Raw genomic sequence first — 223782 nt, forward strand, 5'->3', positions numbered from 1 at the left:
GATGAAGTATAATTTTGCCACTTAAGTAAAAGTATCACATGAGAAAATCTACTTAAGTAAATGTATTAAAGTACCTGTTTAAAAATGTACTTTGAGAGTAAAAAGTAAAGTATTTTGCAGAGCATTGTAGAAGAATTTAAGGATGAAATGTAGTGATTTTGATAATGAGTGTATCAGATTAAGTGATTCAGTTGATTTCATAATTTCTCTGTCTGTTTTGTGTTTTTGTGTATTTGGTTTGCTCAAAGTCGGAACATAAACTCAAATTAAATGTGTTAAAAATAAGTTTCATCATTTTCAGCAGGCCTCAAACCATAAAGAGTCAGTCCAGATCTAAATTATTTGTAATGAAGTACAGATATTTGCTCTCAAATGTAGTCAAGTAAAAGTAAAAAGTATCCACCGTAAATTGTACTTAAGTAACGTACAGATGGGTCCGGTGAAGCGGTAATGGAGGGAAACAGAGGCAGATTTTTTACATTCAAATAGCTCTTATTCAGAAACTAGAGGGACTATTGAAAGAAGTAAGATATCAGAATGTAGGAAAGAGTTAACACTCCAACAGGGTAAAGTTAAACCTGTGATATTCTTTCAAGTTGTTGACAAAAAAATTTTAAAAACTCATGTCGGTAACGGAGGGAATGAAATATGCAGCACTTTTTGGGCAATAAATGCAAACAGTCATAACTACCAGTTCTCACTTACATATCCTTAACAAACTGGTTTGAATATTTGCTTCATATAGTTTTCTACCATATGGTACAAGATTAGGTTGAAAAACCTCTTACTTTTTGAGTAATGACATTTTTAATAAAGAAAGGTCATGGTAACGGAGGGAAAAGTAACGGAGGGAAAAAAGTAGAAGGTGCATGATTTTGCAAAATTTGTCAACTTTTTTCTTCCGAATACTTTAACATTATTTCACAATGAAAGGAAACTATTTCTATAAAATATGTCAGCCCTTCCAAGCTAATTTTTATCATTTTAAATAACACAAGATATGATGAAATACATCCATTTATTTACATGATTTGCAGGTCTTTGAAATTTGGGAAATAATTTTTGTTCCATGTTGCATACATGATCTGTTTAAAAAGAACCAAAAATGGTACAGAAAAAAAGGTAAACAGTTTCATAAACTAAAGTACATATGTATCTGTTGAATACATTTTATATCAGATGCATTAACTTGAATTTTTGGCCTTGCTGTTTACTTCTGCTTGACCGGGCCCAGATACCAAAAAATTTTACTTTTGCTTCTGTACTTCATTATCTTCCACCACTGGCTTAAAAATGTTTTTTAAAAAAAAAAAAAGTCTTGGTTTGTTTGTAAGAGTACTAAATTTTCCCAAAAAGATTACAAAATCAATTTCTGTGAAAATTAAAGCTGTATTATGTAACTTTTTTCGTGAATGCCCCCCGCCTAACTCCAGATTGATATGTTTAGCGCTCTGAACCGGGCTCTACACATCAATCTGGGATGGCTCTCACTGAAAATGGTGGGAACATTCAAACAAATACAAAAGACAAATACAGATTGGTTCGAAGTGTCACAACAGCGGCGCGAGCTGAGAAATCAAACTTTAATTACAACCATTTGACAGAAAAACTATCTTCCATGTCCACAAATGCTCAGAGCGGTTCCCTCTGCACTTTTTCCAAAAACAAAATGTCTGTCTTTGTACTAAAATGTGTTTCTGACAATAATTCATCGTGATTCATGTTACACCATCTGCTCTGTGGAGATTGCACCGCTTTCTTCCACCGCAAGGCATTTAACTTATCTGTCTCTATTATAGCTGTGCAAAAATACTGAAATATCGATATATCGTATTATTTAATTTGATACAGTATCAATATCATGGGCTGCTGTATCGATATATAACCAAGAGTATCTTTTTGGTATATTTTACTACATTATTTTGTGAAAGACCTACAGTTGTGTTGCTTGTTTGGAGAAAGAAAACTTGTTTATGCAATATATCTTCACTGACCGCGTCTCATTTCTCTTTCCTCACTTCCTTCTCCTTGATTCCTCTCCTCGATTCTCCATTTTTCAGCTGTCAATCAAATGTGTCGTATTAAGTGGTGTCCCAAAGAAAACCGCAGAATGAAGGAGTAAACACAAGGGAGGCTTCAGGAGGCAGACATCAGATAAAAGAATCAAATTTTATTGGTTTCAGTGAGGAGTTTATATCCTCTCACCTCATTTTGTCTCCTCTGTGGACGGGACTTCCTCACCCATTTCCTGAGGAATCGAGGAGAAGGAAGCGAGGAAAGAGAAATGATCCACAGTTGGAGTTTTGATGAGTAAAATAGGTGATTTTCATATTTGTGCAAACTTAGTGGTTTAATGAAGACTTTTAGTATCACAGCCACGATTTAGCTTTTACTTTTTACTGAACAGTATCGAATCAGTTTGAAATATATCGTATCAAATCGTATTGAATGAAAAGTGCACTGTATCGAAAAAAATATCGTTTAGTTGCCCATGTATCAAGGTATACAACTTTTTAATGATACCCAGCTCTAGTCTCTCTAGTTTGTGTATTTTTAGGTTATTTTTGACCAATAAACCTGTATTTAGATAAATTTAATGCCTTACTGTGGAACATTCCAGGCCATACAATAAAGTAAATAAATTAATAAAGTAATCTCCATACTTGCGGACGCCATCATGTTACAATTCAGTGCACCTTTAGGTTTCTAAGCAAGGTGCAAATCAAACTCTTATGCTGCCATAGTTTCCTTTTTCTTTCTTTTTTTTTAGAAGGTAAGAGTGAAGAATGACAAAACTCTGAATTTTATTTTAAAGCTGCATTGTGAAACTTTTCCGGTGAAGGGTCCATGAAATATTTTCTCAATGGAGATGTTATTGCTTGCCTGAAATGTTTCACAGTATGGCATTGAACCTTTCTATCATCATGGAAACTAAAACAGGCTAAGTTACTGGTCAGATCTGTGGAAAGGCAACCCCAAATCCCTCTTTTGTAGGTATTTTTGAGCAATAAAACCACCTGTGATTGAATAAATGTAAAGTAGAGCTGTTTATTGTCATACTGCGGAACATTCGAAGCAGAGCAATGACATTATCCATAGAAACAAGAAGATTCATGCAAAAAGTTACATAGTACTCCTTTAACTAAGTGTTTCATTTTGTGGAAATCTCTATGAACTTTCACTACTAACTTGAGTTCTTACCGCTGCCCGTTGTGTTCCTTTTAAGCCCTGCGTTTGACAAGTGGTGGTCTGAATATTAACTCGAACCCATGACTTTAGTGGCTGTAGTTAGTCACTTTGTAGACTAAACAGGCTCTTTCCCACTGGTTTAAGTTTCCATGTTTGGATTTAGTGACATTGGCCGAGATTACCCCCTGCACGGTCTAACCCACATCTGCCACTTCACATCACAGTATTTACTTGTGACCAATTAGAGCTGCTATACATCAATGACCTACATTGTGTGACCTACACACCTGTAAAGAGCTTAAATACCCCCCAAAACACTGTTCAACCCCAGTCAGTTTATTGTCAGAATATGTAGCGTTGATTTGGTGTAGAATTCCCGTTTAACATTCATACCTTGAAGCAGACGTCGCTAAAAACGTAATCACACCAAAGAGCCGTGAAGTTGTCAGCTCCTCCTTATGGATAGCTGCAGATCACACTGACCAGGAGCAGTTTTTTTTCATTTATACCAAAATGGCTACATGACGCTGCCAAATCCTAACCAGGCTGGCGCCACCTAGTGCATCCGCTCAATTTAATTTCTCTCCAGTGACTAGGTCAGGAATCGGAATACACTACACAATTTATAAGAACCCCGGAAGTGCGAGTTCAGGCACCAGCCAATCAACGAAGACCCATATATTCTGTGTTGGCAACAATTCCCGAGATCAAGGATTTAAAGCCGGAACAAAGAGAATGTTTGGTGAATTTTATGAAGGAGAAAGACGTTATTGTCCTTCTTCCTACGGGATTTGGGAAAAGCTTAATATTCCAGTCAGCCCCGTTAGTGGCACATTACCTACGTCACGACCAAATAGCAGCGAAAAAAAGTACCCGCCCACTGTCGAGCAAACGAATCCTAATGCTGCGAGGTCAGACAGTTTCCACGAAGTGAAACCAGCTCATGAATCTAACCAAATCCTACACACATTAAGAAAATATAATTACAGAATGAAGTCAGTACAGAGCAGTGGGCGTGTACAGATGCCACTGATTTATTTGAGCCTGGCAGCTATTGTTTTTTTTGCATTTTTTCACTGTGCTGACACTGTGATCACTTGTTACCGTGCTGAATAGAAAGCACAAGTCTAAATTACTGGTGTAAGTAGAAAGTGAAATGTTGCACTTTCAATAATGGTGAGGAATCCTAGACTACTGATTTAAAGTGATTTTTTTAAATGTATTACAAGCACACAGGACAGTAGGCCAATAGTGTATTTATTTTAACTGCTAAAACAATAACCAAGCAAATATCTGTTTTCAATGTCATGGCTCATGTCATTTCCAATGTATTAATACTAATTAAATATGCTGTATTTTACTTTAAGTGTTTTCCCCCTTTATTTTGTGTTTATTTAGATGCAGATTCTTCAGATAAAGGAATTAATTAAAACTGCAGACAGGGAAAGAGAAAGATGGCATTCAAAATATATGCACGTGTTTATTATAGCCCATTGGATTTGCATAAAAAAGGTAAATGGACTTCTGAGCTAAGAAATTTGTGCCCCATTACCAAATATTCAAGATTTGCAGATCATCTCCAGTGACGTCCCACAGGTCTACGGGGGTCTAGGGTTACCCCCACCCATGGCTCTAACATTGAACAGTCTGACAGCGAACATGAAACACACGCAAAGAGAAGGCTTCATTTAAAAGTATTCCATATGTGTACAGAAGATTACATCTCTTTCCCACAGTCGGTGCACGGCTGATCTGATGGAGCCACAAACCCTTTCACACATCAGCGCTGTTATCAGACTTTACTACAGACTGTACGTATATGAAAGACATGCCTGGCTTTTAACGGCATGCATGCTTCTGCTCAAGATATATATATTTTTTTTATCTCGTAAGGAAATTAGTTTTAACATAAGCACTAAAAAGAAATGACAGGTCAGTGTAAGTTCTGCTGCTCACATATTCAACAGCCCCATCTGGTGGACAGTGACTTGTTAATCCACCATCTGCTATAAGATCACGTGAGGGTCATAAGTAAAATCTCGTGTACGATGCGTCTAGGGCATTCCCAAAGTCTGCTGTCCCACGGCCCCTCTAACATTTTACACTACATGTAAAAAATATGTTGTATTTCCTCCTGAAACGCATGTATACATGACAACACACCCCAAAAGTAATCCGATGAACGCAAATATCTTCTGGCAATTTAAAACCATTTTCCTTCTCACTCATTTTGTGTACAACCTTTCAGAAGCCCCCCTTCAAAGTTTTTGAGGCCCCCCAGGTTCCCTTGACACCTTCATGTTTATAAGTATTCATTTTAATGTAAAAAAGACAAGTCCAAAAATACGCGTTGCTCAATGACAGAACTCATTTATTACTCAATAAAAATGCGACACGTACACATGCAGACTAAAACCAGTGTTACAAACTGACATCTGCTCTAAAATATTTTAGTCCGCTTCCCCCTCTGTAAAAAAATGGACCAGTTTGCCTTTGAAAACTGCTGTACAGACAGTGTCCTAACACAAATATGATTACCACCCTCTGCAGCCTCCTCCATGTGCAAACAGTGATCATTCCTGAAAGACAATCTTTATTTTACATTTTTAATTTAACTTGACACAAGACAATTTGCTTTTAAAAATTAAAGCATTCACATTGTGCCAGTAGCCATCACCTCTTACATCTTTACACTGTAAATAAGTTTCTATAGCCCCTCAGAATCTGTAAACTTACATGTTAAACCAGAAATACAAGGGTGAGAAATCAGATGAGAAAATGTAGGAAAAAAGTTCGTCTCTCTCTGGGACTGATGTGACGTCTGATTGTTCCTGCCATAACTTCAATACTCACCATGAAGTCCTTACAGGTCCTATTTTCAGTTCTTTGCAAAACTAAAGATGAACTCTGATTGCAATATTTGGTTTTAATTGTGCATGCACCAATCAACTTAATTTCAATCCATTTAAATTTACTTAAAATTCACAAATGTAAAATGACTTTACTTTGTCCTCATACATTTGTTCTGTAGGTTGGAGAGTTCAGAGACACCACAGCAGCCCCAGAGCTCGTGTATGCGCGTGTTGTACGTGTGTGAATATGTGTGTATGCATGTGAATATATGTGTATGCGCGTCAGCGGCGGTGGCGGCCATGTCCTGAGTGGCTGCTGCTGCTGCTGCTGTGGTGTTTGCTCTTATGGCTCCGGTCTCGCTCTCTGTCATAGGAGCGAGACCTCTCCCTCTCTCTGCGCTCTCTGTGGCTGCCGCTTCGCTCGTGCTTGTGTTTCTTGGAAAGGTCAAAGCGCTCTCGGTCTCTGTCCCTGTCTCGCTCTCTCTCCCGCTCTCTGTCCATTTTGATGGGAGTGCGCGAGCGCGAACGCTTCCTCTTGTGACCGGAGCCACTGTTGCTGTGTCTCCCGCTGCTCTTAGAGTCACTGTTGTGGTGAGTGGACTTGGACTTGAGGTGGGGCAGTAGAGGGGAAGGGGGGTGTCGTCGTGGTGATGGACTTCGGCTGTGAGAACGGGAGCGAGACCGTGAGCTGTAGGTCCCCGAGCGGCTGCGTCTGTAACTGAACAAGAAAGAAACCGGTCACTGTCATTGTGGGCAAGAAATCAATTGTTTAAGAACTGAAAACAAGATTCTTAGGATTTTGCTCAACAACCTATTCAACATGATCGACTTACTGTCGCCGTGGAGACCGGGATCTTGACCTGGATCGTGTTCTTGATCGGGATCTGCTTCCACTCCTACTGTTCCTTCCAATCTTTGCTTCTCTTCTCAGCCTGAAGATATGAAATATAAACATTCAAACACCTGCTTGAAATGACCGTAGTTGTCAAACATGATGTGCTTACCCATTATGTGGACTCTTGGAGACCTGGTTCCGAGTGTCTGGCTCCTTCTTGACAGTTTTGAGGTTCTGTGAGTTGGGGGACTTGTCGTCCACTTTGACAGTGACATTAGGAGACGAGGGCTTGGAGGCCGGCGAGAATCCTCCGGCTGATGTCAGTGCAGGGGTCCCATCAGGGTTCAGGCCTTTGGCCTTGAGCTTGGCCTCGGCTAAGAACACCTTTCTCTTCTCCACCTCCTTCTCCAGCTGCTCCAGATTGGGCTGAATAGAAATGAGAGTTTAGTACAGTGATACAGTTTTAGGGGAAGGGAGTGTCTGAACATCTCTGATGTGGTATTACCTTTTTCCTGGTGTACAGTTTTAACGTAGTGATACAGATCTCTTTGATTTCCTCTTCAGTGGCTCCAAACAGCAGGTACCAATGAGGTCTGGAGGGCAGTGGGATCTGCAGCCATTACACAGCGGTTTAGTGTCAAAGTAAATAGAGTAAAAAGAGCAGTGAGTTTAGAGCTTCTGTTGACGTACCTGCAGAGCGCGGGCCGCGAGGAAGATACAGGCACAGGCAATGGTCTCAGCTTGGAACCGCACAAACACATTGGTCCTCAGGCTGTCATTCATGTAGTTCCTGGAATAACAAAAGCACATAGAAAAAAACATAGCATCTTCTCAAAGATGACAGAAGACTGTGGTTCTTGTCTGCAGTTAGAGGAAGTTGTCATAAGATTTAAACTAGATTAAAAATACTGTATTTCTGATACTCAAGTATCAACTGATGAAACACCCAAGTATGTTCCTCTTAATTTTGAACTAACCTCTAACAGCAGCCCTTCTTTCATAATTAAACATGTTAAATGTTTAATTCATTTTCAAATTAAACAGACAGCTTTATAAATGGGAAACAAGGATTTAGGATTAACTTTGTCCATTTCTCCCTGAGGTTTCCATGGCTGGTCACATAAAGGCACGAGGACAGACGGTGCCAACAGCGGAGAAGAGAAAGACCATCTTGGTTCATGCATTAGAGTTGGAGCATGCATCCACATGGACAACACTGAACTAAAACAGCCTTCTTGGCACTGGAGGGACAACTTGTGTGGTGACATGCAAAATGGAGAATCTCCTGTACAGATGCTATTTACTGTTTTCAATTGAACTAAATTATTTATTCCGGTGTCATTCTCAGTGTAATCTATAAATAAAAAGTAACTGAATAAAGCCAAACTAATCACTTTATAAAAAGGGCCTTGAATCTATTTACAATTCAAATGGCTCACATCTCATCAAAAAGTTGCAGTGTCAACCATTTTTGTCACAAAATGAAAGAAAAAAAGATGGAATAGATGGTAGATAATCATACAAGATTCAATGTATGGAAAAATGTGGAAATAAAAATGAGTGTACAAATGTAAACTTGTCACACAGAAGGGAGAAAGCATTTCTTCATGCTATGCTGTTCAGTTCAGCTACTTTACCCTCCTGCTTTATGACATGTGATCAATGGGCCAGGGAATCATCTAACTGCCCTCTGGGTGGGTACATGCACGGGGCACTAAGTGTTGGAGCTAAGCTCGCTCTAGAATAAACACGCCCGGTGAATTCTGACTGCTGTGAGTCACGGCTCCTTCGAGGCAAAATGTGAACTGGATCAGCCTGCAAAACAGACATGTCTGGAGACCACGTCAGAGGGGCACAACACAGTATGCCAATGGTAAAGATGCTTCAATGTGCTCTACTCTCACTAGGGACTAATCTTACCTGCACACATTATAGTCTAGCTGTGGCTAACAACTCATTCAAATATTTAGTAGCAAGACCAAAATACAAATCCTTTCAAGACACCCATAAGAAAACAAGATGACGCTGGCAGTTGGGAAAGGCCCGCCCCCTTCAGAGAATCTCAGCATTGGGATTGGCTGTCAGCAGAGCCAGCCAATGGGGGGAGCTTCTGAGGTCATGTGGTTGGAGGAGGCAGAGTTCAGAGGTTCTTTATGTGACTTACCAGCATGGACTACCCTTTAATCAAAGAGTAGAGAAAAAGGACAAAGTTAAACCAAGTTCTACTAATACTGGACACATCACAAGACTCAAGTTAAGCCATGTAAAGGCAGACAGAGCTGAGACTCATTTGTCCATGAGAAGAGAGGAGTGCCAGACTTGGGCCAAAAATGGTTCAGCTGCAGATGTGTGACTGTGCGCTCAAAGCTACACAAACTCGAGTGTTATCTGGCAGGCGCAGTTTTATCACTGACCCTGGCAGAACATCCAAGTGCCCACCAGACACACATCTGAACCTGTCCAAGTCCATCTTTAGCCCAGGTCTTCATGGCTTATTTGCACACGTGACGGGCTGTTGCTGTGAGAATGAGCAAAAGGGTAGAAAGAGACACCTACCAGGCGGTCTGCACCAGCGTTTGGTTCTTTTCACATTCCAGAACTTGAATGTACATGACGATAATCTGACAAAAAAAAAAAAGACATGGAACACATCGTTGTGAACGTGCATGCATTCCATTTAACAAACAGCTTGTAAATGAAGTAGAGACTTACCTTGTGCGGGTGCTTAACGTGTACACAGAATCCCAGCTCCTTCAGGACACGTCTTTCTGCTTTGATCACTAGGTTTTTGGTATTTATGTAGTTCTGATCAAGTATCAGTGGTGTGGGAGTCCTGGTTTGTGGAGGAACCAAAATAAATATTGTTTCCCTCTTTCACATAAATGAAATAAAAGGCAGAAAAAGAAAGTGCTCTTTTGTAAGTATGCACTCCTTTTTCCTTTTCAACCAACTCAAGGAAATATGCTAGCAAGTCTGACAGTGGGGTTGTGGACTCCTGTGGTTCAGAAAGCAATGTGTAGAAATGAACAGCCTCAGTGCTCCATCACCATGTGCCACAGCTTTAACAGAAATGGCCTTGAACACTCTCCATCCCACAACGAGGTCAACCCTGTTCTGATCCAGCTAAGTGGATACGCAAACTGGTCAAAGTTTCTATTCTTATCTAAAGTGAATCTTGTTTGTGCAACAAACGTGTCACTTGATGGTTCACATAGACATACAAAACTTAACCTCCTCAAATCAGGTGCTCTGAGACACTTAGACAAACTTTATTGATCCACAAGGGAAATTATATGGATAAGGGAAACTATATGACCCTTGGCCCCAAAACACAGAAGACATCATGATGCTATTAACTAAAGTGAAATCCTGTCCTCGATTTGATCTCCTCTCCTACAGACTAGACATTAGCACATGCATAAAACATTATGTAAATAAACTATTTTAGACAAGCTCTTATTCTAAACTTTCAATAATAGAAACTGCAGCATGCAGGATCAAAAACTAGTCCAACACTAGGTTTCTATTAAACATTTCTGTAAAAGCCATGGACGACAGTTTGTGAATTGGACTTGGTTTCAAATGCAAAGACAAACTGCATGGTGAGGGGCAGCCAGAGGAAGGAAAATACTACTTTACCCAAAGGTCTGTGGGTGGTCGGACAGAAACACCAAGCTTTAGAACGAACCACAGGAGTCCTCAAAGCTCCCCGGGGACCGAGACCTTCGGCCAACCTGTCATCCCCGATCCCAGGAGCCCGCGGTGCCTCGGACCACGGGCGTCTCCCACAGGAGAGGGGTGGGCCGGGCCTGGGGGAGGAGACAGCCTTGCCTCATGGTTGTCATGCCGACTGCTTCAGCTTACGTACCATTCCACATCACCCAGGCTTTGGTAAATGTAGCTGGTCGCTGTTAGTTGGTTGCAAAGGAAAAAAGAATCCAAGTTAATGCCAGGGTCTGGATAGGACACGAACATTTTAAATCAAGACAGAGGCACAAACAGCTGCTGAACTTGTGCCCGTCTTGTAATGTTACAGGTATTCAAGTTTTTGAACAAGATGTGTTAAACACCACATCGGTTGACAACCAATAGTCAAAAATACACACTTCAGAGACTATCATGTGGAAACTGAAAAGTGTTAAAGAGTACATGGATCAACAGAAGAGCACTTTCACATTCAAAAAACAATGCAAATTCAGACTGCATAAACAAAATACAACTGCCATAGTGATAAATGCATCAAACAGGGTTTACATGTACTTACTTTTTGGCTCTTATCTGTCTCAAATGATGAAACACATTAATGACATCTCGTATTCGTCGGGGAGCTTCTTCAATCTTGGACGCCAGGTTTACACACGCCATTGCCACAATCTGTAGAGCAAAGTTACAGGGAATAGTTACACTGAGAGAAGGCAGGCGACGGCTGTGCGTTTTATACATTCACATGTCTGGCTTCATCTATTAAGTTGGTGATTTACATAGATATCAATGAGGAAACTAGCCCTGAATGTATTAGAATGTTCAAAGTGTGTTGGTCCCTGTGCGTCACAGGAGCAAAACACCCGCACCTTTGCGTGAGAACAACATGGCTTCCGCTCGAACGAAACCACGACGTTCGGCTAAAGCTAAGCTAACATCCACGATGCTAACAATGAGTCTGGGCAGCAGAAAAACTCACCTCGAAACTGTGTTTCACGAACGATTTGGAGTAGAAGAACCGGTGGAAGAGTACTTGGCCAGTTGCCATGGCGACCTATAAAACAAAATGAACAAACCGCGTTAAACTTTGGTCTTTAAAGTGAAAACGGGAACCGTGTACAATGAATCCGCCATTTTCTTTACCACGCCAACATCTAAAGCTAACAGGCTAATGCTAACACAGGCCTCATCAGGTGAAGGATTAAACACAGGGCGCTGGCGTTACGTTTGCTTTTCACTGAAGATATTAGATGAATGTGAATAAAGTTAAATGGTATTTACCTGCGGTAGCCTGAGCAGAATCCCCGCGGACTGGATGAGCTCGCATCCCAGTATCCGAAGGTCGGTCTCCGTGCTCAGGTCGAGGCCATCGAGCATAGACGGCGTCGGGGAGAGCCTTTCCTCGGGGATGAGAGAGTTGTCAATCGTGAGGTACACCTCCGAGTACACTTTGTCCCCGATGAGAATCCCATCATTATTTGTTGACGCGTTGGAGGATACAGAGAGGGGACCTGCGGCCATCTTCACCCGGACACAGCGGATTCAGCGGAGTCCTGAGCTCTGCGCTTCAGGAGGAGGACGCTCATGACGTGCTGACGTCATCATACACTCACGACCCCTGTACCTCCGCGCGAGCATATAGTCCTTACATTTCAAGAGAAATTTAAACTTTATCCTCACAGGACAGAAACAGAGCTCACCAAACAAATGGGTCAGGTCGGTTTTAGACGGGATTAATACTAGTTGAGTCACCACCTGCATTTTAACAGATTCAAAACGCCAGAAAAAAATATGCAAAACCTACGAATATAATATCAGTGGGAAATGGGAAGAGTGTATAAACGGGGAAGTGGGACAACACTCCCAGAGTCACCATCCTCTCGTTGACCTGTAGACACTGAGCGCACCGTCTGTGTCCCAACGGGGAAAGAAGCGCCGGGAACAGCGGTGACGTCTTTTACGGGAAATCCCAGACTGATCACGACTGTTCCGTGGGAGCATATTCATACGCCAATTTAAACACGAGAGCACGAGGCGCATCAGTGAAGCACAGAACGAGGCCCCGCACAGTCTATGGGTGCCGCACAGGGCCAAGTACAAGCACAACCTGTGTGCTGTGATTATGTAAACGAGGGCGGCGTGCATTTAATAGAGTTTATCTAACAGTCTAACTGTGGCGAAAAAGATGATTAACCCGAAAACAAAATGTCAAATGACAGTTCGTGGGTTCAGCTTCATGTTTATGGGCGACATTTTGGACTTTTCACCATTCAAAAGATGTACGGGTTTGTTTCACAGTTTAATTGCTGTGGCAACAGTTAAGATTTTCATCATTTTGAAATCTATAGACAGACCTGTGTCTCACCGGAGTAGGTCAACTGAGCATAAAATACTTAAGACAAACAACAAGGTAGCAAACATTGCGTAACACCTCAAAATTATTTCAACTTCAGGCAGTTACTACAAAGAGACAGAAGATGTCACTCAAGCTCTACATTCTGATAGGCCCAGGCTTAGCCTTAGCCTACAGGCTACAGTTCATGATTGCAGAACTTGCCATTGCCACTTGGAGACAGTAGAAGCAGTAAAAAAATACTAGGCTCCCATTAAATGAATAATCAATCTCAAGAGTTTGTGTTATTTTCAGAGCCCCACTGCCTGACCTCTGAAGGAGCAACACGACAGGCTATCTGCAGTCCACTACTGTGGGTTATACCACAGGTTACACTGTGCAACAAGACAACACAAAGCAACAAGATGGAGACAAGCAGGTGACATCTGCCCTTTTTGCAGCCAGTGATGAGTCACATCTGTGAAAAGGCAAGCACAGGCTTGGGATCACAGTGTTTCTTGAGGTAGCCTATTGTAGTGCAATAAAAACACCCATAATGAAACCAGTGCTTTTATTTTAGTTTTTAAATGTTACATGATGGTCCTTTAAATAGCTCAATAACCCCATATGTTTGATTTAAAGAGAGAGCTTTTTTTGTTTGTGTTTTCTGCAGTGTGTTTTTGTCAGTTAACCAAATGTCACAAATATGTCACATAGTGTACTTTTATCACTTTAGTGAGCTGATTACATCAAGAAACAAAAGACTGGCATTGATCTATAAAAATGCACAATGGTGTCGCCATGGCAGCTGCTGTGGGCCACACACATTTAACATTTCTGCCATTTGCTTTAAGCAGGAGCCACATTAAATATCACTGACTAACATGTGGTCAAACAGGCCAGGATGTGGCCCAGGCAGTGGTTGGAGTTCAAGTTAAAGGCACAATTGATCAGGAGAAACACAGTTAGCACGACGGCACATACTGAGCATTCCTTCTCCTGTTGCCGGGGCGACTCTAATTATGGGGTGTGGGAGGGCTCGTGGGACAGCGGAATTCCGGAACGACCATAAACCACGGAGAGGAGCGGCGTACCGGGGGATTAGTCCTACACACACACCACTCCCAGAGACAAGTGTGTTTACGAGCAACGCACTGCCATTCCGCCATGACACGTGTGCATGCCGTCCTGCTCCGAGCATCACTATGTCAAAGGCTTCAGTGTACACATCAGCTTTTATTAAGGGCGGCTAAAACAGAGCTATCAAAAGTAGATTTTTATGACACACAGAGTAAACTAAGAGGATGTGCATTGATTTGGCAAGTTGTTATGTGAGATGTTCTTCATTTCAGCTAACCATCCCTTATGCGCTGTGACTGGAGGAGTGGGCAACACAGGTTAGGTGTCCAGCCCAATGACACAACATGCGTTTGGGCTATATTTGAAGTTGTTGCTAGGTGAACCCTCATCTTCATATGTTACTGTCACCCAACGACTTGCTACAAATTGCATCTAAAAAATTTTATGCAGCAATAAATGTAATTGCAGGAAATTATGTGGGACAAAAAGTATAGTATATATATATATATATATATATATATATATATATATATATATATATATATGTGTGTGTGTGTGTGTGTATATGGATTTGTATTGAAGACAGCTCATGGCACAGACAACCTGCCTAAAACAAGAGAAGATCTTTGATGGAAAAACAATATAATTTCTCTTGTCTTTATTTATTTCGCTCTAAGATTTGAAGAAAACAATGCCAGCTACACAAGGCACGAACACCTAGTGAAATACAAAGGAAAAGAATCTAAAATAAACTAAATTAGACAACCCAGCATTAGGTCACAATTTAGTGCTTTTTGATGTGGGAAGATATGTTCAGTAGTGGGACTTCCATTGTGTCCAGTGTCCAATGTGTTCAGAAAGTTGTGAAGTGCTTACCGTATTTTTTGGACAAAAGTCACACTTTTTTCATGGGTTGGGTGTTTCCTGCAACTTATACTCCGGTGCAACTTATATATTAAAATTTTCACACCGACAGTTGTGAGAGGCTTTAGGCTTGTGTGCCAGTATATGCTACTCCTTTTACTCCTGTACCACTGTCACTTGGTGCTTTACTGCACATGTCTTCTGCAGAAATAGCTGCTGTCCTTTTGCAAGTAATGAAATATGCAGCTGAAAATGGTAATCGATCAGCAGAAAGAAAGTTTGGAGTGAGCCAGAAACTTGTGACACCGGCAAGGTGCACCATGCAACTTTCCTGGAAGTCACTGGATGGATCGACAAAGCCTGGATTTCAGGGACAACTGAAACCATCCTGTCGGGATTCAGAAAGGACGGAATAATTCTAACTGGGACTGATGTTGAGTCTGACGACAGCTACAGAGAAGAGGAAGCGGTGCTCTGTTTTCCTTCGGAGGTCGCGGAGTTGCTCAGACGTGACACTGAGGATGAAGCATTCAATGGATTTAGTGATTTGGAGTGAGATGGAGAGTTAAAGAGCGGTAAACTTGTTCTGTTCTGTTGTTCATGCTATAATTATCTGAATGACTGTTACATTAACAGCCTGTTGTTCTCTGTTCTATTGTTATCACTATAACTTGCCTTTCCAGATGAAATATTGGTTCCTGGTCTCTGATTTTAACAAATAAATTTCCCCCAAAAAGTGCAGCTTACAGTCCGGTGCGACTTACATTCTGTTTTTTCTTCTTCATTATGTGTTTTTTGCCTGGTGCGACATATACTCCAGAGCGACTTATAGTCCGAAAAATACGGTATAAACTCATTGTAGTGAATAATCAGAATGCTCGAAATGCACAAGGTATAATAACTTTGGACCACTGCAAACTATTTAAAATAAACTAGACAATAACAATCAGGTACAGAGCCTTTAACTTGATTATTAATTTCATAAGTCGGCAAGAACTGAATATATTCATACTCATACCCTTTATTGGTTTGGGAAAAAGAGGATCAATACTATTACTCAAAAAGGATTAGACAAAAACGTAAGTGATGGAAAAAGAGAATGGGCCAGGGTCATATACAGGTCGCCTGTCGCAGTGATGTAAAGACACTTGACAAACTCATAGTGCCATTTTTAGAATCAAAGTCCACAGACCTGGTCCAGAGACGAGGCTTTTTCCATGACTGTGTTCACACTGCTCTGTTACTCGGTCACAGGGTAGTGAGAGGAGGTCTTACTCACCAACTGTTACATGGGCATGACCAGTGAGTCAAACACCAGAGCACTCCGAAATACTCGCTGTCATCTAAGGTTACGTAATACATGGTTCAGAAATATAGTCTGTTTGTAATTGTAGAATGGGAACTTTCATAATAGGAAAATTTCAACACAAGGTAGGCCCAGAATAAACTGAACTGAAAATATCTGCACTGAGTAATTGCACTGGACTTCTTCCTGTCCAATTATTTGCTGAATCAGGTAGATGTTTGTATCTTAACACTAATGCTAATTTTAAAGGACAAAAATATTAAAATAACACCAAAAACTTATGTCGTCTAACTATAAGTAACTGTACAACAACAACAACAAAAACTCATCCTTATGTAACAGATAACCCTACGTCCTGTCAATCATCTTATTATTTTTGCACTGTTTTCCTTACGACCTCTTAAATATAGCTGAGATTTTTTACTACTTTGCTTCTTATTTAGAATTTATTATTACCATTTATATTTTTGACTCTTTGTTATTGTATTATAATGTGATGTGTGAGCTGCAAATAAAGTTTGTTTAAAGTCTAAATTTACTTTGCAAAAGAGAAAATCAATTCTGTCATAAAGTTGTGTCCTGTTGACAGAATTGAATTTCAGCTTTGCTACCTGGCTGACTGAGGGATTACACAGGTATAAAAATGATTGTGTTAACTTTGAGACACAGTGAGCACAGAGCAAAACATAGTCAACACTTACAGAAATTGCTTTAAGATTTAAATCTTATTTGCATTTGTCTATACTGTTTCATTCAATTATATCTTAAATATCTTATTACATTATCAGACCAGTGGTTCACCAACTTTTCTCATCAACTACCATTAAAGAAAATATTTGGCACCAGATCTAAACCAGGACTAGCTCGATTCATCAGACGGTTTCTACGAAGTGAACCAATTAAAGGAATGTAGTGATTTTGAAAAAGAATTTAGTCTTAATTTTTCTAACAGTTTTTGTGTATTTGGTTTGCTCAAAGTTGGGATGTTAACTCAGATTTAATGTGCTTGTCTCCGCCATTTCAGCAGGTCTCAAACCATAAAGAAAAGTACTTTTTACATTTCAGTCCAGATCTAAAATGTAGTGAAGTAGAAAGTACAGATACTTGCCCTCAAATGTAGAGAAGTAAAAGTAAACTGTAAACTATACTTAAATAAATTGCACATACCTAAAATGTGTACATAAGTGTTGTACTTTTACTTTTGTACTTCATTATCTTCCACACTGATGAGAAGTCTGTAAGTGTTCAAAAGTGTGACATTGTGTTGTGCAGCTCGGAGCCCGTCCTTCAGTGGCCTGATGTGATTACACTGGGGCGGGGGGTGTGGAGGGGGGCACATGGAAAAGCATCACTCATCGCTGACACGCACACGCAAAGCCTCACAATGGTCACACGGTGGACACAAGGTCAGCTCTCAAACACAGGAAGGCCCCAGCTCACAGTCGGACACTTCTGAGACTGAAGGGAGATAGATGGAGGAGCAGTGGGCGCTTCTGGTGTTAGTAAAGAGACGGACTCCAGCGCAGTTTTAATGAGTTAGAGATCGCCACAAAACACAACGCAAAAAACCCAGGGCCATTTTTCAACTTATACTGATATTATTGCCAACAATTTAACGTACGCAATGTCTGAGCAGTAGGGTTGGGTATCACTAAGAAGTTTTCGATAAAATGCATATGCCATGATACGATAGGCTTTTCGATACAGTGCACTTTTGATTCAATACGATTTAATATGATGTACAGTATTATGATTTGATACAGTTCAGTGAAAAACAAAGACTAAATCCAACAAAGTCCACCAAATCTGTTCAAAGTTATGATGAAAAACACCCATTTTACTCAAAACTGTGAAAATGTCAACACAATTGTCGCTCTTATACCAAATAATTCAGTAAAATATACTTAAAATCGTAACTGTATCATCAAATCAAATGACACGATATACTGATATTTCAATATTTTTGCACAACCCCACTGAGCAGGTGTGAAGGTACTGCCTGAGATCTGATTGGTTGAGTCGGAAAGGTAGCAGGCTGTGACTGGCTGACGGTGACAGGTAACGTGAACAAACATGTGGGAAAAAATAAATAAAAATTACACTTTATTTTAGGATTTCATTTGACATTTGACACTGTTTGGGTGTAAGGTAAAAGAGGAAAGATCTCAGCGTTTGTCCTCAATTATGGCTGTTATTAGATTGAAAATTATATCATATCCCGTATATTTCTACATGTATCTTTAGTCGTAAAAAAATATGGTGTAGGTAATTGCTATGAGTGTAAGAAAAAATTGATTCAGTGATATATTGTGGGTCCATGTATCATTCATTTTTTGAATTTCAATCAAGAATAAAAAACAATAAAATGGGGAAACAGTTTGTTATTCCATTATTCCATTTTGTGTCAAACAAAAGAACAGATTTCAACCTCTATTTTCAATATTTAATTTCAAGTTTATTTTGTCATCGAGCCTATTTCAATTTTGCTATTTTGATATTTTATTGTCTTCTAGCAGCAGAACGTCCAGGACAAACAAACCAGAGAGAATAAAAGTATCAAAATTGCAAAAGTGAAACAGACTCCAAGACTGTTTTTTGATTGGTGTTATTTGAAATAAACTTTTCATTAAATATTGTAAATAGAGATCAAAATCAATTTATTTATTTTTTAGTTTGACACTAAAACGGAATAATGAAAACGAAATCTGTTTTTTTTTTTTACACTAATGCGGATTAATGAACAAACTGTTTTCCCATTTTATTAATTGAAATTCAAAAGAACAAATGGTACATGGACCATCATAATACTTTTGCGCGATTTTTAAACTTTTTTTTTAAGGTCAAGTTTTTCATGAAAAATCATTACGTTCCATTTACTGTTCTTGTGATTTAAATATCAAATAAGCTGCATTTTATTATTTTTTTCCTCATTAAGGTGTACTTGACCATAATATTACACATAATTACTGATAAATCAAAAGATTTTTTCCTTTGTTTTTTACAGGATGTATCGTGACATATTTGTGACATATTGACTATTTTATTTGATTACATTTTTACTTGTACATGTACATTTATTTAATTATGCCTTATTTGACACCAGTCTATTTTTGTTACTTATTTAGAATTTATTATTACCATTTATGCATTTTTTCTCATTGTTATTATCATATATTGTGATGTTTGAGCTTCTGTGTCCAAGTCATTTCCTTTGTGAATCAATAAAGTTTGTCTAAGTCTAAGTCCTGTCGCCAAAACGCTTCCGCAGACACTTCAGCGAGCACTGCCACATGTTAAAAGAATCAGACTCACAACATGGATGATTCAGTGCAGCTAAAGCATCGTCTGAAAAGGATGAACTTTTACTGACACTGCATTGCGTGTCATTCAAAACGCGTCGCTGTGACATCCTCTCTCCCAGAGACAGACTGTTGTGGCAAACAGAGGAAGCGTTGGCAGGACACGGACGCTATCACGCTGAATTTCTGAACTGAAGGACTTACACAGGCATTGTCCGACTGGGAAAAATGGGGAAGTCGGAGTGAAAATCTTTCCGTGTGTGCCAGGGAAATACACTGTTCTCCCATCACGGCACTCCATCCCAAAGACAGAGCATGCACGGAGCCACGAGGTCAATAACACACAGTCAACTACATTTACTGTAACTTCATTCTATTTTCGGACAGCGGTAGAGTCGGCTCAGGGGTGTGTGCAGTTACAAGTACGGATGTAACAATACACAAAACTCTCAATACGATAAGAGGCTGTAAGGAGGAACTGTGAATATGCATTTAAGATTAAAAGTTTTTAGCTATATTGCTGCACTATAACTATTCATTTAATCGGAGAGACTTCTAATTCGGTAATGAGCACGGATACAAGCGGCTGAAATGACTTTCCTCCGCAGGGTGGCTGGGCGCTCCCTCCCTTAGAGATAGAGTGAGGAGCTCGGAGTAGAGCCGCTGCTCCATGACGTCGAGAGGAGCAGTTGAGGTGGCTCGGGCATCTGCTTCGGATGTTTGTAGGGCGTCTCTCGTGGGAGGTGTTCCGGGCATGTCCAGTTGGAAGGAGGCCCCGGGGAAGACCCAGGACACGCTGGATGGAGGGACTATGTCTCTCGACTGGCCTGGGAACGTCTTGGGGTCCTCCCGGAGGAGCTGAATGACGTGTCCGGGGTGAAGGAAGTCTGGGAGTCCGTGCTTAGACTGCTGCCCCCGCGACCCGGCCCCGGATAAACAGAAGAAAATGGATGGATGGATGGACTTGTGATTCGATACTATGATGGCTCATGATATTATTGTGAGACTTTAAACGATATAATATTATTGTTACATCCGTTACAACCAATAACATCTGATCGCGATTCAGTCACCTTTAATTGCCATTTGTCATTTGTGCCGGCCTTTTTTAACATAGAAGTAGTAAAAGCATATGGTTTGGGGCTGAGTTCATATTCTGGAAGTCTTTTAGTCAACTTCAAATGAAAATAACAACAATTTCAAATTAAAAACATGATTTAACAAATGTGAATGTGGTGTGGTAAAGAGGGAGAATAGAGAATGAAACAGAAGTAGAAATGAAAATGCTAGCAGTTCTTGTATTCTTAGTATTTTCCAACATCATTTACAGTTTTGGCAGTAAAACACTAAAGACAAAGTGTCCAAAAGCCTGACATGTGAGTACTGAATAATGCAGTAGAGTCATTTGTCCACTAGGGTAACGCAAAGGGCCTGGGGGGGGGGGGTTGTATTGTTGCCGTGGTTCAGTGGCAGGGGACGGGAGACAGGGGAGAGGGGACGGGACAGAGGCGACAGGAGACAGTGGACGCTCTGTTGTAGGCGACAGTGACAGGTCGCCCGGGTGTTTGCCTGTACAAGTCTGTGTGAGCTACTGAGACTGACGGAGAGAGGGATGAGGGGGAGAAGGAGAGAGAGGGAAGAAGAGAGAGAGAGAGAGGGGGAGGGAGGGAGAGAAAGAGTGGGAGGGAGGAATGGAGGAACAGAGGAAGGAAGCGAGAGAAAAAGAGGTAGGGCGTGAGGAAGAGAGAGATAGAAGGGAGGGAGAAGGAGGGAGAGGAGAGGGAGGAGGGAGGGGAGGAAAAGAGGTGGAGGGGAGAGAGAGAGAGGGAGGGAGGGAGAGAGAAAGAACAGATGGAGGAAAAGAGAGAGAGGGACAGAGAGAAGGGATGGAGGAAGAAAAAGAGGGAGGGAGGGATGGAGAGGAAGGAAGCGAGCAAGGGAGAAAGAGGTAGGGCGGGAGGAAGAGAGAGAGAGAGAAAGATGTAGGGAGGGAGGAAGAGAAAGAGGGAGGGAGAGAGGGAGGGAGGGAGGGAGGGACAGAGAGAAAAAGGATGGAAGAAGAGAGAGAGGGAGGAAGGGAAAGAGAGGTAGAGAGAGAAGGGATGGAGAAGAAAAAGAGGGAGGGAGAGAGAGAGAGGGAGAGGAAGGAAGGAAGAGAGCGAGGGAGAAAGAGGTAGGGAGGGAGAGGAAGAGAGTAAGGAAGGGAGAGAGAGAGAGAGGGAGGGAGAGGAGAGGGAGAGAGAAGAGAGAAAGAGGTAGGCAAGGAGGAAGAGAGGCAGATGGAAGGAGAGAGGAGAGAGGGAGGGATGAAGGAAGGAAGGGAGAGAAGAGAAAGAGGTAGGGAGGGAGGAAGAGAGAAAGGGAGAGAGAAGGAGGGAGGGAGATAGTGAGAAAACAAGAGCATGTTTGTCACAGAGTGTTCGGGGAGTCGCTCTAACTCCCAACAGCTGACTACACGACCGCGCTCATGTTTATTTTATCTTTTAATTTGGGACGAGTTTTGCAGAAGGAAACTCGGTGGAACGCACACATGACCACAATTACAGAAAACTGACAGACAGATTGGAAAACCTTAAAGTGCGTTTGACAGGTTACACTAACTATTCATGTACTGAAATCACACACGTTCTTGCCAAAGTGTTACTTGTTTCCCCAGTTTGACAATGAAGCTGAACTGTGAACGCCCAATCCTCCTTTCAAGAACTAAACTTACAATTCACTTTTTTCATGGACTCTCAGAAAAAACAAATAAAAGATCAAAAACTTGCTTGTTTGATAATCAGCTACGTGTTAACAAATGACCATGAGGCCTGTTTCTGAAACTTTATAAACTAGTGACCAGATTTTAAAAAAAAAAAAAAAAACTTGGACATCGCTGGTTTGTGGTGGTTGGTAATAATAAAATTGTGATATGAGTGCATAATTAAGGAAAATGTATATGCACTCGGCACTAATGTGAGTCAGTATAGTCACATTTTACTTGTGTTTTGGTCATTTTTAAGCAAATTTCTGTATTTTACCAAAACAAATGACTGTTGGCAGTGATAAAATTGGTCAAAAATAGCGACACGTGAGACATTTTTTGTATAAAACTGGGACAAATCACTGGTTTTGGATAAATCTGCTGGGACAGGGGACACAGGGCTCAAAACTGGGATTGTCCCGGGTAAATAAAGATGTCTGGTCACCCTATTATAAACCACAAAGTTATTAAAACATTTAGAAGAATCTTATATTTCAACGTCCCTTTTGCACTTAAAACAACAGCGTTATAAATATTAGTTGGCTGCATGTCGCTGTTTAGCCTCTGCGATGTCTTTGAGATCTTAATATTAGAATTTTTGAGAAGTCTATGGGAAAAATTTATAGAAAATTTACTTTGGGAAGCAGAGTGTGCGGTTTCTGTTGAGCTGTATAGGCTCCATGCACAGTTCACCGTGTCTCAAAGCTAATGCGAACTTAGCTTTGTTTTATATGTAGATATAAAACCCCCCATGAAACCAACTGATAGTTTACTTGATTAACAGATTAATTATATAATACTGTTAACTTTTCATATGATGCACACTGCGAAAACCAAACAGCACATCTTCATAAGAAAGGGTAAAATGGGATAAGAAGTTGTGTATGTGTTTTATGAATTCTTTCCAAAAACACACAGAGTCTGGGCAGGTCCAAAATAAGTGAGAGGTGGTTTCATTTTTCAGTTTGCAAAATGTACAGTTTGTGTCCGTTGCCCTTCTAAGATGATTCTTTACCGGATAACAGTGATGTAGAAGTTTGTAGCAGATTTCCCTTTGCTTGTTGGTGATGAGATATTTGTAAGTCCGGCTGCTCACAGTGCACGAGTAGGGCTCTGTTTGGGAGGTGCACTTGTGGTGTCATTATAAGACAAGTTTAATTGAAGATGAAGCCAAGTAAGTTCCTTTTGAAAAGTTTTTCAAAGTTTGGTGTGCAGCGTCTTCACTCACGCTGCTCAAGCCGCCGTCTTCAGGTGCTGCACTGTCCTGCCGCTCCCCCAGTTTATATCACTGAATACATCTCAGAACATCTAATAAACAAAATGTGAACTAAAACGTGTTAAATTAATACTAGTGAGTTTGGAAAAATATCAGAATAAATTGTATATTTTTGTTTATTATGATAAAATGACAAATATTCGTAGGGACTATTTTGTCTTCCCCAGATATTGGTTGTGACACGTCCCCACCGTCCCTACGCAAACCTACACCCTTGCCTTAAATTAGCACTAAGAAATTCTCCTTTCAGGTTGGACATGGGCAGCAGTGACATACAGTTTTAAAACACTAATTATTATTTAAAAAGTTGAGAATTCACTTTTTGTTTTCATTCTTTTTTATTCATCTCATTTAGCCTCATCACTAAACCAATCTTACGTGTCACTCCATCTATTCCTCCCTCTGTGATCCTCGGCAGACTCCCCTTCCTGCCCCTCCCCTCACCTCTGTCCACCCCTGGACCCCTGCGCTGCCCCCTGCCTGTGTGTGGGGAGTAGCGCAGGCTGTTGGGGGGAGTGGAGGAGCGGCTGAGGGGTGCTCTGGTCAGGCTCTCGGGGGGTCCTGGGGTGGTCTTTGAGGTCTGATGGGGTGAAGGGGAGTGGAGGGTCAGAAGCTGCTCCTGAGCTTCGGGACAAAGCTGCGGTCAGCTGCTCTCTCTCCTCACACTCTCTCTGCACCGTCTCCTCCAGGAACGCCACCTACAGGTGAAGAAGAAGAATGCAGGCTATAAGCTGTGAAGGTAAAACTGAACAAAAAATATTTCAGACTTTTCTGGTGTCTTGTCTCACTTGCATTACCTACAATTATTAAATAGGTTTAATTGCTGGAAAATGTTGATAAACATTCCTTTCCACAGATCTGACCTGTAACGTGAAAGGTGATAGATACTCCACTAGAAAAGTCACATCATGCAGAAAGAAATGGTTTTATCTATTTATTTTTTTGATTAAATTGTTGGGGGCATAAGTTCATGTTTAGTCCATGATCTTGGCGACAACTGGAGAACCTCTAGTGCAGACATGTCAAACTCAGGCCTCAGGGCCAAATTTGGACTGTAATATAATTATATCTGGCCCACAAGATCATGTCAATATGTACTAAAGCCCACTTGCTACAGCTAAAATTTTGTTATTATTTTAGATTTTGCTTGTTCTAGATTCAGTGTTTTCGCAAAACTATTATTAAACATTTATTTTAATAAGAAATGTTTAACATTACATATCTGGGAAGGAGAGAAAACATGCAGACGTTGCTGAAATTTTTCAATAAATATGTATTTTTGCCCAAGACTTAGTCCCAGTTTTGAATTTTGTCCTTCTGTGAATTTGAGTGTGACACCCCTGATCTAGTGCTACTGGGTAATATACTTTTTTATGTACTTGTAATATACTTTTCTACCAATTTTAGATTGCCTAGACAACAAATAAATCAATTTTGTATTTAATTTGATAGCCAATAATATTATCTGTTATTGTATTTCTTATGCAAGAAAATATCTCACTTTAGTTTTTTAATAGTGAAATAGTGAAAAGGCAGAAGTCAAAGGCCAAACGAGGCAGTTACAGAATACTGAAGTGAGCAAATCTGAATCCAGGATCAATATCAATTCTGATTTAAAAACAGTGTTGTGTAGAAGGAGCTTTTTGTTTTCGTTATACTTTATGTGTTAGTATATTTAAAATGTTCATGTCTGATCTATGTCATTGGTTCTGCTCATATCGAACACAGTCAATAAGATATTTTAACGAGTGGCCATATTACAAACTGAGAGGAGCACGAGCAGTTCCATCTCCAGAGGTTTTTAGTGTTATTAGTGTGGGTTTGTTTGGTGGAGGGAGAACAGCAGGTCAGTGACACACACACTGACACACACACTGACACACACACTGACACACACAGGCGCAGTCAGACGGGCTCCGGTCAGCGAGACCCCAACACAGTCAGGCTGATCCAGGAGCCCACAGTACACTATACACACACAGTACACGATATACACACAGTACACACAAAGTATACAACACACACCGCACAATATACACAAAGTACACAGAACACAGAACACACACAGCACAGAGCTTTCACTTACTGGATGTTTTGGAGATGTTGAATTTGCTGAATATTAAAAGCAGAGGATGCAAAATGGAAAGATTTTAATCCAAGTAGCTTCTCGATGGAAGGTCAGGCTGCCGTGAGGTCGGCGTGACATTTACTGCATTTGGAATGTAACAAATATTATTCATTTTTATAAACACAGATGAATGATGTTTTGTTGATATAAGAATTGCGAGCGAGGTCTGATTTAAGCTATCCAGTGTTTGGGAAAAGATGTACGAGATATCATGCGTTTTCTATTAGGCGCGGACAAAAAATGAGTGAGTATCTCAATAACAATGTTCAGTGTGAGTCCAACAGTGATGTGTTTAAATCTTTTCATGTATACATTTAGTATCAGACAGATATGACATGATTATAAAATTACTCACACAAGTGCAGACATTTTATAGAAGTTTACAGCGAAGTCTTTCTCCATTATCAGCTCTTTCTGCAGTTTTATTTAAATTAGAAATAATCATAATCTGCTGGTAGTTTTCATATTCTATAATGTGATCTTGTAATATTCTCAGATGAGGGCAAGAGACAGTTTTTCCCTTTTAATAACATCATAATTTGTCATGAAATATCCAAAAAGTTTATTCACAAATGTTTAATGTAATCTTTTCTATCGGTGACTAAACCCATTAACTTGCTTTATTACAACAAAAACCTACATTTTAACTGTATTTATTTTAGCTGTGTAAAATATTTTTGGTTTATAGAATCTTGATGTCATCTGAAACGCAGCAATTGATCATGTTGTTCTTTGTCATGAAATATCCAAAATCTAAATTCACAAATGTTGAACCTGATCCTTTATTTTAGTGAGTAGACCCCAGAACTTGTTAGCCTGATTCATCAGACGGTTTCACTTCGTTGAATCCGTCTGACCTCGCAGCATTAGGATTCGTTCGCTCGACGGTAGGCGGGTACTTTTTTTTATTTAACCAATTGCTTCTATTTGGTCATCACATATGTAATGCACCAAATCCTGTAGGAAGAAGGACAATAATGTCTTTCCCCTTGATAAAATTCACCAAACATTTTCTTTGTTCCAGCTTTAAATCCTTGATCTCGGGAATAGTTGCCAACACAGAATGTACGTCTTCGTCTACATCCATCTCGACCACTTTGTTTACTATTGTGCTTTACCACAAAAGGGACCCAGACAGGCACTTGAGTTTAACGTCATGGCTTCACAGCTCTTCGCTGATTGGTCAGTCTACAACTTCCGGGGTTCTTTCAAACCATCTAGTCTAGTGTATTCCGATTCCTGACCTAGTCGCTGGAGAAAAATGAAATTGAGCGGAGGCACTAGGTGGAGAACTCGCTGCATTACAACAAAATAATGAATTTTAACAATACACATTTTAGCTGCTCCCATCTAAATGAAATATGATTGGCCAATAAACTGTTGTGATTCCATCTGAAACCCAGCAGTTTTTCAGTAATCTGCCCACCTCTAGTTATGTATACTACTTAATAATTACATAACAAAACCCAGTCAAATATACATTAAAACTAAGTACCAACCTGATCTAAGAATCAAACTCAAGACCTTCTTGCTGTGAGTCTACAGCCTTAACCACTGTGTTGCCCAGATAAAACCGAAAAACTGTTCTAAATATTACAAAGGGTGTTTTTTGTTGATGTTTTTTTTTAATCTCTCAGCAGTTTGTTTAAGCATTAATTCTTCTTTTGAATCAGGCAATTGCTTATTTTAGTTAAAAATTCATGTAGTATGTATTTAATTCTGTATTAGTATTCCATTATTTGTTTATTATTTGTTGTTTACGTGTATTTTCAAGTGAACATGACAGTTTCAGATCTAGCCCAGACTAAATCCATCCCTTGAGTGAGTCTGCCTTTAGTGTAACATGATCCTGTGACAGCAGACGTCTGGCGGTGGATCCGAGGTGAGCTAGACGTGCCCTGTCCTCACAGCAGGAGGAGACGCTCTGACCTTTCACCTCTCGTGGCACAGGGAGGCCATTACTTTTCCTGACATTTCACTGGTGTGGATGTGTACCAGCTCGGAAATGAATCGTGTGTCTCCTTGAGTTACAGTTACAACTCCATGTCATGCGCTACTGAAAATACAACACGCAAGATCAAGTTTGTTGGTGCTATTTTATAATAACTACACTTTAATTAACCATAAAATGTTAACAGATGATTAATTCATAAGTGACAAACTGTTAATTAAAGTTCCTATATTACACAACATAGATTCTCATGAGCTTTAAGTCATGTTCTAGTGTTGTTACGTCTTCAAAAACAAACCTGGAGTTGTGTTTTGTTTCATTCACACTTTTGAGTAACATTTATTATTAGTCTGTCTACATCTTCAAAGATCAAAATGCTCTGTTCCACCTTGTGACGTCATTTAGTAGTAGTAGTAGTAGTAGTAGTAGTAGTAGTAGTAGTAGTAGTAGTAGTAGCAGTAGTAGTAGTAGTAGTAGTAGCAGTAGTAAACAGCTACCTTTTACTTTTACAAATGATTCTAAGGTACTTCCTTGACAAAAGATGGAAAGAGTTTCTGTTTGAGAGAAGAACTCAGCCTAAATATGCAGGGTTTGTGTGTAAAACATGTGAATGAAACAAAACAAAACTTCAGGTTTGTTTTTGATGAGGAATCATTTTCAAAAAATAATACAGGCTTTAAAGTTGTACTGTGTAGCTTTTCTGGTTGGGGGTCCTGAAGCGTTATTGCCTTGGCTGGAATATTCCACAATAGGGGTGTGCAAAAATATCAAAATATCAATATATATTGTATCCTGTAATGTGATGATACAGTATCAATATTGGGGACTGCTGTATTGATATATCGAGTGTTTTTTGGTGTATTTTACTAAATTATTTTGTTACAGTGCTACAATTTTGTTGTTTGTTTAGAGGAAGGAAACTCATTTAAGTGACACATTTGACATTTTCACTGTTTTGATGATTAAAATGGGTGTGTTTCTTATGAACTTTCACAAGAAGTGGTTTAACAAAGACTTTTAGTATCACAGCCATCATTTAGCCATTATTTTTCATTAAACCATAATAAATCGAATTGAAATATATCACATTGAACCGAAAGTGCACTGTATCGAGATATGTATCGTATCGTGGCCTTTGTTTCAAGGTATGTATCGTATCAGCAACTTCTTGATGATATCCAGCCCTACTCCACAATATGGTATTTTGCTTATTCCTACTGAATGCCTATTGTACGCTCAAGTACAGATCTTTTTAATGTTCAAAAATTAAATAAATAAATAAGAATAGCATTCTTCACTGTGAGCGGGGGAGCCTCTCCACAAATCTGACCTGTCACTTATTTAGCCTGGTGTCACTTTTGCTTGTCTCCATGGAGATAACTAAGTTTAATGTCATATTGTGGAACATTCTAGGCAAAGTAATAACGTCTCGATGGAAACAAGCATGTGCACCTTTAAGAATAATTCAGGTTTAGAGCTTAATTAAAGTGTTAGGGTATTAATTATGTAGTTATTAGGCCTGAATCATTTTTAATAAACTATTTGCAGAGTCTTTGTTTCTGCTTTATTAAGACCAGTTAAAATCATTATAATGTTTTTTTTTTCATCATAATTGGCATAATGTTTTGTTTTATTTATGAAATTTGCACATGGTCACATTTTTTATGCAGCGCTTTTCCACCTTCAAGGCACAGCAAGCACACAATTTTCTTCATTATTTGTCTCCAAAACCAAAATGAAAAAACAGGTAATGACTCAAATTCGTTTTTTTAATTTTTTGACTGCAATGCGGGACTTTTGCTCCGCATATGGACTGAACCAGAACTGAACCGAGACTGAACCAGGACTAAAACCGGACTAAACAGAACTAAACCGTTTTCAGTCCCGGTCTCAGTCCTGGTCTCAGTCCCGGTCTCAGTCCCGGTCTCAGTCCCGGTCTCAGTCCCAGTCTGATCCATGTTTCAGTCCCAGTCTGGTCCCGGTTTCAGTCCCGATCTCAATTACGGTCTGGTCCTGGTCTGGTCCTGCCCTCAGTCCCGGTCTCAGTCCAGGTCCTGTTCCCGGTCTCAGTCCTGGTCTCAGTCCCGGTCTCAGTCCCGGTCTCAGTCCCGGGTCTCAGTCCTGGTCTGAGTCCCAGTCTGATCCATGTTTCAGTTCCAGTCTGGTCCCGGTCTCAGTCCCGGTCTCAATCATGGTCTGGTCCTGGCCTCAGTCCCGGTCTCAGTCCCGGTCTCAGTCCCGATCCTGTGGTCCTGTTCCCGGTCTGAGTCCTAGTCCTATTCCCGGTCTCAGTTCAGGTCTCAGTCCTGGTCCTGTTCCCGGGCTCAGTCCTGGTCTGGTCCTAGTCTATGTCCTGATCTCAGTCCTGGTCCGGCTCTGGTCTGGTCCCGGTCCGGGAAACGTAAATGGGAAACGGTTGTTATCCGTTTTTTCCATTATTCATTTAAACACAAAATCAAAAACTGAAAAAAATACATCGTTATCTGTTTTTTCATTTTGGTTTTGGAGACAAATAATGAAGAAAATTGTTGTTTTTTCATTTTCTTATTTTTGGTTTTATATTGGAAAAGAATGAACGAATGATACACGGACAAACACTCTACCAACTGAATGTGAGAGTCTGAAATTTCAACTTGAAAGCCATAGAAACCAGGATGTCTTTTGTGTTTTTGAAGCCCATAAATTTTCATCATAGTAGAAATATTTAGAAGCAGTGGTGTTGGTGGAACTTCTCTGAAACGTGCACTATACATTAAATTTTTTTCTCTGTGCCTGTATGAATGAATATAACTTGTACTTAGTCGCTTAGAGCTGCAAAACATAACAAAACCCAGACTGACCTTATAATCAGAGCAGAAATAATGATGTCACGGGCCTCTGTATTGAAATGTAATGGGCACTGGCGCAGCACACGCACAGTTTTGGACTATTATAGACCACAAAACTGCCAATTAACTCAATTTGCACTGAATTCCCAAATTGATTAGGAACAGTAGACGGTGTTAGTAAAAGGCCATGTGCACAGTTTATAGAAAAAAAAAAAAAAAACTAAAGAAACCAGCCACCTGCTTGACTCCAGATATTATTGCTTTGCCTTTAATTTCGTCTTCCATAGAAACAAGCAGGTGACGTTACAGTCTGTGGAAACTGTAGAAGTGACCCTGACCAGAGTAAGAAGACATTTTTAGGGTATTTTTTTAAAATCTATATATACATTTTTTTTCAATTTAATGTAATAGTGTGGAACATTTGTTTATCTCCATAGGGCCAAGGGTCAAGCAGAAGTATACAGCAAGGCCAAAAATTCAAGTTAATGCATCTGATATAAAAATGTATTCAACAGATATGTACTCTAGTTTATGAAACTGTTCACCTTTTTTCTGTACCATTTTTGGTTCTAAAGTTACATATGTTTTAAACAGACCATGTATGAAACATGGAACAAAAATTATTTCCCAAATTTCAAAGACCTGCAAATCATGTAAATAAATTGATGTATTTCATCATATCTTGTGTTATTCGATCTTTGAACTGTTGATGAAGGTACATGATTTTAAAAAAAGTATTTAAAATGATAAAAATTAGCTTGGAAGGACTGACATATTTTATAGAAATAGTTACCTTTCATTTTGAAGTAATATTAAAGTATTCGGAAGAAAAAAGCTGACAAATTATGCAAAATCATGCACCTTCTACTTGCTTGCACAATTTTCCCTCCGTTACCATGACCTTTCTTAATAAAAAAATCTCATTACTCAAAAAGTAAGAGGTTTTTCAACCTAATCTTGTACCATATGGTAGAAAACTATATTAAGCAAATATTCAAACCAGTTTGTTAAGGATATGTAAGTGAGAACCACTAGTTATCGCTGTTCGTATTTATTGCCCAAAAAGTGCTGCATATTTCATTCCGCTTGACCAGACCCCATAGTTATTCCAAGCTTCACCGCAATGAGTTTATAAGAGTTTATAAGCACTTTTCTTAACTTTCAGAGACCAGAGTGGAGTTTTCCCACGATGGTAAAGCCAACAACAACTAGCATGCACATTTTCTGACAATACAATATATCTGTACCGAGGCAAGACAAATTTTGTTCAAACATGTGGAAAAATCAGAGGCTTTTAGTCCCAAAATCTAGAAGTAATTGTTTTAAAAGGAGCTTCATTCCAGCTGCTATCAGACTTATGAATAAATTGTAATCTATTTATCGATCCATTTTAGTACGTTGTCTTGGAAAAATCGTGTGTTTTTTATGTATTTAATATTTATTGTGGTTTTAACCAAGCGTGATGGATGAATTTAACTAATTGTTTATGGAACAAACCATTCTGCACTGGAACACTTTATTTTGTAATTGTGTTTTTTATGTGTTTATTGTACATAATGTGGATGAATGAAATGTGAAATGTGGGACCTGCCTCTCAAATCTGCGAAGCAAATTTACCTAAGAGTACAAATAAAGCATCCTAACCTAACCTAAAATATCAGATACAGGGTTTTTAATCAAGTCAAAATAAGAAAAAATAAATAAATTCAAGTGTGCAAAAAATATCAAAATATTGATATATCTTATTGTTCAATGTGATGATACAGTATCGATATCGTGGGCTGCTGTATCGATATATTGCCAAGAGTATTTTTTGATATATTTTACTAAATTATTTTGTTACAGCTATAGTTTTGTTGTTTGTTTAGAGGAAGGAAACTCATTTATGCAACATATTTGACATATTAGACTTAGATTTAGACAAATTTTGTTGATCCACAAGGGAAATTATTTGGACACAGCAGCTCAGACATCAAAATATGATATAATAACAAAGAGCGAAAATATAAATGGTAAAAGAAATTCTAAATAAGTAGAGACTGGTGTCAAATAAGAGGTAATTATATACATTTAAATGTTCAAGTCAAAATAAAATAGAAAGAGAAGTAACAAAATATAAATACAAGAGGTTATAGGAAGTTATAGGAAGGAATGTTCACTGTTTTGATGATTAAAATGGGTGTGTTTCATATGAAGTTTGCACAAGAAGTGGTTTGACAAAGACTTTTCGAATCAATTTTAAATATATCGCATCAAATTGTACTAAATCGAAAGCTCACTGTATGGAGACATGTATCGTAGACCATGTATCAAGGTATGTATCGTATCGGCAGCTTCCTAACCTACATACGATGTAATTTGATACCTGATTTTATTTGACGTTTGCACATGAGCTGCGTAAGTGCCATATTGCCCATTAAGAGGCCGTGACACCTTGCGCCCTGTGTGCCTTCATTGTCCGTGCGGGTGTGACTCCCATTTCCTCGTCCTCTGTATGAGAGTGAGAGGGAGGTGTGCTTCCTGTGTGTTTGTACAGGCATGCGTCAGCCCCTATGGTCGCATGTGTTTTATATGTTGTGTGTATATGTGTGTGTGCGTGTGTAGAGGGGGGAAGCCATCATTAGGGGCCCCGCCAGCAGGATTATAGGGCTATTAGGTGGAAGTCACACGCACACTGGAACTTGTGTAACCTACGGTATAATACAGTAACAGTAACAGACAAGTGAGAGAGCAGATTGTATTTGGAGTTTGACTGGGGGTATTTACGGAAGCCGAGAGGGGTCACAACAAACGCAAACGCCGCAACAAATACAAATGCGACAACACAACAAAAAGCCACAACACACCAAAAAAAGTCACAACGGAAATGACCGCGGGACTCTATTTTAATGCAAACGCCGCAACAAATACAAACGCCGCAACACATTAAAAAGCCAGAACGGAAGTGACCGCGGGACGATCAAGCGGCAAGTGAAGAAGAAGAACTACAACGTGAAAAGTAAAGGAACGGAGAAGTTGGAAACGTAAGTAAAAGTAATTTATTGTTTTATCATTATTCGTTTCACGTTGTGTCGCTTGATCGGTCCGTCGGAAAATAGAGTCCCGCGGTCATTTCCGTTATAGCTTTTTAATGTGTTGTGGCTTTTTATTGTGTTACGGCATTTGTATTTGTGTTGTGGCGTTTGTATTTGTTGCGGCGTTTGCATTAAAATAGAGTCCCGCGGTCATTTCCGTTGTGGCTTTTTTGGTTTGTTGTGTTGTCGCATTTGTATTTATTGCGTTTGTTGTGACCCCTCTCGGCTTCCGTAGGTATTTATTCTTAGCCAGACAAAATTGTATCTTAATCTGAGGAGCTGAATGAAATAAATAAAAAAAAAAATGTGTAAATTTTCTGGAAGAGGATCCGTCAAGTGCTTTTCCTCATGGAGATGTTAATGCTTTGTCTGAAATGTTTCACAGCATGATATTAAATCTTCCTATTTTCATGGAGACCAAACCAGACCAAGTTACAGGTCAGATCTGTGGAGAGGCAACCTCACTCACAGTCAGAATTTTGACAATAAAGCACCTCTAATTGCACAGGGAAATGACGTATCCATAGAAACAAGAAGGCGATGGACCCCCAAACAAAAAGTTACATAGAAGAAACCAAATCTGTTTCTATGGGGTCTTATCATGTAAAAAATGTGCATACCCTATAGTTTCCCTAACAGGTTCTTAAATAGGATGAGGGAGAGAAAAGGGAGAGTCTTAAAGCGCTTTGTGTTGCATTTTAGCATGAAAAGCGCTCCATAAATAAAGTTTGATTGATTGATTGTGATTCTTATGTAGGTCTAACACCCAACTTTTGATTAAACTTCAATGTTAGATAGTTCAAACTGATGATGATGAAGATTAAGAAGTCATTTTTTTATTTATTTACTTTATTTATTTACTTACTAAATATACAGTCAAATATTAAAACGCCTATTTAGGTTAGGAAACTGGCTATGGTAAGTGTAAAGAAAATATACTATGTTACTACATGTTAGCAATACTTAATGTCACCATAAAGTAAAAGTAAAACAGCCAAAAATGTATACATAAATAAGTTATTTATCTTTTTTGATTGCAGTTTCACATTCTCTTGCTCTTCAACTGTGCATTTGTGAATAGTGCGGATGATGTGCCTGGCCCTGGTCCAGCTGCAGACTAAAGATGGAAATTAGCTTTGGCTACAATCCTGCATATTTGCAAGTACATGTTTGTCTCTTAGGCTGAGTTCAGACTGCATCCTGAAGTGACCCAAATCCAACTTTTTTGGCCGCTATGTGACCTGTATCTGATCTTTTAATGACAGTCTGAACGACACAGATCCGATTTTTTCAAATGCCACCCAGGCCACTTAGAGATGTGCTCCTAAAACCGATACATATCCGATCTTTTGACATGTGACTTCAGTCTGAACGGCCAAAGCGCATTCATCTGACCTACATGTTATCAACAAGCCACAAATGTACACAAACGTTCTTCTCGTCACACGAAAATTGTTAATGAACTCCGTGTCACTGAAGCGAAGCACATCACCACTCTTGGCTACATCTCTGCATCCACACGTTCCTTTCAACTGACTGCCCCACAAAACACCACGAACGCCAAAAACCTCGTCCTTCTCCTTCTCAATCTCCTCCTTACAATAAGTAAGTTGTACATGTTCTGGCTCCGGTACGAGAGGAACTTTAAAATCTCCAGGTGCTCAATGCTCGCGTCCATGTTTGGACCACTTCTGTAAACACAGAGCACGCTCGCTGCGGTTGACGTCGTCGTGTCCTCCAGTGCACATGCGGAACACTTTCGAGCTGTTTACCGTTCACACTGGAGTCACATACAAGTCGCATTTAATTGGAAATGTGAACGACCATCGGATTTCACAAAAAAATCCGAATTGAGCATTAAACCCTGCAGTCTGAACGTAGCCATACATTATCTTGTCTTTTAATATGCAGTCCCTTTCATAAATAAATACAAATACAATGGAATTTCCCCATTGTGAGAAAAATAGTTTATGTTATTTTATGTTCATGCAGCAGAAGTTTACCTATTACCGTCGTAACAAAAGCTATAAGCCACATCAGCACTTCAGTCCCTCTAGAAATCACTAAGAAACACTAACCAAATATGATTTTAAAAGCAAATGTCGTGCACCTAAAGCTCTATTAAATCATAAAAAATATCTGCTTTGGATTATACTCAGAAAATGATGAACTAAAGCGTGCTAAAACAGTAATATTCTCTTTGTCGTGCGGAGGTGCAGATTGCTTTGAAGCTTTGATCAGAGGGATGTTATTCATATCCAGACAGTCTGACCTTGTGCGTTGTGGAGCACCATGTTATTAGCCAAAGGTCAAAGGTCTTAGATCTTTCCTCTCAGACAGAATGACCTTCTACCTCCTGTCTGCTCGGAGCCATCTGCAGGCGAGGCGGAGGCAGAGGAGGGGGGAGGAGAGACAGATTCCAGTGGGTTTGGAATACTGTGGCCGTCTCTGTCTGATAATGAACCATTAGCATGCCGTAAGTAGAAAAAGTTCAAATATAGAGGAAAACAGACAAATTATAGAGAAGCTGAAAGGGAATGAACTATGAACTGAAAAAATATGAAAAAACACACTGGGGATATAACAGTTAACACTTTGTAATAATCAGGGCTGTAACAATGAAATGAAATATCGTGATATCATATCGTCAAAGGTCGCACAATAATACACAGAATGGTTTTTATGGTGCTGCAATAGTTAAAAAACAGAGGGAACCGCATTGACCATGATCCTTTTCTCAATTTTTAGTGCAGACTACATGAAGAAATAACAGTTCTAAGCACTTTCTAATCTTAGTTCTTTGGATTAAGTCTTGTCAAGGCATTTTAAGTGGAAAAAGTTTTGTAATAATGATAATAATGGTACATGAAGTCTACAAGATTGTGTATAAATTACCGAAATATATTTATGCATAATAATGTAAAGCTAAATGTAAGGTATTAGCAGCTTTAAAACAATATAAGGTGTATTTATGGATAACGTGTACCCTGTTTTGAAGTTTCAAGTTAAAAATCTGGATCAGAAAGGAGACTGAAATCAGAAAGCGGGACACGGACAGCAACAAACGGGATGACGGAGCTTTTCTCCTTTCACACACCTGGGACACAGGAGGCGTGGCCAGTCTGAGCCAACCACACTTACAGGAAGTAACAAGAACGGTGACAGTTCTGAAGATGGCTTCGCAGCTTGCAGCCGAAACATGTCAACAAGGTAAATACATCTCCCTCTGTATTGGCTTTAAAGGTCCTATATTACACAAAAATGAGTATTGTGAGCTTTAAGACGTGTTATAATGCTTTTATCTCCTCAAAAACATATGTGGAGTTGTGGTTTGTTCCTTTCATATGTTTAGGATCCTTTTATTATTTGTCCGTCTACCTTGTGATGTTGTGGTGGATACCTCTACCACCACCACTCCATAGTGTCAGTATTATTTCATTCCATTTCATTACATTAAGTTAATTACATTACACATACTTTAATTGCTTTATTTAGACTTATATTCTAATTTACGTGCCACATTTTAGTTAATATAAGTCTGAATTATTCACTTACACTTGTTCTTTTTGTTTCTTTTTGAGTGCTGAATGAAGAACTCTCGGGAGAGACCATCAAGGACTCGACAAAGGGGGGGAGCACTATTAAGTTTGTTTTACTAAGTTTATTTAGTTTGTGTTAAGGTCACTTTATTATCACTTATTATTTTCTGTATTATAATTATTTGCCTTTTTGTTACTTTGATGAAGTTAGTAGATTAGTTAACTATTTAGTGTAATTCCTCTTTCTTGTGTTCAGTTTTAATTGGTCCTCAAGTATTTAAACACCTCTGTTCCTTTGTTTGGTTGGGTTAGTTTTGTTCTGTTGCCATATTTGAGCCTTTGTTAAATTATCTTCTTTTTTGACTTTATTAAATCTAAACTTATTTTTATACCTTATCTTTGTCTGTTTGGTCCATTACAGATGTCATGAAGTGGTAGTTTCCAAGTTAGCAGCCACCTTTTACCTTTAGTTCAGTAGAGATTGGCAATTTCAAGGCTGAAATCATCCAAATGATTCAAGTTAAGTTGTGAAGAGATTAAAAACACAGCGAAGCACTTAAAAAACAAGTTGGAACAAAGTGTTTTCAGTTTGAGAGAAGAACTCAGCCTAAATATGCAGGATTTGTGTGTGAAACATGTGCGAATGAAAAAATAAACACAACTCTAGGTATGTTTGTGATGAGAAAACAACATTATAATGAGAAAACAACATTATAACATCAGAAAACAAAAAACAATGTAATCTTGAAGTTGCTCATGAATAAAAGGAGACAAAATTAACGCTTTTGGACTAAATGTAAGATGTTTTTATCTGGCTGTTTGTGTCACATTCACTTTACTTTATCATTCAGAAAGTTTGGTTGCATAAAGCTGGTCATGTACTTGTGGGAAGAATAGAAAATTAAGGATTTCACTGCTGTTTGGTCATTCATAATCACAAATAACTGAAAATTGTGATGTTTTTCTCAATAACTGCAACACAAACTTTCCATATTCTGACATATATATAGGGGTTAACATCATCCACAAAAGGGAGAGACTAAAAGGCACTGTATTCATTTTTAAACTAATGCTTTTCTGCGTAACCTTGTGAGCATCTGTGAGAATAATAAAGAGCGCTACCTTTGAGTTTTTTCTCCTTTAGTGAAAAGGGGTCACTCTTTCAATCTAACATCCAATGATCAAATCCTCACCATCGAAAAACTAGGAAGACATCACAAGGTCAAGATCAAAAAACTCATTATCTGGCACCCGCACACATTCGCACCCACAGATCAATACGCCGCTTTATAAAGGAACCAGTTATAGACTCAGGAGCAGATAAGAAAGATGGAGCAGAGTCTACAAAGATATTTCAAAATACAGCTAAGAGTCGGTTGAAGGGAGAAAACTGTTTGACCAATGACATATAAGAGGTTGTTTGTTATGGGAGAGGCAGCAGGGCACCTTGAACTGACGAGAGGAGCCATCTTGTCAGGCTACAAGACAGGAGGTACCGGATAAGTGGCCTTGTCCAATTTAAAGGTGCACTGTGTAACTTTTCTGGTCAGCCATATGTTTGTTGCCATGGAGATGTTCAACAGTATGGCACAAACATATCAAGCAAGCATTTAGTTAAAGGTTGTATAGAGGATTTTTTAAGGAAAGACAAATACAGCGACAGTCCTTTTTCAAATGTGCATGCGTGACACAGCCTTCCTCCTCCCTCAGTAGAAACATGTCCTCCCGCCTCTTTACTCTAAAAATCACGCTTGTTTACAGCCAGTGCGCGTTCAGAATTACTGTTGAAGTGACCTGCCTAGAAATAATTTAGCAACCGACGTGTCAGTTTTTAGACCCTTCGTCGCGCCGCCGCTGGAAGGAATCTCCAAGAATCACCTCAGTTTGGCTTCGCTCCTTTTCCCCTTCTCTTCTTCTTTCAGCGACCTCATAAACGGACTTTCTTTTGCGGCGAACTGGTCGTGGATTCTCGTCCGCCATCGCAACAAACTTTGTGCGAATTGCGAGGAAGCTACAGTTTGAAAAAGCCTCTGAGAACCGCTTCATAAACCACGTAATCCCCGCGCGCCGGTGAGTCAGTTACACTAGAAACATAGGGAGTTTGATTGACAACCTAACAGCCAATAGAAAATGAGGGAGCCTCGTTATCTATTGGTTGATGTTTATCTGGCCTCACTATGTCCACAGTTGAAAGATTTTCATTCTTTTTTTTTTTTTGGTCATCATAATTACAAGGCTGCTGCTTCTCTGTAATGGTATTTTAAACTTTCATTGACAATTTGAAACTAAAAAAAAAAAATCCTCCATACAACCTTGAAATTACCCTTACTTGGCATGGTGGTCTGGGGTGAAGGAAGTGTGGGAGTCCCTGCTTAGACTGCTGCCCCAGCGACCCGGCCCCGGATAAGCGGAAGAACATGAATGGATGGACGATTGTGTAAATGTGTTAATGTTGCGGTTCACATTTCAAGGAACCCATTAACAAATCCGGAAAAGCCATTAAGTAACTAGGAGATGCATTCAACTGCAGGGGGTAAGAAACAGCCAAGAGAATATTAGACTTGTTTTTGGACGAGTACTCACCAGGCTTGTGGAGATAACACATTGTAAGTTTGATATATTGCTGAAGTAAATATAGATGATAAATGATAATACTGAAACCAAAACAACTATTCTAAATGTACAACACTGTTAAAAAATATGAACTGCAATAAATAAATGACAGAATGTAAGGCTTATAGCTAATTTGTATATAGAAGTTTAAAATTCAACCTTCTGCAGCTCAAATCTCATCGTAGAACAGAAAAATAACCAAAAATGATTGTTCATCTATCACGTATTGAATGATAAATCAATATAATAATTATGGTGACAGGCCTAGTACTCATGTTTTAGATAAAAAGGTATGTTAAAGGTGCACTATGTAACTTTTCGGCGGAGGGTCCATCACCTTCTTGTTTCTATGGATATGTCATTGCTCTGCTTGGAATGTTTCACACTATGACATTAAACACATCTACCTTACATTTATTTAATTAAAGGTGGTTTAATTGCTCAAAAATACCTTCAAAAACAGGCATTTTGACTGTGAGCAGGGTTGCCAGTCCACGGATCGAACCAGTAACTTAGCCTGTTTTGGTTCCAGGATGATAGAAAGGTTTAATGCCATAGTGTGAAATATTTCAGACACAGCAATAACATCTCCATGGAGGAAAACATATGACGGATGCACCTTTAAAGTGAAAGTAAAAACTACCAGAGCTTAGATGTGTTTATTAGTGAAACGGAGAGAAAATAACTTGTGAGTAACACTGCTCCTACATGACTGAAAATCAAATGCTCAACGCTAATGAGACGCTGCTTATCTATGCCTGTTTGTGTGATTATATCATATATTTTTTATTCTTATAGTTTTTACCTTTTTATTATTTATTGGTATTTTTGCTCTTATTTGATTTTACTCATTTTATTGTCTTAACAAGGCCTGGTGGAGTTAAATAGAGCTTTATTTTATATTTCCACTGTGTATTGTGCAGCACTTTGGAAACTATTTTGTTTATGAAATGTGCTATATAAATAAAGTGGATTGGATATGTATGATGGCCATTTTCATTAGCAATTATATCAAAATTACTCTGTGTTAGCTCCTCGTTCTCACCAATTTGTTTCTTTGATCTGCTTGTAGACTGGGACAACAGTGGTCTGACAGGTTTTGGGGCAGAGACGATTTGAATCTGGTTCTTTAGTGCACTGGGAGTTCTCTGTGTGTGTAAACGTAGTGAGTGTGTGGTCCTCGGTGAAGGAGGAGGAGAGAGATGTGATCCCAGTGACAGAAGGTTAGCACAAGACACACAAGAAGAGGGCAGAGACTTTGACTTATTTCTTGTATTAAATTACATAAGAGTAAACTCTGGATTGACAAGAGAGAGGAACTAAAAGGGTTAGGGTTTCTTTCAGTTGTTTTGGGGATATGACATCCGTCTGTAATTTTGATGATTTCATGTAATTCACCATGCAAAATTGTATTTGTTTCGTTCATCAAAAAAAAGTTTGATAAAATTTAAAAAAATGTTATATTAATGGCCCTGTACCTGATTTTTACCATCTTAAAAATGTGAAAAACAGAACTAGTTTATTTTAAACAGTTTGTAGTGGTCCAAAAGTAATTCCTTACTTTTCTAATGCTTTCATAATGTAATCCATAGCTTCCAAACTATTCAAGTATACATGTTCTTCCTCAACTGTAAGAGGCCAGAGTGGAGTTTTGTTGTGCCAATAATGCTAAAAACAACAAGCCAAGCCCGGGGATCTCAAAATGGCCGTCCATTCAAGTCAATGGGCTGAGCTCAATGGCTCATGTCTCCAGATTCGCCTTAGGCCTGGCGAGGTACTTCCGATGGCTCCGGGCCGATTGAACTTGTGCAGTAGTGTTCTTTTCTACCGCAGGCACACGAGAATTCATATGAATGTACGTGAGCGCACGCACGGAGCGCGGTCTTGTGTATCACCTGATCGCTTTGACCAATCAGAGCGAGAGGAGCTAAAGTGTTGCAGAGTGGAGCCAGAGCTAACAATCAAAAAGTGTTTTTGAGACAACTGAAGGATTTTGAGCTGAGAAAAACAAGCAGTTTGTGATTACATTGCGCTCTATGAGAAAAACCCTCTCGGCCGGAAGGATTTTTTCTCTGAAGTACCAGTGAGTGGCCACTACGCCAACTGGAGGCAGCAACACGCTAGCAAACAACTCAGTTCCTAGTTTGCGGAGGATACCAACAGGTTTAGATGCTGACAGCACACAGCACTCTCATTTTGACCCAAATACAGTAGCTGCTTTTACAATATATCTGCACTGGCCCGGAGCCAGACAAATTCAGCTTTCTTACATGAAAAAAAATCCCTTTAATACCAATCACAAAATACTACAGTAAACAATCATTGACTCACTGTACTCATTGGTGGTGAGTTACTACTATTACAGCTGCCCTAGGGCTGGTTAACTGACCTTAGTTCCTTTTAAACAGGCACTTTTGGTCACCTTGGGATTTTCTAACTTCAAATAATATCTACACTTAGAGAAACACACTCTATAAACTACACCTCAAATCACTGCTTGGGTTAAAAGGACATTTTCCTGATGTAGGAAAAGGGTTCACCAGTAGCAGAAAACTGACACTGAACGTCCTAGTAATCATATCATTTGTCTAGTGAGAAAAAAAATTCCTGGAATGTGTCTTATCTGCTGCTTAAGCTAAATTGATCTCCTCATTTTAAACCAGTTAGTCACCCACCCACTTCTCCTTGGTAACACATCCATAACAAGGCTCTCAATATGCCCACTGTGCTTCCTGTGTCGGTTTCGAAATGACTTTAGCTCAGTCAGTGTTCCGTTCCCAGTTGACAGCACGCACACACTTCCTCCTCACTCCTTATAAGAGCATCGCAGCGCACGCGTCTCCTGTCTCCTCTCTCTTTTATCTGCCCAGGTCCCTTTTAGTCCAATCTGGCACAGGAATCAATCACGGCACACTCGGCTGCCAAAGCAAATAAGAGCTGTCCGTCTTTTCCAGTCACTTCCTACCACATTGTACGTCCGACTAAATTTAATCCACTTTTGTTTGGATAGCATTGACATACCAGTGGAATATAGAGAGCAAAAATGAGGGAGGAAAATCGTTTTGGAGAACTGGATTGTTTTAACTGCGAGGCAATTCTTCAGATGTTTTTTTTATTCTTAGGGTCTTTCAAGGAAACTGCAGTTTTGAAACGGGGACAGCCAAAAACAAATAAATGATTGACAATGGGGAGAATTACTGCCTGATAGTGAATGATCAGAATAATATTGTTGTAATTTTTGTGCAATTGTGTGACTGTTTTGAGGATTTTTTCTTTTGTTTTGTTTTCTTTCTTCTTTTCTTTCTTTCTTTTTTTTTTTTTGGAGGAATCACAGACCACTGCAGAGATAGGCAATGCACCAAGTCACGAAGGCTTGGCTGCCAAAAACGAAATATTTCAATAAATAAACAGTAAACACATTAGTTGAAATACAGTATATGAAAATAGCTGATTTCCAAAACATTTAACAACTTCTCCATCTGCTTGGTTTGCCAGGAATGCTCCACAGTTAGGCATTAAAGGTCCTATATTACACAAAATTGATCCTTGTGAGCTTTAAGCAATGTTATAATCTTGTTACCTCCTTAAAACGTATGTGGAGTTGTGTTTTGTTTCATTTAGTCTGTCTATCTCCAAAGCTCTAAATGCTCTGTTCCACCTTGTGATGTCATATCAGCAGCTCCTTTTACCTTTTATTTAGTAGAGATTGGCAATTTTAACAATTTACCTATTTGTTGTCTTCGTTTTATGATCTCTGTGCAGCACTTTGGAAACTGCTTTGCTTGTAAAATGTGCTATATAAATAAAGTGGATTTGGATTTTGGAGTTGAATTCCAGGGGTGAAATCATTCGATGAGTCTAGTGAAGGTGTATGGAGTTTATAAACACAGTGGAGCACTTCCTGTATTACCACATGACATCATACAGTAAAAGAGAACTCAGCCTAAATCAGCAGGGTTTGTGTGTTAAACATGTCTAAATGAAACAAAACACAACTCAAGGTATGTTTTTGATGAGGAAACAACATAGATCAGAAAATAGTGTAATATTGGCCCTTTAAACTGATCTTTTTAAATTTTTTATCATTTACAGGTGTTTTTGTTTTAATATAACCCTTGAAAAACATTAATTTTCACTGTAAAATGGGTCACCTCTCAATGGATTTGTCCTGTAACTTGGTCTAACTGTGTTACCTACCTGATACATTTAATGCCATACTGTGGAACATTCTAGGGACAGTAATATAATCTCCATGGAGACACTGTTGAGCCGTAGTACTAACTCGTTCTGCTTCCTATTCTTGTGTTAGTGTAGTATTTTGAGCCCACCTCTTGTTGCAGGAGTCTGTTGCTCTCGGTCATGGTTTGCAGTTCGGTCTGAGCCTCGTGCAGCTGCTGTCTCCACGAATCCCTCTCCTCCTGGACCTCCTCCTCTCGTCTCCTGCTCTGCTGCTCCTCAGACCTCCTCTGCTCCTCTGCGCTCCTCCTCTCCTCCTCTAGCTCCGCCTGAAGCCTTTCCACCTGTTGGTCCCGCTCAGTCAACTGTAACCAACAAGAACAAAATTATGATGTAGTAATGTCACTGTGGTAATGAAAGAACAAGGTGTAGTTAATGTATAATGAACTGAAATGTAATGTGATGAAAACAAGTAATTCTGCCAGAGTAGTGATGTGGACGATGGTTAAATTAGGCTGTAAACAATGGCTGCTAGTTTCTGGTCTGCCATAGTGAAAAGTGTGTAAAATTTAAATGAGTGTTGGAACATAAAGGAGATGTATTATGCAAAATCAACTTTTAACCATATTCTAATAGTTTCCCTTCTAATCTGCCCACTCAAAGTTGTATTTAGACTGATTCAACCATGTTTCAGTAATATTTATTCTCCTGTAGTCAAGATGCAACTGCTCCAAAAATTAAGTTTTTCCTCTACACTGCTCTGTGCCATGTACTGCTTCATGGTTATATGGTCAGAATGTCAGCTTAGCATAATATTTGACCTTTAAAGAACAAATATTATGTATTATGCATTAACTGTACTGTTATTGACCTTTAAACATAGTCTTGAGTACCTTTGCTTTGGAATGTCATTCAGAACTTGAAATAATGGCAAAAAAATAAAGAAAAACATAATTTTGCAGCTCTGATCTGGTGCAGATTGCCATCTACTGGCAGCAGAGGGAATTACCACAGTGAAAACAATTAAATTAGGTAATGAGGAACATGTCAGGAAACGTTAGTGTAATTGCAAATGCTTAGAAAAAGTCTGCCAATGAATTATAGACTTCATGGACAGGCTCTCTCTTCTGTGACGTCACATTTCTGGGAATCTCAAACAGTGTTTAGTGAGGCTCAGAGGCAAAAGACTTCAGAGCAATACTGAAAATAGAGTAAATGAAGTGAAATACAGCTCCAGGTATGTTTTTAATAAGAGAACAATATTCTAACATGGTTAAATGCTCAAAAAGTTAATTTTGCACAATATGTGTTAAAAAAGTTCTGTTAAAATTTTTTAAAGAAATAGTTCTAGCCAAAAAACAGACTGGGGAATGTAAACTGATTAAAAGACAAATTTCATTAACTCTTCACGCAGCTGTTTAGTAAGCACGGGTATCATTGTATTAGTACCAAATGTAATCTGGAAGTCATTCTTTGTTTTCTCTGATCTCATCCTCACTGTCCTCCATCCCCACCACAGAATGTATGTTTGTGTCTCACTGGGTCACCATGAGGCTGTTTACACTGGAGCTGCCGGAGCTGAGGTCAAAGCATAGAGATACTTACTGCGTTTGTAAACCCAACACGGACAAAAATATACAGCAAGTGCATTCTCTGGGAACACTGCTCAAAGAATGGTTGCTGCAGAAAACCATTACTTCAAAGCGCATGGCTGAGCATCAAACTATACTGTCTCAAATGGCACACATAAGAGGTCAGAATGGGAAAGCACTCTTCAAATGAAAATCGATGGACTGACCTTCTGTTGTAGCCGGGCTGAGTCGCGCTGATACTGCAAAAGTAGTGTGCGGTTCTTCTCTGAGTGGATGCTCAGCTCCAGACTGGACTCCCGGCGGACCTCAGACATCTGCTGCTGGAGCTGGGTCTCATGCTCCAACTGCTGCTTCTCCAGAGCTTCCCTCAGCTACAGTAAAAGTATACGGAAAAATTTACACATTAAAACTGTGCAAATTTATTATTGTAAATGATTTGATTTAGGTTTTTTTTTCTTTATAGACAATATTGGGCCCCAGGGTTTTCAGGGGCCCAGAATTTGACCCTCTTCTTATTAATTTATATTAGAGGTTGGCCACACGTAAGGCTTTTTGTCCCAAGCCCCCAAATTTCTGTCAATGAGCCTGGTAAGCAGTAGCCAGGTTGGTGCCACCTAGTGCCTCCGCTCTATTTCATTTCTCTCCAGCGACTAGGTCAGGAATCGGAATACACTAGACGGTTCACAAAAACCCTGAAGGTGCGGTCTGGGCACCAGCCAATCAGCGAAGAGCCACACATTCTGTGTTGGCAACGATTTCCAAGATTGAGGATTTAAAGCTGGAACAAAGAGATTGGTTTGGTGAATTTGATCAAAGACGTTATTGTCCTTCTTCCTATGGGATTTGGGAAAAGCTTATTATAGCATTTAGCCCCGTTAGTGGTGCATTACATACGTCATGACCAAATAGCAGCGATACGGCCTACCGTCAAGCGAACAAATTCTAACGCTGTGAGGTCAGGCGGTTTCTACAAAGTGAAACTGGCTAATGAATCAGACTAGGTAAGCAGTACTTAGTGACAAAATCTGATGGCTCTACTGCACCATCTACTCATAAGTTTTGATACTTTTCTGTGACATATCTTCATTTTTAAATGGTCTGAAAACTCCGAAAAATACAAAATGGATTTAAACAACACATTTTCAGGAGCCTGTGATGAATACTGTTATTTTTATTTCTGTTTGGGTGTTTGATTTTCACTAAAAAAGGGGAGTGTGACTGTGACTTTTGTGGTATCAACTGTAAAAGATATTTTCAATTGCAGACCTGGAAGAGCCTTCACTATAGTTTTGAGATGAAAAAGTTGTTCTCAAGTTATGCATGCTGCCTAAAACGAATCTGTGTGAAAACTATAGATGCGCCAAAGGGCTTCTGAAAGGTAAGAACAAGTTAGATAAATTTTAATACCTACTGCCTCTTATCACATTTGAAAATCAAGCCTTAAAGAACACATATTATGCATTCTTCTGTCTTTAACTCCCTTTTAAACACACTTTTGGTCACTTTAAGATAAGCAGTGCACATTTTGTAACTTAAAGTAAAGCCTGCTTTTGGAAAATGTACTTTCTAAACTTCACCTCCATTTCTAATGAGGCATGTAGGCCCTGGAGCTCCCTCTGCTGTCAACACGAGTGAGCAATCAGAGAGTAAACAAACACTACACTAATAGAACCATGCATTCTTTGTGAACACAATTTGACCATGAAATCAACCCGCTGATGGTTTATGGACAAATGAGTCTGGAGTTTTATTTAGGACAAAACTAAATTACCAAAATTCTAGAGCATGTCTATAATAAAGTACTAATGAATATAACAGTTAAAAGGTCAAAAAGTCAGATTTGCATAATACATGTTCTTTAACTTCTTCAAAACATACCAGTAGTTATCCTTGACTGGAATGTGAATGTAATAAGATTCACATGGGAAGAGCTTTTAACTTCTCACTTGAAAGTTGCCCATAGCTAAAATATATCTGTATCAGCACATGTCTTTGAGGTTTTAGAAAAATATATGCTAATAGTCCACTGTGCTTTACGAATAACATTTAAGTACACTTATTTATTCATGTTCCCCATATTTTTAAGAACAAGACGCACTTGAATTTTACTTTCAGTTCAGTCAGCTCACCATCTGAAAGTGGCCTGTAGTGGTGAGATACGTTTAGGGACCTAAGCGGTTTGTTTTATGTTGAATTTTATGTCTGGTAAAAATAAAATAAGAAATTATGCAGCCCTGACTACAATAAAAGCGTTTTCAATGTATTTGATGTAAACAGGAAAGATTAAAAACACATAACCAAAACATGGAATCCAGTCTTTAGCTCTGTAATCAACAGAATAGTTTCACTGACACTGAAGTATTTGCAGACAGTAAAACATTCACAATCTTAACCTCAAAAACATGAAATAGCATTATGTAGAGTAGATGAAAACTAAATTAGAGTTCAGATCTGTGACAGTTTTGTTTTAAAGGCTGTGAAGGGGAAAGTGTAACCTTGGTTTTGTGGCTGTACATTCTGCACTGCATTGCACTTTTACTTCCAAAAATGCACTGAAGGTCACGCAACTTGTGCTCACTGTGTGTTGTGCAAAGAGCCATTTTTGTCATGGGCCGTAGCCATGACAGCAGAGTTAATGGTTTGCATGTCACATCCTTCCACTGTAAAAGAAAATATGTGTAACTGTAAAACTGTCATTAGGGGTCACAGCAGGGACGTGTCTTGGAAGTGGGTTGGCCTGTGTCGAGAACTACTATATCAACTATTATATTGATCAATAAACGGTAGAAGGAAGAACAAAAAAACATAATTATATATTAAAAAGTTATTTATCTGTACTACATAAGATTTGAGGTCAAAGGGGTTGAATACAGAACGTGTATGACTCATTAGATCGTGTTTTATTCTGCTGTTCATTTATTGCAGTTCATGTCTATTTTACATTACACTGAAAATACTTTTTAGGGGGATAACAATTCATTAGGGTTATATTCTGTCAGTTTGTCTATGTTTTCTTCAGCAATACAGCAGTGTGGACACATTTTTTCATGCCATGTTATTTCTTTCTTTCTTTGTTTTCATTAATATTTACATGGTAGACTCATCACAACTATGAATTAGGGCTGCTCGATCATAGAAAAAAATCATTATCATGATTATTTTGGTCAATATTATTATTTTGGTCAATATCACGGTTATTCAAACGATATTTTTTTTGTTACACAATGCATTTATTCAGCAATTCTCTCTTCAGCAATTCTCTCTCAAAAACCCACTTTGTTCTTGATAATTTACACAAAACTTCCAAATTGAAAGTAAATATAGGCTACAGTTATGTAAATTAGAACAGTTGTGCAATGCATAAAACATAAAATGAATAGAATGTACTTTGAACATGAAATAATTCATAGAGAAACATAAATGTATCCAAAATAAACTATATACCCAGCTGTTCTACAATCTCTATATTAAAAATAAATTAAATATAGTCATTTATATTAAAAATATCCCAAAATAAGCTTTGTTAAACTTCATTTCAACTTGATTATGTGAGTTTGGAGTTCGTTTAACATACAAAATTGATATTGTGATCAAAATTCGATTCATTGCACAGTCTTAGTATGAATTAATGAACACATAAGGCACGTGCTAAACAACAACAACAACAAAAAAACATCTGAAATAACTCAAAACATGTTTCATAATTTAGATTCAAAACAGCCACCCTTTGGTTTAATCAATAATATGCATACTATTGTCATTCCACTAATGAATCCAGACAAGTTTCCCCTGTGAAAAGTGAAAACCATTTCAGGAGACTTCATCATGAAACTCACTGAGAAAAGGCCAAGGGTTTGCAGCACTATCAGCAAAGCAAAGGGTGGCCATTGTGAGGCATCTAAAATATAAAACATGTTTAGAGTTTCCTCCATAACTCCATACATCTGCACGCTGCATATATTCAAAGTCTTCAGTATATATCTACAGTGTATAAAGCTAAAGAAAACATTGAATGAGAAGGTGTTTTCAAACTTATGGTAGTGTATATCCCCCTTAAACACATGCTTTCGTGAGAGACCGAGCTGGGGACACCTTGTTTGCTTTTGGCCTGCAGCTGGAGACTAACTGATGGTGTGCACCCATTGTTTCTGAGCGCGCGTGTGGATGTGTGCGTGCCAGAGAGCCCCAGACGAGCAGCGGTGGTTGTGAGTGTGAGAGTAGCGTGTGAATGAAGCAGGGCGCGGGGGAAGGGAGGGGGCTGGGGTTTGGGGGTGAGAGGGAGGTTGCGTGTGTGCAAAACAGGAGAAGAAGACACCACTTCCTCTGTGCAAATGTGTACGTGTGAGGAGCGTGGAGGATTCGAAGGGTGACGATCCTTTAGCTCGCTGTACACAGCTGCCATTTGTGTTGCATGTCAATGACCACTTCCTTTGCGCGGTGATGGGGTAATGTGTGGCCGGGGAAGCCCATAATGGAAACATAGCAGTTAAAAGACATGAGTGGGAGCTTTAAGTTTATATACAGTACATCATTACAAGACAAGCCTGCATTAGTTAGTCTAGAGGGAAAAATAAGTTACTTAAAAAGACAGTATTTATTCTATAAGATTAATTGAAGGAACATGGCCATTACTAAAGTACACTTTGCATTTCTGTATCCTTGCTTGCACTTAGTTCAGTGGCCAGAGTTAAGTTTTTTGCAAATTCCTGTGCTGAATAATGTTACGATACAAAAACTTCACTAAATTTTGATACTAAGGAATAGACTTGATATTAAATACAGTTTCGATCCCATAAAGACAATTTAAAAACAGGCCATAGAGTTTTCTTTCGATACAAAATAATAGTACTTTCTTTATTTTTTTACTATGTGGTCTTACACTCGCTTTACTCAATTTGTATCTGATTTTCAATACCTTTAGCAACCCTGATTTAAATAATTAATGAAATAGCAAAATAAAGCTTACTGCAGTGTTTCCAGACTTGAGCACTTACTCTACATACTGTTATTGATCTCCTATTAAAGACAGGAAGGGCATCAGGTGTAAAATCACTGCCAAATCATTTCTGACCAAATAACAAAAGGAAAACTATGGGATAAACCATGTATTTAGAAAAAGGGAAACAAATCATAGTCACAAGTAAATTAAATGAAGATTATATGAAGCAATGTTTATGTTGTCAAAGGTTATCAAATAGAATATAGATCATTGATTAGTAAAGATTGTACTGTAGATTAGACAAGTACCCATGTTCAAGAGAGCAAATTACTTTCTTTTCCTGTGCCTTTTTTGTAATTTATTGGCGCAATAACTGTAATCTTGATTGAAATTCAATTAATTGCAGAGTCCTATTTCACAAAGTCTCTTCTATTATTCCCTATAATAATGTGACCGGAGCCAATTCCAGAAATGATAGCTTTAGGCCGGTACACCCTGAACATACATAAGTACCATTCAGTCTCGCATTTATTCACTAAGAGCAATTAAAGTCATCAATTTCTCTACACATGCAAGTCTCTGGGAATGGGAGGCAGTTGGAGTACCCAGAAAGCAGCCAGAAACTAAGCTAAGCTAATTTGAGAAATGACATTTGGTTGGCCCGGGGACCCTCCACTGTATCTCCCATTTCAAATTACATTTATCTATGAAACTAATGTCATCAAGTGTATATAATAAACTCCATCCATTCATCCATTTTCTTCCGCTTTATCCGGGGCCGGGTCACGAGGGCAGCAGTCTAAGTAGGGACTCTGAGACTTCCTTCATCCCGGACACTTCCTCCAGCTCCTCCGGGGGGCCCCCACGGCATTCCCCAGGTCAACCAAGAGACCAGACCAAGAGACCCTCCAGCGTGTCCTGGGTCTTCCTTGGGGCCTCCTCCCAGTGGGACATGCCTGGAACAACTCCCAAGGAAGGCGCACAGGAGGCATCCGGAACAGATGCCCAAGCCCACTCAGCTGGCACCTCTCGACGTGGAGGAGCAGCAGCTCTACTCCGAGCTCCTCCCGTGTGACTGAGCTCCTCACCCTAAATCTAATGGAATGCCCAGCCACCCTGCAGAGGAAACTCATTTCGACCACTTGTATCCACAATCTCGTCCTTTCGGTCATTACCCAAAGCATAGGTGAGGGGAGGAATGAAGACTGACCAATAAGTCGAGAGCTACATCTTTCGGCTCAGCTCCCTCTTCACCACCCGATACAGCGACCACATTACTGCCGACACTGCACCGATTCACCTGTCAATCTCATGCTCCATCCTCCCCTCATTCATGAACAAGATTCCGAGATACTTGAACTCCTCCACTTGAGGCAGGGACTCCCCACCTATATAATGAAGTTAATACTTTATATAATTAAGTATTTACTGTTATTTGATTAAAGGTCCCATTTTTTGCCATGCATTTGAGCAACATTTATCTTGCCCCAGTACAGATATTTTGTATAAGAAGCTCTTAAAGTTAAAATATGTCCACTGCATACGGTCTACATTTAATCATACAGCGTTTTATTGTCCAATAATCACGAAGTACGTGTTAGCGTGCTAATTGGTGTTGGCTTTACAGTCACGGCAAACTTCACACTGATCTCTGGGAGTTGTGAGAAGTGCTTATAATCTCATTGCTGTGAATAATTAGGATGCTTGGAATGCATAAGGCAAGTGAGAAATAACCTTGGATGACTGCAGACTGTTTAGAATAATCTGGTTCTCTTTTTCAAGTTTTTAAGACAATAAAAAGTCCATACAGCAACTTTAAATACTAACTACAGTTCAAACTATAAGATGATTTATTACCAGTGTATTGCTCAATGTTTTAAAGTCAGTTTTTGGGCTTTCTATTAGCTCTAGCAGGTTATAATGTTGGTCGTTCATCAAATACAGCAATCTCTCTGGGCCCTATCCAGACCCTCCTTACAGTTAGTTCTGTCCAATGCCCACAAGCCTACGTCAGCCATGCTCCCACACGACAATCCTCCAAAAATATACAAAAACAAGATACAAAACTGTGTACCACAACCTGACAAACCTGATGCACCCTGATTGTGTTGTGCTAGTTCTCTAAGGAGGAGTGACTTCGCTTGGGGAGCAAAGAGAGGGGGGACTCGTCCAAAACAAAAGTGAAACTTATAAAACATGTTAATACGTTGTTTTTGGCAAATATAGCATTTTCAAAACAATAAAATGTAACATGGTGATTTAAATATGTTATGTGTTAGCAACTAATACTCCAAAAAAGTAAAATACCCTTTCTTTAGGTACAGACGAACTGAAGAAATCCGACACTGTGTTTTCATCCGCACATATGGCCCTTTATAATCTTTAACTGGCAGCTGGTTCAACTCATTGGTATCACACACAAAGTCCAATTATATTTAGACACTAATTTATACTGTTTTTGCATGTTTGTCTCCCAATTTGAACTGTAAACAGCATGCAAAACAACGGGAAGCAAGCAGAAAATTTATGAACATTTGCAACAAGGAACTGATTTATTAATTTCCATGTTATTTGTGTCTATAACCGAACCTCCGGAGCTCTTTGTGCCAGCTCCGAGCCGAGACACTGCTCCACTGTTGGGCTAATAGGAGACAGATTGCTTTGCTCTGAATGCGATACGGAGAGGAGAGTTAGTTTATCTTGTTCAGACTGCTGGTCCCGAAGCCTGCTAATCTTATCCATACTACTATAATATGTCCAAGCTTCTTCTGTGATCTCATGGTCTGGAAGATTTCTGTTGGTTAGAGATGCCAAGACAATTACAGAACTTTTTTTTTTTGTTTGTTTTTTCCGAATAATCTGTACAATAAAGTATTTGTATGTGAATAATTACTCAGAACTAGTGATATAATTCTGGCTGCCTCATCATTGTTAAAGGGATAGTTCGGAATTTTGGACATTGGGCCTAATTTCCTAGTGAGCCAGAGTGTTGGAGACGTGTGGAGACACTTTTTAAAATATTCCATCCAGTCCTCGTATTTGCAGGTCGCTGGTGCTAGGCTAGTGCATGTCAATGGCCATAGTTATCCTGCCACTAAAAACAGTCTTACCCACTCCACAAAACACAGAAATTATTGATAGAATAATTTTAGAAGTAAACCCAACCTTGCATTTGAAGGATTTATGCCTGAGCAGCAGCAGCGAGTTGTACTTCCTGATAAAAAGCTTGGCAGCGGCGGACTGATATATGAGAAAATAGTCCCTCAACATGCGGCAATTCATGCGATGCAAGGTTAGTTTTATTTCAAACATTATTCTATCAACACAGACATTTACATCGACAGTCTGGTGTAATAATCGATTTGCTTTGGGTGTTTTGTGGAGTGGATAAGACTGTTTTTAGTGGCAGAGTAACTATGGCCATTGACATGCACTAGCCTAACACCAGCGACCTCTGCAAATACAAGGACTGGATGGAATATTTTACAAAAGCGTCTCTACACGCCTCCAACACTCTGGCTCACTAGGAAATGAGGTCCTTATGTCCAAAATTCTGAACTGTCCCTTTAATGATTAGGTAGCCAGAATTATATAATTAGTTCTAAATAATAATTCACATACAATTACTTTATAGTACAGATTATTAGGGGGGAAAAAAAAAAACGTTATGTAATTGTCTTGACGTCTCTAACCAACATTCACATTGACAGTCTGGTGTAATAATAGATTTGCTGCGGGTGCTTTTGCAGAGTGGGTAAGAGTGGGTTTTTAACTATTGACACTCATTGACATGCACTAGTCTAGCACCAGCGACCTCTGCAAATACAAGGACCGGATGGACTATTTTAAAAAGTGTCTCCACACATCTCCAACACTCTGGCTCACTAGAAAATGAGGTCCTATTTTCAAAATTCCTGACTGTCCCTTTAATATGCTACTTACGCATTGTTTTTTGAGTTGATAAAAAGTGAGAAGATTTGGTTTATCTTGGTTTTATTTCATTAATATACGGTACACAAAGTAACTTTTCTGGTGGAGGGTCTGCTGCTTGCTTGTCTCCATGGAAATCTAATTGCTTTGCCTGAAAATGTTCCACAGTAAGGCATTAAACCTACCTATCTTACAATTACAGGTGTGTTTTTTATTGCTAGAGATATCTTGAAAAACATACATTCATTTAAAACATACATTCATTTAGTGAGCAGGTTTGCCTCTACACAGATCTGGCTGGCTGGACTTGTCACTATGGAGAATAGGTTTAATGCCGTACTGTGGAACATTTCAGGCAACGCAATAACATCTAAGAAGTAGTTGCTGGACCCTCTACAAAAAGGTACATAGTGCATTTTTTTAACACGCTTTACAGGGAACACATGGGAATTGGGAATCTAACCCCAAACCTCTCTTCTCTGAGTACTACCACTTAACCATTGCCCCGCCTGCATTTTATTGTTTATCATTTGGAAACACCAGAAAATGCTGTTTATAGATAATTATTTTGATGCAACACCCTGACTTGAGTGCAATTTTGGCAGGACTACCCGCCCCTCCTTGAAAATCTACGGGGTGTGACAATGACTTGGAACCAGTCCCTCCCGTCTGCTCCCTCCAAGATCCAAACACGGGCCCAAACCCCACACACTGGCACGCTGCGCTATGGGAGATTTACTTCAGCTAATTACACATAATGATAACAGTGAATGATGCAGCATATTGATCCGGTTACAGCAGCTAATTTCAAGGCACATCCTCGGGGCATAGCAAAACACATGAGGTCATATGTGAACACTATTGCATTGTTGCTATAGCATAATGCAATACGGGAAAACCGGATTATATGGTCTTCTTGTGTATTGGGCGGATCATATGAAAGTGACGGCTGGTTTGGTTTCAGGGCCCACATGACATTTTTACAACATAAACCTCATTAGCGTGTTACATTTTCAGTGACACTTCAAATCCCTAAGCCAGTGTTTAAATACGGAAATTGGTTTGAAGATCACGTCAAGGCAACATGGATGCAATATTTACTTTATATGTATTTATATGAAGGCTTTGTATGTGTTTGTACAGTAATAGTTGACGGAGAGGATCTGAAGTTTAAAGTTCAAAATTGACTCTTGTGAGCGTTTAGTCATGTTAGAAAGTTTAGTCATGTTGCTGCCTCATCAGAAACATACGCAGAGTTTGTTTTATTTCATTCACACGTGATTGAGTAATCCTCTATTATTAGTCTGTCTACATCTACAAAGCTCAAAATACTCAGTTCCATCTTGAAACGCTATGGAGTGTTAGTTTTTAAGTTAACAGCTACCTTTTACCTTCAGTTCAGTAGAGATCGGCACTTCCAAATGAAATTGTATGGAGTTTAAAAACACAAACACAGTGGAGCACTTCCTGTATTGCCACATGACATCACAAGGTGGTAAAGTTGTAAGCATTTTAGAAACAAACTAAGTTAAATTCAATGTAAAGATAATAAATAAAACTGATGGCCGTCTCCCCTCCCACGCGACCCACCGGCATGCTATTGTCTCTTCCTGACAGCTGCCCACGCCCACAGATCCTCCACCAGAGAAATTATATAGTGCACCTTTATTTTATTTTTATTTTGGAAGTTTTGCACTCCTGCTGATCAACCTTGAAAAATGCCCCATGTCCGTAATACATTTTTTTGCTTGCAGTCATGCTTTTTGCTCATAGTCATGCATAAAATTGAATTGCCAAATTTGGTTGTGAGCTCATTTAGACCAAAAATCAGGGAATAGTGGCATTTTACAAACATACAGTCAAAGCAGTGGCAAATTTTTTATCCAATATGGCTGACTGTCTGTTCATCATACTTCTAGGCCAGGGGTGTCAAACTCATTTTGGTCCGGGGGCCGTCTCCAACCAACTTTGATCCCAAAGGGGCCGGATCAGACATTCATGTCATATAAACCCCAAAATAACAATAAGTTCAAATATTTGTGCAGAGAAACACAAATCTATTACAGAAATATTTTTTAATTGATGAACTCTTTCTTTTACAAAATATTATAATATTATTAACAACCTGAAACTTGAAACCTGAAAAATGTAATTTCAACACAATGTTTTAACATGAACTTGTATGTAAATAGGAATAAGTCAATTTTTCTTGTAAAATCCTGCACTCGGCTCCACTTTTCTCATGTTGGACATTTTGCTGATGAGGGTGTCACGGTCAACAGTCAAAACGATCGTCCTTTAAGAGCGTTTGGAAAGAGACAAGTCTTCATTTGTGCTGCTCTGGTGGGAGGGGCCACGTACAGAGACGCTGGAGACGCTGCTGTGATAAACACCGCAGAAAATTAACAAGATTTTAATAGAAAATATAATTAAAATATTTTAGTAGAAAATCAGTCGAGGGCCAGATTAAAGGTCTTGGAGGGCCGGATCTGGCCCCCGGGCCTTATGTTTGACACCTGTGTTCTAGGCAGTGCTGTGGAGTCGGGTCATTTTGGGCATTGTCACGATGTCTGTTTTATAAAATGTTTCACCAGACCTGTCAATCCCATACCCAGTTTTGGGGACTTTTCGTCGACGTTTAGCCCTCAAAATCTCTATCGTTTGAAAGGAAAAACAATAATGGAGAAGAAGAGACGGGCAAAAAAAACCCCAAACATATAGTGTGTTTTTACCTGATTGTGCACATCACATTAACCATTCAGAAAGTTTGTCTTCATAAAGATGGTCACGTGCTAAAGGTAATATGTGTGAAAGTGAAGACTGTTGCCTAATCCGTACTAACTAAAATCAACTAAAAGCTTGTTCACAAACTGCTCTGTTCAAGGTAATGTGTTTGCTTAAATGCTGAATCATTGTGTTCTAGTCCAAGTTAGAGTCTGTTTTCCTTTAGAAATCAATCAACACTAAAATAAACCTGTTAGCGGAGTTGCTAGATGCTACAAACATTTCAAAGTGCTTGCAAACAATGGCACCTCATTATCAGATTCCCCAAATTCTGTCTGAGAGAGTACCAAGATTTTTGAGGACCCTTGAGACAAAACACAGCATTCTCGTGGAGAGCGATTCTGAATTTTTACTTCAGCTAGACATAAAAATATTTGGGAAAAATAATTGCATGAAAATATTTTGAGATGCTACCATTCGAGGCTAATAAACATGAAACTCTTGTCTTTCTATTATATTTTTTCATATTTTTTGAATCTTACGAACTATAGTATATAAATAAAAATTGTCTGCAGTATTTTAATGTGAGTAAAGTTAAATATATATTATTTTTTTTTTTGTTGGCCGTGATATTTACCTTTAAGGCTAGTTTATTTTGGAAGTCGTCCTTCAGCTTGTCCAAGGCTCTCTGGTGTGATTCTGTCAACATGTCCCTGTGAAAACATTGAGAAAAACATGAATACTGTGCGCTGACAAATATCTGGTCATGTTTTGTGCTGATAAAAATAAAAGAATGTCAGACACGCATCGCGAAAATGTGGTCAGGTCAACGGCAACCTCTGAAACTAAACAGGAAATCTGAGTGTCAAAGTCTTACGTGACATGTTTCATTATGACAGGAATGAATAGAAGAGACTTCAGTTTCTGACTGAATGTCACCCAACCTCTTAACATGAAAACGAAGATAAATAATCCGATACAATAATAAAAGTTTACATTTGACTGTGTGTAAAACCTGTACCATGATACTGAAAATGGAGTCTGCATGGGAGTTGTAGTGTCATAGTACTTGAGTCTCGAGACCAGTCTTGGTCTCACGGCCTTAAGACCTTTTTTGGGGGTCTTGGTCTCGCCTCGGACTCAACTGTGTTTAGACTCGGTCTTGTTTCGGTCTTGAAGGCGCTTGGACTCGGTCTTGTTTCGGTCTTAAAGGCGTTTGGACTCGGTCTTGTTTCGGTCTTGAAGGAGCTTGGACTCGGTCTTGTGTCAGTCTTGAAGGCGCTGGGACTCGGTCTTGTTTCGGTCTTGAAGGCACTAGGACTCGGCCTTGTCTCGGTCTCGAGGTCTGACACTTGACGAGTGATAAAATGGAGATAGATTTATGAAAACTCTGATATATATGTGCCAAAATAACTGTCAAATGCAAATAAATGTCAAAAATTACAAAGATGGTCTTGAATTGGTCTTGATGGGCCCTGGCCTCGGCCTTGTCGTGACCTTTAAAAGTCTTGGTCTTGGTCTCGATTAGCGTGGTCTTGACTACAACAACAGGGAGTAGAAATGTCTTGAAAACAGTGTACAGATGACTACCTCTGAAACCTTCTCTACATTACAATCATGGACTGTATAAAGAAGTGAACTCTAGTCAAATGAAGTTTGTGATTCTCGTGGTTACAGGGGTGAATTTGGGGCCAGGCTCTATATTTAGGACTTTAACGGACAAAATAATGAAATAAAAACATCACACTCATGTAGAGCGAACATTTTAAGACCAAAATGATTGGGGATTCTCAAGGTGGCATAGTCTCACGCATCAAGCCTAACTAAATGAATGAATACAGTAGCAGAGCGAGTGACACAAATCTCCAAAGAGATTTCCTCAGAAGCTCTTCACACCTGAACATCCGGACGAGCATGCCAACCCTTCATCCATCAGTCACGATGCAGAACGCTCTCACAATATTTACACATGCCACTCTTGTAATGACCCTTTCAGCAAGTCAGGCAGCATAAAGCATATTTAACACACGCACTCCCACAGTCTCAGGGGTGAGGGCTGCAAAGAAGTGTCTGAAAAGTGCAGATAAAAAGCCCGGCGCTGCTGCTGAGAGGAGATGGAGCGCGGATAAGCACCAAGGCTACACTGAGCATTGATTTGTTGATGTTGGGGCCAAAAGTAATGTGTCATTTCAGCAGCTGCTTTGGACGATAAGACGGGAAGCAAAAATATTAGGGATGTGTTGAGGAATGGATGACAGTGTTTGGGATGAATAGGATTAACACTTGTTCTAGTGAGACCTCAAAGAAGCTGAGAGGGGAGCGGATTCTATTAGGCTCCAATGGAGAGGATAATCAACGTGGGTTTGAGCACTTTACAAGACAATTTGGTGTGTAATCTGTTTTCATTTGTGATGGAAACAAGGGCCCTGTTCTGTGAATTCATTTATGTTCTTGCTTATTGTCACCTCCCACACCACATCTCCACCTCTTCATCACCTCCAGTGTACAAACCTCAGAGACAGAACTGATTCATTGCACCACACTCAGATTACATCAGTTTCTATTTTACATTAGTTTCTATATAACACGCAAGTCCAGGTTTGTTGTTCCAGAAAACATCATAACAACCCACTAAATGTAAAAGGCACATATATCTTGTATTGTTGTTGACCTTTAAATACGCTCTTGAGAACCTTTGCTTTGGCAGAACTTAATGCATATGGTTAAAAATGCAGAATATTTTTTTCCTTTGCCTGGATCATCAGTGAGAATTAAATGATAAATGGTCTCATTTTTATGTAGCTCTTTTCCACTTTCAAAGCACTCACCCATTCACACATACATTCATACACCAGTGTACACAGACACTGGGAACGAGGGGGTTTAAGTGTCTTGCATAACAACACAACAACACAAGGACACAACAACAGCATTCATCTGTGGGCACCGGAATCACACTGCCAAACTGTGGGCCAGTATATGTAGAGAGCCGGGATCTGAACCGCCAACCTTCGGATCAGTGGACAAACACTCGCCCAACCATGAAAATTAACCAAATTAACCATGAAAACCCCCAAAGCTATTTATTTAAGTACAGCGACTGACATGCAAATATTAGCATAATGGAGCACTTTAATGACAAAACAAGTCTGGCGATGATTTATGCATCTACAAACAGCACCCCAGACCACCATATTTCTACCTATGACGTCACAATCCATGGAAAATTTAAACAATGTGATTTCTGACGCTCGGAGCAAGACGACCTGGTAAAAAACAGTATTAATGAAACTAAACACAATGTCAGGTATGCTTTTGATGAGGGAATATTACAACATGATTAAAAGTCCAAAAAAGTGTATTTGGTATGATATGTGTCTTTTAAATACGCCTTGAAATTTGTGTTAGCATCAGTTTGTCATCGTCTATTTGACATAACTTTTCCTCCACCAATTTGAACTGGAAAATTAATTACTTAAACTCTTTTATCTTCATTTCAGTATTAGGTATGGTAAGGAAAGTGATCACATTACATAATTTAGGGTTAGTGTTTAAGCTGCAGATACAATTTTATAATTTTTAAGAAACTGATTTTGATTTCAGTAAAACTCGCAATGATTGACACAACAGCCTGTCAATCTGCTCTTACTACATCTTCATTACAAAACAACATCCAGAAGTTTACAAGGGAAGAACTCATTTTCATCCACGTCCTTGCAGTGTATTCCAAAAACAGGCTAATGAGCGGAGAAATATTGCATGCGAGTTGAAAGGCCTTTAGTGGCGTGCCGACAGTGAATGTGATAAAGTATTAGATGTTCTAGAATGTAATAAAGAGCAGCAGTAGACTTGAGAGCCAGGGCAGACACAATATTATCCACTCCACTGGCTCTGGCTAATCACATCAGCCCACTCACTCCCATACGCCGAGCAGACAGACACGCACGCATGAATGAACCCTGAAGAGAGCCTGTTTGAAGCCAACATCTGACTCGGAAACTCATTTGAATGCATTTTGGGATGGAGAATTGAAAGAATAGGAAGGATTACGTTACATGTGATGCCATAGCGAAACCGTAACTTTATAATGTTGTTTGAGCCAAGTGGGGCAAAAATACTACACTCAATTTCTCTTGCCAAAAGGCGCATGGTTGATTAATGTGTAGTCTACATTGTGGGTGTATGTGAGAGTTTTATAGCTCTTTATCTGCTTTGTAAGCAGCTGGCCACTGTCCAAGGTGTATTAGGACCATTAAGAAGATACGCTTCCATTACCTGAGAACATTAATATTAAAGGGACAGTCCAAAAATTTGGACATAGGGCCTCATTTCCTAGTTAGTGTTGGAGATGTGTGGAGACAGTTTTTAAATATTCCAGTCCTTGTATTTGCAGAGTTCGCTGGTGCTAGGCTAGTGCATGTCAATGGCCATAGTTATCCTGCCACTAAAAACCGTCTTACCCACTCCACAAAACACCCAAAGCAAATCTATTATTACACCAGACTGTCAATGTAAATGTCTGTGTTGATAGAATAATTTGAGAAGTAAAATCAGGCTTGCATTTGAAGGATTTATGTTTGCAGCAGCAAGTTGTACCTCCTTATAGAAAGCTTGGCAGTGGCGGACTGATATATGAGAAAATAGTCCCTCAGCATGCAGTGATTCATGCGATGCAAGGTTAGTTTTATTTCAAACCTTATTCTATCAACACAGACTTTATAAGGAGCACTTAAAATCCTTTAATTTTCTCAAAAATCGACAGTGCTCCTTATAATCCGTTACACCTTATGTGTTAATTCTGTTTGTGCTTACTGACCTCGAACCGATTTTATGTGGTACACGGCGCTCAAAAATCTGTCAAAATGTTTTAGTACGACTTTAGTAAGATACAAAGCCGCACCGCTTGATGGACTGTCAGAGCATTAAGTCTACCGTAGTCAGGAGCCTTGAGAAGTAAAGGGCGAAGTATAGTTCTGCATTGGCATTTATGACATCAATGAAATGCTACAAAGAATATATGTCCATTCATATTTACAGTCTATGTGTATGACCTGCAGACTTATAATCTCAGAAAAGTTTCACATGAACCATCTCCAATGCGACAGAAGCACAGAACAGACTCACCAACCGCAACACATCTTCTGTTACAGAGAGAACGCACATATTCCATTGAGTTGTGTCCTTTAGCCTGACAGAAGTTCACCACATCAGCGCACAAGGAGCGAGCTGTTTTTTTCAGCGATTATAGTTTATGCAAATTAGCCATATGGTTTTAAGTTTAGTTTCTGTAAAATGTAAACAAATGTGTGCAAAGCTGCATTAAATACATTATTACTCAATGTATATTTGAGTCCTCCTCGTATGAAATAAAAATCCAAAGTTAATTCATCCACCCACATTCACATTCTTAATACACATTCACCAAGACAGAGAGGCAACGCTGGGCGAATTATGCCACGATCTGCCAATGGATCATGGATGCCTGGGCTAAGAGATCAGTCTCAAGTGTCGTCCGTTTGTTTTGCATAATGTGTCTTATAATCCGGTGCGCCTTATGTATGAAAATAGACAAGAGAATTCAACATTATTGATATTGGTCTTATAATCCGGTGCACTTTATAGTCAGAAAAATACAGTACTTCTTATGTTTTATATTATTTTCAATGCAGTTTCATAATTATCATGTATAATAATATGCTTACATTTTAATTTATTCTATTAAGCACCATGTCTGTCTGTGTTTTTTATCCCTCTTTGACAAATGGCACCGCTGTAGTCTCTCCAAATCCACTGCACTGTCCGCTGATGCATAAACTATGAGTGTATCCGAGCTGGTCTGGATCCTCGCGTGCCTCTGCGTCAGGTATCTTCCACTCACTATCACCTAAAAACTAGCCTCCATGAGAAAGGTAAGCGGATGAATGAATTGGGATGTTTTTTGCGTGTGTCTCTGTGCGTGTGGACTACCCCCTGGGGAGAGGGAGCGTGCAAACCCAGCTCCTGAGCCAGGTCTGGGGGGATTACAGGCAGCCAGGATGGGGAAATGTGGGAGCACTCTGGTTCACTCGCACGCCATGCTGCTTTTAAGGACAGACAGGAGTGTGCGTAATCTGAGTATGCGTGTGTGTGTGTGTGTGTGGTGCTGCCTCATCAAAAAGCAATAGTCCCCTCCTCTGTTTTATGCTGATACGATCTCGAGTCAAGGCAGGTCACAGCAGTTGAAATAATGTCACAGTTTTATTGCATATGAATAAGCTGTCAGAGTCAGAGTTTATTAGTCACAGCGCTGTCACAGAGCCAAGTCACATGGTATCCAAAAAATTCATCTTTTCTGCTTATGTTTTTCATTTGCCTAATCCATTCAAGAACTTTATTGGATGATATAAAGTTAATATTGAAGAAACAAAAAAACTTGTTTCAAGATTCAAGATTTTATCATCATCGTCATAGAAAAACAATTACATTTAGAGCCTCAAACACTGCAGAGATTTAATGTAATGCAATACCCCATAAATACCCCCATAAGTGCAGAAACTACAGCAGTTGTAAGAGCTTTGAGCTGCTGCATCTGTGCGTGCCGCCATCTTGTCAACATTTACCACCTGGCATCTTTTGTTGGATTTTAGACACATCTATAGGCCAATAAATGATAAATAATATATACAGATGGAGGGGTGGGGGTATTGAATAATGAACAGAAATGATCAGTGTTCAGTATTTGTGAATTTCAGTTTTAAACATTTCTTAAGAGAATACCAACTAATCAACAGGGAAAACTGGTCTGCTGGGAGTATGACTTCATCACATCCTGGGACTTGTGGGTGGAGCGGTTAAGCATATGCCCACTAACCAATGAGTTATCAGCCTGAAGATTGCTAAAAAAACAAACACACACACAGAGAGAGACACAGACATCTGTCTTTTAGGCAATATACTGTAATCCACCCACATTGAATCATTTTAAGCAATACATTGCTCATGAAGGCAAAAATCACCATGCAACAAGTTTGCTGTGGCAACCGTGAGTAAACGACCAAACAAACTAACCTTGCCTCTGTTCTGAACTCTGAAACATGATAGTGGTGCACCAGTATCCAGCTTATATGCACTACCTCATACTAGCTTTTTAAATTTGATTCAATTATAGTTGACTGCCTGTAACACATTCAAACTAAACCCAAAAAACACTTGCTAGTATTTACATTAACAAAAATTTGATATCTTCTATAGGCAAGGCAAGTATATATAGTATGTATGTATAAGTTTGTATAGCACAATTCATACACAAAGTAATTCAAAGTGCTTTACAGAATAAGAAATACATTAAAATCATAATAAAAACAAATCAAAACATAAATAATCATCATAAAATTAAAAAGAGAGAGAGAGATATTAAATTAAAGAGAAGAGTTTGGAATGAAAAAATGAAAACCTTTCAGTCGTCCTTCAATTTCTATCTCTTGGCTTCAAATGTCTAAGCTAATGAAGTTGCTTGCGCTAAAGAAGGAAACCGTATTGAGCATATAAACACATTAAAGGCTTAACGCAAAGACAATATGGTGCTGAGACAGAGATTTATCCCCGGGAGTAATGAAAAGAGCACAACATATTCCCCAGATGCTGCATTGTTTTAACTCGGACTCAAACAGATGACGAGCAGAGCTTGTTTGAAACTCTATGAACCATGTGACCACAAGCCAATGAGAATAAATGGCTCTTTCTGATCTCTCTCTCTGTCCCTACAACAATGACATCATGGTAGTCACCTGGGAAAATGATTCACATCTTCAAAGCCTCTGTCCTCTCACACTCACTCGTCCGCACAAAGCAGCAATGAGACGCCTTGTAAAAAATTGGACATATGAATTTACAGCTATGGCTATTTATGACGAGTGAATAAAAAGAACAATAAAAGTGCAGCAGACCCAGACGTGGATGATATAATACGTTCCACTCTGGAGGACAGCAGAGGAAAATAGAAACAAAAGTCATATTCCAGTACAAATGAGTGAGAATATTTGTATGCGTAAGTGATGGTGATGTGCTAGTAATGAAAATAACAAAAGTCTAAATACACAAGCTGGATTTGTCAGTGGAATATAATATAATAATAGGACTTATTGGCAAATGCAAATGCTATTGTTCAACAGTGTAATAAAATGTGACTTTTGATATGGTGACTGCTTTCTAATAAATAATTCTCATATTATATACCGATTAAAAGGGCCCTTTTAACGCCATTCTCTGATTTATGTTATAATATTGTTTCCTTATCAGAAACATACCTGGAGTTTTGTTTTGTTTCATTCACACATGTTTGACACACAAACAATGCATATTCAGGCTGTGCTCTTCTCTCAGACAGAAAACACCTTGCACCTTGGGAGGTCATTTGATGTCAGGAAGTCCACTGTGTTTTTAAACTCCATATACCTTCACAAGAATAATTTGAATATGAAATGGCCCATCTACTGAACTAAATGTAAAATGTAGCTGGTAACATGAAAACTACTGCTTCTTGACAACATTTTGAGCTTTGGAAATGTAGTCAGTAGGGATGGGCATGATTATTCGACTAATTGAGAACTGATCATTTAGAATTTCAATGGAAAACTGAATGTAGGATGCTGTGCATAGTGTATAGTATCAGGAGATGAGGCTGCGTCTGACAGCACAAACACTGGAGTTGTAGCCTCACAGTCCCATGTTTGGGCTCTGGCACATCTCCTTGGAGATCACTGTACCACTCAGTGAGTATGTTTACATGCACTTCAGTATCCCAGGTATGATTGGGTTTTTTGAGTATCCTGGTTTCGTCATGGTGCATGTACACACAGTATCCTGGTTATTGCAACATAAGGTTGAGTGCTCATGCGTCCAAAAGACAAACACTTTTCAGTCTTTTCATCACAACAGTAGCCAAAATAAATAAAGTGACCAACATAAATAAAGTGAGTCAAATCATGTGAGAACACTCACCTTTTGCAGACATACCTCTGACACAGAAAGAACACTCACATTCCACTGAGTCATGTCCTGTAGTCCGAGAGAAGCCGAACCGCATCAGCACACAAGAAAAGAGCTGTTTTTATTAGCGCTTATAGTTGATGCAAATGAGCCAGGCAGTTTTATTTCAAGTTTCATTTCTGTAAAACTTAAACAAATGTGCGCAAAGCTGCATTAAACGCATTATAATCTCAAATGGACTGATGTATCTCTATAGTGGTTATGGTTTAAAGTTGAGTTTATTTATTCAGATTAGTAATAATTCATAGTAATAATAATGATGATAATTTAAAAATAAAACCATTAATGATTAATCGAAAATCAATCGTTAATTCTCCCAACAATCGATTAAGAAAATGTAATCAAATGGCCAACTGTAGTAGACTGATAATAAAGGATTACTCAAACACGTGTGAATAAAACAAAGCACAACTCCAGGCCTGTTGTAGTGAATGAAGTAACAACATTATAAAATAGCTAAAAGTTCACAGGAGTTAATTTTGCATAATATAGGACCTTTAAGTTTTGATCTATTGACACTGGAAAAAATTGTGATCTAAAATATATAAAAATTGCGTGACTTGAAAACATTTGGATTTGATTTTGCAGCAACTAACAAAGAAAAACATTAAACAAGTGAGTTTAAATAAGAGAAACTGCCTTTTAAATTCAGTTAAAAAAAATATGTTGGGGAGTGATTATAAACAAAAAACAAAACAAGACATTTTTCTATATTTAAGATCATTGCCACTAAATAAAACATAATTTGGTACTTCTTTGAAACCCTTATCCCGTTTATTTTGCGTGTTATGAATGGGACTTGCTGCGGTTGTCCTTTCGTGACTTGAATAGGCAATTTGGGACAAAGTGTCTTGCCCAGGAACACATCACCAGTAAGCTCTCGGGTCATTTTTCTTTTTTTTTGCTACTATGTTGGTGACAGATTTGTGCTGTAGTGTGCAGCCTTGATATTGGGATCATAATTTCTGTCACGAACCCATTCCCCCGATACTTAAACGCACTTGAAGCCAGTCCTCTCACATTTAGCAGATGGATGAGGAACGGCGCACACTCTCTGACCTCTCCTGACTTCTAAATCCACTTTGCACCACTTTCACTCGTCTCTCCTCTTCTCCTTGCCTCTGTTTTGAACTTTGTGTCAGTCGTATAGAATATTGTATGACCCGGGCAGAGGCAGCAGATCTCTCCCTCTCCTCCGCCCTTCCACTCCTCCGTCAGCGGCTAATCTCCTCCCGAAGACTCCCTCGTTCTTTCGTCTGTCACCGCTCGTGTTTATCTTCTAACCACCAGCCTTTAATTGCAGCAGCGTTGAAGGAGGCTTTTGCACGTTGGATGCTACAGCGGTTTTCTCAAGTGTCACTTCAGAAACAGACTAAGACTACTTTGGCTGTTCAACTCCCGAAACTGCTGACTGAACTTTATGATGAACTTGAAAGGAACTGAGAAATTTGTAGTTCTGAGAATTTCTGACAACAAGGACATCTGACCAAAACTATCATTGTCTCTGGTTTTGGCATGTTCTGCATTTGAAGTTGAGGGTTAACTTTACTGTCTTCTTAGAAAATCCAGATCTTAAGCAAGAATCTTGATCAAGAGTAACTACTTGGAGGATGGAACACTATTGTTTTAAATGAATGAAAGATCAGGAGGAAAGCCAACCAAACAAGTCCACATAGAAAGGTTTTGCAGTGGGGCCTTTTATAGCAAAGAGGCTAACTGTCCCATCTCTGTCAATGTAAAATTGATAAGATAACTCAAAGTGCATCTGAGGTTTTATCAATATTACTTATTACTAGGGGTGTAACGATATTGGCGATATCATGATATCGTCATAGTAACATTGCCACGATATTGTCGTCTCATCACGGTATTAAACTGTGTGTCTTTAGGCAAAAATAAGAATTTTCAGTCTGCTCCTGTGGCACATAGCACAGTAAACTACATGGTCCACAATCCTTTGTGGCCGCACCAATGGCCTGTGCGCCCGTACCAGCAACTTTTCAGTCTGATTTTGGGTTTGTTGTGACACGAAGCAAGAAACGAGAAAAGGTGACGGACAAACAGTGTGCAAACACTGCCAATACACTGTGCGGTTCACCTCAAGAAATACTAGCAACATGAGAAAGCACTTGATAAGCCGACACACCGAACAATTTTAAAGAATGTGTTCAGAAAATCAAGTCAGGACAAGAAACTATACGTGAAGCATTTACAACAGCGCTGCCTCACAACAGCTCAAGAAATAACAAAATACATTGGAGAATATATAACGAGTGATTTGCATTCATTTTCCACGGTGGACGGCCTTGGTTTTAATGGCTAAACTGGAGCCAAAATATAAAATGCCATCACATTTAAGTTTGTTTTTTACATTTTCTACAAGGAGGACTCAAATAGACATTGAGTAATAATGTGTTTCATGTAGCTTTGCGCAGCTTTGTTTACGTTTTACAGAAACAAAACTTAAAGCCACATGGCTAATTTGCATAAGCACTGAAAAAAAACAGCATGCTCCTAGTGCGCTGATGCGGTCAATGTCTAAAACTACAGTTTTATTACAATTGTTTACAATTTGTTACTTGAATATTGCACTTCAACTTCAAAGGCTTTTCAGGCTGTTCAAAATATTATTGATATGAATATGACAATAAATGTTGTACCAAATGATGGTCAAAGCATTTTATAATGTCAGTCTTGTTATTATGTATAATATCGTAATATTGTGAGCCTTCCCACGATATTACAATAAATATTGTACGGTGAGGTTCATAACATGACGATATCGTATTGTGAGACTTGGATATCGTCACAAACCTACTTATTACTTTGGTGGGATAGTACCTGTAGCGCAAGCATAGCCCGAAACTTGCCTCCTTTTAGACAAATCCTGTAGTTATGATTGGCAAACTTGAGCAAAAGACAGTGCGTTCTCACAATGGCAATGGACACATATCTCTCCAAGCAGGTACACTTTGTTTCTCCTAAAAGGTGAGTTTTTCCTGATAACATTTTATTGATTTCGAGCACTATATTTTGAGCTGAGAAGTCACACTGTGTTCTTTTAAAAAATCCACCCTCAAAAACATATTTGGAAGAAAACTCCGTAAAAGACAGGATTAGTCACAACTGCTCCTTCATGATGGATTCAAAAGGAGAAATATCTAGGAAGGTAAGGGGCTCCAGTCCATGCAAAACAGAGAGAAAATAAAGTGTTTTGAAGGCCCAGGGAGGTGGAACATTGTTAAACAAATTGAGATCATTTACCACTATGTTTGCACAGTGGTAGCAAAAGTACTGGCACCCTCACCTCGCATTAAGAAGGTTTCGAGTTCATTTCCAAGATTGTGTTACCCTGGCTGGCCAAGACTCTTTTGCTACTCTATCATATAAGTCTGGATTTGCCTCTGAAGTTCCAATAGGAGAATTAACCAGTCAAATACAAAATTGGCATCTGCTAAAGCTTTCAAAAGTGTAAATCAGTAATGAGAGATGCTGCAGAAGTGTCATTTGAATTGCAAGGATTCTTCCACTCTCAATTAACAGATAATACTCCCTACAACTGTACAACAACTCGCCCGTATGTAACAGATAACCGTATGTTCTGTCAATCATCATATCATGGTTGCACTGTTTATATTTTATTACTTATCTTTCAAGTTTATTTTGACTTATACATTTACATTTATATAATTATGCCTTATTTGACACCTGTCCCTTGCTCTTTTTTGCTATTTATTATTACCATTTATATTTTCGCTCTTTGTTATTATGATATATTGTAATGTGTGAGCTATTGTGTCCAAATAATTTCTCTTGTGGATCAATAAAGTTTGTTTAAGTCTAAGGGCCAATCCCATTTCTAATTTCTACCCCTATCCCTTGAAACTGAGCAGCAAAGGGGTAGGGGCTGAAAATAAACCCCTACGAACTGGGACACCCCTTCAACAATCACATTCGTCATCAATAGTCTCCGCCAGCTTTTAGGTAACCAGACTCGACGAGCTTTTGCCAGAAATCCAACATGCCGTCTACAGTTTGTGAACTTCTTTGGTCTCTGTGGTTGTGGTAGCAGCAATCTTGCCGGTGATTCGTAAGGCTTTCTGGGATATTGCTCATACCCCTCCGTTTGGAGTGTGCCTCTGAAAAATGTTCGTTTGGAGGGGTATACGGTAACTGGGACACTCCTACCCCTACACGTGAACGAGCAAAACGAAAGGGTAAGGGAAAGTGATATGGCCAAGGGGTGTAAAGGGATTCAGCCTAAGTTTAAGTCAATAATGTTGTCACGATACTAAACTTTCAAACTTGATTTTGATACGAAGGAACAGACTTGATATTCAATAACAATTCCAATACCATGATGTCTTTCAAATGCCATTTTCAATATTAAATCATTGTACTTTCTGTTATATTACCACGTGGCCTTATATCTGTATAATCTTACAGTCATCTACTTAGTTTGCAGTGGTCCATATTAGTCTGTGTGGTCCGACACTTGACACTAAATCTGTTCAGGAAAGGTTTCATTTCTGTGTGGTTATTGTGACTTCTTTAAAATCAGTACTTCTACTTTCAATACTGGGTATAGTGTCTGATTTTCTACACTGTTGACACAGAAGTAACACAGTAGAAATTGAACCTGCACAAACTTGAGAACCAATCTGTTTACCTGCCTAGAACATAAACAAAAGACCTTCAGTTAGGTTTCTCCTGATCAAGTTCAAGATCTGGAGGAGACCGATGAGTCAAATGCATAACACAAACATTCAATAATAAGCCATTTAATTAAAACGTGCTATTAAAGTCAACCGTGTCAAAAAAAAAAAAAAAAAAAAAATGCTCTTGGCTACTTCTTTGTTGTTAACACCGCCTGACTGCTTCGGTTTGAAAAGGCCGATGTTTTGCGACGTGCGTGAAGAGTAATGGGGTTAGGTGAGGTCAGGCAAAGATTAAATGAGGAAGCTGAGGCCATGCCAGACTGGCTAACAACAGTACGTGCAGCACCGTCCATCCTTTCATGGGCCACTGGGGGTCAGACAGTGGAAGTGGTTAAGTCGACTTTTTTGCCAGCTAGATACATAGAAGTCCAGTACATTGCAAAAATAACCACGGAAAATGACTTGAATTGAGCCTAATTATTATCATATATTACGCAAACTTGACTTTTGTGATCTTTAAGACAGGTTATGTACTTGATACTTACACTGTTTTCCTATGACCTCTTGTATAAAGCTGTTGTTTTATATTTTATGACTTATCTTTCTATTTTGTTGTGTTTTGCTATTTTTTTTTGCTACTTATTTAGAATTTATCATTTTCATTTATTAGGGGTGTAACGATATCCAAATCTCACGATAAGATATCATCACGGTATGAACTTCACGGTCCGATATTTATTGCGATATCGTGGGAAAGCTCACGATATGGTGGGGAGGCTCATGATTAGGGATGTAACAATATCAAAATCTCTTGGTACAATATTTATTGCAATATTTTGTGGAGGTGAACAAAACTGTTAATATGCTACTTTTTCCTCTTACAATGGCTTGACAAGACTTAATCCAAAGAAATAAGACTTAAAAGTGCTTAGAAATGTTATTTCTTCTTGTAGTCTACACTGAAATGGAGCAAAGGATCATGGTCTATGTAGTTCCCTCTGTCTTTTTTTGCTGCACCATAACTATTAATTTAAGCAAAGAGACTTGTAATTCGATATATTGTAATGGTCCACGATGTTATTGTGAGAACTTCGACAATGCGATATTATGATATTTTGGTTATTGTTACATATCTACCATTTATATTTTTGCTCTTTGTTATTGTACTATATTGTGATTTGTGAGCTACTCTGTCAAAATAATTTCCCTTGTGGACCAATAAAGTTTGTCTAAGTCTAAGTCTAAATTATAATGATGTTACTTCATCAAACACATGTTGGGTAATTCTTTATTATTAGTCTGTCAGCATCAACAAAGCTTAAAATGTTCCACCTCCAAGCGATAGTTTTCAAGGGAACAGCTACCTTTTACCTTTTGTTCAGTAGAGTTTGGAAATTCCAGGGCTGTAGTTATCCAAATGATACTAGTGAAGGTGTATGGGGTTTAAAAATACAGTGGAGCACTTCCTGTATAATTACATGACATCACAAGGTGGAACATAGCTCTTCTCTCAGATAAAACACTAAAATATGCAGGGTTTGCGTGTTAAACATGTGTGAATAAAACAAAACACAACTCTAGCCATGTTTTTGATGAGGAAACAATATTATAACATCCAAAATCGATATCCAAAAATGAGTTTTCCATTACTGGTATTTGGCTTTAAAATCAATTGAACCATGCCCCATAATTTTTTTTAACTGCTATGAACAGAATATTTGCTTGAAAATGGTAGAGTCATTAATTTTGTTGGAATAATTTACTATTTTAGCTTGGAGAATGGGAGACTTACCTTGGCCTTTTAAATACTTAACTTAAAAACAGTCATATAAAGTGCATTGACAAAGCCGCAAATGTACTCGCCAAATATACTCCATTCAACACAATAATTCGTAATCCGAGTCATTTAAACTATCTTCCTTTTATGCAGTGCAGTCTCTTTTATTTGATGTGGGGAACGTTTTGGTCTCATCCACTGCACGCTAAGCCGCTAGCGAGTCAGCGCAGTTCAGCAGAGGTCACCAGCAGAGTCGCGTGTGGTCTCTGTTTTATTCAGAGCTCCAAAGAGACGTTATTGTAGGACGCATGCACAAAAACTCAGCGCCATCACCCCTCTTTTATCTGCATTCTCATCTGAGTCCCACTGTTCTGTGACTTTTACTCAATCTCCAACGGAAATTGTAACATCTCGTCCAAATATCAAGATAGAGTCCTACAATATTGAATAAAAAGGCTGAACAAATATAGAAGAAAATGCGTTGTGAATTGCAATACACGCATCCCGAATTTCAGACTTCCGGTCATCGCGCAATGCATACTGGGAAGGGTCCTCTGAAAAAGTGAGCATCAAACTGCCATGTTTGATTTCCCAGCGGGATGCGTCTATTGTCAAAGCCGATCGTTTCAAGTCTTTTGAACCATATCGCTTTTGTTTCTGGTTCTGATATTGTCATATTTTAGTTATGACATTCAGACATCGTAATTGTGCGGTTGTTGGATGTCCTAACAGCGGAAAACGGCTTGAGAAATGGGCTTCGGAAGTTTGCAAACTCCATAAATGCAAAAGGGAATCAGATGTGTGTGACTGCAAACCTCCATTCAAACTGTTTCCCTTCCCAACGTTATTGAAAAATAGTGAAAGGCGAAGGCGATGGGCAGTATTGATAGACAGGAAGGACGAAAAAGGTGACCTTTGGCTGTCCTGAGTTTGCAGTGAACATTTTGTATGTGGAGCGCCATCAAAGCAAATCCCGATCCCTCGCTCAACCTTGGTTACGAATTTAAAAAGTCAACGCCAAAGCGAAAGGCGCCAGCTGTTTGCCAAGAAACACCTTCCACTACATAGCGACCAGGACGTGATGTTGCTGTAAAGTCAGTCCAACAAGAAAGTGCGAACTCAGCCTGTTTGTCTTCTGTACCTTTTGCTTAACAAACGGGATTTTGCTTTGATGGCGCTCCACATACAAAATGTTCACTGCAAACTCAGGATGACTCAGGATGATGAATAGGTTTTCTTTTTTCGTCCTTCTTGTGTATCAATACTGCCCATCATCTTCGCCTTTCACTATTTTTCAATTCCGTTGGGAAGGGAAACAGTTTGAATGGAGGCTTGCAGTCACACAGATCTGATTCCCTTTTGCCTTTATGAAGTTCGCAAACTTCCGAAGCACGTTTTCTGCTGTTTGGACATCCAAAAACCACACAGTTACGATGTCCGAATCCCATAACTGAAATATGACAATATCAGAAGCAGAAACAAAAGCGATATGGTTCAAAAGACTTGAAAAGATCGGCTTTGACAATAGACGCACCCCACTAGGAAATCAAACATGGCGGTTTGATGCTCACTATTTTGGAGGATCCTTCCCAGTATGTATTGTGCGATGACCGGAAGTCCAAAATTCGGGACACATCATGCGAAATTGACTCTTTTGAGCTTTTAAACACGATATAACATTGATCTCTTATATAAAACGTACTTGGAGTTTGCTTTCCACTTGTTTCCTTAATCCTGTTTATGAGGTGCTTAAACTCTGAGCCTCATAATCACTCTGTTTCAATTTTCCCCGGATTGTTATGTCAAAGGTAGAACTCCTGGGCTGTTTGTAGGTCCATGAGTATTCCTGGCACCAAATTGCGATCATTACAATGGCATGCTTATATCAGCATGCCGTCCAGGTTACTTAAGTAGCTGGCTATTGTTATTTTCAAGGTTAATTACCACTGCTGCCAGTAAATAGAATGCTAATACCAAATCCAGATGAGGGAGAGCAGACTCTTTTCAGCCAAAAAGTCTGCTACAACTCAAAGGTCGAAAAACACAGCTGTATAGGCAGCTTTAATAATTTGCAGTTTTATTTTTTTTCAGACGTCTCCATAGTATTATCTAAATAATGGAAGCCTTTGTGATTTGCTAATTGCATCCATTGAAATTACACTCACGATTTGTTTTTGTGGTTAATTTTGCCCTTTTGAATAATGATATGCTGAGCTGTATGGCCTTTTGCATAGGACAAAAGCTGCACTCGGAGTACCAAAGTGTTATAAAGAGCTATGTTAGAGCATTCAGAGCTACTCGTGCTTGCCAGAATGTACCGGTCACATAGAAAAAAAGGTAACAGCTTACGTAAGATTCTGGGCAGCAGTCCAACCTCCCAAAAAGAGATCAACTCAGCCAGTGCAGAGAGGCAGTAGAGAAGGCTCTGAATAGACTCATAATGCTGGCCATGAATTGTTGACTGTACTCACCTCGCGTCCTCTTTGACACAAAGGCGCTGTAAATATTTAGTGTCAGAACAAAACAATCTATTACAGCAGCCGGGACAGAACAGCCCATGGCGGATTGTAATTCTGTGAGGAAAGCACGAGTGGCACAACGCTTGGCATTTAGCAAGTGTCATTTGATCATCACTAATAAGTGGCATAAAAGTAGAGGACTTTCTGTTTTGAATCGCCTCAAAGACATTTTTATACTTCTCTAAAAGGGGATGTAATTTGGTTAATTTGGGTTTCTTAAAAAGGTGTTCACCTATGGAAGATTTACTTTTTTGTGCTGTACAAATTCAAATAATGTGGAAATAAATCTAAATTAGCACAATGAAAATGCAAGAATTAGGTGTCAGATGCTCTCTGCAAAAAAGAGAACATAAGCATTTTCAAAAGGTCTAATGCACCATGGATTTTATTAATCCACACACTTTTTAGTTTACTTTAGATTCAACATGCACTTTTCTGTAAGTAACACTGAGGGACTTTCCATATTAGTTCACAGTAACCTACTTAAATTTATTTTGATGGTTCAGTCACACTGTGGTTTTTGTTACCAAAATACAAAAATGCTTGGTGCAAAAGTCCCATTCAAAGTTCAAATTCAAAGTAGTTTTTTTCCTTAATATATACTTACTACTTTCTACATTTAAATACATACAGAAGACATCAAATATTTGAAGTAAGATATAATTAACTAATTAACTAAAAGCAGGTAAATAAGTATTATTTTTTTTATACAAATCTTCAAAGTAACCACTCTTTGCTTTGTGGAAAATATTAATATAAATTTAGTAGAGTTATTTAAATTTTTTAATTAGATAATACCACATGTCTTGCTATGTTTGTTTGATGACTTCTGTATGCATATAAAATGTAAGAAGTAGTAAACAAAAAGGAAATAAATAAATAAACACTGAATGAAACAGTGTCCAAACTTTTGATTGGTGCTCTTTAAGCATACACAATCAGTCAAATAGATAATAATAACATCATTAATTATATATAGATTTATAATGTAGAAAATAAATGTTTGGACACTCTATTCCATTTAATGTTTTTATTTTTTATTTTTACTACTTTCTACATACGGAAGAATATATGAAGCAATATATATATAGAATTATGAAGTAACTTTCCTACAAAATTCCATATATCTATGCAGAAGGTAATAAACCTAGAAATATAAAAAAAAACTGACTGAGAGAGTGTGTCCAAACTTTTGACTGGAAGTGTACACGCATACATTTATCTGCTAATATTATTGGTTCAGTGATCAGTCGCATTCTTGTCAGCAAAAGCTACGTGAGTGATAATAAACTTTAACAGACCAGATTTAGTTTCAAAAGCCTGATTTAAATAAAGTCAAAACAGGAGATGACTTGTAGATTTGCTTACACTGTGTTACTAGAAGAATCTCAAATCTCTCAGTACTTCCTATTGTGTATATTTTAAGCAGGGCCCATGACAAGCAAACCCCTTTCTGCTAACAATCACACAGATGTCAGAATTTGACTTGAATGATTCTTGGACTGCCAGTTGTTCAGTCCTGATGTAATGTTTATCCCTGACTAATGAGTGATCTATGAGCTGTTTACTGCATGGGGAGTGGAGTTGGACGGCCTCATAGCAGAACAGCGTGGACTGATCAGACATGGAAGACATAAATCATGACCTGTCTCGGCGTGCATCCCTGGCATCCAGCTCGGCCCTCTCCAAAGCCGCCCTCAGTCCAGTCATTTCCTCCTCAGCTGCGTGGTACTTCCCACTCATTTGTTCTAGTCTCTGTTGCCATGTGGATAGCTGCTCCTGTAATGTGTCACATCTCTGTTGGCTTGACAACCACTCCTCACGCGTCCTCTCCAATTCACTTTTCACCCTGTCGGCAATAAACAGAAGGAAACAAATGTGTGCTTGAGTCCAGATGATGCAAATTATAAAAGCACATGAAAATATATAGACCCTTCCACGAGGGACATGTTTGAATAGTTGCGCACAGAGCCTTGTACTCATATTAACATTCCATCCCGTTCATTTTAATAGGACTGCAAAATAAAGACATTCATTCTGACATCTGTAGGTAGTGCAGACAAATGGCTTTGTGTGAATGTTTGTTACTTGCCCACAGGTAATAAAGAGTCAATACTCCCAGCTCCGTTTTCTAAAGTTCACAAATATATGTAAGATTTGTGCTGCTTGAAGAAATAAAAGTAGCATGTATACAAATTTCGGCACTAACCACTAACATTAACAATCAATAACGACGCTTTGGTGTTACTTATATGTGATCAAGTGGGTGTCAGACAGCCCTTGTTTTTCATAGTTGTGTTGTTTTTTTGTGTGTATTTTCAAGTCCCACATTGAAAACACACAGGAGCTAATGAATGTAATGGTATCAGCCTTAAGACTGCAGGTGTTATGTTTACTAACACTGGAAGGGTCTATTAGATCTATGACAGTAAAAGAAGAGACACACAGCTTCCTCTCCACAGAGCCGTCCTTTTAGCTTGGACTGTCCTGTAGCGTTGAAATTGAACAGCAGGCCACGTCCAATTAGTCCTGGGCTGACCCTAAGGCCTTCTACCAGAGAAACAAGCCCAGAACAGCTTCCCAGAGGGAGGAATCCAGAGCACATCCAAAACATATTCTGGGCAGGTCAGGAACTCCTTTGCACTCAGCAAAGAACATGATGGTTGTAATTTCATGAGGCCATCAAGGCTACATAAAAACTGGATGTTGGGTCAACAAACCAAACTGCCCCGGCCCCTGTGCGCACTAGAAATTCTGCCTCATGCACTCTGTGTTTACACAGTTAGACCTCATGTTTCTGCCTTGTTTTTAATGTGTTGTGGCTTTATCTTTTCAAAGAATGTTAAAGAGAGTTCACGTCTTTATGAATGTTACAAATATTTCTTTAGGAATATTAGAGCAGCAAGTATCAGGCGAGGATTCCTTGAGCATATTCTATAGTCTTATCCATCCTGTACAATGGAGCGTTCAAGACAGCGCTTAAAAACAGTTGATTCATATAAAACACTTTGCACAAAATCTGCCTAATGACCTGTGCATAATGGTGTCCAGTCTCGGACAATTTACCCAATAGTTGTGTCCCATTACAGTTGTGTGAGCGATGAGGTGCTTCCCCCCTACCTCTTACGTCTTCTGAAATAGCTGGACCCCCCCGGCCCGAGTGCTATCATATGTTGAGCTGCGGATGAGCCAGAGGGTGAGATCAGAGACCGCTGTGTGGGAGGGGAGAGAAATTGCCGGCGTAATTGAACACACCAGGGCAGCCACTGGCTTGGCAAAAGAATAGCATCAGATAGTATGTGAAATACACACGCCCAACGCTTCAGTGGAAAGATGATAGGACCAGGGTGGCGATAGCTGTCTGTGGGATGGGCGTGAGCGCACATGTGTCTGTGTTCATATCATGGTTGTATACTGCACGCTGCGAGAGTGTGTGTGAGAAACATTAGCCTGCGCCAAGCTAAGAAGTGCTTCCATCTGCTGCCCCAGCCTCACACGAGACTCTCCACTGTGTCACTGGCACTTTCTGGAGCCTAAGATCTTCTCAAGTGATTCAAGGGCAGACCGGGCCTGACACTAATATCCCCACCTCCATAAGAGCGCTGATGGACCGGAGGTAGGAAGGGGGAGGGGGGGCTGTAGCTGCAGGCATTGTGGCCAGGCTGGACAAGAAGATGAATGGGGCGTGTTACAGGAATTAGAAGACCATACCTTAAAAGTGTGGCTTTGTAGTCCATCTCTGAGTTCTTGTGCAATGCCAACTGCTCCTCGCTTTGTTTCATCTGCTCCCTGAAGACAAAAATATAGGAATACCATTTTATAAACAGTTGATTTCAATTGTCCATCACATTTTGTTTTGTAATTTCATACCCGAAGAAAATAGCAACATAAAAACACCCGGATCATGTAGAGCAGGTTAATACAAACATTTTAAGACCAAAATGACAAGCCTGACAGCAGCAGTTACAGAGAGAGGGGTGGCGGTCTCTCAATACTAAGAATTTAATACTAAGCAAAGATTATGTTTATATGATGATGGTCTGAACAGAAGATGCAAAAGTGGCATCACGTCTTCAGTTTTTATTCCGCGTTTAGACAAGCATTTTTGCAAATCTGTGTGCATACAGTGATGCAAAAGTGTGTGGAATTCGATTGGGTATGCATGACAGGCGGCTCGGTGGTGACGCAAGTAGGTGATGTGTGTGACGTAAACGCGTACGTGACGTGAGCAGATCTGACCAGAGTTTTGTGTCTTGGGCAGTGTAGACAGAAACACTATGGCGTATTCAACTTTTCTACTCTGGAGGTTGGTTTGACATTTTTGTGTTTATACCGTCCAAAACGCCGTCACCATCGTCACCATCTAAACAAAAGGCACGTCCGATAAAATATTTTGTCGTTTTACCCACCTTGTGTAAACAGGCCCTAAGTCATAACATAAACTCTTACCAGTCTTACCAGCTTGTCAAAACAATGACATTTACTGCTTTTTAAAAAGTGGAAAACTGTGTGGAATTCGATTGGGTATGCATGCCATCTGACATGTTTATTTCTGTGTACTGTAAGTATGTGACGTAAACGCATATGCAACGTGAGCAGATCTGACCAGAGTTTTGCATCTTAGGCAGTGTAGACGGAAGCGTTACGACTTTCTTCTCTGAAGGGTGGTTTCAGATATTTGCATTTTTAAGCCCCATAACGCGGTCAACGTCCAAACAAAAGGCACTTCCGATAAAATAATTTGTCGTTTTTACCCGCAAGCATTCTCGTGTAAACAGGCCCAAAGACTTCAAAAAGTTTAGTGCTCAGTTAAGAACATATCTTTTAACAATGCACAAGTACCAACTAATGTAGGAAAAAACAGCTTATAACTATTAACACAATCATATCTGTTTAAAGGCACAGATGAAGCAGGGTGGGAATGGTATAGAAATATTTAATGTCATTATACATTTTATAACTGTTTGTATATAGACTGCATTGTTTCATTCTATTTGTGTATCCTATGTTTTGTATGTTTCAGGGACTGCAGATGGAAATTAACTCAGAGAGAGAGGGAGTTTCTTTGTGCCTCCGATCAATTTCATTTCTTTCTAGCGACTAGGTCAGAAATCGGAACACAGTAGACGGTTCGTAAAAACCCCGGAAGTGCGAGTTCGGGCAACAGCCAATCATCGAAGAGCCATACATTCTTTGTGTGCAACGATTCCCGAGATCGAGCATTTAAAGCCGGAACAAAGAGGATGTTCATTGAATTTTATCGAGGGGAAAGACGTTATTGCCCTTCTTCCTACAGGATTTGGGAAAAGCTTAATATACCAGTTAGGCTCATTAGCGGTGCATTACATACGTCACGATCAAATAGCAGCGATTGGCTAAATGAAAAAAAGTACCCGCCTACTGTCGCTTGAACAAACTCTAACGTTGCCCAGTTTCACTTTGTTGAAACCAGCTGATGAATCAGGCTACATATATATGGTCCCCGTAAAATAAATTAAATAAACTAAATACTAAATTAATTGTAGCCAGAGTTGATGGAGCCAGAAGCGCACCCATGCTTGTTTCCTATTTGGAACGGGGCAGCTACCGGGTTATCAAAGTCCATTTATATAAACAGTCTATGGGCATGAACAACAAGTACATTGGTGATTTAAAAACATCGACAAGCCCTTGAAACATTGCCTTTATCTTGAAATGTTTTCAGCCAACACTATGACGCTAATGCACTGTGTCATTAGTACTTTCATAATTCTTTCTTATCTTTTTATAGCTTCCACCGTACACAAGACTACAGAGGATTCACTGTCTTATCCCCCCATGTTCCCACCACTTACCCGGCAGTCTGTATCTCTGATTGTTCGAACCTATTCTTAAAGCACATTTCAGAAGCATTAGCCCTCTGACAGTGGTGACCATGGGGGGATATTTTACAATTACAAGCTCTGGAGCCGCATACCAAAGGCCCCAGCTGCTTTTGTGTGTCCTCCTACGCTCTGACATTACTGTGGAAGAAGCCACTAGCAGAATCTTCCTGTGGGATCATCAAAAGTTCAGCATTGTTTCCTGGATATTATGACTCTTGGCTTGCAGAATTTGGCGTACCATTTTTACAACTCATTTGGATGATGCATTATCCAGAGCCACGTACGTGTACTCAGGGGACATATGTTATCATGTGTTGTTATTTTTGTACTGGAATTTGCACATTTTATTGCTTAAAATACTGCCCCTCCCTTTGAGAACAGAAGATGTTTCACCCTCCCACATACAACTGTAGTACGGAGTTTCTAACATGAGTGGCACTTTCTGTTCATCTCAATCCCATTCATTTCAATGGGGAATTTGAGAAGTAGCAGAAGTAGTACAAGAAATAGTATAGAAAGTAGTTTGATTTGTATAAAATGTCCAGTGTTCATGTGCACCAAAATGTAAAAAAAATACTCTAAAAATACCATATTTTTAGGACTATAAGGCGCTCTTAAAATCCTAAAATTTTCTCAAAAATCGACACTTGGCCATATAATCCTGTGCACCTTATGTATTTATTCTGGTTGTGCTTACTGACCTCGAACTGATTTTATGTGGTACATGGTGCTCAAAAATCTGTCAAAATGTTTTAGTATGACTTTGGTAAGCAACGAAGATGCACCGCTTGATGGATTGCCGGAGCATTATGGCAAGGAGCGAGCTGTTTTTTAATCACTTATAGTTTATTCAAATGAGCCATGCGGTTTTAAGTTTAGTTTCTGTAAAATGTAAACAAATGTGTGCAAAGCTGCATTAAAAACATTATTACTCAGTGTATGTTTGAGCCCTCCTTGTAGGAAAAAAACAACAACAAAAAACTTAAATTATCCACTCAGATTCACATTCATAATACACATTCACCAAGACAGGGAGGTAATGCCGGGCAAATTACACCACGATCTGCCAATGGATCATGGATGCCTGGGCTAAGGGATCAGTCTCAAGTGTCGTCCGTTTGTTTTGCTTAATGTGATTTGTAATCCGGTGCACCTTATGTATGAAAATAGACAAGAGAATTCAACATTATTGACATTTCGCTTTATAGTCTGAAAAATATGATACTTTGTGTGGCTTGAAAACAGACTAACTTATTTGCTGTCAGCCTAGAGCAAAAACCATACAACTGGAATGATAATGTCAATGTTTGTGGCAACTTCCAGAATAAAATCAATACATCTTAAAATAATGTATGCGGAATGAGGTGGCAATTTGTTTTTGAAATGAAAAATAGCCCCACGGCTAATGCCAGCAAGACAGGTAGATGATTTGCAGTGAAGGCAACATTCAGAAGATGAATTGAACAGCTTACGGAGAGATTTGTGAAAATGCATTAACAGCTGAAGACAACAAGCTCACCTCAACCCCACAACAGGATTAGAGAACATGCATGAATGAAAAACTACACTACGCACTACTTGAACTATGTTGATTTACCATCATACTATGCCCCATAATTCTCCAGTCTATACATGCGCTTGTGTGTGACTGTGTTTTTGACCTCTTGCTCTCTGCCACAGCTGCTGCCCCGCTCTTGAGAAAGTAATTTTGGAAATCACTTATAATTCGTATTCTGCGTGCCATGGCGGTCCTTTGTGCGCACACATCCTCTGGCACAGCAGACTCTGGGCTAATTCTCCTAACCCTTTCGGCTTCTCCGCTAATCCCCCTGTGGCGGCATGATCAGTTAATGTGTTTGTGAGTGTGTGAGACTCTGGCTGCCTGTCTAGCCCTGTGACCTTGCCCCCACACGCAACTGGTACACACAGCGAGGGCGGCTAGCATGAGATCTATAACAGATTTTTATGACAACTGTGGCCGGTTATTGGTTTGTCAACGCGGCAGTTGTTAGAGCAATTTATTATTTCTGATCTGATAACTGAAGATGTGTTTGGGTGTGTGTAAAATGATCCATCTATTTTTATCTAATGCTACAGGACTTAGGTGCATAATACAGTGAGCTAATCTATGGTGTTATGAGGCTGTGCTTCCATTTTTCCCATACAGTTCAATAAGGCTTTAGTTCTTTGATCCTTTAGTCAGCCAGGGTTCCCACTCTTTTTCACTGACAAAGTTTCAAAACTTTTCCATGACTTTTTCATGACTTAAAGTGAATTTTCCATGACTTTACAGCACCCTACATGTGTAGAATTGAGCATACTTTTAGGGCTAAATATGAAATGTTAACCCTTTCCGCTCACTCTATGGTTTGGTATTATAGTTTTTAACATTCATTTATTGTTGTCACATACATTCGGAAATAATCATAAGAGCCAAATGAAAACTTAACAGAACGCTGTAGTTGCTTGAAAGAGATACTAAAATTCCATGACTTTTCCAAAACTTTCATTGAATTTACAAAATTCCATGACTTGACAATGACATTTTCAATTTCCATGACTTTTCTAGGATTTTCATGACCATGGGACCCCTGTCAATTGATTGGCCAGTATTATCTATTTTTTTAAATGATCATTTATATGCACAACAGCACAATATAGAATGCCTGGAGGGAGTTAGCAGTTGTAGTAGTATGAAGTGATAGTTTAATCTGTCTTGTCACTTGAAAATGCTCTTTACTAGTCTTTAGTTGACCAAGAATTTCTTTAGTCCTGTGAGTCACACCACAGTTAACAGCAGAGGATGTCTAACACTAAGTCTCACACCAAAGTTTCAGTGTAAGCAGTAAACCATGTGGTCAGTCTAGTGTTCATGACCAAATTAGTAAATACGATCTCATGAACTGATCTAACTAAGATGATGAAAGAGCCAAAAGTTAGAGAACATTTCCCTCACACTTATATAGCAAGACATGTGACCAAAATAATTTCAGGAAGAATTTCTCCTTATAAAATAAAACTGGTGGGAATCAGCGTTCTTAAGAGTCAAGGCAAAGAAGAACTGGAGGAGGGCGCTGTAGATAATGCTTGGCAGGCGGCCTTAAGGGGATCTACTTACTGTCTATATGCATCAGCCATGATCTAATAGGGTTAAAGCTGGGTTACATGTACGTGCAGGTAACTCACTGGACTAAAACCCTGCACAGGCAACACTGTCATTTTAGAAGAGCCTGTTAGTCTACACAGGCCCTACATAATAATTATTTCTATTCAAATCAAGTTTAGTTATGACTAGCTTTAAGACTAGAGTGACCAGACGTCTCTATTTATCCGGGACAGTCCCAGTTTTTAGCCCTGTGTCCCTGTTTCAGTAGATTTATCCAAAACCACTGATTTGTTCCAGTTTTATACAAGATTTTACTTTCTATTTTGATCAGTATTTTACCTGTCAACAAGTAAAATACTGAAAAGCTGCTTAAAAATGACCAAAACACAACAAAAATGTGACTATACTGACTCACGTTTTCCTTAATTACATATTTGTTTCACAATTTTATTATTACCAACCAACCCAAACCAGGGATGTCCCAGTTTTTTATTTTGAAAAGGTTTCAGCATTCTGTTTATATGTGTCATACTGAGTACATTTTATGATTCAAAAGATAAAACATTTTCTTTTTAACTGATCATTTTTATAGCAACTAAGCTCTTTTTTATCACTCAAAAACCCTAAACAGCAAAAAGTGGAGTGTTAAAACTGCCTCTCACAGAATCCATTTTCACATTCTCTCATGAGTCCAATCTGTTCTTGAGTTAATTTAACATTTTTGGAAATGTTAATTAAGTAACACTTGACCAAAGTTCCTGTTTAACCCCGAAATCAAGAGTTATATTAACGTTTTGAGAGTAAACAGATAACACTTTGTAGGGTTATCCTGATTTAGCTAAACAACACACAGAGGTGTTTTATTTTTACACTTTATTTTAATTAATTTAAGACTAAACTGGTCTTCTCTCGCAGGAGTTTGGAGTGGTGGATGGGAGGTGCCAAATTAACCATATCAGCTCTGGCAAATAACCCTAACTCGAACCCCTGTTTAACTTTCAAACAGTTAAAATAACACTATTTGTGTTAAAAACAACTCTGAAATATTTCCCCCTGAAATTTTAACCCTCCAGTTGTTGCTGTGTAGAGTGAGAGAAAATCATTATCCACAGTTTACGACAGTAGTTAGTAATAAAGCAGCGGCTGCCTCTACAATTGCATAAGCAGAGAAGTGGCTCAAATTACGTAAATGTGAATAAATATTATCATAAATCCATGCAAGGCAAATAAGATGTCCTGATTGCAAACGTCTTCATCAATACACATAGAAGATACTGTGATTCCAGAGAAAGTTATTTGGTGCCGTGTTGATGCTTACCCCTGCAAATGCACTCCCAATGCATTTACCACAACTCTATGCCAAAGCTATAGGCTGAAGGTAATACACTCACTCATCTCATTTCCTGTCTCCTCCTCTCCACTGCCCTTTTGCTCTCTCCCTAAACCCTCTCTGCTCTACTCTGTCAGATCTCTGGTGATTTAAAGCAGGCCTGTAAGTGCTGCTATTTAGCTGCAGCCTACTGTTGACCTTTACGACCAGCCAGGCCCGTCCACGCTCTGTCATCCTCTCTGCACCTCTGCTCCTCAAGGTTGGAAATGACATGATATCTGACTCTCCGGTGCAATTCTTTTATCCTATAGGCTGATCTGCTGAGGGGAGGAAGCAGGGCTATGGCGCTGGTATTCTGGAGCTTCGGAGGCACAAGGTTCAAGTTCATAGAAATATTTTTGTGGTTTCAGGCATGTGGAGGACATGTGCAGTCATATGTTACCAATGGACGGACGTTTTCCAGGAAATAGTTTAGCAGTTCAATGCGAAAAGCAGAGTCGTTACACAAGATCTGATGCCGTGAGCCTATGCACGTCATTCAAATTACAGATGGAGGGCATACCTGACGGCCTAATCTGGCTGTGACGGGAGGGTTTAAGGAGTTGTTTAAATTAAGGTGCGTTGATAAGAAAGAAACATTAATCATTCCTATTGGGTTTTGTTGTGTCTGTAAAAATAAAAGCAGGGCGTCTGAAAGCGCGGAACAATATGCTTCAATGAGCAATAAAAATGATGTATTTGAAAGAAAATGCTTCTTACATGGGTTATTTGTGGTCACAGAACTTCAATACTCAATGTCAAAAACAAGATAACTTTGTGAAGTGTATATTTTATTCGCTGGCAGAAGTCCATGAAGAGTTCTTATTTATCTGAGAGTGCATCTGGACACCAAGCACTGGTCATAAATTCAAGTGAGGATGATACTTTTAAGAGTGAGGATAAAATACTGGCTAAACAAAACTCAATATTATAAAGGACAAGGCGTTTGTTATTGTAAAAATCAATATAAGTTTTTCAAGGCAAGGTGAGCATTAGGGATCCATTAAAGCATGTAATGGTGGTTAAGAGTGAGAAGCGACATTCAAAAATATGTTGAAGTTGGGAATAAAGTTTACGATGCTGTGTCCCGATTCACACATGTTTAACACACAAACCCTGCATATTTAAGATGTGTTCTTCTCTCAATCTGAAAACACTCTGTTCCACCTTGTGATGTCATGTGGTAATATAGGAAGTGCTCCACTGTGTTTTTAAACCCCATGCACCTTCACGAGAAACATTTGGATAATTTCAGCCCTGGAGTTGCCAATCTCTAGCCTGATTCATCAGCCGGTTTCACTTCGTGGAAACTGTCTGACCTCACAGCGTTAGGATTCATTTGCTCGACAGTAGGCAGATACTTTTTTCTATTTAATCAATCGATGCAATTTGGTCCTGACGTATGTAATGCACCACTACTGGGGTTATTAACCTTTTCCCAAATCCCGTAGGAAGAAGGGCACTAACGTCTTTCCCCTTGATAAAATTCACCAAACATTCTCTTTGTTCTGGCTTTAAATCCTTGATCTTCGTTGCCAACACAGAATGTATGGCTCTTCGTTGATTGGCTGGTGCCTGAACTCGCACTTCTGGGGTTCTTGCAAATCGTCTGTAGTGTATTCTGATTCCTGACCTAGTTGCTGGAGAGTAATGAAATTGAGTGGAGGCACTAGGTGGTGCAAGCCTGGCTCGCCAATCTCTACTGAACTAAATGTTAAAAGGCAGGCAGCTGTTAACTTCTAAACTACCGCTTCATGACATCACAAGGTGGCACAGAGCATTTAGTTGCATGTGTGAATGAAACAAATCACAACTCTAGGTATGTTTTTGAGGAGATAACAGCATTAAAGCTCACGAGAATCAATTTTGTGCAATATAGGCCCATTCACCATGTTATATTTTTGTCCCCTCATCAAAGACAGACCTGGGGAGTATTTTCTTCATTCATGCTTATTTCATTAATCCATTAAACCTAAATTTATGTTCTCTGAGCTCTTACAAATGCTCAGTTTGCATTTTGCCCAGATTGTTGCGTCACAGCTAAAAATCCAGACTCTTATAAAAGGAAATTGAAACCACAAGAATGCGTAATGTATCCTTTTAAATCTACCAGACATTGTCCATTAAGCACCATGACCATTTCTAGCTTTGTGGTGGCCCTATGCAAAATGTGTTGCCAAAATTGAGAGATTCTGTATTCCTTTGATCCGTCCATTGAGCTTTCATTTAGAGCTTTGGAAAGGTAGACTGACTAATAATAAAAGGTTACTCAAATGTGTGAATGAAACAAAACACAACTCTGGGGATGTTTTGGATGAGGTAACAACATTTTAACATGACTTCAAACTCACAAGAGACAATTTTGAGCAATAAAGGACTTTTAAGAAAAACATTTTAACAATATCTTTACTATACACCTACAGAGGTCTAAATAAATAAATATTCCTAAAATGTGTGAAGGGCCCTTTCTTCAAAACTGTCTTTCAAGCGTGGGAACAGAGCTGTGAGAACATAGCTGACTCCTTTACACCTCACAACAATTTAGAGCAATTTGCATGCGTGTCTTTAAGTGAAAGGTTGTAGAAATCAAAGTCCCAAGGAAGCAAACAAGGCATGTAGAGACACAGAGACAGACAAGTCAGGGATCTAACCAATCTCCTTGCAGTAAGTAGGGAGTAGTGCCACCCATTCCAATTAACTGGCCGTTTTCCAGAGTGCGCCCAACACAAGCAGCTGGGATGGGTTCCAACACAACTCCTGACTGACGCAAACAGATAAGTGGTACATAAATAATGAATAAATGAATAATGAAAGCCTTTAATTGACAAGCGGCCAACGCCAAACTCTCCTGCTGAATAAACATTTGTGTATCCACTTTCAAGAGCGGCCAATCAGGCGTGAGCAAACAGTCAAGCAATAAATTAAAGCTTTGCAATTTGATTCTCGCGAGGTACGTGCTTTCATGATAGTAGATGAAAAGAGGAAAAGAGTATAGAACAGTAGGACAGATGAAAGCCAAACTCTCTCCCGTAGAGTTGATTGTATCTAATAAGAGGGAATCAAAAGGTGAGGTACAAAAGGCGAGGGGAACGTTCCAAAAAGCATGTCCCTGGCTGCACCTTGAGATCAATAGTTACTTTTTAGCAACACGTCCGCAGGCGCAGATGGTCACGAGCTGTTGGGGTCCTGTTTAAAAACAAGCCGTATCACATCAATCACATCGCTGCTTTGCTCTCTCTCTCTTGACCTTCACTTATTTCATCAGGCGCGCTTTCATCTCTCCGTTAGCGCGTGCATCCATCCTGTCTTTCATCTAGCTCTCTTTTCCCGTCCTAATCCATCCTTTCAACCTGTGCGTGGCGCCTCCATGTGTTCAGCCCCTGATGAAAGGATGAGCTCAGCATTTCCTGCCAATCACCATCCAGCAGGGCGCTCGGAAGCGGGAGCTGTCCGTGTGAGCGCTCGGACGGGCTGGCAAAAGTGACGGGCATCATCGCAGTGTGACGGAGGGAAAACTCTAGAGCTGGAGGGAACTGTTGACAGATACAGTTATGACAAAATGACTACTAATTTTGTGGTTTTGTGTTTGTACAGCTGAGTTACGAGGGCTTCACAATATTTGACAATGCATTATACAGTTTAATCAGTGTTGACTGTAGCAAATGTAACTTTCAAGTAACATCTTGCAGAACATTTTGTACTCAGTACTGGCCTAAATCAAGACAAGATTCAAACCCCACTAAATGAGAATTAGAACACAATATTAAATAGTGTAGTGTATAAAGCTGACATTTTATATTTTTTGACTTATATTTCCATTTAATTTTTACTGTACATTTTAGGATTGTAACGATAGCCAAGTCTCACGATACAATACCGTCACCGTACGAACCTCACGGTAAGATATTTGTTGCGAAAAGCTCACGATTACAAATGTAACAATATCCAAATCTCTCAGTACAATAGTTTCATGATATACATCTCACTGTACGATATTTATTGCGATATTTTTTCTCTTAATCCAAAGAACTAAGACTTAAAAGTGCTTAGAAGTGTTATTTCTTCTTGTAGTCTACACTGAAACGGAGCAAAGGATCATGGTCTTTGTAGTTCCCTCTGCCTTTTTTTTTAGCTATTGCTGCACCATAACTCTTAATTTAAGCAAAGAGACTTGTAATTCGATATATATTGTGATGGTCCATGATATTATTGTGTCAACTCTGAAGATACGATATGATATTTCGGTTATTGTAACATCCCTCGTACATTTACATTTATATAATTATGTCTTATTTCTATGTCCCTTGCCATCTTTTTGACTTCTTATTAGAATGAGTTATTACCATTTATATTTTTGCTCTTTGTTATTATATTTATTGTGATGTGTGAGTTACTGTACCCAAATAATTTCCCTTGTGGATCAATAAAGTTTGTTTAAGTCTAAGCCTAAATATATTTAATATGGTGATAATAGCAATAATAGTGAAATAACAAAACATTTTATTGTACAAACCTGCTTTCTATAATGTGGGTGTGTTCATCAGCCTTTTCCCAAATTGATTTGTCTCACTAAGAAGAGATTTACATACTGTAAGAGAATTTAAAATCCATAGCAACAGCTACCCCTTGAAAACAGCCACTATCCCCATTAGCACAGTGTTTTGAGATAAGGAAATGGCATACTGTAATATTTATGAATTGTAACAATAACCGAAATATCATGATATCGTATCGTCAGAAGTCTCAATAATATCAAGAGCTGTCACAGTAGATTGAATTATACGTTCCTTTGCTTAAATGCATTGTTCTTTAGTAGGAACAGCTAATAAACATAGGGAACTACGTGTCCCATGATTCATTTCAGCACAGACAACATGAAGAAATATGTTTTTGACTTGAATTCTTGAGATTCTGATAGTAATAATGCGCACCAAAATCTTGTCAAAGGTATTTTAAAAGCAAAAGAATCTAGATTTATATTTGCCACTCCAAAATATCACAAAATAAATATGGTACCGTGAGATTCATATCGTGATAATATCGTACCGAGAGATTTCGATATCATTACATCTTTAGTAATAGATTTTTTTTGTCATCTTGTTCATTCAAATCATTGTCAGTACATGTAGTGTCATAGTCTCATCTCACAAAAAGCAAAACCAATTGAAAATGTTCTGCAGAGACCCATGTCAGGCCCGGAGTACACAGCGTAGATATAAAATAACAATTCTTAGAAGCACAAGTGATAGAACGTTCAACAGTGTGTTTTATCTATTTATGAGCCAACATGTAGTTTGAAAGTGTTTGACGTTCCGATCAGATTTCCTGTTGGGATCACAGGGATTCCACAGCTGCCCTGTCCTTAGCCCACCTCTGAATTATGTGTGTATGTATTTGTGTATCAGGATTTCTATGGAAACGGGCTGGCGCCGCACATACGCAACAGGTGCAGAGGACTGATGTTTGATAGATGAGGAGGTCAAAGTTCAAGCAGCTGTCATAGCAACGGATCATATGTATAAACAAACTTGGACTTTATGTTCTTAAAGTGTATCAAAGGTTCGGGAGCTCTGGTGATACTTGATACTAATGGATTTCTTTATCTAAAATCTGGCAACTCCACAAAGTGCTCACCTGACAATTTGAGTTTTGATTTGTTGGTTTTAAAACTGATTTATTTCTAACAATACCTGCATGTTCAGTCAGATAGAAAGTGCATGAATACTGGCTTCACTATAACAATTTTAACATTAAGGAAGAAGTCCTATTATACTGTGTTACTTATGCTTTTTTTTTTAACCTTAATTCTTAAAACAGGGCAGTATTTTTCTAATTATTTTTAGGTTATTCAATCACTCCTTCCCCTTGTGGCAGTGACCAGCGCTTACCTTGCAGCTATAATCCATTCACAATGACCCTGCCATGAGAACTGTTCACTTTCTCAGTCTTTTTTCTTTGCAAAACTCTGCACCTAGTAATCAAATAAGCATCTGACGCTTTATATACTTTAGTGTAGTGCACATTATAAACTATGTCAGAAGTGAATCAGGAAAACATGGAAAAACAATAAAACTAAAACCCATGGATTTCCAGGGATTTAAAATAAAGAGAGCAACCAGCATCGACTGGATAGTAAATGAGGTTTAACCAATCAGGTCTGCCCTGCCATCTGGCCTTTGGTCTGGACCTCAGTACAGTACAGTGAGGCACTGGCAAAAATAGTAGTAATAGTAGAGATAGCACTTAAAAAAAAACCTTAATAATGTGGTTGCATGGACAAACAGTAGCTGCAGAGATTAGAGCCTGCCTCTGCTTTCCCTGGCCTCCAATCCCCCTCCCTGCGCACAGGCCGTCTCACACATGCCATATCATCCAATAAAGCTGCTCCTGACGTTGCCTCCTCCTCTCGCACACACATCTTATCATGCAACATGGCCTACAGAGCCTTTCTCCTCCTAACATATGTCCACATGTCTGGCTCAGGGTCGCGTGAGACGCCAAGCATCCAGGATATCCACCCGTCTAAGTCTTGGGATAAACATACCCCGTCCACACACAAACAAGCTCCAAGCACATGCTACTTTCAACAGATAATAGCTGGTCATAGGTCAGGATTTGTGACTCATACTTTTAGACACATCTCTGTTTTAGATTTTACCATGAAATACTTTATCTTCTGAATGTAACAACAAATTATAAAGCCAACTGAACTTACAAAACACTTGCTTTGCCAGTCTAGCAATCTGCACCATTGGGATCAGCCCTCCTCCCACCATTTTTCACTCACACACCCCATGACAATTAGAGCTGTGACATGTGCCAGACCATGACATCACAGGGTGAAACAGAACATTTTGGTGGAGAGTAAGACCGACTGGATCTACAAGCTTACTCAAACTTACGTCAGTGACATAATACACTAAATAGTTTACCATAACCCATTATTAATAAACGTAAGCAAATATATTTAAATTACTAGTATGTTTAATATGTCGTTGTGTTTATTAATTAACTAGTTAATTACTTTGATATAATTTGTGCATGTAACGTACCAATAATCAGATCAAATTATTATGATTATGGTGATTATTATTATGATTATTATAATTATAACTTTTTTCTGACTGTGCATATGCACGTAGGGATCTGTTTTCACACTTTTTTAGCTGCTGAAATCAAATATACCAGCCTTATATACATGGGATTTGTGTATTTCTTTGTTTCACTAAGACACTCCGAGCTGTGAGTATCTTCTAGGTTTCAAACATAAGCAGATAAATATCATAAATCAAACTCTGTGCAGTGAATTTAAAGTGTTGTCTTTGTTAACAATGTCTTCCTGCTTACCTCATCAGTACTTACACAAATGTTCCTTTTACAGCATCTTATTTCTCCAACCTGCACCGCTTTATTTTGACACTCCCCAGTAACCCTGACTAGACCTCTGTGTACGCTAAACCCGGTGTTTTTGCAGCTTAGCCCACCTGGTATGTGGAACGTGAGCATTTCCTGGTTTGGGCGGGGCTTGGAGGCTGTGCGGCAAATTTCTATTGGTTTTGGGCAATTACACAGAGAGCCAATTGAGCCCTAGCCTTGCTCTGACCTGCTCCTCGCACAGCATAGCCCACATACCACAACACACCTGCGACGATTCGAATCCACCGTGTACTTACATCAGCTGCAAAGTCAGACGATCTTTTTCCGACGTGGTTTTGTGCAATTCACCGGCAAAACGTGCCAAATCGTGCCGTATCCCTGTTCACAAAGACACAGATAGGAAAAGTTGATTTGACAGCGAAAAGATATTGTAAAACTCGACAAAAGCACTCCAGCACTGGCACTTTTTCAGACTTGTCACCCCAGGCTGAAATCTAGTATGATTTACACAAAAGAGTGAAGAAGGAGAAGGCACTGACAGACAGGTACGGCAGCCAAAGAAGCAAAAAAAAAAAAAAAAAAAAGAATTCTACACTTGATGAAACAGTTCAAAGGAGTGACAACAAATAGAAGAAAGGTAAACATGTCCGACACAGCGGTTTGGGAAAAGTTTGAAACTGTACACCAGAATGTGTTGTTAACAAGTCAATACAAAGTGTCTGCTACTGTTCTATTCACTGTCAAGCTGACAACTACCAGCACAGAGAACATGTCAGAAACAGATGTTAGAAAATGCTAATATTATGTGTACAGCTATTTAATATAAACAATAGAGATGTAACAATAAGTGAAATATTGTGATATCATATCGTCAAAGTTTCACAATAATATCGTGGGCTGTCACAATATATCGAATTAAAAGTTCCTTAGTTGCTTAAATGCATGGTTTAATAGTAGCCACAGCTTATAAACACAGGGAACTACATATCCCATGATTCATTTCAGTGCAGACAACATGAAGAAACATGTTTTTGACTTGAATTCTTGGGATTATGATGGAAATAATTCACACCAAAATCTTGTCAAGGTATTTTAAAAGCAAAAAAGTGTCCTATCAACAATTATATTAGTCTCTACAAAATCCATCCATCCATCCATTTTCGTCCGCTTATCCGGGGCCGGGTCGCGGGGGCAGCAGCCTAAACAGGGACTCCCAGACTTCCTTCACCCCAGACACGTCCTCCAGCTCCTCTGGGGAACCCCGAGGCGTTCCCAGGCCAGCCGAGAGACATAGTCCCTCCAGCGTGTCCTGGGTCTTCCCCGGGGCCTCCTCCCGGCGGGACATGCCCAGAACACCTCCCGAGGGAGGCAACCAGGAGGCATCCGTAACAGATGCCCGAGCCACCTCAACTGGCTCCTCTCGACGTGGAGGAGCAGCGGCTCTACTCCGAGCTCCTCCCGTGTGACTGAGCTCCTCACCCTATCTCTAAGGGAGCGCCCAGCCACCCTGCGGAGGAAACCCATTTCAAGCGCTTGTATCCGCGATCTTGTCCTTTCGGTCACTACCCAGAGCTCATGACCATAGGTGAGAGTAGGAACGAAGACTGACCGGTAAATCGAGAGCTTCGCCTTTCGACTCAGCTCCCTCTTCACCACAACGGTCCGATACAGCGACCGCATCACTGCCGAAGCTGCACCGATCCGCCTGTCAATCTCCCGTTCCGTCCTTCCCTCACTCGTGAACAAGACCCCGAGATACTTGAACTCCTCCACTTGAGGCAAAAATATCCTCTCTACAAAATATCGCAATAAAAATCGTACCGTGAGATGCGTATCGTGATAATATTGTACAGAGAGATTTGGATATTGTTACATCCCTAATAAACAATAAATATAATATGTTCAGCTTTTATAGAAATTTAAGTTAAGTAATTTAAGTTACTGTTTCCACAATTCGATTTCGATACTAAAGAATAGACTCGAAACTCAATACCGATTCGGATACCACAATGATAATTATAAAAAAACACTTTAATAGAATGCAATTTTCAGCTTTTAAAAACAAGGTGCATTGTGTAAGTTTTCTGGTGGAGGGTCCATCAAATATTTTTCTCCATAAAAAAAGTGTATTGCTTTGTCTGGAATGTTTCATAGTTTGGCTTTAACCCTTTCTATCTTCATGGACATCCAAACCAGACCAAGTTACAGGTCAGATCTGTGGAGAGGCGACCCCACTCACAGTCAGAATGCCTGATTTTTTAGGTATTTTTGAGCTTTAAAACCACCTGTAATTGAATAAACGTAAGGTAGAGCTGTTTACTGTCATACTGTGGTAGAGCAATGGCATATCGAAACAAGCAGATGATTGACCTCCAACCAAAAAGTTACACAGTGCATCTTTAAATAATACTACTTTCTTTTATATTACCATGTGTCCTATACATATACTAGTCTATGTGCTCTTATACTTGTTCTGATACAGCTCAAAATCATTTTAAAGGTTAATTTCTGTCCTGTGAATGTGACTTTTTTGTATTGATACTTGCTCAAATGAGTACCTATTTTCGAGACTAGTTTTAGTATCAATTCGTATCTGATTTTCGATACTATAACAACCTTAGTTAAAGTTATGATGGTTATTAAAGTTGTTTATGTGCTGCCATTTTTCTCAGTAGCAGTCAAGAATTTTGTGGAAGACCAAAGTACATCGAGTTAATATTTTTGCCATGGTAACAGCCAATAGGTGGTCCCAAAATAAAGCAGACATTATCATAATAGTAGGAAAACTAATAAAATGTGTGGTTATTTGTTTTTATGTCACTGTAATTTACAAAACCCCAGTGGAAATTTGAGCCAAGCATGCAAACTAAATTGGAATAAAATGTGGAAAGGCAATGTTGATACTTTATAGTTATACTTTTTTAAACACAATGCAGTAAAAGCAAAAATGATCTAAGAGTGCTAAGAATACAGAGCTAATGTGGTGGTGCCCTGGGGCAGACTGACAAAGACTTGGCAGCAGTTCTGTGCCAATGTCCTCGCAAGACACTATTACGCAAATGAAGCAAATTATACTGTCTTGCTCAAGGACACGATTTTAGTTTGGAGTAGGGTTGTCAAAAATATCGAAAATCAGATATTAATCGATACTAAAACTGATATCGAAAGTAGATACTCGATTAAGGAAGTAACGATGTTGAAAATAAATTACATGACTGGATTGGACTGGCCTTTCCAGTACAGACCACATGGTTCAAAAAACAAATACTATTATTTTGTGTGAAAATTACAATATTGTCTAAAGAAAAGAGCTTTTAAAATTAAAATTTGGGTATCAACATCTGTATCAAGTCTATTCTTGCTGTTAGTTACTAGTTTGCAGTGTAGTGGTGAGCAAAAATATTGAAATATCGATATATCATTTCGTTTAATGTAATGATACAGTATCAATATCGTGGGCTGCTGTATCGATATATCACCAAAAGTATTTTTTGCCATATTTTACAAAATGATTTCGTCACAGCGCTACAGTTTTGTTGCTTGTTCAGAGGAAGGAAACTCGTTTATGCAACACATTTGACATTTTCACTGTTTTCATGATTCAAATTTGTGTGCTTCATATGAACTTTGCACAAGAAGTGGTTTAACAAAGACTTTTAGTATCACACCCATGATTTAGCCTTTATTTTTTATTGAATCACATCGAATTGATTTGAAATAGATATTAGGGGTGTAACAATATCCAAGTCTCACGATACGATATCATCACGGAATGAACCTCACGGTATGATATTTATTGCTGTATTTTGAAGAGGCTGATAAGTAAAGATGAGACACTTTTTTGCTTTTAAAATACCATGACAAGATTTTGGTGTGAATTATTACTGTCACAATCCCAAGAATTCAAGTAAAAAATATATTTCTTCATGTTGTTTGCACTGAAATGAATCATGGGATATTTAGTTCCTGATGTTTTTTTAGCTGTTGCTACTATAAAACCATGCATTTAAACAAAGGAATTTGTGATTCGATATAATGTGACAGCCCACGATATTATTGTGAGACTTTTGACGATACGATATCACGATATTTCGGTTATTGTTACACCCCTAACAGATATCATATTGAATCATATTGAACTGAAAGCTCACTGTATCGAGATATGTATTGTAATGGTAACCTCTGAATAATACCCAGCCTTAATAAAAACACAGATTTAAGTTAACGTTTTAAGTTAACAGCAACAAAACACATTATAACATACAGTACTTCAAGTTTGGTTGAGGTGCAAAAACAGCACTGAATTGAGAAAAGGTTTGCAATTGAAAAAGTCCATTGTGTGCAACGTTTTTGTATTTGAATATGACGTCTAAATCAGTATAGTTAATGTTTATGAGCTATGATACAAAAAGGACAACAAGGCGCCAACTGGAATAAGATCAGAGGGAATAATCAGATGAAATGTATTAAGGAAATTCTAATCAGCTCTTTGAATGACCCCAGCTTTGTTACATAAGCCTTCAAAATTGATTGGGCCGAAGGAACCGCTGGCTTACAATTGAAACTCCGACTCACGTGCACTCGCCATTGTTTGGATGGTTAGCGTGGGTGCTTGTGTCTGCCCATGTGTCTAGTGTATTTTGAATGAGACGTCTGTGAGGGTCCTTGAGAGCGGGGCAGGGGCACTCCGGCTCAGCTTTTTGGAGAGAGCTCTCAGCCTGATTCAGCAATGTCAGCCTGACATTCTGCCCTCTTGTTTGCTTTGGGGTTATTCTTTGTTTCTCTGGCTCTTACCATTCAATTCACTCTCTCTCTCCATCTCTCTTTTTCTTTGTTCTTCCGCTTCCTCCAGCCCTCTCCCCCGGCGCTAATTTTCTGTCTGTGTTTTTCTCTCTCAAAAGAAGGGAGTGAGGAGGTGGAGGAGGAGGAGGGAGTCCAGCTCAAAGTGGCAATATACCGATAATTGCTTTCTGGTCACTGTGACATGACAAGGTCTTTGAGGGTAGGGCAACACACGCACACAAATAATGGCGAGCGCACCAGGCTCAACAGAAATAGTTGTGCAAATACTTGAGCGAGCTGAGAGGATTTGGAGTGAAAGCAGGGTGCAGGCAGGCAAGCATGATGGACTCTGTTTTTGCGAATATGCTGCTGCTTAGGTCACGATAATTACTATTAAACTGTAATTTTTGAGGGAACTTTTTCCTTTTAGTAGTTGGGAACTTTTTGTACTACATTAAGAGCTGAGCTGTAAACGGTTGAATAAATACTAGGGATGTAACGATATCCAAATCTCATGGTACGATATTTATTGCGATATTTTGAAGAGGTTAATATAATTGTAGATGGGACACTTTTGCTTTTAAATTACCTTGACAAGATTTTGGTGTGAATTATTTCCATCATAATCCCAAGAATTCAAGTAAAAAACATATCTCTTCATGTTGTCTGCACTGAAATGAATCATGGGATATGTAGTTTCTGATGTTTATAAGGCTGTTGCTACTATAAAACCATGCATTTAAGCAAAGGAACTTGTGATTCGATATACTGTGACAGCCCCCGATATTATTGTGAGACTTTTGACGATACGATATCACGATATTTCGGTTTTTATTACATTCTTAATAAATACTACTACACTTATGCCTTAAAGGGCCCATATTATGCTATTTTTTGATCTTTGCTATAATATTTCTTCATCAGAAACATACCTGGAGTGGTGTTTTGTTTCATTCAGTTCTTCTTCTATCAAAGTGAAAACACTGTTCCACTTTGTGATGTCACGTGGTAATACAGGAAGTGCTCCACTGTGTTTTCAAACGCCATACACCTTCACTAGAATCATTTGGATAATTTCAGTCCTCGAATTGCCGATCTCTACAGAACTAAAGGTAAATATAGCTGTTAACTTGAAAACTACCACTTCGTGACATCACAAGGTGGAACAGAGCGTTTTGAGCTTTGGAGATGTAAACAGACTAATAAACCAGGACTACTTAAACATGTGTGAATGAAACAAAACACAACGCCAGGTCTGTTTTTGAAAGTTAACACGGCTTAAATTTCACAAGACTCAATTTTGTATAATATATGACCTTTAATTAAGCATGAACAAAGACTTAATTCATAATAAACTAACAGTAAATTAAGATTGATTCACGCTTAATAACTACTTAATTAAATATCCTAACTGTATCTCCTAACCCCCCCTTTTTTTTAAAGCACTGTACCTGATTTTTGCTGTCTTACAACTAAAAAACAGACCCCCTATGGTAAAAAAAAACAAACTAGCATGCTAATGTGCACATCCTGATTATCAAACAATAAAAATACATAAGAAAAAAACTATTAAAGGGCCTTTCAGTCATAAAGGTGCATTGTGTAACTTTTCTGGTGGAAGGTCCGTCATGGAGATGTTATTGCTTTGTCTGGAATGTTTCACAGTATGGCATTAAACATTTCGACCTTCATGGAGACTAAACCAGACCAAGTTACGGGTCAGATCAGTGGAGAACGCCTGCTTTTCTAGGTAATTTTGAGCAATAAAATCACCTGCATTTTAATAAATGTTGTTTAATGTGGTACTGTGGAACATTCCAGGCAGAGCAATGACATCTCCATAGCAACAAGCAGATGACGGACCCTGCACCTGAAAAGTTACACAGTGCACATTTCATAAACAATTTGTTCATTATGAATTAAGTCTTTCTTCATGCTTTATTAAGGCTAATTTTGGTACAGTTATTCCAAAGTGTTACAGAAATTTCTGCTTTTTGAACAATCTTGTACATTTAAAGCATATTTTTTTTTCTTTTTATAATGCTGCTTTAGGGCTATTGTCTCTTGTATCTGTGGCAATAAAGTATTTTCAGTTTCGTCATTTATTGTCTGTATTTTCTTCAGTAAAATATCACACTTCAAAATGTGTTATAGGCCAGCTGCTCCCAAGTCACACGGACACGAGGAGCACTGGTGGCGACTGGTCAGACATGTGTTCCTCGCCGCACTATGCAAATGAAACGCATATAAATTAGACTCACTATAGGCAGCCCTGAGGGGAGAACGCTTATGACTATGGCAGTAAAAGTTCCTTAAATGCCCTTATCTGCCACAGAGGTGTAAACCGCAGCTTTGATTTACAGCCTGGTAATAAATAATTTGACGATGCTCAGTCTAGCTCTATGCATAATTCATTTCTGTAACGTTATTTGTCTGGCAGGCTAAACCGCGACATGTGGCAGTTCTGGACGTCATAGAGCAGAGAAGCAGGGAAAAATGCCTTTATAGCAAACAATACTTATAGGGCCATTATAGTGAAGTATAAAGTGCATTTCGGTAATGATTAAAGGGTCTGTACCTGACTTTTATTTCGTCTAGCTCAGGGAAACATTTTTTACTCCTTACAGCACATCATAATGTATTTGTGAAAAAAAAAAAGAGACTAAATGATGTTGCTACATTTTAAAAAGGCATTTTGCTGGATGAAAACCAGATCGAAGCAACCACCAGGGACAGATCATTTAAATCAGTCAAAGATGCTTTTGGATCTGAACCAATGGAAACAATTCCCTGAGACAGTTGTTTCTCTGTCATGGTTCATCATCGGAGCGAGAGGAGAGACGAAGTGCGTGGAGCTAGCAGTTTATTCTCAAATAAGTTCTTTATTATGATCTTGTATTGCCAAAAGTCTCAAAAATAATATCGTGGGCTGTCACAATTTATATTGAATTACATGTCCCTTTGCTTAAATTCATTGTTATGGTGCAGCAATAAGTAAACAAAACAGAGGGAACTACACAGACCATGATCCTTTGCTCTGTTTCAGTCCAATTTACACAATGAAATAAGCATTTTAAACCTTTTTTTTTAACCTTAATTCTTTAGTTTATGACAGAACTAAAAACATGTGAAGACATTTTTAAGGAAAGTAGTACATTCACAATTTTGTTAGCCTCTACTGTACAAACTATCATAATAAAGATGCATATTGTGAGAAATTTGGATTTTGTTACATCCCTGATTCAAAATAAGGTTCTTTATTAATTTAATGTTTATTAGATCTTATCTGATGGAGACTGATGGAGACAAAAAGAGGATTGGGTTCAATAAAATGTCCTTTTCTATGTCCCCTCAAAGACCAGTGTTTCATCATTTTAAATTTCCACATTATTTCAGGAATAAAATGTGAAATAATATTGAAGGGTACTACTGGTAAATGGCCAAAAGCTTTAATTGGGGCTGAACAATTTTGGAAAAGTATCTAGCATTTCTTCTGACAAACATTGTGATTACGATTAGATTTCCTGTTTTGTGTTTTGACAGAATTTTGTTCAAAGTTCAGTGAAGAAAGGATAATTGGTTGTTTGCCAAGGAAATGTTGTTGGCTAAATAAATGCAGTCCTTGTAATCTGCTAATTGCAATTTTATAATACATGAAAAGTGTTCTCTGCAAATGTTTGATGGTTTAAAGCCCTCTAGTTACACTGTGTTGTTATAATTGTGTCCTTGGGCAAAGACACTCCTCAAAACCTGCCTACCTCAATCACAAGTAGGGCATCTTGACTTAAAGCACACAGACCTATTATGCGAAATTGACTTTTGAGAGCTTTTAAGTATGTTATAGTTGTTTCCTCTCACCATTTACTCAACCGGAGTTGTATTTGGAGATGATTTGTGTGTGTTTGAGCAATCTTTAATCACTTATTTTCAACACGTCATTTTGTCAGTCAGTCATTTAGCCAATAAATCCCCATTTTCACCGCCACTGGCACACACACCCACAGCTATGAACCAACATTTCTTTTTTTTGTATCAACATCTTTCTCAAGTTTTAGTTTCTTAATCTGAAGACCGGGACTGAGACCAGGACCTAACCAGGACTAGGCCAGGACTGAGACCAGGACTGAGACAAGACCGGGACTGAGACCAGGACCGGGACCGGGGCCAAACCAGGACTGAGACTGGGACAAGACCGGGACTGAGACGGGGACTGGGACCAGGACCAGGACTGACACAGGGACTGAGACTGGGACCAGACCAGAAATGAGCCCGGTACCAGGACCAGGACTGAGAAGGGGACTGAGACCAGAACTGAGACCGGGACCGGGACCAGGATTGAGACCAGGACTGAGATTGGGACCAGACCAGTACTGGGACCTGGACCAGGACCGGGAAAAGACCAGGACAGAGCCCGGGACTGAGATCAGGACTGTGACCGTTTTAGTCCTGTTTCAGTCCTGGTTGAGTCCATATGCGGAACAAAAGTCCGGCATTGCAGTTTAAATCACGAAAACGGGAAACGGTCGTTATCAATTTTTTCCATTATTACTGTAAGCACAAATTCGAAAACTGAAAACACTAATCGTTATTAGTTTTTCATTTTGGTTTTGGAGACAAATAATTAAGAAGATAGTTGTTTTTTGGTTTTCTTATTTTTGTTTTTATTTAGAAAAACAAATGAACGACTGATACACGGATTTATGCGTAGGATTCGGCAGCATCGCATCATTTTGATACTTTTTATTTTTAATCAATAATGTGATGTGCAGTGAACTACAGGAGGGGCTGACAACTTCACGACTCTTGTTGTGATGACATTTACACCAACAACAGCTCCCATTGGGCACCACAGTTATCTAACTTTGACTTAGACAAACTTTACTGATCCACAAGGGAAATTACTTGGACACAGTGGCTCACACATGAAAATATATAATAAAAAAGAGAAAAAATATATAAATAGTAATAATAAAGGCATAAATATATAATAATATAAGTGTATATGTACAAGTAAAAATAAAATAAGTAATAAACTCTCTACTGTATAGTATAACACAGAAGCCAAATGGCTTGCTTCATTTTTTAAGTTGTTTTAGATGAATATCCACGGGTGTCATAGATTGTAATTACATAGCAGACACGAGCACAATAGGTCTTCTTTAAAACCCTACCGCAGCGCTGTAATGCAACTGCTTCACCCTGGCGACCCCCCACACGAAACCATGAGCAGCCAAAAGATAAAAATAACTTTTAATAACACGGGATAGATAGAGGTTGAATGAGTGCATACTTGAAGTGGTTTAAGTGTACTCTACATCTTCCCTACCTTACACAACCCTCCCTGTACATGTTCCCTGTAAATATTTAACATGGCGTACCGCATGAGTGTACAGAGACAGCCAGACACATGTGTAGACTGCACACTTGGCTGCAGTCTTGGCTTTTTGATGTTTTTTATAGTCCTTAATATTGAAATTCACGTCATTTAAGTTCCAGGAATGAGACACTATATTTTGTAAGAATGGCCTGAGGTGTTGGCGGATGGATAAGGTTCAAATATCGGTCACAAAAGCGTACATCTTTATTACTAATGCGCTACACTGCTTTATGTATTTTCATTTCTTTGCCAATCGCTTACATATAAAGCTATAGAGGGTCGCTTAGTTACAGTGTTTTAAATTTTGCCTTACCCGATCCACCCAACAACTTTCTTAGTCATTTAAACAGTAAACTCTATTACACTGTCATGGATTAGTCATACCGCGGTTTCACGGACACGCTCTCTTTGTCCGTGGGTGAGTACCACAAAAGTCTGATAAATACTGAGATATTGAGGTGTAATTGCCGGTGAACGCCCGTATCAGGTGGAGGCAGACAGGTGATGATCTGGTACATGATCTGGCAACGCTTACGGTAATAGGAGAATTGAGAAAAGCAACATCCGGATGTTTGCGTTTACCAAAAGGATTACTTATGATATTGTCGTCATTGTATGTTTTTCTTTTCTCTTGGACACAGCCAGCCCACAACCCTAAGGCTACGAGGCGACTATAAAAGACACTAAAGGTTTATTGAGCAATACTGGAATGGTAGGATGTGCAGGTGCATACAGAAAGCAGAACAGCTAGACAATGGGGTAATTTTTGAATTAAAATAAAAGAAAATAAAAGCCCCATAGTACATTTAGTGCAGTTGGACAGAAAATAAGCTTATAAAGTTGTTTTAGTAGTAATTCAAAGTTTTATTTTATAACAAATTTGAAAGGAAATTGCGAAAATAAATGTTCCAGACCTTATTTCAAACAATAAATAAAAAAAAGCGGCTTGCCATTTAGCCGCTTGTAAATTGAATTGTGGTGTGGCGATGGATCAAAAGAATACGGAATCGCTCAATTTTGGCCACGCGTTTTGCATAGGGATACCGCAAAGTTAAAAAAGGTCATAATGCTTAATGGACAATGTCTGGTCAATTTAAAAAGACATATTACGCTTTCTTGTGGCTTTAATTTCCTTTTAAGAGTCTGGATTTTTAGCTGTGACGCAACAATCCGGGCAAAATGCAAACCGAGCATTTGTAAGAGCACAGAGAACATGAATTTTGGTTTAATTCATTAATGAAACAAGCAGGAATGAAGAAATTACTCCCCCAGGTCTGGGTTTTTTTTTTGTCTGATGGAACAAAAATACAACATGGCCTATATTGCACAGGACTGATTCTAGTGAGCTTTAATACCGTTATCTCCTCAAAAACATACCTAGAGTTGTGATTTGTTTCATTCATGCATATTATGAATGAAACAAAATGCTCTGTTCCACCTTGTGATGTCAAGAAGCAGTAGTTTAAAAGTTACCAGCTGCCTACTTTTAACCTTTAGTTCAGTAGAGATCGGCAGCTCCAGGCTTGAAATCATCCAAATGATTCTAGTGAAGGTGTATGGAGTTTAAAAACACAACAGAAGCAGACGGAAACTAGTCAGGCTGGCAGAATACACTAGACAGTTCGCAAAACCCCCAGAAATGTGAGTTCAGGCACCAGCCAATCAGCGAAGAGCCATACATTCTATGTTGGCAACGATTCCTGAGATCGAGGATTTAAAGCCGGAACAAAGAGAATGTTTGGTGAATTTTATCAAGGGGAAGATGTTATTGCCCTTCTTCCTACAGGATTTTGGGAAAAGCTTAATATAGCCCCGTTAGTGGTGCATTACATACGGCATGACCAAATAGCAGCAATTGGTTAAATAAAAAAAGTACCCGCCTACTGTCGAGCAAACAAAGTCTAATGCTGCGAGGTCAGACGGTTTCTACGAAGTGAAACCGGCTGATGAATCAGGCTAGGCAGAACCCCCCTCGAATGTGAACTGGTTCAGAGATGTTATGATGCATTTGGAGAAAATTACTTCTTCTTTGCAGGGTCAGGGAGATAAATTTAACAGGATATGCTCACCTTTTGTTAGCTTATTTAAAGAAGGTATCTAAACTTCTATTTAAATCTGATGGCCTTTATAATAGCCACCTTTTTAACTTATATACTTTGGTGAATTATTATTATTATTTTTTGTCTGTGTGAATGTTCAGTTGCTTTTATTTTTGTTTTGTTTTTATTATTACTATCATTTAAACACACAATATCTATAATCTATGATCGATAAGGGTCCTCTAAGACATTACAATGGCAATTATAACTCCATGCATGTGCTTGTACATCTTACTTGAAATGCTGTTTAACCTTTTTGACATGTCTGATATCTTATTCTGGGGACTGTCACTGTGTACTAGATGTTAAAAACACACCTGAGCACATCTCGTATTACCACATGACATCACGAGTTGGAACAGAGTGTTTGAAGTGAATGAAACAAAACAAAACTCCAGGTACAGGATGTTTTTGATGAGGAAACAACATTACAACAAAGACAGAAAATAGTGTAATATAGGCCCTTTAAAGGTGCAATAAAGTCTGTTTTGTGTAATATTTGTCTTTTAATCAACCACTTTTTACCATTAGAGTAGAGTAAACATATCTTAATAAATGGGTACGTACACATTCAAAAGTACCAGGCGTACAAAGAGCCACACACAGACAATTGTTCTCTCTTTTACAATCATTGCACTTTTCATCGGGCTTCAACACTTGTCATTGTCTATTGAAAAGTATGTCACAGAAAGGAACAAAGCAACACCCTGGAACCTAGACACAACACGCTGTCACCAGAGTCGATTATGGGGAAACTGCACAATATGAAGGCCGTGAACTTCCTGTACTGCCACTGTCCCCAGACACAACAATCACAGTTAATCCTACAATGGCACTTATCAGGAAAACTTTGACATTCTTGCACAGGTGGATAGTGTAGTCAGTAATTATACTTTGGTAAGAATTGTGTTAGTAATACGTTAAAAGTACTTCAAATATTGACTTAAAGGACCGTATTGCGCCATATTCTGATCTTTGTTATAAATCTGATCTATGTTTCCTCATCAAAAACATACCTGGAGTTGTGTTATGTTTCATTCGCACATGTTTAACACACCCTGCATGTTTAGGCTGAGTTCTTGTCTCAAACAGAAAACATTTTGTTCTACCTTGCGATGTCATGTGGTAATATCATAAGGTGGGACAGAGCATTATGAGCTTTGGAGATGTAGAAAGACTAATAATAAAGGATTAGTCAAACATGTGTGAATGAAACAAAACACAACCCCAGGTGTATTTTTGCTGAGTCAACATTCTAACAAGGCTTAAAGCTCACAAAAGTCAATTTTGCGTAATACAGGGCTTTTAAGTAAAAGTTTCAAAAGTACTGAGTGGCAATAATACTGAAGTGTAGAGTAGCAGTTTAGACATATCATCTATGGTACATTGATGTCATCAGGAAGTCGATTTGTAAATTTGGGTATCCCCAAACTGTACACGGTGAACTTTTGAAAAGTGTTTTTGTCATTTACAAAGGAAGTGGGATGGATTGTTCAACATTAACTTGCACAAAGAAGAGACGATTATTGTGAAAACATTATTACTTAAAGTCCCTGTACCTGATTTTGTAAAAATATTTGAGCAAAATTCGTCAGATTTTGTATTTGTATTGTAGGGATCGTCAAAAGTCTCACAATAATATCATGGGCTATCACAATATATCAAATCTCAATCTAAAAAACAGAGGGAACTACATAGACCATGATCCTTTGGTGTTCTCAGTGCAGACTACATGAAGAAACAACTGTTATGAAGCATTTTTAAATCTTATTTCTTCATATTATAACAGCACCAAAGGCTTTTTCAAGTCTTTTAAATGAAAAAGTAGCATATACACAAATTTGTAAGCCTCCACAAATATCGCAATAAATATCGTACCGTGAAATGCATATCGTGAAAATATCGTATCGAGACATTTGAACATAGTTACACCCCTAACATATTGTATAAGCAGCCGTTGAAGTCAAAATAAATCAGCTGTGTCCCATCTGAATCGGTTTAAGAAGCGTTTATTGTCCGAAAATCAGGAAGTGATCGTGAGCGTGCTATTTTTTGTAAGTTTTACCGTCACTACAAAGCTCTGCACTGGTTTTTGACAGCTGTGAAAAGCGCTTATAAACTAGAATAATTAGGATGTCCGGAATACGCAAGTTAAGTTCGGAATAACTTTGTACCGCTGCAAATTGCTTAAAAAGAACTAGATCTGTTTTTCACATTTTCAAGACAGTAAAAAGCGCAAAGTATGTGATGAAACGGCTATAAGAAGTATAAAGTAATCTAAAATGCAGCTCATTACTACCATTACTACTACCCTTCCCTGCATTCCTGGGTGTGGATTGGGCTACATCTGTGGGTCTGTGTGGCAGCTGCTTCGCATGCTCACGTCACCTCGCAAACACACTGACACGGCAGCACCGCAACTTTCTTTTCATTCTCCCTCCCTTCTTTCTTTCTTTCCCTCTCTCTCTCTCCAGCTGTGTGGAACGTGCGGCGGTGGGGGGAGAGGCCCCGCCCATGAGGTGATCGGGAGGTTACAGCGCTCCTTCAAACGTGCACACATGGCCCGCACTCGTCTTTTCTAGTCTCCTCTGTTGCTTTTGATTGCGGGCCAGTTGGACGGCGGTATTGTTTTAACAGACATATCTCTCATAGCACTAGCACATACGCAAGCAGACGCACCCTCTTTCCTCAAGTCGTTTTATGAGAAGTTCGTCTGGGGCTATAAAAACACGCATTATGGGATGTGATTTTTTTTTTTTTTTTTTTTTTAAGTAATAAATGAAAATGTAAAACTTAATCAGTGAGTTAATCATGAGCCGGAAGAGTCAAGGAAATGAGGATGAAGGAAACATGTAGGTGGAATTGTGGGGTGGAGATGTTTCATGACAAACCTCAACCATATGTTTTTGTTTGTTTTGGTAAGATGTTGTTAGTAGAATTAAGAGTTTTCACGCTAGTATGACACACTGACAGTTAGTTGGAGATAAAATATTGTTGTTATTATTGTAATTATATTGTTGCAGGCAATCTATCAAATTTTGCTTTAGTTCTCCGTCCGAACAGCCCCCGCAGCGGAGTGTTTTAAGTCTCATCTTAAGACCCGCTTTTATTCTCTGGCTTTTAACACCGTGTGAGTTGTGTGGTCTTCTGTATATTTATTTTATGTATTTATTTATTTAATGTTTTTTATCTATATTATTTTTTAGTGCTGCTTTTATGTATTGATTTTGTTATTTTTGTTCATTGATTTTATTATTTTATTTACTGATTCTATTAGTTTCCTCATGGTTGAACAATTCTGTTGATTTTTTTGTGTAAAATTTTGTGAAGCACTTTGGAAACTAGTATAAACTTATAAAATGTGCTATACAAAAAAAGTTGGATTGGATTAGATTTAGTTAGAAGTATGTTACATATCCTCGCATCTTCTGCACTGTCTTCCTTACCTCTTATGTATTGCTGAGATATTATTATTACTTATGTCTATTATACATAATTTTACTTGTACATATTGTATACATTTATACAATTATGCCTTATTTGACAGAATTTATTACTACCGTTTACATTTTTACTCTTTGTTATTAAAAAATATTGTGAGGTGTGAGCTACTGTCTTCAAGTAATTTCCCTTGTGGATCACTAAAGTTTGTCTAAGTCTAATTCTTTGACTGATTCGAGGCAAATTTTTGGTGCACTGTGTAACTTTTTGGTTCGGGGGTCGTGACCTGTCGTTTGTTTCTATGGATGTGTCGCTGCTCTGCTTAGAACAAGGGTGGGGAATTATTTTTTCCATGAAGCCACATGAGAAACATAAAATATTGTGGAGGGTCAAAATGTTTAACTCAATTCTGCATGATATTATTGTATTGTATTATTGGTAAGACTGGTAAGAGTTTATGTTATAACTAAGCAATGAAAAAGTGAGGTTGCCTTACAAAAAATGTCATTTAACCACCTCTAAAATAAAAGCAATGCAGCTTTAGTCCATGCATGAGGCAAAATGATAAAATATGTTTATTATGTAATTCTAAATTATCTTAAATGGGCCAGTCAGAGTCAACCAAAGGGCTGGATGTGGCCCAGGAGCTGAACATTACTCAGATTTGACTTAGAATGTTCCACAATATCACAATAAACAGCTCTAACTTAGATTTATTCAATTACAGGTAGTTGTATAGGTCTGCATTAGGGCCGGGTATCATTAAGAGGCTGCCAATACAGATCAGATGAACAAGAAAAAAAAAAAAAAAAATCTAAGAAGGAAATAAAAAAAATTTAACCTGGTAATTTTTTGATTGATCTTAAAGGTCTTATATTAAGCAAAATTGACTCCTGTGAGCTTGAAGTCTCATTAAAAAGTTGCCGATACGATATATACTTCGATACAGTGCACTTTCAATTCGATACGATATATTTCAAATCGATTCGATACGGTTCAATAAAAAATAAAGGCTAAATCATGTCTGTGATACTAAAAGTCTTTATCAAACCACTTCTTGTGCAAAGTGAATATAAAACTTAAAAACAAACAAAAAACATTAATCCTCAAAACTGTAAAAATGACAGATGTGTTGAGTTTCCTTCCTCTGAACAAGCAACAAAACTGTAGCGCTGTAACAAAATCATTTAGTAAAATATACCAAAAAATACTCTTGGCGATATATCGATACAGCAGCCCACGATATCGATACTGTATCATCACATAAACAATATATCGATATTTCAATATTTTTGCACACCCGTAGTCTGCATGAACATAGAAAGATTTAATGCCACACTGTGAAACATTCCAGACAAAGCAGTAACATCTCCATGAAGAAAAGCATTAGATGGAACTTCCCCACAAAAGTTACACAATGCACCTTTAAGTTTAAAACAGAAGGAGCACGGCAAAATACCAAATCTACATCTCTAATATATTTTCAGTGTAATCGGATTAGATAGGATGATAATTCCTTCCCGCACATTTAGTTTGCGTGTTTGCTTCGGTGCTATTTGTGGAATCACCTTATTAACTTTATGCCTTGTAGTTAAAACACTCATAACTAAAATAACCAAAACACTCACGAGACATTTCATCAGACACACAAGACGGACAGCGGCATTCCTACTTTTAGCTTCCCTATTGACTTAGCATTATGCGCAACTATTCAGCTATAAATAACCTTGTGTGTCTTTGCATGGGGCTAATTTAGGTGAGAATTACCTGACACCACCTGCGCGCTCTGCTGCTGGAGCTGACAGCTGAAGGTTTGCCAAGCCCCTGCGAGTGTGAACAGGAAACCCCGTAAATCTGTAAGGTCGCTGCCGAAGGAGCGCAGTGAGGAGAGGCTTCTTCGCAGTTCCTTCAGTTGTTGTTTATGCTTGTATCTGCAAAAATAAGATATGGAAGAGTTGGGTTCATGGTCGAGGTTTGGATATGAGAATTTGAGATGAACTACAAGGAAAAAAAAACATCTAAGTAGGATAAAACCCCAAACATTTAATATTTGGTTATTTTTTGGTTTTGGATGTGATCGATAGCCTGTTATTGATCTTAAAGGTCTTATATTACGCAAAATTGACTCATGTGAGCTTGAAACCATGTGAGAATGTTGTTACTAGGGCTGGGTATCGTTCAGAAGTTGCCGATACGATACATATCTTGAAACATAAGCCACGATACGATACATATCCCAATACAGTAAGCTTACAATATGATTCAAAATTATATATTTCAAATCGATTTGATATGGTTCAATAAAAAATAAAGGCTAAAGCATGACTGTGAAACTAAAAGTCTTTGTTAAACCACTTCTTGTGCAAAGTTAATATGAAACACACCCGTTTTAATTTATTTTTAATCAATAAAAATGTCAAATGTGCTGCATAAACAAGTTTCCTTCAACAAAACTGCAACAAAATAACCAAATATTTTAGTAAAATGATTTAGTAAATTTAGTAAAATATACTAAAAAATGCTCTTGGCCCATGAGATCGATACTGTATCATCACTTTAAACAATACGATATATCAATATTTCAATATTTTTGCATACCCCTACACTCTAAGAAATGAAACACTGAAGTTGTTCAAATTACATCACATATTTGTTTTGGATTTATTTAAAAATATTATTTTTCAAGTTGAATTCATTATGTTTAATTGTATTTAAGTAATAGAGTAACATTCTAAAGTAATGTAACACAATAATATATATGCAATTAATTGTGTTGTGTTGGTAATTAAAAGTGTTGTGTTAGTTTCTTTCAAAAAGTTAACGCACACGACTGACAATCTTTGCACATGCACATTTCCTGTACGTCAACGTCACGTTCAGTGACATCTTTCAACATCCGGTGCAGTGAATTCGAGCAGCGTTCTGTTGGCAGCGACTGTTGTTACTAAAATCGGAATTAATTCACTTACTTACCAATATTTTGATACTGGTAAGTAAGTGTACTTTTTAAGGATATGTTATTGAATCAAAACTTGTAGTTGTCTCATTTGTGGGTTAAACATGTGAATGAAACAAAACACAACTCCAGTTATGTTTTTGATGAGGAAACATTAGAAAATAGACCAGAAAATAGTGTAATATGAGCCCTTTAAGGTTTTAAGATCAATCCAACCACAAGTCGCATGAGTGACTGAATAACATGACTGATGACTTTGATGCTATAAGTTACTCTACATTTAACAGACATTAAATCTTGTATGAATTCTGATTTATGTGGACGGGATAAGTATAGAGAACTAAAGACAAATTAAAAGATTAGAACTTTCACAGAGCTCAATTTTTAACCTCCTTTTGTTTAGAAATTACATAAACATTTTGCAATCCAAACTGTAGACAGAAAAAAAAAAAAGTCGCATGTGTGTATAGTTTCAGATTCAAAGAGTAGCGCATTTGATTGTGCTGCTAATAAAAGTGCATTTGTTTTGCCTGCCTCCGGGGACAAGTGAGTAGCTTTGAGAATTATGAGCAGATCTAATTGTACACACTCGCTGGCTTGATTTACAGACGCTGCTTTCATGTATTTGAATCACTCAGTTCTGTTGCCATGACCTCAACAGGGGCAGGACTAATAAACAGGTTCAAAGATCTTTGGGAAACTATAAATATTGCAAATGGAAAAGATAAAATTAAAGTGATGAACTGGGAGATTTCATTAAGACGATTGAGCCAGGCCCTTTTGCGAAATTAAATTCTGATTTGATTAGCTGATAGTATTGCATTAACACAATAATGGACGACAGTAGCTCCAATAAAATCAAGTACTAACCAGAAACTGTCTGTCTGATGAACAGCAACGCAACAAAATAAATTGGACAGCGATTCAGACTCTCTATTGGAAATCATTTCTACAGAACTCAACAAAAAATAACTGCTGAAACACAAAGTGAAATCAGTCAAATCTTATTCAACACATCAGAAAAAAGAGGCTACGTTCAGACTGCAGGGCTTAACGCTCAATTCAGATTTTTGTGTGAAATCCGATGTTTTTGCGAGGTCGTTCACATTTCCAATTAAATGCGACTTGTCTGTGACTCCAGTGTGAACATAAAACAGCCTAAAAGTGTCCTGCAAGCGCATTGGAGGACACGATGACGTCAACCGCAGTGAGCGTGCTCTGTGTTTACGGAAGTTGTCCAAACATGGACGCGAGCATTGAGCACGTGGAGATTTTAAAGTTCCTCTCATACTGGAGCCAGAACATGAACAACTTACTTGTTTTAAGGAGGAGATTGAGAAGGAGAAGAACGAGGTTTTTGGTCGTGGCGTTTTGTGGGACAGCGGCAGCGACGTCCGTTGAAAGGAACGTGTGGATGTGGAGACATAGCCAAGAGTGGTGAGTGGTGATGTGCTTTGCTTCAGTGACACGGAGTTCATTAACGATTTTCACCTACTTCAGCGCAGAATAGTGACGTTTGTGGCTTGTTGATAACGTGTAGGTCAGATGAATGTGCTTTGGCCGTTCAGACTGAAGTCGCATGTCAAAAGATCGGATATGTATCGGTTTTAGGACCACATATCCAAGTGGCCTGAGTCGCATTTGAAAAAATCGGATCTGTGTCGTTCAGACTGTCATTAAAAGATCAGATACAGGTCACATAGGGGCCAAAAAATCGGATTTGGGTCACTTCAGGCAGCAGTCTGAATGTAGCCAGAGAAGCACAGGTGGGACCAAGTCTTAAGTCTCAAGTAAGTCTCAAGTCTTTGACCTCAAGTCCCAAGTCAAATACAAGCAAGTCCAAGTCGAGTCTCAAGTCACTGGCCAATAAATCCAAGTCAAGTCTCAGTCATTTGCTTTGAGCTTCAAGAGTCACAGTGGAGTGTTTTAAGTCTCGTCTAAAAACCCACTTTTACTCTCTGGCTTTTAACATCGTGTGAGTCATGTGGTCCTCTGTGTCTTTTATTTATTTTGTTTATTTTGTATGTATTTTATTGGGTTTATTTATTTATTGCTATGCTCTTATTTAATTTTACTGGTTTTATTATTTTAAGCCTAGTATGATTAAATCTGAGTGTTTATTTTATCATTTTATTATTGTTGTTATTATTATGTATTTGTGCAGCACTTTGGAAACTGTTTGTGAAATGTGCGAGATAAATAGTGGATTGGAAGTCATTTCAAGGCTTTAAACCAAAGTACCAAAAATATAGCTTAGATTTTTACTATTTGTATGACTTTTAAGATAAATTGTGCTTTTTCTGTATTTATAGAGTATATAAGACATTAATTTAGTTATTTTTTTCCTTTTTAAATGTCTTTACAAGATCTTAGAGTGAATAATTATGATCAGGATAGAAAGAATTCAGATTTAAAAGTGCTTCTCACGTCTACTGAAGTCCGAGTCAAGTCCCAAGTCACTGGCCTTCAAGTCCAAGTCAAGTCCAAAGTCTTAGACCATTTTATCAAGTCAAGTCTCAAGTCCTAAAAATAGTGACTCAAGTCTGACTCGAGTCCAAGTCCCCACCTCTGCAGAGAAGTACAATAATGTTTTGAAAAATACGTTATTGCAATCTAAAATGTTTACTTTAACATGTACTGTTACTGAAAAATCATAATATAAACCACCTTATCAGTCACAACAGTAAAGCCCGAACCCTGTCGCTTTCTGTATCTGCTCCAAAACGTCGAAAACAAGTGAAATATAGCATTTTAAACCAGAGTCAACATGACTAACAAACACACTTCAAGCTTGGCAGCAATTACGCAAAAGTAGACAACAGTACCACCAAGTACTTTTGTGTGGTGCCAAAATCTGTACAAGTAGGTCAGCGCTGAGGGAATGTGGCATTAAGGGCATGTGTTGTTTTCGGCGCATTCATGTGATAATGAGTGATAATTAAAATAAACTACATTGAGGCTTATTTGTAAACAGTGGCTCTTTAAATATTGTGCTTAAACATGAGAACCCACTGTGCTTCGAATGCCACACACTGACACACACACACACACCGAGACAAACACACACACACACACACACACACACACACACACACTACTCTTCTCACATGCAGCCCACAAAGTGCAGATGTCTGAATAGAACATTCCGTTATTCCGAGAGCACTTACAGGCACAGTTGGGCGAAAGCACATTGTACGATTTTCTAATATATTATTCACACAATCACTTCATTATCACAGCTATCAGTTACACGGCTAGTAATTGACTTCATTATGTATAATTTAACTAGCAATTATTAAACAAAAACTATTTATTATTATTGAAGTACATTTGCAGATAAATGTCAAAAAGGGTACAATCTTGATCAAAATAGTCCGTGCAATACAGGCAATGCAAATACACGGAGGAAAAAACGATGTCTAGCTAAGTTAAAATGACTTAAATAAAACAAATTTTACTTTATTTGAGGCGATTCAACGTGACAAGTAAAATTATCGACCAATGGATTACGTGTGTTTTTCTGAATTCAAACAACATTCGATTTTGCTTCTTATTTTAAGTGCAAAAAGTTGTTGTTTTTCTTATTTTAAGTGTATCAAGATGTATTTTCATATTTTAAGTACAAAAAGTCTTATTCCACTGGCAGATCAGTTTACTTGTCAATGGAAATTTACTTGAATCATGATAAAAGTTTCTTAATTCAAGTCATCTTACCTTGAGTAGATTTTGTTTTTTGCAGTGTAGGCCTACTGTTTAAACTGGTTAAATTGTTGGAATAAACTTTCTGGTTACCTACTGCATGTACTTTTGTGTAATGAGTCATAGAAGTTCATAATTCAACCCTCTACGGCTCAGACCTTATTGTAGAACAGAAAAATAACCCAATGTTCCCACTAGTACAAAGAAAATGTACCCATGACAAATACTGGCCCAAAAAATTATTGTTCCATCCAGCCCTGTCGACAGAAATTTGAGGGCCCGGGACAAAAATCCTCACATGGGGCCCCCTGTAATATAAATTAATATGAAGTGTTAAATTCTGGGCCTCTAAAACCCTGGATCAGTATTAGCCCCCTAAAAATATAGTTCTATCTATGAAGTATTGAAAGATAACTCGATAAAGTAATTATCATGACAAGTCTATTATGTATTATTACATTTTATATTATTTATTAAAAGCCAATATTGTCTTTGTCAGTTTGCAGTGATCTAACAGAAGGTAGGTGAGGCTATATGAGGCTACAATGAGTCATAGAAGTTCATAATTCAACCCTCTACAGCTCAAATCTCATCACAGAAGAGACAAATACCCAAAATGTTCCCACTAGTACCAAAAAAAAAAAAGTACCCATGATAAATACTGGCCCCAAAAAATATTGTTCCATGATCTATCATGTGCTGAAGGATAACTCTATATAAAACCATACCAATATATTTTCACACGTTATATGATTTATCAAGAGCCAATATTGTCCTTGTCAGTTTACAGTGATCTACAGAGGGTATGTGAGGCTATATATGAAGCATAATGAGTCATAGAAGATCATAATTCAAACCTCTACAGCTCAGATCTCATCGTAGAACAGAAAAAATAAAAAATAAAAAAGTGAAATTTTCATATTAGTACCGAGAAAAATTACCCATGATAAATATTGGCCCCCACAAAATATTGTTACTTTCATTACTATCATGTACTGAAAGATAACTTTATATAACACTATCAAAATATATTATCACGTTATATTATTTTCCAAAATTGTCTCCAGTTGTCTTTCAATATTGTCTTTGTCAGTTTACATTGATCTACAGAGAGTTTGTGAGGATATATGTGACTACAATGAGTCATAGAAGTTCATAATTCAATACTCTACAGCTCAAATCTCACCGTAGAACAGAAGAAAAACAAAAACAAAAAACTAAATTTTCCCATTAGTACAAAGAAAAAGTAGTCATGATAAATATTTACCTCAAAAAATTATTGTTCCATCCAGCCCCGTCAACAGAAATTTGGGGGCCCGGGACAAAAAGCCTCACATGGGGCCCCCTGTAATATAAATGAATAAGAAGAGGGTCCAATTCTAGGCCCCTAAAACCCTGGTTAAATATTGTTCCATCTATCATGTATTGAAAGATAACTGAGGTATTAACCCTCTCAGGCTCAAATACATTTTTAGTATCAGGAAAAATCTGATATTTGGGGAAAATTATCATATGGGGTAGTAATATACAATCTTGACTTTTTATTTATCCATTGTAAACAACAAAAGTACTTTGGTACTTCTAGCAGGCCGTTTGCGTGTAGCCTGTAGTCTGCATCGCCCACGTTTATCAGCATGGATGGGAAAAAAGGCTCCTGAATAAAAAAAGCTCATAAAATATGGATGTGGAGTAAGTAGGTAACTGGCATTTAGCTGTTGCAAATCTGCAACGTCTGCCTGGAGAGGTTTAAAATACTACCATAGACAGCTATTATCATGTCAGGTCTACTGTATAAAACCATCCCAATGTATTATCACATATTATATTATTTATTAAAGGCCAATATTCTCATTGTCAGTTTATAAAAGTCATAGAAGATCATAATTTAACCCTCTACAGCTGAAATCATATTGTAGAACAGAAAAATAACCAAAAATGTCCCACTAGTACCCACAATAAATACTGGCCCCAAAAATGACTGTACCCACTATTATGTATTATGGGCGGCAGTAGCTCAGTTGGTAGAGCATTCGCCCACTGATCTGAAGGTTGGCGGTTCGAATCCAGCTCTCAACATAAACATCTCAGGTTGAGCGGTCAGATCCACTGACCCACAGGTTGGCTGGTGTGATTCCAGCTCCCACAGATGAATGCTGCCGTTGTGTCCTTGGGCAAGACACTTAACCCACCTTGCCCACAGTGTCTGCGTACACTGGTGTATGAATGTGTGTGTGAATGGGTGAGTGGTTCCTTGTTGTAAAGCGCTTTGAGTGCCTTGAAGGTGGAAAAAGCGCTATAGAAAAATGTGACCATTTACCATGTATTGAAAGATAACTCTATATAAAACCATCCCAATGTATTATAACACATTATATTATTCACCAAAAACCAATATTGTCTTTGTCAGTTTGTTTTGATCTACAGAGGGTAGGTGAGTCTATATATGAGGCTACAATGAGTCATAGACGTTCATAATTCAACCCTCTATATAAACCATCCCAATATATTACAGCTCAAATCTTACTGTAGAATAAAAATGAAAAAAAAAAATGAAAATGTTCCCACTAGTACAAAGAAAAAGTACCCATAATGAATACTGGCCCACAGAAATTATTGTTCCATCCAGGCCTGCTGACAGAAATTTGGGGGCCCAGGGCAAAAAGCTGCACATGGGTGCCCTTGTAATAAAAGGAAAAATCGATAAATATTACCCCCCCAAAATATAATTCCATCTATCATGCATTGAACGATAACTTGATATAGCTATTATCATGTCAGACCTACTGTATAAAACCATCTCAATGTATTATCACATATTATATTATTTATTAAAGGCCAATATTGTCATTGTCAGTTTATAGAAGTCATATAAGTTCATAATTCAACCCTCCACAACTCAAATCCTATTGTAGAATAGAAAAATAACAAAATATTTCCCACTAGTACAAAGAAAAATTACCCACGATAAATACTGGCCCCAAAAAAATCGACTGTTCCAACTATCATATATTGAAAAATAACTCTATATTAAACCATCCGAATGTATTATAACACATTATATTATTCACCAAAAGCCAATATTGTCTTTGTCAGTTTGCATTGATCTACAGAGGGTAGATGAGTCTATATATGAGGCTACAATGAGTCATAGAAGTTCATAATTCAAGCCTCTATATAAACCATCCCAATATATTACAGCTCAAATCTTATTGTAGAATAAAAATGAAAAAAAAAGAAAAAAGAAAATGTTCCCACTAGTACAAAGAAAAAGTACCCATAATAAATACTGGCCCAAAAAATTATTGTTCCATCCAGGCCTGTTGACAGAAATTTGGGGGCCCGGGCCAAAAAGCCGCACATGGGTCCCCTTTTAATACAAATGGATAAATGGATAATTATATACCCCCCAAAATACAGTTCCATCTATCATGTACTGAAGGATAACTTGATGTAGCTATTACCGTGACAGGTCTACTGTATAAAATCATCGCAATATATTATCACACGTTATATTATTTATCAAAAGCCAATATTGTCTTAGTGAGTTTGCCGTGATCTGACAGAGGGTATGTGAGGCCTCGCTCTGAATCCTAATAGAGCTGTGTGTAAACGGGGCAGTGGAGGAGAAAGCGGGCACTGCTTGTCACGAGAGGCGCCTTCATAACGTCAGATGACATAAATCATACGTCCGGCAGCACCAAACGGAGGAGCAGATATAAGCCAGATCTGTCACGGCTGATAAGACTCGACCAAGGGGGAGCGTGGCCAGGCGGGGGGTGCGGGCGGGCGGCTAACTGTGCGCCTCTGCTAAAATAAGGTCTCCACTCATTTAGCAACTTTCAATGTCAGCGGAACCATTTTAAAAACACTCACTCCCCCGGTGTCTAATCTGCCTCATTCTCTTCGCCTCGTCAGCGGCCATTACCTGACTGCCTCCACTCCGCAGTCTGCCAAGGTCAAAAGAATGAAAAGACGCGTGACAGGGCTTTATGGGTGATATAATGTTATTTGCAATTCTAAAATACGCAAATAGGGGAGGGTGACAATGCAATAATATGCGTTATTAAACAGTGATGACCTGCTAATTTAGAGAGACTGTTATAATGTGACTCAGTGCATTTCTTTACTGCTCTACTCCTCCCCTCCCACTCTTTCTATTGGTCAGACCCCATGAGTGACAGGTAGACCAAACCAAACATGCACTCATGACACTTTTTTGAAAATAATTTACCAATTACTGAGTACCGATACTGATACTTTAACCCCCAGCCCCATGAACATACACTGAGTACGGTTACATGCACATCAGGATCCCGGTTAAGGCAGTATTCGGGATATGCTGTTTACATGTGCACTGAGAAACCTGGATACTCATATCTCTGCGTACATGCTCAAATGTAATATCCCGGTTTCTTGACCCGGGCTGAGTATCATTCAGAAGTTGCTGATAAAATACATACCTCGATACATAGGCCACGATATGATACATATCTCGATACAGTGAGCTTATGATTCGATACGATTCAATACAATATATTTCCAACCGTTTCGATAGGGGTCAATTAAAAATAATGACTAAATCATGGCTGTGATACTAAAAGTCTTTGTTAAACCACTTCTTGTGCAAAGTTCATATGAAACACAAACATTTTAATCATCAAAACAGTGAAAATGTCAAATGTGTTCCATAAACGAGTTTCCTTCCTCTAAACAAGCAACAAAACTGTAAAACTGTAACAAAATAATTCCTTAACATACACCAAAAAATACTTTTGGCAACATATCAATACATCAGCCTACGATATTGATACTGTATCATCACATTAAACGATAAGATATATCGATATTTCAATATTTTTGCACACCCACATTCTTGACATAATCTTACAAATGCGCAAGCACAAAAAAATTATATTTAATAAACCAGGAAAAATACAAACAACCATGGTACTATAATATGTTTAATGCAGCTTTGTGCACATTTGATTATGTTTTACAGAAGCAAACCTTAAAACAACATGACTAACTATATATATAATTATAAGCGCTGAAAAAACACCTCTTTCCTTGTGACCTGATTGGAATCCTCAGTGGAATACGAGTGTTCTTTCTGTGACAGAGGGATGTTCTGCTGATGGTGAGTCTGTTCTGTGCATATATCGCGTTGGAGATGGTTCATGTTAAACTTTTCAGACATAATACGTGTGCAGCGCAGCTCTTTATTCTTCATTTGACCCGTGTATGATCACTTTATTTATGTTGGCTACTGTTGTGATGAAAAGACTGAAAGGTGTAAATAACTCTCATAAGACTCGCGCAGTAGTGGAGCATGATGCACTTGTTGCTTGGCAAGTCTATTCAGCATTCCTACAGTATGTATTTCTTTATGTTTTATGTTACTTGTTTTCACCTGATTTTTTCATGAATGTGTGCATGTTTGTGTCATACAGCTTCATGAATGCTAATGGTGTCAATAACGCTGCTAACTTATCATTTAAAATCACTTCTCTCCCCACTGTTGCCTGTAGATGGCATCAAACAGCATAAACAAGCATTTGTATTGAAATTGCTGCTTTTTTTAGCTTTCCGCAATTGTTATAATGTTGCAAATACTCGAAGAATGAAATAAAACCTGATATATTTTCATTTAACTTCACATTGTTTGTCTCTGTTGACTCTCAAATAGCATCCCACACAGTTGTTCTCCATCTGCCCTGGCCTTTTCCTGTGGTACATCTGGTTAAAAGTAATCAGCCAATCAGAATGCAGCAAACCCCTGGTCTGGTCTTTTTCAACTTTCTGGATTTGTGTTCCATGTTAATCCTATTTTGGCCGCAGTGAATCTTAGTCTTATTCTCCTGCTATCTTATATCAGTGAGGCGGACTGTCTGTGCAGGTTTGTGCTGTCTGGTGAGGGCTACTGTCAACAAAAATACTATCATACATGGTCTGGAGGCGGACGTCTATGTGATGTGCATTTATTTAATAGCTCCAAACCACCTTCAAGGGATGTTCTGAAATCTGGTTATAACACTGAAGTGATGAGAAGAGAAGGTAAGACTCATTTTGATGATAGTGGAATATGTCATGTCCTCGAATTTGCTTTTGACCTGGTACATGGTCAGTGAGTCAAATAACAATAACATTTATAATATCATTGACTTACGCATCCTCAAAGCAAAGTGCGTTCAAAGACTATTTGAGATGAAAACAAGCCACTACAATTTAAAAGGAACGGACATGTTAAAAAAAAATCCAGATTCAGAACCAAGGTTGCAGAACGAAGCATTGCTATGAAAGGAGTTCATTTATAGAATAGTCTTGGCAAAGAAATCAAAGGAACAAGTACAATAATGACATTTATAAACTACATAAAATCCAGTGTATATATGAAAAATAAAATTAAGTTGTTGTGCATAAAAGTGAAGATTTCTGTTTGCAATTGTTTAATAGTTGTGACTGAAATTAAATGTAATGTAAGTGAAATGTTTTGAAGTAACCATCACTGTTAATGTAGTGTCTGGAAAAGGGAGCAGATAACATAAGATCACTCTTCTTTCTGCTCTTTTCATTCATTTTTTGTATGTTTAATGGTATTACACTATTAATGTCTTTTATAAGTAACAGTAAGACAGTCAAAAATACCCCAAAACAGTCAAATTATTTCTATTTTGGCTTAGAAACATCATTGTTAAATGTGATTATTTTCCACATTGTAATTATAAGGAATCTTAACAGACACACTTTAAAGCAAAACATTTTTATTTATATTGAATTTATTGAAAAAAGTTCAAGGAAATTCAAGGAAACTGTGACGTTATTGGGTCTTTTTCATTTAGACAGTTTTATCTCATGCAGTTGGTCGTAGGACAAATGGTCGTCTATTAGACAGTGATAAAAGCAAATTTAAGATTTCACATTTTTTGGCGTCAACCGTTGAAAATAAACATGAAAATTGGGCATTGTAAAGTTTAAGTTGTGATTCTGTAGGTTGAGAAAACTGCATCAAATTGATGTAACATCTATATAACTTCTGGACCATTTCATTTTATATTTTACATTCTCTGGTTTTAAATCAAAGCTGCTACAACTACTCGATGAATGAACAAATACTGTATTTTTTTCATGGTTTGGACAGTCCTACTTCTTATACTTCCGTGCAACTTACATATTAAAATTTTCACACTGAAGCCATGAGGGGGCGCTCTAGGCTTGTGTGTCAGTATCTGCTACTTCTGTTACTCCTGTACCACTATCACTTCACTCTACTGCACATGTCTCCTGCAGAAAGAGCCTCTGTTCTGCTGCAAGTAGTGAAATATGCTGCTGAAAACGGTAATCGAACAACAGAAAGAATGTTTAGAGTGAACGAGACTGGCGAAAGGCGGGAATGGGGAACATGGCTTCACAGTTGGGAGGGTGCATCATGTAACTTTCCTGGAGGTCACTGGATGGATCGACAAAGCCTGAACTTCAGTGACAACCAAAACCATCCTGTCAGGATTCAGAAAGGCTGGAATAATTCTAACTGGAACAGATGTTGAGTCTGACGACAGCTACAGAGAAGAGGACGCAGTGCCCGTTTACCTCCAGAGGTTGCGGAGTTGCTCAGAAGTGACACTGAGGATGAAGAATTCAATGGATTTAACGATCTGGAGTGAGATGTTTATGCTATAGTTCTCTGAAGAACTGCTCATATGTAACGTTAACAGTCTGTTGTTCTCTGTTTTATTGTTATCACTCTAACTTCTCTTTCAAGATTAAATGTCAGTTCCTGGCCTCTGATTTTATAAAATAAATTTCCCCCAAAAAGTGTGACTTATAGTCCGGAAAAATACAGTACTTACTTTCGAGGATTTGTGGTGATTGTGTAGCTCTATTGACACAGTATTTTCCCCCGATCTCCAAATTACATTCACCATTTGATGTGATAAAAGCATTTGATAAATTAGAGTTACCTGAGATTATCACGTTGCTGTTTTTCTTCTTCTATCTGCTGCTCTGCCTTCTCCTTCACTGCAACCGCTTCAGCCAACCTGCGGAGGATCGAGAATACAAGAACCATGTCAAATTTCACACCAGCACATTCCTAAGGGGTACTACGATTATAGATCTCACAGCTTTGAAGATGTGGATTATCTGGATAAGCTTAAAATAAATGACAAATTAAAACGCGCTTCTGAGGTAAGTGATCTAACGGTAAGTGTGATCCGATGCATAATGGATGATGATTTAAATATGAACAGAATCAGTCGAGCAAGTTTTAATGAGGTTAAATATTAAGCACGATTTAGTGGGATTAAAGTGCAAAATAAAAGCACAGTTCAATTGCTTTTGGATAAGCTCGGAGCAATTTTTTTATGGTTAGAAATTGGCCTGCAAACAAAATCACAAAACATCAGTAGAAAATGACATCCTGTTCTCACTAAAGTGCTGTAAACACGACTAGACAAATAAAGGCAAAATGCAGACAGGTAATGATCTAGTCCAGACGCACAATTTGAAGCATGTTGTGTCAGGGGATTTCTAATGCAAATATGTGTGCTAATTTTTTCTTACATTATACTAATTGGTGCAACCTCTCACCCAGTTTTGAAGTGTGTAATTGGGCTGGAGGTGTGCGGTAGCTATCTTCAATCTAATCTATCTAAGGAAACCAAAAATGTGGATAATTGAACCTCAGCTGTTCCCTTTGTCTTGACATATAGCCTCTGGATATTAAAAGCGTAATCAAATTTACTTGGTGGTTGGCTGGTGGTTGTTTTTTAGTATCGAAAAGCATTGCACAATACAAAATGCGTGTGAGACTAATTACATAAACTGTGTTCTTGGATCTTAATAGACTTTGAAAAGGATTCTTCTACTGTAGTGTACATAAGGATTCAGTGATTATATATATATTTGTCTTTGGGCCCGGTCAAGCAGAAGTGTACAGCAAGGCCAAAAATTCAAGTTAATGTATCTGATATAAAAAAAAAAAAATTCAACAGATAGCATATGTACTCTAGTTTATGAAACTGTTCTTTTTTCTGTACCATTTTTGGTTCTAAAGTTACATACGTTTTAAACAGACCATGTATGCAACATGGAACAAAAATTATTTCCCAAATTTCAAAGACCTGCAAATCATGTAAATAAATGGATGTATTTCATCATATCTTGTGTTATTGGATCTTTGAACTGTTGATGAAGGTACATGATTTTTCAAAAAATATGTATTTAAAATGATAAAAATTTGCTATTTATATATTTTATATAAATAGTTTCCTTTCATTTTGAAGTAATATTAAAGTATTGGGAAGAAAAAAGATGACAAATTATGCAAAATCATGCACCTTCTACTTGTTTGCACAATTTTCCCTCCGTTACTTTTCCCTCCATTACCATGACCTTTCTTAATAAAAAATCTCATGACTCAAAAAGTAAGAGGTTTTTCAACCTAATCTTGTACCATATGGTAGAAAACTATATGAAGCAAATATTCAAACCAGTTTGTTAAGGATATGTAAGTGAGAACCGCTAGTTATGACTGTTTGTATTTACTGCCCAAAAAGTGCTGCCATATTTCATTCCCTCCGTTACCGACATGAGTTTTTAAAAATTTTTTTCAACAACTTGAAAGAATATCACAGGTTTAACTTTACCCTGTTGGAGTGTTAACTCTTTCCTACATTCTGATACTTTACTTATTTCAATAGTCCCTCTAGTTTCTGAATAAGAGCTATTTGAATGTAAAAAATCTGCTCTTTTCCCTCCGTTACCACTTGACCGGACCCTGCTGTAACTGCTACCTTCGATTGGCTTCAACTGATTGCAGCCTAAACACAAAGGTTGACGCAACACTCCCTTATTCTACTTCTATACACACAGTCTATGCTTTCACAACTCATCCAGGCTTCACAGTCGTTGCCTGACCAGCCAGTCCCTTCTACATTCTGTTCAAACCCAAAAGAGACAGAAAGTGGACCCCAAGAGCATGAAAATCCTCCAAACTTGAGTCGATCCAAACAGCTGCTAATTTCTATCACGTGTCTCTCAAATATGGACATCTCCTCTCCAAAATTCTTGGAACATTCAGAACAAAACATACGGTAAATGGTCATATTTTTCTATAGCGCTTTTCCACCTTCAAGGCACTCAAAGCTCTTTACAACAAGGAACCACTCACCCATTCACACACCAATGTACGCAGACACTGGGGCCAAAGTGGGTTAAGTGTCTTGCCCAAGGACACAACAACAGCATTCATCTGTGGGAGCTGGAATCACACTGCCAACCTTCAGATCGGTGGACAAATGCTCTACCAACTGAGCTTCTATCACCTTTCTAACTTCTTTTACCGGAGATATATACTTTTTGTTGCTCCGACTGTTGTACGTGCGAGCATCCAGTTTGTTTTTGACATGAAAGGAGTATGCGTCTCTCTGATTGGTTAATCCGCTTGTCAGTCAGTGAGACAGGATATGGTTCCAGATCCTTTCGTAAGGTAATAGGTAACTTAAGGTAAGGGAAGGTAAAAATAGTAGCTGGCCAGAACTGAAGACTCTACTTGGACGAACATCTTCACTCATAAAAAACTTCCATAAATTTTCTTTTGCCTGCAAATAATATCTCACAGACTGAAAAAACATCTCATATTATACTCACATACAATATCTTGATTAAGTAACAAGTATTTAATCTATTTTAAAATCCACCAAATAACAGTACTCTACACTGTAAAAACACTTAACACTTGCAAAATATTACAGCAGGTTTCATTTAATAAGTGGAAACCTTTTACTTGTAGCTTTGAGAAATGAACCATGAAACAAGTTTTACTGTAAATCTTGTCTTCTTTTTAACATTATTATTACAACTTCTTCTCCTAACTTCTTTTTTTTAAGACAAGTCACCGGTCTTGGTGGTGGTGTGTCATATGCACATCAGCTGTTGTTACATACACAAGATAAATACATCTCCGACTGTACTGTCTTAAAAAAAAGTTGTAATGTTAAAAAGAAGGCAATATTTACATTTTTAGATCAGTAAAATCACTTGTTTCACGACGCATTTCTCATGGATACACGTAAAAGGTTTTCACTTACCAAATGAAAACTGTTCAAATATTGTGAGTGTTTTTACAGTGTGCAGTAATGTGGACTTTAAAATAGATTAAAGACTAGATTGTTACTTAATCAAGATATTGTTTTTTGAAAAATATGAGATGTTTTTTCAGTCTATGAGATATAATTTGTTGGCAAAAGAAAACTGACAAAATCATGATCAGTTATCAAATGAAACCCGCTCTCGTATTTTTGTTTACTATCTACAGTATCTAATCTTAACTGTGCTATTCCGTCCCATGTTTACAAGTTCGCACGCTCATCTTGATCCTCCGTCACTGCCCTTATGTGCGAGCGAGATCTTTTCCGTGCGTATTTCAGCGTATTTGTCTGTCTGGGGTCTGCCACTTTCCAATCCAGTCTACAGCATTAGCCTCTGATCCTTGTTTGTCTGTCTGTGCCATGCGTGTCTCTGCAGTAGCCACCACGGACGCCGCAGAACTCCCCACTGCTCGCCCATCTGTCCTCGGCGGTCCCGGGGCCAGATCAGAGAGGAGCGGGGCCCGGAGGAGAGGGACAGGCTGTGTTTTTGGGTGTGTGTTTGGGTGTGTGCGTGCGCGTGCGATCGGGACAGTTCTTGTTTCCCATGCAGCGCTGCGCGGCTGTCAGCGGAGTAACTAGGTAGCTCCAGAGTGCGTGCTAGATTAGCGTACCCCCTACCAGGCAGCAACCCAAATATCAACTGCCTCGCCGGGACATGTCACACACAACATGGAAACACGCACACAGAAATGTCTCGAGATCACAGAGATGTTGTTTACGACTTCTGGTTGTGTTTTTTAGAGGGAAAAGCGGTATGGTTGCAATTTGAGTTACTGTTTGGGCGATGGATTGTGTACGTTTACTGTCTTTATACGAGATTATCTAATGGAATAGCTTAGAAATACTTTTTATATTACACATTACATATAATATCACATGATGGATAAGATAATGCTTAAAGTTTGTTAAAATCACTCTTCAAACTTGTAGTGTAATTCAGAAACCTTTAATATGCATATTCTTATAAATTTATAATATGCGCCATCCACTTTTGTGCCTTTCATAAAAATCGGACTTAGTGTTCAGCAAGTGTTGAAATACACCTAATTTTGTAATTATTTTCATAAAATCAAACTATATCATTGACAAATATTGGCAAGATTTAAAACAACATTTTTCATTAAAAAGTTAGATAAAATGTATTGTTAAGTTGGGTTGCTTTATTCGTACCATGTAGGTAAATTTGTTTTGCAGATTTGAGAAGGAGGTCCCATCCACATTATGTACAATAAACACGTATAAAAGCTCAATTACAAAATAAAGTGTTACAGAGCTCCAGTGCAGAATGGCTTGGTTCTTAAACAATTACTTAAATTCATCCATCACGTTTGACTAAAATCACAATAAATATTAAATATAAATAAAAATATACAATTAAAACACATGATTTTTCCAAGACAAACGTACTAAAGAAATAGATTACAATTTATTCATAAGTATGACAGCAGCTGGAACGAAGCTGCTTTTAAAACAATTCATTCTTGATCTTCGGACTAAAAGCTTCTGACCACAGGGAAGCAGCTGAAACTCTGAATTTAGTGGAAGTTGTACGTCTTTTAAAATACTCTGGGACATCTTCTGTAAGTGTCTTGAGTACAGGGAGTCCAGGCTGCTCCGAGGACGGACAATCACCTCACTCGCCCATTTAACCCTCTGATTCAGGGAGTTCCTGTTTTTAGCAGAGACGCTCCTAAACCATGAGACCAAGGAAAACGTTAAAACTGATGCCATAAACGTTTTATCGAACAGTGTCATTTTGTTCTTTATACTTTTGTAAAAATGCATAAAGCTCTTCATGGGTTTCGGTTTCCTCTTTATCTGTGATATTTAAAGACTAGTGAAAAGAGATACTATTTTGTTGTGTTTGTTAATTGCTATGGCAACGGAGCTAGATTTTCATTACTCCGAACCCCATGGATACCGGCATATCAATATTCATCTTTCTGTGTTTTGAAAATGCTTGTTTGTGTTGCCATCTCTCCAGGACTAAATGAATGCTCGACACATCCTTGAAATGCTCCAGCTGTGTGCATAATCAAATCAATTAAAACCCACACACAATCGTGACTTTATTCACATCTTTTCCACGGCTTCATTTGAGAGATTTTGAAAATGCCAGTTTGCGTTCCTGTTCTGACCACTAGGAGCAGATCTGAGCTTTGTGCAGAAAAGGGAGAGATGTAAAGCAGCATTTCAAGTCGCAAACCTTTTGAAACTGACTTATTAACTGATGTGGGGACTGTGTGTCTGTTGACATTTCAGTCATCATTAGAAGTGACATAAAAGGCTCCCCATATCAAAGTGTCATCTGTTCTCCCCACTGTGTGCAGACGCATGTGAGCCGGTTTAAAGGCTGTTTTGATCAACGCCAACTGAAGGACATTCAAAGTTAAAAGTCAGTCATTTCCAACCAAAAACTAAATAAAAGCATTAAAATTGCCTCATTGTTTGACATTGAATAATCGTAAAGAGTGTTGAAATTGAAAACTAAAGATACATGGTGGAGTGGAGCGCTGTAATGAGATCAGTCACAGCACTAATCCAGTAATGAAAAGGGAGTGAGTGACACGTAAAGACCTCTGCGTGTATTTTGTTTGCAGTTATCTGGTAACCATGTTGAGGACACCACAACAGTGATTGAGATCATCACAACAGAGCACACCACTCACACCAGTTCAAAGCGGCAGATCAACAATAGTGTTATATTACATGTAACCAAATTAACTCTTCATGCGCCGTTTCTTCCCGTGGAGAAAAGACGGTACGTGCTTCTTCAAAACAGGGACTGGTCTAAAATGTTGTGATCTGTTACAGTGCGTTATTTGAAAACACAATCTTCTTCTTCAATCTGAATGCATCATTTTGTTCCCGCAAACTCAAAACTCATAAAAAATAAAAATGTGTCTGTTTCAAAAAAAGCGAAATTGAAGAAAGATTTCTACAATAAATCTTTGGATTTCGCATCGCAAGCGTACAAACTGTCCACAGAGATGCGTAAGCCAACAACAATATTAATAATAACTAAACGAAAGATCTGTGGAACACCCTGATAAATTGCTCCATCACTACAGACATTTTTCACGCTGGAGTTAAAATAGCATCTTAAGATCTCCGTGTTTATTAGTGGGCAGGGGCAATTTGGATTGTAACATCATTGGCTGTAAATCAGTGTATGATGCATCAAGAAAACCACATTTTATTATTACTTTTTGCTAAATATATGATTATAGAGCAATTACATGATTTAATTATTTGCTGAAATTGTATTTGGGAACACAGAGTACTTTGAGCCAGTGCTTTTAAATCATTTATGGTTCAATGGCAATGCAGAGCACACGTAACAAGAATGAAAACAGATGAGGTCTGACATCCTGGTCTACATACACTACTATTAACCGCTAATAATCATATGACTGTCATTACGCGGCTGTTTATTCTTCTGTCATTCGGGCAGTAAATGTGAATTAAATTTCAAAAGCACTTTCTGTGTTCAGTTTGTGTACTCTGGTTGCTAGGCTACATCAGATTACCAAATACGAGCTTCTGTGGTGTTGTGTGTGTTTGTTTATCATGTTGTTGCCTCGCAGGGAAGAGGAGCCACCATTAGTGCTGAATACAGGTCATCCTTTGCTCCTCAACGTCGCTCCAAGGAGACTGAGTGATACAAGCGCGCACACACAACGCCGCTTTCATGTGGTAATGTGAACTCCTGAGGTTTGGAGCTGACTGCTGACTCCTGAGGCTGCTTGACTCCGTGCAGAGTTGACTTGATATCAGAAGCGAGACTAAAATTTTCACAAGATGAAACAAGATACGAGACTGGGTCCATAATAACGAGACAAGAAAAGATTTTAACATAATTTATCTAATCTAAATATCGATATATCGTATAGTTTAATGTGATGATACAGTAACAATATCGTGGCTGCTGTATCGATATATCGCCAAGAGTATTTTTTGGTATATTTTACCGAGTTATTTTTGTTACAGCTACAGTTTTGCTGCTTGTTTAGAGGAAGGAAACTCGTTTATGCAACACATTTGACATTTTCACTGTTTTTGATGACTAAAATGTTTGTGTTTCATATGAAGTTTGCACAAGAAGTGGTTTAACAAAGACTTTTTAAAGACCTTTTTAAGACCACTTAAATGAAAATTAAGACCAACATTGCACCCAGATCCAATTCGAATAATGACCAACCAACTACAGTACTATATCTAGAATCTAAGAGCCTCTGTGGGTTAAACCGAAACTTCCCCATGATCCATCCAACGTCTTCCTCCTTTCTACTGATGGTTTACTCATTGCTGTCGACGGTGTTGTTTTTTTTCCTCCGTTTAATGTTGCACTGCAGCCTGGTTGAGTTTATAAAAAAAAATATATATATATAGGCTAATGAAATTTAAGACCTTTGTGAAAAAAATAAGACTTGGATAATAAAATTTAAGACTTTTTAAGACCTTAATTTAGGAACATGAAATTTAACACCTTTTTAAGACTTTTAAGACCTCGCGGATACCCTGTTTTAGTATCACAACCATTATTTAACCTTTTTTTTTTAATTGACATATTTCCTATTAAATATTACATAAAAATCACATATTTTTTATTGAACTATATCGAATCGATCTGAAATATATTGTATCGAATCAAAAGCTCGCTGTACTGAGATATGTATCGTATCGTGGCCTATGTATCGTATCGGAAACTTCTTAATGATACCCAGCCTTATTCCTAATATACACATTTCACAGTTCAGTTTCACAATTTTTTATTTATTTCATAGTTTTGCCTCCATTCTAGTCTTTTTGGAGCTGTAAGAGATGTAACTCACCAACACGTAACCCTTTTTTTGTCCAGTCCAAATGTTTTAAAAAAATCTCACAAGATAATGTTTCTCTTGTGAGGCAATTTTGTCTCGCGAGATCTTGTGGCCTGAGTGAAGTTGGCTCCCATCAATCGCAAACCTACACAAAAACTCAAATTTCCACGATCTCAGGCTTTGGAAAATATCTATCAGTTTTTAGTAACTTGCTTTTGATTAATATTTTATATAACAACACATACTTTCTACAGCCTGAGATCATTTATCATCACTAGTTTTGGGGAGTTTTGCTTAAGCCGCTGCCCTCAACTGAGCAGAAATTACATCATATGATTTCCGCAAAAGTAATAATTCATAATTTCAGAAATATACTAGCACAAATAAAAACTGTTACAGCACAAAACAGCACAACACAAACATTTCATATAATTTTCTGTCTGTTTTGAGCACTATTTAACATTTCGAGGAGCTGGATGATGCCATTGGCCAAAAATAAAACTGCTAATATCTTAAGAACCATAATGGCACAAACAAAACTTTTCGTAGCACAAAACAGCGCAAACAAAGCACAAAAGATTGACACCATTTAGGGCCGTTTTAGAGCATTTTTAAGCTTCCTGGGGGGATGACTGACCCTAATCTGACCTAAGAATTGTTAATATCTGAAAAACTAAAGAAGAACAAACGAAAGGTTTTGCAGCAGAAACGAAGCACAAACGATTGACAGCTTTTTGTGTAGGTTTGCTTTCGATGGGGATCCAACTTCACGCAATTGATCTTGTACCATCCCTACTTGACATATGACTCATCTAGTGAAACAAAGAAGGAGATTTGGTGTAGGGATGTATCACTAAAATATCGTGACATTGTATTGTCGAAGGTCTCACAGTCATCTTGTGGACCATCACAATTTACCGAATTACAAGTCTCTTCGCTTAAATGAATAAATATGGTGCAGCCATAACGAAAAAAACAGAGCGAACTACATAGACCATGATCCTTTGCTCTGTTTCAGCGCAGACTACATGAAGAAATAACTGTTATAAGCACTTTAAAATCTTTGGGTTAAGTCTTATCAAGGCATTTTAAAAGGAAAAAGGAGCATATTTTTGTTATCCTCCTCAAAATATTGCAATAAATATCTTACCGTGAGATGTAAATGGTGAAAATACTCTTCCAAGAGATTTGGATATTGTTACGTTCATAATTTGTTGTTCCTACCGGTTGCTATTGGAGACCCCAAATTGCAACCAAATGACAGGACTAATTGAGCGTGAAGTGTTTCCTCGTCACAAATGAACGCTCTTGTATTTTTCATCCATCATCTGTCACCGACGCGCTCCCACCTGCACTCTGTCTTATCGCGCATTTTTTACGATTCATTCTTCAAAACTGCCAAGACTCATTTCAGTTATTGCAATTGCAGTGATGATAAACATGTGAACAATGCAGAATACTGGAGGATGTAATCTTGGCTGAACAGTTTAGCATGTCCTTCCTCACAGCAAGAAGGTCCCGTGATCCATTTTGCATGTTCTCCTTGTGTTAGATGCAGTTTTAATTCATTCTTGATGGGGTAATCTTAACACTAGGTACTCCTGATCAACATCTGTTCTGGAGAAGGGTTTTCTGGCATTGAATTATGGCTGAGGCAGTCTATACGGGGCATTACAGTAACCAAAACTGCTCTAGATGCTTCATGAGAGTTGCAGCAAAAAGGTCAATCTATGTTAAACAAAGGTGTGCAGTTTTTAAGAGCACAGAAAAAAGTTAAAGAAAAAACATTGCATGGATGGTAGAGATTCTATAGTTGAAGAACGTCCAGGTTACATAAGCAATTGATGAATGAGTACGTTCAGAGTGCATTATCATAACGTTTTTCAGGTATTTGAACTCTCTGCTACATGAATGGCTTTTAAGGGCAAACCTTAAGCGCTCCCAACTGTCACTAATCCCATACGACTGGTCCAGCTGGCCGTGTTACAGGTACAATCCTACTGCGCTGAGACTTTACATCCTGATTCTGTGCAAGGAAAAAAAAGATGATCTGAAGAAACACTTTATTAAAGATGTGTTTTGTAACTTTTCCTCTTGTCTCCATGAAGATGTTATTGTGTTGTCTGTAGTGTCTCACTGTTGGGATTAAACATACAGCATGTATAGGCTTGTAAATGCATGTTTAAGTAGGGGAGTGCAAAAATATCAAAATATCGCTATATCATATCGTTTAATGTGATGATATAGTATTGATATCGTGAGCTGATGTATCGATATACTGCCGAATATATTTTTTGTCTCCATGATGTTATTGTGTTGTCTGTAATGTCCCACTGTTGGGATTAAACATACAGCATTTATAGGCTTGTAAACACATGTATAAGTAGAGGCAAAAATATCGAAATATATAGGTATATACGGTATTGTTTAATGTGATGATATAATATCGATATCGTCTGCTGCTGTATCGATGTATCGCCGAGAATATTTTTTGGTATGTTTTACTAAATTATTTTGTTACATTGCTACAGTTTTGTTGCTTGTTCAGAGGAAGAAAACTCGTTTATGCAACATATTTGCCATTTTCACTGTTTTCAGGCTGTTTGCCTGACGAAGGTCTAGTCCCGAAACATTGCACGGTTTAAATAAATAAATAAAATAAATAAATCTCACAGTTTGCAAGTAAGACAGTGTGTGGGATTTTTCTCTATGTTCTTGGACTGTTTTGAGGATTAAAATGGGCGTATTTCATATGAACTTTGCACAAGAAATGGTTTAACAAAGACTTTTAGTATCAGCCACGATTTAGCCTTTATTTTTTATTGAATTATATCGAATTGCCTTGAAATATATCGTACTGAATCAAAAGTGCACTATATAGAGATATGTATCGTATCGTGGCCTATGTATCGTATCGGCAACTTCTTAATGATACTCAGCCCTATGTATAAGCTTTCTGCAAGAAGATTCCACACATTAGTTAGATGCACAGAGTCAAGCAGAGGAAACATTAGCAGTATTTATAGTCTGTGTGGCCCATGAGGCTGCAGACAGCAGAAAATCAAAACTAGCTTCGAGGGAATCCCACTCAATTCTACGCAGACTGTTTGCGTAGTTACAATTTTTTTTCCAAGACACCAACGTGGAAATTCTAGTCTGTGCAGACTCAGTGCGAAGGGGCGGGCCAGTGAAAATGGAAATTGGCCCACGCAGACCTGTCACATCAAAAATAAATCAAGCTTAACTGTACTGTGTCTCCCCGCTCTACAGATCTGACCTGTAACTTTGCCTGGTGTCAGGACCTACTTGCTGTATCTCCATTAAATTAGGGCTGAGGTTAATCATTAAAAAGTTGCTGATAAGATACATACCTCGATGCATAGGCCACGATACGATACATATCTCGATACAGTGCACTTTAGATTTGATACGATATATTTCAAAACGATTCAATTTGGTTTAGTAAAAAATAAAGGCTAAATCATGGCTGTGATACTAAAAGTCTTAGTTAAACCAATTCTTGTGCAAAGTTCATATGAAACTCGCTCATTTTAATCCTCAAAAAAGTGAAAATGTGAAATGTGTTGCATAAAATAGTTTCCTTCCTCTAAAAAAACAAACAAAACTGTAGCTCTGTAATAAAATAATTGAGTAAAATATGCCAAAAAATACAGTATCATCACATTAAATGACATGATATATCGATATTTTGATATTTTTGCACACCCCTAATGGTAATAATTCAGTTTATTGCGATACTGTGGAACATTCAAAGCAAAAAGAAAATGCCTACGGGGACAAGCAGGTGGTGTAACCTTCACCAGACAAGTTACTCAATAATTATATCTGACTTTAGACATTGCCTTGTGAAGATAGACGTAAACACAGTCATATTATGCTCTGCTACGATGACACACGTTAATATAGATCAACACAAAATATGCAGTATAATATTTTTACCATGTTCACAGCTCTAGACATCAGCATTGCGTAAGTTACATCTGTCAAAAGTGCTCGACAGTTTGGAGCAGCTGCAGAGTGGATGTTTCAAACATGTTGTTGCCAGTGGTGATCTTTTTCCCTGACATGCACCGCAGTCACCGCCTGCGAAAAATTAAAAGGCAACTCATAATGAATCAGCTCCCAGACATTTAGCCTCTAGCATTTTCTAAGAATTTTCTATCAACAACCGCGTGCGTAGCATATACATCAATATAATTATGGCCTTCAGGATGGCTGCGAGATAGAAAGTAAAGGGCTTAGATGTTTGGAATTTTAATACTGAAAAAAATAATGTAATATTTGCAACAGGATATTGACGGTTTTGGTTAAGCAGGTGTTTATTTTCCTAGGTTTTCGAGAGCTATGAATGCCCCATAAGGCTCTAATTTGATTCTATTGGTTGGTTTCAATGACCAGCACAGATTCTGACGGGCGCGGTTCACATCAAAGTGGCATGCATATCACTGGGGATGACTTTACCAAGAATCACACCTGGTTTAGATTCACCAGCGCATATGGAAATGGCCAGGATGGGACTCGAAATGTGCAACTATTTTACTTTCCTGCCTAACCCACCAAGTGTTTAAATCATCTCCTTATGTACACTCATTTGCATGTTTAATATGATGGTAAAACGTCATTCGAGGAGAAAAAGGCAGATTAAATGTTTCCATGCTTTGGAGTCGTAAGAGGATAGTTTAAAAGCTGCATTGGAAACTTTGGAACGCTGTGACATGGGCAAATACCTGGAACACTATAGGGGCACTTTTTTACTGACATTAAGCCTTTTTCTGGTATTTTAGGTATAATCTGCGATCACCTGTAGATGATTATTTTAGATTTGTTTACTTTTCATTTGCAATATTGATCTAATGGGGCTCAGGCTTGTAATTACCACTCCACATACAAGTTAATCTGAGACATAAGTGGCAAAAAGCAATATCTAGGTAAGTTAGAGTCAACTTGTCAAGTAAAATTATCTACTAATGGTATAAAAGTAAGTTTTTTATTCAAGCAACAATCAGTTTTATTTCTTATTTTAAGTGCAGAAAGTTGTTATTCTTATCTTAAGTGTAGCAAGATGTAGTTTCATATTTTAAGTACAAAAAGTCTTGGCAATTTATAAAAGGAAAAAGGAAAAATATAATGACAACTAGATGAAGAAACCGGGACATTTTCTCAGTTTTCTCAAGAGTTTGTCAGAGCCCAAACGAAGTCATCATCCGCATCTTTCCAAAGGTTTTTCTGGTTTTGTGGCATAAGGGTGAATAGAGCCCATTTTACTTGTCAAGTGAAATTCTCTCAAATCACGGTGAAACTTTCTTAATTCAGGTAATAACTCGGCCAGATTTAAGTTTTTGTAGTGTATTAAAACTATGCAAATTACAGCAAAATGTAGATCTGAGAAGTTACCAAACACATGAACGATGCAAACATTTATACAGGTTACAAAATTCTGTAAATTAATTTGATGCTTTTATTACTATTATTACTATTATTTATTATTATTATTACACATGGGATAGAGAAAAGGGTCATTTTGATTCCTTTGTATGTCGAGTACATGTGAAGAAATTGACAATAAAGCTAACTTTGAACTTTGAACTTTAATACGTTTCAGACATTTGTTTAGCTTTTACATTTCCTCAGCCTTCAGGTTTGTATTAGTCATATTGTTTACATACAGTGGGACGCTCTGAGGTCGGAAATCTTACCTCCCAGTTGTCTGGAATGCAGAATAAAAACAACTTAATACAAACGGTCCATTGACTTAAAACTGCAGAGCTGATTCATGCCTGCTCCTTTATGCTGTGTTACTGTAAACGTCATCACTACAAAGCGGTGCACAGCTGGATCACGCTTAGGCCCTATTCACAGTAGCAAGCCGACAATCTTTTTAAAGGTACACTGTGTAATTTTTCTGGTGGAGGGTCCGTCAACTGCTTGTTTCTATGGATATGTCATTGCTATGTCTCTGTCTGACATTAAACAGCTTTACTTTACATTTATTCAATTACCGGTGGATTTACAGCTCAAAAATACCCAGAGAAAACTAACATTCTGACTGTGAGCGGGGTCGCCTTTCCACAGCTCTGACCTGTAACTTGGCCTGATTTGATCTCCAAGGAAAGCAATAACATCTCCATGGAAAAAAGCATTTGAAGGACCCTGCATCACAAAAGTTACACAATGCACCTTTAATACTTGCGTAAGTTTTTGATAAAAATGTTATCGTGCAAAGTAAAGAGCCATGCGTGTGGATAGGCTGTATCAGAGCAATGGCACTTCCAATGAAGGACAATAAAGATTACTCGAACATGAATCATCTTGAACTGAGCTGATGATAAAGTAACACCATTATATCATGGTTAAAGGTCGATTTTGCGTTATATGTGTGCAGCTGTTAACTTGAAAATTACCACTGCATGACATCACAAGGTGGAGAGCAGCATTCTGAGCTTTGGAGATGTAGACAGACTAATAATAAAGGTTTACTCAAACAAATGTGAATGAAAAAAACTAAACAAAACAACTCCAGGTATGTTTCTAGTAGGGATGTAACGAAATCCAAATCTCTCGGTACGATATTTTCACAATATGCATCTCATGATATTTATTGCAATATTTTGGAGAGGCTACTTTTTTGCTTTTGAAATACTTTGACAAGAGTTTGGTGTGAATTGTTACCATCATAATCCCAAGTATTCAAGTAAAAAACATATTTCTTCATGTTGTCTGCACTGAAATGAATCATGGGATATGTAGTTCTCTATGTTTATTATCTTTTGCTATTATAAAACAATTTAATACAAAACATTTAAGCAAAGGAACTTGTAATTCGATATATTGTGACAGCCCACGATATTATTGTGAGACTTTTTACGATACGATACCACGGTATTTCAGTTATTGTTACATCCCTAGTTTCTAGTGAAGTAACAAGATTATAATATGTCTTAAAGCTCTTTCCATTTTGTGTAATAAAGGGATGCTCCTCCAGAACAAACAACAAACCAGTATTAATCCACTGTACTGTCCTCGCCCAGCTAAGTCATAATAAGCCATGCAATCAAACACATAATCACAGTAGTTATATGTTATATAAGACATTCTACAAACTCTTTTACTTCTCTGACCTTGAAAAGTTTACATTTCCCTGTTATCTGTAACCTGCCCAGAATCCACAGTAGCTGTCTATTGACTCCTGCAGGCCTTTCCTCTCTATTAAATCCAAACAACTCGAGCTCATCCTTGTCGGGACACGTCTCACGGGTGACATTTTAAAAGCAGGTTTTATTGCACCCTGCGTTTCTTCATCCGTCTTCTCTCGCCTTCTACTGTCACAGATCCCGACAGAAGCCATACTTTCTGACACGTGACATTTTCATCGGCTTTCATTAGCATCCCAGCGTCTGACCTGTTCTTCTAACCACAAAATTCAATCAACTTGTCAACACGTCAAACCACAAGACGCTAAAAAGAGGAGGCGGAGAAGATGGAGATTGGAGAAATCACAAAACAAGAAATCTCTTAAATTGTGTTACATAAGTCTGTCGGTCATGGGCATAAAAACAGCTAAAGCGATTCAGCGCCGACTCCCACACATGCTACCTCACCTGGCTTTTCATCGTTTTGAAGGCTGCCTGGTGGAAAAGTGAAGCAGTTCTCTGTCAAATCAGAAGTGTAATGTTCTGAAACGAGTGGGAAGAGAACAAGGGTAGGTGGCCAAGCGAAGTTATGTGAATGTGTTAAGAAGTGTACTAGCTTGTAAAATTATGAAAATTGAGTCAGTTCTTTGCTTTCTTCTTCTTTTTGCACAAGGGTTACGAGTATTGAAATGCATCACAGTTTGATGGAACAATTTAAGGCCCATATGTAGGTTTTTATCTACAACTGGTTAAGGGTTTGAATAAATTAGGGTTGTCAAAAGTATCAAAAATCAGATACTTATCGATTACTACTACTTTGAGCGGTATCGATACAAAAAAGTCACATTTAAAGGAAACATACCCTGGACAATTGAGGGATCACAGCACATGGTAATATAAACTGTAATATAAAAGAAAATACTGTTCTTTAATGTTGAAAGAGTATCAGATAAACACTGTTGGGCAAGTTACTTCAAAACTGTAATGTGTTATTTATGACTTGTTAATGTCATTTCAAAGCAGTTTGTTACATTACAATATTACTGCATTTAAAACGTAAGATATTACACGACTATTACAGTACTTTTAAGTTACTCTCACCAAAATAACTACAATGATGCTGAACTTTTGCGCCATATATGGACTGAAGCAGGACTAAATCAGGCCTAAACCAGGACTAAACCAGGACTAAACCCGGTCTAAACCAGGACTAAACCAGGTCTAAACCAGGACAAAACCAGTAGTAAACCAGGTCTAAACCAGGTCTAAACCCAGTCTAAACCAGGACTAAACCTTGACTGAACCAAGGACTAAACCAGGACTAAACCCGGTCTAAATCAGGACTAAACCAGGACTAAACTAGGTCTAAACCCGGTCTAAACCAGGACTAAACCAGGACTAAACCCAGTCTAAATCAGGACTAAACCAGGACTAAACCAGGTCTAAACCCGGTCTAAACCAGGACTAATCTTGGACTAGGACTTGGAATCTAGGACCGCCCGAGAGAACCCTGAGCCCGTGGAGCAGGGTGTCTGCAAAGCGCGATCGGGCGTCGGCTGTGTTTAGCCCCGTGGAGCGTGGAGTTCCTTTCGCCCGCGGTTACCCGACGGTCTACACAGGCGCACCTATGGGCCCGTCCTGACATTCGAAACTGTAACGATGGCGTTTCACCACTGCTGATATTGTGGTGATTTTAGTGAATTTGTATGAAGAAAAACAAAAAACCCACCACTTCAAACCAGGTTAAAAATGCAATATAAAGCACGTTACTGACATTTGTATTGAGTAAAATATTACCTTTTTTCCCTCTAATGCCTTACATTATTGCGTTACAGTAAAAAGCAATGCATTACAGTAATTCGATACTTTTATAACACATTACTCCCAACACTGCAGATAAAGCAGGAGAAAATGGATGAAAAATAGAGTGTTTTCTGTTTGAGAGAAGAACCCAGCCTAAGTATGCAGGATTTATGTGTTAAACATGTGTGAATGAAACAAAACAAAATACCGGGTATGTTTTTGATGAGGAAACCTTACAACATAGATCAGAAAATAAAGTAATATGGGCTCTTAAAAGTCAAAAATCAAACACATTTTTACACATTTGCTAATCCTCATTTCCAACACCCTTACGCAACATGAAATCTTCTTGATGTGAGGTGAGATTACTGGCTACTCGAGCAACGTGGCCAGGTTGGAACAAAATAAGCAGGAACAAAATAAGTAAATAAAGAAAGCCTAATGGAAACAAGGGGCAGAACAGTGTACAGTGGAGTAGAGTGGGGGCTTTGATGTACATCCGTGTTTATAATATACATACTGTAGCTTTACATGCCTCGCATATATCCTGACTCTGGCACTGGGACCTCTGCACGACCCCTGAACTCATGACCCATGTGCTGCCTTGTGGTTGCAGAGTATGTTGCATGTTATGAGCAACAATAATAGTGTGTGTGAGATTATCTGATTAGAATGTACTTTAATCCATACACTATCATACACATAACATCACTGCACATGACCTGTCAAGTGTCTTTCCGTGTAATCCATATCCATAATGATATCGTAATTACCACGCCGGTCAAAAGGTCAACAGAAGTCCAGCTCGCTCCAGTATAAATATGTCTACATCTCTTGTATCCAGGCCCGTTGACAGAAATTTGAGGGCCCGGGGCAAGAAGCCGCTCATGGGCCCCCCTCTAATATAGAGGAGAAGGGTCAAATTCTGGGCCCCTAAAACACTAGGGCCCAGGACAACACACCCCTTTGTCCTCCCGTCTACTGCCCTGCTTGTACCGATACTCCGGCTCCAGACCTGGAAATGGGTCAAACAAGTAGAACAAATTTCAGTTCACTTATCTCGCCAGCCATCTCGGCTGCACAGTGAACCACAATCACATTTTATTCTCTGGCTTTTAACACCGTGTGAGTTGTGTGGTCCGCTGTGTCTTTTATTCATTTATTTATTTATTGTTTTCACCTATTTTATATTTTTAATACTGCTTTTATGTAATAATGTTATTATTTTAGTTCATTGATTTTATTATTATTATTTTATTTATACATTCTATTAGTTTCCTCTTGGTTGGAACATAATTCTGATTTATTATTATTATTATTATTATTATTATTATTATTATTATTTATTATTATTATTATTTTATTATTATTTATTTATTTATTTATTGTTTTAACCTATTACATTTTTTTAATACTGCTTTTATATATTGATATTATTATTTTTGTTCATTTATTTTATTATTATTATTATTATTTTATTTATACATTCTATTAGTTTCTTCTTGGTTGGAACATAATTCTGATGTATTATATTATTATTATTATTATTATTAATAATAATAATTTGTATTTATTTATTTATTGAAAACCCTTCTTTATAAAATGTGCTATAAAGTTGGATTGGATTAAGTCAATGCGCATATAAAACTGCAAAGACATTTATATTTAAATATTTATTTAGCAAATAATGTAAATGTTACAGTATTGATTCATTTACAATGACCAGACGCTGAGGATGTTCTACATGCATGTGTATTGGCGGAATGTTCACCAGTTGCCATAGAGACACAATGCGCACATTTGCAAATACTGTCAAATAAGATCGTTTGAAAACTCAAGAAGATAAAACTAAATGGATTTAAACAACTTTTATTTTTTCTTTCCTTGCAGGAGCCTGTGATCAATACGAGCATTAATGGTGTTTGATTTTCAACAGTGACTGTAATGTTATTTGAGACAGACTTGTTTAACAGAACAAAATCAGCTCACCTGTTGCAGTTTTAATTCTGTTTCGTTTTGGTCAGATTGTGTTAAATGTGTTAAAGCTCAGACTAAACAAGCCTTAGACAGAGCAGTTCTTACAGTTATCATCCCACCCCCATGACATCAGCTGCAAAGTATCAATAGGGACATAGATTTCTAACCCCATAGTTTAAACCTCTACAAACCTGTAGTGAAATGCATGGGATTTATGCAGTAGTTATCAGCTAATAATTCTGGATGCGTGTAAAGCCAGGCAACGTTATCTATCACGAGATTTAAAAAAGTGCATAAATGTCATAAACAGCGCCTCAGTGCCCTTTCAAAATGCATTTCAAACACTTTCTATAAAATATGGCAACCCTTTTTTGACAATCTACCTCGGGACATAAAGGAGGCTCCCATTTTATGTTTTAATCTTAATCAATAAGTATGTGATGCGATGTGTATTTCCTTTTCATTTCATCTTTGCCCCTTTAGTTTTAGACGATGCTGTGCTGGATAGTATTGCTCTGTTTTGTTAAAAAGGTAATCAATTATTGTTTAAAAAAAAATGTCATAACCTACATTCATCATACATTAATTCGTTAGTAAGACAACTAAATGGCCTTGAATGTCAGGTTGCCCGGCAGTGTTTCACAAGCTCTGACACTCCTGGTTTGTGGCATCCCTTGATTTATCTAAGGCCTACCCTGGTATTTGAGAGGGACTGCAGGTGTGTGCGCATGACTGTAGGCATTAGGATTTGTCATTACAATCGGAAAGTTTGACATAGCATTCTGGTGAGTCACGGCGTGGAAGCATTCTCCACATATTTACTGCGAGTGTGGCTAAGGCGCTGGTTTGATTACAGAGCTGCGCTGGTAGTTTACTGACAGCTTTATATGAAGTAAGTAAACAGGAATCCTCACCAGCTGTGAGCCTGTCTATAACACTCACAGCTACAAAAGACAAGTTAAACCTCGTAAAGTCGACTTCTTTGGCTCGCACTATAGCTACATTTAAAGCTGCATTGTGTAGCTTTTCTAGTGGAGATGTTATTGCTTCATCTGGGATTTTTCACAGAATGGTATTACAACTTTCTATCTTCATGGAGACTAAACCAGACCAAGTTACAGGTCAGATCTGTGAAGAGGCAGCCCCCCTCACAGTCAGAATGCCTGTTTTTGTAGATATTTTTGAGCTATAAAAGCACCTGAAATTGAATAAATGTAAAGTAGAGCAGTTTAATGTCACACTGTGGAACATTCAAAGCAGAGCAATGACATATCCGTAGAAACGAGCAGGTGGCGGACCCGCAACCAAAAAGTTACACAGCGCACCTTTAAGTCATAGTTTTACTTCTGAGTACTTGTTTTATTTTAAAGTTTAATATTTTATTTTTTTATATTTAGTTTTAATTTTCAGCAAAAATCTGAAAAATATACTAGGGATGTAACAATAACGGGAATATTGTGATATTGTATCGTCAAAAATCTCTCAACAATATCGTGGATCATCACAGTATATCGAATTACAGGTCTCTTTGCTTAAATTAATTTGTTGCAGCAATAGATAAAAAAAGACAGAGGGAACTACATAGACCATGATCCTTTGCTCCTGTTTCAGTGTAGACTACAAGAAGAAATAACAGTTCTAAGCACTTTTAAGTCTTAATTTGGATAAAGTCTTGTCAAGGCATTTTAAGAGGAAAAAGTAGCATATTAACAGTTTTAGCTGTTTACCCTCCACAAAATATTGCAGTAAATATCGTGCCATGAGATGTATATCGTGAAAATATCATAACAAGAGATTTGGATATTGTTACATCCCTGATCGTGAGCTTTCCCATGATATCGCAATAAATATCGTACCGTGAGGTTCATATGTGATGATATCGTATCGTGAGACTTGGATATCGTTACAACCCTAAAATATACTGTACTGTTTTGAATCTGTATTTTGATTAAATCACTTCTAAAACGCACCTTTTTTCACCAGCGTTTAAAAAGTGAGATGTAAATTTTTTGTTGTTGAGTATCTTATTGTTTTCTATGTTATTTTTAGTAGTTGTATTGTGTTTGTACTGCGATTGTCCTTGTCTATCCTGTGTTTGTGTACAGCACTTTAGCCAGCTGTAAAGTTTTTAAAGCGCTTTCTAAATAAAGTTGGTATGGTTTTTATACAGATTTATGATTGCGAGATAAAGCCTTGGTGCCTTAGTGTGAACCTGTGATCGTTTTTATGTTCTTTGAATTATTCTTAGCGGCTTAAATTATGAATATTCTGAGAGAATAAATTAGAAGATTAGAAGTGTTTTAACAACAAAGCCACTGACTAGTTATGTGACATTAGCATTCAGATATAAAAATGTGGTGGTTTAATTAGCACTAGCATAATTAACATGTTCTTTTTATCTTGTTGCATGTAATGAAGGAGCACCTGATCAGAGTGGGTTTTTTTTAGTGTTAATGGGAGAAGAGGATGAGTCAGACGAAAACAAGCCACCTAAAGCCTAACATTACAGATGACTTCACAGCAAGGACAAACAAACTCACCTCTGCTCCAGCTGTTGGCCGTATTCTCTGCTATCTGCGAGCTTTTTACTGCCCTTTTGAAGTGCGTCATTGAGAACTTTCTCTCTCTGCGAACAGCTCGCCTCCAGCTCGGCTTTCTGTGTTGCCAGTTTGCGCGACTCGATCTCCTCCATTTCTCGTCGGAGCTGCTGCATCGTTTCATTGTTAATTTTCTGAACTTCCTCTTCTCTTACCCGTTTCTCCTTCTCGAACTTTTCCTCAAACTCTTTCTTCATTGTCTGTGTGATTTGCTTCGATTTTTCCTCATATTCCTCTCTCATGCGCGTCTCTTTTTGCTCCGCTTGTCTCTGCAGGGCCCTCTCCCGCTCGTGCATGCCCAGCTCAAGTGCTTCTCGTTGGGCTTTCTCCTTCAGAGCAGACTCTCTGGTTTTTTGGAGCGCAGACTCTAACTGAGCGATCCTGCTGTTGAGCTCATGGAACTCGTTGTAGATGAGGTAGCTGACTCCACAGTATCGGCACACCGTTTCACTACGAGGCATCTGCAAACAAAATACATGAAATTAACTTGGTTTCTTGTTCTTATCTGCACATACTTTTTAAATTCACTTTTTTGTATGTGTTATTCTGTGTAATTACAGATGAAAACACATGGATTAACACTGCAGCAGACTTTCTATTTATTTATGGGTTCAACTTCCCTGCCCACCTGGTTCTTTATGTGCAATGTTGGTGTGTTTCTCCCCATGTCTGGATAGGTTTCCTCCAGGCATTCCCTCATAAACTCAAAGCACGCACAATAGGTACTGTATAATCTACAGGCTAAGGTGGTCCTGACAAAACCTGGCTCAATGTATGGGGAAGGGTCCCTGAGTTCCCTGCTTCCACAAATTTAACTTTAATATAAAACTTATTGCCTTCCTTATGATCCATCAATCTATAATATCATGTTCCTAATAGTGGCTCAGCAAACATGCTCCATTTCCACTCTCTAAAGCATTCTCTCTCCTGGTAAATGGTGTCTTGCCCAAGGACACATTCTGTGGGTCAGTGGATCAGACTTCTCAACCAATTTATTTTTATTTATTGGAATGTCCCGTGAGATGCGCAATCTTGTTTTCGAAGGGGTCCAAAAAACACAAAATATTAGTACTGTATTTTTCAGACTATAAGGCGAACTTAAAATCCTTTTAATTTTCTCCAAAATCGACAGTGCGCTTTATAATCTGGTGAGCCTTATGTATTAATTCTGGTTGTGCTTACTGACCTTGAAATGATTTTATGTGGTACACAGCGCTCAAAAATCTGTCAAAATGTTTTAGTATGACTTTGGTAAGCTACGAAGCCGCACTGCTTGATGGATTGTCGGAGCATTACAGCTACTGTAGTCAGGAGCCTCGCGGAGTAAAGGGTGAAGTATAGTTCTGCATCGACTCAACTCACACTGCTGCTGTTGCCTTGTCAGTGTCGTTTTTGATTTATGGGTCTGCGTCAAGGTCTATGCGCCCGAAGTAATTCACCACCACAACGCTAGGAGGCTAGGGTTTAAACCTGGCATTCATATATAACAGGGGTTAGCAAACTTATGTATGAAAATAGACAAGAGAATTCAACATTACTGATATTGCGCCTCAGAGTCCAAAAAATACAGTAATACACAATACAATGCAATACAATAGACAGAATACAAAACTTACAAGTTCACATTACAAAACATACACACACATTCATACATACACACAGACAGACTTGCTCCCTCACGCACTCCTCCCAACTCCTGCAACAGTACCTGATTATAAAAAATTGAGTATACTTTATATAACAATGATATAAACAAATGGAAAATAACAATAGAACAAACTGCAAAATACCAACAAATTCTGTTAACGTCAAGATTGGGATTCAAACCACCAACTTTCAGATCGGTGGACAGATATTCTTCCACCTGAGCCACTGTGACCCTCTTGCAAGTGTCTTCTTCTAGTCCCACTGTGCATCTCTAGTCAATCTTTAACTGAACTGTCAGTATAGCAAACATTTTATATATTGTACCATGCTGCAGCGTATAAAAACACCACGAATGACAACTAGGAGCGTTGTTATCCTTCCAAACTGGTTTTAGCCCAAAGCGCCTTTTATCTGTCAGCATCAAAGAGCAGAAACAAAGATGCTCTAATCTTTGCATCACATCCTGTTCCATCGCGAGGAAAGCAAAAAGAAAGTCCTGCTAAAATTATACCGTTCCACTGTCTGTGTTGGCTTCTTTTCTTCCATGTTTGATTCATGTGATGGATCAGATTGCGTCCCCGAGTGTTTTGAGTGGTGGCACATAGACAGCTGGTACATGCATGATATAATGACAGGCAGCTACTGTGTCCTTAGAGAAAAACTGTAAACAAAATACAACCGATGTTCACACAATTGCAACTCGATCCACATGTTGTGTCTTGGCTGCTATTTATGAACGTACGCTCAAACACCTTGTCGCTAACAACAGTAGGAGAGATTTATGTAGTTACATGTACAGGGAGTGCATACAGTATAGAATTATTAAAGGTGCGCTGTGTAACTTTTCTGGTGTAGGGTCAGCCAACTGCTTGTCTCCATGGAGATGTTATCGCTATGCCTAGAATGTTCAACAGTATGGCGTTATCTAGATGTCACCAGACCAAGAAAGAAAGAGACAAAGAAAAACGACAGAGATACAAAGAGAGAAATAGAGAAAGAGTAAGAGAAAGAAAGAGACAGAACAGAAGATGGAGTTATCTAAATTTCACCAGGCCAAGTTACAGGTTAGAGCAGGGGTGGGCAAACTAATAATGAAAATACTAACAATTTTAAGTGTTTTAAAAGTCATTTAAATAAATACTGTGGGACTTGAAAGACAGATATTTAGTTGTAATGTTTTGTAATGATTTTCAATTATGGGATATTTCAGTAACATGGGATATGTTTTCTATCTAGCCCATGTTGTTTTTTTCGCTTATGACGTACCAAAAAATTCCATCCATCTGCTCCTGGTCCGGCCCTTCCGTGACATTTTAGAACAGGGGTCTCAGACTCGCGGCCCGGGGGCCAACTGCGGCCCTCGGAAGGATTTTTTGCGGCCCTCCACTTAATTCCAAAGAATAATGTCAGTGCGACCCACGGTAGATGTACGCACAATCCCACCCCCTACCGCTGGACACGCTGACAGATGAAGCTGCAATTGGTGCCCATGCAGATTCACAACAACAGATTATAAAGCAGCTTTACATCCCAAAACTCAATTTACAGCAGTTGTGAAGCAACGAGTCTAAGTGGATCTGTGAAGACGAGTACATGTGCACATACAGCGTTTTTTTTTTCGTGCAACTGCGATTTATCGAATACTCAATGCAGCCCAGCCTCACTCAGACTTTATCTAATGTGGCCCCCAGGTAATTTGAGTTTGAGACCCCTGTTTTAGAACCTTTTGTGGCTCACGAGTCAAAAGGTTTGCCCACCCCTGTTTTAGCGTCAACCTTGCTCACAATGAAATTCAAAAAGTTTATTGTCAGATTTAGTTTATTGAAAAATTGAAATCATGTTCTCACTTTCAATCTTCTAAATTAAATAATAATAAAATAAGGAAAAGTCCAAAGTTCTTTTCTAGGAAGATGCAGATTCCTAGCTTCCTGGCTGCCTGGTGGTTACAGAGGGGGGAGAGTTCAGCATCCTAACAGCCTGGTGGATGAAGCTGTTAGTGAGTCTGGTGATGCGGAAATGGAGGCTCCTGTACCTCCCCCCAAAAGGCAGGAGGCTGAACAGATTGTGTGAGGGGTGACTTGCAGCGCTCACAGTTGTGATGGCTTTGCGTGTGAGGCGGGTGGTGTTTATGTCTTGCAGGGAGGGGAGTGGTGCACAGTAATCTTCCTGGCTGTGTTCACTCTGCGCTGCAGGGCTCCTGTTGTGGTCAGTGCAGTTTCCGCCCCACACAGTGATGCAGCTGAAAGGATGCTCTCACTGGTTCCTCTGTAGAATGTGGTCGTGATGGTGGTGGGGCTCTTGCCTGCTTGAGAGGCACTGAAGTAGAGGCACTGCTGAGCTTTCTTCAACAGTGATGCAGTGTTTGTGGTCCAGGAGAGGTCCTCACTGATGTGCACCCGCAAGAATTTAGTGCTGCTCACTTTCTCCACAGCAGCACCGTCGATGGTCAGTGGCAGGTGTTGGGTGTGGCCTCGCTGGAAGTCGACAACAATCTCCGTAATCTTGCTAGTGATATTCAGCTGGCGGTTGTTCTCTCTGTACTGTGGTCAGAAGGTCGACCTCTTTCCTGTAATGAGTCTCGTCGCCCTTGGTGATGAGGCCCACCAGAGTTGTTTCGTCTGCAAACTTCACAGACAAAACAAAACTGAAAATGCAGATTCAAGGTACTTTGAGCAATATTAAATAAATAAATAATAGAGTGATACGGCGATCTTGACGAAAAATTCTCTTGTTTTTGAGAATCCCAATAAGAAGAAGATATCTGAAAGCACTTTGTTCCACTTTGTGATGTCATGTACTAATACAGGAAGTGCTCCACTGTGTTTTTAAACTTCATACACCTTTAGATAGACTCATTTGTATGATGTCAGCTCTGAAAATTTCCAATCTTCCTACATTTACAAGATGGAACAGAGCATTTTAAGGCTTGGAGATGTAGACAGACTAATAATAAAGGATTACGCAAATGTGCAAATGAAATAAAACACAACTCCAGGTATGTTTTTGATGAGGTAACAACATTATAACATGTCTTAAACCTCACATGAGTCAATTTTGCGTAATATAGGACCTTCAAATACTGTAGTTAAGGTTTAGATATCAGGAAAAATCGCCAAACGACTGTAAAATTAGCTTCAAAGGAGCATGTTTTACCTCCTAAGATTGATTAAAAGATTACAACATAAGTGGGTCAGCTGTTTTTGCCAAATTTTGAGATTTCATAAACGACCTACCCGGTATTCAACCTTTGCATATTCAAAACAACATTCATATTACGGCTTGTTTGATTTGGATATTTATTTGGACAAGCTGATACAGGATTACCGACTTCTGCAACTCTCATCAAATTCTAGGATCTCCAAACAGCCAATCTGGACACGAAACTCCAGGGCCAGAGAGGAAGAATAGAGCGTTCTCCCAGGACAGGCAGATATAATCCGATCTGTCAGCGCAGGTACTTTATAAGCCTGTTATTCTTGGCTCCTTCTGTAATGACTATATTAGATACACGTCCTGATGAAAAACACCAGATAGGAAAGATACGGCCACAATTTGCCGACAGAAAGGGAGAGCAAATATATTAGCGTGGGCGAACGGCACAACAATAATACATTACAGTGTGTTGCAGCATAAGGCGCTCTGGAGAATACGGTGGGCTATTATCTGTTTGGAAAGAGAGAGAGAGAAAGAGAAAGAGAGAGAAGGAGGGTGGGGGATGAGAGAGAGAGCGTGTGTGAAAGTAAAGAGTGAGAGAAAGAAAGACAGAAAGAGAGAAAGAAGAGGCAATTTGGAGAATATGGGCTATTATCTGTTTGGAAAGAGAGTGAGAGAGAGAGAGAGTGAGAGAGAGAGAAGGGGGGTAAGAGAGAGAGAATGTATGAAAGAAAAGAGTGAAAGAAATAAAGAAAGAAAGGAAGAAAGAAAGAAAGAAAGAAGAGGAGCTTTGTAGAATATGGGCTATTATCTGTTTGGAAAGAGAGAGAGAGAGAGAGAGACAGTGAGGGGATAAGAGAGAGAGTGTATGACAGAAAAGAGTGAGAGAAAGAAAGACAGAAAGAAAGAAAGAAAGGAAGAAGAAAGAAAGAAGAAAGAAAGACAGAAAGAAAGAAAGAAAGAAAGAAAGAAGAGGAGCATTGGAGAATATGGGCTATTATCTGTTTGGAAAGAGAGAGAGAGAGAGAGAGAGGGGGGGGTAAGAGAGAGAGAATGTATGAAAGAAAAGAGTGAGAGAAATAAAGAAAGAAAGGAAAGAAAGAAAGAAAGAAAGAAAGAAGAGGAGCTTTGTAGAATATGGGCTATTATCTGTTTGGAAAGAGAGAGAGAGAGAGAGAGAGAGTGGGGGGGTGAGAGAGAGAGAGAGAGAGTGTATGAAAGAAAAGAGTGAGAGAAATAAAGAAAGAAAGGAAGAAAGAAAGAAAGAAAGAAAGAAAGAAGAGGAGCTTTGTAGAATATGGGCTATTATCTGTTTGGAAAGAGAGAGAGAGAGAGAGAGAGAGAGAGAGTGGGGGGGTGAGAGAGAGAGAGTGTATGAAAGAAAAGAGTGAGAGAAAGAAAGAAAGACAGAAAGAAAGAAAAAAGAAAGACAGAGAGAGAGAGTGAAGGGGTAAGAGAGAGTATGAACGAAAAGAGTGAGAGAAAGAAAGACAGACAGAAAGAAAAAAAAAGAATTTGGATAGAGAGAGAAAGAGAGAAGGAGAGAGAAAGTGGGGAGGGGGTGAGAGAGACAGAGAGAGAGAGAATGTGGGAGAAAAGAGAGAGAGAGAGTGAATGGGGGTGAAAGAGTGTGTGAGAGAAAACAGTGAGCGAAATAAAAACAGAAAAGAAAGAAAAAGAAGAGGTAATTTTGAGAATATGGGTTATTATCTGGTTGGAAAAGAGAGAGAAAGAGGGAAGAATAGAGAGAGAAGGAGGGATGAGAAAAAAAAGTGAGAGAAAGGAAAACAGAAGAGGCGCTTTGGAGAATATGGGCTACTATCTACTACTGTTTGTTTGAACAGAGAAAGAGAGAGAGAGAGAGAGAAAGGGGGAGTGTGTGAGAGAAAAGAGTGAGTGAAAGAAAGATAAAAAGAAAGACAGAAAGAAAGAAAGGGAAAGAAAGGGCATTTTGGAGAATATGGGCTATTGTATGTTTGGAAAGAGAGAGAGAGAGAAAGGTAAGAGAATGAGAGAAACAGTGTGAAAGAGAGAAAAGAAAGAAAGAAAGAACAACAAAGAAAGAGACAGAAAAGATGCTTTGGAGGATATGGGATATTATCTGTTTGGTGAGAGAGAGTGAGAAAGAACGGAAAAAAGAGAGAGAGAGAAAGGAAGCAAGAGGGAGAGAAAGAAAGAGGTAATGTGACAGAAAGGAAGGGAAAGAGAGAGAAAATATTGACTACTATCTGTTTGGAAAAAGAGAGAGAGAAGGAGAGAGAGTGTGTGTGGAAGTAAAGAGTGAGAGAAAGAAAGAGAAAGAAGAGGTGCTCTGGAGAATATGGACTATTATCTGTTTCGAAGAGAGAGAGAGAGACACAGGGGGGGAATTAAAGATGTAGAGAGAAAAGAGGGAGGGCAATGGAGAGAAAGACACAAAGAGAGAAACAGACAGAGAGAGCAAGCAAAAAGACAGACACAAAGAGAGAGAGAAAGAAAGACTCAGAGAAAGAGTGAGAGAAAGAGAGAGAGAAGGGCAGATTTGATTTTTAACAGACCTTTATTGTGTCCGTCAAAAACATTTGCATTACATTTCAGCTATTTACATAAAAAATGTACTCAAGTATTTACATCACATATACACACGGTTTATAATATTTCTAAAAACAGAGAGAAAGAGCGAGAAAGAGAAAAAAGGCAGAGACACAAAGAGAGACACAGAGAAAGACAGAAAGAGAGAGACAGACAGACGAGAAGACAACAGAAGGAGTGAGACAAAGAAAGAGAGAAGGCCAGAGAAAGACTGAAAGAAATGAAAAAAGAGAGAGAAAGAGAGGCACAAAGAGAAAGAAAGAAAGAAAGAAGAGAGAGAGAGAGAGAGAAAAAAAAATGCAGAGACACCAAGAGAGAATCAGAGAAAGACAGAAAGAGTGAGACAGAAGAGAAAGAGTAATACAAAGAAAGAGAGAAGGTAAGCAGAAAAACAGAAAGGAATAAAGAAAGAGAGAGAGAGAAAGAGGCACAAACAGAGGAAGAAAGAAAGGGAGAAAGAGAGAAAGGAAATAAGGAGAGAAAGACAAAGTGTGAGTGAGAGAAAAGAGTGAGGAAGAAAGACAGAGGCGCTCTGGAAAATACTATTATCTGTTTGGAAAGAAAGAGACAGAGAGAGAGAGAGAGAAAGAGGGAAGAGAAAGACTGAAAGAGAGAAACAAAGAAAGAGAAAGAAAAAAAGAGAGACACAAAGAGAGAAACAGAGAAAGACAGAAAGAGAGACAGAGAGAGACAAAGAAAGAGAAGAGAGAGAGAGAAATTAAAAAGGTAGAAAAGGGGGAGAGCAATGAGAGAAAGACACAAGAGAGAAACAGAGAAAGAGAGAGAAAAAAACGACAGAGACATAAAGAGAGAAAAGAGAAAGACAGAAAGAAAGAGAAGGAGTGAGAGAAAAAGAAAGAGAGAAATCGAGAGAAAGAAAAAAGAGACACAAAGAGAGAAACAGAGAAAGAGAGAAAGAAAGAGAAGGAGTGAGAGAAAAAGAAAGAGAGAAATCGAGAGAAAGAAAAAAGAGACACAAAGAGAGAAACAGAGAAAAAGAGAGAAATAAAAACGACAGAGACATAAAGAGAGAAACAGAGAAAGACAGAAAGAAAGAGAAGGGGTGAGAGAAAAAGAAAGAGAGAAATCGAGTGAAAGAAAGAAAGAAAAAGAGAGACACAAAGAAAGAAAGAAAGAAATGGAGAGAGACTCTGACTTTTAACTATACATTTATTTACATCACTTGTTACTTAAAATCATGCAAAAAAAAAAAAAAAAAAAAAACAAACCAACAAAAAGGGAAGAGAGAGAGAGACAGAAAGGAAGAAAGAGAAAGAGGAGAGGCACGGAAAGCGGTTGTAAAAGTGCGTGCAGTATTTGGGACAGAGGCTCTGGGGGTTTGTGTGTTTACGGTGTACTTGTCCTCTCCAGCAGTACAACTATATATATATATGTACTACTCCGGCTTGTTAGTTTTGGGACAAGGGAGCGGTGCCTTTGCTCCTGAAATGCTTATGCGAGTAAACGTGTCCCCGTCTGCATGTCGTGTGCAAAGCCGAGCGCGTGCGGCTGCCGTAGTCATGAACAAGTGAGGGAGCGCGGCGAAAAGTGACCCCGGGGTGCTGTTGGGGACGTGATACGGGTTAGTGCAGCGTCGCGCGGTTTCGGAGGCCGATTGTGTTTGCGTAAGTGAAATTTGTGTTTCGCAGAGAAGGCTGTTTCTGGGGACAGAGATGTAGTTTTGTAAAAGTGATTCTGGACGTGTGCCAGGGACTGCAGGGTAAACACCTGTTCACCTGTAAATAGGTGTTTGAAACTGGGAGAGGCCGCAATAAAATGAAAATAAAAAAGCCAGTTCGCTCGCTCTGGGAATTTTAATTACATGGTTGGATACGGTTAATAATTTATCAAGAATATCAATGTGGGTAATCATTTCACAAATTAAATAGTTTTGTGTTTGTTGCTTTTACATTCCAGTGCTGGGAAACAAATATTTTCTCAACTCAGTGTGTGAAAGTATTCCAGTTATTCAGATTACAGTGCTCTAATTGTCTCTGCCTTTCATTTCTGTTACACAGCCCAAAGAAAGAAACTGATTTATATTTTTTTATTTTTTTTATGCAGTTGAATTAATGCATTAATTCTGCACCTAAACATATTTTCAATTCATTTCAAAGCATTGAATATCATGTCAGATCTGTGCAGGTGCCCCCACTAACAAAATGAAAACTGACTGCATGTTTTAAAGAGGGAGTATTATTCACATTTTTTAAAAGTTTTCTACCATGTAATGTTGTTCCCTCATCAAAACCTGCCTGAAGACGCTTTAGATGTCATCTGTGCATGTTTCAGTAATTTAGTGATCTCTCCTGAGCCCTATTTGAACCTTTCTTATGTCCACTGCTCCGCCCACAAGCCTACATAACCCATGCTCCTGCACAGACAACAAAGGAGAGCAGTGCAAAACAAGTGATTTATTTTTTTTGTTTGTTTTTGTTTCTGGAGAATATAGCATTTTTAAAACCACAAAATAGCAATGAATACCCTATAGAACAGACCTGGGCATTGTACAGCTCCCAGGCCACAGACGGCTCTTTGATTTACTCTGTCTGGCCCATTTAAGATAATTTGGAATTATAGAATAAACATATTTTATAATTTTACCTCATGCATGGACTAAAGCTGCATTGCTTTTACCTCTTACCAGTCTTACCAGCTCGTCAGAACAATGCAATTTACTAGGGATGTAACAATAACTGAAATATCGTGATACTGTATCGTCAAAAGTCTCTCAGTAATATCGTGGATCATCACAATATATCGAATCACAAGTCTCTTTGCGTAAATTAAGAGTTATGGTGCAGCAATGGCTAAAAAAAAGACAGAGGGAACTACAAAGACCATGATCCTTTGCTCCATTTCAGTGTAGACTACAAGAAGAAATAACAGTTCTAAGCACTTTCGAGTCTTAGTTCTTTGGATTAAGTCTTGTCAATGCATTTTAAGAGGAAAAAGTAGCATATTCAGTTTTGTTAACCTCCACAAAATATCGCAATAAATATCGTACCGTGAGATGTATATCGTGAAAATATACCGAGAGATTTGGATATTGTTACATCCCTAATTGTGAGTTTTCCTGTGATATCGCAATAAATATCGTACCATGAGATTCATACTGTGACTATATCGAATCGTGAGACTTGGATATCATTACACCCATATTATTTACTGCTTTTTTATTAAGAAATACAATTAATATTATGCAGATTTGAGTTAAGCATGTTGGCCCGGCCCTCCACAAGATTTTCTGTTTCTGATGTGACCCCATGGAAAAAATAATTGCCCACCCCTGCTATGGAAAATATTTTAACCATAAAACGCCTATAATTTAATTCATGACACAATCCGATCAAAGCAATAACATTGTCATGGAGGTCGGGTGTTGGACTCTGCGCCACAGAAAAGTTACATAGTGCACCTTTAAACACAAAACACTCTCCAACACTATGCAAAGGTAGAATTACACGCATGAGCATCCATCTTGCTCTCGTCTCCCTACCCAGACAGTGTGAGCCGGGGGCCGAGGGTCCGTGGCACCAGCGGGCCCCGTGCTCCCGTGACTAAGCCGGGCCCCGTGGGGACAGCTCATTCTCTGGGCTCTGACACGTTCACTTAGCACTCAAACCACGCTCCGCTCACACATGCACCAAACACGGGGCTAAAAATACCTGCCAGTGAAAGGAGAGAAGAAGAGAAGGAGAGTCCATCCAAAACAAAGGGATGAAAGAGAAGAAGGCATCCTGCGACTGTTTGATGGTGACAGCATGCTTCTGAAATTACTGCCGGGATGTGGAAAAATGTGGGTCAGAAATGTTGCAAAAAGTGCTGAAGGCAACCTAAGTATTTAAAATCGTACACTGAAAAAGGACTTTTTCAAAATGTAGATAAACGTTTCAGGTCATTTAATAAAAGAAAAAAAAAAAAAAAAAGAATCTCGCAACAGGTATCAAAACATTTGCAACATTTATATGAGAGCTTTAATTCTGAATAAAAATAACTTAAATCTGAATAAAAATTTATTTAAAACACACACACACACACAAAAAACAAACATGTAAACACTGTCTAAGGAAAATGATTATTCTGAATTAAACTTAATTCCGAAGTAAGTGTGTGCTTTATCCTGATTTTAAAGCCAAATTAATTTATTCCTCAATCATGTAAACATTTATTCTTCTTAAAAATAATTCGGGTCATTCAGCACATGCAGCTTAATTATCATCGGAACGACTGCGAAAAAAAAGTTTGTATCATGTTTGTGTCCATGGCCTAATGACAAACTGAGATGACAAAAAAAGCTGGCAGCAGCTGAAGTGTGTTTTCTTCTAGAGCTCCCTGAGGATGAAATTAAATTTAGAACCGGATAAAACTGTTATTTGCATTAACATATTGAAGTTACATTATTTTTTTTCATTGAAGGTCAGGGTTAGTTAGGGTTAGTATGTCACTTTTCTGGTGGATGGTCTCCCGGTGTCTCCATGGAGACTATTGCTTGGCCTGGAATGTTCCATAGTATGGCATTCTTTTTATGGAGACAAGCAGGTGACCCAACAAGGCAAAATGACAGGTCAGGTCAGTGAAAAAGTGAGCCCACTCAAAGTATAATTCTTTTAATTCATCTTTTTGTTTTTTGTTTTTTTCTTAAGAAATAAAATCCCCTGCAATGACATAAATTAAACATAGATAAGTTTAATGCCATAGCATGGAACATTCTAGGCAACACCTCAACCAGACAAATAGATGATGTACCCCACATCAGACGTTATATAGTGCAACTTTAAGCTTTAATTTTAAAATGCTCAACTGGTAGCTACCTAATACTAAACCATATTTTAGCACACATTAAAGTGAGTATGACAGATTTTTATGATTCTCACTTAATTTGGTGATTTGCCACTTAATACATGTTATAAATATAAATTATAATTTTACACGAATCAAGAAGCAATTTGCAAAGAAAAGTTGATGAAAATGACAGGAAGTAAAGAGTACTGATGACCAAAAGTTCTGCAACATTTACCTGCAAGAATCACATTATTCAGTTACTTTAAACATTATTTCAACAAAATAAAGGTGTTTTCTTGTGTTTTAATTAATCAAATTATAATTTCTGTGCACTTTAGATCAGTTTCGGCCCAATTAGAGTATGGTTGTTAAGTAACCATAGCGTCATGTCATGATTTCTAACTAGGAAGTGAAATTTTAAAACTAAAAAATGTCCAAACTGGAAAATAAATTGTAAAATCTTTATAAAAATCTTATATATAATTTGTGTTTTTGTAAAATAAGTACACTTTAAGCCCACTGTTTGGAATCCATTAAGTTATTATTATTGGCTGGTAGCACACGTTGACTTTATCTTGTCCCAGGACACGTAAAAGGTCCGAGGAGTGTGTTTTGTGATTCCCCCCTCACCCCATCATGTACCCAGCACAATGCCTCCATGCTCCATCAATGAAACATGGGGCTATTACCTCTGGTCTGAAACATTCAGGAGGGCTAGAGCCTGGGTGGAGCGGGGCAGGTGCAGACAGGACAGGGGCGGGGGTGGCAGGGCTGGTGTCTTGCCCGAACGAGAGCCATCATTTATTCAAGAGAAGGCTTTTTAACTCCCTTACTGTCTGAGCGAGCCACAGTGTGCACATGTCAGAGCTCATTGTCTCATGTTCTGAACGGGGAGGAACACAGCGCACACAAGATCTAAGTCTGATATCCAACTCCTCCGCTATTGTCCATAATCACCGCCACAGAGTGAGATCTTCTATTCCAGGTGGGGCCTTTAAGTGTGGGGTTTGCATGTTCTCGCTGTGTGGGTTTGTCCGTTGGTGGTCTGGTTTCCTCCGTCGGCCGGTAACATGAACAATAGGCCAATGCTCCAGCTATTCATTTATTGTTTCGGGCCTATTTTTACTAAAACGCCAGACTAAAGGCCGCCACACACTACAGCAGAATTGTGTGTGTGGTGTTATTGTGTCGCTGTGACTCTGAGCTGCTCAGTCATATCACAACCACCAAACCACAGTAACAGCCAATAAAACAAAGCATCAGGGGCAAAGGAATGACAAACACAGAGGCGCAAGATACAAACTCAGGATATAGCGAAAATAATGAGAAGATTTTATTACTCACCTCTCGTAAAATGGTCAATTTAAAGTGCAACATCTCATCCATATTATCCATAGAATTTGACCTCCATAAATAATGACAATCCAGTTTGAGGCGTTCTTTGAAAGTAAAAAGGCCAGAGTAGTTCCTCACGTGTGTCTGTTTATGCTGCATTACATCCACACATTGCAAGGATAGGGTGAAGCTGCAGATTAACGATAGAGACTACTTTCTGTGGATTTATTGCCAGCAATCTGTGCATTAACAGTCATGTATGTGAAGTATTGCACCACATTTTGCAAATAATAATAACACAGTTTTGACTTATATCTAAACTAGAGTGCTCCGATCTTCTTTCTGAACTTTACAGAATATCATACGCAGCCATGTCCCGCTAGCCTGATTCATCAGACGGTTTCATCACCATTAGAATTTGTTCGCTTGACAGTAGACGGGTACTTTTTTTATTTAAAGGTTGTATGGAGGATTTTTTTTTGTTTCAAATTGTCAATGATAGCATTATAGAGGTGCAGTAGCCTTGTAATTATGATGACCAAAAAAAAGAGAATAAAAATTCATCAACTCTGGACATGGTGGGGCTAAACATTTGCCAATAGATAACGACACTGCCTCGTTATCTGTTAGCTGACAGGCTGTCAATCAAACTCCCTACATTTCTAGTGTAACTGACTTGCCTGCGCTGCCGTTACATGGTTTACGTACGCCTGTCACGCAGTCCACAAACGCACAGACGCTGTTTACTCCACCAACGCAACAGTTCTTAGCGGCTTTTTTGACCTATATCTTCCTCGCAGTTAGCACAAAGTTTGTTGCAATGGCGACAAGAATCCAGGAGCAGTTCGCCGCAAAAGAAAGTCCGTTTTTGAGGTCGCTGAAAGAAGAAGACAAGGGGAAAAGCAGCGAAGCCAAACTAAGGTGATTCTTGAAGATTCATTCCAGCGATGGCGCGACTGAAGCAGACGCAGGGTCTAAAGACTGACGCATTGGTCACCAAATTACTCCTGGACAGGAAACTTCTGCTTATTATGAAAACGTACTTTATTTCCAAGAACTAGACAAACGTTTTTCAGGACACGAATGCGATGTCCTATGTCTGAAAACATAATTTTCAAGGCAAAGAAAGAGTCTGCTTGCTGCTGCGTGTTGTAGCTAGTTCATTCGCACTCTTCTCTGCACCCTTTCCTGCTCCTGTCCCCGCTGCCCGTTCCGCTCTTTCCCCTGCTCCTCAAATCTCTGCGCACGGAATCTCCGCGCACCGCTCCCCTCTCCTCTCTCCTCTCCTCTCCTCTCCCTGCTCCCTGCTCCGCTCTTCTCCCTGCTCCTCACTTCTCGTCCGCGCACGAAATGTCCGCACACCCGCTCCCCCCGCTCCTCACTTCTCCGCCTTGCTTAACCAACACTGTAGTTAGTTGTTTACAAGTCATGTGCAGCGCACCGGCTGTAAACAAACCTGTTTCTGGCATAAGGAGGAGGCGGGAGGAGGCGTTTCTACGTAGGGAGCTGTAGGGGAGGGGGGGTGGTTTTACGCATGCGCAACATTTGAAAAAGGACAAACAGTCGCTGGATTTCTCGTTCCTTGGAAAATCCTCTATACAACCTTTAACCAATCGCTGCTATTTGATCGTGATGTATGTAATGCAACTGGTATATTAAGCTTTTCCCAAATCCCGTAGGAAGAAGGGCAATAACGTCTTTCCCCTTGATAAAATTCACCAAACGTTCTCTTTGTTCCGGCTTTAAATCCTCGATCTTGGGAATCGTTACCAACACAGAATGTATGGCTCTTCGCTGATTGGCTTGTGCAGGGACTCGCACTTCCGAGGTTCTTGCAAACTGTCAAGTGTATTCCAATTCCCGACCTAGACGCTGGAGAGAAATTAAATTGAGCGGAGGCACTAGGTGGCACCAGCCTGGCTAATGTTCCACTGCAGTCTTTGCGAGCGAGGATTTAAAGTCTCATAAGATTCTCCTCGTGTCTGTGGTGTGCGCTTTTTGTCGCACGTTTAAAAATCGTTTAAGATGTAGTCGTGTGTGGCGGCCTCTGGAGTCTTCATGAATCCGAGGTATCAGGAGTTTTGGCCTCTGCTTTCCTCTAACTGTATTCTGTACTCTCATTTTAAGCCAAAGACGTTCATTTTGTCTTCTTATGCACTTTAACTTCTTGGGTTCCTTTCAAAGACAATACAGTAAAGTGTATTTACCTTGTTGACATGTTTTGCCATCTTCAGAACTGTGTGGTATATCAGCTGTTGTCTCATTATGAGTGGGAACAGGCTCTACACAGAGGGAAGTCAAATTTCAAATTCCGCCTACTTTTTTGGGGGTAAATATAAGAATAGTTCTGACCTCTTTGGGAATCGCCTGAGGGTAGATTGAGTATTTGTTTAGGTCTTGCTGGGTCAATTCCCATGTCAAAGCTGAAGCAGATTCTCACTAAACATGAAACTTAGGGACTTAAAATTAGGCAAAAAAAAAAGTCCAAGCAGAATTCATATAACATTCCTATTACATTTTACAATTTCAGGATTATTTTTTATTTGTGGTTTTGGAGTACAAACTGGTCCAGGTTGTGCTCAGAATGGTTGATTTGACTGAAAATACATGGGTTACAGATTTCCATTAGTGTGTTACGTGTCCATGAGATTGAGAGTTCTCTTTTATAAGAAGCCGAACAAACCAAAATGAATTAAGAAAAAAAAAGTACAAGTGCCGGTTATCAGCCCCCCCTGTACCACATACATACACGATGTATGTATGTGGTAAACTCCGAGGCTCGAGATGATTGGGCGAAGTGTCACAACTTTAGAGTGGGTTGATAATTCTAACCTTTTCAAGCCTTTTGAGAGAACTGCATCAGCATTTTTATCCACTACTGAACTTTGTGCCTCCCCCTTCTCTCGTTGAGCTCAATCTGTATCAGTGGCTGTGGTTCCATGCAAACCAAAATCTGATGATTATCTGATAGCTGGAGCTTAAAAATAACTTAAATGACATGCAAACTGCAAATTCTGATGTGAACACTCAAATGGACCATGATCAGAAAGAAATCAGGTAATTTTCGTGTTTACGTGACATTTTAATCATCTTAGAACTTCAAAAATCTGATAATCATCAGATTTTGAGTGCGCTTGAAACCGCAGTGTTTGTGAACTCATCTTGTAGTGCAGAGTCATCAGTTATAGGTAATACTGGCCATGAACATTGCTTAAGACTGAAACAAAGCCAACAAACTAACAAACTAAATATTAAAGGTGCTATATTACACAAAATGAATTCTTGTGAGCTTTAAGTCATGCAATAATGCCGTTACCTCATAAAAGCATGCCTGGTGGTTGTGTTTTGTTTCATTCGCACATGTTTGAGAAATCATTTACTATTAGTCTGTCCATAGCTCCAAAAGTCAAATTGTGCTGTTCCACCCTGTGATGTCATGAAGCAGTAGTTTTCAGGTTAATAGATACATGTTACCTTTAGTTCAGTAGAGATTAGGGGTGTGCAAAACTATCAAAATATCGATATATTGTACCATTTAATGTGATGATAAAGTATTGATATCGTGGGCTGTTGTATCGATACATCGCCAAGAGTATTTTTTAGTATATTTTACTAATAATTTTGTTACAGCGCTACATTTTTGTTGCTTGTTTAGAGAAAAGAAACTTGTTCATATGACACGTTTTACACTGTTTTGATGATAAAAATGTGTGTGTTTCATTAACTTTGCACAAGAAGTGGTTTAATAAAGACTTTTAGTATCAAAGCCATGATTTAGCCATTATTTTTTATTGAACCATATTGAATCGATTTGAAATATATCGTATCAAATCACATCTTTTTAATGATACTCAGCCCTAGTAGAGATTGACAATTCCAGGACTGGAATTATCCAAATGACATCACAAAGTGGAACAGAGTGTTTTCAATTTGAATGAAACAAAACACAACTCCAGGCATGCTTTGATGATGAACACTATAACATACTTCAAAAAATATCATAATACAAGTCCTTGAAATTGATCAAAAGTCATTGTGATTTATGATTTACAATATTGTCTTTTATAGATCAGGAGTTAATATCATCTCAAATTTTTGGAACACAATAGCACAATTGTAACAGGCAAAAAGAGAAGAGGTCACCGTTAAAAACAACAAATCAAATCTATTACGAAAATATCTAAGACTTCCTTCGTGCACCGTCTATTCCATGTCTCTTTTCCCTGTTCAGCCTCCGCCCCCTCATACAGCTGCCGTGACCCATCTGGCTCATCAAAACAGCAGAAGTGGGTCAGCATTGCACACACCCCCCTTACACACACACATACACACACACACACACACACACACACACAAATCTACCTTCACCCAAACACACTCTGCTCTCTGTCCTCAAGCACCAGGCCAAAAAGTGACCAGGAGCCACGAAGGTCTCCCACGTCACGTCCACTGCACATCGCACACTGCACACGGCGCCGCACGCACTGTAGCATGAAAGAACAGCCCACTTCAAAAGGTCACACGTAACGCCCGGGCTTCTTTTGTAGCTCCAAATTAGCATGCACATGCCCACGTCGCATCACGAGTTCTGTCAGCTCCGGAGACGGGGGACAAAGCTTTATTTACTCAACTCAGGCAAACAGCGTGCCCGCAGATGAATGTTTAATATACTTAAGGGGATATAGATATAAATACAAAAAGAGATGTCAAATGAGGTTAGTGACTAGAACAAACGTTATTCAAATGAAGCCTTTGTAAAGACTTGTTTTAGTTGGAATTTTTGAAACACGGTGAATAATGGCAAATGTAAAGGCTGAAATAAGTGTATGAACTTTTTTTCCAATTTTTTCTTATTTTATTTCATTATCGATTTACTTGTGTGGTGTGTGAGTTTGTTTTTGCTCGTAATTAGTGGCAAAATATCTTAAATTATTCCAAATTTCAATGTATTATAATCATTTCACCCTCAAAGAATACCATATCAAGACGATAAATAAGTGGTAATGGTGACTTGGTAAGTACTTGTAAAGTTATGAGTGAAAGATTTTCTTTTTGTTTTTACTCATTTCTGGGGATGTAACAATAACCGAATATTGTGATATCGTATCGTCAAAAGTTTCACAATAATACCGTGGGACGTCATAATATATCGAATTAAATGCATTGTTTTACAGCTGGAATAGGTAATAAACATTGGGAACTACATATCCCATGATTCATTTCAGCGCAGAGAACATAAAGTAATATGTTTTTTACTTGAATTCTTGGGATTATGGCGGTAATAATTCACATCAAATTCTTGTCAGGGTATTTTAAAAGCAAAGAAGCGTCCTATCTACAATTCTGTCAGCTTCTCCAAAATATCGCAATAAATATCGTACCGTGAGATGCATATCGTGATAATATCGCACCGAGAGATTTGGATATCGTTACATCCCTACGAATTGCACTTTTTAGTCTTATAATGTAATCAGATTGTGTTTAATCAAGTGATATGACTGATTTCAAAGTCACAAAACTTATCCAAAACACCAAAATTGCACAAAAATAACTGGATTTGAATTTATTTATTTTTTTCTAACTTTTAAATGATGAAGATTCTGTTTAATCAACTGATGCTTTGGTTATCACGATTTACTCTACTCCAGTTTTAGTCTCCCAAATGCTGTGTCTATCTCCTTGGCCGGCACTCCGTCCTCCTTCTGCCCCGTCCCTGGAATCACACACACTTTAGATCACACAAGCGTTTAGGAAGGGATTAAGCAGTTAAGGGACTTATCGTTGTTTTTCCCCAAATTCCAATATTCTCTTTTTTGGCCTCTGTGCGCGAGCGTGCCGTGTTCGCCATCCAGCTGTGCCCGTGTCATTGCGTGTCAACCCAGAATTCCTTCGCCGCTTTAGTAGGTGCGTGCGTGTGGATTTAAGGGGTTTTTTTTGGGAGCTTTGCGTGCACGTGATTCAGTCCAGTGCGCGCTGGTGCGTAGTTTGTAATATCCGGGAGCAGGGGTAAGTAGTGCTCACTTACATTTACTCAGTTACATTTACCAGTGTAGCTTTTTATAATGAAATTGTTGTTTTCAGAGTACTTCTACTTGAGTAATATATTGTACAGTGTAACAGTGGTTTTACTTGAAGGGACCATAGTAAACAATCTGATCTGCTGTTATTATGTTGTTTCCTTATTAAAAACATACCTGGAATTTTGTTTCATTCACATGTTTAACGCACAAATTCTGCATATTTAGGCTGAGTTCTTCTCTCAAACAGAAAACAGTAACATGTAGTAATACAGGACATGCAGCACTGCCTTTTTAAACTCCATACAACTTCACTACAATCATTTCAGCCCTGGAATTGACAACCTCTACTGAACTAAAGCTTAAAGGTAGTTGTTAACTTCAAAACTAACATTTCCGCATCACAAGGTGGAACAGAGCATTTTGAGCTTCGAACACGTAGACAGACTAATAGTGAACATTTGCAAATGAGACAAAACAAAACTCTGAGTATGTTTTTAATGAGGCAACGACATTATAACTAAATGTTAAAAGCAACAAAAGCGCTATGTTTACAATATTAAATGATATGGAGTTTTAGTTTTTTTGTTATGTTGCCATAACTTCTGTGTATTCAAAGTTATATATGTCTGTGTGCATGCATGTATGTATATGGAATATGAAATGTAGATATGACAATACATGTTGAGACATTTTTATAAGTAGTATATGTATGTGTATGTCTGTATATGTAATATGGCTACTACTTCTGTGTGGGTGTGTGTGTGTGTGTGTGTGTGTGTGTATGTGTGTATGTATGCACACAGATATATACATATATGTAATGTGTATATGCATGTGTGAATGTATAAGTTTGTGTATATATGTATATGTAGGTGTAATGTAATTGTAGTGTATTGTTATTGTCTTTGTTATGATTGTATATCTGTATGTCCTACGTTTTGTTCTTTTTGTTTTTGTTTTTTACAAAAACAAAAAGAAAAAAAAAATGATATGGACATTTGTGTTTCTTGCACTGCACCTTTAGATATGATTTAGTTTGTCTCATTTATGTTTTATTCATTCATTTATTTACGTATTTGACAGGGACAATAATCAACAATACTGTAAATGTATGAGAATTACCAAAAGGTAAAATGTGTAAATCCTTTGAAAATACCAGATGTTTAATTGTGTATTATTTAATGTTTTGTCGTTAAAACTTGAAATTATAAATCATATGTTACATCCAAACGGTTACACTTTGTGCTTCTACATGAGTAATAATATTTTAAAGTAATGCTACTATTACTTAAGTGTAATTTCGGGCTGCTCTCCCCACCTCTGTTTGAGAGTGCATGTGTATGAAAGCGTGCGAGAGAGAGAGAGACGGAGTGATGGAGTGATAGCATATTCGTGACTGTGGCTTTGTTGATTTTTGCGTCCATAAAGCCCCCCTGTGGTGCTCAGTGTAGCGCGAGCCAATGCCGAGATTCCACTTATCCACATCACATGACGCCCGCCACTGTGCCGTCTGCGATAGGCACAGGGCGGAGGACATGGGTGACAGCGGCTCCAGCACAACAATGCCAGCGCGTCTGAGTGAATTTTTTACATTTACGTCAGTTCGTCATATCTGGAATATCTGGACGTATCAAACGAGGGCGGAGGGTTACAGAGGATCAAGGGGGACATGAGGAAGTACAAAAACAGGGGGAGAAGGGTACGCATGGGGGAAGGGGGGGGGGTGCCTAGACAGATCATGGGCATAGGCCTACTGGACATAATGTACAGTCACATGAGAAAATGAATGTCACATGATTTCATTGTGGCGGAGGGAGAGATCACAGCAGACAAAGACAGTGAGTAATGGAGGGTGTATGAGGTGACGGAGAGAGAAGAACACGTTCATCGTAGCGCTTTTATTTACAACATTAATTTTTATTTCAGAAAATAAAATGTTCATGATTAAATTTTTTGTCAAAATTCCTGCCTGCCATGTAGTTTTGTGGTGGATCCTTCATAAATACATGGAAAGTACGCTGGATTAAATGTTCCATAATTTAAAACTCATATGAGATATAAAAACGTTTCTTGTTTTTTGTTCATTGTTCCAGTGTATGACATAAACCACATCTATACCAATGGATACAAGCATGTTACCAGACCAGAAGTTGCCTCCACTCAATTTCAATTCTCTCCAGTAACTAAGTCAGGAATCGGAATACACTTGAAGAACCCTCGAAGTTGTAGACCAAGCACTGGCCAATCAGCGAAGAGCTGTGAAGCCATGACGTCAAACTCAAGCACCTGTCTGGGTCCCACAATTGTAAACAAAGCGGTCGAGATGGATGTAGACAAAGACATACATTCTGTGTTGACAATGATTCCCGAGATTGAGGATTTAAAGCCAAAACAAAGATTATTGCCCTTCTTCCTACAGGATTTGGCGCATTACATACATCACGACCAAAAAGCAGCAATTAGTTAAATAAACAAAGTACTCGCCTACCGTTGAGCGAACAAATCCTAATGCTGCGAGGTCGTGGAAACCGGCTGATGAATCCAGCTAGTTTTGTGGTGGACGCTACACAAATACAAGGAAAGTACGCTTGCCTAAATATTCCATAATTTAAATATTATATGACATATACATTTTTTTCTCTTTTTTTGTTGTTCCAATTGTTCCACTGTATGACATAAACCTTATCTATACCAATGGATATAAACAAGTACCAGACCAAGTTACAGGTCAGATCTGTGGAGGCGACATCCATCTGTGTTAATTCATCAAAAATGCTTCGTTAAAGGTGAGAAATTGTCTGGCAACTATATAATTTCAGCTTCAATAAATCATTACAATAATATTCAACCAGTACAGCTTGATAAATTAGTGTTTGGGTAAAAACAGAGCATTATTAAAGATATATAGCGTGATAAATAATATGATAGCTGCTAGAAAAGTTCACTTAACATTCTTTGGAAATGTGCTTACACCTGTCTAAATCCTTGCGATACACGCTGTGAATAATGCAACACCCGCCCTAGCGGACTACAATTGGTGCTTGCATGTGTGTTGCCTGAGTGGTCCTCGTCCTATCTGCGCTGATGTATCTCTCCCCGACTGCCAGCCGCCCACCTCCCTCTTCGTGCGCGTGGAGAGAGAGAGAGAGGGGAAAGGGCAGTGGCAGGGAAAGAATCACCTATGGCTGCTTCGCCCGAGGTTCAGCCACGCATCAGCTCCCATGCTCTCGCCGCACGGCATGGGGGCAGCACGGAACGCTACACAGACACAACTGGATTTAGGAGGATAGGCTAAATTAGATGTTTTTGGCTTTATTAATTTATTTATTTTGACCTTTTGACATTTTCAGAATATATCTTGGGATTTTTCTCTAATATCATGTTTTTAAATTAAAATTCTGTTCAGTGCAGGAATTGTTAACACATCCATGAACATTAACAACTGAGCAAAAAATATTAATATTACATAGAATTAGGGATGTGCAAAAATATATCGTATCGTTTAATGTGATGATAAAGCAGACCATGATATTGCTACTGTATCAATATATCTCCAAGAGTATTTTTTGGTATATTTTACTCAATTATTTTGTTACAGAGCTACAGTTTTGTTGCTTGCTCAGAGGAAGGAAAGTCGTTTACGCAACACATTTGACATTTTGACTGTTTTTGATGATTAAAATGGGTGTGTATCATATGAACTTTGCACAAGAAGTGGTTTAACAAAGACTTTTAGTATCACAGCCATGATTTAGCCTTTATTTTTTGTTGAATCATATTGAATCGGATTGAAATTTATTGTACTGAATCGTATCAAATTGCTCAGTACGAGATGTGTATCGTATCGTGGCCGATGTATCGAGGTATGTATCGTATTGGCAACTTCTTAATGACACCCAGCATTATACAGAATATTATAGAGATTTTTTATATATATTTCTTTATATTCAATCAATCAATCAAACTTTATTTATAAAGCACTTTTCATACAAAAATGTAACACAAAGTGCTTATTATAGAGAAAGCATTCAATTACAGAGATACACAAATTTATGGAGGACGTTTGTTTCTGTTTCTTTCCATGTAGATGTTATTGCTTTGCCTAGAATATTCCAGTGTATGGCATTAACCGTATCTATACCAATGGATACAAGCAAGTAACATCACCAGCCCAAGTTACAGGTCAGACCTGTGGAGGCGACATCAAACTGTATTTGATGCACAGCAGAAAAGCTTAATTTCATACTGTGGACTATTCCAGCAGACAAAAAGGCGACATACCCTCCACCATAAAAGTTACATAGTGCACCTTTTAATGTCAGACTTCACACTAGGTCTGTTCTACATGTGTCTCTATGGTGGAATGTTCAAAAGTTACCATGGAAACATACATAGGCAAACACTGTCCAAAAAGTGTTAGGACTGTCTGAAAACTCACAAACAATATAAAACGGATTTTAAGAACACATTTTCAGGAGTCTGTGATCAATATGAGCATTCGTACCCTTCGTTCTTTTGAATTTAATTTAAGAACAGAAAACAATAAAATGGAAAAAGAGTTTGTTATTTTATTATTCCGTTTTAGTGTCAAACAAAAGAACAGATTGTTTATTTCTAATATTTAATTTAAAATTTATTTTGATACCTATCTCTTGCTATCTTTTTTGCTATACTTATTTATAATTTATTATTATTTATAATTTATTGATACGTTTATATTTTTTACTCTTTGTTATTATATTGTGATGTGTGAGCTGCTGTGTCGAAGTAATTTCCCTTGTGGATCAATAAAATCTGTCTTAGTCTAAAGTTTTTATTGTTTTTCATTCTTAATTGAAATTCAAAAGAACGAATGGTACACGGACCACGTTCCTGGTTCTGTTTGGGAGTTTGATTTCCAACAAAAAGGAATTTGAAAAACTCTTGGCTACTGGTAACTCGCTTGTCACTAATTTTATGTGCGAGAGACTTATCATCACTATCATTATTATTATTATTATGGATCCGTTTTATAGAGGGCTTTTTGGACACTCAAAGACGCTTTACAGAGCATGACTCATTCACTCCCCACTCGCTGGTAGTAAGATAGAAATTGAAGCCACAGCTGCCCTGGGACAGACTGATAAAACTTCTTGGGTTCTTTTTAAAGACAATTCAGTAAAGTGTGTTTAACTTGTTGACATGTTTCGGCTGCTCCCTGCAAGCAGTCTTCAGAACTGTCACCGGTGTTGGTGGTGACGTGTCGTATATCAGCTGTTGTTACTTCCTGTAGGTGTGGTCAGCCTGATGGACCTGGCAGGTCGCTCAGACTGACCTTGCCTCCCGTTGTCCGGTGTTCTCTGGAGGAGGGTGTCCCAGGTGTGTGAAAGGAGGAACGCGCCGTCATCACGGTTAATGCTGTCCATGCCTTGTTTCCTGATTTCAGTGGCCTCCTTGATCCAGCATTTGAACTTGTTGTTTTCTGATCCAGTGACCCGAACCCCGTCCTAGTCCATAATGTAGTTATTTCTTTTACAGTGGTCTGATATGGCGGATTTTAGGTTTTCCTGTTCTGATTTATCTTTTTGTGTTCTGGTGAGTCTCCCTGATGTTTCCATTTCGCATTCCTTTTGGTGTTCTTTTTTCGATATACATCACGTCACCACCAACACCGGTGACAGTTCTGAAGACGGCTTGCAGCTAGCAGCCGAAACATGTCAACAAGGTAAACACACTTTACTGCATTGTCTTTAAAAAGAACCCAAGAAGTTAAAGTATATAACTTGGCCCCTTCGACCATCACCAACACTCACGCACACACCATTGTTTAACAGCACAAAGCATCTCACCTGTAGTGGTTCCAACTAAGTGAGTTCATTGGGGTCAAATTGTGTTAAACTAAAGATCAGATTAAAGTCTAACAGAGTTTCTGACAGAGCAGAGCTACAGTTCTACCTCCGGGGAATGTTGTCGACATGAGCTGCAAAGTATCAGTCGGCAAACCTGCAAAAGTTATTGTCAAAGTGATTAGCTACACCTGATCAACTTAGCTAATCATACCAACAACGAGTCCTGACATTTTTTCCTCTGCGAGTTCTCACCAGAAATAATTCAGATTAAGCAAGTCATGCAAAAGACCAGAAGATATCTTGGCTGACGTTTTGTGCCTCCACATGTATTATTATTTAAAACCAAAACCTTAACGTACGAGAAGTTTGGGGAGCTTGTGCCAAACCCGCCGTGCTTCGCGAAATAACCTCTCTGAACTTTGCGGTTTATGTTAAAGGCCAACAGAGAACAAACAGAACCTCAGAGCAGATGGGCCACGCTGAACGAGGTGTACTTTATTAGGCACAAAGTGTAACTAATAAATTGGCCAGGGAGCGGATTAAGAGATTAACTGTCCAAATGTGCTCCTCCGCAGTGTGGTTAAAACAATGCAACCGCTAGTGTAATGACAGCACTATATGTACTTACTGTTAAATTACTGTTGCCGCAAAATGTTAATGTAATATTCATTTGAGAAGACATGACATGAAAAGGTGTTTAGACTTGAATATTTTTTTTAAATTCTAGTTTCACAAATGTATGAATTTATACCGTTATGTTTCTGGTGTTACTATATTTTAATTACATTGATTACCTATAATACAATAATTTTATAATATTATTTAAAAGATATATTCTATAGATATGCTTTTTCTCCATTTCTCCACAGTATGACATTAAACAGCTATACTTTACATTTATTCAATTACAGTTTGTTTTAGAGCTGAAAAATACAGCATTCTGACTGTGAGCGAGGTTGCCTCTCCGCAGATCTGACCTGTAACTTGGTCCGGCTTGGTCTCCATGAAGAAAGAAAGGTTTAATACCATACTGTGAAACCTTTCAGACAAAAGCAATAACAGGAAAAATATTTGACAGAAGTTAAGTTCATTTATTTTATTTATTTACTTTTTTTTTTTTTTTTAGATTTAGACTTAGGCAAACTTTACTGATCCGTAAGGGAAATGATTTGGACACAGTAGCTCACACATCACAATAATATAATAACAAAGAGCAAAAATATAAATGGTAAAATAAAATAAATTCCAAATAAGTAGCAAAAAAAGATAGCAATACAACCTTGAATGTATGGTAATCATCTATGAATTATCCATGAATTATTATTATTAGTTAAGTCCCTAGGTATATACTCCATAAGTAAATATTCTTTACTATAAACAAATCGGGTGACTTATTTTAAGTTAACTCCTCCGTTCAAACAGATATAATACAGTGACAAACCTGACGTATTTGGTATTAAATCTTTTGTTCAGTTTTTTTTTGATGACCTGGACAATGGAGGACAGAGAAGAGTTAAGTGGTTCATTTGAAAACTCCTTGTCCTTTCGATTGAAATGCATAACAAATATCTCTAACTCTGTTCTAACTGAGTAGTATCTCTCCTCAGACGTGTATTTGAGGTAAGAACAGGACGGTGCACGGGGCAGTGGAGAGGGGAGTGTGGACTGTTACATTAATGAGACTGAGCAGACAACACATGCGCTCCCGCTAGCCCCATGCACGGATCACGCATCACCACACACAAACATGCACCAAAACACACGCAAATACACCAACACACACACACACACGCAGGCACGACAAGGCGCTGTACCAGTCTGACACAACATATGGGCTTTACAACATATGGGCTCTTCAAAGTGAAACGTATCAGGTACTGTAGTAGGTCTTAGTATTATTTCTGTATTATTTTGTATTTTTAGAAGTAAACACGATTTTGGTTTTACTGTCCAAACATGAACAATGAAAATGATGAAAAAAAATCAAGATTCTAAACACTAGTATCAAAATTAGGTCATAATTTGAACAGGTATTATTAATACTGAAAAAAAAAAAGAAAGAAATATCTTAGAAAAATATTGACTTTTCTTGAATAGTTTTAGAATATTTGAATATTTGAACTATAAGAGCACCTGGTAATATAAAAAAACTATTGTTATTTTATGATGAAAATATATCTGTATATCAGTACTGAGCATAGACTGTATAAAGAAGTGGGCTAAGAGGATGTGATGCCACCCATAATGTTTGGCTTCAGTCAAATGAAGCTCATTGAGGCTAAGCTGTTATAAGGGTGAATTTGGAGCAGATTTCCATATTAAAGACAAAATAGAGTAATAAAAACAGCAATCATATGAATATTTTAATGAGGAGCCTGACAGCAGCATTTACGGAGAAGGGCGATGTTTCTTCAATACAAGGTGAATTGGAGTCAGAGTCGATGGAGCCGGTGTGGTGTAGGATTTTGACCCCGAGGTGAGGACCCCAGGGTCAAAATCCTGTTATGGTATGTTGACCCCCCTATAGAATATTGACCCCCTATGAAAATCTATATTTTATTAATAAAGAACTTGAATTCTATAGAAAAACTTTGAATATCAATACTGTATCTGCAAATTAAAACATATTGACATATTTAAAAGTGATTTAAAAGTTTTTGAGGAACCCAGATGCATTTTTTTATGTCGATTATAACTTTTGAATGTTAAAAATTACTTAGTTGTTTAAACACAGATTTATTAATTAGTTAGGTAATCAAAGTGATTTATAATGAGTTGGAATCTTGTTAAAATAGACAGTGGTGATCAGTTGAGTAGTTAAATAGGGGTTATGAGAAAATTTGCTAAAGATCAATAAAGTAGTTAAATAGATGATAGGAGAAGATTTGTTAAATAGTTTCTGTAATCAATAACTTTACTTAAATTACATGTGGATTATCTGAACAGAGTAAACTAAAAACCATAACAATGTAAAATACAATATAAAGTGTACAGTATAAAGTGACAAGATTGCTATGTATATGCAATTTTAACAATATGTTACATTTACACAAAATACCAAGTCATTATCCATCAAAACATTCCTTAAAATACCTTAAAAAATAGTGAATATGTAGCAATATATAATAAAAGTAAATTACATGAGAAATAATGATCATATAAGTAACTACTAAAGAAAAAGTAAGGGGTCACTTTACTATAGCGGTATGTTGAGCCCGGGTTATATATACTATAGGGGTCCAAATACTATCTCCCACCGGGACTGTGTCCATGCTCACTTTCTGCCTGGGACGTGACGGTTAGCAGGTTGTCCAGTTACAGTCGATGGTATTGAGCTTTTCCCTTGGTAACAATATTGAGTTAAAAGAGAATTGTACCACCACTGCTAGTTTAATGCAAAAACAACATCTTAAAGGGGAAAAATCTTATAAAGCTGGGATGATCTGAGTTCTGAATAATGTATAAAGCTGTTTGTGGAGACTATAAAAAACAAAAACAAACATTTAACCATCAGCAAGCAGTATAAGCAATGCTGTTTCTATTTTTTGTCATGTTATCATCTATTGTATTGATCCTAAATGTAACTACCCATTCTCCGTATCAGCTAAATATCCAATAATGTACTCAGGTCAATATTTTGCTTGTCCATCTGCCTGTCTGTACACAGTGTCCAATGTGAATAAAGCCGGAGGAGCCGCGTCCAGACTTAGACAGCATAATGCCTGAGTGGATGACCGTCAGTGGAGCATAGGCAAATCCAACCTCATTTAACCTCCAGAGCAAGAGAAAACAAGTGAGGCTGCCTGTGGAGCCCAAAGCTGTTGCACAACCAAGACAGACACGATTACGACGGAATTAAATGTATTAATAAAACATTTTCAAATACCACTAACTGTTTTATAATGTTATGAGCTAGTTTATAATAAAAGTAAAGCATGCATATCTGCTGGATTAGTCAAAATTAATTAAAAGTAATAATTATACGGGATTAGCTCACTGTGTTTAAACTATAGTATGTGTAATGGACATAGCTAACTTGTGAGCTGCAGTGCTCCAACAGGAAGTGTGCATGGGCACTTTTCCGGCTCCACTGAGTCTAGCTCCAATTCACTTTGTATTGAAATCATATTGCCCCTCTCTCCATAACTGCTGCTGTCAGGATCCTCATGTTGGTCTTAAAGTGTTTGTATTAACCCGCTCTACATCATCCTGGTGTTTTTATTCCACTGTTTTGTCTGTAAATCTATTCCTGTTCCTAATATGGAACTCAGCTCCAAATTATAACTATAACTGCTAGCCTCGGTGAGTTTCATTTGACTGGAGCTGAACACTATGGGTAATGTCACACTCCTTTAGTCCACTTCTTTATATAGTCTATGGATTAAAACAGTGTTGTTAACTAGGGATGCACAATTTGGGGAAAAATACTGAATTGTGATTTTTCTCAGAAGAATTGACTGAAATATAAACTGACAAGCTAATCAAGGATCACACTAATCTAAACTACAATTTAGCAGTTTTTTTATGTAGAAAAATATTCATATTTTGTTTTGAAGGAATAAATTATGGTACTTTAAAAATTGCTTGCTTATCTTTGCTATTTTCGTCCATTCAAATTGTGATATTGATTCAGTTGTGATTAATCTTGCAGCCCTGTTGACCTTCAGCTATTTTTGGTATAAGACCAACAGAGTAATAAAATTTAGAGAATTTGTGTGAAGATAAATAAATAAACAACACTTTTTCATCAATTAAACTTGTAATTTTTTTATTTTATTTTTTTGCTATTACTTTTTTGCTGCTTATTTAGAATTGATTATTACCATTTATCTTTTATTACTCTTTATTATTATAATATATTGTGATGTGTGAGCTACTGTGGCCAAGTAATTTCCCTTGTGGATCAATAAAGTTTGTCTAATCTAAGTTCAAATATGTGCTATGATTTCTGTATTGTCTGTTTTGTTAGTGTGCCATAAACTCCTCTTTTCAGTCTAGAATGTTTAATAAACTAGGACAATTTGGATAGAAAGTCATTAGGTTATTTCCAGATGGCCCTATAAGCAATGAGTTGGTAATCAGCATACACAGAAATGAAAAAAGCAGTTTTAATTTTATGACTAATGGTAATGGCGGTCATTTAAATCTATGGCACCATTTGATGATGATGATGATGATTATTAAAAATTACTATATCACGTCAATGCAGATAATCCCCCGTTTACTTTTTTTGGCCAGCTCTCTCTAGTCGCTTCTGTTTGTCACATTACAAAATAACTGTTGCATTGGCCAGCTAGCACATAGCAAGAGCTTGACAAAAGCAACAGTGACCCTGCTCTGACCTGTGGATTATCATGCTCCATTGTCACTTTGTATTACCGGGCTACAGACAACACCCGTGACAATATTGCACAATAATCTCCCAGAGGGCCCTCAGTCGGAACAGCAGATAAGCATTCACCTGATGGGACGCACGTTTCAGAGGGAAGTTAGTAGTTTGCATAAAAGTTGAAGTGTATAAAAGCTGACATTGAATGGACCATGTTTTGCAGTAAGTAATACCGCTGAATTAATACAAGAATGTCATGCATTTCAAAACATGTCCAGAATATTTTGTTTTCTGCAAAAGATGTTATCCTTGTCTTTGTGATTTGTCAGCTATGACCATTCAGATTGCGATTTCAGCTTGATTTTGATTAATATTCTGAAGGTCACTACCTAGTGCCTCCGCTCAATTTCATTTCTCTCCAGCGACTAGGTCAGGAATCAGAATACACTAGATGGTTTGCAAGAACCCCAGAAGTTGTAGACGTAGACTGCGCACCGGACAATCAGCGACGAGTTGTGAAGCCATGATGTCAAACTCAAGCGCCTGTCTGGGTCCCTTTTGGGGTAAAGCACAACAGTAAACAAAGCGGTCGAGATGGATGTAGACAAAAACATACATTGGTAACACTTTATAATAACTACACCTTATTTAAGCCTTAATAAAGCATGAATAAAGACTTAATTAACAGTGATTTACACTTAGTAAATGCTTAATAAAGCATAATTCGTCTTCACTTTAGAAAAGCTCTCAAAAAGACTTAACAGATAATAGCTGCCTGAATTATCATTGCATTGCATTATTAGTAAATCATTCTCTCATAGCTTACTAATCATTAATAAATGCTCAAATGGTCAGTCCATGAGTAATTAAGTATGAAATAATTATGAGCACAGGCAAATTAAGTGCAAGTGATAATTAAGGTAGTAATTAAGTAGTTACTAAGTGTGAATCATTATTAATTAAGCCTTTGTTCTTGCTTTATTAAGGCTAAATAAGGTGTAGTTATTATAAAGTGTTACCCATACATTCTGTGTTGACAACGATTCCCGAGATCAAGGATTTAAAGCTAACTCAAAGAGAATGTTTGGTGAATTTTATCAAGGGGAAAGACGTTATTGCCCTTCTTCCTGCGGGATTTGGCGTATTACATACGTCACGACCAAGTAGCAGTGATTGGTAATAAATAAAATAAAAAAGTACCCACCTACCGTCAAGCGAATGAATCCTAATTCTGCGAGGTCCTACGGTTTCCACGAAGTGAAACTGGCTGACGAATCAGGCTAAAGGTCAACATCTTATTTGTCAGTGAGAAACTAATTTCTATGTGTATTTGCTCATGAAAATGTTGAATGGTAAAAACTTTAATTGTTTAGTATGGAATGACGGAGAGGACAATTATTTTTGACAGCAGATAAGCGTCACCCGATAGGACTCACGTATCAGAATGAAGTTTTTGCAGAAGGCGCATATAAAGGCTTGAATAGACTGTGTTACTAATGAGTGTATGTTGCAATACTGCTGAATCAATACAAGAATTCAATGCATTACAAAACATGCCCAGGACATTTTGTTCTCTGTAAAAGATGTTATCCTTGTCCTTGTGATTTGTCAACCGCGACCATTCAGATTGTCATTTCCATTTGATATTGATTCATTATTCAGAAAGCAAATAAAAGCTTGAATAGACTGTGTTTCTAATGAGTGTATGTTGCAATACTGCTGAATCAATATGAGAATTCAATGCATTACAAAGCCTGTCCAGGATATTTTGTTCTCTGCAAAAGATCTTATCCTTGTGTTTGTGATTTGTCTGCTTCAACCACACAGATTGTGATTTTAATTTCATTTGATTAATTATTCACAAGGTCAACATCATCATCTCGTAATTTGTCAATGAGAGAGAATGTTATATTATAAAGACCTGAAGTGTTTAGTATGGAATCACACACTCTCTCTTAAATCATGAATCTATTTTGTTTTTTGATTGCTAATAGAGTCCAGGCAGCAGCACACAGAGGGCAGTGTGGCGAGTCCAGCTCCAAAAGTCCGTCCTGAGCACTAATCTCCTGCTTATTATCAAGACTTATTTTTCCTAATTCAATATCCGGAGTTGCACAACCTAAAATATCTGATCTCTGGAGGAGCAAAAAACAAAAAGAACAAAGACCACAGATTCAGAGCATGTACTGGAGACAAACAAGCAATATCTCTGTTTGTACGAAGCCCTCAGACTCCTGATTACGGCTGCGAGATTAATCGCAATCGAATCAAAACTGCAATTTGACTGGACGCAATTAGCAAACAGCAAAGGCAGCAGTTTTTGAAGTACCATAATTTCCTTTACAGACTACAAAATATCCTGTATTACTCTGAATAAAACTGCTAACCCCGTAGTTTAGATCTGTACAAATGCGTTCTGAAATGTGACTGTTGTATTAGTTTGTTAGTTCGTATTTCAGTCTTTTTGTCAATTATTCTGGAAGTGTTTAAATGTGAACTTTTGAACAGAATTTTTATTATTAAAACATAATGTAACTGCAATCACAAAGCTTGGTAGAAACATTGCAATTATATATTAGATATTTTTACCAAAGCGTCTGGTCCTAGTTTAGATGTCTATAGAAGTCATGGATAGAGATTCCAGACTCCAGATACTGTAGTGTGTTAAAAGTTGAAGTTCTGGAGTTGGAAGAAGAATTTTGCATCTCCTCTTCACACCAAAAAAAGTTATCACAAGTACGAGTTCCCCCAATCCCGTGACATTAAGGTTTTGGTGTAGCGATAGTAAACAAACCTTTTCACTTTCAAGGTGCATTGTGTAACTTTTTGTGTGGATGGTCCATTACATGTTTCACAGTATAGTATTAAACCTTTCTATCTTCATGGAGACCAAACCAGACCAAGTTACAGGTCAGATCTGTGGAGAGGTGTCCCCACTTACAATCAAAATGCCTGTTTTTTGAGCTATTAAAACATCTGTAATTGAATAAATGTAAGGTAGAGCAATGACATCTCCACACAAACAAGCAGGTGACAGCCCCACAACCAAAAAGTTACACAAAGAACCTTTAAACAAAAAAGTTCAGTGGATTTATTTATATTTTTGTCAAAGAATAGGACAAAAAGGAAAGCATATGTGACAGGAATCATTCAGGAGACAATGATAGTACTTTATTACTCCTACTACGTACATACAGTTACCTAGGATCACACCTATTGAGTCCACTTGTAGCATAAAATTGGTCTCTAAAAACAAATAGCTGGATTTTTTCCCCCGTTATTACTATGAAAATATGCAATCTTATAGCAAATGGGTAATGCGTCTGAAATGTACTAAAACGTACCATTAGATGTCTTGGTTGAATGACCTACACAATGTAATAAAAAAGTGCTGAAAGATGGTATTGAACATTTTTACATGAATAAACTCAATATTATAATTTTCTATATTATCTCCAAAACAATTTTTTCGATATACTGCCACCTCTAGCAGTAAGTCTCCTTTAACAATAATCAACTGTGAAATAGCACAGTTGGAATAAAAGCTGTTCTGTTCTGCATCATTAGAAAAACCTATTCCAATAAAAAGCCCTTGTTTGACTGATTGCCTCTTTCGGGCCCAATACAACTAAAAAGCACTTCTCTTTTGAACGCGGTGCCATAGCAATCTGCTCCTCAGCTCTGTAATTATCTACGGAGTGAACATCTTGTGCTGTTACACTGTGTTTTTGCCTGCCGTTCTTTACAAAACACAACACTGTAGAAGTTAGCGGCCCCTGCACTCCTCTCTCTCCTCGCTCCCTCGTGTCTTTGTCTCCCTCCGGGTGGTGTACTTCTTGTCCCGTCACGGCGTGTGTCGGACTGTGGCACGAGTGTGAAGTGAAAAGGCAGCTCGGCGTCGCAGAGAACAGGCGCTGCTCAGAGCCGGGGTGCGGCGTTCAAAATAAGTCGTACCCCTAGAACACCGTGATAGTACAAAGAGAGCGCAGTCTGGAAGTCAATGTGCCACTTTGACAATTCTGAGAAACTCCTGCCAAGCACAACACAACGAGACACGGTTGTGGAGAAAAAGGTGTTTTTTTATACCAGGATAAAATTGGGTTCAAGCCCAGCATAAAATAATAATTTAGAAAAAAATGCTAGACTGGGGATGTCAAATAGGACAATAGTCTTTGAAATCAGAGTTCAGCATTTTTTTTTTTTTCTATTCCACGTTAAGAGACTCATTAACAACTGAAACACAACCTGTTAACCTTTCAATTATTTTAAATGCTCATTCAGCAGCCACAAGTGTTTCTTTTTTGTTTCATTTTGGTAGGACTTGAATCAGTAACTGTAATACTGTAACTACAATATAAAATGTAGAAAAGAGGTGATAAATCAATTCCTATTCCTAATATGGAACTCAGCTCAAAAGTATCATTAAACTATAACTATAATGTTATGACGCCCACACTCCTTATGTGAGGGTTCTCCCTGCTCCTCCTACCCCTCCTTTCCCTGCTCCCTCTCTCTGTATCCACTTACCTTGTTTGGCATTTCCTGGGCGGGGCCCAATCATGCACCTGCTGAGCTCCACTCCTGTTCTTCATCAGTAATCATCTCCTACAATAAAAGACCTGCTGACCTGCCCTCCAGTGCCAGATTGTTCCGTCATCCCAGCGGTGAACTACTCAGGCTTTTTAAGATTTTTGAGAATTCCTGAGACTTTTTGATGTTTACCTGTTTCTTTTGTACTATCCCCAGCACTTCATTTGGAGCCAGCCTCATCCCGTACCCACCAGTTTCTGTAAGCCTCCGGTCAGCCTTCATCTCCACAGACCTCCCATCTGCAGCCAACCCGGACCCGTCCTGCCTCCCCTGGAATCTATCCCCCCGCCAAGACTATTTTTGTGTAATAAATACTTTTTTCCCTCTGCATATTTGGGTCCGACCAGTGATTCCCTAACACCTTAGTCCTCTTTTTGATACAGTCTGTGAATTAAAACAGTGCTGTTACCTAGGAATACACAATTTGGGAAAAAAAATCTTTGTGATTTTTCTCAGAAGCATTGCAATTCTGTTCAAAGTTCACATTTTAAGAAGAACTGACTGAAATATGAACAAATACTGATATTTGGCTTGCTGCTGTGACCAATAAGCATTAGGTGTGTGCAAAAATATTGAAATATTGATATATCGTATCATTAAATGTGATGATGTGACAGTTTTGTTGCTTGTATAGTGGAAGGAAAGTCGTGTACACTAGACATTCACTGTTTTGATCATTAAAATCTGCCAAGAAGTGGTTTAACAAACACTTAATATCACAGCCATGATATAGCCTTTATTTTTTATTGAACTGTATTGAACCGTTTTAAAATATATCAAATCAAAAGTGCACTGTATCAAGATATGTATCTTATCGTGGCCTTTGTATCGAGGTATGTATCGTATCGGCAACTTCTTAATGATACCCAACCCTAATAAGCATTATTTGTCGTTACATATATTTAGCTTTTAAAATCCATAGCAAGGTCCACAAATTTACGGTGAAAAAAACTAAATGTATATATTTGGGATATAAAATAATGTGTTACATAAAGTCATGCAACAATCTTCTATTTCCATTTTTACGCATTAGTCTGTTAAAAGGGGCACACAGAGCACAAAAAATATTGGTACTGAATATCGCTATTGGCCGATATCCATGTAGAACCGATATTTCACTCATCACTAATAATATGCTACTTCTTCAGTGTTGTTTTAACTATATTTATAAGACCAATAAAGTACTTCATTCCAAAACAAAGAGTTAACACCTTCTAATTGCACATTTGACAACCTAATTACCCATTGCTAATGACAGCACACCCTAAAACAGGCTATGCCAATTCAACTAGTCCAACTATTTCACCAACTCACAAAACTACATTGCTACCCATTTTGTTATTTTTAGACTGCAAACCACGGTACAAAAAGCCTCTGAAAGTCATTTGTGAGCAGGCTGCATGTTAGAGTGCTCTCCTCGTAAACACCTGGACGAGCCTGTGTGCCTGTGTGGGTGGGAGCATGTTGAGAGAGTGTAACCACAGAGATCTCCTCCCAGCAGCCCACCATTAAAGTGCGGTGCCAGCGCTCTCCCAGCTCACCGGGATTAACAGCACTTAAATGCCTGTGTTAGTTACTCCCACTATGGCCGCATCGCATTTCTCTTTCCTCGCTTCCTTCTCCCTGATTCCTCTCCTTGATCCACCATTTTTCAGCTGTGAATAAAATCTGTCGTATTAAGTGGTGTCCTAAAAAAAACCAACACACACACAGAATGAAGGAGTAAACACGAGGGAGGCTTTATCGCATAAAATAATCAAACTTTATTGGTCTTAGTGAGGAATTTATATCCTCTCTCCTCGCTTTGTCTCCTCTGTGGGTGGGACTTCCTCACCCATTTCCTGTAGAATCAAGGAGAAGGAAGCGAGGAAAGAGAAATGAGACGCGGCCAGTGACTGCTCTACTACAACATGGCACTGCCCACAGCCCTGCACTTGCTCTGCACTCGGTACCTAAGCCTGGTTCAATAAATGTTATGTATTCCCAGCAGGGGGCTAAGCTCAGAACATCCTCTGGTTTACAAGCCCAGTCCATCTCCCTCCCTGAGTCCAGCGCAGGACACAGGGAGGGAGATGTGCTCATGGTGAAATGTCAGAGGGTTCTCTTTCACTCCCTCGTTGGAGGGTGATTTGCTTTCGTAATCACATGCCCTTTGTGACAAATCATAAACAGACACAATGAGAGAGGTTGTAAAACAAATTAGATGCATCATTCATAAGGCAACACAGAGGCACCAGTCGTGCTGCTGTATACTGTTGTAGTGCCCTTTAGCAACACGCATAAGGGTCCCATATTACACAAAATTGACTCATGTGAGCTCATCAAAAACATACCTGAAGTTGTGTTTTGTTTCATTCACACATGACATTTGAGTAACCCTTTTTTAGTCTGTCTACATATCCAAGCTCAAAATGCTTTGTTCCACCTTGTGACGCCATGAAGTGCAAGTTTTCAAGTTAAAAGCTACATTTTACCTATTGTTCAGTGGAGATTGGCAATTCCAGGACTGAGGGTCTGTTTACAAGAGAACGCTTCCAGGTAAAAATGACAAAATATTTTATCAGAAGTGCCTTTCTTTTAGACGGTGACAGTGTTTCTAGGGCTTAAAAATGCAAAAATCTGAAACCACCCTCCAGAGTGGAAAAGCTGAATACACTCCGCCGTAGCGTTTCCGTCTACACTGCCCAAGACGCAAAACTCTGGTCAGATCTGCTCACGTCATGTACGCGTTTACGTCACATACATCACTACCTAGCGTCACCACCGAGCCGCCTGGCACGCATACGCAATTGAATTCCACACACTTTTGCATCACGATATGCATGCAGATCTCCTCCTGAATACGCTTGTCTAAACGAAGAATAAAAAGTGACGATGCGATGCCACTTTTGCGTCTTCTGTTCGTCATCATGTAAAGGTAGCCTGAAATCAACCAAATGATTCAAGTGAAGGTGTATGGAGTTGAAAACTGGAGCACTTCCTGTATTACCGCATGACATCACAAGGTGGAACAGAGTGTTTTTTTGTTTGAGAGAAGAACTCCTAAATATGGAGGATCTGTGTGTTAAACATTAGTGACTGAAACAAAACACAACTCCAGGTAGTTTTTTGGTGAGGAAACAATATTGTGCTTGTTGAACTGTTGAAATCATATAGAATAAAAAGGCATGCTGGAAAAAAAAGTTGAAGACAGTGATTCATTGCCATAAATTCACAGGATATTTGTGCACTTAAAAACTGCATGAAGTCCAACACTGCACAGCTGGCCCTTCACTACTATAATCCAAGCATATGCACTTTCAAAACAAGTCATGACATTCATAATATACAATATTATTTTTCAGGCAGTACGGCTCAGTATGTCATATCTAAGGATTAAGAGCTTGCCCTAGTGACACTGGATAAAGGAATGAAATACAGAGAATTTAACAGTATAAAATGAATGTACTACTTTCACAAATGGTTTTTCAAGGACACAGGAGGCACAGACTCTTTAAAGTTTAGCTGTTAAAGGAAAAAGCACTATTCATTCTCCAAATACCAACTCACACTACACACTGTACTTTGAAATACCATCTTAACTCCTACAGTACATTATGTTCCTCACAATATTATAAAACTACAAACAAATGTAAAGTCAACATTTTACCACCTACACTTGTACAAAAGGCGTTCGTACAGTAAAATACTCACTGTGACATGACTAGATCAAAGTATTTAAAGTTGTAAAACACTAAAATTACTAAGAAACGCCTTCACGCCCAAATGAAGGAGATCACATTTAAAGACAGCGCAAAGAGGCAGTTGAATTCATATCTGCGACATATGGCACATCATATGGTAATGTAAAGAGCACCTGACAGAGCCCAGGCAGGGGCGACAGGCGCTGGGGTCATCCTCCACGTCTCCTGCAGCTCCACACACAGAGCAGATGGAAGATTAAAAGAAGACGCACTGTCCCGGCCCGTCCTCGCATCATATGGATTACTGTGGCATATGGGATCCATGCTGCAGCTAATGTGCTAATCACAATATCAAATGTGGAGCAGGCATATGTTGTTTCATTACAGTCGGCCCTGTAGACTTAAGGGAGCCATATCATAGAAAATTCAACAGATTATTTATAGTTTGGTTGCCTGGCAATTACAAATCAGATGCACAATATCTCTTTTTTTGAACCTCTGCACATCTCGGGCCACAAACAAGTGTGATCATGCAATAACATTAGTTTTTTTCAGTGTAGAGTAACAGTGTTTAGTGCTTTGCTCATTGATTCCGCAGAAATCTGTGATGTTTTTCAGTCCCCTGTGATATTTTCTCCTTTTTTTTCTCGTAAGCAATCATATTGGTTTTGATATGGACAGACCATTCATGTTCCTGTCTGACCAATCCACCTGTCAGTCACAGCCATTTCAACTTAAGATTCAGTGATGACCAGACTAAAATGATAAAATGTAGGATTCTGTGGGCATAGATTGGTGCTTTTCTGTTAAGTTGAGTTGATTTTAACCTTGTTTTATTGTGTTTACTTGTGCTTTATTCTTTTATTGCATTTTATCTGTTTTCTTGAGCACTTCAGCGCAGTACTGTCTGTTTTACTTTACTTTTACTTTTCCTCATCCATCAACAATGTTCAAGTGACGTATTGCTTAGAACTTGGATAGTAACACGTTATTATTATCATGGCAATACATGGAAACGGGCATGATCAGATATGCCATAATACTCTTACTATTACAAAACCAAAAACATGCCAGAGTGCTTAACCATAACATTACCTTTGCTTTAAGAATTGAAAAACAAAATCATTGTGTTTTTCATACTAACAAGTTGAGGACCCAACCCAAAAAGTACAAGTGCTCTATACTCTTTCCAAGCTGTAGTTAACTAAAGTAATTCTTGGTTAACTCTGCTCTGTGCTAGAATTGTCAAAAGTATCAATATGAGATACTAGGGATGTAACAATAACCAAAATATTGTGATATCCTATTGTCAAAAGTCTCACAGTAATATCGTGGGCTGTCACAATATATTAAATCACAAGTTCCTTTGCTTAAATGCATGATTTTATAGTAGCAACAGCTTATAAACATAGGGTACTACATATCCCATGATTCATTTCAGTTAGACAACAGACAGACAACATGGAGATAGATGTTTTTTACTTGAATTCTCAGGATTATGATGGTAATAATTCACACTAAAATCTTGTCAAGGTATTTTAAAAAGCAAAAAAATGTCTCATCTACAATTATATCAGCCTCTTCAAAATACCGCAATAAATATCGTACCGTGAGATTTGGATATTGTTACATCCCTATCAGATACTATTTGATACTAGTTTTAGTATCGAAACTAGATACTCATTTGAGCATATCAATAATAAAAAAAGTCACATTCACAGGACAGAAATGAACCTTTCCTGAGTGTTAGAATGATCTTGAGCTGTATCGGAACAAGTATAAGAGCACATAGACTAGTATACACCCATGGACAACTATGAAACCTACCTCAACGACTGAGGGATTACACAGAAAGTATTATAATTTAATGTTGAAAATCACACTCTATTGTCTAAATAAAGAGAGTCTATTCCTTATAAAAGTATATAGTGAACTGGACTATTAGTATGAAATGGAGTTCGAAAGTAGTCTAATCTGTGCATCAATTAATCCATTAAAAGGGAACCAGGTGTGGCACTAGCAAAAAGCTCTCAAAAGGTCCACTTAACTCATCCCATGCGTTCTCTTTGTTGTGGTATGCACAAATCCTAAAATTCTTATATAGTATACAACAGTAAACTAAGACTCCATCAATCAATGAATCCACTAAAGCTTTAATCTACGCTTTTGTCAACTTATCCTCGAAATAGAAGAAGATAGCACCACGTTCTAGTCTGTGTTTTTGAAGTAACCTAAAATAAAGTGCATTTCCAGGATGTCTATTTGCGGCGCTGCCTACCCTCTTGATGGCGTCAGGCAGTGGGCGGGGGGTGCTGTGAAGAGACACCTTCATTTCCTCCTCTTCATCAGATGCCTCCAAAGGTCCTCGCTCGTCGCCTAGAAACAAGATCGCCACAACATGACTTCATATGTTCTTTGAGTATTAATAAAACGGAAATCATGTGAAAACGCGTCACCCACTCGGCTTTTTTCATTTCAACAAATCTGTATCTTTGCTTTTGTTGTGTGTTTTTCAACCTCAGTGAGTAATAATCAAAGCTTCCACTGTGACAAGCCATTGATTAGTTGGTGCTTTCAAAACAGTAGTAAAAGGCAGCACACTGTGAGCCAAATAGATTTCTATTACTAAAGCAGTCAGGCAATCAAAGTGAATAGTGCTACTACTGCTGGAGAGGCTAGTACAACAGAACCACAAGCAAACAATAGGCTTCAAAATGTACTCTCCTGCCATTGTGTGACTATAGTACAACCTAGGGATGGGGCAATAAACAATAATACTGATTGAGACCATAATAAAAGAATACAAAAATGGGTTGTGGTGCATTTTGTATAACTGTGATATTTGCCAACAAAGATAATCACCATTTTACTAACAGATTGTGCAGAAAAAAGCCACTTATCCATGATGTTCTCTTCTAGATCACTGTTGTTTTCACAGTATGACAAAGTGACTTGAATACAGAATCTCAAATACATCTACTACTACTACCAAAAATCCCGTTACTATTACTACTATTACAAGTAAATCTGTCACAACAGCAACATTTAATAGTCAAATCATAATAAAGAAATTTTAGTTTGTATGATTATAAAAAACTCCCTAGCACAATCACCCAGTCACTCATTATTGTTGACATAAACCAAATCTGATGAGTATTATCTGATTTGGGGACATTTAAGAATAAAATTACATGCAGACTGCAAAGTAATCAAAGAGAAAAAAAAAACCTCAAAATGTGTGTCACTACTTTCTCATACAAGTTGATATAGTACTGTGTTAAGTACTAGTATAAAAAAAGTATAAGTATAAGAAAGAAGTAGACTGAGGGAGTGTGCCGTCACCCATAGTGTTCAGCTCCAGTCAAATGAAGCTCACCGAGGCTCGCAGTTATGGAGCGAATTTGGAGCTGAGAATTTGATTTACGGACAAAGTATCCAAATTTAAGAAGACATTTAAGAATAAAATTACATGCAAACTGCAAAATCAGAGAGGGATTTTATATTTAAATAGTCCAAATAAACAGATTTTGCAACCGTGGCCACTGAAACCTCATACTTTAAGTGAAAATCTTTTCTATATACTTCATATTTTAATAATGACCTGTATATGATGCAAAATCAAAATATTTGCCACTAATTTCACATACAAGTTGATACAGTATTGTGTTAAGTACTAGTATAAAAAGTATAAGAGTGTATAAAGAAGAAAGTGGACTAAGGAAGTGTACTGTCACCCATAGTGTTCAGCTCCAGTCAAATGAAGCTCAGCGAAGTTTGCAGTTATGGGGCGAATTTTAGCTGAGAAATTGATTTACGGACAAAGTATCCAAATGAAAACCCCAGGATCATGTAGAGCGGGTTAATATAATTTAAGACCAAAATGAGGAGCCTGACAGCAGCAGCTATGGAGAGAGGTGTGATGCTGTTTCAATAAAAAGTGAATTGGAACCAGAGTCGATGGAGCCGGAAGCGCTCACTTCCTATTTGGAACGCAGCGACTGGCAGGTTAACTATGTCCATGGCATTTAGTCTATAGTACTACAGCACTGCTTTTTATACAAGTTAGATAAAAGCCAGTTGGCAGCAAAAAATACAACAATGCCCTTTGCCATTTGGGATTCAAACTTAGACTTACTATAATTGTCAGCTAAAATAACATATATAAAAGCATCACTTCCATCCTCATAAAGCACAAAGCTACATCCTGTATTTTTACAACCATGTTTCGCTTTTATTCCCTCTTCTCCGTGGCTGGCTCATTACTGCACAGCTTGGCGCGCTGCCTCCACCTGTAAGTTAATGGTGCTTTAGGCCGTCTATTTTGTCCTGTGTAGTAGAAATAGAACAACCCGTGCTGCATTCATTTACGCCATATGGACTAACCTTTACAACAGTGTCATGCAAAGTCAGTCATATGTTCCATTGTCCGTGTGCAGATGGAATGGAAAACTACCTGGGAAAAAATCATGAAAGTAATGACCTACGAGGTGAATGTTAAATCCCCTAGCGTGATGTGTACCATATTAAACCCATTTGCGAGACACTCAATTCAATAGATTAATCAGTAAAGCTTATGTGGTCTAAGCCTATATACTTTAGATGATGGCATTTCACAGCTCAGACCTCCCATAGGTTAAAGCGCATATGGCAGGTTTTAATGTTTTTCGAATCATTACTTGGTTTGATGGGATAGTACCTGTGGTAAATATTTATCACAGTTTTACACCAGTTAAGTGGCAGTTTTTGGACAAAAGGTTAAAAGAAAAATGCAAAAATACAAGAAGTAATGCTGAGTACGGAATACCTCTACCTATTAAGGTTGTCAAAAGTATAAAAGAAAATCAGAGAGTAATCAATAGTAAAACTAGTACTGAAACTAGATAATCATTTGAGCATAACATTTTACACTCAAGGACCACTTTGGAACCTACCTGAACAAGTGAGGGATTACACCGATATAAGACCACATGGGAATAAATGTTCTATTGTCTAAAGAATGTTTTTTATTATCATTATGGTATCAGAATCGGTATTGAGTATCGAGTCTATTCCTTACTAGGGTGGGTAAGAATATCAAAATATCAATACATATCATATCATTAAATTTGATGATACAGAATTGATATTGTGGGCTTCGATAACAAAATATCGCCAAGAGTATTTTTTGGTAGATTTTACTAAATTATTTTGTTACAGCCCTACAGTTTTGTAGTCTGATTCATCAGCCGGTTTCACTTCGTAGAAACCATCTGACCTCGCAGCATTAGGATTTGTTCGCTCGACGGTAGGCGGATACTTTTTTCATTTAACCAATCACTGCTATTTGGTTGTGACATATGTAATGCGCCGCTAACGGGGCTAACTGGTATATTAAGCTTTTCCCAAATCCCGTAGGAAGAAGGGCAATAACGTCTTTCCCCTTGATAAAATTCACCAAACATTCTTTTTGTTCCGGCTTTAAATCCTCGAGCTCAGGAATTGTTGCCAACACACAATGTATGGCTCTTCGCTGATTGACTGGTGCCCGAACTTGCACTTCCGGAGCTTTTGCGAACCGTCTAGTGTATTCCGATTCCTGACCTAGTCGCTGGAGAGAAATGAAACTGAGTGGAGGCACTGGCGCCAGCCTGCCTAACAGTTTTGTTGCTTGTTTAGTGAAAGGAAACTTTTATTGAACACATTTGACATATTCACTGTTTTGAGGATTAAAATGTTTGTGTTTCATATGAACTTTGCACAAGAAGTGGTTTAACAAAGGCTTTCAGTATCACAGACTGACATGAAAGATTGATTTAGCCATTATTTTTTATTGAACCGTATCGAATTCAAAATATATCGTATTGAATCAAAAGTGCATTGTATCGAGATATGTATCGTATCGTGGCCTATGTATTGAGATATGTATCATATCGGCAATTTCTGTTCCTTACGATTATCAAAATCGCAAGTGAAATTTTACTATCGTGACAACAATGAAAATTTCATTGAAAATGCAGGGACAATTTACATGCAAGGAACATTTTCTCAGGAGGATTAAACATTGTTTTAACAAAATAAAAAGGTGTTGTCATCTATTTTTATTAGTCTAATCATAACTATTGTGTATTTTAGACAGGTTTCGGCTCTTGTTTACATTGTGGTTGCTAGGTAACAAAACTGGAATTACTGCTATGTATGTCAAATGCTGCCGATAAACATAAAAACTAGAAAAAAATAGGTAAATCTTAAGGAGGTATTTTACTTCTATGGGGTGTTATCTGCTAACACATAACATTTAGATCACCATGTTTTGAAAATGCCATTTCGGCGAAAATTACTTATTAACGTGTTATAGATTTCACCTTCTCTCCTTAGTCTCCTCCGCACTAAGTCACTCCCCCTTCAGAGCGCTATCACATAATCCCCCCTCTTTAAATATAATGATGTGAAGTATGTTTTAGTGAAAAGAGTAATCTAACCTGTTATATGTACTTTAAGCTTATACAAAACCTCTAGGGCAAGTTTTAAAAAGACCCAAGCAGCGGTAACAGGGAACTTTTCAGCAAGCACTTTCCACAATTACTTTTAAATGAGAGGAATGAGCCTTATGTGTTGTTTGACCCTGATGTCTATGGTGAATAAAGGTTGTGAAGCAATTTCCATTTTAGTCGGTGAGGCCGGATGAGGACAGGAGAGCGGGACCACGAGCCAAAACACGGGGCATTTTATCTATTAGCTCGCCATTAGAGCCAGGGGAAAAAACATCACGTCAACGCGACTCTTAACCTCCGCTTAAATACCCTGGGCTAACTGTGTGGGAGCAGGTCAGGTCTATCAGAGGGTCTGCGGCTGTCTGCGTGGATGGATTCACATGGCCTCTGGACCTTAAGTGAGAGAAGAGAGGAGACAGCTGATAAAAGATGGTAAAAACAAGTGCTTCTATTATTAAGAGAAGGTAATAGGGGTGTTAACATGTCAATTCTTTTGTGTTAGAATTATTATTTTGCTTTTAAAATGCATGAGGAAACACTGTCAAATTTTAGCTTCCAAAATTTTCAGATTTTAGAATGTGATGAAGTCATTCTCCCAGGTGGCGTACAAGAGACATTTTTGTTTGATACTTTGCACTCTGGGGGTGATCTACACGTATCACTATGGCAGAATGTTCAGCCGTTACCATAGAGACACAACACACACATTTGCAAACACTGTCAAAAAAGTTTTTAAAATACAAAAGGGATTGAAACAACAAATTTTCAGGAGAATTCATCAATACGAGAATTCATGGTCATGTTTAGGCGTTTGATTTTCAACAAAAAAGTGAGAGTGATGAACTGTAAATATGTACTAGTGAAGCTTGTGACTGTAGTTTTATGTGTGAGAGTTGTATTTCTATCTAAATCTGCTCTTTTTGGTCAGTACAGTTATCATCACACCCCCTGGAAATGTTGTTGACATCTGCTGTATCAATAAAACACTGAATTTTGCCATGAAATATCCAAAATGTAAATGCACAAAAGTTTAACCTGATTATTTCTATTGGCAACAACACCCAAACCTACACACATTTTTTAAAAATCCACATTACAATAATTTCCATTCTAGCAGTCCACATCTGTATTAAATATTATTGGCCTAAAGAATGTGACATCATCTGAAGCCAAGCAAAAATGGATGACAAAAATGTCTCTTTTAGGCCTAAAAACATATATTATATTTTGTGACCACCACAAATAAATGAACATTTTAGATTTAAAAATTAAACTATTTCTATATTGCAAGTATGACATGTCTAATGTTATTCGTAAATGCTTACTTATATTATTACTAGGGCTGTAGTTGACTAAAATTAAAATGAAATACCTGTCCCGCCAATCGATTGGTCGACTGAAAAGCTCTAAAACGATTGCGTATCTCTATGTATCTGACCCAAACTGCACTCACAAGACTACATATGCATGCAAAAACAACTATTTATGGGGAACATTTTTACTAGGAAACAATGAATGTGAACATGAATCATGAGTTTAATCTTCCTTTTACATGTAAATACCAAAAAAGACCAAATCGTCAGATAACTCACTTGCTCACAAATATATAAATAAATCTGTATAATCTAAATAAAATGATCAGTGGACTAAGACACCATTGCACTGTCTAAACAAGTAAGGCCTTCATACCTAATTATGACATCTATAGTCAAAAATAAGTGTATATTGGCTAATCCCTTCAAGCTTCTTAATGTGATTACAAACAGCAGAAAATACAGTACAACTGGCCAGTATGAACAGGCCATGTTGTTGTATCATACCCCTACACTTTCATTACCTCAATAATATTCCAATTTGTTGTATTGTTTCCCAGCTTTGCATACTCACGTTTTCAGAGAGAAAGCAGAGGGAAATGAGGGTTTTGCATGACAACCGGTCCCCTGTGCCTTTGCCCACTTCTGCTCTGATTGAACTATTAATCAGTCTAATGTCAGGCTGCAAGCTGCTCCAACACGTCTCTTGTGCACGGACGGGTGCAGTCGTGAGAGGAAAACACGACATTCACACACAACAGCGGCGGAGTCACGAGTTTGGATGTGACTAATACAAACTGCAGGGCTGCTGTCACCGAGCTGAGGACTACAAATAAATGTGCAAAGTTAAAGTTACACAGCGGGTTAGATGCTAGTACTGCTGCTCTGATGACAGGCTAACGACACAAACAAAACGTGGTGATAATGTACAAAGAGCTCAATAGCGTAACATTATCACTTGTTTTATTAGGTTTGGCTAGCTAGTGAGCTAAATAGTTGGCGCACTCAGGCATATGTCTTCATAAAAGGACAATAAAATTAAAGTTAAGTGTGGTATACCTCCAACAGACAGTAATATAGGCCATTAGCAAGCGCAGTGCACTTATCACTTCGTAAAAACAACGTAGAAGAAAAAAAGAGGTGCAAAGAGCGAGCGGAATTAACAAAATGCAATTAAACACCGAGCTGTGCAGCTGTGAGCGCTTTAAACACATAAATCTGTGCATTTGTGCAAGCCTAACATTCCTGCCTGTGTATTAGAAGTTCTGAAAATATAACCTTTACTTACCCATGGTTAACAGTCGTTGTTTTTGTTTATAAAATTGAAGGAAACTTGCGTTAGTTTGACCCAAAATACATTATTTTAAAGATTTCTCTTCCCCCCAGGGCAGGGCACAGATTCATAGGGCAGGGTGCACGAGATGTTAGCTGTTGCTATAGCTACGACGCAGCGCTACCACTGGACGCAGTGACGTCACGAATAGAAGCTGCCACTATCATAAACCGTATTTTTTTTAATCAAATATCATATAGACCTTAACTTTTCATTAAAATTTGAACATATTATTTTTGGTGTACATGAAAAGAATTTAGACCCAAATAAAAGAATGGTAATTAATTTAATTGTTGTATTTGGCAAATTTTATATTCACAAATGTAAATTCTTTCACACTTCTTTATTTTTTCCTGTTTTAATTAAGCAATTACATTTATACTTATCTTCTATCTCTAAAAGTGTAAACAAAAAAGCTGTTTTGACATATGAGAGTTGTATGTCCTTGAATATTTTTTTATAATGTAACAGTGGCGATTAAGGTTTTCTTACATGTATGCCTCCCCCTGGCATTCTATTTGTTATCTTGTGTGTATATTGTTATGTTATTTTCTGTATTACAATTTGTTATTTAATAAATACATTTTTGATATAAAAAAAAAAAAAAAAAACTGTCTGACTGTATTTTTTTTTTAATACAGTTTATGCTTTATGCTGAAGTTCTGCTCTTGCACTCATATATACAGTCTGTGGTCAGCATTTAAATAGAATTTTAAGATTTGGACAAAATAAATAAATAAGTGATTAATAACAGCTCCAATCTCTGACAATATTTTATTTTAGGCTACATTATTTCTATCGGTTATTCATGTCTGTAATAACAATTTAATAATTTACTTTGTTATGTATTGGGCTATTTTAATTAATGTATTTATTATTAATTATACGAGGCTTTTCCTGTTGTGTGCACCTGGTTTCCCTGGAGGCTGCTGTGATGCTGCAGGACACAGAGAAGGGAAACTTTTGGCTCTTCCGCAGGATCTGCCGCCCCTCCTTGACCAGTCCTCCTTTTAAACTAAGACCTTTGACTGAGACACAAAGGCCACTGAGGCACACAGTGGAAATGTTACTGCAGCAGCAACTGCAACAGTTCGCTGCAGCACAACTTGAATTTCCCTCAGAATCAATAGAGTATCTTTCTCTCTCTCTTACAGTAGTACGGAGCCCTTCATGAATAATATTGAATTTGATTGAAGAGAAAATATACTACTTTATTTGAAATATGTTATAAGTAAAGTAGGCTGTTTGCATGCTTCAGCCTGTCCTGTTTGTCCAATGTGCATTTTAGTCACTTCAGAATCTGGACTAATGTGTCATAACGGCCAGACATTCCCAAAGGGGTTTTTACGCGGTCGATCATTCCATGGTAATAGATGTTTGAAGTGACACTTTTTATATCTTTTGCATGATATCATTACTCTCATTCGTGTTTGGCTGAGCGACCAAAGCACACACAGCCCACACACGCTCTCTCTCCCACTCACTCACGCAGAGAGCAGAGGAACACTGAGTGATTTCACTTCTGATAGGATGCATATTTCTGGGTATGTCACTTCATCATACAGACGGGCTGATGCAAATGGATCTCCCACTCACGTCTTCTCCTCCTACTGTGCTTTTTTAGTTTCATGCACGACAAATCCACAAAAAGATATGTAGTCACGTCCACAAATAACTCCACCATAGCAACAGTGGCTAACTTTGGACGAGCATGATTTCAATATCAGTTTTATCACACTTTACAGAGATGCATAATTAGATCTTTGACAAAAAGTTGTATTTGTGGGCTACTTTTATAATAACTAGTTTTTACCTTCAAAATAAAATGGTAGCTTATATCTCAAGAAGAATGACATCAATACAGCTGTGATCCAGAATACACACGGTTTTAAATAAATACTTTATGGAGATGTGAGTCTGGTTATTGGTGAATTTCCCCTTTTTCAGATGAGTGGAATTGACAGGTGGATGAACTAATCAGGAGCACACATGGTCCGCCTGTATCAAAAAAACATGGCTGTTTACAAAGAAAAAAGAGAGGAAACATATTTTTTTAATGACAGGGGACTGGAAAACATTGCAAATTTCTTCAAGATCAATAAACGAAGCATTAAACTTAACTTAATTTGAGGCAAGAGAAAGTAACTTTGCTTGTAAATGAAAGATGGCCAATGATCTCCTTTGTTTCACATGCGTCACTGAGATTACATGATCATGTTTGGTATGTGACCTAAATTAAAAAAAAAAAAAAACATGTGTGAAAACTTGATAAAAGCGACCAGTGGCCCCAAAATCTCAATGAATCCGTTAAAAAATTTAATAAAATAAAAAATACACTTTGCCCTCTTGAATAATCAGATATATTACAAAAATAGTCTCCTGATTCTTTCAATATTAATGTAACATCTATCATGTAGTCTATGTTACAATCATATCTGCTTTATTAAAGATAAGCCTATTCGCTCATATCCGGTATCTTGCCTGCATGACAGTATTTCGGGCAGCCTCTGTACAAAGACAAATTAACCTAATTTGAGAAGGTGCAGTCACTGTTTGAGGGCCAGCCAGCCTGCAGGGACCCACTTTGGCAACTATTGACTCAGTTTCCGGCACGCTATGCTATGCTTTTCTTTGTGGGTGAGTGTACAATGAAGCATGCAGCAGGGAGAGAGAGAGAAAAGGAGGGGAGGGATGAGGCGTTAAAGAGGAGGAGAAGGAGGGGTGTGTTTGAACTACTACTCTTTTCTTTTTTGGGCTAGAATGACTAATGATGTCATGACATATTTGGGTAATTGGGTTAGGTTATGGAAGACAAGTCTTGCGGCCTCCCATGCAGATTTATGTGTGCGGAGATGAGATGTGTTGTTGACGATCAAACCACGCGATAAACGTCTGTTGTTAATTTGAGATGGGGACGAGTGAAATATCTAGAGCTCTACAAACTTTTTTCATCCACAAGGGAAATAACTTGGACGCAGTAGCTCAATAGTTCAGCGGTACAATAAGGACAATCTTAAAGGGGCTGCGCCACAGGCTGTATAAAGAAGTGGAATAAGTGACCAACTGCTGGTACGGCAGGCAGCGGGAGCTTAGCAACAATATTAATCGAAACTGTTGCTAACACCAGCGGGCGAGACCTTTGGGATGACGGCACTTGATTTGTCTGTTACATAGAACTATAATAAAATCTGGAAGATGATTCCAAAATGGTCTCGTGTTGTTTTCAGAGGCCTGTGCTCAATGGCGCATGAGCCCAAAAAAATTTTTCACTTCCACATTTATTTCCTCAATGCAGCCTAGCTCCTACCACTTGTGTGACACCTGTAACTTGCAGGCCGTGGAGCTTTTTGACCAATCAGAGTGAGAGCTGCTAGAGCGGAGCGAGCACGGGTTCAGAGCAAGGCTAGACTAACTCTTACAAAACCAAATTTTAAGCACTTTGAGGAATGAAAAAAATGTATAAAGTTTATGTTGTGAAAACAGAAAGGAATCTCTACAAAATCCGACCTTTGTGAAAGTTGTCGATGTCCTCATTCTCTATGGGAGAATTCTTTCCGGACCCAAGCTCCCGGGAGCTGCAGTACCCAGAGTGGCCACTAGTCAGTCTTGAGCAGGACAGAGGGGGAATGTCTTATCCAGTTTTTATTATAGATCCATGGTCTGTTAAAAGATGACGCAAAAGTGGCGTTGCGACTTCACTTTTTATTCCATGTTTAGACGAGCTTTTTCGGGAGGAAATATGTGCGCATACAGTCACACAAAAGTGTGTGGAATTTGATTGGGAATGCGTGCCAGGCGGCTCGGTGGTGATGTATGTGACATAAATGTGTACACGACATGAGCAGATCTGACCAGAGTTTTGCGTCTTGAGCAGTGTAGACGGAAACAGTGTACAGCAAAGCGTATTCAGCTTTTCCACTCTGGAGGGTGATTTCAGATTTTTGCTTTTTTTTTAGCCCTAAAAACGCCGTCACCATCTAAACAAAAGGCACTTCAGATGAAATATTTTGTTGTTTTTACCCGCAAGCGTTCTCGTGTAAACAGGCCCTAATACGAACATTTTAAGATTTTGACTCACACCAGTGGTTACAGACAGAGGTTTGATGTGTTTTTGCAATAGAAAGTGAATTGGAGGCAGAGTAAATAGAGTGAATGAATAATGCTCTATAAAGCTTCTGAGTGTCCAGAAAAGTGCTATATAATTCCATTATCTGATTCTTATCATTATCATTTTTATTATTATTAATAAAAAGCAGCTCTTGGGGTCAAAGAGACCACTTTGTGCTGTCTCCATCAAATTATACAGCATTTTATCCTCCTCAAACCAGGAAGTATGCAAGTTGTTCTTCACAGCATTATTGTGAAAGCAAAACTGTGGCCTATGAAAGTTGTGAAAAAACGCTTCCAAAGTCTTTGTTGTGAATAATTTGGAAACCAGGAATGAATTTGGAAAGTTAAAATTCACCGCTTTAAGACTGCAATAATGAGATACAGCACTTTTCAAGTAAAGTAAAAGCAAATTTAACACAAATTTACAAGAAAAGTACAAGTTTACACAAAAACAAATATAGACAAATATGTATAAACAGACATATCATTAAATCATTCCTCAATATAAAAATAATAGAACCCATATTATGATTTCTTAATTTTTGTGTTAGATTTATTCATTCTGAGAAAAACAGAGCATCCAAAAATATTTCTTTCATAATATGATGAGTAATCCTGTGCAATATCGTGTCTCATCAGCCTGTACTCATTACATCACATAACAGCCAGCTCACCAATGCTGAAACGGAGAAATTGCCTTCATTATGTTCCTATCCAAAATAAATAGAATGTTGAAAGTTAACATGAGCACAAACGACAAATAAGTTAAATACAATGAATACACTCAACTGATAAACAAGTATGGCTGGGTATTATGAAGAAGTTACAATACATGCCTCGATACATAGGCCATGATATGATACATATCTCCATACGGTGCACGTTCGATTCGATACAATATATTTCAAATCGATTTGATACGGTTCAATAAAAATAAATGCTAAATCATGGCTATGATACTAAAAGTCTTCGTTAGACCACTTCTTGTGCAAAGTTCATTATTTCAATATTTTTGCACACTCCCATAAACAAGTAGTAATGTTAGCAATGTAATGAAAAGCAATGACTTCGGTAGTAGACTCATAGCCTGATTCATCAGCTGGTTTCACTTCGTAGAAACCGTCTGACCTCGTAGCATTAGGATTCATTCGCTCGACAGTAGGCGGTAACCAATCGCTGCTATTTGGTCGTGACGTATGTAATGCACCGCCAAGGGGCTAACAGGTATATTAAGCTTTTTCCAAATCCCGTAGGAAGAAGAGAAATTACGTCTTTCCCCTTGATAAAATTCACCAAACATTCTCTTTGTTCTGGCTTTAAATCCTTAATCTTGGGAATCTTTGCCAACACAGAATGTATGGCTCTTCGCTAACTGGCTGGTGCCCGAACTCGCACTTCCTGGGTTTTTGTGAACCGTCTAGTGTATTCTGATTCCTGACCTAGTCATTGGAGAGAAATTAAATTGAGCGGAGGCACTAGGTGGCACCAGCCTGGCTAGTAAAATCATAGACTGCATATATAAATGGATATAACTAATATCCGCGGCTAGCCACCACATTCCAAATGGGAAGTGAGCATGGGCATGCTTTTCGGCTCCATTGAATCCAGCTCTAATTCACTTTGTATTGAAAAAAAGTTGCCCCTCGCTCTTGAATTGCTGCTGGTGTTTTTATTTTACTATTTTGTATGTAAATCAATTCCTATGCCTAATATGTAAGTTGGCCCATAACTGCCATCCTGGGTGAGCTTCATTTGACTGGAGTCGAACACTATGGCTGACATCACACTCCCTTAGTCCACTTCTTTATACAGTTTGTGGGTAAAATGATCTTCTGCAGGACCTTGACATTGGTATTGGAGCGGCTGAGGTGGTTGAAGTTCTGCTCCTTTGAGAGTTAGTTGGCGAGTGAGTTGTCCATTGTAATAAAAACTGTTGGGAGAAGAGGGGAAAGAAAATATCTTTATATGAATAGCGTGTTGATTGGTTGAGAGGCAGAAAGCAAGCGTGATTGTTTGACAGGAACAGACAGGTGGCAGGAAGCAATAAGAAGGAAATCAAGTCTTCCTGGATGAATTTTCACATCCGTATATTGTCTTCATAAAACATCGTCATTCTCTAAATTACTTTTTGTTTTCATTTAACAGGCCTGTTTGTTTATTTACCTTGGCATGTTTCGACTAGTTGTATGAAGTCATCATCAGACGAAAGACAAGCAGCAGAAACATGTCAAGGTAAATAAGCAAACTAGTGTGAAAATAAGAAATGAAAATAAATAAATAATTTGAATTTAAAAAGGCCAAATGAACCTTTCTGGAATATAGTAATTCTCTTGTGTTACATATTATGTAAACTTACATATCTAGAATGTTTCTTAGTATGGCATTAAACCTTTCTAGCTTCATGGAGACCAAACAGTCAGAACACCTGTTTTTTGGAGTATTTTGAGCCATAAAACCACCCGTAATTGAATAAATGTAAGGTAAAGGGGTTTAATGTCATACTGTGGAACATTCCAGGCAGAGCAATGACATATCCATAGAAACAAGCAAATGATGAACCCCCAAACAAAAAGTTACATAGTGTACCTTTAAAGCTGAACCCCTCATTTGCTCACTTGATCTAACTCCCATATAGGCCATATTACTGGTAAGATCTATGGAGAGGCAACCCCACTCACAGTAAGAATGCAAGTTTTTCAAGGTATTGTCAAGTAATACAAAGGCGTGTACTAAAAGAAATAATAAATAAATATGTTTAGTGCCAAAGTGTGGAACATTAAAACAAAAACATTTCCATGGAAGTAGGGAAAAGGCAGACCTGCAGTATTTTGAATGTTTGTGTTACCTGGAGTTGTGATGATAATACCAGATTGGGCACTGCTGGTTTAAAACTTTTCAAATTGGGCTGTGAAAAATATTGAAAATCCGTTCATCAATACAAAAACTAGTATCGAAACTAGACACTCATTTGAGCAGATCTATACTTAAAAAAAGCCACATTCACAGGACAAAAATGAACCTTTCCTGAATGACTTTAGAATGATCTTGAGCTGTATCAGAACAAGTATAAGAGCACATAGACGAGTACACGCCCACGGACTACTATATGGGATTTACCTGGACAAAAGAGGGATTAAACTGATATAATACTACGTGGTAATATAAAAGAAAGTACTACTATTTAAAGATCCTATATTACACAAAATGTATTCTTGTGAGCTTTAAGCCATGTTATAATGTTACCTCATCAAAAAACATACCTGGAGGTTGATTTTGTTTCACTCACACGTTTGAAGAACTCTTTTTTATTCTGTCTACATCTCCAAAGCTGAAAATGCTCCATTCCACCTTGTGATGTCATGAAGTGTTAGATTTGTTTACCTTTTGTTGAGTAGAGATCAGCAATTCCAGGGCTGAAATCATCAAAATTATTCAAGTAAATGTGCATGGAGCATGTTTTGTACTACCACATGAAATCACAAGGTAGAACAAGGTGTTTTTTTTGTTTTGTTTTTTGTTTTGTATAAATTTTTATGTGTGTGAACGAAACAAAACACAACTCCAAGTACATTTTGATGAGGAAACATTATAACATAGATCAGAAATAGCGCAATATGGGACCTTTAATGTTGAAAATCACATTCTATTGTCTAAAAAAACGAATAATAGTTTTATTATGATTATCGAATCTATTCCTTAGTATTGAAATCGAGTTTGAAATGTTATTATTGTGTAAACACCACTTCCAAAGGGACGTCATTGTTAACACCGGTACAAAAGGTTAAAATGTCAAGCTCTCACTACGTATCTGAAATCTTTAAACCAATAACACAGAACCATTAATCCACCCAGTCTTCCGTATTGAGTCTATATACATACAAAACCACGCTTTTTTCCAATATAGCCCTAAACTTCCTTGTTCCCATACAGTACTTGCGGGATTCCCCTTAAGAACCAGCTGACTTCCTGCTCGCTCCCTCATGATCACATAATCAAATAAGAGCATTCATTTTTTCCCTTCTCCTCAGGTCCACTCCTCTGTTCTTTTGTTCTTCCCTTCTATACCGCCCTCCTCCTCCTCATCTCCCTCTCTCTCTCGCTGCCTCCATCTCCCTCTCTCTTTCTGCTTATCTATTAGCAGTGCATGTGTGTGTGGAAGTGTGTGTGTGTGTATTGAATGGATTTGCATGAGAGCCAGTGGGGTGACCCTGCTCTCTCACGCCAAGGCTTCTGTGGAACAAATAGGACTAGTCGGATGTCGTGACAGCGCTCGCGTCAGTTTAAATAAGGGCCGTGCGCTCTGTGTCTCTGTGTCACGGTGTGTGTGTGTGTGTGTGTGTGTGTGTATGTGTGTGCAAGCAGCCAAGCACGCATTCAGACAGCCTTTGTGCACACACTACTACGAGTGTTTAGGTTGTAGTAAGAGGGATACAGTCAGAGAAGGCTGAAAGGTTGTAAAGGTTTAATGATCGAGGAGATGGAGTGAAATAGGAGACTGTTAGCGCGAGAATATTAGCATGGCATGACAAGATAAATGTTTAGTTGTTAAAACAGTAAAAAACAAACTATGACAAGAGCTTAATTAGGTTAAAGTTTCTTATATTTTTACAGTTAATAGTATCTGACTGTAGAATTCTAGCCAGGCTGGTGCCACCTAGTGTCTCCGCTCAATTTCATTTCTTTACAGCGACTAGGTCAGGAATCAGAATACACTGGACGGGTCGCAAAAACCTCTGAAGTGCGAGTTCGGGCACCAGCCAATCAGGGAAGAGTCATATATTCTGTGTTGGCAACGATTCCTGAGATTGAGGATTTAAAAACAGAACAAAGAGAATGTTTGGTTAATTTTATCAAGAGGAAAGACATTATTGCCTTTCTTCCTATGAGATTTGGGAAAAGCTTAATATACCATTTAGCCCCGTTCTAATGCTGTCAGGTCAGACAGTTTCTACGAAGTGAAATGGGCTAGTAGAATTCAGTAAATTGGTGAAAACAGGACTCAATGACGTATGCGAAGAAGGTTATTTTACGTAGCGCTGTAGCTTCACCATCGAATCACACAGCAGATGTTTGCATTTATGTAAGGATGATCATTATATACTACCTCCAACCAGAAGGGGGCAGTAAGCAAAGACACATTTTGAGTCATAGTTCAAAACCAGCTCTACCACAGGTGCAGAAGAAGACGGGGACAAATATTAAACTAATGACCAAAAGATGAGCTGTGATTCGTATTAAATATATCTGATATTTTGGAATCTTGGTCAGTGAGTGTACGATCCTCTTGCTGCGTCTGCTGTCCATCTCTGTCAAATATGTGACCAACAGTAAACATGGACTCATGACAGAAGCACGACAACGGAGCCATGTCCACGTTCATTTCACTTTTTCCAGGCACAAAACAGAATGATCTTGAGCTGTATCAGAACAAGTATAAGAGCACATAGACTAGTACACGCCCACGGACTACTATATGGGACTTATCTGAACAACTGAGGATTAAATTGATATAATACTACATGTTAATATAAAAGAAAGTACTATTATTTAAAGGTCCTATATTATACAAAATGTATTCTTGTGAGCTTTAAGCCATGTTAAAATGGCTTTGTTTTTGTTTTTACCACTGAAACACACTGCAGATGTTTGCATTTACCTATGGAACTAGATGGGGGCAGTAAACAAAGACAGTAAACACATGTTATTAGGTTCTTTTTTCAGACCAAGAGTTTGTTTTCATACCTGACAGTTTTGACTGCTCGCTCGCGGTCTTCCTCAGAGTGGTCACGTGATGCTGCAGGTTTCCTACCGGTGGAGGCAGGACGACCGCGCCATCTGCAGTCCAACTTCCTCAGGAAAAACCAGGATGAGGGGGACTTTTTTACTCTCACACACCTGGGATGCTGTCCTGAGGAAGTCGGAAGACCAAATGAACCTCATTGGACTATGACAGAAAACACAAACCCACGACAGAAGCACAACAACGGAGCCATGTCCACATTCATTTCACTTTTCCAAGCACAAAAACCTTGCTAGCTAACAACTCTGGTGACTTTACCACCATACAAGAGTCATTTGGAGCCTGGAGCCTTAGACACAAAGGGATCATAGCCAAGACTAATCATGTGAACCATATATGATTATGACTTTAAAATATTATGCACCATTTTTAATCATGTTAGAATATTCTTTCCTCATTAATTTGTAATTTGCGTCATTCACACTGGTTTCATTAATCCTCTGTAAAAAGAGCCTTTCAGTAATCACCAAACATGTGGTTTAAATTTCCCAGGATTGTGGTGTCACAGACGGAGAGACAGATAGAGTTAATAAGTCCATAAATAATTGCCAGACTGGTTTTCAGCAATTCTGCCATCAAAAACTTGTGCAGTGGACACCCGGCTTTATTATTGCGATGTGGATAACTAGGAGAATACTGAGCTATTAAAGTGTCCTTTTGTATTTTATTTTTCATATATTTCACCAAGAGCAATGATCCCAATTTGTCACAAGAAGACTACAGTCACTGCATAACGATGTGAGCACACACACACATAAGCCAAAGAGCGTTATCTGCAGGAGGAGCAGGTTGGTCCGGTACAGCGCAGGCCTCCTCTGCTTCTTGTGAGCGTCGTGAGGTGAGGCAGAGTTCACGTAGACAGACGTGGCTGCCTGTAATATAAATGAGCTGGAACAATACCCACAGCTGCAGATCAATAGAGCCAAGCTGAAGCTAATTACCTGGGCCAAATATCTCAACATGTGACCTCATCATTACGCTCCCATTCTCAGGGCCTGACACAGAGCCCAGGAAACGTGCTGTGTTGTTACTATTGATAGCACGGTATGATTGCTGCTTTGCATACTGTCACAGTGTCCTTAGGCAAGACACTTAAAGGAGACATATTAGGCAATTACTTCTGGTATTTGATAATAAAATGTCACGAAAGTCCTTATTGTACATTTAGTTTACTGTAAAAGACAATAATATTTACCAAAAATCATTTAAAGTTCATATATTATGTAAAATTGACTCTTGGGAGCTTTAAGACATGTTATAATGTTGTTCCCTCATCAAAAACAAACCTAGACTTTTGTTTTATTTCAGTCACATATTTTTTAGCTTTAGTAATCCTTTATAATTAGTCTGTCTACATCTCCAAAGCTCAAAATGCTCTGTTTCACTTTGTGATGTCATGAATATGTAGTTTTCAAATGAACAGCTACCTTTTAACTTCAGTTTAGTTTAGTTTAGTTGTTTATTTGTGAAGTTGTATGTGTTTTTATGCACATAAAAACATCAAGCTACACAAAGAAGTCATATGTTTGTGGTAGGTTATAGCTAAATTCATAATTCCCACCTTCAGTCCCTGGACACTTGCAATTCCAGGGCTGAAATTATCCAAATGATTCTAGTTAAAGTGCGTAGGGTTTAAAAACTTCCTGTATTACCACATGACATCACAAGGTGGAACAGAGTGTTTTCTGGAAGACTATTTCACAGTTATAAGCATCATTTCTATTTATAAATATGCAGTATTTTTTACCATGTTTTTGACACAGAGTTCACATTTTTCAAAGATTCACAATGATAACCCTGTGGGCGGGGACAGGGGGAAGGTAACAGACATTTTCTGTGCACTCAAACCTCAAATGGAAAATAATACCGAATTACTCAAACATGCACAAAAAAACAACTCTGAGTAAGTTTATGATGAGAGAAAACCATTATGACATGTTTAAAAGCTCATAAAAGTCAAACTTGCATGACGTGTCTCTCTTTGCCACAGTCACAGTGTTGTGGTATGACAGTTTAAGTGATGGGTGGAGTTCAGTTAGCCCCAGGGCAGATGTGACTATGAAGAAAATACTGCCACCAAAGGAATGAAAAACTACACTACTGCTACTGTAATCATTTTGGTAACTTGGTCAGAACGTTATTATAGTGCTAAAAGAATTTAAAGGACCCATATTACGTTTTTTTTTAATTTATTTGTAATAATGTTGCCAAAGTTGTGTTTTATTTCATTCACACAGGTTTAACACCCAAATCCTGAGTTCTTCTATCAAACTGAAAACACTGTTCCACCTTGTGATGTCATGTGGTAATACAGGAAGTGCTCCACTGTGTTTTTAAACTCCACACACCTTCACTAGAATCATTTGGATAATTTCAGCCCTGGAATTGCCGATCTCTACTGAACAAAAGGTAAAAGGTTAATTTGAAAACTACCACTACATGTTACTCAAACCTGTGTGGATGAATCAAAACACAACTCTGGGTCACAAGTTTCAGAACAAGAGTCAGTTTTGTGTAATATAGGACCTTTAAGCTCTTTGACATAAAAGATTTGAAAGATTTGCCATCTGACTAGAACTAGACATGTGCTTACTTTTATGGACATTATCTCAAGATCATTTACGTGTTTACCCTTGGTGATTTAGCCTATTTCCACAAACTGCTTTAAAGTCTATGCTCTTGACGATGATTACAGATTTGACTTGTGGTGCAGTAATTATATTTTCCTTGTTTTAAAATGTCTCTACTGCAATAACATTGACTTTGGTGTACATCCAAAGATTAAAAAAATAAAACTTGTGTGAGCTGTTTTATTGCATTGATGGAATAAATTAAAAGTGGATCCAGAATAGTGTTAAAGGAGCACTGTGGGACCTTTCTGGTGAAGGGTCACGCACCTGCTTGTCTCCATGGAGATGCAATTGCTCTCCCGGGAATGTTCCGCAGTATGGTATTCAGCTTATCTAGCTCCACAGAGACAAACAAGCCTCTACCACCATGTCAAGTTACAGGTCAGATCTGTGGACAGGTGAAGAATGCATGCACAGGTAAAAATCACCTGTAATTCTCTTAAATAGAAGTTATACAAGTTTAATGCCATACTGTGGAACATTCCTGGTAGACAGAGACATGTACATCCAACAAAAATTGCCACTGTGTGCTGGGTCCAAAGACAAAAACAACACAAAAAAAGGAAAGAGAGCCACACTGCAGTTCCCTGAAGCTCCCAAATTTTTCAATTTTAATGACATCACAATGTGACGTTTCGAGCCAAGCCCTTCTTCAGACTTCAGGAAACTGCGGAACATTCCAGTAAAAACATTGACATGGGACACAGAAGTGATTACATTGCTCTGATGTCAAACTTCTTTTGCAATGAACAGCAATTCCAGAGTTGAAATTATCCACATGCTTTTCGTGAAGTTGTATGGATTTTAAAAACACATTGGAGCACTTCCTCTATTACTGCATGACATCACAAAGTGGAGCTGATTGTTTTCCATCTGTGTATGAATGAAGTAAAACACAACTCCAGGTATATTTTTGATGAGGAAACAACATTATAACATAAATCAGAGAATGTAATATAGGCCCTTTAACTTCACCAAACCCGTACTTTTTAATAATTTACTAAACCTACAATTAACCATAACCAAATACCCTACCTTTATCGTAACCTTATTATTGATACTTTGTTGTGACATCGCTCTGGGGGTGTTCTACATGCATTTCTATGTTGGGGGAATGTGCTTTAGTTGCCATGGTGACACATTGCACACATGATCAAACACTGACATAAAGTAAACAGCACATTTTCAGGAGTCTGTGATCAATACGAGCTTTCATGGTCCTGTTTAGGAGTTTGACTTTCAACAAAAAGGTGAGAGTGACTAGAGGCCGCTGCACATTAAAGGAGAATTTGCCAGATTTAGGCTGCGATTTGCTTCTATTTGAGTTAGGAGAGGCGTGACCCGACCCGACTTTGTGTCTTCGTAAGTGAGTTTGAAGCTGCTTCGCTCCTCGTGTGTGGTGTCAGTGTGACTCTGAGCTGCTCCGTCAGATCGTAACCACTAAACATCAGCAACACTACAGCAACAACCAAAAAAACAGCTGAGCAGAGATGCAAGACACAAACTCAGGAAACAGCAAAAATAACTATTACTCACCCCTTGTAAAATTGTAAATTGAAACTGCAACATCTCATCCACACTATCCATAGAATCTGTCCTCCGTAAATAATGACACCCAGTCCACAAAACAGTGTTATTAATCCAGTTTGAAGTGTGCTTTGAAAGTAAAAAGGCCAGAGTAGTTCCTCACGTGTGTCTGTTTACATCCACAAGGCGCATGCATCAGGGTGAAACTGCAAATTAGCAATAGTGACCCTACTTCCTGTTTACTTTATCGCCAATCTTTTATGCTTTAAAAATCATGTATCTAAAGTTTTACACCGCATTTCACAAATATAATAAAACATTTTAACTTGTATCTAAACTAGAAGTGCAGAGCTCTGACCTTTTGAACACTAAAGAGTCCCAAAGCGAGTGGTTTTATTGTTGACAGGAAACAGCTGACGCGATCACGCTCAAAGCTTTACAGCCTGAGGTCCGCAGACATATCCTGCTGTACTCTTTGCGATTGGAGATTTTAAGTCTCATAAGATTCTCCTCGTGTTTGTGGTGTGTACTTGTGTTTATTCAGCGTTAGTTTTGCTAATGCTGGTTGTTGTTAGTCTTTAAGCTTTTGTCTTACCTTGATAGTTGTGGATAAATTCTTCACGGACAGAATGTTTATCCATTGTGGACCTTGTTGATTGAAGATTTGGAGATGGGGCAGGCAGATTTATGAAGCTGGTGGAGAGTAGGCGAGACATTTCCACAGACATTTTGCGGTTAAAGTGTCCTGCTTTAGCAAACCTACAGCGGGGCAATTCGGTCGTCGTGAAAAAGGTCTATTATGACACCACATAGAAAGAATGCTCCATAGAAGCTTCAGAGAGGGAGAGATGGGCATCGCTATTGTCTCCAGTCCACTACCACCTCCGCACTACATTCTATAGCTAGGACATCACGACATCACATTATTTATCATCCTCTTAAGGTGTGAAAGAGGCGCCCGGGGCACTGTGACAGTATGGAGGCACGCCATGTCCACACACGCCCCCCTCAGGCTGTCACACTCCCCTGACTATGTCCTTGATTAATGTGAAAGGAAGGATACAAACATGTTCATGAATGGTACTAATAATAATAGATACATCAGTGGTGGAAGAAGTACTCCATGTTAGTTACTTAAAGGTGCGTTGTGTAACATTTCTGGTGAAGGGTCTGTCATTGTTTCTATGGACATGTCATTGCTCTGCCCAGAATGTTCCACAGTATGACATTGAACAGATCTATCTCATATTTATTCAATTACAGGTGGTTTTACAGCTCAAAAATACCTACAAAAAGGCATTCTGGCTGTGAATGAGGATGCCTGTCCACAGATCTGACCTGTAACATGGACTGTTTTTGTCTCCATGAAGATAGACAAAGCAATAACTTCTTCATGGAGAAAAGCATTTGACAGAGAGCAAAAAAATTCTCAAGTAAAAGGAAAAGTATCACATGAAAAATCTACTTAAGTGAAAGTATTAAAGTAGCCAGGCTGGCGCCACCTAGTGCTGCCGTTCAATTTCATTTCTCTCCAGCGACTAGGTCAGGAATCGAAATACACAAGACGGTTTGCAAGAACCCCGGAAGTTGTAGACCACGCACCGACTAATCAGCGAAGGGCCATACATTTTGTGTTTGGCAACGATTCCCGAGATCGAGGATTTAAAGTCGGAACAAACAGAATTTTTGGTGAATTTTATCAAAGTGAAAGACGTTATTGCCATTCTTCCTACGGGATTTGGGAAAAGCTTAATATACCAGTTAGTCCCATTAGCGGCGCATTACATACGTCACGACCAAATAGCAGCGATTGGTTAAATGAAAAAGACTGCCCACCTACCGTCGAGTGAACGAATTGTAATGCTGCCAGGTCAGACAGTTTCCTACGAAGTGGAACTGGCTAGTATTAAAGTACCTGTTCAAAAAATGTACTTAAAGAGTAAAAAATAAAAGTATTTTATGCAGATTATGAGAATTAATAAAGCTTCAAATGTTATTTTAAATCATTTTCATAATGATTTGTGCTGAATTTTGTTCAGCAGAAGCAAATTAATTTTAATTAAAATTTTATTTATTTAGATATATTTACATTTATTGATATTTATTGATATTTATTTATTTTTATTTATATTTATTTATATTTATATTATATTTATAATTTTACTCGCTCAGACTATTCTTGTGTTAAAATAAACCCTCAGCATTTTCAGCAGGTCTAAAACAATAATAAAAAATACTTTGACTTTACAGTCCAGATCAAAAATGTAGTGGAGTAGAAAGTACAGATACCTGCTCTCAAATGTAGTGAAGTGAAAGTAAAAAGTATCCACTATAAAATGTACTTAAGTAAACTCATACCTCACATTTATACTACAGTACTTTGCTACTTTTACTTATGTCCCACTGCAGAGACACGTACAGCACATTTCTTAATATTCAAAGTGGTTTATTTTACATTATTCATTCTGTCTCCAACTCGGACTTAGCATGATATTAATAGAATCAGACATGCAAGGGGTGACATGTCTTGCCCAAGGACACAAAAGCATGATGCAATGATGATAGTGGCAGAGATTCAGCCGGTCTCTAGGCAAAAGTCTCCAGCTGAACTGAAATGCCCCCGTGATGTTGATACTGTTGAGTTCTGTAGCTTAAAGCAGAAATATTATGCAAAATGGACTTTAAACAATGTTATAATTATTTTGTCTTCTCATACGCCCCCTCACAGTCGTATTTTGAGTGAATCATGCGGTTTTGAGTCATCTTTATTCGCCTGCGTTCAAGATGTCATTCTCAGAAAAGTCCTGTTTTCAAAGACCCCCTATGCGCTGCTCTGAGCTCACTTTATTCAGTTATGGTGCTGGAAGTCAATGACGCTGTTTGCAACTGGAAGCCAGCTGACTTGTTCTTTTTATTAAATTGTTTTAGTTTTTCTTTTATTGTTTGCATTTTTTTCTGTAATCAAAACATCATTGACTTGTATTATGTCGTTTTAGCTCAATACTGCTATTTAAAATGTCTAAAATATAAAATAATGACCCACAGGTATAGATTATAATTAGGCCTGTTGGCTGTTGGTACTTTATCTGGGGGTGTGATGCTAACTGGAGGTATGCTCTGTCTGAGGGTCTCTTAGACTTTAATCCAGGGGTCACCAAACATTTTTCTCTGTGGGCCACGTTATCTCTCCTGACTGTGACGGTCGAATTATATGACCCTTACGACGCAGATTATATTCTTTGAAACCCACCACACTTTCTTTAAATATCCTGTCAAGTCCTTACACTGGACAAAAAAAATAATCGGTCATCCACTGTTCTATGAAATCTCTGCACTCTCTGTCAAGTTTTTCGTACTTTATCACAAGTCATTTTGCTCTTCTTAACTGCACTACAGAACTCTGCACGTGCGTTGACTGTCGCTGTTTGATTTTGAGCTTGTCAGGTGACTAAAATTTGGCAGCAAATGTAAATATGTCATATCATAATAAAAATATAAATATAAATACTTCGTATAAATCATTAATCATCATTTATCATTTATCATTTAATTTAAAAATCAACAAAATACAACATGCAAACATGTTAGTATTTGCCATGACATAAAAAAATAGGCGATGACAACTTTTGAGGATTGCCTCATACAGCCAGACGGGCCTTAGTTTGATGACCCCTGTTTGAACTGATTGATTAATTTATTTCAGTCACAGGTATATTCTGACATTATTCCACAAACAGTCATATTTAACTATTATACTCAGACCGAAAAGGTGTAGGCTGAAACTTTCCTTTATCAGAGCATCATCTTGACACGAGTTCATATCCATAAATACAGCAAGAGGAAACAAACAAATGAGTAACAGTACAACAAAGTACTAAAGCACAAACTAAGTATCATAATTCATGTATCTGCCCTGAGTTAAACATTTAAACTTCTTTATAAAATAAAAGAGAGTGGCACAATATTACACCACTCTATTACAATGTTACAATATTTTTTAATAGAATTTACAGGATTAAGATTCAAACTACAGATGTTTGGAAATTTTCATGTGTCTTTCATGTTTCAGTGGCCCAAAATTATACATTGTCCATGAATCATGGCTGAGAACTGCGGAACTTCACTAGGTTTTGAGGTCAGAATTACTCATAAATTTCAAGGAAAATGAGTTACCATAGATTTCATCAGGGTGCCACAGTCAGCGGGGTGCGGAGCTCTGACCTTTTGAACACTTAAGAGTCCCAAAGCGAGTTGTTTTACTCTAGACAGGAAACAGCTGACGCGATCGCGCTCACAACTTTGCAGCCTGTGGGCTACAGACATATCCCACTACAATCTGGGCTCGGAGATTTTAAGTCTCACAAGTTTCTCCACGTATCTGTGATGTGCATTTTTTGTCACATGTTTAAAAATCGTTTAAGTTTGATAAATCCTGTAGTGTGTGGCGGCCTTAAATCAGTTCCAACTTTATGGTCAGATTGTATTAATACAACGCTCAGATTAAAGTAGAGCTTCTGACAGTAGGGCCTCCAATTAGCATCACACCCCAAAGTTTTGATGGATCGTTACTTGGGATGTAACACTAATGGACATATCGTGATATCGTATCATCAAAGTTCTCACAATAATATCGTGGATCATCACAATATATCGAATTACAAGTCCCTTTGCTTAAATTAAGAGTTATGGTGCAGCAACAGCTAAAAAAGACAGAGGGAACTACATAGACCATGATCCTTTGCTCCATTTCAGAACAGACTACAAGAAGAAATAACAGTTCTAAGCACTTTTAAGTCTTAGTTCTTTGGATTAAGTCTTGGATTAAGAGGAAAAAGTAGCATATTAACAGTTTTAGCCGTTTACCCTCCACAAAATATTGCAATAAATATCGTACTGAGAGATGTATATCATGAAAATATTGTACAGAGAGATTTGGATATTGTTACATCCCTAATCGTGAGCCTCCCCATATATCCTGATCTTTTCCATGATATTGCAAAAAATATTGTACAGTGAGGTTCATACTGTGACGAGACTTGGATATCGTTACACTCCTAATAATTACCATAGCAATTAACAATTCAAAACAAAATATATCACATGAATTGATGCTGCTGACTATTGTGCTCAGGATTTTGGGAAAACTGACCTCTACCTTGAGAAAGTGAAATGGAACGGCCAATCAAATCAGGTTTCCGAAACACAAACTCGGGCTAGTTCGAGTCAGACCGAGTCGGTTGGATTTACGTCACAGCAGAAATGTTGGCGCACACAGTAAACGGGGAGAACTATCTTTTCGTTATTTTGATATGTGAAGTTGTGTATGTGTAGAGAAATTGTCTTCGAAAAACTTAGTGACATTTAGACTTTCTTTCACATCATTTGACAATTGACAGAAGTTTTTTTTTTTTTTTTTTTCTGAACATATAAGAGTCAAACTGCCATAACTGAGTCGCCGACAGGTAACTTTAGATAACAGACTATTTATTATAAAGGAGCTTGTGACATTACATTAAATTTTCTCAGGCATCCGTATTTTCCCCAACTGTTGCAATGGAGCCAACGGATGTCGGGAGAACTGACAATTACGATAGCAATTAACAAAAATATACATTCCCCATGAATCACGGCTGAGAACTGTGCAATTCATTGGGTTTTGAGGTCAGAATTACTCACAAATTTCAAGGCCAATGAGTTACCATAGATTTCATCAGGGGTGCCACAGTTAGCGGGGGGCAGTAAAGAAGAAAATAGCAACGGCAGACTGCGAGACATATTGTAATTACGGCAGATTAGAGAAACCACGCTGAGAACCTGATTGAGAACAGTCTGGACCTGGAGACAATGACCTCTGGCACAGAAGTCAAAGCACACGGCGATAACGAAGGAAAAGACAGAAAAACAGCATTGCCATAATCCCTCACGCGTACATTCCAAAGAGAAGTATTTTTATGGAAAGAATCAGTCAGACTTGTGGAGGCGCTTTATAATGTCACCACAGAGTTTGAGTCACGGTGACAGGGGAGTCTGCTCTGAGGCACCTGTCATTCAGAGGGAGAGAAATGTGCTGAATGCGAAAACTGGGACAGACTAGACTTCACAAGACAGTGGGTTTTGTTGAGTTATTATTTTTAAAGATTATCTGTGCTCAGGCTTTACTGTACGGGACAGCGGAGGCATGAAAAGGGACGGAGAGTGTGGAGACATTCGGCAGAGGTTCGGAAGTGGACCCACAGTGAGAGGATGTACATTGTAAAATCTGACTAAAGTGGACTGTGAATCTAAAGTTGAGTTTACAAGTAATTTCTCAGTAAATTCCTCTTTCATCGAATTAGGCACAGCGCGTTAAATGTACTTCAGTTTTCACTCCTAGAACTCATGTTGTGAAGCTGTGTCAACTAATCAGTCAGTTCCTCAAATCTGAAATACTGTATGTAATAACCTTTAGGTCCGTGTACCTTTTGTTCATTTGAATTTTAAGTAAGAACGAAAAACAATAAAATGGAAAAACTGTTTGTTATTTCATTTTTCCATTTTACAAAAAACTAACAAAAGCAAACAACCAAAACAAATTTCGACCTCTATTTCCCATATTTAATTTAAAGTTTATTTGAATAACAGCACTCAAAAAACAGTCTCGGTGCTTATTTTAATTGTGATATTTTATTCAAGTAAGGGCTACTTATTTTATTTATCTTGTAGCAGCAGATCTTCATATAAATCAGAAATTTCGATATTTGATTGGTGCTATATGAAAGAAACTTTAAATTTAATATTGGAAATCGAGGTCGAAATCTGTTTTTTTGTTTGACACGAAAATGAAAAAATGAAATAAACTGTTCAGCTTAAGTTCAAAACACATCTTAACATGTGTAACAATAATATAGCTTGGTTGGTCCATGTCAACTCAACCAACGCCCCTGCACAAGCCTCAAAAAAACGCTGGAAGAAACAAAACAGGTGAACAGGTGTAATGTAGCAAAGACTGAATGAACAGAGGGAGGATATAGAGACTGAGCTTACATTTACACTGAAACTAATCACCGTATCTCTGTATCACCGTATCGGAAACGATTTGCGTCCAGACACGTTGTTTCTGACTCAGCAATCAAAGCCTTCCCTGTCCACCCAGTAACGCGAAACCGCCTGAAATGCTAGTCATGGTGGTGTCATGTCGTCATGATGTTACGTCACGTTCCTCTTTTTCCATGACCTACTAGCAAGTAGTTCTATCTACGCTGTTTCTCATTTGTCTATGGTTTGTTTAAACTGTTTTCCATAATAGCATCACATGACCGATGTCACAAACCCAGAGAATCAGAAAGGTGCAAGTCACAGTGACGTGCTCCAATAAGGACGGCAACTGGAGCTCCTACGTCAGTGTATCAATGTTTTCGGGTGTCGACACAGTGCCTGGGATGATCAGGAAATGAGTAACAGCTTTAGGAAAAACATGGAGGACCTGAACAGACTGGGAAATGGAGCTGGACTCTTGACAATAATATGTCACTATTGAAGTTATTTGTCTGATTCAAGTTGACCTTAGTCTAATTGACAGATAATGAAGATAATGTTACTTGACCACAATCATTTAGATCCACAAATTTGTAGTTGTGAATTTGTAAACGAGCTGAATGTGAGTTACCCCTCGTGTTAGATTTTACAGTGTACCAGCCACATTTGTGCAAAGCTTTAAACTACTACACCAGCGGCAAGCAGATTATGAAAAAGTTTTAATATTAACATAATTTTTCTCATGCATAGTTGAAACCAAGGCCAATACCAACTTTAAAGTGTTTCACAGATTCTTATGATTCTCTAATTTTGACTTAATTTGGTGTGATTATAACTATTTTAAATTTGAATTATAGTTTTACACCAATCAAGAAGCAATTTGCGAAGAAAGGTTTTAAAATATGTTGAAAATTACAGGAAGTAGAGCGCTCTGTGGCACAATTTACACATAAGAAACACATTTTTTGATACTTTAAACAACATTTCAGCAAAATAAAGGTGTTTTCTTATATTTTTATGTGTCATATAATAAACTCTCTGTACATTAAAAGGAGTTTAGGTCACAGTTAATGGAATTCCTTAGTGTAATGTCACGATTTCCAACCAGGAAGTCACATTTCAAACCTCAAAAATGACCAAATTGGGGAAACAAGTGTGACTTAGTAAAATGAGAAGTCGAACCTGTCATAGGCACTTCACACACCAATGCCAGTACCAGCTTTAAACACAGTAAATTGCCATATTTCTTTTTGTAAATGTCTGCACTGTTATAATGTCTGCACTAATGAACTCCAGAATGAAATCTATGTGTAGTTTTTATACAGATGGATATCAGTCTGGTCCCCACGCCCTCTGTCGGGACCAAATGCGATTGAGTAAGCAGATTTGTTTATTTCAGTGACGCATGTGAAATAAAGGAGCTCATGGTCAACTATATCATTTGCAAATTTCAGATTAATACTACTATTACTATTACTACTACTACTACTACTACTACTACTATTACTGCTGCTGCTGCTACTAATAATAATAATACATAACACTTGTATTGCACTTTTAATGACACTTCATATAGCTCAAGACAGACATGCACACCCAGACACAAATGAAAGAACCAGATAAACAGAAGATACAGTTATTTAAAGCCAGTTTTATTTCTCATTAATTTTGCAATTGATGTTTTTCAGCCATTGTGATATTTCTTTTCCCTTTATTTCTTTTCAATATGAATGGACCATGTGTGTCCCTGATTGGCTAATCCACCTGTCAATCATGCTCATTTGAAAACAGGAGGTTCACCCATGACCAGACTCACATCTTTGTAAAGTACTGACCATCACAACGGCTGGAAGTGCCGCGATGTAGGGTAAACGTCACTCCGGTTTAATGCTTTTCTGTGGCAAAATATCTGTTTTCCACCATTTTCATAAATCTGCCCGTCACCAAATCTTCATCCAACAAGGTCGACAAAGGACATATTCTGTCCATGAAGAATTTATCCACAACTATCAAAGTAAGAAAGACGAAAACTTAAAGGCGAACAACGACTAGCATTAGTGAACTACTCCTGAGCAAAACTAATGCTATGGTCATGAATTAAACATACCGTATTTTCCGCACTATAGGGCACTCTGGATTATAAGGCACACTGTCATTGAATGGTCTACTTTCAAACTTTTCCACATATAAACCGCATCGGACTATAAGGTGCATTAAATAAAACCACCTCCCTGTCTTGGTGAATGTGTCTTCGCCTTCTCTCATCCACTGCTCCCACACAGCTCGCAGTTTAACTTTATAAAAGCCTTGAGTTTAAAGTCGGCGTTGTAAGCGTCTCTCTTGACAGGTGGTATTTTGATATTAAATGGAATCACAGTATGTATTACTCCACGATGCTCCTGACTACAGGAGCCGTAATGCTGCAAGTGGTGCGGCTTTGTAGTTTACTAAAGTCGTACTAAGACACCCAAATAAATTCATATATAAGACGCTCTGGATTATAAGGCGTGCAGTCGTTTTTTGATAAAATTAAAGGCTTTTAAGTCCCTATATTGCGGAAAATACGGTAACTTGTTCACTCAGACTGATTCTACGATTAAAATTAAAAATCAATTTCATGATGTAGTTCGTAGTTAATATGTTTGCATCTTTCTTACCTTGATAGTTGTGGATAAATTCTTCATGGACAGAATATGTCATTTGTGGACCTTGTTGGATGAGGATTTGGTGATGGAGCAGATTTCTGAAGCTGGTGGAAAATACATGAGACATTTCCACACATATTTCGCCACAGAAAAGCATTAACTGGAAGTCCTGCAAACCTACAGAAGGGGCACTTCCGTTGTGAAAAAAGTCTGTTGAAGAAGTGACAAGTGGGGCCCACTTGCATCACTTTAACTCTACTTTGAGAAACACAGTACTTCACTGTTGCTCATTTCCCTTTTAGAGATCAAAATGAGCACAGTTATTATTATTTCTTTTATTATTATGATTTTACTTGTTATAAATATGCATGATACAATTGTGCGTATGCTCTTAATTATCCATTTTCATCAGATCCTTTGTTTGTATGTTTGTATCACTGCCCACAAACTTTTTCTTTTTCCTGACATGACTTTGGTTCACATGCAGTTTGGTTGCAGTACCTTAAACAGCCACTAGTACAGTTCACATCACATGCATTCTTCACCTGTAGGTTTGGCTTTGACAGATTGTGCAAGTTAAAATGTGTGTGTCAATGATCAAAGATTATCTTCATTCCTTCTCTTGAAACTTTTGACAAACAACAAAAACACCGGCCTGCGCTCTTTCTCTGCCCACAATGTCTTTTTAATCCTCCTCTCCTCCTCCTCTCTCGTCAGTGTGTGTGCTGCAGTCATCTCACTCTGATCTCTATCACAGTCAGTCTCACTTATCTTCAGCTGAGGACCACCCTGCTGCTGATCCACACACTGGAGAACACGCTCGTACACAATGCTCATTTAACACTCATTAACATTAACATTATTTAGCATTTACTTATTATTAACAGGCTAATAAGCAACTTTTGAATACTTTTGTACATATTTACGTTATTTTAGCTATTTAAATGTGAAATATTGTTGGCTGCCCTCTGCAGGCAACAGAGAAGACTGAAGAATTTTGAAAACACATATTAGCAGCAACAGCTATTGTCAACATGGTGCTAAAAGATAAATGCTACCAGGTTCGTAGGTTTTCATAGAGACGGTGGGGGACATGTCACAACCAATATTTGGGGAAGACAAAATAGTCCCTACCAATATTTGCTGTTTTATTTCAATAAACTAAAATATAAATGTATTCCTATATTTTTTTCCAAACTCAGTAGTATTAGTTTAACATGTTTTAGTTTATATTTTGTTTATTAGAAGTTCTGAGATGTATTCAGTGTTACCCCTGCTGTTATTTCATTGGCTGCAACAGAGTGATGTCATTAGTGGTGCCAGGAGCCTAAACTGGAGAAGCGGCAGGACAGGGCTTATAAACATCGGGAACTACATATCCCATGATTCATTTCAGTGCAGACAACACGAAGAAATATGTTTTTTACTTGAATTCTTGGAATTATGACAGAAATAATTCGCACCATACAATTTTAAAAACAGAAACATGTCCCATCTACAATTACATTAGCCTCTCCAAAAATATCGCAATAAATATCATACCGTGAGATGCATATGGTGATAATATCGTAGTGAAAGATTTGGATATTGTTACATCCCTAAAAAAAGAACTTACTTGGCTTCATCTTCAATTAAACTTGACTTATAATGAGTCGCCGAAGAAAAAGAGCGACTATCACCACAAGTGCACCTCCCAAATGGAGCCCTACTTGTGCGCTGTGAGCAGCTGGACTCTACTGACAATATTCCATGGAAAAATGTACGGACATGACCTCACAAATATCTCATCACCAACAAGCAAAGAGAAATCTGCTACAAACTTCTACATCGCTGTTATCAGCTAAAGAATCATCTTAGAAGGGCAATGGACACAACTGTACATTTTGCGAACTGAAAAATAAAACCACCGCTCATTTATTTTGGACCTGCCCAGACTCTGTGTGTTTTTGGAAAGAATTCATAAAACATATACACAACTTCTTATCCCATTTTACTCTTTCTTATGAAGATGTGCTGTTTGGTTTTTGCAGTGTGCATCATAGGAAAAGTAAACAATATTATTTAATTAATCTGTTAATCAAGTAACATATCAGATGATGTCCCCACCAAAGCTGAGACCAAATCTATGGCCTTGAACGCTTCCCTCCTTTAAGATGTTATTGTCATCCCTGGAATGTTCCACAGTGTGACATTAAATTTATCTTCATAGAAACAAGCCAGTGACTCCACGAGGCCAAGTTACAGGCCAAATCTATGGAGAGGCACGCCCACTCACAGCCAGAAAGCGTGTTTATGTACAGTATATGCAATTTTAGACATTTATCGTGTTTTCCACTCGTCCATAAGCTGCATATATAAGGAGCTGAGAACATAGCACTTTATTAAGTACATGTTAATCCTACACAAATACAGTAAGTGAATGTGATCTGAGTGAGTGCATATGTAAGCCTTTAGTGGATGTGACTGATTAGTGAGTGGCCAGATATGTCTTATACAAGTGTTTACCACAGATTTACGGGCTTATACAGGCAACCTACTTTACATATGTGATTTAAATGCTATACTGAATGGTAATGCTAAGAAGGAGCAATCAGAGCTGTTTATAGCTGTATAAGTAACATACGGCATGTCAGAGTCCACATAGGGGCCGTAAACTGTATAAAGAAGTGGACTAACTGAGTCTGACATCACCCATAGTGTTTGGCTCCAGGCAAGTGAAGCTCACGGGACCAGCAGTTATAGAAGCAAATTTGGAGCCAGAAAAGGAATTTATTTATGTATAATAGTGAAATTAAAAACTATATATAAAAAAAATTGAGGAAAAAAAAAAAAAAAGATCAAGTAGAGCGGGTTAATACAAACATTTTAAGACCAAAATGACGAGGCTCACTGCTGCAGTTACAGAGAGAGAGAGGTGATTTTCCAATGTAAAGTCAATTGGAAACAGAGTCAATGGAGCCGGATGAGCCCCCATGAACACTTCCTATCCGGAATACGGCGGCTTGTGAGTAAGATATGTCCATTTATATATTAGGTTGCACTCACACTATGACTTTAGAACTGTACCCAAGCACGGATCGCCCCTAAAGCGCGTTACTTTGTCCAGTGTGAGCGCAGTCGAATCGTAGTTAGGCACGGCACGGTTGGGACTTTGACCCGGTTGGAAGGCACGATTTCTCACGTATGACTTTACTATACGATCACTGTCAGATGTGCTGATGTCACTTATACAATAAAAACAGTGACTAAAGTCCGCTCTAAAACACACACTGAATCCGCGCTTACCTTCAGTAAGGACTGTGGTAGAGACAAAAGTTTGTCCTCACTGCTCTGCTCTGCTATTATATCCATAAACTCTCGCTGGACTTCTTTTTCTGCTGAAGATTTATTCTGCTGTGCATCATGTAAACAAACAGTGCCATGCGATGATGTTATCTGCCGTGGCCCGGTTCGGTTGTGCAGGTGTGAGTGTAGCCATATAATCCTACGTAGTTGTGCTTGAGCGTGGCACAGTTCTAAAGTCCTAGTGTGAGTGCGACCTTAGTCTATGGAAGCAATCAGAGCTAATTACTTAAACTTTAACTTCTTGGGTTCTTAAAGTCAATACAGTAAAGTGTATTTACCTTGTTGACATATCTCGGGTGCTAGCTGCGAGCCATCTTCAGAACTGTCCCCGGTGTTGGTGGTAACGTATCGTATATCAGCTGTTGTTACTTCCTGTAGGCGTGGTCAGTCTGATGGACCTGAAGGTTGCTCAGACTGACCACTTCTCCCGTCGCCCGGTGTTCTCTGGAGGAGGGTGTCCCAGGTGTGTGAAAGCAGGAACGCTCCATCATCACGGTTAATGCTGTCCGTGCCTCGTTTCCTGATTTCAGTGGCCTCCCTGATCCAGCGTTTGATCTTGTTGTTTTCTGATCCAATGACCCAAGCCCCGACCCGATCCATGATGTGTTTAGTTAGTTTGAGGCATGCCCAAAATGAATCACACAATTGCAGTACGACACATTGGGAGATATTTTTATTAACTCTACTTTTATGAACTTTTAATGATATTATTACGTTGTTTCCTCATTATTAACTTACCCAAATGTATGTTTGAGTAATGCTGCATTGTCCTCCATTTAAGGCTTGGATACTCTCAAATTTTTTATTTGCACTTAGCCCTTACTCTCCGCCCATTGCTCTAAAATTCAAACACCAGATTGAACATGTAGGGGTTGTTGAAAAAAATATACATCTTTAAGGTGAGTGGGGTCGCCTCTCCACAGATCACAGATTTTTAAAGAATATCCCATTTTGATTAAATACAGTAGCTTTAATAGACAATGTTTCACAAGTTCTGCGTTTACTGATAATTATCGCGATATGAAATCACTTACTTCTGAACTCAAATTCAACTTTGTAGTTCTAAAGCCTTGATCTAATCTCCACCAACCCCAATTCTATCAGATCTGCAGTGTTTTTAATGAAGCTGGAATTAAACGAAAACCAGTCGGAGCTCACGTCTCGTCTCCCCACCCTTCGCGTCCACAGCTGATAGTTCCTTCCTCCTTTCCTAACCCTGTGATAAGGCGCCTTCGGAGGGTGTGTATCTTAATCAGAATCACTGGCTGCTGTGGCACAAGGCGGACGGACAAATGAGAGCTGGCACAGGCCCAGTGGATTACAGAGAGGAGGAGGGAGAGGGGCTAGTGTATAAAAGTCATCCTCTGATTGTGTTGTGTCTCTTGTTTGCCGGTGACTTCATTGAGGCGTAGTATTTCCTTTGTCCAAATCTAGTGTGGACTTGCTATCACTGGTCAGCTGAAACACAGTCATTTGTTCATTCAAGTTTTAATCAGAGACACGTCAGAATCAAATTGTGGAAAAAAACAAAAAAACAAAAAACAGTCTGATACTCGTTTTCTCGCCCATATTACATAATTTTCTTATAATGTTGTTTCCTCATTGAAAACATACCCAGTTGTGTTCTTTTTCCATTCACATTCACAACACACAAACCCTGCATATTTAGGACTGAGTTCTTCTCTAACTGAAAACACTCCTTGTGATGTCATGTGGTAATACAGGAAGTGCTCCACTGTGTTTTTAAACTCCACACACCTTCACTAGAATCATTTGGATGATTTCAGCCCCTGGAATTGCCAATCTCGACTGAACTAAAGGTAAAAATAGTCGTTAATTTGCAAACTACAGCTTCATGACGTCAGACTAAAAATAAATGGTGACTCAAACATGTGTGAATGAAACAAAACTCAATTTTGGGTATGTTTTTCATGAGTTAACAATGTTGTAACATGTCTTAAAGCTCACACGAATCAATTTTGAGTCATATAGGACCTTTAATTTGTTAGGTTTATTAGAATTTTGTATCTGTTTTAGTGCTAATTAAATCACTGTTTTGCGTCAATGTATTTAAAAATGAACTATGTCATTTTCCTGCCATCTGATTGTTTCCATGAAGATGGTATCGCTTAACTTGTCTCTCACCACCTTCCACATATCAGTCTTGAACAGCTCTTGCTTAAAGCGAACAGAACCAAGGATCAGAACCAATGATCGGGACTAATGCTGTATTTCATTCAATGTCGATATAGTCAATAAATCTGAGTTAGTTCTCTCGACATCCATTGTAATTGTCGGGAAAATATGGATGCACGAGAAAGTTTAATGTTTTACGACTCAATTATGGCAGTTTGACTATTACATGTTCAGAAATCCATCTGACTCGGTCGGCTCTGAACTAGCCCGAGTTTGTGTTTCAGAGCCCCGACTTAATTGGCTGTTCCACTGCACTTTCTCGAGGTGGAGGTGTGTCGAGCACAATAGAAAGCAGCATAATGATCTGAACTAATGACTGTAACGTTCAAACAAATACTTCGTTCTGATTAATTGAAGAATCACAAGAGTGGAACAAGCCAGAAAATCAAATTTTTGACATCCAACTGAGAGAACGGCATAGACATCTTACCCATCTACAAATGCACAAAGCTCTTACCTCTTTCACAAACAAAATAGTCCATAATTCTGTTAAAATAAGCCAAAGTAGATCCGTTAGCATCGCCATGTTTGTTTTGGTTGAAACCTCAATGCTGTCCTGTGATTGTTCAGGTTTCACATGGACCTGTCACACATAAACGCTTCAGCCAGAACAAATCAGGGACTGCAGATAGAAACAATCTTATTATGATCTCTTTATACAAACTTAATCTCTCCCCCAAATAAAAACTAAACCAATGTTTTCAATAGAAGAACATTCATTCTATTGTTTTATTATTATTTATAACAAATCGTAAATTCTTCACATACAGGCGAGTTTCAGCTGACGTCATTGTTATTAAAAGCCCGCGTTGCATGCTGGGAAATATTTTGGTCAGAGGCAAGAAACACGATAGCGGTCAGACACCATAACCTCGCGTATTTATCCCAGACAATGGTAAATTCCTGCTGCATTATCGGATGCACAAACAGAAGCACGGAAGAAGGAAAATGTCTTTTTCATATTCTGAGTGAAAAGAACCGCTAACGGCGAATTAAACGGCTTTCAAACATTCGCAGAGCAAACGTAGAAGATCCTAGCAAACCGTAGACTCCAACAAGTTCAACAACACATCGAGACTCTTGGAGGTTTTCATCTTTTCTGCTGTGAATGGCCCAGGAGTTTCCACCAAGTCATTGTGGATATCGCCGAAGTGAATATTTAGCCAGGGTAGTTGGCGATTCCTACCAGAAATTTGGTTTGGTCCAGGCTCTGTAGAGGTTGAAATTGTCGTCCATCGATGCTTATGACCAATTTCTGGTCAAATCCTCTTGGGTCCTCTGCCGTTAGAGTGGATAAATAACCGGGATCGATACCCTTTACGTGCTTTCTCACTCCGTCCGTCATGTTGAATCAGCGTTTACTGCCACCGACCAAAATAATTCCCAGCATGCAACGCGCGCTTTTGTCAACAATGAAATTTGCCTATACAAACTTAATCTCTCCCCCAAATAAAAACTAAAACTAATTTTGTCAATAGAACTAATCTAAATTCTCCATATATGTTTTTAAGTCCCTCCTAAAAACTCACTTATTCTCCTTGGTTTTTAACACAGTTTGAAGGTTGACTTTTTACCTGTACTTGTATTGTATTATATTTTATTTCACTGTATTTGTCACTATTTATTATTTGTTTGTGTACAGCACTTTGGTCGACTGTGTTGTGTTTTTAAAGTGCTCTAGAAATACAGCTGAGTTGATATATTTTCCATTTTTGAGTAATCCCGTATCATCCTTTAATTGATGCTTGAGTGCTCTGAAATTTTCCATTTGCACCTACCCCTTATCTCCGCCCACTGCTCTGTATACACTTGCAATTACTCAAAAAAATCGGGACCCCAGATTGTACATGTAGGGTTGTTGAAAACATACAAATTCTTATTACTGGCCTCTCACCACACATCTCAGTTAGTTAAGACATTTTCCTGGCCGCACTGAT

The 223782-nt window shown here is 38.3% G+C and overlaps 2 protein-coding genes across 4 annotated transcripts; both read right to left on the bottom strand.

Annotated features, from left to right (window-relative positions):
• Positions 1–5543: 5543 nt before the first annotated feature.
• ccnl1a (cyclin L1a) lies at positions 5544–12159 on the bottom strand. 3 transcript variants are annotated; one of them, XM_020937661.2, is made up of 10 exons: positions 11860–12152; positions 11558–11632; positions 11141–11250; positions 9589–9709; positions 9433–9497; positions 7567–7666; positions 7382–7486; positions 7046–7302; positions 6875–6973; positions 5544–6759 (listed from the first exon to the last, which is right to left on the bottom strand). In XM_020937661.2, the coding sequence occupies exons 1-10, from the start codon at positions 12097–12099 to the stop codon at positions 6324–6326; spliced, it is 1608 nt and encodes a 535-aa protein (XP_020793320.1). In that variant the 5' UTR covers positions 12100–12152; the 3' UTR covers positions 5544–6323. The 3 variants fall into 3 exon arrangements, 1 of the variants encoding a protein (XP_020793320.1); XR_008633783.1 differs by lacking the exons at positions 5544–6759; positions 6875–6973; positions 7046–7302 and adding an exon at positions 9041–9054 and having other exon boundaries at positions 7466–7486; positions 11860–12158; XR_008633782.1 differs by lacking the exons at positions 5544–6759; positions 6875–6973; positions 7046–7302 and having other exon boundaries at positions 7437–7486; positions 7567–9054; positions 11860–12159.
• A 10914-nt stretch (positions 12160–23073) lies between these two features.
• lekr1 (leucine, glutamate and lysine rich 1) lies at positions 23074–192648 on the bottom strand. Its single transcript, XM_020937690.2, has 12 exons — positions 192534–192648; positions 185741–185838; positions 144465–144982; positions 122982–123059; positions 110136–110299; positions 92966–93047; positions 78665–78742; positions 76599–76802; positions 57610–57685; positions 45586–45750; positions 43940–44152; positions 23074–24176 (listed from the first exon to the last, which is right to left on the bottom strand). The coding sequence occupies exons 1-12, from the start codon at positions 192535–192537 to the stop codon at positions 23919–23921; spliced, it is 1938 nt and encodes a 645-aa protein (XP_020793349.2). The 5' UTR covers positions 192538–192648; the 3' UTR covers positions 23074–23918.
• Positions 192649–223782: the final 31134 nt, after the last annotated feature.

Source organism: Boleophthalmus pectinirostris, unplaced genomic scaffold (assembly GCF_026225935.1).
Source record: "Boleophthalmus pectinirostris isolate CB_2022bp ecotype Guang Dong unplaced genomic scaffold, ASM2622593v1 HiC_scaffold_9, whole genome shotgun sequence".
Lineage (NCBI taxonomy): Eukaryota > Metazoa > Chordata > Actinopteri > Gobiiformes > Gobiidae > Boleophthalmus > Boleophthalmus pectinirostris.

Bases quoted from the DNA above. Each gene is read 5' to 3' on its own strand.
- ccnl1a (XM_020937661.2), bottom strand. From the start codon at position 12,099: ATGGCCGCAGGTCCCCTCTCTGTATCCTCCAACGCGTCAACAAATAAT. The intron at 7,487-7,566 runs GTACGTCAACAG...TAATGGCTGCAG, and splicing joins TCGCGGCCCGCGCTCTGCAG to ATCCCACTGCCCTCCAGACC. The intron at 7,303-7,381 runs GTAATACCACAT...ATTTCTATTCAG, and splicing joins AACTGTACACCAGGAAAAAG to CCCAATCTGGAGCAGCTGGA.
- lekr1 (XM_020937690.2), bottom strand. The intron at 144,983-185,740 runs GTAGGCAGCGCC...TTTTGTTTGCAG, and splicing joins TGCCTGACGCCATCAAGAGG to ATGCCTCGTAGTGAAACGGT. The intron at 45,751-57,609 runs GTAAATATCACG...CTTTTACTGTAG, and splicing joins AAAATAAACTAGCCTTAAAG to CTGAGGGAAGCTCTGGAGAA.